A 249,054-nucleotide genomic window follows, 5' to 3' on the forward strand; every position below is an offset into this window, starting at 1 on the left:
GTCAAACTGCATCAACAGCTTCTTTGGTCATAGCTCTGAGCCTCTTTTTAATCAGTTCTTCAACCTACTTGGAGAAAGCTCCTTAAGCTCTTGCTGTGTGTCAAGTTGGATATTCTTCACTGCACCACCTGTACACTTCTAGACAGTTTCTACTACTACTCTCCTCTCCTCTCCTCTCCTCTCCTCTCCTCTCCTCTCCTCTCCTCTCCTCTCCTCTCCTCTCCTCTCCTCTCCTCTCCTCTCCTCTCCTCTCCTCTCCTCTCCTCTCCTCTCCTCTCCTCTCCTCTCCTCTCCTCTCCTCTCCTCTCCTCTCCTCTCCTCTCCTCTCCTCTCCTCTCCTCTCCTCTCCTCTCCTCTTCTCTCCTCTCCCTTCTATAGCTTTGCTTTGGGATCAGTAATTCTCAAGTGCCTCAGGCTTTTGTGGTAGACACAGAGTGCAGGAATTTGGTAAGATGGAGCTTTTTTCATCAGACAATGACATTTATTCCCCTCTATCACCATGTTTCATCAACGTGAGTGACATGTAAATGCCCTATTGCCACCTTGCTTCTGATGAAACACCTTTGGGGTTTAATGAGTTTTCCTACTGCTGAAAACCAGTGGCCATGGCTATGGTCACTGCTGTAATCCCAAAATAATTTTGGACATCCTTGGAGAGGTGGCAGAGCCAAATGCAGCTGCAGCATTCTTCAGAGGTTGAAGGTTGTTTTGGAGACTTCTGCAAAGCAGGAACACACTTTGCAAAACCCATCATTCCAGCTGGTAAGCAAAAACTGGTCTCAACAAGCTGCTCCAAATGTGCTCCCCTCGTCTCCTGCCATGCTTCTGCAATCCTGGCATCTGCCACCTGCTCCAGCATTAGCTCTTGGGCTGCAGCCAAAGACTGTGGCAACACCTGAGCTAGTAATTGGGCTATTGCAGCAGTAGCAGAGCAGCAATGCTGCTGCCAGCCAAACCAACTGCTCCAGGATGGGCCAGTGTGCAGCCAGTGCTCCCACTGTGCAATGCAGCCACATGCTGAGGCCAATGTTTTTGGAAGAGCTGTTTTGCTGCATGGAGGGCGGCTGTTGCCAGACAGGCAAGGCATATGTGGGAAGTGGAGAACACCAGCAAGAGGGACAAAAGCGAGAATCAACTGCTTACAGGTGAATGGCACAAGGGGGATAGGTACCGCAGAAGGCAGAGAGAGAGATACTCACTGATGGCAGAACTCTCCCTTACACCCTACAACCTGCTGGCTGCTGTTTGCTGCTAGGATCAGGCCACAGCATTAGGGAAAATAATCCCTTGGAGCAAGGAAGATAGAGAGGTGAGGGAGAGGAGAATGCTAGAAGGAGAAGGATGAAGAAGGCTAGATGGAGAAGGATGCTTCCCAAGTTCCCAGGTGGATGAGCTCCTACCTGGGGAATGTAGCACCCATAGTGGCATTAGCTGGTGTCATATCCAGAGGAGTTGGGAAGCCTTTCCATACCCTTGAGGTCTTCCTATAGCTTTTGGCAGCATGTGCATGTAACAGCAAACATTACAGGGGCACAGTTGCATATGTTCACCTTCCTTTCTACTCTGCCTGCTGAACAGATCCACAAAGCAGAGCAGACGCTTGTCTGTGAAGAGGCCAGCATTCACCTAGCACGAGTGAATGCTTTGGCAGGGCAGGTTCCAGCCAGGAGTGAAGACAAACTGCACCCTTGGATAAGAGGCTTTTAAATGTTTTCGAGGTGGAGAGCCACAGGCCTGCAGCCTGCTTTGCTGGTGGAAGAGCCTAGAAGGCCAGCCCGTCACCATCAAGATGAGTAAGATCCTGCCAAGTGCCAATTACCGCTAGGAGGAACAATTACACTTCCCCCAGCAGTATTTGCAGGTGAAGAGAGCGGCCTTACCAGGTATGGTAGCAAAAGAAAAGCTCTCTGCACATTTGGCTAGCAGGGGAGCAGCACAGCCTGCAGTGGAGACGCCTTTCTGTCTGCAGACTTTCCAGGGAGAGAGGATAACATTAAAAACAGTGAAATGGGGGGGGGGGGTGGCTTGCTAATTGTACCTGACTCAACAGAGTTGTATCACAGAAAAATACTTGGGAAGGGTTTGTTGAGAGTTTTTGTGAGGTCAGGGTCCTGTACCCAATTCTGTCAATGTTAACAAGTGTCACTTGATAAAATAATTCGGTTTTTGTTAACCAGGCAAACACAGGGACGCCACTTCCCTTTGCCTTTTTACCTCTCGGCTGTGGAAGCCAAAAGACATGTCCAGTCATTTGTGGGAAGCTTTGTCACACCACTGAGGTGACACTGTCTTTCTCCAGTGTAGTGCTGAGGTCTAGCTTTCACCGGCTTCCTCATGGGGCCCACCCCCATCAGGTATTGCAGCCCTATGAGGGCAGAGCAGCTCTGGAGAAGATACTTATGCAACTGTGTAGCACATTCCAGGTACGTTAAAGGAAGATAACCAGCTCCAGCCGGTTCTGGACTAGGAAGCTCTACTGGACAGGCAAGGCAAGGGTCAGGACACAGGTACTAACACAGACCTCCATTTCCTAGTTAAGCTTTGAAGACGGCTCTTGTGGCCCTCAGATGGCTTCATTCAACCAGTTCATTCCACTTTCCAGGAAAGCTCCATCACAGGTTGTAATGGTTTCACGTTTGCCAAACTCTGTTGGCCAAATTTAGTGGTTTGAATGTCTTTTCTGCTGTGAAATAAGATCAAGAGAGAAAGCAAAGCAAACCAGGCCCAAATGTAAAGGTACAAGGATGGATTTATCAACACACACTAAAAGAAGGAAATGAGAATCAAAATGAAACACTCAAAACACTCCTCCTCCCCCCACAAGTGTTCACTTGCCCACAAACAATATAAAGACACAAAATCTGTGATTTTTCACCCAGTTTCACCATTTTAAAATAATCTTTCATCAGTTCTTTGGGAGAGGAGTCTCTCATAGAACTTCCATGGAATTTCCCCACTGACAACATAAAACAATTCTGTTGTGGGTCTCAACTCTCACAAAAACAGCCGCCCGGGAACCTGTCTTTGTGAAGTCCCTCCCATTAGCAGCTTTCCCAACACTGCATATGGATCATGTCTGCTTATTTAGGGTACCGTTTAAGGCTGTCTCTTCTAGTATAAAACAAAGGTTCTCTTCTTCTATTTCCAAAAATCATCTCCAGGAAGAGGGGCCTCCCTTCTCCCTGGGAGCAAAGGGCTTCATATCACTTTCTCTCTATCTTCCTCTGTTTAAAGTTCTCCATTAAATCTCAATTATATCAATCCACAATTATAACTAGATCTCTGCCTCCCCCTAAACAGTATTCATTTGTTACAGGGAAAGTTAGTCCATTCTCTATGGTTTCACAAGAGAAGTTCAGCCAAAGGAGGCAACTCCTCACTCCTTTGTCCTCCTTAGTATTTAACTCTCTCTCTTCACTGACTTCAGTTTCATGCTGTGTCTCCTTACAGTTCAACCACTTTGTCTGATCTCACTCAGGGAAGGGTTAGGGCTTTGGAAGCTTCATCTGTGCCAGGAAAGAGTTAAATTTTGTCAAGAGCCTGCGGTGGTCATATAACCTCTGTCGGGCGGTTGCCTCTCGCGCCAAGGGATCTGAGAGCAGCGGGCTCTCCTTTTACTCTCTGCTGGGGAGTCCGCGGACTGAGGGCCTCCTGCCTACCCCTGGTCTCATGGGGTGGGCCCGGCCAGCTGGCAGCAGAAGCAGGAGGGGCCCGTGGCAGAGCAGGACGGGTCCTGCCGTGCCCAGCAGAGCTGCTATCAGGGGCTCGGCAGATGTTATAAACATAGATGGTTAATTCATGTTTTTATGATAAATTAGAAATTTATAAAGTTGTATAATGTGATATCAGGTAGAAGTTTATGTTTTAAAGAGACTTTGCAGCAGACGGCGAAACTGACAGCCCCGACACCGCTGACACCTCCATTCATAAGAGAACAAAGGGATTTTTCCGGGAAAGCCCGCAGCTGCCCAAGCACCAGGGAGAGGACCCCGGAGATAAGCTGGCACCAGCAACTCACACCTTGGGTGCCAGCTTCGAGGACCATCAAGTCACATCCTCGATATCTAGACCACTCATCAACTATAAGGACCTATTGAAATTGGACATTAACACTTGAACTAAGAAAAGAACTCTTTTCTGCTTGGTTGGGGAGCCTCCCGAATTTTGTTTAGTTAGTGGGGAAACAATGGTGAATCTGGGGAAATATTGCCACGGGCTAAATAAAGTGTATAAAACCCAAGCCCCAAACAGGGCGAATTTGTGAACCGTTGGGGGAGATAGCAGGCTGCCAGACCCTGTATCTCACGGTTCACCCTTGACATCTCCCGGGAAAACTCTGTCAAGTTTCTCCGCTGTTGGTGGGTTATCGAAATTCTGTAATTTGATTTGTTATTAATAAACCAAATTATTATTTAAAATTGTAATATCTGATTGGCATTTATAACAGCAGACATAAGCGGCAGCCTCCCCTCCCCCTCACCGACAGCAGGGGGCGGCGCGCCCAGGGGCCCGGCCGGGCCACCAGGCCCCGAGGAGCCACGGGGCGGAGTGAGACCGGCCCTGTTACCTGTTCCAAGGCAGGAAAGAAAAGGAAGTGTTATAAATGAATCGGCTAATTTAAAAATAAAAGGAATTTATTAAATAATCAAAGTATAAATTTTGGAAAAAGCCACAAGCAAATCGGCCCCGAGCCTCGCAGTTGGAACCGGGAGGAACCTGAATTCGGCCTTTATCGCACCGAAATCACCATGGTTCCCCGATACTGCTTTTGCAGGGTGCTTCTTTTCGTTGGTCTTATCCTTTTTTAGCATATGAAAGTAGCTTTTCTTTCTTTCCGCGGCATATGATGAAAGTTTTCCCGGAACTGGGTGAATAATTCATACGAAAATCTTTTTGGAATACACTTCTCTGGATATTATCATGGATGCATATCGAATGCATATCACAGGAGTTTTGTTAGACCAATAATCTTCTGAAATACACATCTCTGGAGAGAGCTGTTGTCTCTGGTATCTGAATCACTTGGTGCATATTGCTTTCCCCGTCACCTGGCTTTTGGTAGAAAATGCTGTAGTTTTAATATTTAGCACGAATTACATTGCAACATATATTACAGAAGCTTCCTGAGCTGCTTCTGATTTTTAAGCCTGTGTGATCCAGAGGTGTATCCCTATATTTAATTGGCTTATCTGATTGTCAGTTTCAAAGTCAATCACTAATTGCTTTTTACCATCTGTGTTAAACCAACACACAGGTAGAGATCAATCAGGTGCTGCTGGAAAACACATAGGTCTCAGCAGTTACTCTGTGCACTCAGAGAAGTCAACAGTTCAGCCAGTTCAGGCACACCACAATATAAAACACGGGAGTCAAGTTTGGATGGACTTGGGTCCTTTCAGAGCATTTTAAGTTGCACACTGGGAAGCCTGGAGTTGTTTTTTAAAAATATAAAGTAGCAAAATCTTTTCAGCTGTGATGTTGTCTGTGTATTCACATAAGGTTGTGATCAGTGGCTTTCTCCTGCAGTATATACTGGCCTTGTATAACTGATGGAGTATCTGCTGGTTACATGCTGTATTATTCTCTGCTCATGAAGGAGTTCTTGTAGCCCTCACTGTCATCTCTGTAACAACTCACTTTGGGAAGGTTTCTACTTAAGATCTGTGACTGGTCAAAAAATTTCCATAACAAGTATCTCCATGAAAGAAAATTGGATTTCTCAAAGAGCACTGAAGCTTTGGAAAAGACAATAATTCCAAGATTATAACTAAAGCCTTATCAAAATAAAATAATTTTTCTTAGCTGGCTTTGACTGGTTATTCTCAATGGTCAAGTCTCTAATTTGGAGAACCAAATGATGTCTCTCTTGCATGATTTTATACACACTTGATCTGTGGTATGATTTATAATCCAGACCATAAGAAATTTTCTTTGTTCATGTTTCTAAAAACTGGCAATTTGTGGTTCCCCGTGGTGATGTGTTAGCACTCAGACTGTGGCTTGTAGTATCCAGTGCCTTGTCCAACAGTGACAGCTTACACTGCTTTCCTCAGCAGTGCAGGTCACCTTTGGCTCTGCCTTGGAGCATCAGAACCCACCTGTGTTCTTTCTGGTCTTGTTGTGTTAGATCCTGTTTTGTCTGGGTTTTTCAAGCCCTTTCTCTTTCTCAGTGGCGGCTGGCAGCAGTGTGGTGGCTGGCAGCAGCATGGCTGCAGGGGATAAGCTGCCCTTCCCCAGCATGTCTCCATCCCAACTCTTTGCATCACCTCCTTTACCATTCAGAGCAGCTCCCAGTGCTGGAAGATCAGCATGAGGCAGCAGAGGAGACTTATGGTTGCCAGCCTGGTGCTTGTACTCCCTGTGAGTGTGGTGAAGCCATGGCCTCTCCCCAAGCCTCGGCATCTCCACGTACAAGAGGCAACCACAGCATTATGACTCACAGCCCCCCTGTGAGATCTGGCCAGGTCTTCAGAGGGGAAGCACTGTCCAAGACCAGCCCACATTGAGAGTTGGAGGAGGATCATGTATGGGAGTTCGACAAGCAGGGAGCCAGGTGGGGATAAGGAGGCTCTGCTTGGCTCGCAAGGACGGAGGCCCACACAGCTGCCACCCATGTTGGGTCACTGGGAACATGCACCTTTTCACCAGGTAGGGATGGGAAAATGAGAGTTTCTGCCTCCCTTGCCTCCCCGTGACATCAGCACCTGTATGTAAACACGTCAGATGTCCCTGGCGTGCTGTTCTCCTTCCCTCTGCTCCTCAGTCCTTCGTTGGCTCATGTTTGTGGTCTTCCAGACACCACAGCTGCTCTCTTCTCCATGTTCTCCACTGTGCTGCCAGTCTGTCCCCACAAGGATGCCAACCTCAGATTGGCAGATTTGGTCTCTGTGGCTCCCCCCTGATTTTTCTGTGTGCCCCTCACTTGCCCAGTGCATTGTGCGAGTGCTGCCACTTTGGATGTTGTGGGGGATGTCCAGAGTGTCCTGGCTGCAGCTCAGCAGCAATGCTGGGCACAGGCAGGGACAGAGGATGACCTCGGTAGATTTTGGAAAGGCGCCCTGGACATGCTGTGATGCTGCTTATGCGCTGAAGGAGCCTGGAGCAGCACATGTTGACACTGAACCCAATCACAAGAAGATCAGGAAATGCAAGAATGCCTGTTGCTGAGGGAAGCTGGACTTGGCCCTTGCATGAATTTGCTGAGCTCTGCAGCTGAGGTCCATGAAAGAAGCATTTCCTGCTGCAGCAATATTGCCCATTGCCCTCCCTATGCATCACCTTGTGTGGGTCATTTCAGGTTCATTTTTGCCCCAGCTTCACCTTCTGCAATCAGTTTCTGGCTGATTCACTTGAAGGAAAACTTTGTCCTTGGTGGAAAAACCCTGCCAAGTATGAGGGACACACTCCTTCCTGAAGGATCTGCTTCCTTCACCAGTCAAACTGTGCCAGCAGTGTGAAGCCAAAAAAACAAGCACAAATGCCCCCCTCCCTCAACTAGGACTCAGCAACTGCAGAACAACATGGGGACTATTCTTGCCTTCTTGGCATTTGGTGAAGAGGGAGAAAGTTCTCTCCACACTTTCACCTGTACCATTCCCTGCCCTCCTCAAGGCAAAGAGGCAAAATAAAATCCTGACCCTCTTTTCCTACTTCGCTCCTGTGCCTTCTGAGGGCTTCTTAGGGAAGAAAAAAGAACACATTCCTTCCTGACACATAGCGTACCATGCTGGAGTCACTTTTGCCACTGGCAATGGCCACACACATAATGCACCCTTCACTGACCAGTGCAGCTCAAAAGCACCATGTGTGCCTGACGGGTCTTATCCTTCACTGGACTGTCTTAGGGATGGAGGGAGAAACGTTCATTCTTCATCAGCTTTATAAAAATACCAAGTTTTTGGAGGTGACAACACAGGCAGCAGGGGGGGGGACACTGGAAGAACAGCTCCGCAAGGCTGGGGGTGAACATGCTCCCAGCTGTGTTTGGAGTCCCACCACAAAAAACCAAGGAAAAAGAGCAAGGTTTTGGAGGTGACTAACCTTGGCCACAGCCTGCAGCTGGGCTAGTGCCTGTGCTCTGGCAGAGTCCACATGTGGTGTGGAAAGACCTGTCTGGCCCTTTGCAGCCATGGTGTCAACCTTGGCCCTCACACCCACTGGGGCCATGGGCAGTGCTGTGGCTGCAGCCATGTGAGCATGGAGCAGGTGGCATTGGCAGGAAAACTCCTCAGGGATGCCAACGACTCAGCAGGTCCTCACCCCCGCACTAGTGGTGTTTTTCCACCTCTCAGTCCTGGCATGTCGGCAAGTGCTGGGACATGGGGAGGCACTGGCTGTTGGCAGTGCCCATGCCATGTGTTATGCAATCTCAATAATCCCAAGTCTCCAGGAGGATCCAGGAAGAGGGGTAGCAGGAGATCCTCTCCTGTTGAATTAAACTTGGGCTATTTTGCTGGACCTGTATTTTAAACACAGTCCACAGTTTTCATGCTTGCATAAGGCTTTCCTCCAGGCACCAGCCCCTTCCTACTCCCCAAACAGCCCAATTTGAGTCAGACACTGCTGCTGCTGCTGCTGTCACAGACTTTTCTGAAAAGCCCAAGGCAGAAGCGTGGCATTTTCTACCTGAGCTGTCTCCTCCTTTCATGCAGGAGCCTGCCTTCTCACTGACTCAAGTTGCAAATTTCCTTCTTAATAAGGGAGTCCCCTATGACGAGTGTCTAAACACCACCATGCCCCTCGCTTCCGAGGTTTCAGGAGACAAGTCCCATGTTGTTGCCATGCCTTGCTAGAGCAAGCTGCTCTGGTACCGACTCGGTCACTGTCCAAACACCCGGCAAACACTCTCCACACCCAAGCACTACCCCATACTAGCCCAACACCGGGCTCCAGCAGTTCCCTTTGAAGGCTGATGGAAGGCAGAGCCTCTCCCTGCACACTGCACTACGTGGGGTTCAGCTCCCTACACTCTTCCTGGTCCCTGAGACAGCACAGTGACAAATACCTCAGGAGGAACAAGGCTACACTAATCTCTTCCCTAATCCCTGCCCAGGCTGTGCAGCTATCAGCTGTAAACCAACTCCAACCTGTGCCCAAAAAGGGAAAGGCTCCATGCCTTCCTGCATCACAGCTGAGCACATGCAGGGCAAGGATCAGGAAGGCACACAGTCACCCTACATTTTCTGTTTCCAAAAACATGTCTAAGGGCAAACATTTTGTGTGTGCTTTATATAAATGATTACAAGGGGTTTGAGACACAAAGGGGAAAAAAGAATTTTGTTGCCTCATGGAGCATGACCATCACGCCGCACACAGCACACATAAGCAGCAGCCCAGCTCCTAAGGCTTGCAAAACCAAGGGCAAAGCGAGCTCTCCCAGGAAGAAATTTAGGATAGGGGGTGTGAGAGGGCATGGGTAAGGATGCTAGTGGGAGTCAGCTCCATTTCCTTATTTGCTTTCCTCAAGGACATTCAGAGCAGCTCCTTTCAACAACTTTTTAAGGAGGCAGCATGGGGAACTTGAGGCACCCCTCAAGCAGGAGGCATCAGGAGTGTGGTGGGGCTGGGGAAGCTGGGTCATACAGTCAGCGATACATGTGGGGCATGACAGGCATTTCAGCACCTTCCTCAGCCATCTCATCTCCTTTTGCTAAAGAGGAAAAAATACTCTTTCAAACAGAAATTCTGTTTGAAACAGATCAGTGAGAGTTTACAAAGCAACAAAATCAGACCACTATCATTGCTGCATGTTCTCATATCCAGCCTCAAGCCCACCCCACTATGGGAAGTCACCTTGGTTGAACATGCAGAGCAGGGAGCACAGAGCCTGCACATGTACCTTGATGCTCTCTTTGCTTAGCAAGTACCCCAGCCACCCCAGGATAAACACAAACTAGTTTGTGCAGAGGGGAAAGAAATAAACCCCAGATCAGCACCTCTCTGCAGGAAGCACTGCTATGGGGAGCTTTATCTATCCCATGTAGTGACATCAGAGGGCTCCTAACCCGGCCTCATAGATGATGGTCCTAATGAGCTGCCACAGAATTTGGGTATTTTAGGAACTCTGCTGCTTGACTGAAGGTTCCCAAAGCACCACACATCAAAGGCTCCCTCCTCTCCCCCAGGGAGATCATGGCAGGACCAGGGATGGCCAGGCACATCGCCACTTTTTCCTACATACTGCTATTCTTGGCAGCAAGAGAGGTCACTGAGACAGCTGTCCTGGCTGTGTTGCACAATCCTGGGAATCACTGAGCTATTCCTAATGCTGTGAAATCAGGACATTGTCTGCAAGATTTACTTTGAGCACCAGTTCATCCAAAGGCAGCTGCATCTCTCGTTACCCAAAACCAGGCACAGCTGAGGTGTTCTCACTGCCCTGAGCACACACTACACGACAAACAGTTATTATATCATGCTTTTAATACAAACTTAAAAAAATCTGGAACAATAGAAACTGTACAGATTTGATCAACCTTTTTGTGGGTTTTTTTGTTTGTTTTTAACTAAATCTCTAGACACACCAATATCCCATTCCAAAATATTGCACAACATTCTGAATACAAAACTGATTGTATTCCTCCTTCTCTAAAGGAAAAAAAAGAAAAAAAAAAAAAAGAAAAAGACAAGTAACCCCCTGGCTCACCCTCTCAGTAGTCCCCATCTCCAAAAAAAGCCCTAAGCACAGAGAGCACATGCAGAAACCCTCCACTTGGAGACATACTCTTCTGTCCTCTTTCACTCCTCTCCCACAAGGCAACTGTCGATTCACTCCTTGGAGAGGAGTGGGAAGAAAGGGAGGCTGAGTGGGGAGAAAGGAATCTTCACCACTTCTTTTTTTTTTTTTAAAGTTTTTTTCCTGAAAAAATATTTTTCTCTCCTCTTTTTAAGAAAAAATCTTGAAAAGAAAAAAATTACTTTTTTTATGTTAGAAATATACATATATTATATATACCTCTTACATTTTACAAATGTAGGAAATTATTCAATATAAACAAACAACAAAAAGAACATAAACCCATAAAAATAAAAGTTAAAAAAAACCACCTCTCCTCTCTTCCTCAGAAACCAGGTAAATTAGTGCAGGTTTTTAAAAAATAAAATTGAAGCTGAACGCCTACATCCAAGACTAGAAAAGACTTGAAAAGGCCATTAGTTTCCATTGCCGCCTGATGCTGGAGGAACATTTCTGAAGCACACTTTTTTCCTTTTAAGATGCAAAGAGGTTGGTCCCTCTTCTTTTCCTCCTTCCACTCATACCACTATTTTTAAAGCAGGTATAATACGTGTGGCAGGGCAATGCAGCATCAAAGCTTCACACACATAAGCAGGTGGACAGGGAACATCTCCACTTCTTCTCTCCCTCCCTGTGCTGGAGGAGAGTATGCTGTCTCATGGCAGGCAGCTTTCCCAGATGTGGGGTCAGTGGAGGGCAACTGGACCAGGTCCTGCCATCAGGGGCTGAGCACCCCTCAGAGTCCAGTGCAGCATGTGGGGTGGCATCCAGCAGCACCCTGTTGGGGAGAAGGACTCCATGGCAGTGGTAGTATCCATTAAAAGCAGTGAGTTCAAAGGAAAGAGAAAAGGGAATCACAACAGCTGGGCCATTCCTCATCAACTTGTCCTAGTCTGGAAACCTGCAGGGTTGATGATGTGGGCACCAGCTTTGGGGAAACTGTCTGGGCTCTGCTCTCCTCACCCATCTGGTGCATTGGTCATAACTCAAGAGCCAGCAGCCTGCTTGGGAGCCTATGCTGGGCACAAGGTCAGTATCATGCGCTCCATCACCCATCAAAGGGAAGCATGCACTGGAAACTCTCCTTGGCGATCTCTGGCCAGAAGCAGTCTTCCTGGGACAGCCCATTACCTTCTGCAAATGCACGTTGGCAACACTACGAAAGGAGCTGGAGTGCCTCCATCTCAGGGAAGGGAGCAGGAAAAGCACATGTCAAGCTTATCTCTCCTGAAACAGATTTCTTGAAAGAGCACATTGGTTCCACAAGTGCAGGAGGAGTGGATTTCAGACTGTGCTCCAAGAAGCATCATGAAAAGAAAATCAAACCTCAAGTTTGGGAAGCAGCAAAAGCCTATTTTTCATTTAAACTGAGAACCTGAAAGACTGAAGTTTCATCTCCATCTCTCTCCTTTTTGCACACTTCTATGCTCACACAGCAGCCTCCAAGGAGACCTCTCTTCCCACCTAAAAAGCCTCCACCCTTCCTGAGCATGAAGCAGCCCTCCTTTGGCTTTTTGTGAAGGTAGTTTTTGGAGTCCTCAGCACAGAAGGGATCAAGCTGAACAGCCACTACTGCCTGCAGCACATCATCCTGGAAAAAGCTGCAGAGTCACAGATCTTATCCCTGATGTGAAGAGGCACCATACATTCATAGGCTGAGATGACCACTTGCTTTTGGAGAGCCCAGCCCTGCCCTAAGCTTGCTGCTGTCCATGCTGATGTGATCAGACTGGAATGTGGAATTTATGTTAGATGCTCCCTTTTCTCACTGGATCAGCCACCTTCTCATGCTTCTCCAGAAAGGCAAGGGAAGAGATTTAATCACGTGTGTACCTGGCTGAAAGCATAAACCCTTATCCTACCACTCAGGACAGCAGCTTCAACATTACCCTATCTTCCTGAAAAGTTGTGCTGCCTCACTAACTAAAAAGGAAGGAATTTCTTCTCTGAGACAAGATGAATTCACAGCAGATAATGAGAACTCTGACCTCAGAGGCCACCAAAAGTGGATGCTGGCCCCTGCTGCTGGGGAGGGAAAGTAGGGGGAGGATCCAAGTGGGGTCCAGCTGTTTCAGTGCCACCTCCCCCAAGCCACAAAGAGAGACAGATGGTGTTTCTACACCACAGGGGCTGTCATCCAGACTGACTGGGCAGCCCTGAGAGACCATAAAAAGGCTCTCTTGCTCAAGTACAAAAAGGTCCAATATCCAGAGCCAGTAAGCTCAAAGCACTGTCCCCCTGTAGCCACAGCTGGAAGTGCAGATGAGGAAGGGAGCAGGAAGAAGCCATTTCATAGTAATGCTCTGCCCTGTGACGTGCTGGGAGATAGTCAAGGAGAAGAGTCAGTGCTTTTCAGCACACAGACAGAACAGCTGATGATAGCTTGGGCTGGAGCCACAATAGAACAATGGTCTGCACCCGTGAGAACAGGGGATGTTCTCTGTCTACATGCAGAGTTGTAACAGAAAACACAAGCTCACACACCCATTCTGGCTAGCACGCAACAGGTGTGTGTCCCACCACCAACACTGACTCTTGTCCCTCCTCCAGCACAGTGGTATGAAGATGACATCCCTACACCCAGGTGGAAGGACCCTGTGTCTAGTGTGGGGCAGGGGGTGGTGCAGGCAATCAGAAGCATTGCGACCTACAGTTGCACCAGTCCTGGGCTGGGGTGGGAGAAGAGGGAACACAAACAAAAAAGAAAAGCCCAAGACTCATTTTAGGGAGTAAAAAAGTGAGTAGGAAAAAAGCACAGGTACTAGTTAAAAAACAATTCAGTGCTTCAGGAGTGTTACCACTCAGCGCAACAACACTGAGCTCTTTTCCAAAGAACCTGTATTTGTAAGGTTTTAATGTTTTCTGTATATTTCTATTTTTCTTTTCTCTCCCTCTTGTTTTGTTCTGGCTTCCCCCCTCCCACCCTGCCCCAAAATACTCTCCTTCCTTTATATTCAGTTGGCCAGGACAACGGGCTGGAACGACTGGCTAGGATACTGCATGGCATTCAGGTTGTAGCTGAGTCCTTCCACAAAGGGAGACTTCTCCAAGAAGAGGCTATTGGTGCTGCCACTGAAGACCTGAGCCATATCAAAGGTACCACCTGTGCTGGCACTGAACTGTGATGCTGGCGGGATGCTGCTGGCTGCGCTCTCACTGGCAACACCATCAAAGAAGAGACTGCTGGCTCCTGACGAGGTGCCACTGTAAACGAACTCCTTGGCATTGGGGGAGAGCTGTGACTGTGGGGCTTGGCTCCCAGCACTCCCGCTGAAGTTCAGAGAGTGCATAGATAGGGACAGGCCCTTGTGCTTCAGCAGGTTGGTGGTGGGAGACCTGACCATTCTCGGCTGCTGCACAGCTCCTGCTCCACTGCCCCCTCCTCCAGCTCCTCCACCCTTCTTCATCTTGGTTGAGCCAAATTTGGTGGCAGCAAAGGTGGCAGTGGTGAAAGTGATGGGCTGCGCAGAGCGAGGGATAAAGGTGGGGCTGGGTGACTGGCCAAAGGAGGGGGATGGAGAGTTGGACAGTGAGTTGTCCTGGCTGCCAATAGGGACAAATACCTGGGCATCGGGGTTGAAACTGCTCTTGATTTCTTTGTCCAGCTCTGTGGCACTGCAGCCCTCACTGTCATCTAGATAGAGAACCTTAACAGAGCCCTTCTCACCGATCTGGTAGGAAACTTCAAAAGGATCAATCCAGACACTCAGCTCTTCTGGTACATTGGCACGCACATCCTCCACAGCCAGCCCGCTCCGCTTGGCTGCCAGTTCCACCACCGGATCCACTGTCTCCCCTATATGAACACAGCGATAGCCAGATCCCTTCAGAGGTTTCTCTGGGTACCAATGACCCTCATACTTCTTCTTCAGCAGGCGCTCTAGCTCCTCACCAAACAGGTCTGCCCGCCTCCGAGGAAGCTTGTTGTACAGGTATGAGATGATGAAGTTAAGAGCAACTTTGATCTCCAGATGCATACTCTCTTCCCAGCAAACAAGTCAGGGCAGTGTATTAAAAGTGACAAAATGACAGGAACATAGACAAGTTTTGACTCCAAAGAGACCTAGGGAAAGAGAGAAAAGGATAGATGAAGACTAGAGAAGGTAACAACTCTCCACCTGTTGAGATAAACAACTGTGCCTTTTCATGAACAAAGCAGAGTGAGCAGTTTGCACAAATACTTACAGAAAGTAATGCTCTCTAGGAAAGTCACCACAAATCTAGTAGTCCTCAAAATAAAGGGATGCTGAAAGGGAGAACTCTCCCTGCTCCTCTTTCAGAAGAAATAAGGGTGTAGCCACTACCCATACACAAGTACATACATCACACCCACCTCGCTGCCAAGCACTGCTGCTGTAACCTGGCAGGCCACTGTCTGCTCTGGCAGAGCTCTGTCAGCACATCTACCACACCTCTCCTGTCCTGGCACTCAGCTGCTTCCAGCATGGTTTACCTGCACCAGCTGCTCCGGAGTCCAAGTGCAGCATCTGAACAGCTTCATGACTCGCTCAGCAGCTTTATGCAGAGACCTGCTCATGCATAGGATGGCAGGGCCAGCCTCTCCTCTGGTAGGCCAGATAGTTGTGCTGGGTGCCACATGCTGCTGGCACAAGTGCAGAAGGAACAAGGAGCAAGGGAGGGTGCCAGGGCACCAGCTGCCAGCCCATGTTTACTATCCCGTTGAATGGCAGGCACATGTCTTATTAAGTGTACCCAGTTGAGACTCTGCCTAACCACAAGAATAAAACCTCAGTTTAAGTCTGCTGAGGGGGGGAGAGTGGTACATTAGATGTGCACAGGATCACAAAATACACACATGCCAACAGCCTGTCCAACACAGTTCACATTGCTTATCCCTGCACAGAGGGAAGATGAGTTCTGCCAGGATCAGGTACCTACCTAATAAAAACTGAAATTGCTTGCCAAAGATTGAAGTAATTCTCCCTCCTCTCTCTGACTGCCTTGTGAGGAAGTCTCTGAAATGGAGAGAACCCACAAAAGCACAATGCAAAACCACAACACTCAACTCTCCCATTATACACAGATTTGCAAACAATGTTTGTCTGGGTACAAAAAAATCCCAAGCTAGGTATGTTAGCACTACATTCTGTCACTCATCCAAAGAAGAGTAATACCACAGATATTTTAAGAGTAAGCACACTTCCAGTAGCTTCCACACCTCTCCAGGGGAAAGAAGAATATCCAGTTTTTAATTAGCAGCTTAGTCAGAGGCCGACCTGTCTCCAGCCGCCTTCACCTTGCTCAAAGAGACACACTGTGTTCAACCATTTTCCTAAAATGGGCTTTAGAGATATTTGTGCACAGTACTCAAGCCAATGTTTATGATGTGTGACAATTATTTGGGAGTGGGGATGGAGTACAAACATACATAGTCAGCATTCCCTTGTAAAATCCCAGCAGCACAACCTGCCAGGTATTCACACTGACCTAGGTCGGGAGGAATTAAAAACTGACCAGACTTGTTTGCTTGGTCTAGTTTAGTGGACAGGATGGATCAAATAATTTTAAAGAAGCCCTCAAATATTTTGAAGCTTACTGCAAAAAAGGGATGCAGATTCTATGTTTTTTCTGTACTACTCCACATTCACAGAGGGTTAGCTTTAGGAAGATGGTAACCAGAAACAGATCCCACACCTAAGATCTGCCAACAAGGAGGCCAATTTTGGAAGGAACCCCCTTTGGGGTTGACTCTGCAACATAAAAAACACAGAAACATGGGAGTGAAAGAGAAGTCTTGCCTTTAAAACTTGCTTCAAGGAATTACTGTAATGTAACAAACTTTGGTAGGTCACTGAAACTTGACCAGGTCCTAGTAAGAACTGATGAACACAAAAGAAATAACCAACCACAGTTTTTCTAAGAACAGTTAAGAAGAAGCCATTTTCAGAAGGTGAACGTCTTGGCACAGAGACAGAGCCTTTTCCACAGAAACGAAGAATGAAGCAAACCCCTGAAGAGTACACCTAAACCCTAACACGAGCTTGTATAGACTATACTACCTCAAGGGAGGATTACATAGAGCTCTCTAACTTCTTTGGCTTTGAGAGATTCAAAAGAGAGGACACCTTGGGATCCCAGCAAGTTAAACAGGAAGAGAACAACCAGTTTGTAAGTCTTTTATCTTGTGATAAATTCTAATCCAAATCCAAAATCTATTAAGAAACCAGATATTAAAGATTGCGAAAAGAACAGTGCCCAAAATATTGTTAACATCCTATCTGCTATACAAATGTCTCAATATACACAGAGCACCCCAATTACTCATCAACTTTTTGCAGAAAGCAGTGAGCAGGCACAATTATACATTATCTGCTTTTTTCTTTTCTCTTGTTTTCCTAAAAAGAGGATACTCTCTACCTTGTTTATGAAAAGGGTAAGTTAATTAGCCTAATAACACCAAGAGCTGCCAAGGTAGTGGCATACAACTCATACCTGTTGAAGGCACAAAAAAAAGTCACTGGCTCCTCAGTATTGTTGGCATGGCAAGATGCGCTCCTGTAGGATCCCCTCAATCTCTTTCTACTGCACTGGAATGTGATAAAACAATCTTAAATTTTAAAACCCCCCAAACCCACTGAAATATAGCTGAAGCAGCATGGCTTTGAGAGAAGAAACTACTGAATATCAACTGTAAGAGATATTCTGAGCAGTCTTCCATAAAAGCCAGCATTTTCAAAGTAAATGTTTACTGTACATGGGCAGAACATCGAGGTGCTGGCAGGGAACAAAGAGCTGTTTCTCTACTCTGCGGAAGGAAGGCAGGACCTCCCTCAGACTCCCCGTTTGTCGGTATGCTGAAGGGGAGAGGCCAAACCATCACTTGCAACAGAGATGAGAGAACACGGGAAGGACTGCCTCTTCTAGCTACACCAACGCCAAGGGTGACCTTCCGGGTATCCCCCTTCGAGCTCCCGAAGGAGGCCCGGCCCTGGGAACGGGTTGGCCGCCGTCTCGGGACTTAAACAAGACAGCTGCCACTGCGACCTGCGGTCCCACGGCCGGACACACCCGTCACCAACGAGAAAGCCCTTCCCAGCACCCTGCCAAGGGTGGTGGAGAGGCTCCCCCTCGCCAGACGAAGGCCCCGCGGGGACGAGTCGCGTCGCCACCTCCATACCCGGTAGCGCGACGATCTCCGGTACCCGGCCGGCCCGGCACGCCGGGAGCTGTAGTCCTCGCCCCCCTCCCCGCCCCGCGACCTACTTCTCCCCGGACTGCGGCTCCCGGCGCGCCCCGCGCCCGGCCCGGCTCCTCCCGCGGCGAGGCAGGGCACAAAATTTTCCAGAGCACATGCGCGCTGAGACCGCCTCACCCGCCCTTCCCGAAGCTGCCCACGGCCGGGAACACGCCCCGCGGCCCGGGACAGCCGAGCAGCCGCCCCCTTCTCTCCTTCCCTTCCCCTCCCTGCCTCTCGTCAGTGAAGGGCGGACGCATCCCCAGCCCTGCAGCTGCTTCCCCCCTACGGCTGCGGAACAGAGCCCGGGAGGCCAGAAGCCCAGTATTCTTCTGTTCCTCTTCCCCCGCTGCTCGTCCCCTTCGCCCCAGTGGGGCACGCGAAGTGGCAAACAAGGTTCCCAGCAGGGTGGCCGGACGGATGGGGACATGCCAACAAGGGCGAGGTCCTGGCCCCGCACACCCAGCGGGGCACCACAGATAGGGGTGTCCGGGGACATGGGGGCGGTAGCCCAACCCAGCCCCGACAGCGCCTTTGTTGTCGCCAGGCTTCCTCCCCTTGGAGCTCATCGTGCACGAAAGGCAACACCCCGGCGACATCCCCCTTTCTTGGGAGCCCAGAATGCCCACCGCCGCCCTTGGGCCCAGCCTGCTTTTGGGGCTCCTAAGGCTGCGGCTGAGCCGCATCTTGCTCCAACAGCCCCCGCCCCTCAAACTGGGCTGTAGGGAACAAAATGGTGAACTGGGGCACTGCAAAGCGTCCCCGACCCAGTGACTTTCACCCCCATTCTTCTCCTTTGAAGCCCCATTAATGTCTCCGGGGACCATAGCCGCACAGTCACTCCATGAACGGGCAAATCGCTGTACCTCGTGGGGACGGGGACCACGAGCCCTCTCAGACCGAGCCCACAAAGAGGACGCGCGCTCAAAAAGGACTGTGGGGGAGGGAAGCACCCCCGGCCCCACTTACTTCGTCCTCGACTCCAGGGCCGGCGGCTGCTGGCGGCTGTCTCGGGGACCGAGGGCGCTGCCGGCGGCTCTCTGCTCTGCTCTGCCACGCCTCGTCCGTCCCCTCCCTCCCTTGTCCCCGATGGCGCAGGGCGGGCCCAGCGCAGTGGCGGAGATGCTGCTGCTGTACTCTTAAAGCCACCCGCGCCCTGGCCCCGAGTGAGCCAACTCACGGCAAACTTTCACCCTTAGCAACCTCTCGGCGCACGGATCCGCTCCCGCCCCGCGTGATGCGACCCGCGGTGGGAGGGCTGGGACTACTTCCTCCTTCCGTCGCCGACCGCAGCGCCCTGGAATGGACGGCGGGGGAGGTGGGGGTGCGGCAGGGCGCGGCGGCGGAGCTCCCTCTGCTGGTTCCCGGGCACCGAGACTATCCCGGATCCGAGCTCAAGGGAAGGAGATCGCGGCCTTAGCAGGGATTGACCTGCAGATTCCCCCAAGCGGTTTAGCATGAGGCAATGGGGGGGGGGGGGGGGGGGGGGGGGATGGGGGTGGGGAGAGGAATCGAACGGTGCGGGGAGGCTCGGGACCGGCGGCGTGGTACCCCACGCACCATGGGTACGGTCAAGCCCCAGCTCAGTGGGGCTCAGCCCCAGGACTCCCGAAGGGACAGTTCCCCGCACATCCCAAATATGTCTGCGAAGACCCCCGCGGTGTAGTCCCCCGTCCTGTTAACAGTGGAGGAGCTTGGGGAGATCTGCCCACGGGCAATCCCGGCTTCCTCCAGCGTTGCAAACCTCTCGGCATCCCCGGTCCCCGATCCCGGCGGGGGGCTGCGAGCGCATCTCCCCAGGGAACAACGGGGCAAGGCTAAACCGAGCGGGCTGGTGTCACCGCGAGGAGGACACGAGCAGCACGGCCACCTCCGCAGCCCCGAAACGGGGACGGAGACCCCGCCTCCGGCACCCGCTTCCCGCCTCCCGGACTATTTCGTCTCCGCACGCCTATGTCCCTCCGCCTCCAACAGAGCAGGGCCAGCCCCGCCGCGGCGGAGACGAGAGAGCCGCAAGGTGCGCAAGCGCCTGCCGTGCTAAAAATAACTGCGGCGTGTCAGCAACAGCCGTCCCATTGGCTGGCCAGGCCCTGCGGCGCCTCCGAATTGGAGCGCTGCCCCAGCCAATGAGCCGAATGGGGTGTGCGCGGTGGGCGCTGCCGGAGGCCCCATGTGGGCTGCCGGGAGATGTAGTCACCGGGGCGGTCACAGCCTGCCCAGTCCCGGGTGCTCGCCCAGCACCGCCGGGCGTTCGCGGGTTCGGGCAGGGCTTGGGGTTAGTCTGTCCTGTGGAAGGACAACCGCGGTGACGGCCAGCCCTGGAACTATGGGCCGATCGCAGCACCTCCACCGCTACAGGCTGAGCTGCACCACCCACTGGCAAGCTGAAGGCACTCTCAGTCAGCATACGAATAGATGTGCACTCTATTTCAAAGCAGACCCATTACTAATTCCAGGAAAATGAAGAAAATGCCTACAGGCATCCCTAGGCCGTGTATGTTACAGTCCAAGGTCACACCACCGTCCACACACACCACTTGGTAAAAGGCTGCTTGCTGTCCACGCATAAAGCAGCTTTTCACCCAAGTGAAAACTCCGAACTAGTGAAAGGGACACCAAGAATGGTGTTTCCAGGCTCTCAGCCATGTGTCCTACATCTTCCTCAGTGCTGACACAAACCAAGGGCGACACAGGCATTACCACTGTTCCTGTTGCAGCAGGGGTAGCTGGCCTAGCAACCATCTCCCAAGTGCAAAATTACAAAGTCCATCTCTTGCCTCATTTCCACAACAGTCCTTAGCCTCCTTCTAGGTTTGATTTGTCCTCCCTCATTCAGGAACACCTTACCTCAGGTACTGACTTTGCCACATAAGAGGATTTCTTTTGAGGCCAGCCAACACCATCTGTTAAGAAATCTAATTAATGTTCCTTCCCAGCCAGCCTTGCTCATTTTCCCACTGATTACAGAAAAAGCACTAACTTTTGAAGTGGTTTTTTTTCTGCAGGGAAAGGGGAAAGAGAAGGGGAAGATTTATGAGAGCTATTATGAGCAGCCTTATTTTTGTCACTCCTATTTTCAAAGGAATTTAGTTACGAAAGAACACCTTTTTTTTTTTTTTTCAATTTTTCCCTTGCATTGGTGGAAAAAAAAATCATACTGTCAAGACAGAGATCAGGAAATTAAAATGACTGAGCTATTTTTAGCATCATTAAGCAAAAAAAGGCAATTACATTTCTAAAATTCTATTATTGTTTTAATAAGGTGTTGGTAAGAGGGTGTCACATATTAGGGCTCTTTCAAATACCTGTGCCTTGACTGTGCTCCTTTAATTATGGTGTTGCCCTTGTATACATGCAGGCAGAGGAATTCTGTCACAGAATCTACTCCTGCATTCTCAGCCATTTGGCTATTAGGTCAAAGCAAAGCTCCTGTGTCACATGTGCATGGGGAGGGGAGCAATTCCCAGCCACTGGGACAGAGCTTGTTTGCTTGGGTTCTTTAATGCCAAGGAAGGGGAGTCAGGTTATAATTGGGCATAATTAATATTGCCATGCCCTGAATCCTTTGTACATTCAATTCACATGACAACCCCAAGGATATGAAAAATTCTTTCCTGCTACTGAGAGAGGCAAACGTCTCTAGCTGATGTCTGTGATGAGAAATTAACAGCTCCTGTGCAGATCAGGTTTCAGAAGTGAGATTTTGTCCATGCAGCTCCCACAGAAAAAGCTCACAGGCAGATTCCAGACCTCCGCCTACCTTTTCTTTTTGTTTTGTCTCTTTTGAAAGAGAAGTAATGCTTGGGGCTCAAGGGCTTTGTCAAGACAAGGTCTAGGTGGTTCAAGGGACTGGATGTTTGTTACAGAGCTATTTGCTGAGCTTAGCTGTAGTTGTGGCTGGCAGTTGGTCTGAAGGGGTGTGTAGCAGGGAACACCTACATTTCAGAATACAGCAATGTCTTGTTAGTACTGGCAACAGAGGCCAATTACTTAATAGGCCAAAAGGTCCCACGTTCTCTCCTTCAATGTAAATATTTGAAATGAAAGGATTTTTTTTTACTTGTTATGCAACATTTTAATTAAAAAAGAAGAAAAAAACTAACACTACCTAGCAAAGTAAGGGCAGGATTTAGCTCCATGCATTAGGATTTGAAGACAGCACCATGGGGGTTCAGCTGCCATGTTGACAAAGCTGTCTGTCCCTCTCTCTCCCAGCCTTCCCTGCTGTTGCCACTAAAGTACTTTGTAGCTGTCAGTCAGGGAACCCCTGAATCTGGCTGCATAAAAATCCATAGACTGATGAAGCCCTTCCAAAGCTTGGTCTGCATGCAGCAGCAGGACATGTCTCATTTTCGCCCTGCAGGGAAGCTCGGCCTTTTAGCAGGTGCTCTGGTCTCCAGAACTGCAAGGCAATCTCCTTCTCCTAGACAAGTACTTTAAAATCTATTTAGGTGAAAAATAATGCTCTTTTCTAGAGGCCCTGCCTAGGTATCATCTACTGGTTTGCAGAAACCATTACCAAGTGTCTTGGTTTGAAAGACAGGTATCTGCTAGGAAGGGGCCAGAACTTCCCTAGAGATGGAGAATTTGAATCCCCTCCCTCCAAATTATTCTAATGTAGAAAATTAAAGGGGCTTTCAGACAGAGGTATGGGGATAGGAATAACAGTTCTCTACTAGCATATATGGCAAACAACAAACAAACAAACAACAACTACAGCATTAATAATAAACAGAACCAAGAACCTTGAGGGCTTTCTTTCAGAAAAAAAAGCCCGGGGCAGTTTGATCTCGGTGCCCCTGCAGGACTCCGAGAGGCCGAGCTGGAACGGTGGAAAGTCCCGGGCTGGTGGATGAGGAGCTCTGCGCTGGTAGCTGGGAGCCGCAGGGGTGTCCCAGCAGGGCTGGGCAGTGCAGGGCTACAGGGTAGCAGGAGAGCCTCAAAGCTCCAAAGAAGCAGCGGCGGTGGGGGGAGGGCTGGAGAAAATGAGCTCAGGATTCCCGGGTGCACGAGCAGATGACGGTAGCTTTCCCAAGACGAGGCAGAGGCAGAGTGATGGCCGTGAACTCTTCCTGCAGAGAGGGGCAGCTTGACTGTCTTCCTCGATGCTGAGAGCAAGAGTTGAGCCCCCCTCCCCCAGCTCTGTCTTTTTACCTTTTCCAAAGCTCCCGTTATCTCTCCCCTCTGAGGGACACTCCCAGAGACTTAAAAACAATAGGTGTAGCCTTGTGCTGCCATGTCCTTCAACTACTCTCTTTGTTCTGGCTAAGTACTGTCATTAGGGTTTCTTAGAAACTTATGGGAAAAAATTCTCTACGTGAAAAAGAGGCAAATCTAACCCCCAACACCAAGCAAGCAAGGTCATATTTTTCTGGGCTACACAAATACGTCCATTACCCTTGTCTGAATTAGCAGCTTCAGGGCAATGTCCCATCCATGCTCTTAAAGTACCAGAAAGGCAGTGGCACTGAACTGATCTGAGCGCCAGCAGCATTTGGCATGCTCCCCAGAGCTGTCTGAGCAAAAAAGGCAAAGGGGAAACAGCCTGTCCCTTCCTCTCTCCACCTGCCCTTAACTCTCAGAATACAGAATATCCAGCCGTCATCATGACGGCATTGGGAGTGCCAAGCAAGTGAGTATGCTAAGCTGTTTTGGGGGATGGGGAAAGGGATGGGGACACTCATACCTCTACAGCAAGCCCTGCCTAGCTGATCCTGCTAAATTATTAGGAACAAGGGGTGCTCTAAAATTAGTTCACCAAGGTGTACTGGTTTTGAGACAAAAAATAACTCCTTATTTCATTTCCCTCTACCTTTACTGAAAAACTTTGTCATCTTCAAAATTTCTGGGAAAGAAAAAAATGCGTACAAATCTTCTGCATTCCTAGTGAGATAATTTGGGCGGCCTGACTGAGGGTAAGTGATAAATTCTGGTTGAAGTGATAAAGTTCCAAGTACAACAAATCTGCCCTGCTTTTAAAGGAACAGAATTTAAAATGGCTGATAACAGGTCTGACATGGGCTTCCCAGTCTGCAGAGGCAGTTGCTTATTCCCACAGAACTGCTTTGGGAGAATAGGTTTGCTGTAACCAATGAGCTAGATTGCTCTGAACATCTTGGCAAATGGCATCCATCAGAAGCTGTGTAGGGGAACCATGGTGCAGGGAAGAAGAGATACTGATACTCTCAGAACTGCAAAAAGCTTGGAAGAGAAACCTGACAGAATTAATAGCTGGGGGCAGGAGAGGGACAAGCAGCTGAGATAGCTGTAGGGCCAGTGACAGCTACAGCCAGCTGCAGCAGGGAAAAATTACTTTTGAGGGGAGTACTTTTTGTGTGCTTTTCACTTTTATCCAAATGGTTGGAGCAGGTAGAAGAGGTATTTAAGCCAAAGAGTAGTTAGAGGAATTGGTACTAGCCTCAAGGGAATAGCTGAAATCCTGGAAGGGGCACAAAACAGAGAGGACTTGTGGCTCTGCACCCCAAGACTGCAAAAAGACAATGTGTCAGTGTAGCACACACTCTGCTCAGACTACAGACGCTTGAAGGAGTACAGGGCACACTGAGTCAGGACCCTGATTTAACCATCTGAGGAGTGCACACACCCATGGGGAACTCAGTTCCACCTCTGCAAAAAGGCGCCTGTTCCCAGATCTTTGCTGAGCCGACAGACTGCTTTCAGCCTGTACTGGTATTTGACAAACAAGAAGCCTATGGTTTCCAGCACACACACGGCCAATAGTCCAGAACACAATAGTTGGTTTCATGTTACAGCAGGGAAGGCTTTAACTTATTCACAAGAACAGGACAGCAAGTCAAATAGCACAGTAGGTTTTAGAAATGGATTGGATGTTTGCACGGTGAAACAACATCCACAGCTGTATTAGCCAGGATAAGGGTTACAAGCTCAGTGATCCTCATGCCATAAGCAGACACTGTCAGAAACCAGATAACCCATTGTGAAGTGCTAGCTGGGCTAATCCTCTGTGTTCCCAGAAAGCTCCAGAGAGGCTAGGCACAGAATGAACCAAAGAGAAATCCTTGTTGTACAAAAAATAAAAACCAAAAAGAAAAAGATTTATTGGTATGCATCCTACAGAAATGGTTACAAGAAATGGCCTTGGATTTATCTGTCAAAGAAAACATGAAAACAGCTGTATTCTCCCTAGGAAGGTAGCAGCCATGAGCAGATTCCTTACAAAACAGGACAGCATGGAAATATACTGGAGGAAGGGAGGAGGGGAGCAGATTGGTGGTCTGTTCTTCAACACTGATGGATGGGGCAATTTCAAAAAAATGAGAGGCCCAGTAGAACAACCTCAAGATGTTTCTCCACAATTAAAACAGCATTTTCCGTGTTTACATAGCTCCTCTATGTGGAAGTGCTGGCACACTCTGCTTTGTATAGAGAGCTGGGCAACTACTAGCAGAGCTTCTGCAAAGGCAAGAGACAGTAATCTTCATTTGCCCTCTCTCATCATTGGTTCTGACCAGGTTTCAGTCCCTACTCAGTCTGTTATTTCTCCAACCCCAGGTATATTACTGAATTTGTACTGCTTTAGAAAAAAATAATCACCAGTTTTCAATAAGGGTAAACTCCAGAGATGTTCCAAGACCCTCTTGCCAATCCAGTAGGAGGTAGCCACATAAGAATAGGATCACCTCTTCTTGAAGCCATACTTTTTCCTTTCATAGAAAAGGTCTGTCTTGGAACTGCCCAGGTTGACGATCTTAGGGCAACCATCTCTCTATAAGAAAAAAAAATGCAAGGTAGGAAATGGGCAAACACAGAACAACATCATAGTTTTCGGTTCCCAAACCCCTTGTCCTGTCCTCAACACATTTCAAACACATCTACAGACAATTGCTCTCCAGTGCTGGTTACCAGTAAGACAGTGGAACCAAGAAGAGGATGGAAGTCTTTTCAGCATTACTATATGACATGCTCTCCTTCAGGGCCAAAATGGAAAACAGTTCATAACATCAGCCATTTAATGCAAAGGATGTGCTGTGCCTCAAGACTGAATTCTTTCTAAATCAGGATATGCAGGACTTCTAGGGTCCAGAGGAATAACTTTTCTCCTCCTTAGCCAAGAAGAATCTTGGTGCTCTAGATGTCATCAAACCATTCTTGTGTTTAGAAACCCCTCAGCTGTAACAGCGGAACTGAATCTCTGATTTCTTGGATAGATTACTGCAAAGGCTGTAGGGTCAGCTATTCACAACAGCTACACAGATAAGTTCTTGTACCTGAATTCCAGTACACAGTGAGGAAAAAGCCGCAAGAAAAGCAAGGGGAGTAGGGGAGACCCTCCTGAGAGATGTGGTTGTAAAACCAAATCAGAAATGCACTTGGTATGTGTTGGCATATGCTCTTGGTATATCTGAAAACATTCACCCATGGGCCACCTGAGCCCAGCATCTGCATAATTCTTTAGGGAAAAACATTATGGCTGGCCACTGCAGCTGTGAGGGGCCCAGCAGGCAGAGGAACATGTGTCTTTCGCTGAAGTACACGCCTGAGTGCATTAGATTTAGAAAGCCCCTGGGCAGATGTCAGATGCTGTAGAATCTGCACCCAAGGTGCCTGGCTCCCATGCTAGAGATGCAATCTGGTGGGGAGGATCTGCATGATAGGAATAAAAGGAGAGGTGGGGAACAGAAATCATCCCTCCCCCCCTACACCTGCCGCAAACCTTTTCTAGCTACAGTCTCCTTATTTCATTTTGAACCTCCATAGTAGGACTCTTTCAAGCCTTGCCTCCCACCATCCATGGAGTCTGTTCAAATCTTGACAGCTTTATTGCAGGGCTCTGTTCATTCTTCCACCTCCACCTAAGGACACAGCTCATGTGTCTCACATCCTTTCTCCAAGAAAAGATTACTATTTGCAACTCACGGATGTCCTGGGTGACAAAGTGGGATTCTCGCCCTTACCCACAGATCAAAGTGGGCTGAAACAATATTTCATTGTTTCCTTCCAACAATTCCTTCTTTCACCAGAATAAATGAACCAAGAGTAACCAAGTCCTTTGCTTTGTGCCCAACAGCATTCCACCTCTGCCATCCATTTTATTTGCTTTCTTGCTTCACTATCTTTTCTGATCTTTCTCTGAGGATGATGAAAGTGCTGTGGCTGAAACCTCAGACTGTTAAAGCTTCAAGCACAGAGCTCTGCCCATCTGTTTTTCTTATTCACATCAGCACCAGATATCATAATTATGCCAGACAGCAGCACACTTAATTTTTCTCCTTCTGAGCTTCCTACGCTTGTGCCAGCACTTTTCAATTCTGCAACAAATCATGTCAAATCTGCTGATTCAGATCTGCAACAATATGTAACATCTGAGCTTTCTGCTATGGAGCAACTTTTTTCACTCACAGCAGCTTTCACCCAGGTGTCAAAATACCCCAGGCCTGTTATTCTCCTCTAGCTCTATGTTTTCTACAGTTCTCCCTGACGGAGCAGTTGGTTATTTCACACCTGAACCAAACATAAGATACAGGTGATCTTAGGTTATGAAAAGCACTTGTTGGGAATCAGTATGAATTGATAAAAATAAAACCAAGCCTATTTTACTCATGACTTATAAAGCCAGGCATCTTCATTCCAAAGGCTAGTGAACAAAACTACTCTTTCTCACAGCATTTATAAAGTAGGAGGCAGCATCACCATCACAACACTTTTATCCCTATTTAGATATAGAGGAAGATTATGGTCCTGTTAGATCTAATGACTAAATACAAATGAAGACCTGCTCCTGTTCTGGATTTGGCTGCAGGCCTCTAGAGAAAACAGACACTGGAGAGAATTAAAGCAGCAACTCACTCAACTGAGGACACTCCTGTAAAACACTCTGAACCACTCTCTCAGCACATTCTTCAGTTGTCAGGGTGTGTAGGAAATTACGTTTGCAAAGCACAAAACAACTTTTAACAATCATTCTCACAGCTACCAGGCCTATATTCTGGGACAGCAGAACTGTAAGCATCATGTTCTTGTTCTTCTGTAAGGTCTTTCTAATGGTTTGTTGCAGTTCATGTCCTGCACTCATTGTGTTGATTACTAACAAAAGCCTTACAAGGGGTGAACAGCTGCCTCATTTCATATGTGCAGTGGCTTTCAGCACAACATTATAAAAAATGATTGCTCTGGCTAGAGACAAAAGGGACCATTACACCAAAAATTAGCAGAAAGAGAGATAGCTACAATATAGACCATTTCAAAAAGAGTAAGAAAACAGAAATTGTATCCCATTGAAATTATACAAGAAGCATCAAACTTGAGAAACACAATTACCAGTGGAGCCACTGGACACTAAGGACACAAGGACACAACTTTACCTTGTTATTCAAAGGAAAACTGCAGGCCTTACAGTACCATATATGTTCTTAATCAGTGGCTCATAATGGACTTCTAGTGGCTCCTGGCACTGCCTTGCAGTGTCTGCAATATTTCTGACCCTGATGAAACCTAGGCTGGAGCTGTAGTAAAATAACAACCTGAAGTGGTAACAAGCAGTGTGTGAAAGAAATGAACTGAGTGTACAAAACAGTCAGAGATCCTTAGAATGAGGAGAGTTACAATACCTCAAAATGCTTTGGAATAACAGGGACCTATCAACAGGGGAAGAAAGGTCTGAGGTATGACAAACAATTGCCAATTGTCTCAGCACTAATTTCGGCAGCTCCAAGCCCCCTAAAGGTAAGCATGGCTACTATGTAGCTGGGATGGCAACTTACATCTTTTTCCTGGATGGTGCACTCCTTGCAGTAGTAGGCATCGGACACTCCGGGCCCCCCACAGATGACGCACCGGCCCTGGTAGGAGCCATAGTTACACTCGTCACAGATGCGCACCAAGGTGCAGGGCCGCACGTAGGAGTCGCAGATCACACACTTGCCATCACCTGTGAGTACAGCACAGCCTTTGGTTACAGAAAGTCCTTTCTGCAAATCCCACATCAGAGGAAACGCTTCCTGGCCAAATAACTTCCCTGTGCACTCAAAGATGGTACAGCTGAACTGCAGAAATGTGCCTTGCAGGCACAGGGCTCAACTTTGTATTGTACACAGACTTGAGAGGAACAAGGGCCATGGCCTGCAATATTTGAGGGTTTTCTTAAATTTAATTATACCTTCACAGTCAAGAGAAGAAACCCAAAATTACTTCTTTGTGATTAGCAAAGACTTGCTTAGATTGTACCACTTTTACTCTACAACTTTTCCTGACTTATTCACTTGCAAAAGAAAAAAAAGCCAGACTGACAGAACCGGAGTCCTTACCTACACAGAAGCAGCAGTGTAAGCTTTTCCCACAGTGCCACATCAACAAAAGTCTGGAGTTACTATCCTCAAAGAAGTAAGAGATTGCACTCATGGTCACTTTAATCTTTCATCTGTGAGAACGCCAAAGAAAGGGCAAACTGGCATAAGCAGCCATTTCACAAAAGTTGCTCTTGCATTCTCACAAGGAACTGAGTGAAATTCAAGTACTCACATCATACAGGCAAAGAGCCATCAGATGCCAGTGACAGTTTCTGCTGAGCTGGACCTTAACCAAAACACTGATCTACAGATAAAACGTTTCATATCCCATTACCAGTTCCCAAGGTATCTAATCCTGACTCCCTCAAACAGCTTGCTAACCTGCTCTTAAGTCTCTGACATGACAGCCCTCAACTACTACCAGTGGAAATCTCTTTCAGTGTCAGGTGCTCTTGAAAATTATCTTGTTTCAGACTGTCCTTCTCCCACTTCACTTACACTATTTTTGAGTCACAAACTACTCACCTCATTTGTTCCATTCCCCTACATGATCGAACAACAGATCACAAGGATCTAACAACAGATCATACGCTTTCTTCCCTTTCACAGCTAAGCATTGGATTCTTTGGGATTTCCTCCTGCTCTAACTTTAGATGTTTGCCCTCCATTTCTTCTTCTCCTAGATGCTAATGGGAAATGTTGCCCTGGTTTTGAAGACTTTTCTAAGCCTTCTGTATTGTTCTTCATGTTGGAGTTAGAATTTTTACTTTATCACACTTTGTACTATAAACAAGAGCCATACTTTGATAACTGTCCTTGATCGTTTACATATTTTAGGTTGAGGATAAAGTTGATTGACAGTTGGCTTGACCAATGTGGTTCGAGAGGTGGAATTTCATCCTCCAATCCACAGGCACCATAGGAAATGTATAAAATTGAGTTCTGTAAATAAGATCAGCGTTTTTCCTGCTTTGCTCACCAGCGTGTCCTCATGCAGTTCTTTCCATGTCGTTTGTGACAGGGAACTTTTCTCACAGTATGATGAAGCCAGAATCCAAAAATGCATTTTCGCCCTGCTTTGAAATGATCAGGGTGATATTTGGGTATTACAGATTACAAGGATCCAATGAAGCAGTCACTGTAGCCTCAGCCACTGGAAATGCTGGTAGCAGGTACCCTTGAATTGCATTTGTGTGAGAGTCTGTTTGAGCTTGCAACTTTTAAAGTATTCCTTGAGCTACACTTGCAACATTAAGGTAATTGTTCCCTTCTCAAAGAGTGACCTCAAGTTTGTGGTTAAAGCAAAAATAGATTCCAACCTTCGAATCCAAACTGCATGCTCTAACCACAACACCATATTCTCACGCAACTAAATGTGGATGCTATACTTACATTTTTCACAGAGTCTTCCGATTGCTGGAAAAAAACCAAAAAATTATTTGAGGCAGGAAAAAAATCTCAGTAACTACAAGCTTTAATGTCAAATAATTACCTTCTGCAATGACCAGTCCTTAAAAAATTAAAGGTTAAACCACAGAAACAGTTTGAGCATAAATACAAACATTCATGATATACAACAATATATCCTCCTGGAGACATTTACCAAGACCAAAGATGCACTATGAATGCCTAATGACACCCCTCTACAGTAAGAAAACCTACATTCATCACTCCATCTCAAACACAGCCAGTGTATCTGACTGCAGGAAATGTTGTACATGAGTCTTGGCACAGCTTTTATACTGGTTTGAGTGGGGGGAAAAAATTAAAATCAAGTGTTTGTTTAAAGCAGCCCAAACACCTTTTTTCCTTTAGAACACAAAGGCAGTTAAATTTATCTTGGAAATCTTGTCACTTGTATGGGACACTCACAACAATGATGTTAGGAACTTGAATAAATGCCATAAATATCGAGTTTCAAAGACTAGATGTCCATATACACAAAGACTAAATAGTGATTTAGTTGAAGTCTGAGAGACAAGTGATTTGTCAGAACATGACTTTTCAACATAGATGGTTAAAAGCACTGACTATTCTAAAACGAGATTTCCTACGCACAGTGCAGCTGAATGTTTTGCGTTTACAGATCTTGCAGAAAGTGGCTCGTTAAATTTGCTTTTCCAAGGAGTGACAAAAGCCTGGAAGGGATACCTCAACCTCTAATCTTGTGTGACCCTAATTCTGACTCAGATGAGACAAGGATAAATACCGTTATCTGTATTACAGGGACAACCTTGAAGATAACTTTTGTCTCGCAGCCAGAAAAATGCTCCCAAAATGCTGGATCCGTAACGGACGGCGGGGCATCGAAACAAAAGGAAATAAAAGAAAAATAGAAAAGGGAAGGAGAGCGGGAGGAAGGGAGAGAGGGAGGAGCGGGTGGCGCGCACCACCCCTCCTGCTTCCCCCCGCTCCGCCAGGCCTAATGGCCGCGGGCGCGCTCAACGGCCAGTAACGATACCACACTCGCGCGCGCCTCCCGCTCGTCCCGCGGCGGGAAAAGGGGCGAAGGGACTCCCTTCCATCCTCATCACTCCCATCCCCCGGGGCTCACCGACGCCCGCCTGCTTGCGGCAGAAGATGAGGTCCGGGTGGTGCTTGGCCATGGCGAGGTGACACCGACTCGGCGCTGCTGCTGAGTCCCCGCGGAACCCTCACGGCCGCGCCGCTCCCAGGTCCTAGCCGGGGTAACCGCCGCTCGTGCCAAAGCACCTCGCCCGAGCGGGAAGACGCCGGGGAATGTCGATATAAACCCTTCGCCTAAATCTACTGTATCTCTAACCTTCCTCCGCCCAAAGGAATCTCGCGTGGCAGCCGATGACCCGCTCCCTGTCGAGGATGTCTCCCTGCCAGGACTCGCCGGCCACGCCCCCCCAGGGCGCCGGAGATTTCAAAGCGGCCGCGTGACGCCATCGCGGCGCGACTCCATCTTTGTCAGTGAACAAAATGGCGCCGTACTGCGTGGTGGTCGCTCGGCTGAGGGTGAGCGGTGGCGGCGGGCGGGGCAGGCAGCGGGCGGGACGGGCGGCGGGGATTGCGGCAGGGACAAGGTCACTGCCCGCTGGGCGGTCTGGAGGGCGGCCGCATGCCCGCAGCCTCGGGGTCGGGCCGTCCCCGCTTCCGCGTGTAGGTCAGCGTGTCCCCGGTGCGGCCCCACGCCCTGTTTCCATGGCGATGGTGGGGCGGCCGCGGCTTTGGCGGCCGCGGCGTGGCTGCTGCTCGGGCCCTGGGGCAGGGCGCCTCCCGCCACCGGGCCCGGCTGGCCGTCAAGGTGAGTGCAAGGTGAATGGGGCGGTGGGGACGCGGCCTAGCGCCGCCGCCTCCCCCGTTCACGCGGACCTCGCGGCCGTGTGTTGGAGTCGCTGTCAAAGCCCCGGGCCTAGCAGGACAGAGAGCCCGAGGGTGCCGGCCCGAACGGTGAAATAGAAGGTCTTTCCCTGGGGCAGGCATTTTTCTTTCCCTCGTCTTGTATTACTTCCCCTTATGGGGCGTGCGACAGCATAAGGTGACTGACTCCTTGTTGTATGACTGAGCTGTCTTGTGGCTACTTTGCTTCAAAAATCCTTCTTTTAATACAAACAGAGGCCCCTGGGTGACAAAGATTCCATCATCCGTGTATCAATGAGAGTTAGGAAGGCTGAAGAAGCAAGCAGGTCGGGCTCATAAATTGCCTTTTTTCCCGGGGCCATGGCTCTCATAGAGGTCTGTCATGACCTCTAAAACTCAGCTTTGCCAGTAGTATGACCTTGCCACAGAGATTGCTTTCCTTCAGACTTTGATGTGTTTAATGTCTACTCACAGTAATAAAGTTTTCATGATTTTTTAAAGCCTGTAAGGCAAATAGCAGGTGCAATTTTCTGTTTAGGACTGCTAAGGGATAAGGAAGTCTTTGCTTCCCTGTGATAAAGGCAGGCAGTGTAACTTCTCAGTTTGCCACTTGTGACCTTGGCCAATGTGTTCCCCTTTCTTAGGGAACTGAAGTAAGAACTTGGTTGGCTTTTAGTATTCTGAAAGTCTTTTGTGAATCTTAATTCTAGTTTTGTTATTACTGTCTTACTTTAGAGGTACATGTTTTAGAGAAGTATAGGGGTTTTGAAATTTAGATGAAAGTTACAGAATAGCACCATTTCAGTTAGGTTGATGTATTTGTTCTTAGTTGTTAAATATTTTTAGTTTGTACTTTGAGCAGAAATGACTACTCATAAAGTGAAGGCAAATCTTTTATTAGGGTAATAAATTGGTTCTTGTTTTATGGTGTGACATTGCATAAGAACAAGCAGTCATTTGCTAAGATTAATATTCTATGATGCAAAACAAAGGCTGCCACAGTCGATATGGGGAATTAGTATTCTAGGAGGTTGTTGTCTATTATCAGGCTCAAGGTGCATATTTCTTCCCCCCACCCCCCCCCCGAAGGACTAAATCTGTGATGGTAATCAAACATGCCTCTCGGTGATGTCTTTAGGAGGCAAGTTTTTTGCCCCTGTGTAGCATCCTAGAGATTAATGAATATGAGCATTGTGTCAATCACTGTGATAGTGCCAGCAGTAATATGAGCATGGCACATATTACTATTATTGGTCCTGTTTGTCTCCCTTCCTGGAACTGTTTTGGAATTGGAACTGCAGAGAAAGCTTGCCTTTGAGGGAAGTAAATTGGAATTAGCCTGATTTGGACTGACTATCCTATTTAAAGTATAGTTCCAATAGCCTCAAAGGGTCAAGATCTTTTTTCTGTCTATGTGAGATAACGCTTTTAGTAGCATTCCATTTTTTGACCCACATTGGCTGAAGATGGACTGAAAGGGAGGACTGTAAAACTCTAAACTGCCTGAAATATTTGGTTTATTGACGGCACTGTGGGTAAGTACTGAAATTGTGCATGGGCAGCTTTGTGTATCTGGCAGAAATGTTGGCCAGGGCTAAACTGATCTTCAGAACCTTAATTTTGATTGCTCTTTTGAGGTGGGTTTAGAAAATGATTTGATTATACCACACTGCTTTTGTGGGGGTTTTTTGGTGTTTGTTTGTTTGTTTGTTTTTGTTTTTTTAGGCTGAATCATGGTGAATGTTGGAAACTTGGCCAATGTTCTTAGATCAGGGAAGATGAGAAAGAATGGTATTTTGTGTTTCAGCTGGGATTTCTAGGACAGATTTCCCAGATAGGAATGCATGTAACACAGTTGCTACTCTTTTGAACATGAGTTTTTGCTCACTGGGTTCGTCTGCCTTACTGGCTGCCAAAATGCAATTTATTTTCTGAACTCAGACTCCCCTTGCATCTGGAACATTCACTGTAATGAGCTAAATGCAAGGTAGTTACCTTAAAATCTATAAAGGGCAGTGTTAGCTTCCTTACAGAGATTTCAGAAATAATGACCCATTTATTAGCCTGGCTTTCTTCTGTCTTTTAAGGAAGTTTTCACCTGGTAAAATACCAGTAGGCTCAGGAGCCTTATAATGATTACTGCCATTTCTTTTGCTGAAATTTGAACAAGGACACTCAAACTGGAATAAGGGATTCAGTGCCAGGTGACAAGAGGTCACGTGGCAGCTGCTTCGTTGGCCTGGAAATAAACAGTTCCTGGATATAAGGAAAAATTTAAAGATTGGTGGCTGCCTATTTCCTGTGGCTGTTGGGCTCACGGGACTTCTCACTATTTACTGAAAAAACACCTCACTAGTGCTTTGTGCGGCATCCTCATGGAAGCCTCACAAATCACTAGTACATTCCCTCTCAGAGAAGAGTGAGAGGGAATGAAGCTGTGAACTGTCAGGCTTGTGACTTTTCCTTAATCTTGCAGTTCTGCCACCCTGTTGCTGAGGATGCAATACAGGAAGGACAGCCATGGAGAATAGACAGGTGTGATGAGTGATATAGTGTAGATTCTTTGTGAGGAGAGATCGGACTTTTGAACCAGGCAGTTTATGCTTGATGGTGAGTGGTGGTGGAGCCTTAGACTTGCTGGATGCCAACATGAGAACAACCATATTGAATCAGATAATTCCCAGCAGTAATACAGAATTAGATTTATATCCTGGTAAAATGAAGACGGCACTTCTTAAATAGATGCCTTTAAAAATTCTTATGTAGATAAAAATTATTCTCCAGTCTACTGAAGCTGATTGGTCTAGGCAGCTATTTTCCCTGGGTCGTATTGGCCATTACAGAAATAGATCTTCAGTTTATTTTCCAGACTTTTTCAGGCCCACACAAAATCCTTCACCTTAAACATGCTCTCTTCCTGCTTCTGGTAGCCTGAAGCTGTGGTCAGTGGGATTCAACTACACTGTATTGCTGATTTTGTGATTACCAGCTGAACACTGACATAATATGAGAAAAAGTATTACATTTCCTTGTGCCATTTCATGAAGTGAAAAGACCCATAGACATGTATGTTCAAGCAGAAAAGATTTTACCTGAATTTTGTTTTGAAAAGTTTTGTTGTACTTCTTTTTGGAGTGCCCTGCTTCAGATTTCTATTTTAATCAGCTTTGGTCCCAGGCAAGACTAAGATGCTATGAAGCCTCTGTGGCTTGCATATCTATTCTTCTCTATGATGAATTAAGAAAAAATTACTGGGTTAAACCACAATACATTTCCTGGCCTGGGAAAAAGATTATTTTTCCATGAACAGTGATTAAATAGCTCAGTGGTTTTTTTCCCCAGCCACTCCAGCAGTTGGAAACTGTCACAAGACAGTGAATATCTTGTGAGGTTAAAAAAAAAAAAAAAGGCCAGGACAAAGCAAACTTAAAGGTTATGAGGCTACTAGGCTTTGCCTAGTTTGGATGTTAAACAGTGGGAGGCTGGGTGGTGTTTGATTTGATGTGGATGGTTGTTATGGGGGTTTTTGGTTGGTTGGTTGGTTGTTGTTGTTGTTGTTTTTGCGGGTGGAAGAAGGAAAAGTGTTAAGTCTGACACTTGTGATAAGTTCTGGAAGTTCTAAGATCAAAGTGCATCACAGTGAAATTTGATGACTGGGTTTCCCATGCACTCATGAAGGACCAGTGCCCTCTTTATACCATCAGGTTCACTTTACTCAGATATTCTTTTATGACAGTGGCATGCAGCTGCTATAGGTCTGCTGTAGGTACTGCTTCTACCAAAATCTCTTTGTATAATGGCTTAGGATAGTAAGGTATAAATGCAAACTCCACCCTTACTGCTAGTGCACTGAGTAGTGTGAACTTGCCTAGCTTTCCCAAAAATTTTGTTGCAAAAATACTAACAAGTGTTATCAAAAGGACAATAAAACAAGAGATTTGGCTAAAAATTGGTGATGTCTCTTTTACTGTGATTATTTCAGGCAATCTTTTCAATGCTGGTAACAAGAAAGCTGGAAAAATATTCACAGGGAAACATTAAAATGGTTGAACAGGTTTAAAGAATTAACTAGGTTTTTTTGACAGTGGTAAAAAAAAAAACAGTGGTAGGTACAATGATTGTGTTTTGAACAAGGAATATTTACAATCACACGTGCAAAAGGGGTATAGTACTGCTACGTTTATTAACCTGTACTGATCAAAACTTTGTAACTCGGAAGTAGTGGATGATAGAAAAAGCGGGATTAAGATTAAGGTGTAATAATGGAGGAAAAAGAACTCTGAACTCTTCTTCAGTCTGTTTCCAGACTGATGCTGATGAATGAGACTCTGAAAGCATATAAGAAATGCATGTGCCAAATCCTTGGAAGTTTTTATGGACGTTGCTGTCTGACTCAGTTTTCAAAGCTGCATGACAGCTTTTAGCCCTGGGCACTGACTTGTCTCTTTCAGATCAGGTGCTGTAAAGGTGCCTCAACATAGCCTGCCTTTCTCCTGTGTTCCAGGAAACTGTCTGGTACTATGGAGGCTGCCAAGTGAAATCTGGCCTTTTTTTGCCCCTGGCACTTTCTGCTGATACATTCAGCTCACAGTGTAGTTCACCTGTCATGCAGTTAAGTCACCTGTAAAGTAAGAGCAAGGCTTTTCGGAGGAGAAAGGTGAGGGTGCCTTTGTGAGAGTGAGAAAAAGAGCACCTGGATTTGTGCAGCCAGGCTGGTGGAGCTGGTGTGTTTTTTCCACATCTTGCTTTTACTGTTCTGTTTTACCTTGTAGACCAGGCCTGTACACCGAAGTCTCCTTGTGGAAATATAATGTTTTGTAGCAGTATGGAGGGACCCTGCCTAGGAAACTTAATATGTGATGGTGGAACAGAGGTGTGTCCACTCGGACTCATGCTGTGTCACCTTCCAGTCTTTCAATGTCAACTCAATGCCAGCAAGCAAATACAAACCTAGGGATAGTTTCCTTTAGAAACGGCATTGGTTCTTCTCCACCACGATTCTAATGTGTCTGGAGTGTAGTGCTTTCTTGAGAATTGGCTCAGCATTGCCTGAAAGCAAATTTCTCATTTGAAAGCATAAAGTATCTGGTGCAACAAATAAAAATGTGGAATAATTTAGTAAATGCTACCTGTTCTGGGTACCCTGGTCTCTCACTGGTTTAAGATCGTATGCAGTATTGTATGATGAAATGTATTTGGGTACCTTTAAAAACTTTCGCAATTTTTCTGTTCCTCAGTCTGTAAAATTCCAGTCACAAAAATTGAAAAACGTTTTGTATTGATATGTTACAGAAATTCACTCTGCAGGGTTCCAGTGCTAATACTCTCCTTTTTTCAGCATGCCTTGAATAGTGGGGTACGACGCTACCATGTTGCTCCCATCCTGTGCCAGCGGGCCAAGGTGGCCATGAGCCACTTTGAACCTAATGAATACATAAATTATGAAAAGCTGGAGAAGAACATCAACATTGTCCGTAAGAGGTAAGAGTGGAGAAGGGAAGAAGGAAGGGGTCATTGTATTGAATTGAGCTCTGTATTGACAGGAGAGGAAGAATGTTGTGGGGCTCTGGAACAAGGAATGTTTACCAGAGAAAGCAGCACTGAGCAGTGGCAGTTGTAAATATAGTGAAGCATGAGTTGTAGTGTCTCATCCTAGTGGTGAGGCTCTGTGGGAAAGGTTGAAGGATATGATGAAGCACTGCAATGTGCAGAGAACCAGGCCAGTGCAAAGGAGGTGCTGTAAAGGGCTCCATGCTCTTTAATACCCTCATTGAGGAGTCTTCACATTGCCCCAGGCGTCTTTCTGGGGCAGCAGCACGTGGGCAATGGTTATTATAAGCTAATGCTTCTTTGCGCCATGTTCTGCTGTAGATTGTATATGGATGGAATAAAGGGCTAGGAATTCATAGCATATGTAAATATAGTTACCTTAATCTGCTGATAGAGGCTTCTGTGCCTGCTAATTTGTCACTCCTGCTCCACTTACTGTGGCAGTGATTTGTATGACTTGTCCTTCAGTCTTTGTGTCCCTTGTTAAATGCGGCAGCTCTCATTTCAAGTTGTGTTGATTTAGTTACTTCTCAGAAGATCTTGCTACATACATAAATAGATTCCTCAGCTGATACAGCTGCAGGATGAAAGGTCTGAGGTCACAAGACGCCATTTAGTTGTATTTGCTGTGGGATCTGGTATTCGTGAATTGAGTCTGACCTCTGTCTCACCTCTGTATTTGCTGTCCTGAAGTATGACTCAAGAAGTGAGCAGTCAGTGTTTCTTTTTTTATAGTGTAGGAGGATTAGAAAAGAAAGCATACAATGACATCAATTCATATATTTTTTAATTTTATGAACTGAACCCTTGTTTTAACTACTTGCCAGTTGATATTTTAGTGCTGTAAGAAGAGCATGGAGGTTTCTGTGCGCTAATGGATCTTAACAGTCTGAGCAATATAGGGAAACATTCTGTTACATGCTTAAAGGGGCAAATGTTGAAGTACACAAGATGCAGATACTAAAATTATTCTCCCCAGGCTTGACCGCCCTCTGACCTTGTCTGAGAAGATTGTATATGGACACCTGGATGACCCAGCAAAACAGGAGATCGAGCGCGGCAAGACCTATCTGCGCTTACGGCCAGACCGCGTGGCCATGCAGGATGCCACAGCTCAGATGGCAATGCTTCAGTTCATTAGCAGCGGGCTGCCGAAAGTGGCTGTGCCTTCCACCATCCACTGTGATCACCTCATCGAGGCCCAGTCAGGTGGTGAAAAGGATCTTCAAAGAGCCAAGGTCACTATTGCAGAGACTTTAACTTCTGTCTGTTTGAAAATGTCCTTCCAGTTGAAGGAAGAGATTATTTTATTTTTTTTTCCCAGAAGGACAGCCAGGAATCAGATATAGTAACAGATTGCCTGTGGTGGTCAGCTCTGTTGATCAAATGCAGTGAAGAAACAGACTAAATGGATTTTTGGGAGTTTTTCAGCTCAGATTCATCCAAACCATGGTCCATGGTTTAAAGGACCATGAATGTGGGAGAAGCTAGTCTTAAGTTGTTAGTGATGGAAGCCCAGATTACGTGTGTTCTGGAGAGAGAAGATACTTCATCTAAAGGAAAGAAAAAAAATATCTCAAGGGTAAAAAAAGGAAGTCAGATTACTCTGTGTTGCAGTGTGAAAAACTTGACGAACATGTGTTCCAGCATTGCACTGGTATATCCTGTGTGGGGGAGGCAGGTAGTTACTTTCCCAAACCATTTGGTAGTGATTATCTGAAGTGCAATGACTGAATCATATTCAGCTTTCATGACTCATGGGTATAGTATAAATGTGTGTAAAAACATGGAGGATGTTGGGTTTTATTTGGGAATTTCAAAGTGTTGTTTGTCCAACTGCTGATTCACTCCCATTTTTAAATTTTATGCAACTGTTTCACTGCTTATTACTCCCCAAATGAGCTTCTGTAATATACGGACACATTTATCATGACATCCCACAATGCATCTGTCAAGGAAATCTGGATCCTCCGAGTGGACTTAGCCTAAGTCCACTGTAAGAGCCAGGAGGAATTGCACCTTGAATGTTGATACCAGAATTTACAAACAGTAAACAGAGGTCAGCTGCATTTTAAGATTTTAGTCCATATCTATTCTCAGAAACTTGTGGTGTTGAAGTATCTGCTTTTGGCTTTCTTCAGTGGGCCACAATTAAAGCAACTTGCACCACTCAGGAGTGATATGGGGCGTTCTTACTCTGCTTGTCTCAGTCCTAAGTTATGCCATTAACAGTTTGAGACTTAACTAAAACAGACAGTTTCTTTTCTCTCATTCATCTCCTGTTTTCCCCTTTCCCCTGTTCCTGCATTTATTCTCAATAGTGTGATTATATTTGCTGCAGCCCTGAACTGAGCTGAGTTCCTTCTTTGCCATCCACTCTGAGCAGAGCAAGTAAAGATCCTGCCTTCTTCTGACCGGCCTCTGCTGCTGCCAATTGGCACGCAATGAATGCTGGCAGGCCAGAGGGTGGTTTGATTTACTGAGGGAGGGATGCACAAACAGAGTGGAATGACCCAACTCCCAGTGGAAAACGAGGCTTAAAGAGCTGCTGCTGCCTCTTGGGAAACTTCAGCAAATGTGTGCTGAGACAATTCTTCACTTATCTCATTTCCCCTTTCCCTTTATTCTGAAGCTTAGCTGCATGAGAACAGTCTTTAAGAAATTCTCTCCCTCTAGTGCTTCTCTTACCTACTCCACCACTCTTCTGCCAAGAACTGTTAGAATATAATAGTGTCATACTTCCTTGGCAGCCATGGTTTTTCCCACAAGCAATTTTCACAGTGTGACATCCATCAACAATGGTGACAGTGCAGCAAGAAAGGCAGCATTGTGTGAGTCTTAAGGAGGGGACAAATGACACTCACCAACTCCCCTGGCAGCGAACAACTTCCAGTTCCATTTCATACTCTTTAAAAATAAAGCCAGAATATTTATCCAAGGGATTTGAAATGTCTCCAGAGCATCTGTATAGGAAAAAGAACATCTAGTAGAGAAGGAAGGAGGGGCTAAAATGAGTGAGGGAAACGCGTTAAAACCCCCCTGAGAATAGAAAAAGTGAGCACAGCATTTTTAAATGGTTTATTGGCAGGGTTTTCCTTAAATTGTGTTGTTTGGAATTAGAAACTAAAAAAGGATGCTCACTTGTAGTAGAGCTACAAGTGGGATGAAATTAATTGGCCTGTTACAACTGTCTGTCAAACAGTCTTAATCTTAACCTTTTGATTTTAAAAATAATGTGCACCTCCCTCCAGCTGCTGCAAAAGTGAGAAGCAAACTACAGGCAGGCATGTGAGACAAGGGAATGTCTTTGAATGAGCTTTTGATGTATGGAAGAACAAAATGAAGTACTAATGCTCTATGCTTCCCTGCGTGAATAGGATATAAACCAGGAGGTGTACAACTTTCTATCAACGGCTGGTGCCAAGTATGGAGTGGGATTCTGGAAACCTGGGTCAGGAATCATTCACCAGGTAAAGTGAGTGTGTTTGCAGTCTTTGAACATGCAGTGGGTCTTTTACCTTAGGGTGGAGAGAGAGTTCAAGTACAAACCCTTAGAGAATTTGACCGGTTTAGGGAAACAACTTGCTTTGCTCGGGGCAAGGCAGGCCAGGTTTCTTACTTGCTCTCTTTGTTATCTTGACAACAGTGGGGGGTTTTTTAAAGGTTATGTTGGTCAAACTGTAATCTGATGTGTCATTAGGTAGTGCCAACAGCATGCCATGTGAATCACAGGAGCTTGAAATACCTTGACTGCTTGTTGGCTGGCTCCTCTTAGTACAATTCAGACAGTGAGGTGAGGCCATGAAGCTTGCCACATAGGGTTAATGTGAATTGCTTTTGGCGATAAAGAAAGCAGCCTTGGAACATACTTTTTTAGGGTTATTATGTATGCATTTAGTTGTGTAAAACCCAGAAGAGTATATGAGGACACAACAGAGCAGCATACTTCAAGTACTCAAGACTGGTGACACTTAAGGTGTTGCTGGGTGAATTTGAATAAAATGCAAAACAGTTTCCAAGTCTTAGATTATCTTGTTATTACACTTGGATCTGAAAAAGAATGTGACAGTCCCAAGGTAACTTACCACTTAATGAAGCTTTTTTTTTTTTAAACCAACAAAAACCATCCTCTGTCAGGATGCCCCTAACTTGCTTGTGGTTGGTTTGCTTTGAGGGTCCAGTAGTCATTTTTCATTGTTCCTCTGAGTCTCAGGCAGCAAAAGTTGAAGAACAGCATGAAGCAAAAGGAGTGGAGAGGAGAATGGATGACTGGTAAGCATCCTGTCAACAGGGAACTTGTGACCAGGTGCAGTCAAGAGCTCTCTGCTGTGTTTTCTTAGCTACAAAATGATTTACTAAGGTTACCTTAACTTAATGTGATGCAACAGATGAACTCTTCAAAAGGTTGTGGGAACACCTCAGTTCACTTGAAACAAGTCACGCAGCAACATAGCTCCGTGCTGTGGTTACTAGTCTTGTGGCTGACTTTCTCTGGCTGGAGGAAACTGGTCCTGTTGTATAGCTTGAGTACAACTCTGCCAAAGTTGAGGCCTTGAGAGTGACCTTTCTCACACAGATATGTTAATGTGGCTACAGGAATATAAAGCTGAAAGTTCTGAAAGCAAAGCCTTAGTCTTTTTGGTAAAGGACTGCCTTAGTTCTGTTCAAGCTGTTCTGTGATGCATGTGCTGTGAGTTCTATGCTTCCCAGAAAGGCTGTCCCTAGTGTTGGTGTGGCACATATGCAGTGAGAAGTTCATTAGATTGAGTTCTCTAGTTCTCTAGATTGAGTGTTGCTACCACAGAAATCTCTTTTTTTCATTGAAGAATGGTTTTGTGGTTTTGTTAATAGTTGAAAAGTCTTGCACAGAACTAATAACAGTAATAAGAGAAGGGCACAGATTTCTTGGTGAGAAGTTCTATGTAATTAAGTTTTGGCTGGCAGCATGGATAGGAAGAACCTGTTGGTATTCTGCTGCTATGGGAGCACAAAGGCTACGGATCTCGCTAGCATTGGATAAGTGAACTGATGTGCTCAGCTGTTCATTAAGGGTATGGAGATTATGGAACAGACTCTTGAGCCCTAACAAATGTGGCACCTTAGCAAAAGCCTAAACTGGAATGAAAAAAAGGGGATTGTTTTCTAATATTTTTTATTATCCTGGGATGAGCAAGGATCCTGGGACTGAGACTTGGTACCTTGTTCTGTCATTACATCCTCCACAAGGAGTTGAAACAGAAGAGAATTTCCAATCCAACCCAAATGCAGTTATTTTCTTGCTACTGAAATCTGCAGATATAGACTGATCAAAACTCTTGTTCTTGTTGTCTTTCTGCTGTCTTTCCCCTCCTTTCCCACGAAACAAGCAAGCAAACAATCCATTTTTATTTTCAGATCATTCTGGAGAACTACTCCTACCCTGGGGTTATGCTGATCGGCACAGATTCGCACACCCCCAATGGAGGTGGCTTGGGGGGAATCTGCATTGGTGTGGGTGGAGCTGATGCTGTGGATGTCATGGCAGGAATCCCTTGGGAGCTCAAATGCCCAAAGGTAGGAGGAGAAGGAATATTAAGCTTTGACGTCAAGGATGATATATATGATGTTTAAGGAGCATTGATTTTCAAGCACTATGTATATAAGGCACCAGATACCATTGCAGTGTGACAGGAATATACCCTACAGGAGAACTGTATCCTGCTACCTTTCTGACAGAAAGTGACATCAGTGTTTTTTTCCCCTCGTTGATGTTGCTCAGGTTATTGGTGTAAAACTGACTGGCAAGCTCTCAGGCTGGACTTCTCCTAAAGACGTGATCCTGAAAGTGGCTGGCATCCTCACTGTCAAGGGTGGAACAGGTGCCATCATTGAATACCATGGGCCGGGTGTGGATTCAATCTCCTGCACAGGTAAGTCAACACAGATCTCTTATTTGAGTGGATTGTTGGTGGAGCTGGATGTTGAACTATCTGTGGGGGCTGGGAAGGGAAACAAACAAGAAGTACCAAACATTCTCCCTTAGCCTGGCCTGGCAGTTTGTACATGGCAAAATGGAAGAGTGGTGTAACAAGACAGCACTCCCTCTCAGTGAAAAAGTGACCTCTCTCCATTAAATTGTCTTGTGATTCTGAGAAAATGGAATGATTAATTGTGAAGAATCCTGTAAAATGTATCAGGATAAGAATAAGGGTGGATGTATTCCAGTGTATACTTAGAGGGTGGAGATGCTTGTGATAAAGGAATGACATTTTCATTTCAGCCTAATCTGGCTGTGAAAATAAAAGAAACAGGTTAATTGGAATGTATGTGTGACATCTACTAAACAAAGAGCAGAGGTTCTGAGACCAGAAAGCAGTTTGTAACATGCAGTTGATACTAGCTAATTGTGGATCTTGGGTGCTGAAATTGAACTAGCAAAAATTGCAGTTCTCTGTAATATGCTAGTTAGGACCAAATTGCAAGAAATGTGTCTTCCTTTAGCTTGAAGTGCAGCCTTCAAGCTGGACTTACACTGTCATTTGCATGACTTGGCTACAACTTGGAATACTTAGGCTTACAAACTGAAAGCAGTTTGGGATTTTTTCTATGAAATCAGAAGAATTTTATATCTGCTTCTAGTTTGTTATATGTAAAACAGGAGCTTCTACAGCCTCATTGCTGTGTCCTTGAAAGAGATGGTTGATCCCAGTGCTGTCAGCAAATATTTGGAATATTTTTATTCTGTTCTGTCACTGGAAGCATTTTATTCAGCCCATTAAATTTCTCACAAATGCCTAGCTCCTCCAGTAAAGATAAAAGAGATGGTAGGGCAGGACAGAACATTCATTGGAGGTAGCAGAGACACTGCTCACTGCTGTAAGTTATTTGATGCCCAGTGCAAACAGGAGTTCCTTGTTATCCCTTCCAGTATCTGTAGATAGCAGTGCAACTTTTGGCTCATTCCTTCCACAAGAGTCTGGTTGCAGGCACTGTATTGATCAGAAACATAGGGGGCTGAGTCAGCCAATATGTTGTCAGTCTCATCTCACCTGTGGCTTTAGGTTTCTGTGGCTGATGCGCTGATCTCTCTTAGCTTTCCTGTCTTTTGCATGACTTTTGGAGAATTGAGTGGCCTTGTACTTTCTCCTTTGACACAGTGGTGTCTTCTCCTACTTCTCTAGGAATGGCAACAATCTGTAACATGGGAGCTGAAATTGGAGCTACCACGTCGATCTTCCCTTACAATGAACGCATGAAGAAATACTTGGGCAAGACTGGGCGAGCTGGTAAGAGGATTTGGGGATTGAAATGGGTAGAAGTATGGGTTCAAGTGGAGTGTATTCTGGGAGCAGTATGCTCCTATGGTGTTGTCTGATGTGAGTTTTGACTTTATGTGGTCCTGTAGGTCATCTGCTACAAGTAGTTAGTCAGTAGATGAAGTGGCTGGTGAATTACGCAGTGGACCCCCTGTGTTTAGTTGTTCTAGACTTTTTTTCTCCTTCATATTTGCTGCACTTTTCAGATCTTCCTTCTTTGGTATTCCAGATATAGCTGCACTAGCAGATGAATTCAAGCAACACTTGGTACCAGATTCTGGTTGTCAGTATGACCAGGTGATAGAAATCAACCTCAGTGAGGTAAGGCTTCCTTTCTTCTTGCCATCTTGAATGCTGTGACATGCTTTGTGTGAATGAGGACCAAGCTGGGAGTTTGATACAACACCCCTGGTGCTGTACTAGAACACATGAAATACATTCAGGTCTTCTTCACTGACAGCTTATACTCCAGTGTTCATGTAGGAGAATTCTAGTTAAACAACTTCCAGATAGAGCTGTGAAAGGAATTGATTTGCTGCTGTGTTTTGGAGTTATTCTTTGCTACTATGATTTCTGACTTTGTCACTGTTTCTTAAAGCTGAAACCACATATCAATGGACCTTTCACACCAGACCTGGCGCACCCTGTGTCAGATATTGGTGCTGTGGCAGAAAAGGAGGGCTGGCCTGTTGATATCAGAGTTGGTGAGTAGCATTTGCTTTTTCCTCTGCCTTCATATTTGTGGCATAAACATTGTTGTCTTGAGATAAGCTTTTGGTTACATAGCTTGGGATCCACTTTTTCCACTGCTGCTGTATTCCTTTGACTTTGGTGCAGTGTCATCTCTTTATGGCTATATGAATTTTCTGGGAAAAGTAGTGGCCACATGGGCCAAGTGTGTTGGATGAGATCTGGGATAGTAGGAGGGATTTTAATTTCAAGAGGTAGACCAGGTTTGGTTTTCTTCCATTTTTGAAGCTTTTGAATGTTTCGATTGATAGAAATGTTACCCATTGAAGATAGCTTTTGTGCCATGGATTTGCCTGTTGCAGAGATTTGCCAGGAGCATGGTTGTCAGCACTCCCAGCAGTTGGCTGTTGAACCCTTGGGACATAATGAAGTTAGTACTTGCTGTCCTAAAAAGCAGGCTTGGAAAATTACGTACTTGCTTTTGGGATGGTAACTTGTGGGCTGGCTTCTCAAGTGTTGCTCATGAAGTGGAGGAAGGAATGAAAAGAACAGAAGTACATTGTAAAGCTGTATCCCAGGTAGTAATTGTATTATATGATAGTGTTACAAATAGCATACAGTTACAGCAGCTGTAACACCAAGAGAATTTTTATTTTGCTGCTTAGCACCAGAATGCTGTCAGGATGGTACATGTCCTCATGTGGTCTTCATACTACAACAAAGATGTTTTCATAATTTCTTCCATTTTTGCCATCTTGATTTGAAATTTTTTCTGTCTTTGTGGAACAATACCTCTATTTGGTTATTTGCTTAACGAAAGCGCAAGTAGGTGACACTCAGGTCTTGTAAAACAATAAGCTAGTTAGATTAGACTAGTGATGGGTAGTGTGTTCTGACTGTGCAACCTCTAGAGCTGGACAAGGGATTGCTTGTGACCACAGTATATTGCTGGAAAGCTTGGCAGTGTTAGTACCTGAAAGCCTTTCAGATTCCTTCTCAACAGAAAAAGTTGGTTATCCCTTGTTTGTTCTTCTGGGAGACAGGTCAGGGAGAATCTTCCAAGTACCAGGGCTGCAGTAACCACCACCCTGTTTCTGTCACCATAGGCTTGATTGGCAGCTGTACCAACTCCAGCTACGAGGACATGGGACGCTCTGCAGCGGTGGCAAAACAGGCGCTTGCGCATGGATTGAAGTGCAAGTCCAAGTTCACAATCACACCAGGGTCAGAGCAGATCCGTGCCACCATTGAAAGAGATGGTTATGTGAGTATGGCTGCTCTTTGCACTTCCAAACAGAAAGGGTTAAATTCTTCAGGACAGTATTCAAGGGGCCAGAGTTAACTAATGGAAACCTCCTAAACTTTGTCTTCTCTTATTGCTGGAGGTGCAACTACTGATGTAGTAACTGGTGTTTTGCTACTGTGCCTGTGGCTCCTGCCATCATCTTGACAGTGTTTTGACCTGATATCTTTATTACCTCGGCATGTAAGAACAGGATTAGAACGGAACAAGGCTGAGGCAGTTGTCAGGAACAGGGGCCCTGAGGAGATAACAGTATGCATAGCAAGGGATGCCTCATGCTCCGGGGATTCTGTAGATGGCCGTGGCTGACAAAGGGCTGCAATCCACTTTTATTCCAATATATAAAGAGAGCACGCCCTTTTGTTGGAAGGTGGTTCCCAATTTAGACCCAACTTATGGCAAAACTCATATTTGGCTTTAAAAGGAGTGTTTCTGTTGAGGAACCATTATCTACTTCCTTCCGTTTTTCTGTGCAGAAAATGTTGTTTTAATTAACTTTACTATTTAGTAAATTTTAGATGTCACAGTGTGTGGACCAAGTATGTACATATGGATAGGTCCAGCCAGTGCTTGATGGCTCTTGCAACCAAGTCCTATCTTTCAAGTCATACCTTTCCTTTCCAGCTGTCCGCTTAATTGAGTTCTTTGCTGAGTAGACTGAGCAGGCACACATACTTGACTGCACTGTTGCCAATTCTCTTCTTACATGGACAGGAAGTCTACATAACATTAATCAGATCAGACTCTGCCCTTCAGTCAAATGTCTGTAAGTAGCTGGATGGCTCAAGCAGGTAGAGAATGAGAACATCATGGCAAGTCATCCTGTGCCCTGCCTCAGTGTTAATTTACAGTCTTACTGGGGTCAAACCACATGGATTTATAAAAGTGTCTCAAAACTGAAACAAGGACAGGAATTTTCTTAGGCTTGGTGCTTCATGTTACTGTCTTCTCCTGAAAGAGCAACCCCAGAAACTCATTCCAGGCATTCTAAGGTAACAAAGTTGTTTTCTGTCCCCAGGCAAAAATCCTTCGAGAAGTTGGAGGGCTGGTTCTTGCCAATGCCTGTGGGCCATGCATCGGCCAGTGGGACAGGTAAAACGAAAGATGGACCTCACTCTAGCTTTGTATCTTTTAGTTCCCAAAATGCTCCGTGAAGCCTGATTTGATTGTAAATACCACACACTGATAATTAAATGTTTAAAAACCAACTGGCCATACTTGTCTGATAGGTACTGGAGGAGGCAAAAAGGACTACAGATTTATATTGAGACTTTAGTTGAATAAAGCTGTAGAATGGTTACACATTCTGGAGGTTTTTTGTAGAAGGCAAAGAATGGGGAGAAAGATTTGTTGTCTGTGAGAGAGTGGAAAATAGGAAAAGTGAATTGGTCCAACTTCAGTCATTGGAGTGGCAGGGAGAATAATTCCCATTAGAAGAGATGGGAGGCACACTCTTATGTTGCTTTATCATGACTGACCGTGGGATATCCAAAGGCAATGTGGTTAACTGATTATTGTTTGAACAGTTCAACAATGAACAACGTGAGCCATGTAATCAATTCAAGAATCAGTGTTTGACTTGAGTTTGCATTCATTCATTTTTGGTCTGTGCTTAAGGGAGGAAAACATGTACAGGCACCAGCTCATGTTTCTAAGATAGTGATTGCTGCCAAAACCAAGCTGGGGGATTCTAGCAGTGAGACATCTAGAAGCAATATTCCATTTGTATCTCATGAGCATGTTTGCTTCTTTCACAGGAAGGATATCAAGAAAGGAGAGAAAAATACAATAGTCACGTCCTACAACCGGAATTTCACAGGTCGCAATGATGCCAATCCAGAGACTCACGCATTTGTGACCTCTCCAGAGGTGAGAAACAGCCAGAGGAGGGGGTGTGGAATAGTTCAGGGCACGTGCAGAAGAGGCCCACTGTGCCTTGTTTAGTAGCTTGGCTGGTGGCTTTGAGACTTAGATGTAGGACTTGCAGATAAAGTGATGGGAGGTAGAATATGCTTTTAAATTTTTTTTTTTCTTTCAGATTGTCACAGCCCTGTCCATTGCTGGCACTCTAAAATTTAACCCTGAGACAGATTACCTGACAGGAGCAGATGGAAAGAAGTTTAAACTAGAGGCACCTGATGCAGATGAGCTGCCCAAGCTGGTAACTGCTTTGTCTGGGGGCAGAAGGAGGGAAGACCTGACACTAACAGTGTTTTATTTATACTGATGGAACTTACATGCACTGACCTCTTTCTTGGCACATGGTGGTAGAGCTAGAATGGGTGCAGTTGCCTATATTGGCTTGTTCTTCACATGCTGGTGGGGGATGGCTGAGGCTGATGATTTTCCTTTCTTCTTTGGAAGGAGTTTGACCCAGGCCAGGATACCTATCAATATCCTCCCAAGGATGGCAGTGGGCAGCACGTGGATGTGAGCCCCACCAGCCAGCGTCTCCAGCTTCTTGAGCCCTTTGATAAGTGGGATGGCAAGGACCTAGAAGACATGCTGATCCTCATCAAGGTCGGGAACAAAGTGGGGGAGCATCAGCTATAACAGGTCTTCTTGAACAGGGGTTTGCACAGCAACTGCGAAGCTTTGGATGTGGCTTTGAGATACCTGATTCCCCCCCTTACCGCACTGTTACAGAAAGGGAGGCAAGGGTCTTCCTTTCTTCCAGATGTTTCCTTCTGATACTTCTTTCTGCTATAACTAAGTGACTCTTTTCCTTTGGGCTAGTGGTTTGCTAATACCATGCAAAAGCAAGCTTGTTATAGCATGTAGTATGATCCTGCCCAAACCATGCATTCTGCAGAATTTGTCCCAGTTACAACCTGCAATGGAAAGGTGGATGGGTTCTTTAATTAGCATCTCTAATTGTGACTGTTCTAAGATGTATTTTGTCTGAAATGAGGTTGTTGCGAACTTCTCATCCATCAGTATGCATATTCTCTTCCCACTTTATAGAAAGAGAAATTACTTCATACTTGTTAAACATTGCAATTTGGTCTTTCAGTGGAGACATGGGTTTCTCCTCACTGCCTGAGGTGAGTTAACAGATGGAAACTTCAGTTGATATGGTGAGGGGTTCTGAAATGCAGTCCTTTATGAACTGACCCTTGGGGACATCCGTGATTCTCAGTGACAGAGTTGGAGGTACTCCTAAGGGCTATACTGTTGTGCACAAGTTTTTGACATGGGCACTTCCTTTATAAGCACTTCAGAACTTACCAGTTAGAGGGCCATTATCTTTGCTTGGGAATTCTGTCTTATAAGCTGAGAAGGCTTATGTGCACTTTGGAAACTTAAAGGGTAACACTTGGCATCTTGTTGAAGTTCCCCAGCAGGGAGGCTGAGCTGTAGCAGGAAGGGCTTAATTGCTTTTTGTACCTGAACAACCTGCTGCTGAGGGAAGTGAGGACACAGTGGGAGATGTCATGGCTAAGCTAATTTTTGTAATTTACCCTTTGGAAAAGGGGTGTTCTTACCCAATGCATGCAGAATGAGCACTGTTCTGCTTTAGAGTGCCTTGATTCTGTAACTGATGCACTTTTCTGGGGTTTGTGCTTTTAAAAAGAGATGTGATGCTCACAGAATGGGTTAGGTTAGAAGGGCCCACAGGGGGTCATCTGGCCCAACCTCCCTGCTCAAGCAGGGTCATCCCAGAGCACATGGCAAAGGATTGTGTCCAGATGGTTCTTAAATATCTCCAGTGAGGGAGACTCCACAACCTCTTTGGGCAATCTGTTCCAGTGTGGTCACTGCACAGTAGTAAAGTTCTTCTTCAGGTGGAACTTCCTGTGCCTCAGTTTCTGCCCCATTGCCTCATGTCCTACTGCTTGTCACCACTGAGCAGAGCCTGGCTCTACACTCTTGACAACCTCCCCTCAGATACCTATTTACTGTAAATGAGAGGTCCCCTCTCATTTGTCTCTTCTTGAGGCTGAGCAGGAGATGCTCCAGTCCCTTAATCACCTTTGTCACCCTCCCCTGGGCCTGCTGTAGGAGCTCCATGTCTCTCTTGTACTAGGGAGCCCAGAATTGGACACAGCACTCCAGAGGTGGCGTCACTAAGACTGAGTTGAGGGACAGGATCACTTCCCTTGACCAGCTGGTAATACTCTTCCTAACTGACCCCAGAATACCATTGGCTTTCTTGGTTACACAGGCACACTGCTGGCTCATGGACAGCTTGTGTGTCCACCAGGAGCCCCAGGTCTTTGTCCGCAGAGCTGCTTTCCAGCAGGTCAGCTCTCAGCCTGTGCTTGTGCATGGAGCTACTTTTTCCCAGGTGCAGGACCCTGAACCTGCCCTTGCTAAACTTCAGACAGTTCTTCTCTGCTCACCTCTCTAACCTGTTGAGGTCTTTCTGAAGGGCTGCAGAGCCCTCTGGAGTATCCACCACTACTCCCAATTAATGCTTCACAGTTAAAAGTGTTGAGGAAGGGTCAAGTACACTACTCCATCCTGAGACATTCTTCTCTTCTACTATGCTTTAGGTAAAAGGGAAATGCACCACTGATCATATTTCTGCAGCCGGACCGTGGCTTAAATTCCGTGGCCATCTCGACAACATCTCCAACAACCTGCTCATTGGTGCCATCAACATTGAAAACGGCAAAGCCAACTCTGTGCGGAACGCATTAACCCAGGAGTTTGGCCCAGTCCCAGACACAGCCCGTTACTACAAGGTGAGACGTTCTCCTGGCACATCTATTTTAAGAGGATGTTTACACTTTGGGCAGTCTGTGCCAAGAATAAGGATCTCAACCTCTTGCTCTCAAGTAACAGCAGCTGCAAATTCACTCAGCATTGAGGCATTTTCTTAGTACTTTCTCTAATGATTGCAGTTCCTGTAGGAGATTCTGTCCCTACCTGCTACGGGGAAGAGGGAGGAGGCTCTTGTGACTCAGAGGGGACCAGAAATGATAGACAAAAGAAGAAGAAGTCCTTTAGGCTCTGTACACCTTACAAGGCATGGGTGTCATCAGACTAACTAAATGTTACGTCCTGGAATGCTTCACCTGTGACTAGTCTAATGTTTAAATAAATTATAGTCTTATCCCCTTTATTCTTTAACACTAGGCTTCAAATCTCAAGAAATGTCTTTTTACCCTCTGTACAACTTTGCACTTGTTTCCAATTGGCTCTTTCAGTAGAGAGAAATTAAAATTTTCCATATCCCTTCCAGAAATAGAATATGGTTGGTGCAAACACTGGTCTGGGTTAACTCGATGGAAGGAGAGGTGGAAGGACAAGGAAGGAAAATATATGCTCTGGATCCCAAGAGCAGTCCTCCTCAGCTTGTCAGCAAGGATGGCAGTGCCTAACTGCTGTGAAACACTGAACTCCTTTATTTCTCTCCTTTCTCAAAACTCAAGGGAGTCGTCTGGGAGAAGGTGTCATAGCTTAGCAACGTCAGTGAAATATTGAAATTAGATGTTTGGGTGGGTATTTATTGTTAATTTGTCCCTTGAGTGGCTGCACAAATGTAAATCTGTGTCTTTTGTCACAGAAAATGGGTGTCAAATGGGCAGTTATTGGGGATGAAAACTATGGTGAGGGATCAAGCCGGGAGCATGCAGCACTGGAGCCACGTCACTTGGGAGGAAGGGTCATCATCACCAAGAGCTTTGCCAGGATCCATGGTGAGTCACATGTCCCCTGTGAAGTGTGTTAATGGATGTGTTCGGTTTTAGTGGAAGTGGTGTTTATACCTTGCCCAGGGTTCAACACATAGAGGCATGAACCCTCACTGCTGACAGAGAGCAAGGTGCTTCCTGTCAGGAGTCCTGTTACATACTAGTTTAGGTATGCCACCAGCAAGGGATATGCTGATTTTCCTAAAAGACAGTAATTGTTGCTGGAATAGTACTCTGAGAAGCACTGGGCAGCCAGAAAGTAATCCTGCTTCCTAATGGTGTGTTACAAGCATGGTTGGTGGTTTGTTCTCCACAGAAACCAATCTGAAGAAGCAAGGTCTACTGCCTCTCACTTTTGCTGATCCAGCAGACTATAACAAGATTCATCCTGTAGATAAGCTGAGCATCGTGGACTTGAAAGACTTTGCACCTGGAAAGGTAGCAGTCTGGGTGCCTTGTCATGCATGCATTTGGTGGCAGGGATGTACCACTGATGGGGAACAATGTTACTTGTGTATGTACAATGGGAGTTGTGTACTAGTTGAGGCAGCACAGGCACTGTTGAGCAGGTGAGATATCGTGGGCTAGGAGATACAGGGCAGGTCAGAATCATTGGTGTTCTGAACAGTTAAGAGAAACCTTTGTACAGTACTCTGAATTCATGGACCTGCTGATTTAAGCATGAGTGTTCCCTAGAAGGAACTGCAACCTCATTGTTATGTAAGATCCACCCTAAGCTGCAATTTTCCCTTTTCAGCCCTTTAAGACCATGTAGGAATTTTCCTGTGAGAAGCTTCAGATAACCTTCTCTCTTGAAAGAGAAGGGAAAATAAAACTGTCTTCTTCCTTTAGCCTCTGAAATGCATCATCAAGCATCCCAATGGGAGCCAAGAAACAATCATGCTGAACCACACCTTCAATGAGTCGCAGATTGAGTGGTTCCAGGCTGGCAGTGCCCTGAACAGAATGAAGGAGCTGCAGCAGAAATCAAGCTAAGTACGCACAATGCCCCAGTGCACTGGACTCGATTCAGCTTTGGCATTTTCATGGAAGTGCAATTCTATGCCTACTGTTGGAATAAATGTCTGATCAAATGTAACCATAGCTTCCTCTTTGTTATGGTACTTCCTCTTCACTGACACTATGAAAAGGGAGTGCAGCTAGGCTTACTTTTGTCTTTTAAACTCCTCACCTCCCTTTTTCTGTTTTGGCTCAATTTCAGTTCTCCCACAATTATTTATATTTGAAAATAATCAGCAAACGTGGGTTTCTCTGTTCAGTTGGTTGTTTTCTGCCCATTCACTTTACTGATGGCTAAAGACTTAAAATGAAAATAAAGAATGTGACCATCTCTTCTGTCATGTGTTATTGTATTCATCATCCTAATCCCTGTCATTGCTAGGAGGGTGGGAAAGAACTTCTTGTAAATCATTGCTAGTTGGAGAAAAAACCCAAATCAAACCCTAACTCAGTGTGGTAAAAAAGGAGCTCTCACAGCTGTCCTGGACTGTTTAGCTCTTACACTGACCTACTGCAGGCTGCAGTTGTGATTGTGACCACCTTCTCCCCTACATTCCTGTCCAGGGCAACAATGCCACTATTACAGCAATGACCACCTTGCAAAGAACACCTACTGTGTCTGCTTTCCCAGCACTGCACCCTTAGCTTGTTTCCTAAAGCACAACTTACAGCAGGAGATGGAAGTTGAGGAGTCTCTCATGAGAGCAGCACATAAAACCACATTGCTGCTACCACCTCACTATACTCCTGGGAGTCCTGACCCTGTCCAAAAGGAGCTGAGCAATACAGCTATCTGGAGTGGTTGGACTGTTTTCTTCCCCTTGCCCTGGCACTACCTCAAAACAGCCTATGTGGAAGCTCTGCACTTGTTTCACCCAAATTTCCACCGACACAAGCAGCTGGGGGGTTTCTGCAAACAGTTGTTTCCAACACAGCTAGATGGATGTATGTGTGAGCACTGCTGCTCTGTAGGTGGCATTCAGTAAGCTTGTGTGCACAGATGGACCTCAGTTACTATGTGAACCTAAAGAATTCTAGGCTCCCTTTTAATTACGGCATTACACCAGGAATAACAGTTGAGAATTAAGGGGTTCTAATGATGCTGCAGGGAGGGTGCTGATGACTCTGGGCTTGTTTTCACAGCTGGAGGCTAAGCAGACCCACTGTCCCAGGGAATTACAGCTCCTTCCTGCCAAATGTGACTGGCTTTGTAATTTTGTGCAACATCACTCTCCTGGCAATGGGCCCTGCATAGATTTTACTCACTGTTTTGTTCCCTCCTTTCCTTGTACTGTTGTAAGGGAAGGTGAGAGCAATTGTTTCTCATTGGCTGTTAGCATAGAGCAAAGTGTTAGTCTCATCTCTGCCTTGAAATTTAAGTAGCTAAACTCCAGGAGGGAAGTGTTTTCTTCCTGCTAGGCAGGAAGCTAATAGTTTCCCCACAAATTGTACAGAAGGCAGGCTGTGTGGTTTTTACTATTTATTCCACTTACAGTATTAACACCCCCCACAAACAAGGATAACTTGCTCAAAATAGCCTTGGTTCATTTCAGTCCATAATTTCATATTTTCAGTCAAATTCCTGCTAAGTTTAGCTTATTCTGCATAAATGCAGCCCACCCAAAAAAGTCATTCCATTCAGCACAATAAGCAACCTGTAGTTTTCCACATCTTCACTAAGCCTGAGGTACTTTTGGGTAAAAGTCATTCCCTGTTCTTTCTGGCTGACTTCATCCATGGGTGAAATTCCCATTCTTAGCAGAACATCACCACTACCTCCCCTGCTCTCCCAGCAGCAGCATTTTCCAGGTCTCCAGAGGACCACACCTCTACTAACTCTAGCCTTTTGCTGTCTCTTCATTTCCTGTCAAAAGAAGGGCAGCTTTCTACTCCTCTCAGATCAAGCTCCTAGCCTAAGGAGCAGTACTTCTCGATAGGTATTCTCTTCTGCTTTTTCTCACTGAAGTCAATGCCTTCCTTATAATTCAGGCAAGCAAAGATCTCCACAATTTTCCCTCCAGGGCAGGAAACCAAAGCTCCAGCTGAGTTTGTAGCTGCCGTGCTCAAGGTTTTTTGTGCCTGTAAATTCATTTCTACACATCAGTGAAGATGTTTCTTGAAAGCAACTGTCTCTCTCTGGCAGCTTGGAAGCTAAAGGGAAAACAGAATGGCAAGTCTAATTCCTTATTCAGCTTCAGAGCAGCAATAAGCATCAGCAGGGTCCCATTATTCCCCAAATATTCACCGGAAAGACTTTCTGTGGAGCAGACTCTGATGGCAGCTAACTGTTTGTCCACCATGACAGGAGGCCCAGACCTGGTTCGCTGATTGATCCCTGTTCACAGAGAGAAGACGAGAGCATGCAATTGTAAACTACATACAGAATAGAGGAAAATGCCTAAAAATACAACATCTCTCCCGTCTAAGTTATGGAACACAGCTGCCACTGGTTCAGATCCACCTTTCTCATGCATTGTACTCAGGTGAGTTTTATGCCAGAACACTGCAAGAAAAGACTGTTCAGCTGCCACATAAACCTTGATGTGTTGCTCCCAGCTCTGTACTCTTCATACAGACACAGTTTGCTTTAAATCAGCCTCCCTGGGGGAACCACCACCAACCACCAAGTGTTCCAGTGAAAACATTCAGAGCAACCGCAAGAACAACCTCATTTCCCCTCCTTTCAACTCCTTTCATTTTGTGACTCTGCTTCATGGTCAGCTTAAAGCAATCAGTTCTTTGGCAAAGGGTGCTATTTTAGACACTAAACCACAACACAAGGCTGTAAGAATTAATGCACATAGTTACCACAAGAGCGTAGGGTGCTTCTTTCTTCTGGACTTCTTCTGCGGCATTTGAAGTGGAAGCCTCTGCCGAGCTTGGACCAGTCGGTGACGTATCAACAAATGTCTCATCCACAACTCGGAAGCGGATCTCTTCCCCAGTGTCCATGTAAAGGTCATGGGCCCCTTCTTCTGTCTCATATTCCCACACCCACACCTGCTCTGCTTCATCACTGGCCAAGGATTTAGGAGGGAAACAGTATTCTACATGATATATCACTTTCTGACCGTTCCGAGAATAGACTCGATACGTAGCCTTTTCACAGTTATTTCTGAAACCGCAATGTGCTGTCCCAGGTCATCTTCTGCACAGCCCAGGACCCCCATCTTTCTGATTTTATTGCATCATGTATGCTGCTGGTCTACACATCCCGCTAAAAAACCCAACAATGGGAAAGACCCCCAGACAAGCAAAACTCCTCAGATCCAAGACAACCTTGCCTACCACACTGAAGTACCTTGGATGCACATGTATGTAGACATTACATGATGTGGTAAAATTTGCACTCTATCTTCGGCAGCAGCCAACACTGGAGGCAGGGATTACAACTCAGCAGGGGACACTGCCATTCATTTCTATCGGTGGGCACAATGATCCTGCAAAACCTAATGAGCATGAGGGCCTGTCTATCTGTGATAACAGTCTGTGGGACTTGCTCCACAGAGGGGCTTAGCTTCTGCCGCCGAGCACCTTCATTGTTGCAGTGGTGAATGCCTGTTGGGCCAGCACTGCACAATCTTTTGAAACCAAGTAGTAAAGTTATCAAAGGTGATCAAAGGATACAACTTAGCTGGCTGCTGCAGGGATTCTGGTGGGATGACAATATCATCAAAGAACCCAATAGAAACTGCAGAGAAAAGAATTTGGTTGACTGAAACAATTATTTGCAAATGATGTTCCACAGCGATTCCTAAAATGCATTTCTATGTTCATTCTCCTTCCTCTCTCAGGAAGGACATTAAGATGATGCAGGAATTATTCTTTGAGCCACAATGCTGAATTTCAGCTGGCAGCAAAGCAATCACCCAGCTGAAAGTACATAGAGCAACAGAGGGCACAGTCTTCCTGCCCACTGGGAAAGGAAAAGGTTGGAGTAAGAATGGAAATGAAAGTATTCCAAGAAATGAGTCAGATTCTACAGAGATCTGGAGCTTAGAGCTCAAAAAGGAGCTTAGAAATCACAGATGTAGTATGTTAAATAAAGACCAATATAAAGTTAGAACAGCCCCCACATCCCCCCTGAGATTTCATGATGTTGAAATTTATCAGGGACCCCCCATGCCCAAATTCAGCAACAAAAGCAGCCAAGGTAACCTTATTGTCCTAATTTAACAACTGAGCAGCAGAGCTCCCTTGCATGGAAGACTTCTAGAGGAAAGGAAAGCAACTCATCAGTTCTGTATTCCATGACTTTGGCAGCACTTTGTGCTCACAAAGACATTTCCCTGACATGTTTTCAGGTACAGGAAATGAACACAAATTTGCACACCACTACAGGAAAAATACATCAGACCAACACAAGCCAATAGTTCCACTTTGAAAAAAACAAATTCTGTTAACTGAAGCAAGGAATCCAATTTATGCTCCAGATGGGCTTGCCTGTTATTCTTGGGCAAAAGGAAAAGGGAGTGCAGACAAAAATATCAAGGTCAAGGGAAGCTGCCAGGCTCAAACTACCAAGCACCCTCAGATCAGAGCAGCACTAGAGGCCAGTAATAGCCATTAACCAGCCCATAAAGAGCATTATTCCAGCCGAAATGAGTGTCTCAACAGACTCAAGAACTCTGCAGCTCACATGTCCCCCACAGAAGTTGCAGTTTACCATGGACGCCATCCTGACTGCAGCTTTTAATCTGTCCAACCAGAATCTCATCCAGGAAAGGATGGAAGACCACATAGCGGAAATGCACTTAAAAGAAAAAAGATTATTAATGTTATGTCCATCTTAGTAAACTATATTCCTCCCACAGAATGGCAGCCATTAAAACAAAATCCCACATCCTATATGCCCTCTAAAATATAAAGTTAGTTTTACAACTTCTTTACAGGCACTGATTAGCTAGAAAAACTGGAATAAGAGTTCTGATTCCAAACAGATTTGTATGAATTTGGTAGCAGCTGATCAGCAGTGTCCTGTTGCCAGCTCCTCAGTTTTGCAAGAAGTTCACAGAAAGAAAGTGTAAGATGATAAACGTGATTAAGTTATGCTGGAAGTACAACGGTTCACGGTCAAGAGTATCACTTGAAATTATATTTTCTCGTAATACTTCTGCCTTTTATCTTTGTCTGCAATGCTCTATTTCCATTAAATTAAATATTTTAAATCAAGTATTATCAAATAAAACAAGGTTCTCTAACATAATTGGATTTTTCCTCCAAGCTAGATAAAAGCTTTCTAACTAAGCACATGGCATTTATTGCAAGAATGCTACACTAAGACAATCTCAGCCAAATGATGCTTCTGAGAAATTTAACATCATTTTAGCTGTACTTTCTCAGTGCTCTGCTTTTACATAAAACTAGGCAGTGCATTAAAGTACGAATTATTACCAGACACAGTGGAATTTATCAAAGTGCTACTTTTCCCAAGGTCAGAGAGAAAAGGTTTTTTTTCAGTTCAAGGAGTAATTCTAAGTTAAGAACCTGAATGGAGATTAAAACAAGCAGTTAAACCTGACATTCAGGTATTAGACTTCAGTATTAGAGAAGCTTTTACTTCCAGGAAATGAGTTCGACTGGAGTGAATATTTAGACAAGGCGAGGCACATAGAGTCAGTGCAATTCCCTTCTAACAGGAGATATTTCATGTGCTCAACCTATGTTTCCACACTGTAAACTGAAACTAGAAAAATGCATCTTTTACCAGTTTAAACCCTTATTTTAACTTTAAAAAATGAAATTTGCTTTTAAGCACTTACTTCCAGTTTTTACTCAAATTTGCCAAGAGTCAAAGTAAAGAAATTAGTAATTTTTTATTAAAAAAAAAATCACTACATACAGAAACATACAGAAATGTATGATGAACCAGATCTAAGTTTCAATGAAAGTGTCATAAAACTTCCAGCAAGTACAAGAGCATTAAATGCCGTGCAAATGCTATATTGTAGAAACAGGTTTCAATATCCAGCTAGGGAAAACAAGCTTCAAAAAGAAAAAAAAAAATCAGAGAAATGCAGACTAATGATTACAACTTATTTTCTATGTGCAGACTGTAAATAATTTTCAACTAAATTAACTCTTTCCCTACCCCACATCTATGGCTCTAACTCTAGAACAGAGATGGGCTGCTGGAGAAGGGAAGAAGGACTGGCTATTTGAAGTTGTATTTGTACCCAAAACTGCAAAGAAAATAAGAGACTTTCACCACTTTCACCACCCTCTTCCTCTTACCCTCCTAACAGGAACAGAGTTAAGGCTGTGAACTTCAGGTTGTTACTTTCCCTAACAAGTGAACTCAGCTTACAGTTCCAGATCATTAATTAATCTTCTGCAACACAGTATAACTGAGAAAAAGCACTTGCCTTTGGTATGTGATGCACCATCCCCAGGAAATATGTATGAATCTTCCAGCTTTGTGATATCATATAGACAGATGCAGAGCCCAACGTTGTATACAACCTGATTAAAAAAAAAAATTAAGTGCAGTAAATTAAGCAACCCACCAGGTAAGATCAAACAAACTATGGGATTCATATATTATACGCACACCTTTTCAAAAGGCAGCAACATGGAGGTGGCAAGATGGTATGGAGGCTGTTTTGGAACACTGCCTCCAAAACCACTAAGTAGTGTTGGGGAACCCCAATATCTAAGTGTTGTGAGAGCACATTTTCACTGCCACTGGAAAGAATATTGCTACAAAGAGAAACCCTTGGGGAAAATGTCAGTGGTGAGAGAACTTGAGCAGTAAACAGCTCCCCATTATTCACCAGCCCCACAGCTTGTCCAAATGCTAAACATGCTTTTTACTAGAGTTACACTCTCAGAAATCTCTAGGCTTGCCTTTGTCTTATATTAGCTTTGAGGAGACACAAGACAAATTCTTGGTGTCTCTGCTACTTCTGAGACAGCTTCACTGCCTACAAAATTTGAAGCATCTACCAGTCATCAGTGGATGAAGGAAGACTTTTGCTTTTCATAGCCTGCCTGTATAAACTGTTATTCACAACCCTCAATTCCTTCAGGTTGCTCTTTTGAGCTCCTTTCACGTTTACACCTGCATTTTGAGCAGTGTTGAAAGGCATACACTAACCACAGTCCTGGGGCTGTACAGGGAAACTCTGACCTCCAGATCCATCAGAAAACAGTTCTTATATCCTGCACTAATTTCTTACTACCACCATGTATTTCAATTACTAACCACCGACCAAATCAGCTATTAACAGCTTCGTTTCTCTTACAGCATTACTGGAATTACTACTACTACATGTAGTCTTTTTTTCTTTAAATTCCCCACTGGCTGGATTAGTTTGCATTTGTTTTCTAGCTTGCATTTTGGACTGCTCCTTTTAACACAACCACCAGCTGCTCTCACTTCTCTTCCACACTTATCTGCCCCATCTGGTGTCTCGGTACCCTCCCATTACAACATCAGCCATTAGAAAAATGTCCCCTTTAGATGCTACGTGGCTGTCTCTTCGTTACAGTCGCCCTTCACATCTAAACCACTCTGACACTTCACCCATGCACCTCAGTAGGCATAAATAAAAGGAAGAAACGCTCAGGGATGTTGTGATGCTTGCATCAACCTATATGTGACCCACGCTTTACCTTATTGGCCAATTTCTTGTTTAGCTCTTCAGCAATGGATTCGTTCAGTTTCCTTTCAAATTGCCAGGGAGGAATTCTTACAGTGTCAGTCATCTCCACCAGGACAAACATGGTGGCGGGGGGCGAGGAGACGCCAACAGCCTCGGGAATTAGAGCGCTACGAGGACCGGGCCTGGCACCCCAACGTGTGGCGCGGAGCCCGGTGGGGCGGTATCCCTGCTGTCCCGAAGAAAAGGGCGCTGGGAGAGGCCGGGATGCCAGGAGCGCCCCCTCACCCACCTGCCGCACGCGGAGCCGCGCCGCGCGCCCCGGCCGCGCGCCACAGCCTCACGCCACTTCCGGAGCCGCCGCAGCCAATCGCGCTCGGCCGGCTGGTCGCGCGCCCTGATTGACACGGGGCGCGGCGGTGCGGGGCAGGGCGCTGGCTGCCGCCATTTTGTCCTCCTCGGGCGGGGCGGGGCCAGGCTACGATTGGAGCCCGCTGTCACCGCAGCGGAGAGGTATCCGCTGAACCCTTAGGCGGGAGCACGCTGTGTTTGGCCGATGTAAACGTGGAAGGGGGCCCAGCCCCCGAGTGTCCTTTGCAGGGGTGCTTTGTATTTCCGTCTTTCCCCTGCACTTCCACCCCGGCCGGTGGGTCCATGGGCACCTTCTCCTGTGCCATAGCTGGAACAATTTTCAACTGCAGTTATTCTGATTTAATTTATCATTTTTGTAAACTTCAATCCAGACAGGGCAGCAAAGATCACAGAAGCACCGAACAGGTCAGATAGGAAGGGACCACAGTGGGACATCTGGCCTAACCTCCCTGCTCAAGCAGGGTTGATAAATAATGTTATAAATGCCAATACAGTAATCCAATTAAAATTATAAATTTTGGTTTATTAAAAAGGATCGAATTACAGAATTTCGGCAAAACCACCCACAGCGGAGATATGTTGATGATTGACCCAGGAATCGTCAACGGTGAACTGGGACGCAGTATCTGGCCAACTGCTGTCCCCCCTGAGTTCACGAATTGGCCTTGTTCGGGGCTTAGTTTTTATACACTTTATTCCACCTCTTGCAAAAATTTCCTCATAGTCCTTTTGTTTCCAAGCAAGTTATTGGAATTCATAGTCGTCTCCAGCTTAGCTGAAAAGAGTCTCCTTCTCTACTGCAAGGTGTTAATTTTTAGTTTCCCGTGAGTGAATGGACACCAAAGTTTATGAATGGTAAAAGTTCATCTCCGGAGATGTTGATGATGATGATTCTCTGATGACGATTTTTTATGAGGTGATGCTTTTTATGAGGTGCTCCGATAGCTGATGATAGTGCTCTGATGGCTGTGTTATCCAGAGAGGGGAAGACTGATAGCTTACCTTAATGTGTCCTTTTCTGATGTCAAAGAGAAGGCCAAGGTTTCCCATAAATCCTTTGTCTCCTTTCTAAATGAAATTCCAGGGTGGTGCCTGCTTCTATCTCAGCGAATTTTCAAGGCAGACTGAAACTATATTCTCATATAACATATATTCTCATATAACATATATACAGTGGTTTTCATAATTTTTTAACATGTCATAACCCATAAGAACACGAAATAACATCCCATATTTTTCACAAATAACATAGAGAATAGAACTTTTCAGAGATACGTAGTCTTCTATATAGCACAGGAATTGCATCCAGAGGCTTTTTGTGTTCCCTCTCCAGTGAGGGAGACGCCACACTCTCTCTGGGCAATCTGTTCCAGTGGCTGGTTGCCTGCACAGTAAAAAAGTTCTTCTTATGTTCAGGTGGAACTTCCTGTGCATCAGTTGAAAGTCTCTGCCTCTCTGATAGGCATTTGTTCAGCTGTACACCCATGTCTCCTGCAAACCCTAGTGGGTTTATAAGCCTGTTTGCTCCTGGAAGTTCCTCACAGCTGTGTCTGCCCAGTGCCTAGGTCAAGATTCTTTTCTTGACAAACTGCCATACAGTGTAAATGTAGTATAAAAAAGCAATTTAAAACCATACAGAGCTGGAATAATTTTTAAGTGTTAATTGCCTAAGAGAAACCAACCCCCATCATATAATTTCTGAGGCCTCAGTGCATTCTGCCATAAAGGAATCAGTGTGAGGGAGAAGCAGCATGAGGGATGGCAGAAAACAAAGGGGTGTGCTAACATCTGAGGTTTGTCAGGGAAAATGAAAGGAGGTTGTTTGAAATGTGTTTAAAAACAGATCCTCCAGGAAAACCAAACATCCCTGGCTGACAGTGAAAGCTTCACTGTCAGCATCATGGCTTTGATGCGAAGGCTGTGTGTCATTCCCCACGCTTCCCAGCAGCACGTGGTGAGGCAGTAATGAGTAGTTTAGGTAAGAAATCATTAAATATTGAACTGTCTGGGAAAGGGAGGGGAAACATGGTTGGAAATACCCTGGTTAGGCCTCATTAAGAAGACACCTGTCTTGGACAAGGAGGTGTTGATATCTTCTCAATTACTCTGTTTCATCAGGGTCTATTGGGTTGTGGGTATTTTGGTTTTTGGTGTTTGTTTTGTTTTGTTTTGTTTTAATAAACATGGCTGATCTGCCCATTTTTGGCATTTTTATATTAAATAGGAGGCCCAGAAACAAGATTTCCCCTGTCACCTGGAAAGAGCAGCATTTTTCTTGGAGCAGCATCTACTGTCTCAGCAAGGAGCTCTGCTGCCAGCACAGCGGACACCACTCTATCAGAACACCTCAACACAAATCCCCAGCGTTACTTGCTCTTCTTGTCCTACTTCTGGGAGCCTTACAAAGGCTCCTTTCTCCTGCACTCCAGTCATGTGTACTAATCTCGGCACAGCACAGTTTTGCTGGCACACATGCCGCATCTCTTCTGTTCTGTCCTGGCTTCATGCAGGTCTGGCAATGCAAGGTTTGACCTTTATTGAGTGCAGCTTTTGCAGGTGTCTGTAGCTACTTTTTCAGAAGAGTGAATTGTTCTCAACCTTGTCTTGATGGCAGGGGAAGAAATAGCTTTGGTACCACACAAGGAAAGAGAAGTTAGGCACTGTTGGTTTGGGCAAAGTGATCACTCTGAATGCTTGTATATAAGAACTGTAGGGTTAAGTAGGGGCATGCACTCAGGGAATAGTAGAGTGAAATACCTGGGAGAACATGGGAGATGGAGAGAAGTGGATTTGGACAGAGTCATATCATGCTTTGTAATATATGTTGCAATGTAATTTGTGCTAAATATAAAAGCTACAGAATCTTCTACCAAAGCTGAGTGACAAGAAAAACTATATGCACCAAGTGATTCAGATACCAGAGACAACAGCTGTTTTCAGAAATGTGTATTTCAAGAAGATTATTAGTCTAGCAAACCCCTGTGATATGCATTTGATATGCATCCGCAATAAGATAATATTTGTCAGCAGCAAAGCGTATTCCAAAAGGATTTTCATGTAAATTATTTACCCAATTCCAGGAAAACTTTAATCAGAAGCAGCCACAAGAAAGGAACATGCATTAATATGTGAAAGAAGGACAAGATCAAGAGAAAAGAAGAAGACCCCCCGGTCTGAAAAACCCCTCCCACAAAGCCTGAAAAATGTATAAAAAGGGACCCTGTGAAAGCGGTATTTGGTGAACTACAGGGGTACGGAGCTGTAGAGTCCAAACCCAGTTCACCCAGTGCCAGTTGCCTGGCTTGGTGCTGTTTTGCTTGTGGCTTTTCCAATTTTAATTTGATTATTTAATAAATTCCTTTAATTATTAATTTGGCTGATTCATTTATAATGGCTTCCATTTCTAGCCCATTCTTGAGCTAACATTTTCCATGCTTCCAATAACTGTGCCCCATCAGAGGCTTTTGGCTGCCTAATATGAAGCAGACACATCTTCCTTCAGCTTTATCACTGCCCCCCAAAACCAGCTGTGTGAGCAGCAGGTCTGCAAGGCCTCACTTCGTACTGTCTTGGGTCCTGTGAGTGAGGTCTTTTGTGTGCTATAAACTGCAGATACCAAGCAAGATGTGCAGACTCTCTCTCTCCTGTATCAGCTCTGTGATTGTCAACAAGGATTGAATGCTCTGGACCACTCCTCAGTAAGGCAAATAAGATTCCTCTTCTCTGTGCAGCTGTGTATTTTGGTGAAACTTGCAAGTACTTTGATTTCACACTGGGGAAACTGAATTATGTGCAGAGAAAGCTGGCCATGGCAATGTTGGATGAGCTTCAGTGCCTCTGGGACCAGGCTGCGATCACCCCAGAGCTGAGTCTGGCTGTCAGTGTCTCAGCCTCCACCAGTAACATTCCAGGCTGTGGGAAATTATTTCCAGTCTCACTTTCTTCAGGTAGCCCCTCCCCAGTCCCATGTGGTGCATGCCTGGTCTATCTACGCAGGACAGATGTTGCTCTGTTCCCACCTAGGTTTTCTCCCTGGAGGAGTTCTTAAACACATATTTCTTTGCTGTCTTCAATGTAAAAATATAATCAAAAGCCAAATTATGCTCTGTAAAATACAGGTGTTGCCTCAACTCAGCTAATGGTAGTGCTCAGAGTTACACTACATTTATTGCTGCTGCTGAAATGTCTTGCTCTTGGAGATGATGTGAACAGCTTTGTTCTGCTGAGCTGTCTCCTTTTCTCCCAGCAGTACTGACATGGTGAATATCTAGAAATCCACAGTGCCTGTACATACCTTTTTACACTGAGCCATAACGTCTCTAGAGTCTCTCTCAGCAGTATTGGAGCTTTTCCAGTATTTGACAGCATGGTTCTCAGTTGCTGAATAAGTTGGGTTTTTTTTTTTTTTTTTTGCTCTGTGTGTGTGTGTTTGTTTGTTGGGTTGTTTGTTTTGTTTTGGTGGGTTTCTTTGTATTTGTTTTTTGTTTTTTTAAGCTTTAGCTGCTGGAATCCAGTGGTTGCAGAAGAGTTTTTCTCCCCTTGGAGACATTTCTCATTCTCTTGATTGTACAGAAAAACTGGAAAATAATATTTGAAATTACCTGAAGGATTGGAACCTTTGAGGAAAATAAAAGGAGCCCCCAAATTACTTGGTTTAAGATCTCCTCTGCCCCCACATGCCCATGGCTCTTGGAGAAAACTGACTCAGGGATGCTAGGGAACTGCATCTCGACAGTTCTGGCCCTCCTTTGATTGACTCCAAAGGAATTATGTATCTTCTCATATAAAAAGCCCTCCATGCTCTTGCCTTTGCTTCCATCTCTGCAGACATCTCTGGCACTGCCACTCCCACTCTCTGTTTGACCAAAGCTTCCCCCCTTCTCATTTTATCATTTTTGCCTCCTTTAGACTTTCTGCTTCCTCTGCTGCAGCACATTCCCAGAGTTACCTTCCAGCCTGTCTTGGGTTATGTAACAAAAAAAATTGTATTCTATTTCATCTGTTGAAAGCAGTTGGGGAGATGATTTTTTTTTTCCTTTATCTCTTGTAACTCCAGGGGGGAAGGGTGGTGGATGCCTTCTCATAAAAGACCATCTGTTAAAACCAGGTGGGGCAGAGTTTCTTATCTCTTCCACCACTGTCCACTCTCCGGGAGGAATATCTTTTGTTAATGGGCCATTAAGGCTTACCAATGACATGACACATTACATCATCACATTGTGAGATGTTCTACCCAGTGGGGGAGGAGCCAGCCATTCCTACCGAGATGAAAAGTGAGATGTAAGAACACCAAGCATCCTCTTTTCCACTGGATTCTCAGAGAAAGACTGGACTCATCTCACCACCACAATAAGATCATCTCTACTCCAACAGAACCACATCTGTCACTCCAGGAGGATTTATTTGGACTGCTTCCAACACCCTGGCCGACAGGGTGTCAGGTCGTATTCCTAACTCTGTCAGGGTTTTCTAGGACTTTTGTTTGTTTTCTTGCTTGGTTGTGGGGGTTTTTTATTATTTTTTATTTTTATTTTTATTTTTATTTTTATTTTTATTTTTATTTTTATTTTTATTTTTATTTTTATTTTTTTTATTACTGCATTTGCATTTTTTAATATTCGTAGTAAAGAACTGTTATTCCTATTCCCATATTTTTTGCCTGAAACCTTCTAATTGCAAAATTATAATAATCTGGAGAGGGAGGCCTTTACATTCTCCATTCCAAGAGAAACTCCAGTTTTTCCGTGACAGATACCTGTCTTTCCAAACAAAGACACAGCCAAACGTACTCCAGGTTCCCCGTGCCTTTTCCATCAAAAGCCTTTATATGAGAGAGCCAAAGTTGTCACCCAAGAAAGGAGAAACCACCTCTGGAGAAACTCAGACTGGAGACTGAGACCTGACTGGGTCCTCCTACCCTTCTTTTGCAAAGTTCTGAAAAGTAGACTGGAGAGATTAGACTTGTGATGTCTGTAGGGCATGAATGGGACTCCTGTCATGGAACACTACTTAAAAAGCCACAAACAGAGCATGATGGGAAATGGCAGAACCCACTGGCACTTGGGGTTTCCATGCTTCTCGGTGGCCTTGCCATGGGCTGTTCTCTTCTGCCTATGGAGTTTTTTTCTGCCTTATAATTCATTGACAGGAGAGAGACAAGTGCTTTGTGATCTCATCCCTCTGTCAAAGCCCTTGGGATGCCCCATATCAACACCAGGATCAACATCCTGGATGGATGGGTGGATGGATGGATGGATAGATACAGCCTGGTGGAGCAGTTGTGACCCTTTCTTCTGACTCTGTGCCATGCCTTGTGGTTCCCATACAACTTGTGCACCACCCTGCAGTCCCAAGGGTTGTTTGTGGAACAGGTCTAGTTGACATCACCATATTCAGCTACTTAGAGTGTATCAAGGAAAGAGTTTAAGGAAACAAAAGCAACCCACGACCACCCTGTGTCACAGGATACCCATAACAGCTCCTTGCAGTGCTGACACTGTACCAGGGTTGTTCGGCATTGTTGTAAATTTTATTCCAGGATCACAGGCACTTGCTCGGTAAAGTGTTGATTGTTGACTACCTTTCTACTCCAAAATGAGGCTGCTAAATTCCCCCTGAGTTATCCCTACCAAGCCTTTTCTTACCAGCCTCTAGTGATGGAGACCCTGGTGCTTGGCCAGGCAATCTGCTTGAGTAATTAACTGTCTGTTCTATTAGAAAGTGTTTCCTAATGTCTAACATCAATCTTGCTCTTTGTAATTTAAACCCCATTACTCCTCGCCCTAATCCCCAATGGAATCAGCAAACGATTCTGCCGTTTTCCCACTGCTCTACACCCCAACTAGAGAAAATCTCAGACCAATTTATGGCATAGTCTCTATGTGTGGAGGTGGCTCCCCTGAGCACGATCACACAAGCACAAGAGAAAACAGATCTTTTGGCACAGTGCGCTAATAGGAATGACACCCTTAGAAAATACTTGGGTTTGTGATGGCTGGCTGTGAGCCCGGAGAGAGTGGGGCAGTAAGATGGGTTTGCAGCACGTGCCTCCTCTCCTACTGCACCGGGAGTGACTGTGGTGCCCAGGGGTACTTGGGCAGGAGAGAAGAGCAGCTGCAGGGCACCAGTGAGACTTGGGGTGACAACGGAGAGGTTTCACCCATTGTGGGGGACCCTGTCTGCATCCCTGCCTGCAGTGCACACCCCATCCTGCTGTCCCTACAGCCTGTGGGCTGCCCCACTGTGTCTGGCTGTGCCACCGATGTGTGTCATTTTGCGTAACCAGCAGCCCCTCCGGACCGACCCTCATCACCTCCGGCCCCCCATACAGGCTTTCTCCTTTAAGCCTAGCTAGCTCAGAAATGACCAGGCTGATCCCTCCCATCTGCTCACTCCCCCTGGCCGGGCCCTGACGTCAGGGGAAGGCGTGCGAATGCGTGTGTGTTTGAGGCTCACATCATCCACACATCAGATACCGCAGATCCATCAGCCGGCAGGCAGCCAGCCGAGAAAGCCTCCCGAAGCCGGGCTGCAGGCAAGACCGCTGCACCTCGCAAGGTAACGGAGGAGCGTCCGGCCCCTCCAAGCACTGATGCTCTGCAGAGCACAGCTCCAGGGAGTCCGTCGCTTCTAAGGAGGTAGGTAAGGGGAGGCACAATGGCCATGCAGCGCTCCTGGGCTATTGTAGCTGGAGATTAAACTTCATGGACCACCTTTTTCTTTGAAACCTGCTTTATCCTTTTGACGATGGAGACGTGTGAGGATGAAGCGTGATTCCTCTGGTTTGGTTATTCCCCACCAGCCTCAGGAACAACTCCCCTGGGGTGGCAGCGGCAATGCTGCACTTATGCTTTGGCTTGGGAGCAAATAATCCAGGGTTTTGCCACGGAGGGCTGAGCTCAGCTGGCATCCAGCTCTCTGATTGCTGGGTGAGTGGGAGGAAATTTGTGACTTATTAAAGTAGGCTGATGGGGGCTGGAATTGGGATTTCTTTGGACTGGCTGCACTGTTCCTGGCAATGGCAAGATAGATCCACAAAGGAGGAAGGAAGGACACAGGAATATGTTTGTGCCAGGTCTTTAAACAGATGCTATGCTAATTAAAAAAATAAAAACCGTCACAAGAAAGCACACATCCCACAAACTTGGTATTTGGAAATTATGATTATGCATACATGCTTACACGGTAAATCAAGCCTCCATGATGGTTTCTCCCTTTGCTTCTCCTTTGCATCTGTCAGCCTGCTTGTTCTCCCTCATGGCCTCCCTGAGAACTAGGCAGCCCAGCACTGACTAAAGGAGCTTTTTATAAGCAATCTATAAGGATGACATTCATATTTTAGCGCTAAGCAGGCTGTATCGTAGGCGAGACTATCTCAGCAAAGATCTCTCGAGTTGGAAGTGTGATTGGCTTAGCTGGGGAGGGGAAGATGTCAGTATGCATTGTCCAAAAACTGCCTAGTTTTATTTTTCCTATAGTAATTTGTCTCATCAAAGGGGTTGTAATAGGCAGGGTAGATGAGAAAATTGCTTTACTTGGTATTTAATGCTTAACATGATCTGATAACCAAAAACAGGAGAGGGGCAGCTGAGAGGCTTTTGTTAGCATCAGACAGAGACAGTATTTATAAAAATCTGCCAGACACCAAGGCTGTGAGTCTTCTCCGAGGAAGGAAGGCTGGAGAAACCATAGCCCAGCCAGCGTTGCAGTAGCCATGCTTGCAGTATTCCCTGCCTGGAGCCATCGTGGTTCCCCACCTGGTTCCTGCACTTCACGGCAACCCCCCTGGGATCTCTGCCAGCCACTGTGTTGTTGTTGGGTCCCTCGGCAGGTGAATATGCCTAGCAGCCTAAAAATGGGATTTTTGTTTTTGCATTGAGCTCTGGGGACATGCTCATGTGTCTGGAGGGGTGTAGCTCTTCTCTGTTTCAGCCTGTGTTTTGACAAGCTAGGTGTGGGGGGCCATCAGCCTCCCCGAGAGTGGCAGCAGACCAGAGCATTGCTTTCTATGCTCCATGGAGTGAGGAGGTGGGTGCTGGCGGCTGGCTATGGAGGAAGGGTGTCTTTTTGACATACAGAGGCCTTTTTTCTACTGGGGCGGATTTAAAGGGGTGGTAAACCTGACTCCTGAACTGGGGCCACTGGCAGTTGCAAGGGATGGAGAAAATGTGATGGAGAGTGGCATGGAAGAGCCCATGCAGAAGATTGCTGCAAAAGGCAGCATAGAGAAAATAACCTCCAGCTCCTTGGCTGGGGCGGGGGGAGCAGTGGGACTCGGGAGAGCCGAGTGTGGTGGCAGGCAGCATCCAAGCTGGGGATTTACAAAGAGAAGCGGCATCGTGAAAGGGAATTGCCCATACAGGCGAGGGTCTGGCCAGCCAAAGGGTCATGTCCAGAGCCGAAGCGTGACGGCCACCAGCAAAGCGGCCACCCATGCACCAATACATCCTGGGCAACCCGGGGGTTTCAGTGGATGGGAATGAGCACAAAGAAACGCCGCACTTGAGGGCCGACTCACTGTGGGCGATTAAACTAATTAAATATGTATCCCCCGCCTGGGTGAGGGAGTGTGAGAGGGTTTTTTTCCGCAGCCACTAATGAACGAGGAGTGGCAGACAGAGGCTGCTGCCTCTTCTAAAGGCTTTCTCCCTTTCTAGGGGGCCTTGAAAGGCTGCTCAGTTAAACGAGGTCATAGCCAGCACCCAAGTCAATGTGTTTGGCTTTAAAGAAGGGGAGAGAGACAGTGATTTTATTTGATAAACAGCAGACCTTTCAGTCGCTGCTGCTGGGGTACTTGGATCTCGAGATAAAAGCTGATGTGTCTACTGCCTGTCTGCCTTAATTGGCCTGGGTTTTCTGCCTCCGTCTGCAAGGGCTCCTGACTGTCAGCTCCAATTGCTCAGGAGCCTGCCCTCCAAAAAATATAAAAGCAAAGCTGGCTTCTGCTGACAAAGAAGACCCTGTCACCAGAGGGCTTTGGGGTTTGGCTTTGAGATTTTTTTGGGGGGAGGAGAGAAGGTGAACAGGGTTTTCTATAAAAAGCATCCTTCCAGGGAGCCCTCGGCTTGCAGCCACTGTCCTCCTTGGCTTGAAGGACTGTCATCCCGGGAGACCCTCGGAGCAAAGCCACCAAGAGAAGACAGGAGTGAGGTGGAGGTCCAGCAGTGGCGGTGGAGGGTGGTTATGCTGGAAAGGCTTCCTGTGCCCCATGGCAGAGCTGGGCTGCTGCAATCTCTGCTTCCTTCCTCAAGTGACCCGGATTTTGTCTCTGCACTGTATATGTGTATGGGGTGAACATAGTGTCATGGTGTGGTGTCAGCTAGGCCGGGAGAGACCTGAGGTGGAGACAGATGCTCCCATCCCCGAAAGAGGTTACTGTGACCACAGGATATTGAAGAGAAAATGCCTCTTGTGCCGAGGTACTCTCTCCTTGTCCCCTGCAGGGGCTGCATTGTGGAGAAATGTTTGGGGAGGGGATGGTGAGGTGGAGAGCAGAGAGAGGAGGACAGTAGAAGTTTTCCCTGATCTGCATCTGGGCTAGGAGGGGAAGAGACACTGGTGAAGATATGCTTGTGTCCCCACTCTTCTCTCAGCCTACTTTTGCCCTGAGTTTAATTTCCTCAGTCCCTTTGTTTGCAGCAGGGATTTAAAGTGGGAGGTAGGATACGATCTTGGAGTCCTCCATGTGCCAAAGCTCCTATTCAGCCTCAGCTTCACCAGCACCACCAAAGCCTGGAATTCAGCTGCTGGGCACCAAGGCTGACCAACAAATCAGGGATGCTTGATCTAGGTGCTGAAGAGGGGCAGAGTGCTGCTGGCTGAATGAGACACGCTTGGTGTGACCCCAGGGCAGGGATCTCTGCTCCAGCCCCTGCTCCAAGCAGAAGATAGAGCAGGCAGCTCCATGACGTGTCCAGGCAGTGCATCTGCCAAGGATGGGGATCCCACAGCCTTTCTGTGCCCTTGCCCCTGTGTTTACCCCAGTGAGCTGCCACCTATACCAGGGCTCCCCGCAGCATCCCCATGGGGCCATCCACAGAGCCCTCAGAGTGCCTGTGGGGAATTGCACCTAGTTTGTTCTCCCACAAGGAGCAAGCTCAGCTCCTGGGGGGCAAACAGCAACCCAGGAGGGCACCCTCTGCTGCTGCTGTCAGCGCTCAGGAGCAGACCATCTGCCTCCTCAGCAGTGCCCAGCATTCTTTCATTCTTCACCACTACTTGTCCCCCATAATAGAGAGTCTTTCAGGGCACCTGAGGCTGGGCTGGTCTCCCAGGTGAACCTGGGGCAAACTCACTCTTGGTTGCCATTTCACCAGCCTTTTTGTCCCTGCAAGCTCCCCCTCCTGCACACCCCCTTGCCTCTTATTTTAATTTCGCCTCTGGGAAACTTCCATTTTTCCAGCCCCTTGTGGATGCCAACCAACTCCCTCAGCATACTAATAGTTTGCTCCAAGCATACTCATTCAGGTTAAATACCCTCCATTGTCCCTAAACTGGCAGGGAATGGAAAGGCCTCCTCTGCCGAGGAGGAGGCACACCATGGTGAGGCCACTTTCATAATGAGGGCTTCATGATGTGGCAGAGAACTGAGCGCCATTTCCCCCAGGTCATAAAACTTCTCCAAATTCTGGCACCTTCTAGGAAGGTGACAAACCCTGCAGCAATGCATGGGGATCACATAACTTTTCGCAGTCCTAAAGTGGCCAGGCTGCTCACCAGCACAGGCAGGGCGGTCAAATGGGGGCACAGATGGGAGCTGTGAAGCAGTTTGGTGTCTGGTCTGGCTTTGGAGTGTCTCACTTGGGTGCACCCTGAGCCTCTCTGAGTTCCTTAGGCATGGAGGAAGGAGATGGTGAGCCTGAGCCTGGGTATGGGAAAAGGAGATGCTGAGCCAGGGTTTGGGGGAAATAGATGCTGAACCTGGGCAGGGAGACAGGAAATGCTGAGCCTGGAGCTGAGCAGCCCCTGTGTGGGGTAGGATGTGGAGCAAAGGCAGATGTGCATGCTCCAGTTGCTGCATGGAGGAGAGGAGCCACTGAAGAACAGGAAGGGTTTGGTGGGGAGCCAGGAAAGGGAAAGACGGTTTGGAGGGGTTTGCAGCCACAAGTGGAAGTTGTCTCTGAGGGCAGAAGGAACGTGGTAGCTTCTGCCTTGGAGTAGGACTCTTGTGTGGCCCTTACTGCCTGGGCCCGGGGGTGAAACTGCAGGGCTGAGAGGAGGTAGCTCTCAGGAAGCTGGCTGAGGCCCATATGGGCAGCATCCCATAGCAGAATCCAAGCTGGACTGGCAGCCATGGAGGCCCAGTGGCAGGCACAGCCCCTGGCAGAAGAAGAAAGTGGAGGTGGGTGAGGGGAGCAGGGATTGCCTAGTCCCTCCTTGAAACTTCAGTTGCTCTAGAAATCTTTTCTCATGCCCTTTGTGCTTGCTAATTTCAGAGTGGAGGTGACCCCCTTTTGTGCATCCCCCCAGGGCCTTTGTGTCTCAAAAGGCCATGGTGAGTCAGAAAAGAAATTAAATATTCTCTTTGTTTCCTGATGTGTGCAGGTGTTGTCCCAAAAGATGCTGCATGCCCCAGTGGGGTGGAAAAGGGCTGATGGGGGTCCTGGGGAAGGGGATAGTAACTCCATGGGATGTTGGGCTCCTCAGCTCCAGGTGATGGAAACTCCTGAGCCTGAGGAGCTGTGGAAATTGGTGAGCCCTCACCCAGAGCAGCCAGAGACAGGTGCCCTCAAGCAACGCCTGGCATGGGGCATCCTGGGACAGAGGCACCAGTGTCAGATGCAGCAACCAATTGGAATAAAAATCAACAGAGCAAGGTCTTTCTGAGCAAGCAGCTGCAGTGCTGATCACACATCAGAGCATCTGGGAGGCTTAAAAATGCACAAACCCTCCAATTTCATGCTGGGGTGCTTCAGCAAGGACAAGAGTGCCCAGAATTGTGATTGCTCCTGTCAGCAAGGTTTCTTCTCCTTAGGGCTTTAACTCCTTGCAAATGGCATGATGCCTTCAGAAACTGGAGTCTGATGATGGCAGCAGCAGGAGGTTGTGCTTGTGTAATGGCTTGACTGAGGTGCCTGAGGGGCATGAGGGTTGCTGGCAGCCTCACCATGTTCTCTTGGTGTTCCTTCTTCCTGTAGGAATGTGCCTGGATGGGCAGCAGCTGCTGGCTGGGGCTGGGGTCATGTCCTAAATCCTATAGGGCTGAAGCAACCTCCTGTGCTAAGACCTCAGACCCCTGACCTTGATGTACTGATCTGTTGTGTCAGCCTTTTTTCTTCATTTTTTTTTTATTAGAAATCTCAGGATGTGGAAGTTCTCAGAGCCTGGAACTGGAGGCCCAGGCATGCTGGCACTGCATAGGCCTCCTTCCCAAAATGGTCCCTGCCTGTGGCAGCCCAGGCTCCACTGATTATTTTCCCAGGGTGTGGTTTTTAGTGACTTCATCTCAAATATGTGGGTTTATCCTGGCAATTGAAAGATTGAACAAACCAGGTTCTTCCCTTGTGATTGATTTTCTGGAACATTCCAGTGACTCCAAGTTGGGACAGGCTTCCTGGGGCAATTCCCAGTGCTGGAGGTTGGTGTCTAACGCTGAAGGCAGGCAGCATGCTCCCTGCTCCCACAAATGGCTGGGAGATGAGGGACAATTCCTGACAGCAAATTATGCCAAAAGCCTCACAGAGGGCCCTGTAACCCCCAGCCGCTTTTGCTCCTCAGGTCCCCAGCAGTAGGCCCACACGCCTGGACATCCTTTCTCCTGCTGCCCACCCAACGTGATACCAAAACGGAGGAGCCCACCAACCCCACCATGGCTTCGGACCCCAGCACCCCACCAGCAGTGCCACCCCTGCACTCCCCCAAGTCACCAGTGTGGCCCACCTTCCCCTTCCAGCGGGAGGGCAGCCGCATTTGGGAGCGGGGCAACCTCCTGCTACGGGATCTGCCCAGCCCCCTCCCCACCAAGAGGACCAGGACCTACTCAGCGTAAGTACCTGTCGAGTTTGGGACTGTCCAATTGAGCCGTGGTCACCTGCAGTGCCTGCAGAACCCTTTACACCTGGTGCACTTTGCCAATGTGGTGCCCAGCATCACCTACCCAGAGCTCTGGGTGGGTCCCATGCACTCGGCCCAGAACCATTATGTTCATAGCAAAAATCTCTCCCTGTGCCGCCTCCTGGGCACGTGCCACCAGTGAAAAAAATCTTCCCTTTCCTCCTATAGGACAGCACGTGCCTCTGCTGGCCCCATCTTCAAGGGTGTCTGCAAGCAGTTCTCTCGTTCTCAGGGCCACGGGTTTATCACCCCAGAGAATGGCACTGAGGACATTTTCGTGCATGTGTCTGAGTAAGTTCCAAGGCTATGTGGTGCCGGAAGACCCCAGGGGAGCCATGACATCAGCATCGGGCTGGAGACTTGTGGGCTGGGGTGTGGATGTCTCCATGGGGTGGACATGGGTCTCTGCTTGTCCTGTACCCTCCATCACCTGTGGGTTTTCTTTTCCAAGGCACAACTGGTGGGTCAGGTGCCTTCCTTCATTCTGGGTGGTCTGGGGCAGGGGTCCATCTCTTGGCTGCAGCACCACTACCACCACCACCTCTCCTTTCCTCTCCTGCAGCATCGAGGGAGAGTACGTCCCAGTGGAGGGGGATGAGGTGACGTACAAGGTCTGCCCCATCCCTCCCAAGAACCAGAAGTTCCAGGCAGTGGAGGTGGTCCTCACCAACCTGGCGCCCCACACGAAGCATGAGACGTGGTCTGGCCAGATCATCGGGTCCTAGGCGCCCAGGGGGCCTGCCAGCCACTCAGCCCCATGGAGCAAGCCTGCCCAGCCACTTGCAGGGGGGTGGGGGCAGCTGAGGTGGTGGCAGGGCTGGGACTGCCCCCAAACATGAAGGCATTTACATTCAGTGTCTTTTTTAAGGTTACGGTTTCCTTTCTCTGTGTGTGTTTGTAAGTGTTGGTTGAGGGGAACAGGGGAAGCAGAGCCCTTCCTGACTGTCCCCCAGCTCCAGGGGCAGCACCGAGCCCCATGTTCCATTCCTTGCTCCTGAGGCCATGGGGAACAGAGGAACCAGTCCTACACCCCAGCCCTCCAGCTCAACTGGACTGAAGCAGGTACTGAGAGCAGGAGGGGTTGGGGAGAGGCTAGGTGGCTCAGCTGAGTCTCCTGAACTCCACTCTGGCAAAATGGACACCCCACTCAGTCTACAGTGGGACAGCAGCAGTGGGACATGCCCTGATGTAGGGACAAAACAGGGTGGTGTGGGGTGGCATATCACTGTGCAGGGTCTGAGTGGCTGAGACCCATCCCCATCACTATCAGCTCACAGCACCCACCTGAGCCACATACCTCCATCACAAGATCTCAGGTCAGCAGTGCCATGGGGAGGTAACTGGTTTAAGCAAAAATTTAGTTGTAAGAGGCAGACAGCTGCTGGCAGGGCACCCAGGGCGCTCGGTGCTGTGGGGAGCTGCATCTAGACATGGGGCAGGGGGCACTTGGCACCTTGTGCTCCCCACTGCTGCCAGGCAGTAACACACTTTTCTTGGCTCAGTGCTGACATAATTTGGGGAGACAGACACTTTGTTCTCTTTCTCTTGCCCCCCAGCCCCCTGGGGACCCCTTTCCCGTGTGTGTGTGTGTGTGTGTGTGTGCGCGCATGTCTGTAGCTTGCTGGGGTGGTGAGGGGCTGAGGGGTCGGAGCAGCCTCGGCCCTGGGGTGAGCTCAGCCACCTCCTCCCCAGCCCCTCAGTGTAGGCAGGGTCTTGTATACAAAGCACAAGCTTTGTTTTGGTCTTTTCTGCCAAACCCTGGCCAGGTGTGCTCCCACAACCCTAGGGAGTGATGGGGCAGAGAGCACTGGGACAGGGACAACACACAGTGGGCTGGTCCTGAGCTCACCCCAGGGAAACGATGCTGATGCTCAAAGAATTGCCAGCACCTTAAGGGGTTCAAAGCACTGTTGGGGACAGTTGGGTCCCTGCAGGGCCCCTGAGCAGGGCAAGAGGTGATGGGAAGCTCCCAGAGCACCATGCCAGCAGGAGCTGCTGATGCTGCTGGTGTTCAGCATGGATGGAGTGGGGTGTTTGCCACCATTTTTGCTGCCACTGTTGGCAACATGGCTTAGTGGGGAGAGGGGCAGAGGAAGGCTGGTGCCATGCAGGACAGCTGGGCACTGTGGATTCAGGAGGACCACCTATGGTGTGGGGATTGCCCCAGGACCCTCCAGCCCAGCTCACTGCCAACCCAAAGCCTGGTTCTCCCAGGGGCTGTGGCAACTGTGGCTCAGACTCCAGGCATCCCCAGGACATGCAGTCAGCTTGGCCAAGGCAAACTGTTGGATTTTTTTTTTAATAAACTGAAACCCTAGACTTGTTGGTGTTTTTACAGCTCTGGTGTGGTTCTCACCTGTCTGACCATGTGTCAACCTTTGTAACATTGGCAATAAACCATTAAAAGTGTCTTTCCCATGAGCCCTACCCATCCTGGCTCTTCGTCCTGTGTGCATGTATCACAGTGACTCTCTCAGGTAAAGGACCTGGAGCACCCAGGAATTTATCCAGACATCAGAACAGACTCACCCACGGTATGTCCCCAAGGGGGCTGGAGATGCTCCACACTGTGGGCCTGAGACAGGAGGCTGCTGCTCACCCTGAGGGGTGACCAAGAGTAGGGCTGGTGTCCCACTGCTGTGGGGACTTTGAAGTGTGTCTTGTCTGTTGTCTGGCTGCCTTTCAACCCACACAGCCCATCACAAAGCATACACTGCTTCCAACTGCTGCCTGTTGTGACTTTAATAGGAATGATTTTAATTTTTTAAAATATACATATCTATGTATTTAAATATATTTCTCATTTAACAGTTGTCATCAGCCAGACAGGAGCTGCCCATCTCACACTGATATGGATCCATACAGCAAGACAGTCCTCGGTGTGGCGCCTGCCACATCTGCTTGCTCACATCCATAGGGCATAACCTCACTTATGCTGTGGGCACCTACCATGAGAGGAGCATCATGGCAAAGGCATCTCAGGGACAGACATGAAATGCCTTTTCCTTCAAAGGTGCAAGTCACCTCAGCCCCCAAGGCCACCACAGTGCCCACAGGGCCAGACCCGGCTCTTCACTCATCACTAAGCTCACTAGAGGTCCTGCTGGCTATGAACAGAGTTTACAGGAAAAATAAGCTCTCCAAGACTCACATATAACCTGAACCACACTGAAACAGAGAGGAAGGAATCACAAAACACAATTCCTCCACGAAGATTGCAGTGGAGGGCCAAAACCCATGACCTGTGAAAAGGGTATCCTGCATACAAGCTTCTCCAACAGTTCCTCTTCTCCCACACAGAAATCTTCCCTGGGTAGAAGGAGGAATTGATGGATTTGTTGGGGATTTCTGGATGCTAGGCAGATTGCTGTGCTCATGCAAATATGCTGCATCCAAGATCTGATGTGTTGTAGTTAGGAGATGCAGTCAGGTGGAGGAGACAGCCCCCCACCAGCATTGGTCATGCAGTATCCCTGCTCCTGTGGCCAAGCAGCAGTGCCAAGGGCCACCAGGAACTCTGCCCATGGCAGTGTGGGAGCCCTGCCCTGGGTCTAAAATCACCAGTGTCTCTCGCCTGAGGAGAATGGTGGTGCCTTGCGTGGGTGGCAGTAGCCAGCTGAAAAACTTCTCTCTTCAGTCCAGCTGCCAATGGAAAATGGAGAGTCACAATGAGGAAACTAAGAACAGGAGAAAAAGGGGAGAGAAAACGGGACCAAGAGACGGGGCAGTGTCATACCAGCAGGGATGGGGTAAGACTCCTGGAGTACACTGGGGGAGAGTTTGCAGAAACCTCCAACATTCTCCAGGTCCACAGACATGAGATCTGTGTACCCTGGGGAACTACGAAGATGACATCTCCCTGTAGGGGATCCTTTTGAGCACCAAGTTTGTGACGTGTCATCATTGTGGGCACACACCACAATGCAACTGCTGGCAATAAAAAGACAACATGAGGGAAAAGATCAAAGGCTGAAGGAGAGATGTGGGTTTGTGACCCACAAAGATCCAGGGAGAGGAACAGGACATATGACAATAGCACTAGACATCCTGTATCCCTACAGGTGAGCTTGTAAACCGAGTGTGTGGGATGAGATGGGGGGAAGAGCAAGCTTGGAGGCCACTGCTGAGCAGGTACCTCCAGTAGCTCTATGAACCAGGTATGGCTGGTTGGACTCCGCTGAAAAGGTCTTTGGCAGCAGGGTGGAAAGCTGAGCACTGGAGAGGGAAGGGGACTTGGTCTGTTATGAATGCCCTGGGTAAGGTTTTATAAGCACACATTTTTCTTATGAGGAGAGACTGTGGGAGCTGGGCCTGTTTAGTCTAGAGAAGTGAAGACAGAGAGTGTCAGAGTCTAGAACATCCCTCTGGCCACCCTGGAGGGTTTGGAGACCGGACAGGGGGGTCTGGGATCTGTACAGGGGGGTCAGTTAGACCCACACAGATCCCAGGAGGACACTGACTCTGACTGCTGTCCATGGGAGTGAACACTCACATGCAGGAAGAATCACAAATCCTAAGAATTTAAAATAAGTAGTGGATGGTTTATTATAGAATATAAATATAGAAATTAGGATTCTTAGTATATGGGGCTGAAGAGGCAAGATGGAGGAATTGGGGAGTGGCCCCTGTCCTCCTAGTTCTTGCTCTCGTACCCCATCTTGTGCTGAGTTGGGTTTTAGAGATTGGCTTAGAGTAGAACTGACATGTTAGTAAAGGTAGTAGGTATTGGTAAAATTTTGTAAATAAAAAATACGTCTCGGACAGTGGTTGGGTCAAGGGTACTGTACTTAAGGTGCGTGGCTCTCTGATCCGCCCAGTCTGCCGCGTGTCCTGCTCTGCGGAGATGCCTTGCAGAGCTGAGAAAGAACTAAGATAAGGTACCCTGCCAGGGAGGCCTGGCAGAGTTGAAAAAGGACTAAGATAATGAAGAATAAACAACCTTGGAAATGTGCACCGGCAGACTCAACTTGTTGTCTCTACCTCTGGTGTGTAACACTTAGGGCAAAGAGAAGACTGAAAACCTTATTACCTCTGGGAACAGCAACCCAGAGGAAACCCTCAGGGAACAGCAACCATGGGGAAAAACCTTATTACCTTGGGGCCAGCAACCCCAAGGAGATTCTCAGGGAAACAATAACCTTGAGAAGAGAGGATCTCATTAATGCATTTAAATATCTCAAAGGCAGATGGCAAGAGGATGGTGCCAGGTTCTCTTTGGTGGTGCCCACTGACAGGATGATGAGCAATGGCCATAAACTAAAACACATGACGTTCCACTTCAAGATGATAAAGAACTTCTTTATGCTGAGGGTGGCAGAACACTGGAACAGGCTGCCCAGGGGGAGACTGGGGAGTCTCCCTTTCTGGAAACATTCAAAACCCACCTGGACACATTCCTGTCACCTGCTCAGGGTGACCCTGCCTTAGCAGGAGGGTTGGACTAGATGATTTCCAGAAGTCCCGGCTCCGGGGAAAAACAAAAGTCCCTTCCAACTCTAACAATTCTGTGTTTCTGTGATGCCAAATGGACACAGGAGTGGGAAGACCACTGGAAAGCCTTCTACCCCAAACTGTTCCACAGCATGAAATGCCAGGATCCTCCAGTTGTGCCAGGCAATTTCTGATTTGAAAATAGAGAATAATATAGCAAATAAATCCTAGGTGTTTTTTGTAAGCTAAAGAGAAGCATTAGTTTCTTCATGCACCTGAGCAAAGATCAGAGCAGCAGCCCAGTCATGTTAAAGCTATTGTTCCCAGGTCATCTGCAGGGAGGGACTGGCACACTGTGGCATTGAGGGGAAGGACATGGTGACATCTCCATTAGAAAGCACAATGGTGCAACAAGCTGGCATCTCAGCTACTCCTTCTTACCACAGGCTTGGAGCAAATTGCTTTCCTGGCCTCCTGCCTCAGAGCAACTCTGCTGAATGTCTCGAGCCTCAGCAGCCCCAGCCTCTCTGGCCAAGGTGCAAGGGGGAGAGGAAGGTGAGCCACATGTTCCCTCATGCACAAGTGTTAAGAGAAACCAAGGGGAAAAGGAGAGAAGAGGGAGTACAGGACAGACACTCACTCACTCTTTGACCCTTCCAAATGCTTTCCAACCATAAAAGCATCTGCATTACCGCCCACCACAGCTGAACTGTCAAGAGAGATGTTTTCCCTAGAGGTGAGAAGGGACTGGTGCCATTACCCCCAGTCACACACAGGGAGCACTGAGGGGCTGTTCAGCCAAGGACCCTTCCTGCCACCCACCCACACTCACATGTTACATCCTGACAGCTCTGTCAAGTGTTTTTTGGTCTACCCTGAGCAGATTCCTCAAATAAAGGTGCTTTTCCTGGTGGGGGGAGAGGGTGGGACTGGGGCAGGGCTGCAGGGACTGGGCAGTCAGTACTCATTTGCTCTTTCTGGAAAGAAGATTTTGCGGCATCGCTGGACTGTGTCCTGGGGAGACTGGACACTGTGTCCTACAGTGCGGGGATCATCATAGATTTCATAATCATTCCCTCCCTGCAGAGGAATAGAAAATAAGGACAGCATTAGCAGGGTCTTGCCAGAACCTCATCCATGAATCCACATTTTGCTCTGTCTTGTGAGGAGCTGGGCTGGGAGCCAGCGGCTGAGCAGGGAGGGACATGGTGGGCAGGGGCAGGCAGGGCTTTGCTGGCCCACGGCCACAGAAGAGGCTGGTCTGGAAGCTCTGCTCCCTCCCTCTCTTGCCTCCCTCTTCAGTGCCAGGGGAGGAGAATAGAAAAGATAGGGAAGGTCCCAGATCACAAAAGCTTGTCCAGGAGCCTGGGTTAACCCCTGCCCTGCCTGTGGAATAGCTAGTAGAAGGTGGGATGGGCACGTCTGGGGAGCAGAGGTTGCCAGCATCTGGGAAGAGCTGAGTGGATGACCAAGCTGATCTACAGCAGTAAGGAAACATCATCCTCCACCACTCTAAAGGTGAGGTGAAGCTGTTCCTGCTGTCGAGGAGGCCTCTCCTAAGTGCTGGGGGGCTTGTGTTCTGGGTCATGCAGGCCACAGGATTGGCTGCTGCCCTCTTGAGGGTGCTGGGGAAAAGAAAGCAATGCTGAGGTGGACCTGCTTCCCAGCACAGTGAATCCAAGGCAACTTCCCCACAAGCCAGCAGAGCCATCACAAGAACATTGCAAATCCACAGCACAGGGCAGCATCCTCCCCCCTCACACCACTAAAGGTCTGTGTTTGTATCAGTGGGACTACAGGGACCCATAGGACCCATGATGGAGCAGCAGAAGATAAAGCAGCCATGTGTGGGGGAGGTGGAACATACTCACAGGGGTCGTCTCATTCCCAAAGAAGTGGATGGTGTCAAATCTCTCGTCATCGAGCACATTGAGGCAGTAGCGCTTGTCCCAGCCCTCTGGGAAGACATCAAAACTGATCATGCCACCTGCCAGGAAAAGGGAGGGCATCAGGCAACATGGCTGGGAGCTGGCAGGGTGTCCCCCCATGCTGGGATGGGCAGGAGAATGGGAGGGGGCTGGATGTCTGGGGGGAACCCTCACCCCAAAGAGCAGCCACAAATACCATCTCTGCCGTGGTGTTCTTCTGCACATGGCTAGATAGTGGCAGAGGCTGTTCCTATGACAACAGGCTGCAGTGACATTAGCATGGCTGGGGTTACATTAGCACAGCTTCCCTGCAGGCAAGCAGGAACCAGAGGGTTCTTCCCAAGAGAGGCATCTTTTGGGCAGAGATTTTGGGTCATGCCTTGCAGATAGCACCAGCCCATTCTGTGTCCCAGCAGAGGACAATGACCTTGGAGACTGGCACCAAACTCTCCTAGGCTCCTGCTAGACATCACTGACCCTTCTAAAACCATTCTTCTGATGCTCCTTAACTGTGCAGTGACTGGGGTCTCCTGCACACAGTCTCTGCACACTGATCAAGAACCAAGGACCTTGCCATGGAAGTACCATGAACCTGCTGACATAACCAAGGCACAACCCTGACCTGTCATCTCTTGTCACAAGTTTAGTGAGGATTGCCAACATCTGGAGAGGCACCAAGTCACATGTGACCAACATACAGTGGCAAGAGAGCTTTCACAGAGGACATGTACATGGACATGGACACACACAGCCACCAAAGGTTAACAAACTTCCCAGCCCTTGCTCTTAGACCAGGCACAGTTTACCCTAGCACTTTGCTGCCTTTTGGGGGTGCTCAGAGGCAGCACCTTTCCCATCCTCTCAAGTTGCCCCACTGTGTCCACAGAGACCCTGTGCAGAGAGACCCTTGTTCCAGCACTAAGACAGGAGACATACTCTCCCCAAAATAATGCCTGCAGCTTAAGGCACATGTATGTTTAGATCTCACTCAGAGCCAGAGGTACAGGAATTTAAGCTGGTATGTGTGACCTCCTGCCAGTCAGCTTGTCTTCTCCAGGCTATCTACTGGAGTATCCACCAGAAATCCTGGAGTTTCACACTCTCCTTCTTAAATGATAATCCTACCTCTCTAAGGAAGAGGGTGAGTAGACAGATAATCACAGAGTCAGTTCCTGCAGGAGAGGCACCCATACCTCAAGTTGCTCAAACATGCAAGTCCTGATGCCATGCACCTCCCCTTCCTGGCTGTTTGGAGAGTCCCTGTTGGTTTGGGGATCCTGAACCAAGCCTCCTTGGAACCTGAGAAGATGGGGATGGAGCCTATATGTCCACCTTGGAGCAGAGAAACTGGACAGGACACTCTGATAAGGATGGGAGTAAGTGCCCTACGAGCTCAGGGATGAGGATGACCCCAGGCTTGCAGCAGCATCCAGCATCAGACCAGGAGCTAAACTTCATGACATCCTCTTGTTTTGCATCCAAAGCCATCTACCTGTAAAAAACACTGCCTTTCACTGCATTCCAGCTGTCTAAACAGAGCTGGGCAGCAGGAAGGGGGTCCTGATGCCAGCTGGAGCAGGTAAGAACTCGAAAGGAGAAAAGGTTGTGTGAATCAGCCAGCACTGTTACTCCCCTAGGTAAAGCAGGGGACTGGGGGGCTGCAGGGAGACCTCCTACCACCTCTGGGCTTTGCATCCTCCACAGCCAGGGAAAAGGCACATGGAGCTAGCCTGGCAGAAGAGCTATGTTTCTGTATGCTCTTTTTTCAGATGCCTGACCTGAGACACCCCACATTTTCTTTGTGGAGGAAAGGGGGGCCCACAGCTCCCCTTCATGTTTTTATACAACAGGCCTGGGCTCTTCATGGGAGCCTTTCAAAGCCCAAAGAGTCCAGCTCTCACACCTCGTCCCTGAGGGTTGTGAGACACAGCAGTGGACACCTGGTCTTTCTCTGCTTTGACAAACGGTGTGTGCCAGTGCTGTGGGCAGCACAGGATGCCCTTGGCAGGATGCTGAAGCCAAGTAAAGGCTCTCAGAGAAAAGCTCTTGGAGGATCAGAGAGCCCAGGGTGGCACCCACTGCTTCAGCCTCACCACCCCCTAGCCCTTTGGCTGGCTGCCACATGGAACCCTCTTATCTCACATCCCTCTTCCAGCATCATCCCCACAACTTACACACCCTCATTTTTCTCCTTATCCTGGCCAGACACCTAGGATTGCTCAAGCCCCTCCTTCAGCTTTGCACCTTTGATAAGCTGGCTGTCAGAGCCAAAAACTGGCCCTACTGGCCTATGACAGGGAGCTGCAATCTCCTTACCCCTTATCAGCTCTTTCTCTAGGAACAATGCTTCCCTTGGAGCTAACTGTCCCAAGAAAACTCCAGAGCCGAGACATGCATCAGGCTCCTATCTCATTCCTAGAGAACAGTGCACATGCCTGGGGCTCTGCTGGCTACCCTGCTGCTGATGCCTGAGCTAGAACAGATCCATTGGGCAGCAGTGGGTTCCAGTAACTGAGATTAGGTCAGGGATAATGTCCCGGGGTGGAAACCTGTCTGTCTGGCCGATTCCCAGGGAGGGAAGTCTGCAGTATGGCTTACACTCTGCATGGATGCAGATGTCATGGATGTGAACGTCACGACCCTGTGGCAGCTCTCCAGGACTAAAAGCTCCTTCTGCACTTTCCAGCATTTCCAGACACTCAGAGGGAACAGTTGGGATTCCTGTTCTCCTTCATAGAATTTTATGGGAAACTTGATAAAGGCAAAGCCAAGGAAGCCCTCTCTGCTCACCTCGAGAGAAACGCAGGCCTTTGCCAGCAAATTCCCTCTGCAAGGCTGCCACAAACTTCTCCCGTATCCTCTCTTTCTGTGGAGGATAAGGAGGAAAGGGAAGAAAAGAGGGTTTGAATAATTAGATGTTGACAGTCTCCTAGAATCTACTGTAACCTGTCTACTGGGCAACTCTGCTCCCTGCCCACCTGCACTAGGCCCCAGTGCCATGCTATTTAGCCAGCTTCTACCAGTCCTGCTGAGTGTCCAAGAAGGCCACCAGCTTACTCCACTGGGAGGAGCAGATCCTAGATCTTCCTTGGCAATGAAATACAACTGCTTCAGTTTCCCACAGCCCAGTTCATAACCCAAAGCCTCCAGTTTTGCTTAAAAAGTCTTGCAAAGACCTGCTGATTCCTCAACCCCAAGAAAGTTTCCCCAGGCAGAAAATGGTATGAACATGGGCCAAATCCTCTAAAGACCTGACCAGCAGACCTGCCATGGCCCTCCCAGTTTGGAAAGCCCATTAGTTCCAGCTCTGTAAGGGCTGGGGAAATGGGAGAGAGAAGACAGCTGCTGGGCCATCTTTGGGTACTGTAAATGAGGAAACATGCTGTTAAATAGCTGCCTCATACCCTGGGGCTTTCCCACAGCACAGGGAATCCTGCTGGCCACCCCCTTACATTGGTGGTCCCCAGTGAAATCAAATTTCTTCCACTCATCTGTGCCGTTCCTTGGGTTTCCTGGCTCCCAATCCTATCTCCCCCTTGTTGCATATGCACAGCTTGAAGCTGAACCTCCCTTCTCCTTAAGAAGCAGGGGAGCATGTAAGACCTGAGATCTGTGGTCACACAAAACCAGCCAAGGGTTGAGGGTGAGCCCAGGTCTGGCCCTTGTACCTTGTCCAGTTCTGAGAACTCGATTCGCTCCTCTGGGGTGCAGCTCCGACCAATGGGAGAGATGTTCAACATTCCATTGCGAAACTCAATGAAGGTCCCTCTATGGGTGGGCAAAGGCACAAGGTTACTGGGGCAGGGAGAGAAAAACAACCTTTCCAGGAGAATGGCTGCTTAACGAGGCTCTGCAAGAACATGCAGGAGGAGAGAAGCCATGACCACTCCTGAGTGCTTCACAACAGGCACAGATCAGGCATCAACAACTGTTTAAGGTCCCAAGGAGCTCAAAGTTTTATAAAACAAGACTATAAGAGAAGAGAAATAAACAGTCCCTCTGTACCTTGGGGACAAGCTGGAAGCAACGAGCTTAGGGGAGATGACAGGTAATGTTTTCTAGTGTTGTGATAATTGCAAAGACAGCTATTGCCTGGCCTGGACCAGCTGCCTGATGAGGCTGTGGCACCTCTACTCCATGAGGCTGTTAGGAAAAGCTGTGTGAGCTGGGTGAAGGCAGTACCTTGGGGCAGTTGGATGGCCCAGGTCAGTGTAACTTGCTGTGGATGTCTGGCAGCAGGCTGAGGAGCAATCAGGGCCTCCTCAAGGGACACAAATCTGGGGTGTTTGTATCTCTCTTTTGACCCCTGCACCTTTGACTGCAGCTCTTATCTAAGCCTGCACAGACAGGATCCAGTTCCTGCTTGCCACCCTCATCTTGTGCTGAGGTCACTTCTCAGACACTTCCTCGGTGGGGGTGGTTGAAAGCACTGAGCTGGCAGAAAACTGCTCCCTTCTTTTCTCTCTGGTAAAAAACCAGCTATTTCTGTTTGTTTATCAAGGGGTCAGAGAGCTATACCAGCACTGGTGGGACAGAAACAACAGGGGATGGAAGCTCTTCTAGTATAAAAATAGATTGAAATTCTTGTGCTGGAGAGGGAGATCCCCTTCCCTGTCTAGGACACCCCTGAACTTATTGTCCCTCCCAGCCCTGCCTGCTATTTCTCTGTGATAAAGTGCTTACCACTCTGAGTCTAGAGGAAAAGCTCTCCCCCTCCTATCTCCTAACACATGAGGAACAACATGGAATGGACACATTGGCAGGGTGTCCATTTATGTGAGTTACCTGTAGCCTGAGAGCAGCATCTCTGCACCACCGAGGGTTTGGTGGCTCACACCCCAGGCCAGGACTCAGGAGACGTGGGTAAAAGTCCTTGCTTTGCTAGAAATCCCATATGCCTAAATCCACAGAACTACTTGGGAGCTGAAACTCCACCAAGGCTGTTGGGTAACCAGATAGCAATGAGGCAACCAAACAGCCTTATGTGTTCCAGGTCCCAGCCTGTGCTTTCTGGGGCCTGTTCAGCCAGCAGTCCTGTTGCAAGGAGCCACCCTAGCCCCTCTCACTGGTCCTTGTAGTGCCACATGGTGACTCATATTAAGCTACTAATCTGGATCACAGTTTAACAACTTCTACCAAATTAATTTCAACCCAGTAGCTCACCTGCTTGGGTTCACTGTACAAACACAGGGGGAGAGCAAAAAAATCAGCCACAGCAAGGGGAGGGCAGATCTACTGCTCCCAACAGTCCTGGGTGGCTCAGGTGTTCTTGAAACTGTTGTCTGAGGTGAGGTTTGACCCCGCACCCAAGCTGGTTTAACCACAGGCTGCCTCTGAAAGAGGCCCTCCTGCTCCCTGCTTCCACCTTCGTGCCATAGGTTCTCTCTTTCTGTGCTAACAGAGTGAGCTGATCCAATGGAAGATTACTCCTTCTTGTCCTGGTAGTGGTCTGGTCTTCCTTCAGCAGAGGTGTACCAACCCAGCTCAGCCTCTGGCTGCTGGATCTCAAGTGGAAAAGCAGAGAGGAACAAAGGGTAGGGAGCAGAGCAGGGCCAGCCAGTGACACTGGGTTAGAAACAGTGTGAAACCGTGTACTCAGGGGCTGGACTTCCCATCTTAAGATCCACTGTTTGCCTGGTTGGAAACATATACTACCAATGATACATGATGCCCTGTCCAGTAATAAGCTGGTACCATTGTCCTAAATGAGATACACATGGTGGCTGCACCCTGCTTCCCAGGGAGGAAAATCCAAGGGGCAAAAGAGCAAGCATTATGCTAAAACATAGTGCAGACTCTTCAGAACAAAGGCACTCCTCCGTTATTTGCGCAAGGTGCCCAGCTCAGGGAGACAGTGATCCTACACCGTGCCTCTGGATGCTAAGATAAAACCTAGAGCAAGACAAGCTCTGTAGATCAGCTCTTTTTAGGACAGATCTGGAGCTCAGCTCTCCAGAAATCAGTGTCATGATTTCCACTCACATAGGCTTGAGCTATTACCGTTTCTTGGGCAGCTTCAGCAGCGCCATGTAGTTGAGACAGAAGTTGATCAGATCCTGGAGCAGCTCCTCCCCCAAGTGGTCCTGGATGGCCTGCAGAAAGAGAAGGGCAAGTGATGACGCCTGACTTCCCATGAAGCCCACCTGGAAGAGGTAGCAACTGGGGAGAAGAGGCTGCCCATCTGCCTGGGTAGGGGAGGTGCTGCTCCCCACGGTGCACAGGGCAGGAGAGCCACGGCTGCAAAGGGAGCTGGATGTACCTGCTTGGAGACCAGCTGCCCATTCTTGTATTGCACTGTGCCGTTCTCTGCGAAGACGTAGTCAAACTTATCAATGACTGAGAGGGGAGGGAAAAAAGAGGAAACATTATTACTCTCAGGGAAAAGGGGCAACAAGGACTGGGATCAGGACTGAACAAGCCATTATCTTGTTTCCTTAGTACTGTGCTTTCCACAGCTCCTGTGCTCTGCAAAGGGTCCCTGGCCATCCTACACTCTTTGCTTTCCACAAAGTGGACAAGGAGATTATCTTCTGCTTACGGCTGGGGAGGTGACGCACGCAGGGGGAAATGACCTGACCGAGGTCATGGGCTGATCAGTTGCAGGACAAAGATAAGGGCTCAAAAATGTTCGGCTTTCAAATACATACGTGCTACTCTGCTCTCTGCTGTGCCCACCCCCCCACTCCACCCCTCCTCGCCAGGCTGCTGGGGTAATGTGGTTACTGGTTATCTAACTCCAGCTCCCCCTGCAACCCAGACACGCAGCACTGGCGACTCAGCAATGAGCCTCAGCCGGGAATTTCTTGGCCTTCCTCCTCTAACGAAGCTGAAGGCAAGACCTGGACCCCAGTGGCACTTGTCATTCATGCTGAAGAAGAACACGGTGGATAAGGCAGGCGCTGCCTCCTTGCCCTCCCACTCCTTACTCTACCCCATACCCCCACTGGAACGTGATGAAAAGCCCGCGAGCAACCCACCATGGAGCAGCAGGGAGGCGAAAATTCCCTGGAGGGCATTGTTGTCAGAGCTCTGAGGTAGCTCGTGCAAAACTGACGCTTGGAGCCGCCAGCGTAGACTGGAGCATCACTGCCCGCCCTCAACACAAGGAGAGAGGAAGCCAAGCAGCAGCTCTCGCCTAGGCAGGGCCAGCCACTCCAAGGGCAGCCTTGGGGTTGGATTTCGGGCACAAGTGACTCCCGGGAGACCTCGTCCGCCGCGCTCACCTTCGTCCCCTTCCCCCAGCTGCTCGGCTATCTTGGCATAGTCGGAGCCTCCCACCACGCCGATGTGCACCCTCTTCCGCAGCTCCCGCAGGAACGCGTCCACCTCTGGCTCGATTTTCTGGCGGGGAAGCAGCGGGTGAGGCCGCAGCCGGCGGAACGAGCTCCGCCTCGCTAGCCTCGCCCCCCCCAGAGCCCCGCGCCCTCGCGCCTCGCTACCTGCCGAGCCGGCGTCAGGGTCCCGTCCACGTCGAAGAGACAGAGCACCCGGCCCCGCGCCGCCGCCGCCATCCCGCCCGGTCTCTGCGGACGGGAGGCGGGACCGCGGGAGCTGATGGCGGTTGCCCGCCCTCCGGGATCACACGGGCGGGACATGCCGCGGTGCCGTGCACCCCTCATCTGCTCCCCCGCGTATCCACGGCCCTTACAAGGATGCACTAAAGTGCGGGTCCTGAACGGCTTCCCCGCTTTGGCTCTTTCCTTAAATCCTTTTAGAGCCTGGACTTTGGGACAAGGGTGCGTGTGTGGCTCTTCTCTTCACATTTGCTGTTATTACTGCACTGCCCCCCGAAACTGAGGGGCTGTGGGTCTGGCTTGAGCTACCTGATAAGCTCAGCTCCTCTGAGGGTTTCTGTGTCTTAGTGAACGGGACGCAGCACGCACTCTCCTAGCCAGTGCCTCACCCTGCTTTTTCAATAGGATGCTGTTAATGTTTTCACTGGGGAATCGAAAGTACCCTGTGCACAAGGCCAGTAGCTTTTGCTTTGATTCGCCTACCATTAACCCCAAGAGTAATTTAGGATTTAATTAGACCATCTGGTCAGACCATATTCATACGGCACCGTATTATGCTGGCCTGATGCTGACAGCCGGCCCCGTACCTGCCTTTACACACCCCCACCCCCCACCCCCCTCAGTCTCTTACAGTAATTCCTGAATTATTTTCCAAAATCAAAACCAACCTGTGTGGAACATCCAATGCTTTCTGCTCAACATTTAGCTTGCATTCTCTCCCCTGGGGAGAGATTTGTTCTTCTTTTACAGTCTGATTGCTTTTTTTTGCCTCAGGATAATTTGCTCCAGGATATCATGGAACCTCTTTTTCCAGTTTTCCACCAGATTCCTCTCAAAAGGAAGCATTCAGGTGGCTTCACAGATTGTTTTGTTCTTGTTCGTGGTTTATGATTTTCCTGCTTCCAGTCAGTGGCAGTGGTATCTACAGAAACAATGTTAATAATCTACCTCTGTGCCATTGCCTTGGATAAGGTTTACCAAAATATCCTCAGCTACTTTCTGGTAGAGACATTCATTCAGTCCACCAGGGCAGCTATTTCCATACTGTTTCTGTGAGTTGTCTCCACAACACAGTGAATCTGGAAGTCTGAGATGGGTATTACATGTGTTACTCACCCCAGCATTGATATTTATGCAGAATCTGTGGCCTTCTGGATCAGACCCTGGTCATGGGTTCCCACCTCTGGAAAGGCACACTCTTTTCTCAGATGCATGGAAGCTCCCAGAATGGTTTCATGGCACCCAGCTACTTTGTATGCAGTTGGGTGCTGAGTTTTGAGTTGAACTTAGGGTTATGCTCATTTATATTTGTTGAGGTATGTTGCACATTTAACATCAGTTAATGTGTGGATGCTTACTCCAGAGTATGAATCCTTCGAAGTGTGTCTATCATGGCATGCTGACAGGTGAGTAGAGATGCCTTCCTGGATTTGGGTGCTTGAGTGCCAAAAGCCAAGGAAGTGTTCTTCCACACAACAGAGCTAATGAGCTCATGTCCAGGACTCTCAAAGGACAGCTGTGGGGTCAGACACAGAGTGAACTCCCAGGGTTTCAGGAATGCAAACCTTTATTTTTCATAAACCATGGCATGGTATGAGGAGGACACTTCCCATATCTGGGTGGAAGTGGTGTGGAGTCAGAAAACCCATGGTAGCAGCACTGGGTTTGCTGTAGCCCAAGTTTGCTGTAGCTCCATGGTCTTGTCTCCTGGCTGCTCCTACCTGCAGATTTCTTGTCTGGGAGAGACCTCCCTCGTGTCTCTTGCACTGACATTTCTATGGGCACCCTAGAAGTGGGAGCTTCTCTCCCCAGGCTCAGGTGCATCCTTGTGCTGCAAGGCAGTAGTGCCACCTCGGGGCACTTTCCAGAATTGGGAGGTCTGCTAAAATACAGGACAGCGTTCACATTTTCACACTCCTGCAGTACTATCAGGTTTGTGCTACCCAGGAGAACTTCCTGAAACCTGAACTACCTGCTGTGCTTTCTCAGCTTATCAAGCTGCTTTAGGGAGTCTTCATGTCAAAACGCCCTTCCCAGGAAGCACCTTTATGGCTATTTGGTATCAACTGGTGAGGACCTGGGACAACTTGGTTTCCCTGGGAGCATAAACCTGCCTTGTGCTGAACCTGCACAGCTGTCCACAGCTGCGGCTGCTCCCTCAGCTGGGTTAGTTCTGAGAACAGGGCCACTGTGCTTCCAGTTATTTAATAATTTTCACTCCAGCCACTCCTGATACATTTGCTTGATTGCTGCTTGGATAGGCAGCAGCTGTTGTCAGGAATAAAATCTCTGTTACCAGCAGGAAAGGCCAGGATATTTTGTTGGAAGTTTAGAAGGCACGCGATTGTGAGCACTGGCTTACACTCCATCTAGAGTTGCCATTAAGGTCAAGGCTTTCCTTTTAGTTTTAAAATGTAATTTTTAAAAAGCATTAAAAAAATTAAAATACCTGTTTCCAGGTATTTTATGTGGGGCCAGTACTAGTACTTGGTCGCAAACCAGCACCACATCTGAAGAACACAGCCAAACTAACCACCAAGGGGTGACCTTGTAATCTCTTCTGTACTGTGCTGATACAGACTGTTACACAAACAGCAAACTGTGTGGTTTATCATTTGGATACCATCAATAAGCATGCAGAAGGCTGAACCAAGCAGAATGAATTTCTTCCCCAGAGCCAGGTATTTTAGGCAGTGCTACATGATCCTCCCAATATTGCCTCTGATACTCCAGAAGAACCCAGTCATGAAGTCTACTTCTTACTCTACTGCTTTTTTCCTTTTTTTTTCCTTTTGAAAGTAGCATCAAGGCAGTCAGGAAAATACTTTTTTCCCTGTTAAAACTCTGTTGGGCCTCTTCTTCAACAGCAGACAATAGACATTTCAAACTTGCAGTCTTAGATGACCAAGGATGAACAAAACCTGTGCTGACAGAACATCTTCATTCACCTCATCCAAGCTGTGTCAAGTCTCAGGAGTATGGTTTTAAATACTGTGGTACTTACAGAAGAAAAAAATTCCCAAGCTTAAGTAAGAGTATTGCCTTTGGCCAGTTCAAGCAAAGGGCAGTTGCCACCACTACTTCAGTAGCAGCACCTGGCACAAACTGCATGTACAATTTCTCATGCTCACTTCCAGGTGGGACCAGAGTGAAGATAATGACTTCTGGTCAGATGCATTGGCTGGCCAGCTGTGTAGGCACATGCATTCAGTCAGAAAAATGTGCTGTATTTCTTTTTATTGTAATAGGAAAAACCCCCACAAGTAAATCAAAACATCATTTTCTGCCTAAAGACATTATTCACATTTTTAAAATGGCACAGGAGAACCTCAGCAATACAAGACAAAATAGTAAGTGTGGGCAGAAGGGTTCTTCTCCTTTTCAGGAGTCTAGTTTCCCTGCCCCTTTGTCCATCAGCTGGCTGAAGTTCATCACCTATATACATTTGCATACACTTCTCAGTCTAGTTGGTTTTCAGCTGGGTGGCACATTGAGGGCACACTCCTGCAATTTACACATAACCATCTTTGGAGAAAATAGGTTTCCCAAGAGTCCTACAGGGTACAGGGGTCTCATTACCCAGTAAGACCAAGCAAAGAGGATTCCCTCTTACAGTTCTTCTGCCATGAACACAGGAGTAGGTCCCAAGCCCAGGAGCTCTTCGACTATTGCAAACAATATATGGCTGAGTGAAATTTTACCTTAAATTAAGAGCATTATCTCTGCAAAGGGGCTGCTCAGGAGGGGAAAAGGCAGATTGCAAAATGCAGGGGGTGAATGTCTTCCTTTTCTTTCCTGCTGCAAAAGGATGCAAAAAGTACTCAAGTAGGCAGCCAAGCAGGAACTAGGGTCAGGACATCCAAAGTGGTGGATATAAAGGGCATATCCTCATTGTGTGTGGGGAGCAGAAACCATAGCATCAGTGCTTCCATCACAGGCAGCTGTGCCTGAAGTGATAGTTTGCTGAAGGGCAAGCAAGCACAGCTGTGCTGCTTGCAGGTACCAAATGAGCATACCAGGATGTTGGGCTGCACTGTGACAGCACTAGTATACCTACTCAACTGAGGAAGCTCCAAGATCTCTTACATGATCTACAGCATTTTGTGGCACAGTCATGCGTGTATTAAGATGAAAGGCTGGTTACTCTTCACAAACATGTATGGGAAAAGACTGGAGATAACACACATACTAGGCAGGAGAAATAAACTATGGCTTAGCAAAACCAAACACCAATCCTTCCTCCAGGAGCATCAAAAGGTATTCATAACTGACTTTCACAGAACGTTTTCTGCAAACAGGACATTTGGAGGGGGAAAGATTGAAAGCTTTTGTATAAAGCTGTCTGCAGTAACTGCTACAGTTATCTCCGAGTCCAGTCCATCAAATGAAATGCCTAAGGAGAAATTGATGGCACAAGCTGAGAACAACAAGAAAAAAAAGTATCTGGGCTGCAAGGGCCACTACTGTGCACTGAGAGCAGGTAAACATGAATGGCCTGACAATACCCTATTGCCATCTGTGCACTGGCTCCACAAGATGCAGGACAGAGTATTTGACAGTGACAAAACTGCAGTTTTCCTCTATTCTAATCCCTCAAAAATACAAACCATTATAGTCCACACAGAGTAACAGTGTGAGAAATGTATCAATCTGCATTATTCTGAGAGAAAGAATCCAGCAGAGGAAAGACATTTCCTTTCGGTATGTAAGAAGTTTTCAGTGAAGGAAGTTTGAGATGCAGGACTGAACTTGCAGCAATACTTTTCACGACAAAGCACCAGACAAAGGGCTGTGCATTTGCATAGATGCTTTTTTGGCAGCATCCGGGATGTGCAATCCCCATTTACAGAGCATCAGCAATGTTCTGGGGTTTGTCTGATGTCTTTCTTATATTCCTTTCTAAATGTAACTGCTACAAAATTGGTCAGTAAGGTAGTGTATACACATGCATGGAAAGAAAATACTGTGCCTATTTTTTCATTCCCCTTGTTCTTTCCCACTGCAAGTAATTGCAAAGCTCTAAAAATCTTAAACTAGAAGATGCAGTATTGATATAATCAAAGGTTAATCTAAGGACAGAACTGCTTCAGCATATACCCCAAGAAAATTAGTTGTTCCACAGAAAAGCTTAATTTTACTCTTCCTCACTTTCTTTACATTTGGGGAGACCTAGCACTTATTTCTCTTAAAGAGAGCCCTGATGTGCTTGACTGCTTTGGAAAGGGCAGCATTATTAATGAAAGTTGGAACCCCTACTGTGTCTGCAATTGGATACTGAAGGCAGAATTGGTCCAACTGGTATTATCATGCAGTTGCCATGCTACTCCTGCCTTACTGTATCGTAACTCTGGCTTTGCAAGGAAAAAAAAACCAAGAAAACACAGTTCTTATGCATTAACAAGGTTCTGTCTATATGCTGATAAGCTTATGTGTGAGAAAAGGAAACATTTCACTTCATTTTACTTTCACGTGAAATTTGTCTCCACGACTTCTGCTCATGAAATTCTGTTCTTTCAGCTGGTTCTTTCCTGTGAATCTTTGATCTGACATTAAAAGGCTCTTGGTAACCTTTAGCCCCAGGTTACCTCCCACCACAGCAAGTCCCACTGAATTTCAGCTTCTGAGTGTGACACTGACACACATTTATCACCTTTCCCATACACCTGTGCCACTGCAAATATTCTAATCAGATAAGTTCAGCTCTTCCCCTGAGCAAATGTCAGTGAAATATGCAGTGAATATAATCCTGGGACACCTTCACTTCCTAGGCTACCAATACTTGCTCTGTTTTTAGACTTCAGCAGAGGCACTGATGAGACAAAGAGATGCAAGTCTGCAAGGGATGGCCAGGACATCCCCTTATTTACTTCAAGTTGTGTAATGGGCTGTTGAATGCTCTTGGAATGAATTTCTACTTACCAGCACAGGAGTTACGTAGAAAGTGTCAGCCTATTTGGACAAGACAGCCTTTATAAATTAGTATAATACTATTAGAAATTATGGCAATATTTTTGGTAGTATTGTCTTACATGCACCCTGATAAATTCTCTCCCCAGGAAATTTTAAAACTTATCTTGTAACTTCTTCAGAGCTAATTCTCATGAGAAATTATAAAATAGAAATCTGGTAGATTCATGTTTTAAAAGGAAGAGGCCTGGTGAGGCTGGGCACACTGGGTCACTCCTGTTAGCTCTGTCCATTATGTCTGCTGAAAGTATTTCCTCCAGGTGGCTGGATCTGGATGGAGTCCAGGAGGGGCCTTAAAGCTTGTCCAAAAGGTCTGAGAAGGTAAAGAAATATTCGTCTCAAATAGTTTACTTGATCAACAACTCCCATTTACCACTGAAGTGCACTCACTTCCTAGAGTGCAATCAAACTAACATTTTAGAAGCAAATTTGAAGAAAAGACTTCCACTACAAATAAAGCAAACTAATTTAACCTGTTAGTTTACTCTTCAATAACTAAGAAAATTAAACACAATTTTATAAGGAACTTCTGGGTCCCAACATGCCTAGATTGCTAATGTAACCAGCTCTCAGTAATTCATTCTACTTAAGTGTGCAAACAAAATCCCTGTTAGGCAACTGTAGTGTTTCACTAAGTACATCAATATTCAGGCCTGCCAAAAGAATAGCCTTTAGCTTACTTTAAAGACAATGGTTCAACACTCTGCAATCTGTAGCACCTGGCTTGTCTTTCAATAAGACTCACTCTGTTACACACCTTATCTGATTTTGAGAGATCTAAAGTGCTAAGAGTCCAGGGTAGAAGACACATGTCTCACAAATAGTGTGCTATACCACTGTTATGAGATATAAGACCTAAATGATGGAGCTGACATCATCCTACTGTGATCCTCACTAGCTGAGAGTTTAAAAAAAAATCTGAATTACCAGGCAGGAATTCTTCACTTCCTTTTTTTCATATCCTCTTTTTCCAGCCAATCCTAGCTCTAAAACGGCAGCATTTATTTTAAAATTGTATCTCCCCTGCCTCTTCACAGGCAAACTGACACCTCTGCTGCAATTATGGTGCTTAGAGAAACGACTCTTAACAGATACTTGTTGTCTAAGAGGGGAAAAAAAACCTCTTGCACTGTTTTCTGAAATTTTCCAAGCTTGTCTGGTCACTTATAAGAGACTATGTCAAAATAGCTAGTTTAAGTTAAAGGCAGAAGAACAACCTTCTTTGTCTTCTTTGGAACACCAGTACCAGTTAGCACTTATCATGCAGCGTTGCAAGTGTTGATGTAAATAAAATTGCACCCTCTCCTTAATCTTATGCTGGTTGTCAGACAGATCTATCAGAAACTGATACTGCTGGCTCTGTCAAATGTTTAAGCATTAGCATGAAGCAGCTTGAGAGAGGAGGGGCATCCATACTCACGTGGCAAGAACTTCAGATGGAAGGTCAGTGATGTAGGAAGGGATTTTTTTTCCTGTCAGAAACTGTGCCACTTCATTACTGAAGGTGTTGCAGTTATGTTCAAAGAGGTTATAAGATTCTCCTCTGTGTCACAGAAAAGAAGTTGAAACAAAAAAACCCACAGATTCAGCAATAACTCTTACAAGCAGAAAAACTTACACCCTTAATGAAGAACATCTCCTTATATTAGCACTTCCTCCCCCCACCCCAAAGAATTCTAAGGCAAATAGGTAAAATACATACATCAAATAACCCTCAAACTCAGTTGAACCAGGGTGGAAAATAACCTCTTTCTGCATTCCTGACTTTAATACAACCATTTTTGGGAGAATAGGTGAGGTCAGGTTTCTCCAATTAAAACCACAGTAGTAGTAATGAGAAATCACAGGAATTGTTGACTCTGAAAGACAGCCAGAACACTAAATATGGTGGTTTCCTATTCTTGTGAGAAGCAGGGTACACTCTTTAACAGTTAACACCTTGCTTCTACTCATGTGAAAATTGGCAGCTTTACTACAGTGACTACCTATGACTCACAGGGCAAACTGCCATTTACTGAGAGATTTCATTTTCCCTGGTGATTCTCTCAAAAGCATTTCAGGCATTATTCAATTTTACAAAAAATAGTGTGAAAGACATCCCAGAAGAATGCTTTCCCAGTGTCGAAGGTAGCTCCTTGTGTGCACTGGTGCATCAGTCCAGTCCATATTTGAAGAGTACCAAATGAAAGAGTAAGCAGACAGCTCTGTGAGCTGGATTGGTTTCATAATACTTTCCTCCATTCTGCATCTTTTTGGTATACAGGTTTTCCAGTACAACCTGTTACTTACCGGAACACAGATTCCCCCAAAGAGGAGAGGTATTCCAGAAAAATTTCTTCAGTGACTTCAGTGTTCCCCAGATCAACAACTGTGTCTGGAGGGCCAAGAAGTGTCCCTCCCTGTAAAAATGAACAGCCAGAAGATATTGTCAAATGATCAGGCTGAATTCTTTTGGAGGACTCTACTGAATAAAGCTATTATGGTTTGTCCAGGCAAAAAAGAAGGAACTTGTGGTATGTCTGTGGCTTCCCTTGTTCTGCACTCAAGAGAATGAGAAGAAACATGCAACTTCCATTTCAGCTGGTAAATTTGGCTATCTCGCCTGAAAGCTCTAAGCTATGGTAAAATTCTGCTTTAGAAGCACAGCCCATCCATTTTGCCTAAGAACAGAAAGGTCTGAGAAAATATCGTGGCTTGGGGCTTTTTTTTTCACTCTTAAAAAGTCTCCATGTAATACTTAATGATACAGAATTGGACAAGGTGCCACTCTGGCAAACCTGTTGCAAAAGGTGTTCTGGACAGATAAGACTCCACCAGAAGAAGCAACTCCCAACCTGAATTGAGTTGGGCTTAAACCCACTGTCCACACTCCCTTTACCCTCAGTACCCTGGGAAGCCATAACAAGCAGCTGGCTTCAGCATCTGTCTGAATTTAGAAGACTTTTGCTGCTTTTCTAAAAGACATAACACAAGCAATTATGATCAGGTAACCCTATTAAAAATTATCAGAAAATTAAGTTTAACTTACAGGTGGACAGCTGGAGATTCCTCCACTGCCATAGAAGAATTCATCCTTATGGACTATTATGGAGGTGTGCCTGCCACAGAGAACAAAAAAAAAAGTTGAAATAAAGGAAAAAAGTAAATAGCCTAGCACATAAATCACTGATAAATTTATGATCTCAAGGACATAATGAAGAGAATAACTGAAAGAAAACATCAATGTGTTTCTGTGAGTGGGAACAGGATCTGCTGGGACATGAATGGATATGGAAGCAATGATTATCAAGCCTACTGTAATTCTGCAAGCAGTTAGGAAAGAACAGGTTTAACTAAGAGCCCAGGCATAAGCCTCTCTCAGCTAATGGGCTGAGGGTGAGGTCAGCCCTCAGAGACAGAACTAGCCCTGCTACCACACTGACAGAGACTTCTCACTGGCTGAGAAGCTGGTCAGACACTGAAGATGGATCAGTAGAGAGGAAAATGGATGGACAAGGGTTTAGGGGTTTTCTTGCCTCTAAAAAAAAAAAAAACCAAACAAGTCCTCTTCATGCAGTATGAAAATTCTTGGTATGAATTACAGGAAATTAGGGTGGGTTTTTTGTGACTGAATGTAGATACTGCTCTTACATGACAGAAAATTTGATCCTGTAACACCTTCTTCCCACCTACTCTTTTACTGTCATGTTTAGCCATGACTGGAATTATAAGACAAATACCCTTGGGTATTTGCTTGGGACAAGGGCACCATCTTACCCTTGAAAAAGAACACAGGTGCACAAAAACACAACTACTAACAACACCCTTTTCCATAGGGTTGTCGTGGTTGGGAGGGGGAGGTAAATTTTTCCAGGGGAATGTGGGCAGGCCAATCAGTGATCAGGTTTTGTGCTGGGACTTGGATTGGCCACTCGGAGGATTGGACACGCCTCTGAGGACACAAGGGGTTAAAAGCAGGACTCCAGGGGTGTTTGGCCTTTTTTGGGTTCCAGTTTCAGCAGAGAAACATCTCCTCTCCCCTGCCCAGTTACTAGGCTGGGTGGGGGAGGGGGCCACGTGGCCGGTCTGAAGAGAACCACACTAAAGTAAGCTGGGGCCCCGGGGGAAGAAGAGAAGAGACAAGCTTTGAGTTGAGCTGGCCCCATCCAGGCTGGAGGGGTGGAAAACTGTGGAGGTGCCTTCCTTCCTCCCCCCTCTCCCAGAGAAAGTGCCCAGCTGAGTGGGAGTTGCGGAGCCTGGGAGTGCCTGAGCCTGCAGCCCCCTGCCGGGAGCCAGAAACTGTTAACTCTTTCTGAGGCAGAAAGAAACTTTTTTCTCAGACATTGATTCTCATGGGTAGTGGTTTCAGAAGAGAAAGAAAAACAGCCTGGGACCGAGATGATAAAGCACGATTAAAAGAACCCGATGGGCAGGGAATTGAAGAAGAGTGGCTTCTGAGCTGGACTTTTCTTGCATAATGTTAGCCATAGACTGAACTCAAGTCTCTTTTGAACATAAACTGCATTTTGGGGTGGATATAGCCTAGCTTGACTTGCTGCAGTGAAGTGAACAGAGAAGAGAAGGGAGAGGGTGTTGGTGGCGCCCTCTGCCCGCAGAGAAAAAAAAAAGCCCTCGGTCCCAGGGGAAAGATGGGGAGAGCTCGGCATGAAAGCATCCTTAAAAGAGCCCTGTATGCAGTTTCAGCCTATGGACAGTGGTGAGAGCACTGGACATAGGAAAGAGAAAGTGTCCCCTGGCAGACTTCTCTGGGCAGTGCTACGGGTGACATGGAAACACACAAAGAGTGGACCTGCGTTTCCTGAAGAGCAGTCTGTGGTGCAGGAGAGACTCCTCTCTACCTTGCTGAATTGAAGATTGGGGTTTTTTTGAGTGGTGATTGTTTGATTTAAAACCCAAAGGTTTGGTCTATAGAGGGTAATGTGTAAAGGGTAGAAACTGGGGGAGGAGAAGAAATGTTCTGAGAAGTTTTTATTTCTGTCTCTGTGTGTGTTTAGAGTTTTCTATCTCTGTTCTTATGTAATGTAATAAAGTTTTGTTTTTCTGTTTTTAAAGTTTAAGCCTGCTCTGCTCTGTTCCTGATCACATCCCACAGTAGTTGTTAGAGAAAAAACATATATTCATGGGTGCATTAACATCTGGCCAGTGCTAACCCATGACAAGGGTCCACTGAGCTTTGAACAGAGTGGTTTAACTAGCACCTGACTGTATGTCATCTTACTGCCAATCTGTATTCAGGAACAAAAAGTGCCTTGGTCTCTCTTCCACAACAAAATGTTCTTAAGACCTGAAGCTGCATACTGTATATGCAGTATACAGTATGTATATATATAATGTATATATAATATATATATAATATTATATAATATAATGTATAACTGCATACTGAAAATACTTCCTACACCAGTGTTTTAGTCACATTATGCAATTTAAATCTAGTCACTTACCAGATGCCATCCAGCTGTTTCCCTGTATGCAGAGAAAAGAAAAGTTATTAGCAATGTATTTTCCAGGTTTCACCCTACTTTCTGTCAATCACTTAAGAACCATGCTTATTATTTCACCATGACAGCAACACCAAAGATTTAATCCAGTGTTGCTTCCAAAAAATCCAGAATGTCTTTCAAATTAACTACTCAATCCACACTACTGTTGTACTTCTTCCTTCCTGGCAGACAGAGGTTGCAATGCCATCCTATCCTGCTGGTGCTTACCTTCCTTAGGTGGTTTTCTACAGACCAAGAAAAAACACGTTTCCTAAAATTAGAGTCTTCAATCAGGAGCAGAAGAGTTGAATTTTACAGATTTCATAACTGCAGGCAGCTGGCCAGCAGAGTGTATTCAGTTGTCTTTTTCAGTAACTGATGAGAGATCTGACAAACATATGACCAATGATGGTAGCCTCTGTAATGTATTCCACAATTTCCTCCTTTCCCTCCCTCCCCCACCCTTAAAAACTAGTTTGAGTGGAAATTGAGATAGAAAAGTACAGCACTGAAATTTATACAAGTTCTAAAGCTCTGTGTTTTGTAAAACACAGCAGCAAAGACTTGCTTCAGGTACCACTACACTGATAATTGTGTCTCAGAGAAAAGGTCCCTTTTAAAGTATGTTTCCAGTTCCCTAGAAGCAGGAGGCCTAAACCTCTCTGTTGTTCATGGTGGCATCTCAGGATTAAACCTCTTTCTAAAAGGTCACCAGCTTTTACTGATCTAGGCTCAATTATTTTATCTATCATAACCTAAAGGCTTGGTCCCTGGCACCCTCCTTTTGGGAGCTTGTAGGGAGCCAGTGCATGCTGTGGGAGATGTGCTATAACTTTATTTCCTGAACAAGATGCATAACTCCCAAAAAGCAGATTTAGAACAGAAAAACTGCGTGCATTTGGTATTCCCTTGAACCCAAGCACTAGACTGAGTACTCCTCTGCCACAAGAAAAAGTAATCTCTGACACATTTTTTTTCCACACAAATCTGAAGCAAGATAGGTACCTGCTTCAGATGAGGGTCGTGGAAGAGTAGAGGCGGGGGAAAAGCTGTTGTAACAACAGAGACATCAGCTGAAGCGAGCACATGTAGTTTTGAAGCAGGTGGACTGATCTGTCACTCCCATGGATCACAGCCAGGCAGCAACTACATTCCCTGTCAACCCATTGCACAGAAATGTAGGCTTGGAGTAGGATGAAGGCCAAAACAGAGTGGCAATAATGACAGAAGCAGAACAGTGTGTTGCAGTACTTAGAAGCATCTGCTGGCCCTTTAGCATGTCCCACTGCTGTACTTCGTGATCCTTTGGCCCTTGTTCCGCATTTTCCCCATGAGAGGTTTCACCTCGCATTTTAGAGCTGCCAGCACCCATTTGGCCCTGCAGGATCCGCACCACAGGTAGCACTGGCCTCTGGTTGGCTCTACCCTTTGGCTTTGCCCAATTAGCGTTCTGTCTATCAACAAATTAAATTACACATTTGCTCATGATAAATAACTTTTTCCCTAGAAGCTTGAACTTTATCCTTCAGATCAGAGAAACAAACCATTTCAAAGGCAGCGTGTACTAAAGTTGTGCCTGTTCTTTGCATGCTAAATTGAAAGAGAACATCTTAGTATTTACCTTTACATACACCTGCAGCAAACAATTATCAAAAAACTTTCCAGAGAGTTGCCACTTTGTATCTAGATTCTGTATGCAAGTGATAGAGCTACAGTACATATTGACAATGCCACATGTGCTGCCAGGACCTGCTCATGCAATTACAACACCTACCTGAAAAGATCACTGCAGCAAAGGCTACACAATGGGCTGCTCTAGCAAGGTTGCAGTCTGCAGCTCAAGGGAGGTGACTCTGTCCTCCAGTTTGACACTTGTGAGACCACATCTAGAGTGCTGTGTCCACTCTTAGATCCCCACAGTACAAAAAACACTGACATACCAGGCTAGAGCACTTACTGTACTGAAAAAGAACTGAGAAAACTGGTGTTCATCTTCAAGAAGAGAAAGGCATGAGTCTGTATTTCTACAAGTACCCAAAAGGTATGGATAAAAGGAGACCCTTGCTCTACTCAGATATGCACAGTGAAAGGCAACAGGTGTTAGCTGGAAAATGGGAAATTCACAACTCAGTAGGAAGCAGGGAAAACATTTATCATGAAGGTGGTCAAACACTGGGGCAGGAGTCCAGAAAACATATGGGATTTCCATCCTTTAAGATACTTAGAACTCTGCTGTCCAGGGCCCTGAAGATTTTGCTCGTGTTGGCTCTACCTGAAGCAGGACTTCTAGAGGTCCCTACTTACCAAAGTAATTTTCTGATTGTATGTACAAAACCCAAGCAAGAATTCAGGAACTGGACTTTGCTTTGGACTGCAGTCCAATCTTTGCTGCTACACATGAAGTTTGTAGCAGTCCAAAGGCAGCAACTGCCAGGGCAATAACAGAACAGCTTTTGGCAAGAGAAGCTGCCTATCTTCACAAGGCAGGTCTGTCTGTGGCTGCTTAGCTCAATCAGTTTGTGCCAACATTGATTTGAAAATCCTAATGAAGCTGGAGACCCACTATTTTTCCTTGGCTCCTAGAAGTCATTAACCAAGCTGGCATTGTGGAAAACACACACTAGATCTGCAGCAGTGCTGACAATAAGGCATCATTGGTAGCTCTCCAGCCTGCTGCAGACAAAATACAATCCCTTTCTTCCACTGGTGGACTGTGTTTGGTCAGGGACAGTGCAAGTGTCTTCAATCACAACACTGCTGGGGGAATCCCACGCCTGTTATTGGCCACATATGCATCACCCAGAGCCATACAAGACTGAGAATTTCTGGCAAGCTGCTGCAGTACCCCAGGCTTCACAGCTCGCTGTTGTCCTTTCAAACTGAGCCACAGAGGAATAAATCAATGGCCACCAGTTTCTGAGGAACTCAGGCAGCTGCCTCTCCTGCTGCTCAGCAAGAATCTCAGTGTTGTTTGTCTGTCATGCAAGAGGTTACGTACAGACCTTCACAGACACAATCATCTTCCTCCTGAAGTTTTGCCTCTGATGGGGATCCTCCTCTATGACTCCTCTTGCCCTTTCTCCAAGTCTCAGACACTGCACAGAACAGGTGACAGCTCAACACCACTGCCACCCCTGATAAGCTCAGGCAGAGCAGTCAGGGCAGCCAGCACTAAGGAGTTTTGCTTTTTGCTCAACATTGCCCGCCATACACAAAATATTTTGCCCAGAGTCTCTGAAGGCTTGATATACATAACAGCCCCAACAGCATGACCAAGTAAGACTACAGCATTGCTGTGAGTGCTAAGACACAAGCTGTATCTAGGCCTTGCAGCAACACTTTCCAATAAAGCTGCTTCTGGCAGCACTGTCCAGCTTAAAAACCAGGAACTCAAGCTTGCCATGAACCTCCCCAAATAATCCTACAGTGCAATAGAGCTCACATCCCATAGTCAATTGAGTGGACTGTAAGAAGCGATTGCAAACACTATCCAGGATACTGGCAGATGTTTCCTGTTCTTGCCACAACACTCCAAACTCCTGTGGTCACTGCAATGTGGGTAGAACTGTGTGCTGGTATTACCACCAAAACCAAGCCATTTACTCATAACCTGAGGCTGTCCATTACTATATAGAGAAGTCTGATTCTCCTGTAATTTCCATCAGAGCTGCAGAAGTCTTTGCAGCATTAAATTGCAGGCATTTCCCTTCACTCAATACCTACAGTGAAGCTAATCCAAAAGATGCACATGCTCATAATGCAGAACAGGAATGTTCTGATGGGATGATGCTCTTTGAGCACTTACTGTACCTGAAGGGAGGGTATCAAGAGGATGCATCCAAGCTCTTCTCAGTGGTGACCAGCAACAGGACAAGAGGCAATGAGCAGAAACTGAGGCACAGGAAGAGCCATCTGAACACGAGAACTTCTTTACTGTATAGGTGACGACACACTGCCCAGAGAGGTTGTAGAGTTTCTCTCACTGAAGATATTCAAGAACTATCTGGACACAATCCTGTGCAATGTGCCTGGGATGACCCTGCTTGCGCAGGAAGACTGGACCAAATAACCCACCGTGGTCCGTTCAAATCTTACCTCTTTTGTGATTCTGTTACACAGGTAAAATAGGGAAACAGTAAGATGGTTTTTTACTTCCATGCTGAGATTTGTGTGGAAGGCCAAGCACAAGGGAGATTAGATGCTCACCAATCTTTTTTATCATCACAGTAATTTATTAATCTTGAGGGCCTAACAATGTTGATTATTCCTGTGTATTTTAAATATCAAATGAAAGTGGTAAATGTATATTAATCCAAATTATTACTGAATAATACTGAAGGCCAGAAGAGTTCTGAGATACGAGAGAAGGAACTGTCTCTGCAGATAGGCACTTAGTTTACCCCATTCAGAGTTTAGGCCATCCGACCCTCAGTGCAAGATCTACATCTGCTTTTGAGCTGTAAAGAGATAATAGGAAACTCAGTATCTTTAACAATATATCTGTGCTCTGCAATGGATATGCAAGCCCCAGAAGACCCTAAAAGACAAAAAAAAAAAAAAAACAACACAGTGAACTGGTCTCCTGTGGAATCGGAAGTAATACAATTTGGTCAACCAACATGGGTGTTTCTAGCAGTGCATTGCTTTGCATATTGTTGTAATTTCTCTAGAACAATCCATTAAGATTCCTGCCTTTTTAGAATTGAAAATTAATTAGGCAAACACTTAGTAAAGCACTTTCTTCTATGTGCTACCCAGGGTGCTCAACCAAAGCAAAAAAACCCCCAAACCTAATGGAGAGAGAGGAGCCTGCTTCAGTTCGCTTCTCCTTATGGTGCCTAGAGAGACCCAGAAGGCTGTACTGGGGGAGGGTAAAGCACGTGATTTTCATGAAATCCCCAGCAAATCCTGGGAGCAAAGCTGATAGAATATCATGCAGAAGCAATTAAAAACTGTTCAGAACAGATGGAGAAGAAGCAGAGAAATGTGTTGGCCTGGGAAAATGGAACCAAGCAGAAGGCACTTTCTTTCAGCAGTTACCTTTCACTCCAATTCCCTCTAGGCTATTAAATCCCTACAGCTGAATGCACCACTTAAAAATTTCAACCAAAACATACTCCCAGTCCACTCAACATTAATTTATACTACACTGAGCTAAAACTGCTATGGTTAACCAAGCTCCCAGCTCACTCTGTGAGTCACAAAAGCAATAACCTCAGCTACAGGACAGGAGAACTTTGAGAGCTGCTTGACATTTTTCTTTAAGCCTACGATGCAATAGGATTTTAATCTTCCTTAAAGACTTCTCTGCCTTTGGACATCTATTTCAAAATCAGCACTGCAAGATGAACTATTCTCTTTTTATGCCCCACAGAATCAGGTGGATTAGGTTGTCTGTCTTGGCAACAGAAATCTTACTGCATTCAGGTCAACATTTCTTGTTATTATATCACGTAGTTAAACAAACAAATGTAGTCACAGACAGAGTGGGGGAGAGAGGACTAACAGGTATTGAGTATAGTACCTATACTAGTATAGTACCTATACTGGTAGGTATTGAGAAGATGCAATGTCAAGCAACACAAAAATTAAATGTTCTGCTTCTGATATCAAAGGCAATTGAACTACAATTTTTGGTCATGTATACTTCAGAATAGAAATATTCACTAAATTACAGGAAGATTACAGAAAAGTAAGAAGAATAAAAGCAGTCTGGGCAGAAAAAGAGTAAACTTGCCAAGAAAAACAAAGACTGCCCAAGGGACAAGACTAAGTAACTCTAAAGCCTGCTATGAACTGTGCTAAACATCTCTCCTTCCAGATTCATCATTAAGCAACAACAGAGAGAACTGATACAGAAAAAGTGACTATAACATTTAGTTGTGAGAGCTGATCCCTGAAGGCTGTGCTGACAATAGTCCACAATACCTCTGGACCCTATAAGCATAACAGAAGACACAGTGCAGTGATACCCTTGCAGCAGTCAGTCTTGTATGAGAGGATTCATCCCCCTCTGGCAAGAGGACCTGAGCCGCTGTTTCCAAGCCTGACAGAAATTGATTTTTGCACAATCAATTACCGTATTTATTTTTTTTCTTTCTAAAACAATGTATTTCAATTTAGGCAATATTACAGAATTATCACTCAAAGCAAAAGCATTGTTTCAAATCTGCCATTGATGAAAAGAATACTGTAAATAGAGATGCCAAGTGTAAATCTTTTAAGAAATGCCTTCCTCTTTAATTTCTGTGACTTTCTCCAATGACCTACAGTTTATGAACATCACGAAGGTAAGAATTGATATTGACCATCTAATAGTTGATATACAGAGAAATAGCAGGAGGTTTTTTGTTATTCTTCAAGGAAAAAAAGGTCTATGCATGCGGTAAGAAGAGTATTCTCTCAATCACTTGGCTCTTGGAGAGGTTTCCAAAATCATCTGGAACAGAGCTGAGTGTGAATGCACAGAAGAAACAACTTGAAGGAAAGAAGAAAGAAAAAAAGAAAGATTTGTTTTATGGACAATCATGTCACTGGATCCACACAATCTCTGAAGTTCTGCAGTCTGTGTTGCCACTGTGATCACACAGGCCCAGCTGGTCCCATTCCATGAATACACCTGAACTCAGTTACCAGACAGTACTAGTAAGTACCACTTCCCCTACTACCCAGAAGTGTTCAGGTTTTTAAACTTTCCTTTTCACTGCTCAGACTCCCAGAAATTTACAAGCACAAAGTTTTCAAGTTGTTTGAATAGATTAGAAAGCACCAAAAATGAAGTCATGCACTATGTGTTTTTATGTGGAAATTCAGAAAGCTGCAGGATCTCAAGACTGACTTTGTAGGTAAGAAGGGAGCTAAAAAGCCTTTGCTTGATCTATATGAAGATTGGCATGGAGCTAATGATAGTGGCAACTTATCTCTATTACAGTCTTTGCTTAGACCAACACTTTGAAATAAGAGTGGTTACATTCTACTCAACTCAAACAGAGATAAATCATGCACCCATGTAATCTCAAGATTTATAACTCTTAGCACATAACAAAACATGGCTATTTCACCTGACAGGTGAACAGCTAAGTCTCTAAAGGCTACAACAGAAGCAACTATGACTACATAAAAAGTTTTGAGGTTATCCAGTGCAGGAAACACACATTTCCCAAAGTGGTTGCCACTCTCTGGCTAACAGAGCACAACACACATGATCTCTGTACTATTTTCTTCTCAACTTTGCAAACCCATCGTTGACCTGCATGAAACCTCATGCTAAGAATTGTTTGGGCTTTCATTTTAAGCTTGCTGGAAATCACAGATCTCCTCATAGGGCAGATGAGTAAAGTGAATGCCAACAAAGATTACACAGAGCCATCTGTTCAGACACTGAGCCTGTTGAGAATTGTCATCCCCCACACACTGCTGGTCTGACACGGGCCAGAATCTACTTGTAACGGGTATAAAACACTTTCTCGTTGCGTTCCAGATTCATGTTTCCAAAACTTAAAGCAAAACCTATTGCCTTTCCATCCTAAGTTACAAATTCGGTTGGAAACGCAGACAATCTCGACGAGACATACAGCAGACTCCTACAAACTCTGTAAAGGAGAGGGCTGATAGCTGCACATCACCAGCCCAGCCCGGCCTCGCCACAATATGGAGCCGTTCGAACTCACTAGCCTTGTAAACAGCAGGCGCCTTTCTTCAGCTCAGCCTTCCTGCTGCGGCGCCACAGCAGCCGGGGAGTCGGAGCTGAGCTGTCCCTACCTTCAGCGGCCGAAGAACACTTTTAATATGCCGTTAGTAAATACCACCCGCACAGCGGCAACGGGCTGATGGCGGAGAAGAGGATGGACCCAGACCAGCCGAATCTGCCGCACTGACAAAGCTCATCCCGAAGACAGCGGAGACAAGAATCCTGCAACTAACTAAAAGAAACCTCGCTGTGTTCCCAAGCACCGGGTCCTCGGGCCGGCCCCGCACATCCCAAGCCGTGCTGAGCCCACTGGACACCGCCGCCGCCCGGTGCGCCCTCAGGGAGCCTTCCCCGGCGGGCCGATCCCTCAGGAGAACGATACCGGGAGGAGATCGCCACCCTCGGGGCAGGAGGCGGCGACTTCGGCCTCGTTTCCCGGCGCGGCAAAGCCGCGCCGTAGCGGTCGGTGCCGGAACGCGAGGCCTCGGAAGGCGGCGGCCGGGGCGGCCCCGGTGTCCCCGCCGTGCTCTTACCCAGCATGAGGGGGCTGAGGCGCCGGGCCATGCCCTTGGACAGGTCGTACACATAGAGTTTCACGGGGTGCAGCGCCAGCGGCTCCTCCATAGGGGTGTAGGCGCGGCCGCCAGGCGGCAGCCGGAGCCCTTGCAGACAAGGCTGAACGGCCCTTCCCTCCGGGAGACGGAGGGGAACGGGAGGAAAGGGGGGCCCCGGTGCCGGTCCCCGGCGCAGCGGCACCAGCCGTGAGGTGACAGACGGGAAAGACAGGGTGACGCTGCTTGGCGCATACACGGCCGACCTGCGCCCGCCGGACCGCCCCGTCGGTGCGTGACAGCGCCAGGGGACGGAACTACAGGCGGGGGGCGGGGACGGACAAGTCCCGCAGTCATTGGCTGAGGCTCGGAGCCGCGCCGTGAGAAGATCTCGCCCTTCGCTACTCCACTGAAGCCAGTCCGCGCGGAGGGGCGCGACAGTGCCCTAGGAGGGGCGGAGCCCAGCGCATTCTCGCTTTCACCATTGGTCAGAATTGTTACGAGGGCGGGATGATCTGGCGAGCGGTGGTTGGCTGAGCGTGAGTGGGCCTTTGTGGCACGGGTGTTGCGTCTGGTGCGAGCCACTTGAGCCCGTCCGGCGGCGGTGCTGCGCGAGCCATGGCGTGGTGGGGGTCATACTACCGGGGCGAGGGGCTGGAGGAGGAGGAGCAGGAGCACCTGCAGGAAGAGGAGAAAGTGGCTGGGGTGGTCGGTAAGGGCTCTCCACCCCGTCATGGAGGGTAGTTCGGGGCCTGCTGCCTGCTTTCGAGGCTCCACGGGCGGAGGGGCTGCTGCTAAAACTGTTTTCCCCCGTTCCGTAGCGGACCAGAGGTTTTCGGGCCGGGACAGCCTCATCTTCTTGGTGGATGCCTCCAAAGCCATGTTCGAATCCAGCGGGGACGCAGAGACTCCTTTCGACATGAGCGTCCAGGTAGCGATGGATAAACTGCTAATAGCTAAGGCAAGACTTTCACACTCTTTACTGAGAACTATTTTCTTCTTCTAATTTTGACCCGTGTGCGGTTTTTTTTCAGTGCATCCGGAATGTGTATACCAGCAAAATTATCAGCAGTGATAGGGACCTGTTAAGTGTTGTGTTCTATGGTACAGAAAACAACAAGAACTCAGCAGATTTCAAGCACATTTATGTTCTCCAGGAGCTGGACAATCCAGGTAAAGTGGTATGAAAGTTGTGTAAAAAGATGGAATAAGGAAATCAGTGTAGTAGCATTGTCAATAACTAATCTCTCTAAGAGAGCTGTCAGAGAAGCTCTTGTTACTTAAGTCCACTGTTGATGTTCTGGTTTAGGGCAAATTTGGGAGGAAACTTCCAAAGGGCTCCCTCTAGAAAACATATTCAAGCGGCCCCTCCCCCTACTGGTTCAGGAAAAGATTTCTTTGGAGAAAAAGTGGAAAAAACCTGTGTATTTAACAAAGTATCCAAAAGCATAAAAATAATACTAAAAATATTAAAATATTTTAAAAGTGATATTAATCAATAAAACCTCTTGCTATTCTGAAGAGACAGCAAATTCAGAAAGTCCTTATTGTGGGGTGTAGCTTGGCTCACTCAGTCTCTTATCAGTCCCTCCTGCATTGGAAAATGCCTCATCCCGGACCCCAGTGAGCCACAGGTGTGAGCTCCTGGTGGTTTTTTTGGGTTTTCAGTCCAGAGCAGGTTTGAACAGTTCCAAGAAAAAGAAAAAGCACAGTCCGGGGTACTTCTCTGCCTCAGCTAGCTAAAAAAAAAACCCCAACAAAACTTACTAAAAAGCAAAGGAGAGCTCTCTCCCACTGTCCATGCTGCAGACAACATAGTCTGTGAGAAAGAAAAATGTGAGGGAGCAAGTGCAGTTTCTGAAAACAAACTGTGTACTTCTTCTCTCCCCCTTCACTCTTGGAACCAGTCTTAAAGGTGCAGAACTTTCTGAGCTAAACAGATCAATGGGGATACAATTCAGCATCATAAAGTCACCCCATGACAGTGGGGGAGATAGATTAAGATATTTATTGAAAGCTGAGAAACTTCATGAGAGCCTAGCATTTTCTCTTATAGTTGGTTCAGATCCTTTTCTATGCCTTTTTTAATATTTTAATGTGGTGGCTTCACTTGCTGTCTGCTAAACCTAAGAGTATCTGAATGGAACTCTTGATTGTCCATCAGAAAAGTGTGTGTTTATGCTAAGGCACCACAGATTCCAGCTGATGGAGAATATTACAGAATGGCTGAGATTGGATGGGATTTTGGAGGTCATCTTGTCCAGCCCTCCTGCTCAAGCAGCGTCAGGTAGAACAGGTGGTTCAATATGGTAGCCTGATTGGGGTGTTCCATCTTTGATTTCTGTAGTAAGTTCTGCAATTCTTGAATTTCACTCTTATTTTCTTAAGATTACATACCATCTGCTTGATAAAAAGTACTGGTTGCCGAATTGGAAAGGTAGTAGTAGAAGTGCAATGAATACATGCTAGTGGTGACAGGTTGTCTGACAGTTGAGAGTCTTCTGGGGGAATTTTGTCTACAACTTTTAATAGCAGCCTTTCTCTCTGAGGACATTTGATTTAATTTTCTTTAGTAGGAGGTGCAGGTTTAATGACACAGGGGCTTCTGAAAGAATTGCGCCTTTATTTTCAGAATTTATTACAGTGGACACCTGACAGGACTGCCTTAGGTTCTTCTCCCTTTTCTGACAGACAGTGTGTTATAGGTCTTGCTTTTCCATTTTCCTCCTCCTTCCCTGCTTGTCCTTTCTCCCATGTTGGAGGCAGTAGCCTCACCATGTGGATAAAAACAGTGCAAGTGAAAGATGGGTGTTGTTCTGATGCCTTGTGAGGCCACCTAGAACAGAGGCTAGACAGTGTTAAAGAATAAAGTAGGTATTTATTGAAAGGCCTTTAAAGGCTACACCTTGGGCAGTACAAGAGCCTGGCTGTGGCTCCACCCAAGATGGGTGCCCGGCCATGAGTTTGCACACTTCTGTAAATTTTGGTCCATTTACATATTCGGGTTAATTAATTGTCCAACTACAGCTTCAGGTTATGAAGTTCCATCCTCTCAGTTTGCTCTCCTCAATTCACTGTTGTTTATACTTTCTGGGCCTGAAGCTGTTACAGTGTCCTTGGTTCTCAGGCTGGAAAGGATTGTTTTGCCTAACTACCCTGTGAAGGGAAGTTGCTAACACTTTATATGAAGTTCAGAGTTATATACCAATGCCGTACAGAATCTAGAAAATATGAAAGCTAAAACTTAAGGCAGCAGTTCGAAAGGAGCAGAATTGTGTATTTGCTGCCCCTGGAGAGCAGTGTGCTCTAGAGAAGGCAGAGATGCTATAGGTGGTTATTATGGAGTACATAATTATGAATATCTACATTAAAGGACAGAGGAGGAGATGAAAATAAAATGTTAAAGTGAGAGGAAAACATTTTCAAATGATATTTTGTAAGTGCTGTTGAGTTTAAGTGAAGGACAAAGGAAGAAGCCCTGCAGAATGCAGTGGCTGAAAAATGGAACTTGTCTCCCATTGTAGAGTACCAGGAGAAAACAGAACCTGCTGCTAGACAGATGGGAAAAGGAGTCCTGGCTGGGTTGAAGCAATTCTCAGAGCTGCAATAAGGCTATGGACACCTGACCTTAATGTTGCTGTGCTCTGTGTGGTGATCTGTGGGCTTCATCTCTGTATGGATTCTCTCTGATATGAGGGGCAAGGAAGGAACTCTTAACCTTCCCAGCATGCTTTGGAGATGCAGGATGGATTTCAGGCTCCTCTCTTTTCTGTGGTGGTGCAGCAATCTGCCTCTGCAGCAGGTGGAGTTTGCTGCCTTTGTTTCTGGGCACTTGGCATTTAGTGGAGAGGGTTTGCAACACTTTCATCCCTGTCTGTTTCCCTTCCCCACTGAAAGAGCCCACATTGGTACCACAGCATTTCATGTCCTCTTGGCCCTAGCAGGTGCTTTCAGTGGTAACTGGCTTATAATGTTGCAGATGTTAGACTATGCTGGACAGTTTTCTCAGCCAGGTGTTGGAAGGACATTGCCATAGAGGTGCTTGAGAACATTGCATGGTCAGCTGCAAGGGACCCCTAGTGCATACTTAGAAGACCTCTTGGTACTTCTTTCAGTATTTCTAATGCATGTTAATGCTGTCATCCCTCCAGGTGCGAAGCGCATTCTAGAGCTGGACCAATACAAGGGAGACGAAGGACGAGCACTTTTCCAGGAGAACTTTGGCCACAATGCTGACTATTCGCTGGGTGAAGCACTCTGGGCCTGCTCGAATCTCTTCAGTGACGTCCGAGTGAGGCTGAGCCATAAGAGGATCATGCTCTTCACCAATGAGGATGACCCTCATGCCAATGACAGTGCTAAAGCCAAGCTTGCCAGGACTAGAGCTGGTGATCTGAGAGACACAGGTCATTATTTCCCCTTTTAATTTTAGACACAATAAGCGTGATGAATCTTTGCACAGATGTTAACTGCATTGCTAGTTTGTGATGGAAAAGGATGTAAAATCATCGGAACTGGGGAATGTTTCTGAAACTTTCTAAACTAGAAATTTGCTAACTAATCTAAATTGGAATTTATGTTTTCTGATCTGGTATCCAGTAGCTAGCACTTGTTTTCTAGGATCTCTTTCTAGTTTGATAGCATAAATGGGGACATGAGAGGCCAAGAAAATAAACTTGTTTTTGTACCATTTTACATGAAGGGAATAATAACACCAAGTTTACACAAGAGAGAAATTAATTGTTCCATTTTGAATTAGCTGAAGGACATCAGCCTGAGCTCAGAGAGTAGACAGCATTACTTCAACTGTGTAGCTGAGGTAACCAGTATTTTTGGAATTCAGGAGATGTCCTGGATCTAGAAGCTGTAAGGCTTTCTGAATCCATTAGCCCCAAAACTAAGGGAAAGGGGATTTTCTGAACTTACTCCCCTCTATGCCTGAGGTAAGCTTTATGTTTTACAGGAGCTTATCAGAGCTGTTTCATATTCAGTGCTGTCCAAATTCCTAATTAGAGAGGAAGCATTTTGTATTCTGCATTGTTTTGACTGAAGTTAAAGAATGTGTTTTGCCTCTTGCCCTAGAATCACTCCTTTCTCTAGAATATTTCACATCTTGTACAGATGACAATTTGGAGCTTATTCTTACTTAAATTATTTGTGTAGGTAGAGAAATCTAGAAGTGCTGAGATACATGCTGATGCAAGAAAAAAGCAGTTTTTGATCCTGCTCCTATCTCTTCCATTGTTTCTAGGTATCATCTTGGACTTGATGCACTTGAAGAAGCCTGGAGGATTTAATATCTCTTTATTCTACAGGGATATTATAAATGTAGCAGAGGATGAGGACCTTGGGATCCAACCTAAAGAGTCAGAGAAACTGGAACATCTCATGAAGAAGGTACGAGCAAAGGAGACAAAGAAACGGACTTTGGTCAGGTTTGTGTCTAGTTGTGGTACATCATTCAGTGGAGGCACCTGATGTTATTTTCAGACTGCATCTCACTTTCCTCTTCAGGAATTATTGGTCTTTAAAGGCATCAGTGCTTACATTCCTCAATCTTAATTCTTTAGTCCAAAATTGGTGTTTCTTCTGTAGCTTCAAAGAATATTTGTGGATGAGCAGAGTGGACCTTTTTTTCGCTCTGAGTGTTATCTCCTGTATTGAGCTTGGCCAGAAATGATAATTTGTTAAAAAAATAGTACACAATTGCCAAGTACTTACCTAAAAAGCTGAAACATAAAAAATAGTTTATAGTGAAATCTGGTTGGAATTAGGCTTTACTTGCCAATACTAATTTAAAACAGTTAATCTGAATGTGAATGCTAGGTATTTTGGCCTGTTACTAAATAGCTACATGTTGCCAGTCTGTCTAGGCACTTGGCATGGATTCACACAGCCTTGATATTCTAATCTCCTACTAAAAGATTAGCGATACTTAAGAAAGATTAAAGGGATCTTGACAAAGCAGATAGAAAGTATTTTTGGAACCACATGCTCCATAACAGTTGTTTTTTAGGTAGTGAGTTGATAGAATGATGTGGAAGCACAGTAAGGGAATGAAATTCAAGGCCTATTTTTTTTTTCCCAGTAAATATTTATAAAGTATCCCAACCTGAGCTGTTGTCACTGGCATTCTTGTTCCTGCTCACAGCTTTATTTTCTTTTCTGGGAATGTTCCTCAAGTTTTGTAATAGCTAGGGAGGAAGAATCCCATACCAGTGATACCTTTTACAAGAGGGAAGTAGCATTTGTAGTAACTCACTGTTCTGCTCTCATAACTTGAATATTACCTCTCTTTTTAACCTTTTACATCTGATTTTTTTCTCTAATGTCTGATTTATATGTTTTCTTAAATCTTGGTATTGTTTGTCTTAGTGGGTTTTTTGGGGGAGAATTTTGCCTTCTGCAGAAACAGCTATGAGAATTCATGGACATTACAATCAGCATAATTGGGGTACCTAAATGGGGACTTATCCTGTGCTCTGTTTGAGCATAGCTGCCCTTCAGTGAAAAAAAGGTCAAAGAAATATGGTAAATTACTTGTGTTTAGGTAACTTTTATGACCAGAAATTATGATATTTCAAGAATATTTTTATGCAAGTGAGATTATGACTCAAGTGATAGTATGTTTCCAAAAACGTATGTGATTTTGGGGGAGCAGAATAAGAGAAGGTCAGAGGAAATAACTTACATGAGGAGGTGATTTTCTTATGGAGTAGTGATTTTTCAGGAATTTCAAGTCTGTATCTCCTTTTTTATACAGGCTCAATCTGCATCTGAGCAATGATGTGGTGCTTTCTGTTGGTGTTTACAACCTTATTCAAAAAGCTCATAAACCATATCCTGTGAAGCTTTATCGGGAAACTAATGAACCAGTTAAAACAAAAACAAGGATGTTTAGTGGAAAAACAGGCAGCTTGCTCCTGCCCAGTGACACTAAAAGAGCTCAGGTAACATTGATTATGTGCCTGCTTTTTCTTGTCTCTGTGATATGTGAGGGAGATGCCAATTCCCTTGCTGCTTTTGTTTGTATTGCACTTTCAAGATGAGATACAGAAATATTTGCCTCTGCATGCCCCTGGGAGCAGGCTGGTTGTGTTGTGAGCTCTGCAGGGTGAGAGTGGGTTGTTTCCTTGGCCTGTCATGGGAAGGCATAGCTGCTGGTGGAAGTGCGGTCAGGAACACAGCTCATTTCTTTGTGTAAAGCAGAACAAGGTTGTCAGAGCCTGACCTTGTGTGACCCTGTGCCATTGCCATTGCTGTCAATTTTTGATTTGTTAGGAATGGATTTGGTCCATTTTGTTAAATGTGAAAAATGAGGTTCACTTTCTTGGTAAAATTTAAAAAGTTTAATAAAACGGACAGTTAAGAGACAGAAAAGTAAATACGGCCAGGTGCTTGGAATTCAGCCAAGAGCACCCTTTAGCATCTCAGAAACATTTCTTTAAATGCACCAGCATGTTGCATATTCATAGACTCTTGTGCATTATTCAAACATTCCTTTGAGTTTAGATGCTCCCCTGCTTAGTCTCAACCTGCCCCCGATTCCATCCTGCAGATCAATCTCCTTGTGACTCCGTCCTGTCCCTGATAACAGAGGGTCCATAAATCCCTCCTCTGGGGCTCTGGTGTGGTCATCTTCATCCAGATAAGATAACCCAAAAATGTGAGGGATTTTCTGATTATCTTTACTATTGTCTGAGCTATATGAACAAAACATGTTAATATCATGCTACAGTCCAAGAAATATATACATTCATCACACTACCATTTCTAAGTTTTGTCAATAGCAGAAATAAAAAAAAAAACCTATATTAATACAGCAAAGCTTTCCAACATTATACATATAGCATTCATTTTAATATTTGCAAAAGCCCAATAGTATAATATGTACTTATAATGTTAAACATACAAGTGTGAATCACAGGGGAGTTGGAGCTGGTTTCCAAACAAATGGCATGTTACCTTTGGAATTTTTTGTATAAATTTTTCTTTGTTTTGCCTTCCTGCTTGATAGTTTGGCTGATGTAAATTGAGTGTCACATTCTGATCATGCACAGCTTTATTTCAAAACAGGTTATATAGTTGCTAGGTATACTCTCACAAGTGCTCTTTGTGTCTTCTTCCTTGTTAATAGCTCATAAAGTTGTTGTTTTATAATGAATTATTAAGTCTATTTATACTGGATATTAGTTTCTTGAAATAAAGTATAGGTGATAAACAGAAAGCTGAGCATTACGCCCTGATGTCTACCTTCAGCAGCTGGACTATAATATGGTTTTGATTTTGTGATGCATGAGTGGTACTACAGAAACATTGTTTCTCAGTCACTATTTCTGTCAGGAGTAGGTAGCTGACATGCATCTGTTGAAGCAAGTTTACAATTGGACAGGACCTCTGAAAAAGCCTGGTCCAATGCGGCCCAGGGCAAGACTCACAAAACCAGATCAGGTTGCTCAAGGTTTTTTTGGGACAGCTTTGAAGAACTCCAGAGATGAGATGTGACAGCTCCTCTGCAGAAGGGCTTAGCCATTTTCATAGAAAAGTGCATTCTGCTTATGTTCAGGTAGAACTTCCCTTGGGATAATGGTCACAGACTGTCACTTGCCATTTCAGTGTGTAATACTCAGGAAGGTTTACACTATCTTGTCTTAACCTTCTTTTCAGTAGTGGAACGCAGAAATTGCATCCTCTTCCTGCCCTGTCCTGCCTCCTGGTCCCCTTTTTTTTTTTTTTTTTTTTTGTGTTGGCAATCCCATCATCTACTCTTCCCTGGTTTAGACATACGGAAACCGACAGATCGTGCTGGACAAAGAGGAGACGGAAGAATTAAAACGGTTCAATTCTCCAGGTTTGTTTCTGATTGGCTTCAAACCACTTTCAGTGCTAAAACAGCACCACTATATCAGGCCCTCCCAGTTCATCTATCCTGAGGAGTCCCTGGTGAGAGGTAAGCAAAGATGGCAGAAGATTCACTACTTTGCATTAACGTAACCAGCTAATTCATTGTGTGATTGAGTGTAAAAGTTTTGTCTAACTTAAAAACTTGCTAATGTTAAGAAGAACTGAATTTAATCTTCTTGCCCTCTCAGCTGCAGATATTTCTTGTTTTCTTCTATAGCAGAAGAGCCAGTTGTGCTTCATGTTTATCCATCATGACAAGCAGCTAATTAAACCATGCAGTTGTAGTCACAAAGTACTTGTTTTAGCCATTCATGAAAGCGAAGGATCCTAGTACCTGACAAGAAGGCAAAGATGATTAAAAAAGCCCAAACAAAACCAACCAACAACGAAAATACCTAAACCCCAAACGAGGAGAAATAATTGCTGGTTTTAAGTCCATATCACCTAGGAGAGGAAACACAATACTCAGGAAGTATATTTGAATTAACAACACTTTATAGACTCGTAAAGAGAGAAGGCAAGGACACTTAGAACTGCTTCTTTTTGCCTTTTTGTATGTATTCATACATCTATTTATCTAGAAATATGTCCTGAGCTGCAGTAGTAAGAAAACTTTAGCTCCTCAGTCTAGCAGTGGATAAAGAAGGCTGAGTTATAACCAAAGGCTTTGCAGTGTCTGACTAAAGAAGAACCCTTACAATTGCTTCTCTAACTGCAGTTTCCTGGCTCAATCACTTTATTTATATGTCACTCTTTCCCTGACCACCATGTCTGGTGAAATACATCTGAGGGAAACGTGTGCCTCAGGAGGAGTACTGCTGTCTGAATTCTTAGTGTTACTTCCACAAAAGGTCTATGATGTGCTTCTGTTGTGATGTCCCACCAAACAGAAACAGACTTTGTAGATAAAATTTCACAGTATTCCATTGCTCAGATGGTAGTGATTTCACTTTTTCCACGAGAAGTCTCACTGCTGGTCAGGAGAGGCTCACTAACATTGTCCATTTTGAGTCTTCTCCATTACAAAATTTGCATTTTACTTCCACAATAATGCAAGCATTTCAAAGAAGTCACAAGTTTTGAAACTATAATATCTAGGGTTATATTCCAGAACAAAGGAGCAAAGCTGTCACTCTGACCAATCTACTCTTTCCTTTGCAGGGAGTACAATGCTGTTTAATGCCCTATTGATGAAGTGCTTGGAGAGAGAGATGGTTATGCTGTGCAGATACACCTCTCGCTGGAATGTCCCTCCTCGCTTTGTAGCCCTTGTTCCCCAGGAGGAAGAGCTGGATGAGCAGAAAGTGCAGATAGCCCCTCCAGGTATGGGACGAGATGCTGCCTTTCCCTGCATAATTGGATATAGTTAGTGTAATGGTGTCTTGTATTGAGGGAAAATATTCTTAGTGCTGCCGCTGATTAAAACTGGAGAAAATGCTTTCCAACATTCCTTTTCTTCAGTTTTGTCAGTGTAAGCATCTGATGTTGAATCTGCTTTTAAAGCCCTAGTCGCATCAGTGCTTGCTCAGGTATGACCTAAGTGTTTTCCCTGCTTTCTACCTAATTTTTGCGGATTCAAATAACTGATGTATGTCGCTTTAGTTTTTCTGAGTTTTGTTAAAGCTTTCTACTTGTTCATAAGATGAGGTCAGTTCTTTAGCTTCTGTACAATATTAGAAGCAGTTTTTCACTTTCTCACGCTTCGGAACATAAACAACCTTGTTTTTATTCACTGTCCCTTGTTTACATATTTCTAGCCTGAAAATAATGTTGGTTGACAGCTGGTCTGGCCCGTGGAGTGAAGAGATAGTAACCCCAGAAGCCAATCCACAACAAGACCCACAAATATATAAAAATGAAAGAAATAAACAGGCTCACTCTTTTTTTGGGGAGCAGCTTTTCACTGCAGACCTCTTGCCTCCGTATCATTGTTTTGCATGCCGCTTTCACAATCTAGAAATGAAAAGCCTTTGTTTCCTGTTTGAAGACTAGACAGAATGTCTTTTCCTGGATTATTTTGTATCCTTGAATACATTGTAAAGTGTTAAATAATCTCACATATAGTGAGCCTCATGCCATGTCAGCTGAGTTGGGAATGATTAGGGAGCAGGCTCCTGCTGTTTTGCATTTTCTCACCTATTTGAGTGCAAAAACATCTGGGAGAATGTAGAGAAGTAACACTGCTTGTGTACAAAGTAGAGTATTTCAGAATAATGTGGGCAATAACTTGATTCTCAAACAAATCTTTTTCAAGCTCATACCCAGTAAGAGGTGGGAGAGGTGGACTAGTTGATGTCCTGCATAAAAAGCAAGTCATTGGTATCCAACTCTTAGCTATGAATTTAGTCTGAATGTCTTTCACAAAGCCGTTAGTGATGTTGGTTACAAACATCGAGATTGGGATTGAGTGTCATGCTGTAGGCACTTGAAAGTATTATGGATTGCTGTTGTTAACAACAAAACAGGTAGTTTGGAGTCATCAAACTTGGATAATAACCATCTTGATTTTTCACATAAATTGAGACCATGCTTCTGTGTAACTGTTGTCTTCCTTCTTCTCTTTTGTGTAGGTTTCCACATGATTTTTCTACCCTACGCAGATGACAAACGTAACATTGATTTTACAGAAAATGTGCCAGCCAGCCGACAGCAGGTAGACAAAATGAAGGAAATAATTCAGAAGCTGCGGTTCAAATACAGGTACATGGAGATAAACAAGGTACAGGGGGTGGCATGGGGAAGAAAGCACAACCGTTGCTTGCTCTGTTGCACACATTGTCCAGCTGTGGTGTTCCTGAGATGAGATTTTGACCTATTTTGATAGAAATTGCTTCTCTTTGCAGTGGCTTTGTCCAAATTTTATTCTTAAGTATTCTGGATACCCAGACATCACAATGTTCTATGTAGCACGTTCTGGAGTTCTCCATAGAATTGCTCTTGCTCTCTGGGCTATTGTCATTTGTTGCAGAGGTGTCACATTTCACTGTGGTTCTGCCACTCTACAGCAGATCAGACCCAGATAATTTAAATTGGAGCACTTTCGAAAGAGGAGTTAGGCTTTTTTTTTTCATTATAGCTGGGATAAATGCTATGAGGTACTTTCATGCGAGTATTTTCCTAGGTATGTGGAAGCCACCATAACTGTTATTAAAGTATCTCCTTTTGCCTCATACAACTTTCTAACTCTCACACAGTATTCATGTGGTTGATATATGACTGAATACTGATTCAGCAGGCAAACTGAAAAGAGGAAAAGCAATTCTGATGCAATGGATTACTGTGTGGGAAAGAGGGAAGTTTTATTCTGAAATATGTTGGTGGTAGATCTTAATTGTTTTGTCTGTCTTCTTGGCAGCATGCATTGATATTTTGGGGATTTCTTGACAGGCCTGACAGCTTTGACAACCCAGTTTTGCAGCAGCACTTCAGGAATTTGGAGGCTTTGGCACTGGATATGATGGAACCAGAACAAACTGAAGATCTTACAAGTGAGAACTATTGGTGGATGTGAAGGGAGGCAGGGTAGGGGACTCATGACTTTGTTATAAGTCAAATATGTGTTACTACAAACCCAAATGTCTTTTAAGAAATATTTCAGTTGTGTGCAGTTTCACTATTCTGGTTGTGTCCATTCTGAAATACTGAAACCTTATTTTCTATTGCTGTCACTTTTATGGTAAAGAAAAAAATGCTCACTTTACCATCCAAAATGAAAATTGAATCACGTTTTTCCTATGGTGAGAAATTTTTTCTCTGGAATTTCTGTCTTCAAGATTCTCATTAATACGTAATTCTGATAAATGGGCTGAATCAAGAGAATTATTCTTCTGGGGGCAGTGCTGCTGCCTAGTGACTGGGAGAGTTTAAATGTGTCTTGTATAATCACAGATTGGGTCAGGAGGGAAGGGACCACAGTGGGTCATCTGGTCCGACCTCCCTGATCAAGCAGGGTTATCCTACAGCACATTGCACAGGGTTAGTTCCAGGTAGTTCTTAAATTATTTTTCCAGCGAGGGATACTCTACAACCTCTGTGGGTGACCTATTTCAGTGCTCAGTCACCTTCCCAGTAAAGTTCTTCCTTGTGTTCAGATGGCTCTTCTTGTGCTTTAGTTTCTGCCCATTGCTTCTTGTATTGTTGCTTGGCACCACTAAGAGCCTGGCACTATGCTCTTGACACCCTCCCTTCAGATACTTAGATGCATTGATCAGGTTCTCTGCTCGATCATATCTTTGGGAGGCTGAACAGGCCCAGTTCCTTCAGAGTTTCTCATAAGGAAAATGTTCCAGTCTTTTAATCGTCTTTGTTATGCTTTGCTGCTGGATGCTTTCCAGGAGCTCCATGTTTCTCTTGTACTGGGGAGCCCAGAACTAGATGCAGCACTCCAGATGTCCAGACTCTTGAAATTACCAAGAGCTGTAAACTTCTCATTTGGGAGTATCATAATACAAGTATTTGCATTTTTTCATGCTTGCAGAACGCTTGCAGACTAGCTGTTACGGAAGCACGGTTGTGTCTGGTGATGTTACTGAGAAACAGACTTGTTAGCACCAATGCAGCTTTAAGAAGCAGGTGTTCTTTATTACAGTGCTGGATGCATGAGGGATATCTCCACCAAAATTATGCACCTCTAGTACAGAAAAAGCTGTTTATGTAGATTTTCCCAGAAGAAACATACAGGTGGTAATTATTTCTCCAAAACGATTAACATGTGTTAGTTCCCCTTTGTGCACACGTTCTTCTGTCCCAGAGGTCTCTGGTGGTCGTAGACTGGTAAAGTTACAGCTGAATGCTTGATGAACTGGTATTATTTCCCAATTGTCCTGGTTTAGGGCAACTTTGTGAGGAAACCTCCAAATAGCGTACCTCTGGGAAGCAAAACCAAACAGTCCCTCCCCTGACCAGTCTGGGAAAGAACTTCCTCAGAGAAAAGTACAAAAAAGCTATTTATTTAACAAACAAAGTGCCAACAAGCTTAAAAATGAATAATATGAAACAATAGAACCTCTCACCGCTCTGAAGAGAGAGAAATTGAGAAAGTCCTTGCCGTGGGTGTAGCTCAGCTTGCTCAGTCTCTTATCAGTTCCTCTGGCACTGGAAAATGCCATGCTGGGCCCAGTGGGCCACAGGTGCAAGCTCCCAGTGTCTCTCCGGGTTTTCAGTCCTGCACAGGTTTGAACAGTTCCAAGTAAACAAGAAAAAAAACAGTCCAGGGAGCTTCTCTGACTCAGCTAGTTAAAACTAACTAAGAGCAAAGCAGATCTCTGCCAGTCCATGCTTCAGCCAACTGCAGTCCAGGAGAAGAATGTGGAGAAGGGAGTGCTGTTTTTCAAAACGAACTCGGAGCTTCTCCTTTTCCCTGCTTTGCTCTCAGAATCAGTCTTAAAGGCACAGAACACAATATCCAACATAAACAGAACAGACAGTTGAGGATACAAGCATCATAAAGTCATCCTAGGACACCAGTACAGAGTGGAGTTGGCATACCTAGGCTGGTTCATATTTTGTGAGTCCCTTCTTGGTGAATGTTAGCCATGATCCAGAAAATAAAGTGTTGTGTGGTTCCATTTCCATACACTAATAGTTTTGTAGAATGAGCATTGTATTTTTCCCGTCAGCTGAGCTGATAGTTCATCTGGCAACAGGGATGGCCTTGTAGACTTTCTTGTGATCACACTATTTCTGAGAGGGCAAATCTTTTATCTTTTGCCAGTGCCAAAGTCTGAACAGATGAGCCACAGGCTGGGCAACCTGGTGGACGAGTTTAAGCAGATGGTATATCCCCCTGACTGCAATCCTGATGGGAAGGCTGTAATGCGAAAACAAGGTAAGTGTCCTGGTTTAGGGCAAATGTGGGAGAAAACCGCTAAATAGGGCCCCCTCTGGGAAGCAAACCCAAACGAACCCTCCCCCAGTTGGTCTGGGAAAGAACTTCCTTGGAGAAAAGTGGAAAAAGTTATTTATTTAACAAACGAAGTGCCCAAGCATACAAAATGAATAATATGAAACAATAAAACCTTTAGTTGTCCTGAAGTGAGGTGGCAAATTCAGAAAGTCTTTGCTGTGAATTGTAGCTTGGCTTGCTCTGTCTCTTATTAGTCCCTCGGCGTTGGCGAATGCTGAGGTCCAGGCCCTGTAGGGGCCACAGCTGTGAGCTCATGGTGCTCTTCTGCGTTTTCAGTCCAGAGCAGATTTAAACAGTCCCAAGAAAAAGAAAAAAAAACAGTCCAGGGAACTTCTCTGCTTCAGCTAGCTATAAAAGCAAAGGAGATCTCTGTCCCACTGTCTGTCCGTGCTTCAGCCAGGAACAGAATGCAGAGGAGTGAGCAGTTTCTCCAAAACAAACTGCATGTTGTTTCTTCTCCCTGCTTCGCTCTCAAAACCAGTCTTAAAGGCACAGAACTCAATATACAGCACAAACAAAACAGACAATTGGGGATACAAGCATCATAAAGTCACCCTAGGACAGTAAGTAATGGTGATACAGACACAAAATAATGTCTGTATTCTGAAGCTTCTGTTTTCAGTTTGTCTCATATTATAAAGAAGCTGCTTGTGGAACAACTCTGCCAATTTCCACAATGAAGTATTATATCCAGTATTGATTCTTAAAGAGTAGAGAATATTGTGTTATCCAGTTGGAGAGTTGCTGGAGTGACAAACTGCAGAGTGAAGTACAGAAAGTAATGTGGGTAAATGCAGAATATGTATATATAATTTTAGCAACTGTCTGTTTTACAACAGAATAGTAAAATCACTCACGCTTTCAGTTTGTGTTGGTGAGGGAGCAGACTTTTACGCATGGGCTGTTTAGCAAGCTCAGGATGGGCATCTTAAGGGCTAAATGTGTAAGTAATGCTGAACTCCATGTGTAATTTGGGAGTCTATGAAAGACTGCATAAAGTGAGTGTCAGCTGAGCTCTCTGTGGAATCATTGCATTCTGCTGTCTCAACATGAATCCCTTAATAGTTTCATTTGGAGGGTGATGTTTTCATCAGAACAAGAAGTTTCATACTTCAGTTAAGATCACTCCTATCAATAAAATACTGCATGACTTACATATTGAGACCTGCTTCTTAAAAGAAAACGTGGAAACTAGGTCTGTGAGTGTGTGGCTGTTTAAAGCACCATGCGCTAATGGCCATTAACTGTGGTATGTATAAGAAACATTGACGTCTTTCTAATTTTTAAAATCTTTGTGATCTAAAATGTATCTTTCTAGCTTCTGGTGGTCAAACTAAGAAGAGGCCCAATGTAGAAGTCTCAAAAGATGAGCTGTGGAGTCATGTGCAGAAGGGCACTCTAGGCAAGCTCACCGTGCCTGTCCTGAAGGATGCATGTAGGTTTTTGGAGTTGAGATGTGGAAGCAAGAAGCAGGAGCTTGTGGATGCTTTAACTGAACACTTTAATGAGCGCTAAGCTGGAGAGGAAGGCCCTGGTTTACGTCTGTCTGCTTAGAATTTTGATTGTCTTGTGTGGGTGCTGTATCTGTTTAGTCTTGCAATGAAAGAGTGGAGAAACTTTCTACTTAGTTGTGAAAAATCTCTGCAAAGTTGGATTCTGTTGACAGTAGTTAAAGGCAGAACTAAATTCCCTGTGAACTCAGATTACCTACTGTACATGGACAGAGTTGTGCTTGCTGGTTGGACCTTATTCTTTGTAACACTGACTGTGCTATCTCTGCAAAAAGACAGCAGAACTCACTTCAGTGCTAGAAAACACAATGATCTGTGTTAATGGCACCACATGAATTCAAGCAGCAGGTTGAGTCTGTGTCCTAACAGAGGGTATAAATATGTACTACTCTCTAAAACAGCTAGTATCAGTACTAGTAATCAAATTGGGTTCTTTTCTGTCATCACCATTACGAATATTACTAGTAGATCTTAAACCAAAAAACCAAACCAACAACCCAAACCCTCAAAAAAAACCCCAAAAAACAAACAAAAAACCCACAAAAAACCCAAAAAACAAAAAAACCCCAAAAACCAAAAAATAAAACAAAACAAACAAAAAACCCACAAAAAAACCCAAAAAACAAAAACAAAAAACCAAACAAAAAACAAAACAAAACAACCCCACACAACCAAAAAAACCAAAAAAAACCACACCACCACACCCCACCAACCCACACACAAACACAAAAACAAAACAAAAAACCACACCACATTACTGGGAATCAGTATCCAATCCCTTGGGCAAAAAGCTGGCACTTAACAAATCTGCACGTACAGGCCTTCCATTTTTAAATGGTAATAGCAAAAGCTGGTTTAAAGGTGGCAAACAAATTGCATTCCCCAGAAGACTGCAAGCATTTATCCCAGTTAAATTACTGAGATGGCATAGAGCTTTTCCACCTAAGTTGAATATGAGTCAGACTGTTGTGCAGGCTTCTGTACTCAAATCTGTGCTTTAAAATAGAAAATTAGCAAGTTGTGGAGAGATCCCTTGTTATGTATTTTTACTTTTTTAGTCATACTTATGAAGGCTGCAGCTGGATGTTTTGACTTCCATCCCTGGCATTGCTCACCTGTCTGACAGGGCAAGATGACTAAAATCAATGAACAGTTGTTGCTTTTGCTTTTGGAAATTACTGATTGTTTAGTGAAATTCTTAACTTTCTACAGGACACAAAAATAGGTATCCATTTTGGTCTGCAGTGTTTTTTGTCTGGAGATTGCCACATGTGGCTTGCAAACTGTCCTGTGACCAGTCTATAGTGTGGCACATGTAAAGCTAGCTGTGACCACCCTTTTGGCACTGTGACTGTCCTAGCTGTGCCAGAGTGCTGCTCACTTCTACCTCCACAATTCATCCAGAGAGCAGCTAGCCTGCATTGAGCTCTGCAGTACTGAAACTACATTACCTGCTACTTCCAATCACCCTGGATTAGTTATTTTTAAGAAAGATTTGCCTAAGCACTCTATTTTGCCCTTGGGCAAAGAAGTTACTGTAAATGCTTGTCATAGCAAGGCTTGAAGAGTGGAATAGTGATCCTATCCTGTCTCAATTCTGTGAATTGAATTCTGCAAATACCCTTATTAACATACGTCTTGGCTTGCTAACCCTCAGGCACACTGTTCCAGGCTTTGGATGATTGTGGCATGTTTGTTCTGGGTTATTAGATCTGCCTCCTGGGTTGCTTTTTTTTCTTTTTTTTTTTTTAATAGCAGGCTATCACATTAAGCAGAAGTTTAAAATGAATGGTGATGGAGTGCTTCAGAGCAGAAGACAGTTTTGCTTGCTCAAGTATCCTTTATTTCTGCTCCTTGTGTTTTCTCATATATAATCTGTCTTGGTACAGTAGGGCAAATTTTTGGCAAAGCTACAGTTCTAAACACAACTTGCTCAACAGTCACCATCAGTAGAAGGGAACAGAAGGCCTTCTAAACCTCATATAAATAAAAGGATTCTGAAGTATTTGTATCAAGTTCACCTGGTATCAGTTATTTACAAATATGTACAAACATGATGTCTTCAGTCTTTCATGAGCTGACTTCATCTGCTTGGGATGTACATACTAAAGGTATGAACTTAGTGCCTCAGTGGAAACATTATAGGAAAAATTATTTTCCCTTCTGTTATTGCACCTAATGTTTCCACACTATTTTGATTCGGCACCCTGCAATAGGTAACAGGTTTAATATTCCAATACAAGGGTTTAAACTTTTCTAATCAGAGCAGAAGTGGATGTATTATACAATATGCATTTAACTAAAACTAGGTCCATAAAACCACCACTAATCCAGACTGCTGTTGGTGCTCCATGCTCCTTTTCCAGGACTTGAGATGATACAACATTCTCTTCTTGAGATATATATTAATTTATCTGAAAAATTACTTGTTCCCTGTTTACTTGGCCATGACTTAAAAGGGTTCACCTTCAGTCAGACGACTACAGTGCAGCAGCTAAAAAGCATGGCAGTTTTTAAGATTAACCCAATGTAGGGTACTCATCAGCCACAACAGGCTGCTCTCTGCCATGTCTTTTGTATTTAACTTCCCTAGAAAGCCCAACCTCAGTGGTAACAGTCCATGCAAAGAAAACTCAAAGAGTACAAATTACTGCATTGCAATTGCCTTTAGGCAACCTGTGAGCAGTTTATCTTTACAAGCAGAAACATTCCAGTTAGTTGCAAATACTTCACCAAGAGAATGACAATTCTATTTAGCTTTGCAGCATTTTTATTTTTTCTTAAGAAGTCAGTATTTAAAAATAATCAAGTTAAGAGAGTTCCCCTTTTGTACTGCTGTAAGATTTCTGCTCCCCGTGCATCTCTTACAGAAGTCTCTTGTCTGGTTTCAAGTGCTGTGCTAGGCACTGATCTTGGCTCCAGCTGCTGCTACACCGTAGCTGCTGCCTGCCTTCTACCTGCCTGTGCTGCTCCATCACTTTTTGACTCCAGTAGCCTGGCACAGGGAACTTTTTCCTCAGTACTGTAAACCATTCAGAAATGCAGAGTTACTCACACCTACTGGAGGCTGAAGCTCAGCAGAAATACTGCAACACAGAGAAAGTTGACAGGTGGATTTAAAAAGCCCTGAGCAGGCAGACAGGAAGACAATGTGGGGGGCTATTTTTTTCTGTCCTTCTTTTAAACATTAAACAGGAAACACAGTTGTACAGTCACTTTTCAAGCAGTAATACAATAAGAGTGAATGTGTTGGAGTGGAATAATAGGAAAGTGGGGGGGGATAGGAGGTGAAAACACTAAGAATTAAGCCATTATTAAACAAAAATCTGGCATTTTGAAATGAAACACTGATACCAAAATTATCATCTCAACTGCAGCTAAACATTAATTTCCCCTAATTTGCACTTTTCTATTTCACACACACTCATGGGCACTTAGACCAACAGTCTTTCGATAGCTTGCTGTACAGACTGGATCTGAGGCTTTAGCTGTGATCCCTCCTTGATGGTGATGGAGCAGGCAATGACAGGCCGAGAAACACCACATGCCCGGCCCAGGGCTTGCTTGGAGCGCACAAACACATAAGGTACGTTCTTGTCCTCACAGAGAAGAGGGAGGTGCAGGATGATCTCCAAGGGCTCTGCATCTGCTGCCATCACAATGAACTCTGCTATCCCTCTGTTCAGTGTTTTGGTGGCTGTAAAAGAAACTAGAGAGTCAGTCTAGGTCTTTCTGGAAAGCACATCTAATGTAAAATAACCTCAGGGGCTGTTGAAAGTGGCATCAGTGGGAAGAAGATCTAGTGCATGGGACATGGGTTCTAAGAGATTACTGAGTTTCAAGCAACCTTGAAGGAGGAGAAAAAAGACACTTGCAAAAGCCAGATCTATATAAAATGAGTGATTCACAGCTACACAGAAAAGACAGTCTCTACCCATGGCATCTCACAAAATCCCTGTTATGACTTGCAGCACACTTTTCAACATGTAAGTCTCACCTTCATTGGCTCCCTTTCGTAGCTGCTTATAGTTGCAGGATTGCTGCACAAGATCCAGCAGTGTTTTGGTGAGCTGTGCGTCAGCCAGTGGATAAGCTTTAGGATTCACTTCTGCCTCACTCTAAAAGAAAAAGTAGAGAATATTACAAAAGGAGCAAAGGAGGCTTTGGTCCCATCAACACTGCACAGGCATCATACCCAGCACATATATTCATTTGTGGAGTTATGTCTCATCTGCTCTGCCCATAGGCAAGAAACACCATTGCATTTTACTCCTAAAAGAGTAAGGATTCTTACTGTATCAAAGTAAAGGGAAAAAGTAAGAAAGATATGCTTTACATCAAAGTAAAGAGTGTATCTACTCACAAGCTACATCCTACAAACCAGCAGCAGTGCATTTATGGGGCAGTCTTCAGCCGTTTTGTACCACAAAGACTACACAAAATGAAGCACTTCAGTGCACATTAACAGTGCAAATTAACAGACTAACAAAAATTTTGAAGAAATCACCAGAAGGGAATATCGGAGTGATTTCTGCAAACCACATGTACCTCCTTAAGGAGGTAACATGGGCAGTGGGGTGCCACAGAAGCGAGGTCACAAGCGGTGTTAGCGATCAGAGTTGGCAGAAACGCGGCCTCTCGGGCTCTCAGCACGGCGCGGGGGTGACACTAGACACCCGAGTGGCGCCGTTACCGGCTGTCCCCAGGACCTCCAGCCCCTCGGGCCTCCTCCCCCGCCACCGGCCGCACCCCTGCCCGCCCTCACGGCCTCCACGTGCTGCCTGCTGCACACTCGGAAGGCCTCCCTCTAACCCAGGCCCTCCGGAGCAAGAGGGGTAGGAGGAAGAGAAGGAAAAAGAGAAGGAGGAGGAAGAGCAGGAGGAGGAAGAGGAGGCCGGGACCCGACACCACCCACCATGGCCGCGGCGCGGTCGCTGCTGTCGGCCCGAGCGCGCTGAGAGGGAAGAGGCGGGAGTGCAGCTGCGGCCGCCGGAAGGGAGGTGATGCTGGGAACGGCCCCAGGGCGGAGCCGTCGTCCCCATGGTGGGCGGAGCCACACGGCAGCCCTGGCAGCGGCCGATGGCGGAGGGGGCGGCGGGGCTGTGCGGCCGTCACGGGCCGCGCTGGGCGCTGGCGCTCCACCCGCCGCTCTGCCTCGCCTGCGCCGTGGAGACCCTTGGCGACGGCAGCGCCTCGGTGGGCAGCGCCTGCCCCGCCGCCCCTTCCCGTGGGCGGTTGGGCTGCGAAGCCCCCTCTAGCGTGCCCCGTCCCGCCGGCTGGGCTGGCGCTCTCTGGCACTCAGTTTGGGGCCGGGACCCGGCCGGTGTGGCCCTTGGCCAGCCCTGTCGCCTCGGCACCCGGGCACTGGTGGCTCTTTTCCCCTCAGGGTGGTGGGAGCAGGGCGGGGGTCGGGACCAAGGCCTAACAGGCTGGTGTGTTTGATTTGTAGCTAGTGCGCAAGAAGCATGTCCTGTCCCGTCTCCAGGATGCTCTGGCCTGGCAGGCGCTGACAGTCGTCCAGCTGCTGGCACCAGACGAGAGGGTGTGCATGCATTTGCTAGGAACTCTCTTTGGTAAGAGCTCTGCTGAGGCCTGATGCAACAGCAGGGAGGAGACAGTTACCTTTTGTTGAATACATGAGAAGCTTCCCCACATTTGAAGCAAAAAAAAAAAAAAAAGCAAAAGAATATTCTGGTGCCTACCTCCATACTTCTTCCACTGTTCTGCTAAGTGTATAACTACTCCCTGCAGAAAAATGCCTGTCACTGATTTAGAAGAGGTTAATTATATTCTCATTCCCCGAGGTGCAGGATTGGCATGTTTAAAGCTCTTGCAATTTTCCAAAGTATCTTGATGTATCTGTAAAGTCCTTCTGGAGAACAGGAGGTGCCTGTCATTTGACTCTTTCCTGAATGCCCTCCATGCCTCTGGAGTTATATGAAGATTCATACAGAAATGAAAGTATGAGCTTAAAACGGGAGCTTGCAGGATTTAATATCGAATGTGCAAAACATAAATCTATGTAGTCGGCGTTTTTTTACACCATCACTTTACATTTGTAGAAATCTTTGTTGCTGTAGAGCTAAAACCTTCTGCTTTCTGGTGAGTCAGCCTCAGCAAAATAGTGTTTGGCAGGATGTCAGAAAGTGTCTTTCCAGCAAGTCTCTGTGATCATGAACTTCTCTTACTGGTTTCTGTTTGCATAGCAGGGAGATGTCTTTGAAACATCTAAAATTTTGATGGAGAAGAAATAATGATCTAAATGAGGGAACAGTAAGACAGGAAGGGAAAGGTGGAAGGTAGAAATAAGAGTGCCTTCAAAGAGCAGATATACTGGATTCTTTTAATTTCACAATCTCATTTGGACATTACAGATAATTCTTGTTCTTTGGGGAAAATTAACCTACAAGAGCCTGTCCCTGCCTTGACATACTGAATAGTTCAAACAGTTGATTCCCCATAACTTGTGGTTTGCACGTTTTGGAAGCAGTCAGTTACAAAAGAACTTCATGCAGTTTTTATTCTTTTAATTGCACAATTATTTTTTTAATAGTGTATGCACACATAATCATTGAGAGTAGTGGAAAAAGTGGTGATTGTGGCCAATTCAACCTTACACTGTATGGCCCTAACACAGAATACCCTAGAAGACAGGGATGCTGTGCTTGCATTTCAATGCTCTTGTCTTCTTTAATAAATCTCTGAGAATTCTCTTTATTATTCATTGGTTTGAGGACAGCTTTGGGTTTTACTGTATGTGGTGTAACTCTTGGCAGGCAGTTGGAATCCCAGTCTAAGCTTGGAGCTACAAACAATGGTATGTTCATTCTTAGTAGAGCCTGGATAAACCAAGGATTGTTTGGTGAATGTAAGAGGGACCCCCCAAAAGTTTGAGCAGTGCTGTGAAGGAAGTATTAATAGTGAATTCGGGAAAATACATTTGTAGAGAGAATATTGGAATAAGCACAGGCAGAAGAAGGAGGGTTAAGAGAGATGGAGTGTGGAATGTTACATATGAGGTGGTATATTTCAGATAATCCTGAATTTCATGCAGCTAATATCATAATCTTCAATACTGGATACAAATCTTTTCTAGAGTTACTAAGGATTGGCCAGATGAGGCAGGAAATAAGTAATTTCTTCACCTGTCATAACATTGCTTTAATTGATCAAAATTCTGAGACATCATGGAGGCTTCAGAGGGGAGGTAGTTTGTTTTGATGTATTGTAACAAGTGATTTAGTATGGCAGAAGTGGGGATCTGAACCATATGCCTGATGCTATGGTTTGGAAGGTGCTGGGAGGTAGAGTTTCTAGTCTGCAGGGGTGTAGTAGAGTGAGACAGTGGTTTATTTTAATATATCAAATGTTATGCTCTCATTGTAAAATTAACTTGTGAAGTGATGCCTTTAGGTTCAATTTAATGTGGGAATAGTTTCCAGATGATTTAAACCTGGTGTTCAGATTTGGTTTCAGGTTTTTTAGTACTGTGGATGGAGAAGACTGTTCATAGTTAACAGGTAAGAATGGAGGACACAAAGGACAAAATTCACAGTTGGTCTTTGACTTCCATCATTCCGGGGTGTTGTTTCAGATGTATAATACTGGATACACACAGTGAGATGTGGTGGTGGCAGCAGTTACATATTCCCTGACATAGGTGGAGCCATTGACTTCAACTCTAAAGCACATAAAAATTTTGCAAGAGAAGCGAGTGTCTCATGTCCGTGTCCTGCTTATGGAGGCACCTTTTGCAATACTCCCAGAGAGTATCCACCCTTGTCTGACAAAGTCAGGCTGGTGTCATGTGAAGCAGGGAAAACAAACCAGTTCTGAAAAAAAATTCAGCTCTTTTTAACAAGAATAAATTACAGCACTGGTGATCAGAAGCAGGAATGAGTTCCATGACCTATTGTGGTTTATCTTGTAGAGATGTTGCATTCTGTGGAAGACAGCAGTGCCCTGAACCTATTAGTAGAAGGTGAGAGATAAATGCCATATCTCAGTTACTGGCAGTTTGTGAAGGGGAGAATGTGTCTGGTCTGATACCTATAGTGAGATGCTCAGCTTTTACACAGCTTCAGTGGGGAAGACCATCTGTATCCATGCAACAAAATTGAGTGGTGTGCTCCAATACTGGGGGGCAGGGGAAGTGCACGCATGTTTAAACATTTAACATTTCTCTCACAGGTTCTGTATGTATCATGAATTTAGTATCAGATGGGTAACAGTTCCTCAACTTTGGTATCTTTGGACCTGATCAAATTGTCAAAGCAAATGGAAATCTCTGGGATCTACCGCTTTCTCCTCAGAAGTACAGGGTATTTGTGATTTAGCTGTAGAGGCTGTAGATTCCTCTTTGTGAGCAGTCTCTTATTTGAAAACTGAAAGAAACATCTGCAGGGCTGACAAAGGAATCTCTGCAGTCCAGTTAACCCTGGGGACTTCTGCTGAGTCTAGTGATACCAGCAGTGCAATGATGCATTTTGTGTCCAGCCATGAAAAATAAAATTTCTTGCACAGGGATTTGAGTTTTCAGACACTTGCTTGAAATGGGGTTGAAAAGTAGAGAAGTCCTTCTGTCATATTACTGGTCTGTTGAGAGATGAATGCTCTCTAATAGAGCGATTTTAAATTAGTGTTGCCTAAGTCTTGAAAGTTTCTGACAGTTTGGGGCAAGAAAGGGCTATTAAACCATCTACAAATCGCCTGTCTCAGACATGCTTCTGCTGAGATGCATAGCTCTGTAGCTGAACTAGGTCCAGTATTGCCTTAAATATACCATGAAATGGTCAACCCAAAAGTCTCTGATATTTCTTTTTAGAATGCTTTCCTAGGATACAAATCAAAAGTATAGGTTTTGTAAATGAATCATGCCATGACTGCAAGCTACATCCAAGACAGCCTTACCAACTCCTGTGTAGAAATGTGTGCACTGTCTCAGTAAAGGGACTATTGCCAAAATTTTATCTGCTGAACATTCAGGTGCCAGTTCTAAAAGTACAGAAGAGGAACTTTGCTTCCTGCAATTGGCATGCCGGTATATCTGTGGAGGCACAGGCACCCTGCCAACATCAGGCAAATCCCCTGTGATTTTGTTGGGGAAACCCCAGGTGACGTGTTGCCACTGCCTAGCAAACATAATTTCTTGCTGATTCCTCTTATTAGTGCAGAGCTAACAAAGTTCTTAAAGTTTCAGTGAACCAATAATAACAGCTCTTACTTAGGGGCTGAGGAGGTGAACAGCACCACTCTGGTGACTGGCGCGTTGCTTTCTGGTAAGGTGTGTGGGATAACTGCAATGAGGAGGAATGGCTGATAGACTTCACTTACCTTAGGGACAGTAGCAGCTGAAGGAGGACCTCTGAGTATGAATCTAAGAATCCTCAGCAGTTTCAGTTCTGGTATCTTCTCTGGAAGTATGTGTTTTTAAAGGCCTGTTTTTATACAGTAGGAAGCCTGGTCTATTCAATCACCTTTTTTTTTTATCCTTTTAAGCTAGTTTTTTTTTTTCCCTTCCTTTCCTGATTCCTTGCACTTACTTGCTTCCCTGAGGCTCAGTTTGTCACCTGCAGCTAATTTCCATGCGTGGTTTGTACTACAGCCAAAGCAGGACTGCTGGAATGGTGCCTCAGAGAGCTTGAGCTGGGCTATCAGAAGTAATAGTGCTGGGAATGTGGGAATGCTGCTGTAACCCTGCTCTCTCAGCACATCTGTGCTCATTTAATTTCTAAGCTCTTTGCTCACTGGTCTGCTAAAGCTCTGTGGAAGATGGATTGTGAGTGCTCGTTTGTGCATTACTGATCCTGTTTTTTCTGCCTAGTTCTGGTGCGGCTTGTTGTGGAGCTGAAGTCAGAACAGTACTTATACTGCATTTTGGGTGAAAGTCAAAAGGAGGTCAGTGAAGATAAGTTCTCTTCCCCTTCCTTCCAGTCTTTCAGAGGTTGAGGAATGAGTGGCCCTGCAAGACTGGGATGTAGCAGTGGGATCACAGAATGTTAGAATAGTTTGGGTTGGAAGGACCTTAAAAACCATCTAGTTCCAACCTTCCTGGCACAGGCAAGGACACCTTCCACTAGACCAGGTTGCTCAAAGCCCTATCCAACCTGACCTTGGATGTCCTAATGCCAATTCCCCAGCTGTGATGTTGGCAGTGTTAGTGTCTACCATGGAGTTTTTATATTCTCATGATTCCTTACAGCCATAGGGCTTCATGATACTCTTGTGAAGCTGTGTGGTTTCCTCAGATATTTATTTTCCTACTTTACTGTTTCAGTTATATGAGGAGCTTTCCCAGTCTGTGCCATGAGTAAGCTCTCATAGTTTCTAAGTTTATGATGGTCCCACAGGTTACAAAAAAAGGGATGTAGCAAAAGTGGTGAGAAATTCATCTGATTCATCTGCTCATGTAAGAGGCAGAGGGGAGAAGGAGGAAAAGGAGCAACAATCAAGGAATTCCTTGAATTCATTTAAAGACATTTTGGAGACTAAATGTGGTATTCAGGGTTTTCCTGTGGTTTGTCTTAAGTGATGAAGAGGACCCATCTTTGGAAAAGATCCTGTTCTAGAAAATTATGCCTTACTGAGAACTTGCTGGTTTGGGTGCATTTTTGCCTTTGGACTGTGTCCTCATCAGTGAAACATTTTCCTTCTCTGTCTCCTCTACAGCTGTGCAAAGCAACTACCATCAGGACCAGCCTGCCCACATTTTCTCTCTTGGGCAAGCTGGCAGATGCCATCCCAGGCTTTGCTGATATACTTGTAGTAAAGCACAGTGAGTAGTATGTCATGTCCAACTGGAGGGTGGTATTCACAGCCCTAGTACACACATGCATGCACTCTCCTGTCCCCAGAAGAGTTCATGAAGGTCACACAAGATGCCTGTCCAGAAATCAGAGTGGCATTCAGGCCTTCTGGAGTACAGGTCAGAACCTTCATAAGTGGTTATTGTGCTTTTAGCCAGGCAAAAGCAGCCTCTGTGAGCTGGGGTTGTGGGTCTGCCTCACAGGCAACATACATTTAGAGGTTTTTTTCCTTGATCCAGTGCTTGGGGGTCTGGTGAGCAAGCTGAATTGTTTGTGGAGGGAGCTGGGATGATGGATCTTCGTATGGTAAACAGTGAGCTCTGCTAGCTGTTTATTACTGTACCTCTGCTCAGAGGGACAGATGGTGCTAAGCACATCACCTAATTGTGGTATTCATTAACTTGCATACACCAGTCTGTCCAGTAGGCTTTTGCAAATTTTCAAGGGAAATAGGTTGGTGCTTTTAAAATGTCAATGAATGTTCGCTGTTCCTGTTCCTCATATTAGATAATGTAGTGGATCATCTGCTGATGGGTTTGATGTACCCAAATGAAGGTATAAAGGCTGCTGTCTGCTACTTGTATGGCAAGCTGTACTCCTCTCCTATTGGCACAGAACAGCTCTCAGGACACTTTGAAGAAAGGCTGTGTGGTGTCTTCTTGAATATCCTGGAGTGTGCACAGACAAAGGAGCTGCAAGTTAATTGTTTGGGTAAGGCATTGCTGAGAGAAACTGCAAGGTGCAAGAGAAGGCCTAGAATGAGGAAGAAATCCTTGGCTGGTTTAGATGCTCTAATGTGAGTTGTTCCATAGAGGATCTTTTTGCTGCTTGTCCAAAGGCGTCAATCCCTTCTGTTACCCCATAGCAGTGAAGTGGCCCAGACCTGCTGCTGAGCACTCCCAGGCCCCGATATTCCCTGATGCCTCACATTTGACCCACACTGACTAACCTTAGTCTTTTCAGAGCTTGTGCTATGGTCTGATCATCCCTCAAAGTGTCTGAATGCAAATACTGTGCATGGGCAGGTGGGTTTTGTAGAGCGGTGGGATGGAGTCTAAAAAATACAGTCTTTAGATGTGGGGCATCATGTTAATTAGATATATGGAATGTAGCTAATGTGGAAGTGGTGCTTTCTTGCAGGAAGGTTTTCCAACAGCATGTTTCAGCTGTTGCTGGGGAGCACAATTTCAGCCTTTCTGACATTGCTTGTTTGTAAATCATCCAGGGAATTCATTTTTCTAGAAGGAGGCAAGCAGGAACTGGATTTCTCCTCAGCTTATTTACTCAACTATTAGAAATAGATTGTGATTCCTTTGAAAGTAGAATTCTGTAGCTCAAACGGTACCCCTGTGAATTTGTACGGATGTGTACTGATGATTTTCATCAATACCTGTAGCAGTGGTCTATGCTGTTATACTGAGGGTGTTTTTTGGAGTGTGGGGTATCCTTTAGCTGAACATGTAAAGCTATCCTTTAGCTTACACATGTTTCTGTAGGAGTCTGTGAAAATAGAAGGGGAAGATAAATGCGTGTTCTCTAGGAAATATTCTAGGGAAAATGTCTTGTCATTGGGGTCACTTGGAGAAGAATGCAGGTCAAGAGCTCTCCCAAGAAACAGTTTACATTGCGGCTACTAACAGAAAATAATGTAAGTAGAGGGCTCCTGAGATGCACCCATGTACATACATGACTCTGAGAAGGAACAGAGAGCAGATCAGGCCAGCAAAAAGTATCTGCAACAAGGGGTTCCAAGACATGGGGGTCATGGCAGTATCTGGGGACACAGTGAGAAGAAGCTCCCTAAACTGGAGGTAAGGCCCTCCAAGAGATGGGAAGAAGTTGGCAACAAGTCATAGTCTGTAAATACTCATGTGTTACTATAATCCTCACTGTGCTGCTCAGTATGGTGCTCATTCTTGCTCCCCCTTTTTCAGGTTTGCTAAAGGAGCTGCTGAAATCTGACCATTTTGTATCTATTCTTATGAATAATTCAAAGACAGAGGAGGAGACTGAGAACCCTGACTTTTTAGAAGGGGAAAATCCACTGCCACTTATTCTCAAAAAGGTGATGGCTGAAGTAGTAGTGAATTGTTGGTGTATGTAAATAATTTGCTGGCCTGTAATCAACCTTTATCTAAGGCACTGTATTTATAAAAAAGTAGAGTGTTCTGTTAGCAACACTAACAATAGAGGCTGCACTGAGAGATGGGAATACCGCTATTGGTCACCTTCTTGTTCATTCCTGCATCCTGGAATGAGGAAAATTTTACTCCTGGCCTTAGCTGGTTTTACTCACACTCGAGGTCTGATACACTACATGCAGCACCAGCATGACTAAGCCTGGGGGTAGAACTATTCTTACTCATGATTCACTCTGTTGTGGTCTCGTGATCTTTTGAGTCTCTTTGGTTCAGTGTTTTATCTTACCTTAGCAAGTTTAATCTATTAAATAAATGCCAAAAGACAGATCTTAATTTATGTTTTGAATTTTAAAACGTAGAATGAGCTGTTTCCTACTCATAGCTGCATAGCTGGCTTCCTTTCTCCTTTTGACTTCTGCTTCCCAACAGCTCTTGTTGACCGGAGATGAGATGTTACAGGCAGCGAGTTCTCACTGTATGGCTGCAGTGCTGGTTCACTCTCCTAGTAGATATGCTCCTGCTTTTATCCATGCAGATGTCCCAGGTAAATAAATCCAGTAGCATCTTATTGCTCATTCCTCAGTATCAAAACTGCCTCTGGCTGTTTGGTTTAGGAGTCAGGCTGGCTCTATGAAATCCACCGGTGGCATAACGTGGTGGTGATTTTATACCAGGTGATTTTAGGAGTAGAAGGGTAGAGTATGTTTTCAACGGAAAGTTTAGAAGCAGGTGTCACCATGCAGAATGGAGTTTCCACAGAGAGAATTTGGCCAAGTCCTTGAGGTCAAAGTCCTTCTTGCAGGATGTTAGATACAAGCCTAAGCAAACAGGGGTTCCATCTCATGCCACTAAATATTGTAAGTTTGGTCAGATTTTGGTCTAGGATTTAACTTTAGAATGCAGCTATGGGAGATGGTTTATTACTTCTCTGTAATCCCAAAAACCAGAAATACTTTCATAATACAAATTCTTTGGGAGATGTAAAAGTCATGAGGGAAAAAAAAGGTCACTGCATCTGTGGTAAAGCTTGCTTTGTGGGTTTTCATTTGTGCCAAAGGCTAGATCTACAATTCAGCTCCTTACTACTGAGCTTGTGCTGGGAAGATGCCTGCCCAGCACAAACTGGGTTTCTGCTCTCCAGTCACCTCTTTTTGAAGACTAGCATACCCCTGAGCATCTACTCTATTCTCCATTTCTGCCATTTCATAGTACCGCTGTTCTCCCTGTGGCTGTTGCTATGTTTCCTTGTTTCCTCTTCCTTCCTCTGCCACTGTTCTAGGAGCAGCTGTGCTATGCTGTGAGCAGCCTGCCTCTTAACAGGGTGACCTTATTTGTGTGTGCGTTTGCAGAGTTCCTCTTTGAGTGTCTCTTGTGCAAAAATGAAATCCTTATCTGGTCAGTGTACTGCTGCCTGCTCCTCCTGACTGAAGAGCGCCTTTTCTTCTCCAAGTGTCACACTGTCTATGGTGAGTCATCAAACTTTCTGACAGAATGACAGCAGTAATTCTCCTGCCTCTAGCTGAATACCAGTGCTTTACACACAATCACAATTTCCAGTCAGGATGGATAAAGGACTGAAAATAAGTACCTATCACAGATGTTTATGATGTCCAACATAGCCTAATTTTATAGTGTCATTGTCCTAATGAGTTTCTCATGAGCATTAATACATTATAATAACCAGTTATCATGATTGGCACTCTCTGAGTTAATGTTAAGTATTTCTGTGGTTATGCCAAGAATAGATTTAGGAAGAATGATTAAATTCCTTCTGTTCTTTGGGACTTACCTCCAGCAGTGAAGGTTGAGGCATGTTACGAGGGAGCTGAATGAACACTCAACAGTTTTGGACAGTTATTTCTGTCTAGCTCAGAAGGATTATCAGAAGGATAATGGTTCAAATCTTTCTTCCTTTTAAAAACGAATTTTGCTTCCATTCTGGAATCTGGAATATTAAAAGCCTCTCTGTGATTTCTCTTGAATGTGTACAGGCATTGAATCTCTGGTGAGGAGTCTGCAAGGTGTCCTGCTGCTGAACAATGTGGAGTTGCACAAACAAGGGCTCCTGCTCTTTACTGAAATACTGAAACGGTAAGGGAGTAGACCTGTCAGGCTTTTACAGGCAGAGTTTGGTACCCAAAAATGGAGACTGTGGGGCTCTTGCTTTTTTAAGATTTTCTTCCAATATCAGATATCTATACACAAGACTTTTTGTATTTAAAAGATGGTGCTGAACAATCTCATCTCCTTTATTCCCTTCTTGCAAAGAAGAGCCTGATGGTTTCTGAACCCCCCAGCTTGTCCTGTCTGTGCCTGGATCCATCACTATATCTTCTTCCTGCTTCCTTGCCAGTCAGAGAGGTGAGATCTCTTTTCAGCTGTAGACAGAGCAGGAGAGAAGGCCAGGAAGGTCCTGGAGTATGTGAGCAGGCCAGTTCCTGCTAAGTGTGCCTCTGTGACAAAACAAAGCATGCAAATTCCATGGCCTCTGGTCTTCTGTCGTCATCTGAGCTAAATGCAATCTGCAAAAACACATTCTAGGCTGAAATATTAATGTCTTCTGTCCTTTTTTCCCTCGTGTTTTCTGCTAAGAAATAATACACACTGGCTTGTTTTCCTTCTGTGCTTCCTGTTCTTGCCTCTATGATCTTGTTCCTATCCTGCCGTGCTAGTGACAGAGCCTTGTTTATGGCACTTAGATCACCCAAGAGAGCCCTTGAGCAGAATTTTGGAAATGTCATAGTCAATTTTGTAGCAAGCGGCAGGGTGAAAAGAAGAAGAAAAAACAACAGTCCTAGAACAGTGTTGTGATGCCAGTGTGGGATTCAAAAAGAGAAACCAGGATGTGGGGAACACTAATTACAGCATTTATGCTTGTAAAACAAAGAGAACACTCTGTGCAGTTACTGTAATTTTCTCGCATACCCATTCTGTTTCTCTGAGCTTTGCCTTAGAAATCACATTTTATTTAAAAGTATCTCATAGTGGGGGAAGGGATCTAGTGCTGGAACCTCTCATCTTGGTTTTAGCTTGCAGCTGGATTCTCTTGTGTAAGTCAGCCACACATTCTTGGTGAGGTCCACGCAGGATGTACTGCTTCCCTTGGCAGTATGTCAGGATATGTTGGATATCTCTCCCTGGACTGATCCTTATCTCTCCTAGCATAATCAAAGTGCCAGGTGCAGTTTGAGGCCCAGATATGAGAGGTTGCAGAAAGCTGCAAGAGTGCTGCCCTTCACATTTTCCCCCAGGCCCCGAAGATATCACAGTGGACCGTATTGAAAGTGGGTTTATGCGTCTTGGATGACTCAGCAATACTCCTCCATCCCTTCCTCCCTGCATGAGTCAGTGAAGACTTTTTTCTTCCTGATATGTTTTATTTCAGAAGGTCAGTGATCAAAGAAAGGAAATACAGAGGATTATAGAATTACCCAGTGTAAATAGAAGCAACTTGGAAGTTCACTGCATCACTTGTGGTTTGGCTCCTGATGCCGGAGTTCCACAAGTCCTTTTCCTTGCCATGACCACCTCACAGCTTTTTCTCACAGCAAAATGTGAGATGTCTGTGAAGCTGGGTTCCATCCCACTGAGTGACTAAAAAGGGTGATTCTTCCTCTATTCCCTTTTTGCCATGTAACTGAGCTACTAGTGTAATTTCTACTGAAGTTCACTTTGCTTTCCCATTTGTGCACGACAGCATGTGCTCCTGCCTTGCTTTGGTCAGCCATGACTGTGAAAATTGAATAACAGGGAGTACTTCTGGCTCCCAAATCTGGCTCCTGCCATGCTGTGCTGCTTTTCTTGCTTCACTTAGGAGGTGCTCTCTGGCAGGTTGTTAGTGCCTCTTGTCTGTGTGTAACTGCCTATCTTCCCCCTGTCCTCCCAACTGTACCTGACTTGTCATAGCCAAATGAGCAGTCTGCCATTTACACAGCTCTGTCAAAAAATGGGATTAATGGCCTGTTGACCCTGCGTGCTCTTGTGCTGAATGCTCAAAGGTGTTGGGCCACATATGACCAAAATGCTCGCTATCGAGAAGGACTGTCAAAACAGTTGGATTGTGTTTATTTTCCTGATTACTTCTCAGGTTTGTGAGGGCTCCTGTTCTGGCAGCATATGGCATTAGGAGTGCAGTGAGAGAAGCTACTCTCATGGCATTATCCATATTCTAGGATGGTGATGTTTGCTTGTATACTTAAAAATATAAGCTGCTAGATGAATGCACAAATGCCAGAGCAGATGGCCTGAACATAAAGTTCTAGGCACAGAGATCGCTATATTTTGCAAAGCTTGTTTTTTCTTGTGCTTTTCATGTGAGTGTTCTGGAGAAGTCACACAGTTATCCAGGCTGTAGGTGTTTTATCATGTTAGTGCTTCAGACTGGCTGAAACTTCTTCTTTATAGCAAACCTCCTACCTGCTGAAGTCTGAGAGTACCTCCTTGAGAGCAACTGGCCCTCAATACTGAAAAATGTGGCTGCAATCTCATAGCATAGATGTCCATTTGCTGAAATGAGGGAAGGGCACTAGAGCTGCCTAACTCTGACAACATTCTTCTTGCTTACTTTGTTTCTTCTTCACAGGCAACCAGTGGAAATCAAATTATTTACAAACCGAGGTGTATGTTTAGAAGCCATTGATGTTTTGATGGAGACAATGAACTGCCCAGTGCTGGATGTGGTGATGGAGGCTGTGAAAGCTGTGGCAGCTTTCCTGAGGTAGGCAGGAATGTATTTGCAGACTTTTCTTCAGATAGATCTGTTGATACCCTCTTGAGCTTTGCAGTTCCCCTGTGGCTGTGTGGGTGAATGTGCTCTGCAGTGGGACTTGCGGCTGAGGCAGGTGTGGGTACAGCAGAACCAGCTTCCCACCCACCTCAGGAAAGCTTGCCAGAGCAATGAAGCTGTGGCAGGCAGCAAGTCATTGCAGCAAGGACCTAGTGTTCCAGGCAGGCTTGTACAGCAGCTGCTGTGGCTTTGTCACTCTGTGCCCCATCCAGATTGATAAGAATAATAAACATAAGACTCTAGACAGTCATGGGCTTCCTGACTATAGTGGGAGCAGACAGCGCACTGAGGATGTGTTTGAGCTCATGTGTGGGTGCAGGTACTATTCAGATATTCTGACCTTACTGTGCTCTGCTGGGGAGAAATGGCAATGGCATATTTCCATCAGAAGAGCATTTCTGATGGTGTTGCTTCCTAGTGGAATGTCGCCAGCAGGGACTGTGCATCTTGTCTTTCTCTTCACTTTTTAAGGAAGGACCATCTGAGCTCCCCTCCAGTCCCATATGAAGAGCTGCAGAAGCTTTTGGAGGCAGTGCTGAAGCGATGTGCTGATCTTTCCCCATCACAGAGTAGTAAGAAGCATGCAGTAAGTCAAAAGTTGTTGCTTGTTGGTAGGACTGAGCAGGACAGGGATGATCTTCCTAGGACACTATGTGCATGTTTTATATATGTTCCATTCCCTCACTTAAATCCCCCATGGCTGTTTGGTTCTCCGCTATTTCTTTTGATCCTCTTGCCTTGAGATGGTACCAGACTTTGAAGCAGATGAAGATGGATGCTGGTGAATGTTATCTTTCTAAATGAGTGAATTTCTGGGGGGCACTACTTGAGCATGCTACTCTTTTTATGTGTCCAGTACTCCAAAGTAATTTGAATTTCCCCTTCTTCCCACCCCCACCTTGTAGGCTGCATTGGTCAATCTATTTTTTCAGCAAAGAACATTTCTTGTTCTACGTTCAGATGAAGAGTGTCATCATATATGCACTGTGATCCCTCAGCAAGGGAGTTGTTAGCCACTATTTGAACAAGAAATCCTTTTCTGTTCCTGGCATACATAGCTAGTGTGATGTGCTGCCAGGACCTCTGCACCTCTGAGAGGAGCCCCAGATGCAGATGGCTAATGAAAAGAGAAGGGCTGAGCCTTCTTGCTGTAGGCTTAGAGCCATGCATATTTAGATTGCATGCCAGTAGTGACAAGAACACTTCAGTGCTCAAAGGAGTAGCAGAACTCCAAATTCTTGATGAACAATTTTTAGACCTGAGTTCTGTAGTACCAGATATTGGTCTTCTCTGCCTGAAGAAGGCTTTCTGTCCCATAGGCAGATGTTGGCCAGTTAGTTTGCACACACACAGAGCTAGGGTGCCCCTTTCAGAATTAGGAGCTTCACAGGAAGGAAATTAGACAGATAATGAGGATATCCAGGCTGTGTTTAAAGGTAGAAAAGGGGAAATGATGACACCTCTGCCAAGGTAGCTCAGCAGGAAATGGAGAAGGAGTTCTGAACTGCCAGGCACCAGTGTGTAGCTCTGGTATTTTGGAGAAGACTACCACAACAGGTCAAGGCTTAAAGGCAGATTTTGAGCTCCAAGTTGCTCCCAATTTGGGCAAATGATTAACTCTGACGCGTCAGTTGGCTTCATGCTTAACTCAGTGGGATGCTATGTGGGAACAAGAATTAGTACATGGATAGTTCCTCAAAACTCTGAGCCAAAGTAGAAGAACTTCTAAGATTTCATTGCTACACAAGGAGAAGAACTATTCCATGTTGTCTGAAGAGTATTTGGATGAAAGAAAATATAAAAAAATATGAAGTTTTCTCATAAAGATTTAAAGCTCCATTAGCTGAAATGCTTAAAACTCAGATTAGATCAAGTCATGGTAATAACAACTTTAAAGACAAGGCAGTGCAGAATTGGTAGCTCTGTAACTCTGTCCTCCCTAGGAAGAGTACACAACTCTGCCCTCTTTGGGGAAAGCACAGTAGTAGAAATGCTATGTGAAGGAGTGAAATGAAATCTGTTGTTCCTCCTGCTGCTGGTGTCAGAGGAGAAAGCGGTTTATTTCTGAAAGTAGACATAAGATTTTAAAGACTTCTCTCCTTTAACAGGGTGATTTCCTATTCTCAGTGTCTCAGAGTCATCCAGCAAACAGAAATCTTGGTAGAGTTCCTCAGAGACAGGGTCAGTTCTTGCTCAATACCCTGGAAAGTTTCAGAAATGCTTGCAGGTGAGGACAAGTCAGGAGGGTGTATGGGTGGGTGATGTGTGTCCATGTCTGTCTATTCTTCTGTCCTTGCAACTATCTTCTACCCAGCCTCACCACAGAAATATTACAGGTGAGAGTTCAGTGCATGGCACTGGTCAGTGAAACAGCAGAGTGAGAGGTATGTATTAATAGTGAAAATTTTGTGACACCTGGATATGTCTCCATGAAATTTGCCATGAAATCTATCTATCAGTTTATTTAATGTCTTTGGGCTTTGAGGGACTGCTTGAAAATTCACCAAAACTGCTGATAATGTAAGAACTATTGGAAGGTATGTGTGAAACCAGATTCCTGTGGTATCACAGAGGAATATCTGGTATATCTGGTTTCACTGCCAGAGAGGATTAAGCATTTAATGTTTATCTGCTCCAGATGCTGGCCTTGGATTTGCTCGTACCTGTGACCTGTTACTGAAAATGGGTTTATAGACGCCAACTTTACCTCTTTTGCTGGATCAGAGTGCCATTTGGCACTGTTAGCTGGACAGCAGACAGTGGTAGATGAGTTTGTGTATGAATCAGGATGAATCATGATCAGTTTCTAGGGTGTTCTGGCCAAATTAGTTTTTGCCTTGCATTGCTTGGGTTGGCTGAGATAATTCAGTCAGAAGCAGACATGCCTTTCTGCACTGACCCAGAGTCTTGGGGTGGTGTTAGAAGGCACTCAGGTTCTGTCGTGGATTTTGTATCAGATAAATGGTCCCTTGGCTGATTTTCACAAGGTTTGCTATGTTGGGCATCATGCACTCTGGTATGGCTGAAAACCAGTCTTGCCACACCAGAGGTTCCCACAGCAGATGCTTTCTTTACAGAAACTAAGTTTTCCTTTCCCAATGTGAGATTGTGCAACCTCAATGCTTTTAATAGCTTCACTCAACAGGTAACTGAATGTGATTGCCAGATTCCTCTGTTTCCAACCCATTGAGTGTTTTATGGTCCTTTATGGTGAAATCGTGATTAAAATGTAGTATTTGCTGGCTTCCTTTACAGAGTGAGGAGGTTTCCTCTTTCCTCTGTTATCCATGGTGTGTTTGTAGGTTAGCAGTGGAATTCCAGGGTGACTTAATGGCCCAGGAGAATGCTTTCACTGCCCCCAACTCTGAGAGCAAAGACACACTAAGCAACTTCTCTGAGTTCCTGCTGAGGATTTGTGACAGTCTCTGCATCCCCATGGTCATGGTAGGATTTATTTTTAACTTGGTTTGGGTATCTGGAAAGGTGCTTTCAAGCACCAAAAGTGAGTTGCACAAATGGGGTTTTTTTCAGAGGGCACATCAACTAAACCAAGAACAACTGTGGCATTTGCCACTTTTCCACAGACAGATATTGAATTATATTGTTCATGCAAAAGGTAATGTATGCTCTCAGAGGGTGCAGAAATTCATAAAGTTTCCATGTAGATGTCAGTGTCTTTCTTCAGACTATGCAGTCCCATAGCTTACTTACCATGCTGTGGGATCCATTGCAGCTCTGCATGTGTCAGAAAATGAAGGGTGCCTGAACTATTTCCCCTTCTGCCACTTTTTGAAAACTTGCCTGTGTCCCAGAAAGCAGCCATTGTTTGCACCTGCAATTTCATTTCTATGCTTCTTCCCAGAAGATACTGATGAGGCTGCCCAGTCTGTACAGCAAGGGCAGTATTAAGCATAATTGCCTCAGTAAGACCTGTGACATGATTTAAAAAGTAGCTGTGGAGACTCATGAGTGCTTTAGTGCTCTGTACAGGCCTGTCCCTAAGACAGGCCTGTACAGAGCCTGTCTTAGGGACACTTCAAGCAGAATTGTCAAACATTGGGACCTTTGTTGTGGTTCCTAACATTTAGTAAAGTTTGGATGTGCTTTGTGACAGGTACAGGTGTATGGATTCTTGCAGTTGTTAGGAGCTTGGAGATGTTTTGATTGATGTTTTCTTAACCGATCTCTTAGTAGGCAGCTGCAGTGGCACTGCTGTTCTTTTCCCTGACAGGAGGGTGCAGTGCATGTCCAGTTTGGCAAAGCTGGAGTCAGTGTGCTATTTCTTGCTTACTGAACTTGGGTAAAAATTAATGGACTGTGAGAAAATTGTCCTATGACCCTCAACAAGAGTGAGTTGAGTCATTCTGTTCTAAACAGTTCAGGGCTGGACTCTGTAGAGAGCTCAAATGGATGTGTCTACCACTGCTCCATGAAATTGTGTTAAGAGTGTTAAGAGTGGCTGAAGTCAATTGTACTTAAACATATGTCCTATGTTGTATAGGAGAATTAGCCATCTGACCTGTAAGAGCAGTAACTTCCAGGGCAATGTGGGCAGTATTGTCAGTCACTGTGCATTAAGGCGTAACTAGTTGTCCACTGGAAACCAGAAGAAGTTTCTTGTTTGGTGTGATGTCTAGCAGAGTTACCAGCACAGCTCATAGCGCTGGCAGGGGAGCAGTGTTAGTTGCATTCAGAGTGCTATTGAGCCTGCTCTGTTGCCAGGCATTTTGGTAGAAGAACTGCTACTCTATTTGTTTGGATTTAGAAACCTGACTTTCTGGGCAGGCAGGGAGAAAGCTGCTGCCTTCCATGTTTGTAGCATCTTGTGCACCTGATCTATTTGTCTTTCCACAGAGCTATCTGGAAAGAGCTGTCAGCCCGTCAGTGACAGAGGTTTTCATCTCAACACTCAATACCCTCTTTACAGTGGTGCCAAGCATGCGGAATAAGTTCTCCAGGAAGCTGGGTATGAGGGTATTCTGGGATCATGTTCTCTGTGCTCTTAACTGGTGGAACTTGCTGCTACTGCATATTACTGAGGCAATGAGCCTAACATTGACACTTTATGTGGAGGCTTCTATTACATGTTTATATGAGTAAGAATAGAGTATATAGTCACGTTCAGCAGGATGGAAAAGTTATTTGGTCTAGCAATGATGATGGGACAGGTTTTATTTTGGATAAGAATGTCATGTCAGCTTTATCCTTCCCTCTGGAGTAATTCAGAATTGAATTGGCTGTTCCTGTAGACAGGGATTATGCTGGAATTGTTGGTGGGATTTTATTGTGTAGAAATCCTCGTTTAGTCTTACATATGCCTTATTCTTCACACATCAGAGAGGTGATGTAGACAATTCCTCTGTTCTAAACATATGAAACTGGCAAATCTTTTCTCCTCCTGGGAAAACAAATGAATCTCAGATACTCCTCTCACACCCAAACTTAGAGTAGTTTACTTTCTGAGAGAAAGCCTAATATATGTATTCTTACAGAAATGGCCTGCCCTCTTCACCAGTCTTGTATGGAGATGTGTGGGGGTGGGTGGTTAAATGGGACCTACCTATTCTTTTTCTTATCGTACATGTTCTGTGCTCCTTTGACATTTCTGTCTAGCATCCTCATCCTTCATCCGACTGACACTGGAGCTGAAGGCCAGATTCTGCTCTGTACAGAGGTATTGTGACATGTGCACTGTAAGTGAGCCAAAATTTTCCAGATGGGAAAGTAGATCATGCCTTATCTAATATAGCTGATTAGGCAAGATGAGCAGCTGAAAGACTCAAGAATGGTTGTGTCTTACTGAAAAATATAAATAGTTTCTGACAATGGAAGACCTTGATGTGGGAGAAGCAGTTTCATAGGGGGCAGATGGATTTACACAGCATTGTGAGAATTCTGTGCTCTGTCGTGAGTTGCACAGATAGAAGTAAAGCAGCCTGACTTTGGAGTAGTCAGTGAGTGTTCTGAAGAGAAGTACCAGTGCCATTAGTTCCATCTGAGCTCTGGCTTCCTAGGCATATACTACCACTGCTGTTGTTTCTCATGGTGTGATAATCTGTTAGAAATGGAGGGGAGGAGGATGACTTCAGTAGCAGGCATTGCAAAGGATCTCCTAGTAGAGGCTATGATTTCTAGGTTGAGGAGTATTTGGGGAGACTCTCTGTGGATCTGCAGAGATGTTTTACCTCCTCGTGACTGTATCTCATAAAAAAAGTAATCAAAATACACAGCACTCCTAGTCCAGTTTACTAGTGTGGAACTTCAAGTGGAGGCATTTGTGCCTGTGAATGGTGTGTGGTGGGAGTGATCTAGGTCTCTGAATAGAGCACTGTGCTGTGCCAAGGATGGTGTGTTACACATGTCTGGTTGTGTCCTGTTCTATGAGGAAATGGTTGGAGAGAGAGAAATAGCTGGAAGTAGCTGTTATTACCCTTTTAGTTAATATTTTGGCATTCTTCAGTGTTCATCCATGGCAATGTCATTGCTAAAGAATCTGTGTTGTTTGCCAGCGGAATCATGTATTGTGAGCTACCCTTAAACACCTCCCATTCTCTGCAGTGTTAGGGGTCCTGTCCTTATAGGACTCCCTGTGTAGACAAGATGTGGTGGTTGTGAGAGTATCCTACTGTATTCACATTGGCCCAAGGTATGAACGTGTTCACTGTTGTCACTGCACACACCCATCACATCTATGAGCTGACAGTGTTGACTGGAACGCAAAAAAAACAACAACAGGGAGGCAGAGGTCTGCAGTGAAAAGCTGCTCCCTAGAAAAGGGATCCAGCCTGTTTATTTCTTTTCATTTTATAACTTTGTAGGTCTGGTAGCAGATTGGCTTCTGGGGTTATTACCGCTTCACCCCACTGGCCAGACCAGCTGTCAACCAACATTATTTTCAGGCTAGAAATATGTAAGCAAAGGACAGTGAACAAAAACAAGAAAGGTTGTTTATGTTCCAAAGTGTGAGAAAGTGAAAAACTGACCCTTAATATTGTACAGAAACTAAAGAACTGACTCCATCTTATAAACAAGTAGAAGGCTTTAAAAAAATCTCAGAAAAACCAGGGCAACATGACAGTCCATTGGGAACTCATCATTTTCCTTAGAAGCCGAGTTTGGCTCCTAGAGCTTGGCTCTTCTTGTGATGGGGCAGGTGCTTGTATGTGATCGTTCAGTAAAATGAGGTTCTGGCAGACAGTGTGATACCAGAAATAGGAAGAGGATATTTCTAGCCTTCTTTACTGTCCCTTTCTGCTCTTCTTCACAGGAATCCTGTCCTGAATCACACCTGTTCCAGCTTCCTCTGCAGCTTATGCCTGAACCTTTACTCAGCCACAGAGAAGAGGAGAACTTCTCAGCAGGGCAAGTTTGGGGGAAGAGAAAGATTACTTCATTTAGTTTGAGGCCCTGCCACCCTCTGTTTAGGCAACAGGTGAAAAAAAATAGAAAAGGACAAACGAGAAGAGAAAGGAAGACACACATAGCTTGATTGAGAGATTTTTTCCCCCAGCTTGTTGCTAAGCTGGTCCAGCAAGGACTAGCACAGAAAACACTCCGAAAATGCCTTTTGAAGTGTTTGGAAGCCCACCTGAAAATGCATTTCTTCTGCCTATGGTTTTGTTTACATGGGGGCATTTATTAGCACAGCTGTGCATGCTTAATTGGAACAAAATTACTTGCCATCTCGTCACTCATATCTGCAGATCAAGGTAATTTTTTCCCTCTGGCATACTCTTTAAAGCTCACAAAGCTTTCCTGTTTATACTATAACTTTCCATAATAGGTAAGTCCCAAACAAGTGAGATGAAAGTTTCTACATCAGAAAAGTCACTTTTCCCATTAGCAGTGGTTGGTCACCATACAGGCAGTATCAGCAAAGGGCTCAGAATCTCAAACAGAAGTGTCTTTTCATCCTTAAAGCCAGCTCTATTAAAACAGGCCTCATACCACTATTGATGCCGAATCATAGAGGTATGCTTGATGTATATAGACTGTGGAGTTGTTCCATAGACATTGCTCATAATTTCCTGCCTGCTTGTATTTTTATTTTATAGAGCAAGAGATGTCTGAGCTCCTGCAGAAGGGTCTGCCTCAGTTAAACTACACCATTGCTGAAAGCCTTCTCTTCCTGTCTGAAACCCATGAGCCTTTCTTTTTGGATCAGTCTCTTTGCAGCCACCAGCACTGTTTCATACTACTCTTATACTTTGCCTACACCTCTGGGGACAGGTGAGCCAAGAGGATACAAGCAACTGGGTTTGTGGCCGTTATATATCATGTATTGATGGGAAAAGCGTATCTATTGTTACTGTTTCCACTCCAATCTCCTTCAATGCAGGTTTGTTCCAGATGCAGAATTATTTCTAGCTGTAGGAAATTTTCTTCTATCAGCGCAGGACCATGGAGTTTGTCCCCCTCCACACATACTCAGAGCTGCACTTTACCTCCTTGCTGTCTGTCAGGACAAAGGCAAAGCCCTGGACCTGGTAAAAGAAGATTTCATTCCTATCTCTTGGAACCTTTTGTTGAAACTAAGATTTCTCTCCACTCACATCAACCTTCTTGTAGAAAGTATTTTGGCATAGGGGCTGAGCAGTGAATGAGTGAAGCAGTGCACTGCACTGTAGTGCAGTGCATCTACACTCTGGAAAGTTAACTATGAAAATCCACAAGGGCATATAGATTTGACAGAATAAACTTGTGTGTGTGTGGGAAGTGTAATTGCGTTGGATAGGCTGTGAATTCACATACAGAATATAATAAATTTCATAGCTTTGGTCTCCCAAACACATTTCCAGCCTCTGCAGCAGTCTTTCTAGTGTTCCCGTATGGCTGTTTGCTGCTGCACAGCTTTGAGTTCTGTATAAAGCCTACAAGTTTCTTAGCATGTGTGATGCAAATGGGCTTCACAAAATGATGTTTAACTGATGTGTTTGATTGTCTGGCTGAAAAGGCAGGCTGACTGTTTCTCACAGTAAAGTCTCAACACTTCAGGTGTTTATATTCAGTATTAGTGATTATTTTGTTCTCTGTCCCATTTCCCTTTTCCCTCTTACCAGAGGTCTTTGTCTACCATAAGAAGGATCCTGGATAATCTTCCAGATCTGAGCTTGGTCTATGTCCATTGTCCTCTGCTGCTGAAATTCTTCCTGTGCTACCCTGAACTCATGGGGAGATTTGGACACCAAGTCCTCCAACTCTGGTTTTCCTGGGAAGACTGCAAGCAGACTGAGGCTGAAGAAGCTGATTTTGGCACGTCCAATCAGCTGAACAGTGCTGACTCATTGCTTCCCATACTGAAGAGCAATTCCAGCATTTTGCTTATTTTACTGGTATGTGGGTTTCACAAGGATGGGCTACTATCCTGGCTCTGATTTTGTGGGCTTTTTGGTTCTTAAAGCTTTTAGTGATGTTGTGAAGCCAAGGATTTTGACAGAAGGGGCCATGTGTGTATATCTAGACTTCTACCTGCCAGGGAAGCCTTATGTGGAAAATGGGAGTGTGTATGTATGTAATCTCTTTCTGTGTCATTCATCTACTGTGACAGGAAGGGATCCTCTGAGAGTTGGCTGGAGAGGGATCTGAAGGGTCCTGCTGATGTATGCCATGGGAAACCCCATTCCGTCCTCTATCCGTATACGCAGCTGGGTACTTCAGATTCTTCAGTGCCAGGCCTTGAAGAAGCTGTTTTGCAAATTTGACAGCAATTCTTTACTACTAATAGATGAGATGGGTATGATGAACAAGAACTTTGAAAACGCAATGTGCAGAGAACAGGTCTTGAGGGCACAACTTTCTGTTTGAGGTTTTAATTTTGTCTGGTTTTAACTGGAAACTTGTCAGAGAATTTTGAAGTATTCTTGTGTTTTCAGGACTGCAAATAACATGTTTTATTGCTCTTAAAAGATAAAATAAAAGTCTTGCGACAGGAAAATTAATCAGTGCAGGACAGAAAGGGGCCTTGAAGTAACAGGCTAGTGTGTTTGCCTTTAGCTGGTGAAAATGAGCTCTGTTAACCCATGTAATCATGACACAATCTGTGTCCTGATGGCTGCCTAGAGGTCTTTTCTCACTTCCACTGCTCTCACCTTCCTGTCACCCCTCCCCATCAGTGGCCTCTTGTCCCATGACTGTTGAGCCAGTCACAGTAAATATTTGCTAACTTTTCCACTGAAGAACATGAGATTTGCCTGTAAGGGCAAAAGCTAAGAGCTGTGATATTTCTTCTCCAGTCTGTTAGAGAAATTAAAACTATCATTGAGAACGCAAATACATGTCAGTAGATGGCGAAGAAGTAAGAGGAAGCAAGGCTTGACTCTGAGTGGGCATCCATTGGGCATGGAGTAAGTTTTACTATCCGAGGTTACTGAAATGACTGACAGGAGAGCTGTCATGTAGAGCAATTCTTTAACAGTTGGGGCAGTTACAGAATAGGTAACAAAATCCAGGGATTTGATACCATTGCAGAGCATTAGTAAAAGTGATCAATGGCTTTACATATCAGGACAAATTAAGGAGGTGAAGTGTCCCATGAGGCTTGTCCACACTGTTACCTTTGGCAGTAGTTCTGGAACCTGTCACTCCATAAACTGAAGCAGGTCTGTCAATAAGCAAAACATAAACAGTGTCTCCCTTCTCTGAATGGTACAACATCCTGCTTTCCCTTTTCTGTCTTTCCATGTGCTCTTGCAGAAGTAAATTCATTTACCTCTGTTCCAGTCTTTACAGTGAGTTGTAGTGAATCACAGACTTTGACAATTCACCTTTCAGTTGTGGAGGAGCATAATCAATCTGAATTTAGATGGACTAATAAAACAGTGCAGTATGCAGGGATAAATATACTCAGAAGTAAAGAAAACTTACGAGATGAATAACCTAAGCCTCAGAATGCACTAGTGGAGTGGAAAGGCCTCTTCATGGTACAGTGAAACAAAAATCAATGTCCTTCCAAGGATGACTTACTTGCTTATCTGCTTTAAATAATTGTCTGGATTAGATGTAACAGATGGTTAGTGACTACATCTGAGACCTTGACCTTCTGGGTAGGAAGGAACCTGTTAACACAATTGTGCATTTGCCAGGACTAGGAAGGCTGTGGCCCTGGTTCATGTCATTTTGTGCTGTGTGTGTTCATCTGGGGGTGAATGTAGTCAGGATGACACGCTATCTCACATATCTTCTCCATGCTCCAGGTCTGAGGTGCTCTCTCAGAGAACGGAGACATTAGATCACATTCCTGAATGTCATATAGAGCAGATCTATGTCAGCAGATATGACTGTGCAGACATCTCCCTGCCATTTATTAATGAAGGTCTCTGGTTGAGGCAGGAATTTGGCTCAGAACTAAAGAGCGTTTCCTGCCACAGACAGCTTGTTCTTACCTTATTTGCTTTCCTTGGGTACGGGATCCCACAACCATTTCCTCTGCATCATTGAAGTCTGGATGCATTACTGCTGTGTGATAGGGGAAGGCAGCTGGGAGAGGCAGGAAGCTGTCCAGGCAGGTTGTAGGCTCAGTTGTTGAGACCAGTTTCCTTTTTACCTCTTCAACTATTCCATTTGCAATGCAGTAGCTGGGAGTACTGCAGGAAGAGAGGAAAGGTAGTGCTGACCTAATATGTGTTGAGATGGTCATATTATGTCAGCACTACCAGGCATTTTCTGTCTGATAATTATACAACTCCCTTTGCACATGCTGTGCAAGTAAATTTAATGTTATACACCTCAACATGATGACTGTGCACAAATTAAGGCTACTGGCTGTGGGATTCAGCTCAGAGACTCCAGACAGAGCCCTGTAGTCAAGAGGCAGGTTTGTGAGCTGTGTACGTGACTCCTCCCTTTCCTATGATTGGTTGCTTGCCCAGCTTAGGTATGTTTCACGCTGTTATGTTACTACTACACATACAAGGCTGCCAGCTGTTTGCAGGTTAGGAAATATAGACTGACTCATAAGCTTGATTTTAGGCAAGCATCTTTAATATGCAAGCTGATATTTCAAAACAACAAGGAGAGCAGAAGTGCCAGAGATTCTGTTCTCTTGTTTAGGTCTGACTTGTCTAAAACTGTGACCTTAAATATATTACCCTTACACTTACGGAGCCAAGTCATTCTTTAAATGGGATATTACTCAGAGGTGCCTAACAGACATGAGTCCTTCTGCTTTATTCAGTTCTCTATTTAATCTAAGGACATAATTAATTTGAATGATGCTTTATTAGACTGTTTCCCAAGGCACCAGATTAGCATAATGGTATTAAATAGTGGTGACTTCTGCCTAATCAGGGTAGAAAGGCAATGTGTGTGTTTCTTCCTTTGCAGGACCTGGTCTGCTCAAGCTCTGTGGAAGTGGCTTGGAAGGTGTTGATGACTCTAAGGACCTTTCTGGAAAGAAATGAGGATCTCCTTGTCTGTGACCTCCTTCGGAGCCAATTTTTACAGATTCTGCAGCAGCTGCTGGTAGAGAACAGCTCAGCCACTCTACAAGGTGACCCCACCTTTGTGACTTGGTCTTGCTGTAAGATCAACTAGCTGTAGGGACACAGTCTGGGATAAAGTTTTGAACTGCTGATGTAGCTTCAGTACTTACCTGCATGAGGAAATTTATAGACAGAACTGTACTTACTTAGTTTCCTTTTTCAGAGATTCATTTTGAAGTGAGAGCCTTTTTTCTAGTTTAGGTTGTTCTGGTTTCCAACTGTGATTGTTAAACCAAGGCAAGGTTCTTGTTTACTGCTGTCAGTGTTCAAATGGAGAGCTGTGCTGGTAAATCTTTCTGCTTGAATAGGGGCCCAGCTGGTGGCTTGAAGACATCCTCCTTTTTGCCTTTTCTTTGTGCAAAGCAGCTGGGTGTACCTGAGTATATACAGTATATACAGTTCCAAGGGCACAAAGACCAGGAGTAAAGATTGAATAATTCATGGTATTGATCCCCAAACAGGGACTGTGGTATCACCAGATCTTATAACTCTGTTAAATTTCTTAAAGGGAGCAAGGCTGTGACTGGGGGAAATCCCTGTTTTCCTTACTAGCCCTGTCTGTAATGTTGGAACTATTGTCCCACTATGAAAGGTGCTGTGCAAAGCACTCTGTGAACTTGAAGTGAAAGAGTGAGCAGTGCTAGGATGTCCTTGGCTCCTTTAGGATAGGGACTTAGCACCACTTTTACTTGTTTCTTAACGGCTTTGCTCTGTTTCAAATGTTTTGTTGTGCAGCAGTTGGAATGGAGACAAGAAGGAGTGTTTTTGCCTTACTTCCAGCAAAGTCAGTAGGCTGGAGAAGAGGAGCATTGAAAGCAGGAGCATGGTAGAGCATGATGCTACAGTTCTGCTAGAACTGCTCTTGTTTGGAATTGTGCACATTTGAACTTATGTCCCTCTATCGCTGATCTATGGATGCCAGGAGCTGTGGGGAGGCAAAGTATCCATTTCCTGTAGGGGGAGTCAGACTGACTACTCCAAACCACTGTGATGGGGGTAGGACACTGAGCTAGAGGAGCTTTTGCAAGATTTGAGCCCTTCTGCTGCTACTAATATGTGTAGCTCTTCTTCATGTTGCATCTTGAACTTGTTGACTGACATCCTGGCAACCCATCCAGAAAGTCAAACACTAGATGCACTCTGGAGACACACTTCCTTGTCTCCCAGCACACAGACAGCTGTCTCTGAGGCCTGGCATAGTCAAGTCTAGGAGATCTGCATCCATACTCAAACAAGAGCCTGCTTTTAGACAAGAATGAGGCCCAACAGTGGGAACTCTATCGGGAATACATTAACACTGAAGACACCCATAAATGTTTCCTTCTCGAAACTGAAAACTCATGAGCCTTTGTGAAAATGCTTACTGAGGGAGATAGTTGCTTGCTGTAGGTATGGCTGTATACAGTACAAAATCTTTACCTGTTTACAGCACTTCCAAAAATTAAATAGTAGGGAGAGGATTGCCCTGGAGAGTTGGTGGTCTAAGTAGCCTCATTTTCCTTACATACAGGCCTGCTGTGTGAGGTTCTCTGTCCTGCCCTGTGGGATGGAATGGACAGCATTTTTGCAGTCTCACAAGATGGAGGAAAACCAATGCTGTGCAGCTGGGGTGCTGTCAAAAGTGTGACAGTGATGGTCAAGTGGGCAGGAAGAGAGCAGTCTAGAAAGGACTAATGACTTATAGCTTATTAGCAGTATCAAAGTGTGAGGAACGTGCTCCCTGCATGGCTCATGATGGGTGTAAATGACCCCAGCCTCTTCTCCGTCCCCTTCTTTACTGGCTCCTAAAATGGTGTTGGCAAGATTCAGGTGCAACTCAGGCCAAACCAGAGTGGCAGAAAGGGGACCTGATCCAGAGGGGACTGCAGAGATGAGAATAAAGTTAGGGCTCTGTATGTGTGTGTCCTTATTCCTGAGCCAGAAAATTAACAATTCCTGGCACACGTTAAGGTACCACAGTTTGGAGTTCACTGACAAGCTAAGCTGTCTGTGCCCTTCTTAGCTAATAGGAACCTTCCTGTTTTGCTGAGCCTCCTTTTCCTGGTGCAGCTGCGGAGCAAGGGCATAAGGGAGCTGGACAGCACAGACTTCAAGCTGCTTCACCAGGGTGAGTATGTGCATCCATCTTCTCCCATGGAAGTGTTTGTTAATTGTTCCATAAGATGATTAGGGGCTTGCTCTTTGTCCTTTGAGAGAAGATTGACCTTGCATTATAGTAATGGTTGCTTTGAGATACTTTCATAGCCAGAGCATTGTAAAGAGTTGTGGTAACTAATTCAGTTAACAAAACCTAGGTTCTCTTCCTCTTGCTTTTACAATACATGTTTTGTCTGAAATGTCACAAGGTGGCCAAAGTATTCCACTGACTGTGACATGATTTCAGGGTCAGTGACTGTTGTTGGTTTAGCACATGACCGCATGGCTGGTGTGCTTCCTGAATCATCCTTTCCTGTCCATCCTTGCTATAACAGTCTCATGGACTTCAGGCCACACTCATGTCTTGTTAATCAGCCATCAGGAACCAGCAGTCTAGTGCAACTGGGCTTTCCTTGGAATGTGAATCCAAAGTATATGCTGCAGGGCATATACTGCAGGGCTTGCCCACTCCACCCCAAAGACACAAGAGCAGGCTGTGTTTCTTTACCATACCATGACCTGCTGTCTTGTCTGATGATCCTTACTTGGTGACTTCTGCCTTCTTACGTGGCTATTGGAGATGCATATAGGCTGTGAAAAAAGCATAGATACTAGGAAGAAAATTCAGCTGATCCATCCTCTCTTCCCTGCTCTGACAAATTGGTCTCCCCTTCAATTTGAAGTGTTTCATATCTCAGGGCTGCCTGTGTTTCCCTTATAAAGAAGTGACATTTCTGGGACATTCATTAGCCAAGGGAACTGGGGACATGGAAGAACCACAGCCTCTTTATCCCAGCTTTTTTAGCTGCTGTGATTTTAGAATACAGCTCAACTTCTCCCAGTAGTCACAAGGTCCTTTTGTTCTTGCTTTCTGCTTTGTATTTTTCTGCACAACTCTCTCCCAACCCCAGCCACCCCAGTTATTCCCCTGTTGGCCTCCAGACTCTGTTCTCCAGGGGTGGATGTGCAAGACACTCTTCTCTAATGAGGCCTCTCAGATGGAAGGGGCGTGTTGATGCTTGTTTTTTGAGAATTGCTTACTCAAATTGTAAGCTCTTCAAAAGATCTCCAATGACAGTTTTACTGAACCCTGCAGTCCTGGATTTCCCTCCCTACTCTTACTAAACGTTGTTGCTAAGTGTTTGGTGCTTACAACAAATGTGACATTTTACTCCTAGTGTAAGCAAAGTTGATGGGAGTGGAGGAGAAGAGCTTTTCATGGCTTTCCCACTCTGGTCACCATGAGAGACAGTCACATTGTTGGTTATGCTTGTTCTAGTACTAGAATCAAACTCACACTGTGGAAACAGATAACTCACACTGCAGTTTTTTGCGCTATGGTAAGAGATAACCTAAAGTCTGTTCCTGTTGGATTCATTACTGCCCGATGTCATATATGCCCTCTTATATACCCTTTTCAATTCCTCCCCCTCTGTTATCATCCTCCACTGCACTGTCCACTCTAAAGCAAACACTGTAGGGCAGATGCCTGTTGCTTTGTCTGTACCATTGTAATGGTTTCAGGTTCTCCAATTTCTGTTCCGGAATTATGTATAGTGATTTGAGTGCCTACTAGAATTATTTACTCTTTTCCTGCTGTGAGATAGGATTAGGAGAAAAGCAAAGTGAGCTCAAAATTTAGAAGGGTATAAAGACAGGTTTGTTGACAAAACTAAAAGAGAGAGAAAAATGCATGAGAATCAGGATAAAACTTTCCAAACACTTCCCCTCCCCCACAACTTTCCTTTCCCTTCTCACGGACAACATATAGAGACAAAACTTAGAACTCTAGGTCAGTTTACTACGTATAAAATAGCCTTGCATCAGTTCTCTCAGAGAGAGAAGTCTCTTTTGGTCTGCCATGGAACTTCCCACAAGACAAGAACAGTTCTCTTGTGGCCTTTATGGTTCTCACAAAAGCAGCCACCCAGGAATCTGCATTTGTTAAGTCCCTCCCATATCATGCAGCTTTCCCACAGCTGTGTTTATGGGTTATGTCAAAACTCATGGGGTACCATTTTAAAGATGAACGGTTCAAAAGCAAAGGTTTTCTTCATCTCTAGGAACAGAGATCTTTTTCTTCTTCCTGGGGGCAGAGCTTCACCTCATCTCTCTCTCTCTATTCAAACTTCTCATAAGATCACACCTACTTGAATATCTGCTTAGTCCACCATAAACGCCTCTGTTCATATCTGCAATCTGAACACTCTTTTCAGCTCCCCAATGCATATACCCATGTCTTAAAGAGATATTCTAGTATATTACAGTCCATTACCATGGCTCACAAAAGAATTTCAGCCTAAACCCAAAGCATCTTCTCTTGCCATCTAAGATGTAACTCCTCCTTTACTGACTTTGATATCTTCATATTGTCTCTCTACATGTCATCACTCTATTCTCTCACTGAAGAGGGATTAGTGCTTTGCAAGTTTCATCTGTGCAAAGAAAGAGTTAACACTCTCCCAGGTCTGCAGAGGTTCATGATAGTTTTTTTCCCCGGGCAGTAGAAGATGGTGGTAATTTCAGGCCATTCCGGGACTGGGCCAGGATCTCTCGCAGGGCTGGAGCCCTCCCTCTGCGAGGAGTCTTGGTAACTGTGGCTGGAACGTGCTGCGGGGAGGACCACCTAGGATCTCACAACAGCATGCCCGCAGCTGGTGCTTCCCCCCCTTCCTCTGCCTGGCAGCTGCTAGGGGTGGGGGGTAGAGGGAGTCTGGCCTGGCCCGGTCCTGCCAGGCCTCCCAGGGCCGTGATGGGGGGGCAGCTTAGCAGCAAGCTATCAACAGCTGCTGGAGGCCCAATCCGGCTAGGATGGGGCATTTTCTCCTCCCCTGCCCGGCAGTCACTGGGCCTAGCCCTGACTCAGGCTGCAGCAGTGGCAGGGCTGGCCAGGCTGCGCCAGGCCCGGCGGCCATGTGGCGGAGCAGGGCTAGCCCTACCAGCCCCTGTTACCTCTTTTCCAGACTGGAAGAGTTTTCCCAGGATTCCTCTGATTTTTAACCTGTGTAGTCCAGAGGTGTATCCCCATATTTAATTGGTTGTTCAGGCTGTCAACCTTCAAAGCCAGTCACTAACTGGGTTTTGCCACAGATTTCTTCAATCAATGCAAAACCAGCACAACCATGCTCTGTTTATTTTCCCTTTGTTTGAATTCCCTTCCCACTGACTGACTTCTTTCATGTGCTGAGGTGCTCTGTTAAGTTGATGTCCTTGTTACACACGTTCTTTTGTTTCCAGTCAGTAATCTCTGTGGGAAATGCAGGCCAGGGGACACTGACCTCCTGCAGCCATCCTTGAATTTTCTGTACTGGAGCCTTCATCAGACAACACCTTGCAGTCAGCAGAGAGGTGAGGGAAGATTGTATTGATTGCTAAGTTAATTTCAGTGAGGTTGTAAATTGACAATCAGAGACTGTATTCTAACTGTCTCAGCAGGTAAAGTGAATGTTTCCCCATCCAGACACAGCATTATAATTAAAGACCATTTTGTACTTTGGATGAGGTTTCTTAGGTTGAGGAGTTTGGTTTGTTTTTGCTTCCTTCTGATGATCCAAGAATTGGCTGCTGAAAGACAGAATCACTGTATTTTTCTTGTTCATAAACATAGCAGTGGGCCTTTGATGCCTAGCTTGAAATATCCTGGTATTGTCATAGTTGAAAAAATTAAACAATACTAGGGAACAGCTCTAATTGACCTTCTTACTGTGCTGTTAGCTGATTAGCTGGCTGAGCAGTTGCTTGAGCTTTGGGATATGAATACCAGTAGCTGGACAGCCTTATTCGGTTGCCTACGTCACTGCAGTAGGAATGTGCTCTGCACTTCTCCTATGCTTGTTATGCACTTCTCTTTAGCTGTTTAACTTGTGCCATCCCATCACTCTCTCCAATTATATTTCTTCCATGCAGGAGTGGCTGTGCTGCTCTCCAATGTGTCCTTGCTAGAACTCCTGCAGAAGGTTTTGGAATGCACCTGGCTGTGGTCCCCTCCTTCCAGACCTGCCTACCTGTCATCTGATGATGCCTTGCTGTGCTCTGGATGGCTGTTGGTGGCATCCCTTTTGCTTTATCAGCATCGCTACAATACTGAGGTTAGAATCACTCTAGTTTTTAGAGTCAGCGCATGGATAAAACTTAAATATGTGTGTAAATATAGATAGATAGATAGATAGATAGATAGATAGATAGATAGATAGATAGATAGATAGATAGATAGATAGATAGATAGATAGATGAAAGTGTTTTGCTTTGGCCTGTAATCTGACTGTGTTGATTTCTCTTTTGTTCACAAGTTATTCCCTGCTGCACCTCTCCAGCAGGACTGGAACCTAGCATGTCACTGAAGGTCTGAGACACAAATCATTGAAGAGTTAAAGAAGGGCACATATCCTGCAGGGCGAAGTGCATACCCAGCCTTCCTGATCCAAATCACTTTCCTCTTCAGGACAGAGCAAAATACATTTTAAAACCTTTCTCAAGGGAAGAATGGGGGTGGAAGGCACAGCTCCCATGTTGTAAACTGCTTTTTTGTTACTAAAATGATCAATAATGAAATAGAACCTAATATTGGCAAGTAAATATTTAATATTAGCAAGCTTTTATGAATGTGGACAGCTGTCATTCTGTTTGATGCTTTGCAGTCCAACAAGACATCCAAGTTGGAATTGTCAGTTAATAATGGAATTACAGCTTTGAAGAAAGCACTTTCCAATGCCAGTCAATACAAAGGAAAATCTTTGTTTTTGAAGTATCTACCCAGACCTCTCTTGATATGGAGTTATGGAGCATGTCATGAGTTGTGAGCTCTGCTCTTGCAGTTATGCCCAGCAGAGTATGTTCTTTGGGATTTGGTACACCTGTTTGCAGATGATAAAATCATATTAAGGACATCTATGCATGTGCACAGAAAAGCAAGGATTGGATTTCTAATGCCAAGGGAAGATGTTTTCCAGAAGACCAGCCCAGACCAAGTCTGTACCCATTACTTTGTCAGCATACAGCCTCTGCTTAGGGCTTAGCACATGATACTTGTACAGATTGTCAGCTGTGAGAATGCAGCCTGGCCCTGCTCTGTGAGCTGCTAAGTACAGCCTGCCTTCTCAGTTTCCAAGTCAGGGCTGTGTCTGGTGTTGTGCCAGTCCCAAATGACATTCTAGTGTCTAGTGTCAAGTGTTAAGTGTTGAGCTTCATCTTCTGGGATTGATGCTCCCAGCTCGTATTGATCCTTGAAATGCAATCATTTAGTGGCTTATAAGCCTGTTGCTTGGTTTTATCAATACCACTGGCTTGCTGTGCTATGAATATGTAACCCAGAAATGTTTTTGCACCAGAGATATGAGGAAAGAAACTACAGATACAGCTGGGAAATCAAAATTATGAAAGACTGCTTCAGTGTTTCTAATCTTCAGCATTTCTAAGTGTCAGTGTTTCTAATCTTCTGCTGAAGGGGAAGAAGTGGAAGAGTCACGTATCTTGCTCCTTTCTGCTCTTCAGTGTAGCTGGAGCTGCACAAAACCTCTTGGAGGCTCTCATAAGAGCACCTTCGTAGCTGTGAATGTGAGCTGATGACAGGCTGTCTCCCTGAGTCTGCAGTTTTTTAGAGGAGAAGAATGGCTTCAAGAAATAGCCACATTCATCTCAGGCTGATGTTAATAGTGAGGATTTGTCTGGCCATAGCCAGCTTACATCTTAACTGTATTACTGCTGCTGACTTTACCCTGTGAATAAACTGGGCTCATGGATTGTAGGGCTATTAAAGGCTTTGGCTTGTCAGTTCTAAAATGGGTAGCCACTGCCACCATGTTGCAGGCGCTACTCCTAGTTCTCCTGTGGAATAATTCTCTCTTCAGAAGAGTATTTAAAAGAATCACTCCTGTGTTCCTTATGCCTGCCTTCCTATATCAACTCTTTGGCTTGCTGAAGAGTTTGAACCCTTCTGGTGTTCTCTGAGGCTTCATGCCATTGCTCTTGAATGCCTGTTCTGTGAAGGAAACGATGTATTGCAGATTTCGCTCTCCAGCCGACCTTTCCTGTTTCACCTAGTTCCCAAGTCCCTAAACTCCTCTGCCACTTTCACCCATGCAACAGTTCCTATCCCTGGGCTCTTGGCAGGCCCCAGCTCCAGCAGGCAAGGACAGCTTCTGGCTACTGCTAGGTTTTGGCTGCCTGGCTCCTCCATCTTGCTGCCTGGCTCTGTGGCTCAGATAGAGCCGTGTTTGGTGGTGGCCATTCCTGCCACTTCATATGCTTGGGAGGCTGACAGCCACATGCCATAGGTCCTGCATGGAGTAGTGAGAACAAGGCAGACAAGGTACACTGTGGTTTGCAAGCTGTGCAGCTCAGGCAACTAGTGGTGAGTGAAATGTGAGGTTCCAATGATGTAACTCTCCCTCTGTGTTAGCTTCCTGAAACCCTGTTGCTGTTCCCTTGGTTTTCAGTGGTCGTCTTGGGGTAGTGTCTAAGAACTAGAAGTATATAACAGAGCTTTCAATCTGCTCTGAACCAGCACCACTTTTTCTCTTCTAGGTTCACCAGACACTCTCTGTAAACCTTACAGAAGTCCTGAATGCAGTAATTTTCAGGAATAAGAAGCCAATCCTGCTGTTAGGTATTTTGCATCTGTTAGGAGGATTTGTCTGGAAGCATCCACTAGTACCATGATACAAACAACAAGGGAGAACTGGTGACTATGGAATGGGACAGAGGGGGTGCTGGAGGGAATCTGGAAACTTTTGGTCCATTTGACTTTGTAAATGTGTAACTGGTGGTGAGAAAGGGCAAAAGGGAACTGTCTGAAGTTCTTCTGTGTTTGGACATATCTTCCTTGGAGGTTGGTAGTGACATCTCGAACTGAGTGTCAACTGTATTAGTGTCTCAGAGAAGGAGATGAACAAGGAAACTCATGTTGCCATTCCTGTCTACAGCTGTCAGCAGCTGCCAGACAAGTCTGGGCTATTAAGCTCACATTTTCTCTCATCACCCTCTCCCATGCTATTGCACAGGCACCAACACACAGGGTAGAGCAGAAAAAAACACTGACATACACTAATAAGCATCTTCCTGTCTAGTGAGCATCATGCAGTTCCTGAGAGCTGTCCTGCGACAGAACTTCTCCTCCTCCCTGCTGGTGATTGTTGGCCAAAAGACAGCCTCAAGTGCTACTCAACCACAGCTATCATCACTGCAGGACACTGCCTTGCACCCCCTTGCTATGCAGCAGGTCTTCTCGCTTGTTGTCAGTCTGCAGAACCTTCTGGTGCATGTCCAGTTGCAGGTATATAAAATACGACTTTTGGAACAAACAGTAGTGTTGGGCTTCAAGCAGAAACATTAACCTGAGGAGAAACCATCCTGCTGCAGGATCGAAGGGGCTACCTGGTTTTTTTTTTCTTCTTCTGCATTTTCCACCTGCTACAGATGTCTAATGAGGAGGAGGGAAAATGCTCTTGCTGTGGCACAGTGCAATGAGAAAGAAGGTAAATCAAACTATGCAGTGCTCCCTGCTGCTGAACTGGTTAGCTGAAATTCTGTGTACTAATAACGACTTCTGTCTTCCCCTTCCTCTGCAGGGATGCCACATCCATAGGGACAGATATGGGAAAAGTATAACAAATCCCAGTCCATCCCCCATAACCCTGGCAAGGTGCTTTTGGGGGTAGTGAGTGCACCAGCATACATTTAACTTGAACAAGTGATGCTGGGCTCCAGGGGTAGTACATCAGTTTAGAATTAACTCTTAAGCAATGTTGGGCTGCTATCTTTATTCTTTGGAGGCTGTTACTTATTATTTTTTAGTCTCAAAATAAGTAGCCCTACCTCTGTCTGGCTCCTTGATGTGACAGATAATTTGAACACATTGCATCCCTTGAAGGAGATGAAAGGTGTTATTTTCCTGTGCTGCACATTGGTTCAGATCCTGGCATTTTATGAATTTTCCTCTTGCAATAGCTGTTGACTGGTTTTGTGGTTTTTTTTTTTCTTTCTTTCTCTTGGTATTTCAGAAAGACTTACTGCTCTCTCAAGCAGTGGTTGCCTGCCTAGAAACCTTAGTGGAATACCTGTATATGAAGAACCAGGATGCTGGTAAAGTCTTTATGCTCTTTCTTCTCCCAGTTTCCCTCCTGCAGTGATTTTGAGCTCTTTGTTCTCTATCCAGTAGTGCTCTGGAGAAAATATGTAATGAGTTTATGCCAAATAGAAAAATTGTGTGCCTAAAGTTAATCTTGTGCTTTGTGGGATGAGATCACAGTGCCTGGCTCCCCTGCAGGCATGAACCGACACTTTGGCTCTGGACACCAGGATGCTTTCCAGAAGGCAAAAAGTAGTTCTCCAGCCCTGTAAGAGGGAAAGGTTTGGGAATGGAAGTATAGGAATAGTCTTTGACTTTCGGGCCAATTGTATCAAACCTTTAGACCATAAACAAACATATAGGAGAGGTTATCTGACCATGATGTGTCTTACAAAAGGACAGTGTTGATCACAGTTTGGCCCTGAAGGAAGGGAAGGGAGAACTAGGCAGCCTTAGGGAATGGAAGATGGAAGTTCTGGAATTCCAGGGATGAATTTCGAGCTTGGTTTCCAGAGTGCATGTCAGACCTAATGTACACCATGTTTTCAGTATAACATAATACGACTGCATTGTACAGCTGATGGGGAAGAATAGACCCTTCTGCTTATTGTCAGCCTCCTGCCACGAAGTCCAGGTGCTATTTCTGTTCTTAAACCAGAAAGTTCTCTGTGCCCTGACCTGTTCACTTCAGTTGTTTAAACACTAATAGAGAAAGGAATGGAGTGAATGAACACCAGGCAAAAGGGACACTGGTGGGAAAGAGGAAATGATTGGATAAAGATGTAATACTGCAGATGAATGACAGTCAGTAGCTGAAGGGAGGCTATTGAAAGGCTGAATTTAAAAAAAAATTGTGAGGAGGCTCTGCTGATTTGGGATTAAACTAATGAAATGCTGCTGCAGCAACAGCTGAACCTGTCACTTTGGCTGCTGTGGTGCTGAAGTTCATAACAGCAATAACCAGTCTCTTTATTTCAAGCAGAATGATAGTCATAGCTGTATTTGGCTGAAAGATGCAAGAACACTGGAAAGAGTCTGTCCTGGATTCTGCCTCTAGGAGTTGAATTACTTGAGGCTTTCTTAAACCCTGTTTTGGTCCAGAGATATTTCCAAATGTGCAGAGCAGGCTCATGCATAGTGCTGGTATTTCTCATTTTCCCCAGATGAAAGATATTCCCCAAATACTTTACATTATTTTTCAGTGTTATTTTCCTATAGAAAAGATTCTTGTAGTGGCAATAGGGAGATTATGTGACTCCCAGTGGAAAAGAGACCTTTTTAATACTCTGGTGAGTTGCTATAGTATAACAAGTTATATCAGCTGATCTGTTTGTCCATCCCATGCTCCTAACCTCTAATGAATACAAGGTAATAACATTTTAATTTCAGCATTCAGTGAAAGACTTCATGCCATCACAGGCTTATGGCCTTACCTAATATATATTATGTTACCCTGTATATTCTTTAGTAAGAACATTTTTTCTATTGACTGCATTGCCACCATCAGCATGGCTGGTCCCAGTTTGTTCAGCTTCCGTTACAGGGCTTTCTTCATTACACAAAGGGTATTCTGCAGCTAAATAAAACTGAGGTCAGGAGAGTTGTCCTCATATTGAAACCAGAGGGTACTATTTTTAAAATTCCAGGCTAAAGATACTCCCTCATTGTTTTATGACATGCACCCCAGGAGAAGGTTTCTCTTCCAGTACCAGCACAAAGATGGACAATATGTATTTTCTGCTTTGAAAAATTATTAAGCTTTTGCCCTCTAGACTGAACTCTTGCCCAGAGAGTGACAGATTAAAAAGCCAGTAAGAACTGTGCAAAATATCCCCTTAGTGTTTCACAGTGTGGGGTCCTTAGCTGGGTTCAGCCTGTCACCTGGACAGTTTTACAGCTGTTTTTTTGATTGGCTTCTCCTTCTCTCCCAGCTCTACATGTTGCTTCACAGCCGTGGCACCGATTCCTGCTCTTCACACTACTTAGTGGGGGCCAGAAGTCCTTTCTACAGCCAGAAGTTCTCAGGCTGATGACTTTGGTGAGCAGCAAAAGGCTGGGCTGTTCCCCATCTTTCCCAGTATTTTGGTACAGTGCACGTGGGCTGGTTGTTGGTACTTAATCTGCTATGCAACACAGTCTCTGATACTGCTGTGGCTTTGTTTGGGATCATATTCATACCCTTTCAAGCAAACTTCCACACCCTGCAGAAACCGACTGCTTGCAAGTGAGCACCTCCTGTTCCTCTGGTGTTGGTAACATTTATTTATGTCATCTAGGACTCCTGGGAAGAGAGGGGAAACTTGCAGAGAACATGCAACTGCTCTTACCAGTCAGGGAGCAAGCTGGCTGCTTGGCATCACAGCTTGGCTCCCATCTCGACCTTACAAACTTGACTTTTCTGTCAACAGTTAGTTGCAATATACTACCCTGCTGTATGTGGGTCTGTGTGCTAGAGGGGGAACGTGGTCCCACCCAGCAGAAATACTGAAGATACAGCCCTCATGGCAGTGAGTGAGAGAAAGGGGTTATTAAAGTGAACCTTCTCCCTTCAAATATAAGATAGGTCTGTGAGTATTTGCTGTTCTTATTTCAGTTTCAAAAGGTTACCTCATTTATTTTAGTTCCTTCCCAGCTTAAACCAAAATAAGCCTGGCTATAAATCAGAGCACCATCAATATAGATACTTGCACTGGTTCTATTAGAAGTGGTTTAAAAATCAGGCCTGTGGTTAAGGTGCTGCAGTGATGGTACACAAAAGAGGTCTTTGCCAGTGATGAGTCACTGTTACGCTCTGTGGATCTTCCACTATTTAATGTCTGTGTTTTTTCCTCTGTTCAAGTTTGTGAAATATCAGAGCAGAAATATTATTTCTCAGAAAGAAATTAGCCAGATTATTCATGAGGCAGCAGAAGCCAACATAGCAGAGCTGCCTGAGGCCACATCTTGTGCTCTTCATCTCTTCCTTTCTCAGGTAAGAGCAGTGACTGCTTAGGAAAATGGGAAGGGAATCCCTAGGTGTTTGCTTTGGCCTTTCAAGATCTCATTGCTCTGTGTGGAGATGAGGGAGGGAGTATGAAGGAACAAGCTCAAGAGTTTTATGTTGCCTGGGATTCATTCTTTTTTCTGACCCCTCAGATTCAGAGCAGTCATTCAGACCAGGTCGAGCCAGAGCAGTCGGGGATCATTCAGACCCTGCTGGATCGCCTCTTGGGACAGAGGACCACTTCTGTAAAGCACCAAGACATTGTGTATCCTTTAACAGCTGATGTGTGTAGCAGGTGTAACAGAGGTAAAAGGCATACTTAATCTGCTGCTGCTCCTTCTGTTGTTCTAGCTGAAGGCAAACAAAATTGAAAAAATTCTGGATGGTTTCTACACTTGGCTAACTTTGGGATGAAAGACTTCATCATGTCCTAATCTGAGAAGACATTTTGGAAATGAGGAGACAATTGGGATTAAAGACGGGTCTGTGTTCTGGGCTTGCATTCATCTGTAAAGCAGAGGTGGTCTTGAAATGAACAGGGCTTATGCCTTTATTAATATTCAGCTCTTTATTAAAGTGTTCAGCTGGGTGGTGGAGTCCAACAGGAGTTTTTCATGCTGCTGTAGCAGTCTGCAGGAGCAGAAAATGTCCCAGTTCATCACTCAGCTGCAAACAGTAGGTGTTGAGACCTTGTTGCCATGGGAACAGCCAAAAACTCTCTTGGGTCAGTCCTCAGAAGGCAGAGCGGTAGAGGCCTGTCACTGAAATGTAAAGCAGCAGATACCAGCTCTTTACCCTCTTGGATAAACCTTGAGAGTTTCTCACTCTCTGTCCCTCGAGCTGGCCTAGTCCCCACACCTGTCAGACTCTTAGTAGATCACGGCAAGTTCTCAAGATCATGGCACCCCAGGTCAGGGGGTGCATCCACATCTTTCTTGGCAAGAGCATCATCTGGATCTTTCACTGTGTCCAGTCTTCCATCTTGGGGTGCCTTTCATCCCCAAAGAACTCTCTCCCAGTGTGCTGTGTGTTCGTCTTACTTGCATATGCCTTCCTCAAGTAGGCAGCGTGGGGCGGGGGGGGGGGGGGGGGGGGTGGAACTAGGTGAGCTCCAATTACAGTAGACACAGCTAGGACAATCAACTTGCTTTTAACATGCTAATTCAGAAATGCAGGATCGGCAGGATGGCTGCCCAGCCCCGCCAGGGACAGGGGTTGCCTGTCTCTGAGGCGCCGGGGCACCGGTGCCTCCCATTGCCCCCTCCAGAGCCCCACAGAACCATGCTCGACACTCCCCCCCGGCTCCCAGCCGGCAGATGGGGCTGCCGCTTCCCGAGGGGCAGGAGCCGCGGCACCAGCAGCTGCAGTGGCTCAGCGGCTGCCAAGGCATCCCCCCAGGGCAGGGGTCCGGCAGCGGATCCGTTAGGGCTGGGGGCGGCGGCAGCAGTCTCAGGAGTTCTGGGGACATAACCCCACCACATCTCAGGCCATGGCAGCTACATAGGGCCAGCCTTTGGAGCATCCACACTCACTGAGAATTCGTCCATAAGTCTGATGAAATGGGAGCAGGCTTGGGAGTCTCTGGCTTCAAAGCAGTAACAATCCCTGTATTGATTTCCCTGGAGGATGAGCAATGAGTTAATCTCTATTTACATGCCATCTAGTGCAAGTATGCCCATGAAGTAGTGGAAACACAAATATTACTCAGGTACTTTCAAAGTTTGGGAACCACTGAGGGGAGTTACCAGATTTTATTCATTTTGGGCCTGGAATTTGCCTCTGTGAATTAAATCCTCTTCTGTGGCAACAGAGGCAGGGGCCACTCCCAGATGCCTTGTGGAGAAAGAGGGAACATGATGTAGTATTTGGTTTTTTTCTCAAGCTGCTTTTTGCCTTCCTGTTTTCATCATGCTGCATTGCCTCAGACATGTAGCAGTGATGGAAGTGGCCATGGCCATGGCATGGATTTCCTGTGGGTGTGGGGACTTCCTTCACTGTAAGCCACTGTTATCAACTATGTGTAAGGTACGTGGTGGGTGAAATATTTGTCCTGTGAGGAGTAGCTTGTGCTCATGCTTACCCTCAATGTGATATTACTGCTCTGTTGTGGGACACTCAGAGGGCAAGTTGTCCTGGTGGAGGCCACTGAGTCCCATGAAGTCCCTCTCCACTCCATTTTCCTTCTCAGTACAGGGATGAAGGAATTTGGATGGGAGGTTTTGTTACATTGCTGAAGTTATGTTGAGTCCCTTGTGCCTTTAAAAGAATTCTCAACTGCCTTGCCTTAGAAAGTGAAGATTAAAGATACCCCTTCCACATGTAACAAAAGTTTTCCCCCATAGTTCTTTGCAGACATTGCACAATCTGCTCTCCGGCTTTCCCAATCATGGTGTCCTCTTTCCCTGGTTCCCTATTGGCTGTGGAACCTGGCGTCCAGTTTCTGTCTTCCCTATGGCCACTTGCCCCCTGCCCTGCCCCTTGTACCTCCCACAAACCTGAGACACTATATAACTGAGAAACCACAGGGTTCGTTCTCTTAACGGACCACGGATTTTCCTGCAGCACATGGAATAACTTCGCTGGAACTAATCTGTGGCTGAGAGCCTTCTGCCTCTCCTTGCCTGAGCTAGCTGGTGAGGTGTGTGGATGTGTGGCTTGATTGCCTTGCCTGAATTCTTCTCAAGCAGTTTCTCCCCTGGAGAGGAGAATTAATTAGGCTGCAGCTACAGTCTGAAAAAGACACACGGTTACAAAGTTACTTTTCATTTCTGACTTTTTCGTATATGAAGAAATCTTCAAAGCTTGTTGGTTAGGAAGGATCTTAGATGCACTTGAAGAGCAGCAATGGGGCAATGTGAATTAGTCATGGACATGGAAGACAAAATCCTGTGGTCAGAATGGAGTCTTGACTTTTCTTCAGTTTTACCTGTACTGATGTTTCTCACATATGTTGGGAGTGAGGTTCTGTGTCTTGGGGAGGGGGGTTGGTTTAGTAATGCAAATCTCCTGTCAGTGATATGTCAAATGTGGGAATTCCCTTATGCCTTTACTTTTGTTTCCACTCATGCTGTCAATGACAGATGTCTGGGAAGCGTGGCAATATCCCTCTCACACATTGGAGATTGAAATGAGAAGATACTGTGCAAAGAGCAGAGGAACAAAGCAAGAATGTAGCAGGAGACCCCATCCTGCCATTCATTTCCAGTGAGTAGTAGGGAGAAGATGGACAAAGGAAGTCACTTGTTCCTCATTTTGAGAAAAAGGTTTGTTGAAATTAAAAAGTTGTGTAACTCACACGGCTCAGTTTTCCCTTCTGTGCTGTATAAGGCTTGGTTGATGCCCTTCACCTATCAAAATACAGACATGCCTGGGGAAACGATGTCATACAGGGATGCTGTGGAAGAGGTGCTCTGCTCACCCGCCTTGGCTGATGGGGCTGTAGGATGGTCCCTTTGCTCTGGGCTAGAAGGAGCGGTGGGGGCTCAGCCAGGATCTTTGGGGAAGCAGATACGCTACGTGTCCCATAGGAATGAGGAGGCTTCTTCAAGGTCACGACTGACCCCTTCGACTACAGCCCCAGCCCCCGCTGTTCTGTTGCCTCCAGACCCTCTAAGTGCCCGCCGGTGCGGGGGGAGGGTGCCGGTGCGGGGGTTCAGGAAGTGACGCAGCGAAGCGGCGGTGGTGGCGGCAGCCGTAGCGGCAGCCGTAGGAGCAGCATGGCAGCGCGGCGGGCATGAGCGCCGGCCTCGGCACCCGGCCCGCAGGTGGGGGACCAGCCGCGCCACCCGGGAGCCTTTTTAGCCCCGGGAGTCCCAGCGGAGCCGGGGGAAAGCTGCCCGGTCGTGACGGGGCAGGAGGGAAGGGCGGGAGCAGCCCTGGGGCCGCTCCGGGGGCACCGGGGGACGGGGCGGACGTGGCCGGTGCTCCTCGAGCGGGACCCGGGAGAGGCCGACCCTCCCGGGCAGCCGGGGTGACCGATGAGCGGGGCGGGCAGTGCAGCCCCAGGGCACCTCCCTGGACCGTGGGTTAAAGGGCTGTGCCCGACGGGCTCTGCCTACCATCGCCACCTGCTCGCCCCGCTCCTCCTCGCCCCGCGCTGGAGCCGCAGGAGGAGCGGACCGCCGTGGCTCCTGAGAGCTACCGTCCTCCCCGAGGGTTCGCACACTCCCGCGTGCCGCCTTCTACGTCCACTTGACACGGCTCTGGGTGGGTTTCCCGCAGCGCGGCCGGGGTAAACTCGGCTAATCCCCTTTGCATTCCACCGTCTCTGTGTGGTTGCCTTTACTTTCAGCGGAGCTTGCGGGATAATCCCCATCTGCCTGTGCCAGCGGCCACCCGAGCCCCTCAAGGTACTTCTTGAACCCTTCTGGCAAGACGGCAGGCATGAGGGTGGGCTGGGATGGACCCATTTCTGCTGGAAATGACAACAGGAAATCGGGGCTGCCAAACTGGCACGCGAGCTTCTGGGCTTGGTAGTTGGGAGACTTTGGAGGGGAGCAGGTATAAACGGCCAATGCTGTTTCAACTGAAGCAGCTGGTCCTGTAAGCTCCATATAGATATGTCCTCCTAGAGGAGCCTGAGCTGCTGTATTTCACTTCTGAAGCTTTTAGTTCACGTGTAACAAGAGATTAATCCTCATCTGGTTGTTGGAGGAGCGCCTCAGGAATGGATTTGTGGGGCAGGGAGTTTTCATTCCTTGTTTTGCCACAGCATGCTCCTGGTGAAGGAGCTTTTCCCCCTACATTTCAGTGCCTGCAGAGGGGAAGTGGTGGGGGGGGTGTCATGCAAAAGTTTCTCCTGGGAACAAAGCATTGCAGCATGGCTCTGCCTTGCAAGCTCAATAAGTGAATACATCTGACGGATGCTTGGTTCAGCTCAAGCTCCTGCAGGAAAATTTATAAAGTAATTGAAAACATTTTAGTGGGAAGTACTAACCATCTATTACACAGCATCTGTTGTCATGTTTTTGGAAAAACACATGTGAATTAAGAGGATGGGAGACAGTGAGACACACTGGTGGACTTGCTGTTGAAACAGCCAGTTGGCCAGGAGTGCAAGACAATGTTGATGGAAACTCCTTTCCATCTGTAGCATCAGGCCAGGCCACGCCTTCCTGGACTGCTGTGGGAGCATCAGACAAAGCTGTCTTCTGTAGAAATCAATTCAGGGAGGAGCAGGGAGGGAAGAGAGGAACAGCTCTGCAGTGTTTCTGTCTCATCCCTCAGTGGCTGTGAAGACACGAGAGAGAGTTTGTGGGGAAAGCATGGAGGAACATATGCAAGGAGCTTTGGCATCTCCACCATTACATAGTGAGGTCTGGAGAGGAAGGAATGTCCTCTGCTGTTAAAATGGGGTGAAATTGCCAGGGCAGCGAAAGGAAATAAATCTGAGGTGGTCCCACATGGCATCAGCAGCACCAAGTTCCCTGTGGGTGAGAAACAACTGGGCCCCACTTCATTTTCACCAGCATGTTTTAGCTGTGATGGAATGGCAAATAAATGGCTTTGATGCAAGAATGAGTGCCAGCAGATTAGAAAAGGTAATGGGCTTCTGGTATGACGTGGTTCTCCAGTTCTTCTGACCTTGTCCCATGGGACAATCTTTAGGGCTGGTGTAGGAGGATCTGAATGCATTTTCATTGAAAACATTGACCATTTCTACTCCAGCATCTGCTGTTTTGTCTCTGAAGAAGCCCATCACTGTTATGAGACTTGGAAGCAGCCAGGTAGGCTGGTGGACCTTGTGCTGCAGCAGCTGGCTGGTCAGCAGCTGCTTTGGCCGAGAGCTATGCTTTGCTCTGCTGCTGCCTTGAACAGGGTTTTTTTCAGTTCATCTTCCCCCTTGTAGCACCTGTGGAACATCCTTCAGCCACCCAACTCCAGTGTTGGAAATGGGAGGTACTGCAGCCCCTGCCCTAACCAAACATGCTGGGACTGCCACAGGCAGCATGGCAGAGCTGTTGTGGGCAGCATTTCTGCTCTTTGCCTTCCATCCTGGTCTGTAGGCCACTGGGTACCTCCAGTGTCTCTCTCCAGTTCTTCATGAGCATGGCAAATAGCCAGCCTAGTCCTTATGGTAGTATGTCTGATCTGAGGGGCAAACAGGAGCCTGGGTCCCAGGGCAATCACTCTTAGTGCTTTTGCATTGCTGCACTTCCTCTTCCCCGAGAGCTTGGAAGGTAGTGAGCTATGGGGGGCTCTGCAGAGGGGAGACCTGCTCCACCTCACTGAGCCAGGCCCTGGGTCACGGTTTTTGGCAGGGTGAAGCAGTCTCTTGGAAGCTGACCAGACTTGTAAGTCCAACAGAACATCTGTTTGCCTGGACTGGAGAGTTTTCCTTACAGCCTTGGCTCGGTGATGTGCTTTGTGGCATTCAGGATGGCTGGAATATGGCTTAAGCCTCACACCACAGTGGGAAGAGGAGACAGACCCCAAGCATGGAATGGGGATTTGTGCTGCTGTCCTGGCTCTGTACCATGTCAGAAACATGGAGCATGTTGCTGAGCCCAGACCAGACGCAGCCATGTCTTCTTGAATAATGCTGATTGTATTTACTCTAGTCTGTTATTTTCCAGGGGTGTTGCATTTTACAAAGCACAACAGCAAAATATTTCAGAAGGTTTCTCATGTTTGTCTGACACTGTTCCCCTGCCTTTGCTAGGGTATGAAGATGCTTGGCTTCAGCAGGAGGTGCATAGTGGGAGCTGCTGCTGATCCTTGCAGGGCTGGGAGAACTGCGGGTGCTGCCTGCTTTGCCTCTTTCATGGGCTTGAAGTTGAAGAAATTATATTTGTTTAAAAAAGAAAAGCAACAAGAAAAGAACAAGAAGGGATTTGGTTTTGTTTTAGTGTTAGGGCGTTACAGAGACAGATTTGACTGGGCAGGCAAACTCAAGACTCAAGAGGGCAGTGGGTCATAGGGTGAGGTCAGCTCTGGTGGCCTTACACATCTACCGTTGCTTTAGAAGCAAGAGGTGGCTCAGACGGTGCTTCTGAAGGAGCTGTTGCTTCTGTAATTGCCAGTAGCCTGTGCTCAGCTCCATGGAAACTTTGTGCCTGAGGACAGACCACCTTGAGGTCTGCTGCCTGTGGGACTGAGATACTGCTCTCCTTTTCCAGGTATAGACTGTCCAAGAGGATCTTCATTCTCAGGGACCCTTTCCTCCAGACATTGACTTTGTCTGAGTGACCTTTGTGGTCAGGAGCAGCTCTGCCCAAGAGCATCCCTGCAAAGCCTCAGATGCTGCCTGGGCAGGGAGTTGTTTGGAGGGAGGGGGAAGTTACCATCAGGTGAATCAATTGTTGTTTTTTGGCATGAGACCCACAGGTGGCACCCAGCTTGTAGCAAGGGAAAGGGTCCAGGTACCAATACCCCAAGTGATGAGGGGAGGTCACTGAACTGGTTGCATTGGGACTTGAAAGAGAGATGGACTTCATCCCCTCAGTCATCTTTCTCTTCCCTCCAGACTTACTGTTTGGCGTCTCTGCCTCACAAACCCAGCAAAAAGCTAGGTGTTAGTTTTGGAAGAAGGGGTAGGACCTTATTTTCCTGCTGGGTCAGATGCTTGGGGCTAGCAGTGCAGGCAGGTAAAGAGAAGAGGGAGACCAGGGCTTCACTTGCAGGGGAGAACAGGCTGGGTGCAGCATCATCATGTGGGCTCTGCTCTGGCCGCTGCATCCCTCAGACCTGTCATGGGGGCAAGGGAGAAATGGGCAATGACCCTGGTGCTAAGGGCAGGGTGTCATTGGTCCCAAGTGGCTTGTGTGACTTCTCCTTTTGGTATGTCTCCTCACTGATCATTGGTTCTGTTGGTCTGTTTTCTTCCCGGCTATAGTGGCCAATATGGATTTTCTCATCATCTGCCCCTTTCTGCTGGCATTGCTGCTGTTCCAGGGCAGCTTCACAGACCTGGAGAAACAGAGAGTAGACTCTGGCTTGGAAATCTGTATCCTCTGCAGCCTGCCCCTCGTGACCATGTATATACACTAATGGCTACAGAGGCTGGAGGGAGCGCATGCACAGGGAAAGGGTCAGAGACCATGGAAAGGGGCACAACAAAGTGGAAAAGAGAGGATCCAGAAGCACTGGAAGTTAGATGGGCTTTAGCAACCTCCTGGGTTTGCTAACCAAGTGCCTGGCTTGGCGCAGGAGCAGAAATGGCCATGATGCCTGGTGTTCTTCCTGCTCCATTGTGCTAGGCACTGAGCACATTTCCCACTTTACTCTTGGAAGTGGCCAGCTGGAAGGGAGAGCACACCTGCACATCTCAGTGCTTTGGGGTCACCAACTGGGATAGTGGAAGAGGACTCCTGGGCTTGTGGCACTTGGTCTCCTCTGTGCCACAGGCACTTTTTGCCCATGAGGAGGTGGGCTAATGCAAGCCCTGCTTAGCACACAGCAGCGTCCCCTGGTGAACAGGCAAAGTATGAAAAGATAATGTATATGTGGAGACACATGGGGAAGGTGGCAGTTCATGTTCCTTCTCCAGCCCATCAGCCAGAGCATGGACTGGCAGGTAGAAAGCTCCCCCCAAGCTCTCCGCATTGTTAAGGGCCCTACTGGGGTGTTTGGGCAAGGGGTTCCCTGGAAATCTGTTTCATCCTGGCTCAGGTGTTGCCCCTCAGCCCTCAGACACATCATGGAGAACTGGGGGGCTGGTATGGTGCCAGGGGCCCAGTGGAGGAGGGAGAGCACCAGTGGGAGAGTGTCGACAGTGCCCTTGACAGTGCTGCAGATAAGAAGCTGTTTGAGGTGAAGCGCAAGGACCAGATGAATGCTCTAAAGAACTTGATCGAGCTCAATGACATCAACCAGCAGTACAAAATCATTGACATCATGCTCAAGGGACTCTTCAAAGTAAGCTACAATGTATGGGCTCTGAGCCCACAAGGGGGGGGGGGGCAGAAATGGGAAGGGTTGGGGGCTTATGTGGAGTGTGTGGCAGTTGAGCTTAAGGACCTGAAGGGCAGATGCCACGGGGTTTCAAAGTGGGACAGCTGTAGCAGCACCTCTAGAGTGCAAAGCTGGGCTGGTAGGACGAGGTAGTAACCAAGGTCTCTGGCAGGTGTTGGAGGATTCCCGTGCTGTGCTCATTGCTGCCGATGTGCCTCCTGATGGGCCCTTCCCTCAGGATGAGAAGATAAAGGATGGTAAGTCCTCTCTGGTTTTTACTCTTCTCCTTTTTCTGGTGCTCTGGTGCACCACAGACATTCTTCCTGGGATCGGTGCTGGGGTAGGTACAAAACCCCTGTGTATCCAGACCAGACCTGGGCTGGTCCCTAGCTGTTGGGGACCATGTTGCTGTGCTGATGGGGCTGGTGGCTGTCCTCACAGCATACTCCCACGTGGTGGAGAACACTGCGTTCTTTGGGGATGTCGTCCTGCGCTTCCCCAAGATTGTGCACCACTACTTCGACCACAACTCCAACTGGAACAGCCTCATCCGCTGGGGCATCGGCTTCTGCAATTTGACGGGTGTGTTCGAGCAGGGACCTCACTCCCAGGTCCTGCAGCTGGTATGGCTCTTCCCCTCTGCCATGACCCCTCTCTTGTGCTAGGCTAGTGGGGTGAGGGTTTGGGGGTAAAATGTAGGCAGGGGGCCCCAGTGTCTGGGGGCTGCCCTTGAGCTGAAGGGTGAGGGAAGAGCATAGATGGGTCTGTGAGTATGATGGGAGACTAGGGGACCCTGATCACACAGTTGGGGGATGTAAGTGGAAGGCACCACTCCCCATTGAATTCTCCCCTTTGCTCTGCAGATGACTCAGGAGCTAGGAATCAGTGAGAAATCGCCTGATTACCGCAATCCCTTTAAAACGGACCAGTCAGAGGTAAGATGGCAATGCTGCCAGCTTGCCTCATGGGCTTCCCCATCTGTGTCACAGCTCCAGGTAGCTGGCTGGGGAATGGAATGGGTGGCTTGGGGGAAGTGACCAAAAGCCTCTGTCACCGAATAAGCATGGCTGAAACACAAACACAAATTCCCCATCTGTGGTCTACTCTGGGCACCTGGTGCCCTTTCTTCTCTTCTGTGGCCACCTGCCTTGTGGTCGAGACTCTGTTTGCCTCATGCTGCACCTGTGCTCAAAGCTCCCTGGACTGTGAAGCTAGTGCATTGGCTTTGGTGGGTTTGGAGGGGTTGTGCCTCTGGGAGGCTGTAGGCGGTCCCCATGCTGACTCCTTGCTGTCAACCCACAGTTTTTCCCCAGTGCTGACACCTTTCAGAAGGCACTGCGGGATGAGGAGAAGAGGAGGAAGAAGGAAGAGAAGCGGAAGGAGATCCGCAAGGGCCCACGCATCTCCCGCTCACAGTCAGAGCTGTAGCACGCCGAGACTTGTGCCTTGCAGTGGGGGTGACACCACTAGGACACAGAGTGGCTTGCTCCTTTCTCGGCAGCCTTGGACCAGTGCCTGGCCATTTCCTTTCCATTTGTGCTGTGTGTTTTGTTTTGTTGCATTTCATTTTTTTTCAGTAGAGGTTGGGTAGTAGTGCTGGTGGGTTGCCCCAAAGGGGCTAAAGTGGGATACCCCGTCTGGCAGAGGTAAAGCACAGACAGGACAACACTGGAGCCATCCCCTGGTCAGGATGTTGCTGTCTGTGGGGAAGTAGGGTGTGAGGGACACGCCTCTGGTGGAGCCCAGGGATCCCTCCTCACTGCAGCACACCCCATGCTGAAGATGCCTCCTCCAATATGGGCGGGCTGGGTAGTGAGTCATTCCAAACAGCCTCATGAGCAATGCTGCTTCTCTCAGTTTTGCTTTTCATTTTGTTAAACAAGTGATCTCATTGGCACCCCCAGCTGGATTCTGGTCTCTGCTCTGCACAGCTGCTACCTCTGCCAGATCAGACCTCTCCTTTTACCAGCAGCAACATGCGTTTCATTGTCCAGATGTAGTTGAAAATGCTGATGGCAGCTGTTCCTGGCCAGTAGCATCCAATGGCCACCGCAGGTCATTTCTGCAGAGAGGCAAATGCACAGTGAATTTTTGGACAGGAGGAGTTTCAGTACTTGGTCTCTTTGTAGCCAGTGGGTGGCTGTAGTGCAAGCAGCCCTGAGCCACTGAGAGCCTGTCTTGCAGCCCATGCTTCATCCTTTCTCTCTGGGGCTTGTCCTCTCTTAATAAGTCCCCAAAGTCCCTTGTCAGGGGACAGGCAGAAGAGGGCATGTGGCGATAACAGGGCCAAAGTAGGGAGGGAGCCAACTTGAGGGGCTGCGACCCTCCACCGGGTGTCTGGGCTGCCGTGGTGGCAGAGGTGAGGGGCTGGCCCCAGGACCCGACACAGCCACCCTATGATTCCTCACCTGTGCTGATGGCCTTGCACCAGAGCAGGCTCGTGCAGAGGGGCCTTCCCCAAGGAGCCGGTGCTCTGCGCGGGGCTGGCAGCATCACAGCCTTTGAGGAAAGGGAAACATCCCGAATTTTTTAACAGCACAGCCAAGTCCCTCCAGTGGGGGGGAGGGAGTGGCAATGGGCACATTTGTTTTTTCTTGAATAAAATTGTATTTTTTTTTTTAAGTAGAAGAGTTCTGGCTCTTGCTCCCGTTCCTGGTGGGAGCGAGTGTGCGCCAGGGGCAGGCCCCTCAGGACGTGAGGGTACGTGGGCGCTGCGGAGGGAAGGACAAACCCCATTCTCCATCCACCGCCGCCTTGCAGCTGGCGTTTCCGCCATGCATCCTGACGGCATCCCAGGGCGCGAGGCTTGCCCCGGCCGCGTTTCCCGTGGGCGGTGGGGGGCCGTGGCACCGACGCGCGCCGCCGCCCCGCCCCTCATGAATATTCTGCGGGAGAGGCGGGGCGGGCTATGCTAATCACAGCTGCTGATCGCTGACGCGCCATCACACCACGCGCCGCCGCGGCCGCCGATTGGCTGGGGCCGACCTGGTCTCATTGACAACAAACTGCGGGGGGCGCCCGCGCCGCGGGGGCGGGGTCGCGGGCTGGCCCAAGATGGCGCGGGGTCAGCTGTGCCCGCCGATAGCGGCAGCGGTCTCCGCTTGAGCGCCCGGGGCGTCGGCGGGCCCTGCGCGATGGAGGGCGGCGACTTGGCCGCCGAGAGCATGGACACCCTGACTGAACTGGGAGACGAGCTCACCCTGGGCGACATCGACGGTAGGCGCCGCGAGGAAGGAGCGGAGGGTGGGGTGGAGATGGCGCGCGTGGGCTTCCCATGTATTGGTGGGAGTGCTTGGGTCTCCGCGCGCGGACCCGCGGCTGCTGGGGTAGGGGGGCGTGTGTGAGTGGTCCTTGGATCGTGCTTCTGGAGTGTTCAGCGTGGGTGCGCTTCCTACGCGGTACGGGCTGCCACGCGTGCGGGCGGGGATCCCCTGTCCTGGGTTGGGTACAGGCAGGGGCGCGGATCGCAGGGTAGGGCTCGCCTGGCGGGCGACCACGCATGTATCCCCTGCCACAGGAGCGCTTCAGAGCGACTTTCGTGGGGCTGCCCCAATCCAGGAGTCGAGGCCGTAGCCGCAGGAAGGCCGTGGGCATGTGGAGGTCCGAGCCGCCGAGCCCGGTGGCCGGCGCGGGAAGGGGCCAGGGAAAGTGCTGACCGGTGCCCCGCTGCTCCTGCCGCAGACCCGCGGGGCAAGCGGCGCTGCCCACGTTCCCCTCGTGTTCTCTCGTGGCTCTCTTAAAGTAGATGCTAAACGATGGCTGAAGCTGTGCCTCCACTAGTGTCGGTGGGAGGCCGAGCCTTCAAGCCATCCTGCATCGAAACAGCTCTAACTGCTTAAATTTCCCATTTTCCCTGTCATCCTAGAACTTTACTGGATTGCCGGCACAGCACAGACCTGTGAGAAAACCCCTGTTTTCCGCCGAAGTGCAGCAAAATGAAGCGCCTGCGTGTGACGCCTGTTTTATGTATATTTTTGGCGACACTAAGCATCTCCTGAAAACTCCATTTAAAATGACATTTCTTGGTGTGGTCTTGGTGCTGTAGGCTGGTGGAGATGAGCTGTTGCCTTGGCTGACTGCTCTGCTTGGCTGTAATCCCAAACAGAGCTTAGTTTTGGGGGTGTCCAAAATATCCTTGATTAGCAGCTGGGAGATAAAATTTTACCAGTACTTTTAGATTTCTAATTGACACTGATTTACCACATAGCTTGGGGCAAAATTTATACGCCTTTTTTTCTTTTGTCACAAAAGAAGAATGTACCTTGTGCACAGTTCACAGGCTTAGTTATTGCTCATAAAGTTTGATAGTGCAGATTGGAGGTGGTTGCTGTTGTTTAAGCACTACATAATGAGTTCTCAGGTTCCAGATGGAAACTGAAACGAACTGATGAACGCAGCAATGGCTCTGAACTGAGGTGTGCCCTGGGAGGTGTGATTCAGAGTGATGAGTAACTTAGGAAAACCAGCTTCACTTTCCACCTCCAGGGGTGGATTTTCTTGGGGAAGGCAGGGGGAAGATACATGACAATCATGCTTTTATTGTGCTCCAGCATGGATTTGTCTCAGGATTTGAAATTTTGCAAGGATATTCATTTGGTTTTTAAGTCCGCTTGTGGGCGTTTCTCTCCTATTCAGACTGAGGGGCTCCTTACTGCCTCTTGTGTGGATTTTGATTTTTTTGTGGTGGATGTGCTCTGGGATGTCAGTGCTCACTGGGTTCATACTTCAAGACAAGGCACAAGAGTGGCCAGGGCCCCCAGTGCTGAGTGCAAAGGCTCTACCATTTCCCCCAGCACAAGCTACTCCACCAGCCATGGGTATCTTCCTGCTGGCAGGGTACTGCTGGGTAACATCGGAGCGTGAGGTTTGAGTTGGTTGGAGATCGAAGCACATCAGGGTTTGGGACAGAGAGGTTGTTTCTGTTGAAGTTGGGATCTCTGATGCTGTTTCTCAGAGTACAGTGTCTCCAGGAGTGTGAGGAAGAGCAGCCTCTGTGGTGGAGAGCTGAGCCACCACTTGGAGAGGTAGCTGAAGCCCAGCCCTTGCCTTTCTGCTGGGTATTCAGGCCCTGGGCTGATGAAAGTGGTAGAAACCCTTGGTGGGCTCAGTTTTGGTTTTGTTGACAACCTTGTTGACATTTTTAGCCTTGGGTTGGGCTGGGATATTTTTTATTGCAGTAAGGTCACTCACTCAGCTTTGGGGCCTGAGACCTCTCTGGCACAGGGGGTGCAGGTGCTCTGGTGACACTGGGCTTATCACCAATGGCTCTAGAAGCACCTGAGGTTTCTCACAGTCAGTGTAGGTATTCTGATTTCTGGGTAGGCAAAGGTGTTCCAGAAAACAGAGACTTAGGTTTTGGCTGTTGGCTGTTTCTCTTGTTTTTAATTTTTTGTGTGCTGTTATTAAGAAAGCTCTTGAGTCCTTTAAAAGAGGTGAGTTTGATCCCCTGGCAGTCTTAATTCTTAAAAATTAAGCTTTAGACATTTTGCATTTAGTCAAAGTTAAGGTGTCATAAAGATGTGATTTAACTTGTGAGAGCAGGAGTAGTTTTTTAAATAAGATATTAAATCTGCTGCATTGAAGACAACATTCTTTAATGTTGTGCTTGAAATTTTGTTCTTATGCTGGAATTTACTCTTCCAGAGCAAATCTTATCCGATTTGTGTTTATTCTCTATTTGCAGTTGTGCTGTCTGATAGTGAAATAGCAATACCATCAAATGCAGAGTTTGGGAAGTAGTTTGGATTGTCACTTTTATCATGGTGAGGGTTGTTTGGGATGATCTTAGCTGAAGTCAGTTGGAATATGAAGAGCAGTTTAATATCTATCTAGATGTTGATCTTTAAACAGCCCTCCATGCTCTGCTGGTGTTTTGTGAAAGCCAGTTAAGGCAACACATTTAGAAAAATTAAACCTTTTATTCCACTATTGAAGAGCAGAGTCAAGGGTTTGGTCCAGCTGGTCTCCAAGGATGGCTGCTGCCTCATGTTGGAGGAACTGTGTCTCCCCACTTAGTGTCAGGTTAAGAACAGGTCAGGAGGTCACATCTCCTCCCAGGCTCCTCCCTCCAGTAGACTCTAGTTCTTGAGAGCTGTGGTCATGGCCAATGCTTAAATATGTATCGGTGTGGAGGGATTGCTGTCGAAAGGGAAGAGTAGCAGTATCACAGAAATACGTTGAAATGTGTTTTGAGGGAGCAAGAGGCTTGGAGGAGGATTAATTCTTTTGCTCTGTTTCAGACGAAGGAGCGTCAGACAAATTAATTGGATAATGTGTGGGTGGCATTTCAGAGAGCTGAGCAAATTAATAGCCCTCATTGCCAGAATATAATCCATGGAAACTTCTTGTCAAAAGTTTACTCCTTCAAACCTAGTTCGTAAATCACAGCAGTGGCATCCTTTGGAGTTTGTGAATGAGAAAGATCCTGTTGTAAGGAGCCATTTGCTATATTTTTTCCTATAAATCAGAAGTCGATTTTTTGCTTCCTAAAACCATATTTATTATTTTGTTATGATCTCTCTTAGGTTTGTGGCTCCCCTTTTTTCCTGTTTCCAGAAAAAAAAAATAGGACTTTCAGAAAACCATCAAAGAGCCAGTGCAGCATGGGCAGGTCCTGGAGTGGGGAAGAATGTCTGATTCCTCACACTACTGCCTGACAAAGATCAGGGAAAGCATTCATATGTCTTAAGGTGCCAAATTGGATTAGATGGAGGGAAGAGGAAGCTCTGCTTATGAACAATGATCTCTTGGTTGTGAAATGTTCACCTCTTGGGGGAAGGCCTATAGTGTTGCAGTAGGAGCCTCTTGATGTGGGTTCATAAAATCCTGGAGGAGGTGGGATGGAGAGAACCTCTTGTGCAGTGACTGCAGGCAGAAAACCAACAGAAAAAGTTATTCTGCTGTTTTAAACACGTGTGGATTTATCCTGCTACAGTTTTATAAAGTGATGTGTGCTTTCATGGTTTTTCTCCAATTTTTGTTATGCTTGTAAGTAAAATAAAGATAAGGTGTTCTTATCCTATCTCTTCCTTTTCCAGATACTCAGTGTGGCAGTACAGATAGGGGACCTGAAAGCTCTCAAAAGTTGGGTGGGAAAATGGTTAGTGCTGGAATTGTGGAGGTGCTTGGTGTCTGCCTTCTGCAAGGGTTAGACTGAAGGAGTAATGGAAAAAGACTCTAATATTTTAGATATATATTGGAGATGGCTTTAAGTTCTGGCCTGTGCTTGGATCTTGTTGTCTGGAAAAGTGTTGTGGGAGGGTCTTACTTTTTGCCCTGAACAGCAGCAGCAGTGCTGTGCTGCTGGCCACGTCCTGGTCTCTCTCTGGAGATGTTGTATTGGTGTGATGTGTTCTCTGAAGGTTTTGAAGGACCCAGAGCTCCCTTCTTTGCACGCACACCATAATTCCATGATGTAAATGGCAGGTGACAAAATATGCAGGCAACAAAGTAGCATTGAACAAATTTTCTTCTATTTTACAGAGATGCTGCAGTTTGTCAGTAACCAGGCAGGAGACTTTCCAGACCTGTTTTCGGATCCTTTGTGCAGCACCTTCCAGGGCAGCAGCAGCAGTGGGACTCTGGAGCCACAGTTGCAGCGGTCCTACAGCCAGGTGCAGCTCCAAACCTTCCCACCACCCCCTGCATCCCCCCAGCTCCAGAACCTGCCGGTGAAAGCAGCGCAGACGACACCTCCAGCCCCTCCACGCTCAGCCCCTGTCCTACAGCCACGGCCCTCAGTGCAACCTCAGCTCCAGCAGCAGACTGTCATGATTACACCAACATTCAGCTCTGCTTCCCAGACCAGGATTATCCAGCAGCCAGTCATCTACCAGAATGCAGCCACAAGCTTCCAAGGTAGTGCTTGCGGTGCTCAGGCTACAGGTGTGCCTGGTGCATGCAAGATTCCAGGGTGCTCATGCTGTGGATGTGCCTGGTGCACTTACAGTAAATGGCATCAGTGTTCAAACTCCAAGTGCATCCTCAGCCATGACAAGCCTGATGATTCTTTTCTTGTGACACTGCCTGTGGGGTGTCTCTTCTTCTACCTGCATGGCTTTGGAGTTGGGGAGCATGAGAAATTGTCAGGAATGAGATCTTAAGTGTTTCTGTGCGACCTCTGACCAAAAATATTGTCTTGCTTTTCTCCTCTGGCCTGGCCTTCTGCCCTATGGCTCTTGAGAAGTTTGAGAAAAGATGTTTGAAAACATCGTTGCTGGCAACCCTGTTCTTCCACTGATGGGTGCACTGGGCAGATCCAGTCTGTCCCACACAGCAGTCTGGAATGAAGGCACATTTTATCTACCAAACTCTGGAGCTCAGTACTTGCACTAAACAGAGACACCTGTAGGAATGTTTAGCGATCTTCCTTTGTGAATGCTGGATGACTTGATCCTCTTCAGTAGGTCTTGATTCTTTACATGACAGATAGGATCCTTCAGTCCACCAAGACCAGGGGGAATGGAAAAGTACAGGCTGGATGTCCTATATAATGCCACTGAATCAGAGTCCTGCACTATCAGACCAAAGGGTTTGGGCTCTATTTTCTCTTAGTTGATCCTCTGTGCCTCCTGGAAAGCTGCTATTATAGGTGCAGTGTCCTCTTGCAGAAGGTAGCAAAGCAACTGGAAGCTTCCCAACATATGGGATGTGGTAGATGAATACTGCCTACTGAGAAGGTCTGGGAAGGAGTGATTCTAGAAGCATTTCCAGGCTCTAGGAGAGAGATGTGTGTCTCTTGTCCATTTCTGACACCTCTTCCGCTTTTCAGTTCTCCAGCCTCAAGTCCAGAGCCTGGTGACATCCTCCCAGGTTCAGCCAGTTACGATCCAGCAGCAGGTGCAGACAGTGCAGGCCCAGCGAGTGCTGACACAGGCTGCCAATGGCACCATCCAGACCTTAACGCCAGCCACTGTCCAGACAGTTGCTGCACCACAGGTCCAGCAAGTTCCAGTAAGTAAAAGTGTAGAATGATGCAGGGATCCAGCAGAACAAGAAAATGCTTTTGTGGGTATGGTCCCCTGGCTTGCCTGGGGAGAAGTGGTGAAACTGCAGGGTTGGCAATCCTGGCTAGGATTGCTTCTGCACAAGTCTTTTTAAAACTGAGAGGTATTTCTAGCCAGTCTATGTCCCAGAAGCATTTTACTTCATGCAGGTCGTGTGAGAGTCCCTGTTGTGAGATGTGATGTGACTTCTGGGCAATGCTTGGCAACTGTTTTCAGTGAAACAGTAACTAAATGGAGTCTAAAATAATTTTTTAAACTTGGTACTGCCAAACCCAGTTGGAAAATTTACTTGAACAGGCTTTTTTTGACTTTTGCCTACTTTTTTGCATATCCATCACTTCTACCACATCTTAAAAGGACTGGTTGATACTGGAATGTGTTCTTCTAATTTTCTGTCGTGTTTGTTTTTTTAAATAGTTTTACTGTTAAAGCACCATGTGATTTTTTTTTCAGTCTTGTGCATCTTTGTATTAAAGAAAAATATTTGTCTATAAGACTCAGTATGACAAAATTTCTGTGGTTCAGTTGCACTATGCTATCTCTGTGTTCTCAGAGAATCAAAAAGGTATTTGAAAGAAATAAGAGCAAAATAACTCACAGTGGATTTTGATCTGCTTGGTGTTAAAGGTACAGATCCTTTCAGTGAAATTGCAGGGAGATATTACTGTGGTTGTTTGCCAAAGCTGACTGTCCTAGCTGTGTTAGACTGAATACTCAGTTAATGTAGAGAGCTAATTATAGGTGTTAACTGGAGAGGGGGAAGCAGCTTTTCCATCAGCTCTTTTGTGGTTTTACATACTTGTTTACTTCTGGTGACTGATTTGAAAACCACTCCTTGTGGTTCCTCTGCCCCATTCTATCCAGTGCTGTTCAGACTGTCTCCTGCTCACAGTTTGCATTGGGGCCGATGGAAAGCATCCAGGTGACGCAGGGTGCAATTCAAAGAAATACTCACCCTGCTCTTTTGCCAACCACTGAGTTGTAAAGCTGTTATAACTTTGTCAATGCCTACTTCTGGCTAATGAGATCAGCAGGGAAATATGTGTCTGCTCTCATCTTCACCTGTAACTCTTTTCAACCTAGGTTCTCGTCCAACCTCAGATCATAAAAACGGATTCCCTGGTATTGACAACCCTGAAAACAGAAGGCAGTCCTGTTATGGCTGCAGTACAGAACCCAGCACTGACAGCACTCACTGCTCCCATTCAGACCACAGCTCTGCAGGTACCCTATGGATGTCCTTCCATCCCTCTCCTCACTGATATTCTTAATGCAAGGAAGAGATTTGTGCTTTAGTGTTCTGCAGTGGCACAGACAAGAAGGGGTTTTGAGGGTTGTTGTATAAACGTCCAGGGCAAGTAATACCTGTTTCTGTCAAGGCTAAACACACAGACTGTACGGTTTGGCAGCCTTCCCATGGCCAGTAAGCAAAGACCAAGGGCACATTTCTGTTTAACTTTTTCCAGTAGTATAAGGAGAGGAATATGACCTAAAAACTCAGTCTAGCTTTTAACTTGAAGCCGAAAGCTAACTTGCTCAGAGTACCAGTGGAACTCCCTTTTGCCCCTCAGTAGTGTCTAATAGTAGTATATTAAATGTGACAACTAATTAAACGTCTTTTCAGAGAGCATTTGCAGGGAGAGCATTTGTTATGGAGGTGGCAATTGTGCTTCATGGCCTCCACTTCTAATCAAGTCATAGAAATTTATGCTCCCAAAGAAACATTTATTATGATCTTGTGTATTCTGAACAGATATCTTTGTATAAATATTTACTGGGGGAGATAAACTTTCAGTGTGGATCTAAATTTGGACTTACTTTGCAATAGCATAGTATGCTTCTTAGATACTTTCTAGCAGCTAGGCTAAAATCTTCAATTAATCTGCTTGCTTTTAGTTGATGTTTTCACACAGCTTAAGGCTTACAGGATTGTGTCTATCTGAGGCATGTTTGAACACATTGAAATTAGGTGGATATTAGCCAAGGAAAGTTATAAGACTTAAATTCATTTATTTGTCAAATTCCAATTTGAAGTGAGTCCAAATTAATTTTTGGTATCCCAATTAGAAGACTGTTTCAGAGTCAAAATAGTTTCTGAATTTGATTTTGACTAGTTTCTTCTTATGGCTAGCTGCTCTAGGCTAGTTATTATTATGTTTGTCTTTTGACAGAAGTAACTCTTACTCTCCATAGTTACTTGATTCCCTGATCCTTGGTGTACTTCAGAGAACACATATACCTTTCTAATTCTTGCTTTGCTGGTTTAAGCAGTCTAAACTTCCTTTCATTACAGCTGTAAGGAGCCCCTCTGTGCAACTGTTCTGATGGGATTCATCATATTTTATTGCTGAGTACATACTGCTTTAGTTTGCTGTAGATGGTCTGTCCTACATCTAGATGCCTGAGTCTGAGCTTTTCATTCTGCTATATATCACTCATTAGTCTTAGTTCCTTATATTAAGGCAGTTTTGTAGCTTATGAGGTTCTTTTTCTTCATTTAATCAAATTCAAATCAATTTGAACTGCATTCCTCAAGCCAAAGGTTGTCTTTCCATACTTGGATCCTTTCTAGCATTGTCATTACTAGTGTCATTGGAAGTAGTGTAGGCTGTTGCTGTTTTCGTGACTATTTGTCCAAAGAAAAGGTGGATTTGGACACTTGGAGTGTAAAGATTGTAGGAACAAGGATGAGCTTTAGTCCCTTTCTCTATTTAAGTGGATGAACAGAGTGTAGTATTGGGAGAAGTGTTGGTGCGCTTGGAGAACAAGAGATGTTCTTATTTCAGTGTGACCAGTGTGGGAGCCAGAGTGACAGATTTTTCCTGTGTTGCTGTGCCAATGCTTGTGCCAGCTAAGAAAGATGGAAGGAATTTGGCATCTCACATGTTTTCTGACCTGTACCAGCTTTTCCTGATTCATCTTTGTTTGCTCCTTCTTCTTTTGCCATCATAAACCCTACCTAAATTGGCTGATTGCTCTTGACACTTGTTATGCATGGTCTTTGTAGACCCTTGTTGGGAGCAATGGGGCCATTTTGACCACAATACCCGTGATGGTGGGACAAGAAAAGGTGCCTATCAAACAAGTTCCTGGGGGTGTCAAGCAACCTGAACCACCTAAAGAAGGAGAGAGGAGAACAACTCACAACATCATTGAAAAACGCTACCGGTCATCCATAAATGACAAAATCATTGAGCTGAAGGACCTTGTCATGGGGACAGATGCCAAGGTAAAGACGGGGAATAAGTGCAAATGTGGTGTCATAAATACTTTGTCTTCAGGTGCTCATTTGCTCTACCAGATGAAGCATTTGGGTACATGTAGTTGTTAGTAGCGTGCACATGTGTATTGGAGTGAGAATCACTTGTGTTCGATAATAGTATTCAGGAAGGCTCATCTGTAAAAATATTAATTTTACTATGCTGTTTCTTAAAAATAAGCTATACCTTATGCATTTGTTCTTATATTAGGTCTAACTTAAAATAGGCTCCCTAAGTAGAATATCCAAGTGGATGTTTTGATAACTCTGCCAAACCAGATCTTGCTTCAATTAAGTTTCCTCTCCTATGTGACTGCAGTAAGGATGAGGGTTTACAGAGCTTTTCAGTTTATTTTCTTTTGACATTGAGGTGTAAAAACTCCTGCTCACTCAAATATTAGAAGCTTTCTTGCACCACATATTCAGGGTTTGTTCCTAGGCACTTTAGCTCCTGCTGGTGAGGCAGGCAGTAGTATTCTTGATTGTAGTATTCTTGATGTAGTAGTATTCTTGATGCCTTCTGTGACTACTGCACAAATAATTGCACTAGTGAAGTCACCTCCTGTTGCTGGAAGTGGAAGCTTTTAAAAACATGAATAGTGTGCAGTGGCTTCATAGTACTTTTGGCTTGTGTTTAGAAGATAAACTTGCCCACTGCTGCTGGAAGCAAGGATTTGCATGGAGATGGCCAAGCAAGTAAGGCAAGGAGGGAACTTCTTATCTCAGAATTTAGTGATAATCAGGCAGCACCTGGTTCTATCCCAGAGTTGATCCACTTAATTTACAAACTGTGATGTTTTCAAAGAACTATTTCTGGCTGAAACCTAGGTGTGAACTCCATTGTAATTTGGATGTTAATCTGCTTCCATTGTACTGTTTTTAAAAGATCTTTGAGAGACCTCATCCTTGTGTATCTCTGATACATTGCCCACATAGCATGCTCTGCTAATGGTTCCTTTGCAGCTGCTGAGAGGTCCTTTATACCTTTTTCTTTCACCACATGATACAAAGGGTTGTGGTATTCCTACAGGCAGGAGTGATCCTTTGATAATTTTAATATAAACTGCTTTTTGCACTTTTAATTCCTTACAGATGCACAAGTCTGGAGTCCTGAGAAAAGCCATTGACTACATTAAATACCTGCAGCAGGCTAACCATAAGCTGAGGCACGAGAACATGGTTCTGAAGCTGGCTAACCAAAAAACCAGTAAGTTGTGGAGGCTCTGTAGTAGAGGGGAGGCAGTCAGCATGGATGTAGAATGTATCTTGCAGTTTCTTATCCTTGACAGAGGTTGTATTGGTAGTGGCCAGCATCACTGCAGATGATAGAGCCAATCGAAGACCTACTGACAGGAGTCAGGATGGAGAAGCGTGTACATAATGCACAAAATTCCAATTTTTTCAGAGCTGTTGAAGGGCATTGACCTGAGCAGTCTGGTTGACAATGATGTAGATCTGAAGATAGATGACTTCAACCAGAACGTGCTGCTGATGTCTCCTCCAGCCTCTGATTCAGGGTCCCAGGCTGGCTTCTCTCCATATTCCATTGATTCAGAGCCAGGAAGCCCACTCCTTGATGATGCAAAGGTATTTGTGACTTTAATTGTCAAATTCAAGGTATCTCCTTCAGGATATGAAAGAGCCAGAATTTAAATTCTTCTTGTTCTCAAGAGTGGAACCAGCAGACATCTGGCAAGCAGATTTGTAGGGCTTAGAGATCCTTTGTAAGGATGAGGAAGATGCATATGTGTATTTTATCTTTTAATTATTGAGACTGTTTCCTGAGCTATGTTACCTGAGCCGTACATTAGCTGCTGGAAGAACTGTGCTTTTCCTTCAGGCCCTGTACAATCTCTCTGGACTTACAGTGCATGTTTATTACCCAAGGAGCCCATTGCTTTTCAGGATATGTATGTCCAGTGAGTAAAGCAGAAGAATTTTGAAATGGATGATGACATCAGATGTGGTTAATGAGACCATAAGCAATCAGATTAACAAAACACTGTTAGCTGTATTTGGCCTATGAGTTTGTTTTGTGGATATCACAGAAGTGTGTTTTCTGGGAGATCCTCAAAAGAGTAAGGGCAGCAGAGGTTAATCCTAGCCTAACCCAGGGATAAAGTTACAGTTAGTACCAGAAATGACTGGACACAGAAGGAAGTTCAAGGCAGTCTTATCTTACTAAGCTAAGAAAAGCTTTACTGGAGTTCTTGCTCATCTGGAGCCCAAAAGCAAATTTATGCATGTTCTGTTTCTCCGTCTTCCCTACCCCTTCCTTGGCATAAACATTTTTTGTGCTCCATAATGGTAAGCATTGGTTTTTTTCTCCTTTTTCTCTCCATTCCTAATCCCTTAAAGGTTAAAGATGAGCCTGATTCTCCTCCTGTGGCGCTTGGTATGGTGGATCGCTCTCGAATACTCCTCTGCGCTCTCACATTCCTTTGTCTTTCCTTCAATCCACTGACATCCCTCCTGGATGCCCGCAGAACCCCTGAGTCCGACAGCCTGGTGCACCATGGCTCTGGCAGGAATGTGCTGACAATTGAATCAGGTAAAAAACTAGGATGATTTGGGCCCCAGAGGATGTCCGGCCTTAGGCGGTCTCCCTAAAACCCACCTGCAGCTGCAAAGGCTGCCAATCACGAGGTGGACCGTTGCTGTGGTTCAGCAGGATGGGTTTGTGTGTTCAGGGAGTTGTACAAGTTTTGTTTGATGGGTGGGGAGGGGCAGTAACTGCAGGGCAGGGCATGGAAGAAGAGCCGGCTTGGATGTGGCTCCAGTTCACATCTGGTGTTCTTCTTGCATAAAACCAGCCATGGCTCGTGTGGTGAGGTTGAGGTGGCACCTATCTGTAGCCCAGCAGTCTGGGCTTTTGGCACAGACCCTTAAGAAGTAGTTCAGGGTAAGGGGCATCCTCCTGTCTTCACCAGCCTTTGAGGCATATTCATTTTGTTTTTAAAGTAACTGACTGATTTTTGTTACTTAATCATAAAGTATTACTACATTGTTGCTATGGAACCTTGCAGCTGGCCTGTTGATACACTCATTCCATAAAATTCATAATTAAAAGTACAGCTTACGAGAGGGTAGGGGATGCTATAGGCATGCAGTTGTTTTCCTGGGTGGTAAATATGGTTCCTCAGTGTCACTTTGTAAATTTAACTAAGATTGGAAAATTATACTGGAGTATATATAAATTGAGTACCTGTGGGTGTGTCTTACAGAAAAATCAGAAGACATCTCTTGGAAAAAACTAAGTGCTGATTCATTTTCTTTTTATAATTGTAAAATAATCATTTAGTTGGGAATGTTGAGGGTTGGAATTTGGATGAAGAGGTGTTGGTGTATAGGTGTTTCCTGATTGAACTGCACTCTTTGCAAAAGCTGATTAAACATGTGGCAAGCATAGCAAAGCATCCTTCACAGTCCACACTCATGTTGCCAGGCGTTTGGTATCCAGGTTAGATTTTAATTTTGCCTTTTGGGATATCCATTGTAGATGCAGCTGGTTGGTTTGGTTGGATGATGCCCACCCTAGTCCTGTGGCTTGTGAATGGAGTGATTGTACTGAGCGTGTTCATAAGGCTCCTTGTGCATGGAGAGCCGGTGACCCGGCTTCACTCAAGGTCCTCGGTCACCTTCTGGAGGCACCGCAAGCAAGCGGACCTAGATTTGGCACGGGTAAAGTTGACTCGTCATTTTGCATCAAATGCATCTTTTAGATGGGATTGTGGGTAAATATTTCCCAATGAGGCAGTGGCTTGGCACTTGCAAGGCCATGGTGTTCCTTGAGTGGATCATCCTATGTGATTTCAGAGAAGCTGTTGCCAGGTTGTTCTGAGCAGATTACTGTCCTACTCAACCTAAGTTAGTGAGGCATGGAAGCAGTGGAAGAGGCTCCTAACTTCTGTCCTTGTTGCTAGCCACTGCATGTTGTATCAATTTTTCGCAGCAACATCTTGGGTTTTGTCCAGAATCTGACCTCTGCTGTGTCTGATTGTCTGCTGTCCTCTAGCCTCTTGGAAGTCCTCTTTGTTGTTGAAGAAACATTTGGCTTTTGATACGGGGACCCTGAAATTTCTATGGTGTTTGATAAGGCAGGAAGCTCTTTTCGTCTAGTGCTAATGTATCTCACAGGCAAGTGCAGGATCAGAACCATGTGTAGAAAGTATGTTTAAGGACAGATTTCAAGCTAGTGTAAACTGGTGTTACATTTTCAGTTTCTGTGTTGTTCCTGTGCTAAAGACCTTGTCCTGACTCACATGTCAGTTTGTCTTGCTCCAGTGCCAAGGAGGTCCTAAAGTGTCTCTAATAGTGATTTTTGTTGCTGAACCTTTCACTGTGTTACTTGCAGGGTGATTTTGCTGCAGCTGCATCAAACCTGCAGACTTGCCTGTCAGTACTCGGACGAGCACTGCCAGCTTCCCGCCTGGACTTGATCTGCAGTCTATCCTGGAATGTGATCCGCTATAGCCTGCAGAAGCTGGCACTGGTGCGATGGTTGCTGAAGAGGACTTCTCATCGGTGGCGGGCAAGGGAGGCCACTGCAGGATTTGAGGATGAGGCCAAGACCAGCGCTCGGGACGCAGCCCTAGCATATCACAAGCTCCATCAGCTCCACATAACAGGTGGGAGCAGAGGTGGCAGATCTGCTGTCTGGTTTTCCCAAATGAGGAGACTCAGAGCTGATCCTGGAGCATACAGGGAGAGCACTACGGCCTCTGTCCTCTGTGAGGGCTTGCTGTTAGAAATTAGCCTGACAAATTTTAAGAGCCACTTACTAAAACACAACAGGTTCATGAAATAAAAGAACTCTGTAAGAAAGCTGAAGCAACAGCAATGTAAGCTTCTCACGTCAACAGATTCTTCTTGTTCCTTTAGGATAGTAGCCCTGCAAATTATGGTAGTATTTAGTAGCTGGTACTACTGATTAAAAATTAACACTTTTCTTTCTCCTGCTGGTACAGGTAAACTTCCCTCCAGCTCAGCTTACTCAGGCTTGCACATGGCATTGTGTGCTGTGAATCTGGCTGAGTGTGCAGAGGAAAAAATCCCACCTAGCACAATGGCAGAAATCCACCTGACAGCTGCAGTTGGCTTGAAAACCCGCTGTGGAGGCAAGCTTGGTTTCCTAGCGGTGAGTTGTGTTATCTTTCCCGATCACATCCTCAAGCAGAGATCTAGGAAAGCCTGGAAGCTGGCATTGCTGTATCTTGGAGAGGGCATCTGCTAGCACTACAATTATAATATGACCTGCAATTATGATATGAGCTCTAATTACAATATGATCTTTTTCCTTGATGGTGCTGCTCTTTCCCTAGATACTGCTCTCAGTCTTGTCCCTTTCCTTTCACCAGAGCTACTTTCTAAGCCAGGCTCAAAGCCTGTGCAGCTCAGAGCGAAGTGCTATTCCTGACTCGTTGCGTTGGCTGTGCCACCCCCTGGGACAGAAGTTTTTTGTGGAGCGAAGCTGGACGGTGAAGTCTGCTGCGAAGGAGAGCCTGTACTGCACACAAAGGAATCCCGGTGAGAGACGCTCATTTCCCAAGTGTGTGGCATTCCCAGCACTTTGAGCTTGGCAGTCTCTCTACTCTTGTCTGGAACAAAAGCAGGTGTCCTGTTTGAGAGCGTGTTCTTTTATCCCCACCCTGCTTGTGGTTCTGATGGGTGAGGACATGAGGATCTGAGACATCTCCTCAGCCTGCAGGGTCTGGCTTGCCTTCCTTTGTATCCTGCACTGTGTCATACTGCTTGTCTCTTTATCTGCTGGAACACAATCAGGTGGCCCTGAATGTCTGGGGAGTGACTTTGGGATGACCAAGGTTTATCTGCTGCAGAGCAGTGTCCTCACTGTTTTGCTGAAAGGCTGAAGTGCCAGAGGGATCTTTGGCCAAGGGCTGCAGCTTTGCAAACAGATTGAAAGGATAAAAAAGCACTAAAAACTTAGTCTCTAAATCATGTCATTAGTTTCTTGAGGATTTCCCTCTACTATTCTTCTTCATGCTCTTTCCTACATTTTGATTTTTCTTTCTGAGTGTATTGGGAGGTGTCTGCGGTGATATGCAAGTTAAATGGTTTGGTTTATACTTCTCTAGCGGATCCCATTGCACAAGTCCACCAGGCATTCTGTGAGAACCTGCTAGAGCGAGCAGTGGATTCACTTGTGAAACCTCAGACTAGGGAAGAGGTAGCGGGACAAGAGGAGGAGTCGTCATGGTGAGTGTATGTGGCCCACTGGGCACTGCTGACCACAGCAGCAGGCTCTGAGGCAGATCTTGTAACCACTGACCAAGTGCTCTGTGGCAAACTGGGTGGTTAGTCCTTGTTAAAGGCTTGGAATGACAACACTAGTCTGACCACTCCAGTTTATTAGCAGAGCAAGCTCTGCTTCTTTGTATTAAAACCTCTCAAGTCAAAGGTGAACCTGGGTGTGGTGGGGATTTCTGATGTTAGCTGGGGTAATACTGGTTGATTGCTCAACTAAATGGATGGCACTTTCTCTGCTGAGACAAGGTTTAATGTTCAGGAGGACTAAAATTAGCATGCACATACCTATTCTATAGACTAGGACATATGTCCAGGGCTTTTAGGGCGTGAAGGTCTGGCATGTCAGAGAATGAACCCACCAGCTTGCTACTTTGTGCATGAGTGTTTTTCTGACAGAGTGTGACATTTACCCACAGTAAAGAATTAAACAGATGTGTGGCAAGAGGAGAAAAGATGATGTCAAACATAATTGTCATTGTCTCTAAGCTCTGACCAAATGAAAGAGGAAAATAGGTTGGAAACAGCAGCTTTTTGTATTAAACCATGTCCAACTTTCTCCTGGATTCCATGGGAAGCGGGACCCCAGCCTTTGCTAGTAATTCAGCACTGTTTCTAGCTGATCTCCAGATATGCTGGTGCCAGGCAAATGTTACATACATATATGGGAAGCTCTGTAAGGATCCTGTCCCCAGAAAGTGTGAGTAAAAACCTCAGATGTAAAGATAACCCGGTTTCCCTATCTGTGTAGGAAAAATACTGTACCTTTAGCTTTGGGTGTTTTCTCAGTCTTGTCTGTTTCCTAGCAGAGAAGGAGCAACAGTTTGGTTTAATTGCTTGCAGTCAGATGCTGCTGTTGAAAGAGGGTAGGAGATTTGTATAAAGGAGGTGGATTGTCACTATACTTATGGGAGTCCTGTCTCCTCATGGGAAGGACTAGATTTAGTAAAATAGCAAGCTTTTTTGTCCCACTCTAGGGGTGGGAGCTCAAGATCTTCATCTGTAGCATGTCCCAGTAAATTAGGTCATTGTTGCATATGCTATTTTCTCTGACCAGTGCTGAGAACATGCTGTCACTTCCATTCATACATATTTGCATATATGCAAATAATCAGAGAAGCATAGTTCAGCCTCTTCTAGAGGCAATAATGGAAAAGGAGCCTGTAATCAACTTGTAACACATGTCTATGTTTGAGGTGAGACTTGAGGTTAAATCTAGTTCTGTGCTGGTGGTCATGAAAGGGGAGATATGAAGCTGTTCCTCTCGAAGCATAGCTCTGCACTTCTACTTATGGGGTGGTCTTTTCAGTCCAGCAGTGTTGTGTTACTTGTAGAGCTTGAACTTTCTGTGGGCTTAATGGGTCAGCACTGTTTAAACACGACTTGTGAACGAGAAAGTGCCTTGGTATCTTCTGTTTGACAGCATAGCAAAGATCTGCCTTGTTCCTTGTTTCAGTGAATTCTCGGGTGCCATGGAGTACCTGAAATTGCTCAACTCTTTCTTGGACTCAATGGGAAGTGGAGCCCCACCCTTTGCCAGCAATTCTGTACTCAAGTCTGCCCTGGGTAAGTCTGGCAGAACTGAAGCTCTTTCAGATTTTGGATCTACTGCCAATACAAATTCCCTCTCCCTACCACCTCTCAAGCTCTAGTCAAGGAGAAATGCAGTCCTTGGAGTGATACCTGATTGCATGCCAGTGCAATTGCACCACAGCTTAGACTGGAAGAAAGTGATTAAGAAGGCTTATAAATTTGGTTTTGTGTTCCAATGCTGAATGCCCAGCCAGGGACTGCTGCGATTTGTATTGTTGGGCAATATTTTATTTCAAATCTGAACGCTGTGCTCTCACCTGAGAGCTTGCTCCTAGTAATGCAAAGCGAGAGGAAGGTGGAGCATATAAACAAATAGCAGCATTGCAGTTGAAGTACAGGAAGGGGTTTTTTTCACTTAATTACCTATTGAACTGCGTTGCTCCTGCTTGCACAGTGGCTGTCAGATATAGTCCTCAATCTCCAGAAACCTGCAGCCTCTGCTCAGCCTCAGCCTATAAGCTGTGGGCATATATTGGGAGGTGCTTGTTTTGGTCTCTTGGTGTGTATTTAGTGGGACAGCAAGGGCTGCAGAATCCCTCTGAGCCATGCACTCATCTGGGGTGGGTTGGTAACAGGCTGCTGGAGTATTTGTTTTGCTTGTTGTTGGTACTGACAGCACCTGGGAACTCACTGGGATGCTGGTGCAGCTTTAGACATAGACTAACTGCTGTACCTAAAATAAATAGAGCAAACATAGTAGGAAAACAAAATAATTATTTTTTTTAAAGGGAAGTCTGTGTTTGGGTCAGTATTGCCATAGAACTGAAAAGCAGGTTAGAATAGCAGAACACATGGCCTTTGGCCCGAAGTAGGCTCTGGGAAGTTTTTGAGAGGTTGTTAGATAATGAAGGAAGTTATATAGGAAACCTGATGTACTGTCTTGATGGTGATTAGTGCCAATCATGAGTGTATATATGAGTGGAGTTGTTATTTTGGGGTGGTGAGTGGAGATCATTGTCAGGAAGGAAGTCAGCAGATTTCTAGACAAGTTGGTGGGATACATTCTTGCTGACAAGATACAAACATGCCATCCAGAACTCTGCTTGCAGTCAGATGTAGAGTGCTTGCATGCTGCCAAGTTTCTTAGTGTTCTTACAGCATGTTTCAGCATTCACATGGATGGCTGTGTTCCTGTGGGATCAGTTTGGGCTCATTAGCATCAATCCCAGCAGAAGGCATTGGCAAGGCCCTGTGATACCGTTCGAATTCTCCAAGTGTGAGGGAGCCGCATATGCTCTCTTGGGCTGCAGCTGCTGGTTCTGTTTTGCAGGTCCTGACATGGTGTGCCGATGGTGGTCAGCAGCCGTGGCTATGGCAGTCGCTTGGCTCAGAGGGGATGATGCAGCTGTGAGGTCACATTTTGCAGAAGTGGAGCGCGTGCCAAAGTCCCTGGAGATGTCAGAGTCCGTAGGCCTCATACACTTTTCAAACTCCTGCTCCTTCTAAACAGGAGTGACTCCTTCCCCTAATGCTGTCCTGTAGGGTCACACCTGCCTGTGCTCTGGAGCTGCATGTCTCTTGTGCTCTGCAAGTGGCAGTGTGCTCAGCAGTTCATGCGTAGGTCAAGGCTTGCAGACTAATAGTAAAGCTTTGCACTGGAAGTTACAGTCATAGTTGCTTCTTTAGGGATGTCTTTTGGCTTTGTTCTAATAGTACGGTGTCCCATCTTCCAAAATCAAACAAAACTCACATGATGATGGAAAGGATGGTGTCACCATCTCTTTCTTTTGCAGTAAAGAATCTTTGCGAGCTTTCTCTCATTTCTCTGTGCTATCTGTGTAGGTGAGGAGCAATTGCCATCTTTTTTCTCTCTAAGGAGTGATGATATCTCTTGAAGGTGGGAGAGTGAAAGCTGATGCTGTGGCAGCATGACATGGTGTTGCTTGAAAGCAATCTGCTTTCTCTTTCAGGAATGCACTGGTGAAAGCTACCTTCTACATGTGTAAAGCCATGCAGGCCTCTCTGTCTGGGAAGGCAGATGGACAGCAGAGCACCCTGGGTCACTGTGAGAGGGCCAGCAGTCACTTGTGGAACAGTCTCAACATGAGCAGTGGTGTGTCCAGCACTGTCCTCAACAATGTAAGCATTATAAGCCCCAGGATAACACATGTTCTGTCTTGGTTGTAAGGTTGGTCTTGCTGCAGCTGTGTCACTTCCCTATTGTAGCTGTATTGTCCATTCACTCTGTGTATCTTGAGATTAGAGGGGAGAGTTCTTCCCTATCCTTGAAAAGGGCATTGCCATTGTTCTGTTTCTGCTGTATGGGGAAGCAGAGTTGCAAGTACAGTGTCGTATCCCTGGGCACAGTGTCAGCTCTTGCTCCTCTTGTGCCAATAGCTGTCACCCCTTTCTGGTGCTTTGACTAGTTTGAATTTGGTCCTGCATAAATGGAAAGTATCCATCTCTCCTCCAGGTCAAGTTGGTGATACCTGTAAAACAGGGCATCACTAAGGCGAGTCTGCTCTGTTTCAGGCCACACTCATGAATGTTTGAATCATCTGATACGGAAGTGTGACTATGCTGTGCTACTCCTGAGTTTGTGTGGGGCTTGTTTCTCTTTTTTCCAGGATTACATAAAACTGGAGCTTCCCTCCATGGCATATGGGACGTGTTTCGGGTCCCTTTCGTCGTTGCTTGGTGGCAGCTGTAGTGCATTGTAGTTGCATTGCATGTTGTGGCAGTGACTGTGCAATGTTTCTGCAGTGCAGCACAGAGGCACTCTCTGTTCAGCAGCACAGGCTGAGAGCCTTCCCATAGCCGGGAGCAGTGCTAGGGGGCAGCAGCAGATGGGGAAAAGAGGTTTGGCAGATGCTGTTGGCTGTGCCAAGACTGCCTCTTTTTTCTCTGCAGGTAGCATGGCTGTCTTTGCTGTTTCCCACTAGTCAGCATCACTGTTTGGGCAGGAAAGCCTTTGCACTAGGCTGTGTTTCCGTGGGTTCAGTTTGTATTTTTTAGCATTGATCCCAGTGAAAGGTGCAGGTAAGGGCATGTAGCATTGATGCAATGTGCCTTTGGCACATGTTTCCTTGAAATCTTGGTGAAGGGATGCCACTTGAGCAAAATGCAAAGGCCTGCTCCTTTTGATGTGTTGTGGTAGGGTGACACAGCAGGGAGGGCAGGGGAGGCCCCCATGTGGGCAGGAGGTGCTGTGTCTGTCTTCCTATGAGCTGTGTCAGTAGCCATGTAGCTTGTTACTCACCCAATGCTGTGTGTTACTAAACATGTGTGCCCAGGCATCTTGGCTCTTGCAGATGATCCAGCTGCTGGCCTGTGACTTGTTGCTCTCCCTCCGCACCAGCCTGTGGCAGAAGCAGGCGAACGCCAGCCAGGCGCTGGGTGAGACCTACCACGCCTCAGCGCCCGAACTGACGGGCTTCCAGCGCGACCTTGGCAGCCTGCGCAAGCTGGCCCACAGCTTCAGACCCGCCTACCGCAAGGTGATGGCTTGCCTCTTCTGCCTGCTTCACCTCCAGCTTACCTATAGCCCTTCTGGTGGTGACAGGAAGCTGGTGCCCTTGGAAACATAGTGTGTATGCAAGCTTGTGTGGTTTGGATACTTGGAGTGGGATGCTCTTTGACTACCAGCCTCCATACTTTCTGTTGGTGGGTGATGAGGGAGGCTCGCATAGGAGTTCAGTGTGTAAGATGTTTTCTGCATAGAAAACCATTAGTACATGTGTATTGGGCAATACCATGGCATCCTGTCTGTTAAGGTGGCTTCAGACTGGGTCTGTTCCTGTGGGGGAGTGTGGAAGGAAGCTTCCTCAGCTGTGCTGGCTCTGTTAAGTAGTTGGAGGGTCAGATGCCTTGTGCATCTGTAGAGCCCCAAGTGCTTTTCTGGGCATTTACCCACTTCTGTTCAGTTCCCCTAGTCCTAACCCTCTGCAGAGGAAGTAGAGTCTAATACTTGGACACGGAGTTGTCTTGGTATTGTCCAAATTCTGGATTTCAGTATTTGAAGCTGTTACCAAAACACTGCACTAGCAGCATAGGTTGAGAGTCCTGCCTGCACCACAGTGCCAAAGTTTGCTCTCAGATTTTTCTACCCTGTTCCCTGCTCTCAATCCTCCCCCTTTCCAGGCCACCTACAGTTAGGTGTCAATTTTCCCCCCTTCCTCATGATTGTCCTGACCTGCAAATTTCCCAGAGACAGGTGGAAAGATGAGGGAGGAGCGTGGAAATGGGTCTCTGTTTTTGTCAAGGTGTCAGTGCTCTGCTCTTGAAATGTGGTGACTGAGGATGACAGTGCAACCACAGCATTGTCCCTGTGCCAGCCCACCTCTCATCTTCCATCCTTCCTTCCCTTCCAGGTCTTCCTCCATGAGGCCACTGTGCGCTTGATGGCAGGTGCCAGCCCTACCCGCACCCACCAGCTGCTGGAGCACAGCTTGAGGCGACGCACACCCCAGAGCAGCAAACAAGGTCAGCCCTGGGGCTCAGGCAGCGACCCACTGCCTGTGGGGCTCGGAGGGGGCAGCGCTTGGGCAAGGTGTGGGGCCATAGATACAACCTGAAGTGTCTTCTGTGTCAGGATAATGAGCTCCCATCAGCCTGTGGCTCAAGACAATGCTTCTGCGGTGTTCTCTACAAGCCAGCTAACATGAGCTGCCAGCCCTGGGCTGGAAGTATTGGTGAACTGACTGGAAAACATTTGCCTTCATGAAGCTACATGTGCACAAAACTTGGCAGTGTGGGGTTTGGAGCAGTCAGTGCAAAGGCAGAAGCTGGGAATTCTAAAGGGAAGAGCTAAAAGATGAAGGATGTAAGGGAATGGGCAAATATGCATGCCAATGTTGGGATGAGCCCTAGGAAGTGAACTGAAAGGGACTGTCTCTGTAGAAAACAGGACAGTTCCTACCTGACTCTAGCTCAGACTTTTCTCCTCTCCTAGCCTAAAGGCCCTCAGGGTGCCTCCCACTCTTGGTTCAGCCAGGGAACGTCAGCCAGAGAAGCCTGTGCTTGGTGGTGGAAGTTGAGGGCCTGTGTGGTGGGATTTTCTCATGCAGGTGATAGCTCTGTTCCAAGTTTTCTTTCTTTACTGTTTGCCCATAGGTGAACTGGACACGTTGCCAGGCCAAAGGGAGCGAGCCACAGCCATCCTGTTGGCCTGTCGCCATCTCCCCCTCTCCTTCCTGTCCTCGCCAGGCCAGCGAGCGGTGCTGCTGGCCGAGGCCGCCCGCACCCTGGAGAAAGTTGGGGACAAGCGCTCCTGGAATGACTGCCAGCAGATGATTGTCAAGCTCAGTGGGGGCACAGCCATTGCTGCCTCCTAATGCCGGCACGGGTTCCCTTTGTGCAAAGACAGCCTGCTTGAGCATCAGCCTGGACTTCCCTTCTGGAGCTTAGAAAAAGTGCTAGTTTAGGGCTGTGCTGGTGGGATCAGGATGGCATGGGAGAGGGGGGGAGGGTTTTGGGTTTGATTTTTTTCTAAACTTGCCCCAGGTTTAGCTTTACTAGTCTCCTTGCTTGTTTTCAGGCACTGCAGCAGCAATCTGTCTAGTTGCGGTTTTTGTTACTATGCCTGGGGCTGTTGAGAATCACTGCCCCAACACAAAGCACCCATACCTGCTTGGGAGAGAACCCCCACAAGCCCGCAGCATAGAGAAGTGGCACATCCCATGTCTGTCCTCAGGGGTATTTTGTTACCTTTCCAAACACCGCTGCAGAAAAGAGATCTCTGGGGAGGGCACAGGATCTGTTCAAGCCTTGTCCCATGGGGCTGCTGGAGCCTAAGGCTGTTCCCAAAAGAGAGGGGAAGGCACCAGCTTTCTTTGGGTTGTATATCAGGAAACTGCAGCCCCCTAGACCCAACTTACGTAGGTGCTCTGGGAGTATCGCTTGGGGCCAGTACTGCCTGGAAAACTTCTCTACGGTTTTTATAGTTTTTTAATAGAAATGGTCATGGCTTTACAAAAATATGGGGAACAATGAAGCAGATTTTCCTTCCCTTCTGCTTCATGCGTCTTTTCCTGTGATAACTGCCTCTGGTTTTCAGCAGGGGGTGAGTTTGTAGCAGCCTGCAACAAGCAGAGCCTGGTAGAAGACCTTGGCATACCTGGTCATCTGGTGTTGGGTGGCAGCAGAGGTGGGTATGCTGTGCCCTGCATGAAGGATGACTGCTTCTGTGGTGCCTTTTTATTGATGTGGAAACAACTTTTAGAAATAGTTTTTTTATTTTACTCAACTCCCAGTCCCAGATCTTGTCTTCAGGTGTTTCTCCTTCTCCAACTGCTCCACAGTTCCTGCAGGATTTGGGAGGCACTGGTTCAGGGTGCAAGTCTCCTAGCTTTGTTACAGTTGCTATTCTGAGCAGTTTGACTTGCAGGTGTTGAATTGCCTGTGACTTTGCGGGAGTAAGAAGTGGATTTGGGACAGTGAGAGAACGGTTCGCCCTCTTTCTGCCTTTCCTGTTTCATCTCTCCAAAGGGGTGCAGAGTGGTTGCCCTCTCACATGTGCATATGTGGAAACCAGGCTTTGGCAAGTGGGCATTGGTGTTTGTCCATGTATACAGCCAGCATGTTCTCCATGTTGGCAGCTCAAAGCATTTAGATGTAGGCAGTCATCCAAACCCATCCTGTCCCAATCAAGCCTGTACTGCCCAACTCCTGCAAACTTGGACTGTTTTGCAAGAAGCTTTTAGACATATCCAGCTCTTGCAGAAAGGCATGAGCTCCTTCAAAATGAGATAGAAAAGACAGAGGCTTGTGGTTTCCCTTTCCACAGGGTCTTTTGGCATCTGGGAGGACCATTTCATGTGCTACAGTGATTGAACACAGGTAATGCTAGTCCTGGAGTTGCCCAGCTTCAAGAAGATAGAAACTGGGGCCGAGAGAAACTCATCTCCCAGCAAAGCCTGTTGCCAGTGATTGTGGTGTGTAGCTGTGGACAAAAGTGTGGGGACCAGAAGGTGTTTACCTCCCTCCCTGACTTTATTTGGGGAATAGCTGGTGGACCAGCTGCAATGGCTGGTACTGTCCTACTGGCTGGGGTATTCCTTGCTTCCTGGAGACAGTGGTTGGAGGGGCAGCTCATTGTTTGAGAGAAAGAGGTTGCTCTCAAGAGTGTCTGATCAGTGTAGGGGAGCTCTGGTGGCAGCAACTTTGGCTTTGAGGAGGTACCCTAAGTATGCAGAACAGCTCTTGATTGGTCATTTCCAAGTTCCCTAGCTTTTCAGTGATCCTATTTCGAGAGGTAGGTTGCCTCTTCCTGATTTTTTTTCTCTTCCACGGCTCTCATGCTGTCTTCCTTGTCATGGAGTTATTTTCCTAAAATACTTGCCTGTGGCAAGAAACTCCTTGCCTGTGGCAACCTCTTGAGTTATCTTGCATTTCTCCAGGTCTGCGTGTAGCACATGGACAGTTCTGTGCTTTAGTAAAATGAGAGATAAGGCTTTGGGAAAGCAGTGATGCTGAGGTTTCACTTTGTCACTAATGGTAGTCTGAACCCTGGGGGCTGGGCAAGGAGCTACGAGAAGCAGGTAGTGAATAGCATGAAGCACTGAGAGTCCTAGCATGGCTGTTATGTCTCTGCCACCTCCAGCGAGAGAGATCTTTGTCCTGGTTTTTTTTCTGAAAATTTGCTATCTGTCCCTACAACTTTTTTTATATGTGTGTGTATATACTGTAACTTTTTGGTTTGTGAGTGGGAGGAAATTATTTTATGGATTATGTGAAGAAAGTTTGTTTATCCGCAAACATAGTGGAGTTCAGAGTAGGGATGCTTTGTGATATGAGGTTCAACTGGTGGTGGAGAAGTTCCCCAGGGAACATATCTGCTATCTGAAAGCCCTGTTCCAGGGCTTCTGAACATCTGTTACGTAATAAAGATGAATGTTACTACTACCTCCCACCTGCCCTCTTTCTCTTAGCTCTATTCATCCCACCCAGCAAGTTGCTCTTAAGCAGAGGTGAGCTTCAAAAGGCCTTTAGAGACATAAAACGCACAGGCACCTTGGGAAGTTGTCAGTCCTTTGTCCAGATAACCTAGAGAACAGAACAGGATGGCTTGCAATGAAAGTCCATCAGTGGAGCAAGTGTGGTGTCTCCATGCACCTCTGGGAGCAACTCAAGAGGATGATGGCTTGAACAGAGCCAAGTAAGGTGGAGCTGGGCTAGAAGCCTGCAATTTTAGGACCTTCTCTATGGGAGGAAGGCTGTTACCTGGCCTTGCTTTAGAACAATGTCCTTTTGCTCCATCTCTTTCTCTGCTCCCCCTGGTAAAACTCTGTCAGAACCATTAAACTTCAGACAGAGGAGTAAACTTCAGACAGAGGAGATACGGTTTTTGTGCAGCTGCTTGAAAGGTTTTGCAGTTGACCCTGGAAGCTGTGTTCCCACCATGTCCCCCATCATGGGGGCTTCCCCAGGCCCTGTGGGGGAGTGGGCTTTGTGCCATGCTGCCCTGGGGGAAGGTTTTGTGAGCAGTGTGAAGTTCCCCAGCCAAATCATACCAAGGCCATACAGTTTAATGTGGTATTTATTGATAAGGTGGAGGGTGGAGCATTGGGGAAGGGAAGAGGCTTGGGAGGGAAAGGGGTTGCTCAGACTTTGCTGGCAGCATAGGGGCAATGCTTTGAGTCAATTGCTCTTCCCCATGCCTAGTCAGAGGAGCCGGGTGTGGGTTGCCTGGCCCCAGCAAGATCTACTCCCAATCTGTCCAGCATTGGCCCCCATCCCCTGAGCAGGGTATGGCTCTGCCAATGTGTCTCCGGCTCAGCCTCTTCAGGGGATGGGTTGAGAAAGCCTGAAACTTGTTGCCTGGATGAGTTCCCAGTGCCTCCTCGATGGTGAAGTGCAGCTGAACGTCCTCATCCCTGGGGCTGGGAAGGATGGCATGTCTCCCTTTCCAGCCAGCATCGCAGTTTGTGTAAGTCCTGTGATGCTCTCCTCCGGTGGGCTGCCCCATGACAGCTACTGCCACGTAAGGGGGCAGCCTCAGTCCTCTATGGCACAGGCCATCAGACAGTGACCTCAGTCTTGCTTTTGGTGGCGAGATGGTGGGGTTTCTGCCCATACGAGGTGGAGGGGCCAAAGGCCTCGGGTGGTCCCTCAGGGCGCAGGGGAGCCAGGCCCGGACGGCGGGGGCCACGATGGGGGCCCCTCTCCCAGGCCCCTGGGAAGGCCAGACCCCCTGGCACCTTGGGGCCCTTGGCCTTGGGCAGGGGGCAGCCCTCGGCCAGCACTGACGTCTCAGCTGGGAAGGTCAGTGTGCTGGCAGGCGATGGCTCCAGCCCCCTGAACCGCCTGTAGAAGTCCTCAGTGGCACTCTCTGTGGGGACAAGTGTGCAGTGTCACCCCTCCAGGGACAGTCCCTTCTGCTGGCACGGGGAGACTAGGGAGGGTGCAGTGGTGGAGAAGGCTGGAATGGGCTTGTAGGAGAGATTCTGAGTGCTGATTGGCTGGGGGGCATATTGGCAATGAACTGGCTGGGTAGTGCTTTTGGGAGATCCTGGGGAACCGATTGCTGGGCAGTGTGTCCATGTGGATCCTGAACCCTGATGGGCTAGGCAGTGCTTCAGGTCTGTGTGGGATCCTGGGTGCTAGTTGACTGGAAAGCGTAGTGGATCTGTGGGGGACCCCAGGCACTGACTGGCTGGGCAGCACAGCAGTCTGGTGGAGCGGTGGAGGAGCTGCAGAATTTCTACTATAAGCAGCCACCCTAGGAGTATTTGGAAACTGGGATGCTTGTGCTGCCTGTGCCCCTTTGTGAGCCCTGTGCCCCTCCCTCACTTGGTTTTTTTGCCCCCAGCCACCATCCCACCCCACATGGCACTCACCTCCAACCTTTAGGGTGGTGTAGGAAGTGTAGTCCGGGGCTGACAGGGCCAGGCTGCTAGCCAGTGGCAGGCGCTTGCTGTGGCTATGGGGCCGCCCCAGTGAGGGGGCAATGGCCACTGCGTTGTTCAAGGGTAGTTTGTCTGGAGGGGCAAAGATGGGTGGGGACTCAGCAGTAGGCTGTGCCCTCCCACTGCCTTTATTCAGTCAAGGGAACTTACTTTTCCCTGCCACACCAGCACCTTACCTGTGCTGTTTCTGGGAGGCTCCTGGGCCAGCCCTTCATCCAGCAGGACCTGCACACCCCCCATGAGGCTGTCCATGTTCTCAGAAGGGCTGTGACCTGGCTGCTTCAGCAGATCTGTCAGTGTCCTGAAGAGGAGGTGAAGGGCTGTTAGAACAATATCCATTGGGACCCCTAATGCATCCCAGCCCTGAACTCCACTTTTTGAAAGCAGAGTTAGGCAGCCTGGGGGTAGGAAAGAGCCACTGGTAGGAGTGCACCCAGAGTCTACCCAGGCCACTAATCCAGCTTTTGCAGGAGGGCTAACAACTCTAACAACTAATTGGGATCTGAGGCTGAGCCCTCCCAGAGTCAGGGGCATCAGTGGGTAAGAGTAGTGAGGGAGATGCATGGCTTGAAGCAGGCTGAAAGGGTACAGTGAACTGAGACAGAGGAAACTGATCTGATGGAACCTGGAGCAACACCTCTGGGATGCTCCCCTAGCGTGAGAGCCTGGTGAAGGAGGTGAGAGAAGGCAACACCTCCACTCAAGTCCCTTCAAAACAGAGAAGACCCCAAGGAAGGGAATAGAAAGGCCACTTGCACCCCTTCAGGAAAGGAAATAAACTAGTGGCAGCCTCTGGCGCAGGCACTGTCTGTGCATAACACCTTCCTTGTAAGTAACAGCATTAAACACCATTACATAAGATAGAGCCCTATTTTGTTTAACATTCATGGATAGAGACTCTGCAGTCCCACCACAGTGTGCTGGCAAATGCCAAAGCAAGGCATGCTGGCAGTGCCAGAGCAGGGCACGCAGGCAATGCTGGAGTGGGGCACAGCACCAGTGCAGGAGCAGAGCACACTGGCAGTGCCAGAATTGGGGTCACAGCAGTGGTGCTGGAGCAGGGCACATTGGCAGTGCCAGAGCAGGGCACGCCAGCAATGCTGGAGCACGGTATACCAATGCTGGGGGGGCCAGAGGAGGGTACAACTGCAGTGACAGAAGAACATTGGCAGTGCTGAAGCAGGACCTAGCCGCGCGCCACTGCAGCCTCTGGCAGCAAGTCCCAGGACAGGATGGGATGTGCCTGCTGGCGCAAGGCTTTGTGATGAGAAGACACACCATTCCCCCTGCAGTGACAATCCCTACATGACTGCAAGAGTGCAGGGGTGTCCATTCAGGGCTTTTTTTGGCTTGCCAATCCCCAGCTCACTGCCAGCATGCCTCGCACCTCGAAGGCTCTGGCTGGTTCACAGATACACACCATGAGCTGATGGTTAGTGAATGGTTGGATGATAAAACAGCAGATTAAACTCAACATGCATAAATGCAAATTGGAGAGGAAGGGAGAAATAATCCTGACTTGGTAAATGTGTCAGCTCGTGGCACCAGAGTGCTCAAAAAACTAGCAACTGTGATGCTCAGGATTTCCAGGAAAAGCAGTGAGAACAAGAGAGAAAGCAATGAATTGTCATAAGCATCCTGAGGGATGCTTATGCTTGTGGGGATCTGAGGGAGCCTTTTCCCTCCCAGTTTGTATTCAGTCAACATCACAGGGCAGGGGCAAGAGCAAAGCTACAAGAAAGGGTCACTTGCCCTGTAGGTTAATTTCACATCATTCTTGAGAAACTTAATCTCCAGATGGGCCAAGAGAACTCTGACAGAGCTGAAGAAATTGAGTGAGGAACAAACCCCTGGCAGCCAACCAGCTGGAAGGCAACTTGGCATAAAAGGACCTGGAGATCCTGGTGGACACCAATTTGACCATGAGCCAGCAGAGTACTCTTGGGACAAAGGTGCTGAATGGTTTCCTGGTCTGCATTAGGCAGAATGTTGCCAGCAGGTCTAAGGAAGGTGATTGTTCCTCTCTGCTCAGCAGGTAAGGCCACCTCTGGAGTGCTGGCTCCAGCTCAATACAGGACTAGCATGGATGTACAGGACAAAGTCCAGGGAAGGGACACGAAGATGGGACTGGAACCTCTTTCATATGAGGAGAGGCTGAGAGAGCTGACACTGTTCAGCCTGGAGAAGAGAAGGTTTTGGGGGATTTAATCAATATACATGAGTATCTGAAGGGAGGGTGCAACAAAATGTCAAGCTGACAAGAGGTGACAGGTGCAAACAGAAACAGGAAATCCTGTTTAAACAGAAGAAAAAACTTTATTTTTCCTGCAGTAGTTAAATGCTTGACCAGGCTGCCTGGGGAGGCTGTAGCATCTCCATCCTGCAGCTATTCAAAGCCTGCATGAACCTTTCTGCAACAGACTGACCCAATGAGGGTTCAGGCCATGGATGCTGCAGTTGGAGACTCTGGGTACAAGCCTTGGTGGGCAGTGGGCTGTGCCTAGGCAGGGCAGGGGGAGGCAGGTCGCCCGAGGCCATGGGTGTAGGCTGTTAACTCAGGGAGCTGCCGCCCTGTCAACTCCCACCTTCCCTGGGGTGCACTGCTCACCAGCCCCTCCCCACTGGATGCTGCCTACTCTTGCCTGTCCCCGGGGCCAGCACTCAAACAGGCTTGTTTCAACAGGAAGTTCAATGCGATTTGACCTATTTTAAAATTATTTTTTGTTTTTCTCGGGTCTATTTATGAAGCTTGAGCCATCCTTTATCTGTGACTTTTCTCCACATAAATCCGTCAATGCTGTTTCTTGTAAACATGCCCTCCATGCTGACTGCTTGGGGCATGTGGACAATAACGATTAACAACAACAGCTTGAGAAGCAATTAACAAGCTGTTTGCTTAAGTGAGAAGCGTACACAAGCCCCCAGCACCATTTGGATTCACCTTGCCCTTGCACCACGAGTAGTGCCACTGGCCAGGGCTGCCAGTAGGGCTCTCAGGGGCTGCACCCCTTCCCTGGCTCATCCCCAGGTGATGCAGTGCAGAGAAGGTGGACATGGAGGGTGATACTATGGAAGAGCTGTTGTCTCACTGAACAACACCTTGGGGTTTTTGAGCCTCAGTCTGGTCCTGTGGATGGGGTGCTTGAAGAAGGTCAAGCCACATCTCCCTAGGTCACCCAGTAGTCTACGGCACCAAGATGGATCTGGAGTGCAGATCGAAGAAGGGAATAGACAGCAGATGTAGCTTTAGACCTGCAGTGTTCATTAGCAAAAAGCCCTGATGAATGGTACCACTGAGACCTCTATCCACACTATGGCCATGGATGCAGAGTACATGAGGCCATGTGTGCAGGTGCCTTGCCACCCAGCTTGCCTGAGTGTCATATGGGCAGGTATATTGCCACCTCCAGGGCAAGCCTAGTTCTGCTTAAGGGTGCAACAAAGATGGCCCAAAGCAGCCTAGTGCAAGACCTGAGATCAAACAGAGTGACAGATCCAGAAGCAATAATGATGGAGGCCAAGAGAGCTTCACAGCAGAACCCATGCATGAAGCACTTAGTGCTCCTGATCCATCCCCAATGGATGTGCCTGTGTGGGACCAGGACACTTAGCTGGCATGGCAACCCAGCCCAGGGCCTGACTTTTGGGAAGCCCAAGCCCCATACCTGGCAAGCCCAGCAGGAGAGGGTATGCAAATTCTGGGAAGGGGCAGGGAGCAATGGAGGGGAGACAGGAGAACAGCCTCCAGAAGAGAGGAGAGAAGACAGACTGATGGGGTGAAGTGACATTGCCATGAGCTGAAGTGAACCCTTGTTGGGGACACAGAAGGTGGCAGCCACTGGATGAGGGAGTGATGAGGTTTGGAGCAGAGGTGCAGCATTCCAGGAGGAAAGAGCATGCTGCAGCCGCAGGTGAATATCCCAGCTGATCACACCACCTCTGCAGCCAGTGAGAGCCTCATCTTCACCTCCCTAGGGAGATATTTCCCACAGTTTACAGCATGTCTGCTCGGGGCAGGGGTGCTCATCCATGCAACTGAGCAGCACAGACACTGTGGGACACCTGCCTGTTGGGGCTAGTACACTCAGGGATGCTCAGGAAGGCATGGGGTTATCAAGATGTCTTTGCGAAATGGGAGTTGCAGCAGAGGGTATTGGAGCTTAGGCCAAGTGGAAATGAGCATCCCCAAACATTGCATTCAGTCTAGGGACAGACCTCCAGGTCTCTTTCCCTACTGGAGCTCAGTCCTCTTTCATCCCCCAGAGAGCCAGGGCAGCATGTGATATCACACCATGCTGCCTGCAAACACTTTTTCTGGGTCTTCACCACTACCTGCTACCATAGACGTCAACTGCAGGCATGGCCCTGGACTTGAGCATTGCCAGAGAAACACCCAGCATGGCTGGATGCATAGTGGGGCCAAATTTGGGGACCTCAAATAGCATGGGGAGACCCAGGGAGTGAAAAGCCAAAATTGAGCACTCACATACTGCATCTGCCAGGGCACCTGCTCCCATTATGGACACAGGGCACAGCTGTTTTTCCTCTCTCCAGAATCCCCCCTACTCCCTAGAAAGCTGCTCCTTGCCCAGTTCTTCCCATAGCGTTATTCACACCAGCTATAAAATTGCAATTCCCCCCAAGAACGTTTTCTGAGGCATGTGCTTGTTCTCAGTGTAATGGGCACAGACGGATCCTGGAGGCCCCCAAGGACCCAATGTCCTCGGAGATCCCGAGACTGAAGAAAAACACGGGCAGGTGTTCCTGACTCGACGCAGGGTTTGGCCAGGCTAAGCAAATGCCAGGGACAGATGCCAAGCATGAGCTGAGCAGGAAGGAGAGGGGATTGCAGGAGCTGCCTTAAGGCCCTGCAGGAGGAAGGCGGATGAGGACGGGAGGACAGATCAGGTAGCTGCAGTCCCTTGAGCACCCACTTCCCTGAGTGGACCAGCAGCCAAATCCATGAGGAGACAAATATGTATGTTGGAGATGGCCTAGGTGTGGGGGTCTCAGGACAAGCTGGAACAGACTCAGGTGTCTTCATCAGGGAGGAGCTAATGGACATTTTGCACCTAGTCTCTCTTCTTGGGTTTGGACCAGGACCAGAACCATGACAGACGACATCTGGAGGTGTAGAAGTGGTTGACCTTACCCCCCAAGCAGGAAACCTGCAAGCGGCAGTGGTGGGAGCTGTCCAGGGCAGCACAAAGTGCTCCCCAGGAGCGAAAAAACCCCAGTGGGAGGGAGGGATAGGAATGGAAATCAAGACGACAGTGCAACAGGGAGCTGGCTCAAGGCCATGATGCGGTGCCCAGGGAGCAAATGAGAAGCTCCTACCTGAGGCGCACGAAGAGAGCAAGATGGCACTGCCCATGCCTTGGGTCATGCGTGGGTACAGTGGCAAGGCAGGTAGAAATAGGCCTGCTGTCTCAGAGTCACCAAGACGAAGCGTATTCCCCCAGCTACCAAGGCACAGTGGAACGAAGATTACAGCATCCCTTTTTGGATGCTGATGCCACATACCCAGCTTTTGGTACTGTCTCCATCAGGCCAGCACACAGGAAGTCATGTCAGCCTGGTGTCTTGCCTGGTTCCTGGGGCTCTGCACCTCATGCACCACTCCTGCTTTGCCAGGGCTTGCCAGTCACCATCCATGTGGAACCAGAGCTGCTCACAACTTGCACAGAAGAGGGCAAGACTTCCCCTGACTTCTGCAGTGATGTAGGTGCCCTTCTGACTTTGTCCCTCAAAAGTGGAGGAGAAAAACTCGCCTCCTCCTGATCTGTATGCTAGTGCCCAAAAGATCTGTGCCTTTATAGAGAACAGGCACTTATCTCTCCAAATTCAGTGGGAAAATTCAGGCTTACATAAGTTTAGAGTGAGAGGGGGACAAGGGGAAACACACGGCTCCAGCAGCGCACAATTGAGGCTACCCACAGAAAACAACCCCTGATGAGTGGCAGCAGCCCCACCAACATCTGGTGGTGGGAGAATGCAATACCGAATGGCAGGGGATGAGGACATAGGTCTGCATGTCCCAGGGTCGGACCGCTCCCCAAGCACAGTATCTCCTTCCCTGGAGGTGGAGGTGATGACCAAAAAAAGACACAGTGGAAGGGGAGTCAGGAGGCTGGCAGAGGCCGTATTGATCCTGTCAAGGTGCCAGCACTTCCTCAGGTGATGCGGGGGGAGGTGCAAGCATGTAGCAGAACACAGCCAGGCTCCCTGCCAAGGTGGAGGCACAGCATGGATACCCCCCAAAACCCCCTCTTGTGTCTCAGAAAGGTCCTGTGACCCTCCTCCAGACTCAGTATAACCCTCCCCCAACCAGAGGTGATCAGCCTCTGCTCCCCTGGGTGGGTGAAAGAAGTAGGATGGGTCTGGACTTGGGATGCAGCACCCAATGGCTGCATAGGTCCCAAATGGGCAGGGGAAGAAGGGTGCCCCAAGGGAAGGAGAGAATGTGTTGGTGCTGAGGGTTGCAATCAGGACAGCTGCCTGATCATCCTGATGAAATAATTTCCACCAGCTCTCCTTTTCCTTTTTTTTTAAAGCTAAAATCCCTTAACAAAATGTCATGAAAATAGGTTTCTCTCCAGGCTTGATGTCCTCACCAGGAAGATAAAAAGTAGAGCCCCAAAATGGGGAGAGAAGCATGTACTGGCAGCGGGAGGGAGAAGATGCACCAACAACCACAGCAGCAGCACAAGAGTTGGGGGAGATGCAGGGGTTCTCCAGTGCCAAAGAGTGTCTGACACCTTGACCTTCCCCCTGCCAGCCTTGTGCTCAGCTCTGGGAGCGAGCTGAAAAGCAGGGGTTGGAGCCACAGGGCATGGGCTCCAGGAAGAGGCTGCCCAGCTTTCCACTTGAGAGTATGTTCCAGAAGGTATAAGAGTGGGGACACCCCTTGCAAGGGCAGTGTCCCATGCTGGTGCACAGAGCAGACGCCAGGGTGCACACAATGCACACGGAGTGTGTGCAGCAGCCACAGTGAAACTACCATTGCCACCTCGTCTTCCCCAGCCCTGCAAACAAGGCTGAGATCAAGGGGACTGCAGTCCAGAGTCGCCACACACACAGTCAGATCCGGTCTCACCTTCCTGGGACATCGGGAACCACAGATTTGTTGTGGTGGGAGAAAGCCACATTCTATAGCGTGCATGTCACTCACTCCACTGGCTGGTGGGTTGGCACTCCTGAGCCAGGGGCATGCCTCCTCAAGAGACAGAGCAGGTAATTTTGAGAGGAGATGGATGTACAACCACCCCTTCTTGTGGAGGCTGTCCTGGCTGTCAGCTCTCCCTACCAGGTTAGTGGGCTGCAACCAGCCCACCCCTTGGTGTCTCAGCATGCTGGGACAGGGATTTTAGGGATCTCACCTCACCCTCTTAGCAGTCCCAAAGTGAAGCCAGGGCTCAGTCTACACAACAGGCTAGGAACATGAGCTGCCACCCACAGGGAGATGAAGCGGGGAAGGTGGGGGGACTGGACTCCTTTACCTGGAGACGGTCATCTCTGTCTGAGGACCCTGTGCCTTCTCCAGGCCCAGCTTGGTGAAGATGCCCACCAGCACCATGATGGCCACCACACCGCAGATGATGTAAACGATCATGTTGGTCTTGTCACGAGTGGGGTCCTCGGGTGTCTCATCCACCCGGGCAGGCGGCTGGCCCGTGTTGACCCAGTTGGGGGTGTCGTAGTTGGAGCAGCCACTCTGGTCCAGCCGCCCGGGCTTGAACTGGCAGCAGAAGCGATACCCGCATGTCCCGCAGCAGTACTGGTAGATGCCGGCGTTGCAGTTGAACGGCGGGTCCCACTGCCCCATCACGTCGTAGTACCCGCGGCAGCGGTCCCCCCCCGGTGGTGGCGCTCCGGTGGGCGCGGGGACCGTAGTCTCCGGCGGCGGTGCCTGGCTGCTGTTCCCGCTCTCCCCGGGTCCCCCGGTGCTGGGCTCGCCGCTCCACACCCGGCCTGGCTTCAGCAGCACCAGGCAGCAGATACCCACGACGTAGCTCGGCTCCATCCGCCCGCGGCTCCGGGGGACCATCCGGGCGAGGAGACGAGTTAGAGCCCCTCGCCCGGGACCGGCCGCATGGCCGCCGAAGAGCCCCGATGGAGGAGAAACGGGCTGGGGAGAAGGGGGGCGTAATGGAGGGAAGGCAAAAAAGGGTAGAAAAAAAGAAGTGGGTGAAAAAAGGGAAGTGCGAGGGGACGTACCCCCTCCCCGTTTCTCCCCAGATCGGCAGATGGGCAGAGAGATTCAGAGCAGGGGGCGAGGCGGGCGGCATGGGAGAGCCGCCGCCTCCGGCCGGCCGGGGAAGGAACGCGGCGGAGAGCGGCGGGAGTGGGCGGTCGGGTCGGGCGCCGGCGGCAGCCCCATCCCTGCGCCTCTGCCCGCGCCTCCCGGCACCACACTCCGCCGAGGAGACGGTGGGGGAGAGAGGAGGGAGAAGCAGCAAAAGCCCTTCACACCAGGGCGGGAGGAGCAAAAGAAGCAGCAGCAGGAGGAGGAGGAGTGCAGGAGAGAGGGGGAGGGAGCCGGCGCGGCCAGCGAGGAGCAGGGGGCTCGACTCCTCCGCCGCCTGACAGCCTCACGAGGAAACCGGAGAAGGTCCTTCATCGAGTCCTCTGCAAGGCTCCCCGCCGCCACCGGGCGGCAGGACACCTGCCCTCCTCGTCGGGCAGCCGCCGCGGGCGGCCGGGCGCGAGTGGCACCAGTCCCGCGCTGCCCGCCTACCCCCGAGCACTAAGCCCCGCCGCGACACCCCCACTCGCCCGGACGGGAGCTGCGGGGCCGCACGCTGGCACCTAGTGGTACAGGAGGGATGTATGCGGCGGGAACAGAGCCCCCGGGGTGGTGGGGTGCCCTTCTGCAGCCCCTCAGTGAGGGGACACTTAGGGAAGTGGGGAGAGCAGCAGTTTCAGTCCCTTGTGAACATCAGAGCATCTCCCGAGGGGAGCTGTCGACGGTGGGCTGTAGGATGGGCAAAGTGGGAGGCTACTGGGGCACCCCTGGAAAGTCATCCTTCACAGAGTCACACTGATTTTCAGCCAGCCACAGGCTGGCCCTGTGTTTGGACTTCGAATTTCATATTCTCTGGTGAATGTGCACCTACTGCTCTGGTCTTTGCCTGGTGCCACCTATAAAGGTGGTATTCATCCTCATTGCCAGCTCCTCTTCCCAGAAGGGCATGATTTGCTTTTCCTGCTCTGGGTCCATTGTGGTAAGAGCAGAGTAGGGCAAACTGAGGGGCCATTGGGCCCCTTGCCCAGCACTGACACATTACACATCTTACCACCTGTAACACGGGTGGTTGGAGGGAGGGGCAGTGGCATATGGGAGCTGTGGCTGCAGCCTCATCACCTCCAGACAGACCTAAATCGTGTACCAGGGAAGGTCAGCAAATCTGGCATCACCACTGTGTTCTTGGGCATATATTCCCTCCATGCTCTGTGAGAGAGAGGATGAACAATGAATGCATTGTCCTGTCTTGCCCTGTTGGTACTTTAGCCTGGGGATGTGGCTGGCCTTGGGCTGCATAGTGCTGGCACAGAAGATGCCAGCTCCCAGGCAAGTGGTGATACAAAAAGACATTATAATGATGGAGGTGGGATTAAACAGGTCAGGGAGGCTCACCTCCTTCTAGCAGATGCCTCCTTTGGGCCAACACTGAAGCTCTGTGGACCAGCCTGTCCTCAGGAGCCATGCCTTACCTGCCACATCACAGGGGGCAGGCTGAGGGTCTCACATGGGATAAAACACTCCATCATCATCCTGCCTGTGCATCATGGCAATCTGGTATTTCAGGTTGGAGCTTTGCACAAAAAGCTTCCCACCCCATCAAGGGTGAAACACTCGTGTGTTTTGCTGGAGGATGAATTTAGAGGATAAAATATCCTTTCCCTATTCATCAAGCCTGAGCCCTGCAGGCCCCTGGTCATTTCCCATCTGGAGTCTGGCAAAAATCAAAGACATTGAAAGCATGGATGAGGAGAGCAGCTGGAGCCTGGGACTTGTCCGATCGGCCCCCAGTGCCTCAGCCTAATAGAGATCCATTAGGTAAGGTAGCTTGTAACCTCCAGAGCCTCCTGAAAGATATAAAAATCTAGTGAGGCAGAAGAAAACTGCTCGTGTCCAAAAGCCACATTTTCCCTGCATCAGGGAGGGCTCTTTGATGAAAGGCCCCATCTTCTGGAAGTTGCAGACATGGGAGTCATTACTACTAATAGCCAAAAGCAGCATCGGCCTTGAGAGACACTGCGCAAGGAAAGTTTGCTTCTGCCCAGGTAACACCAGCAATCATTTCCCAGGCACTGGGTGATTGCTCCCGACCTGTATGCAAGCAGAGTCGCCCCCTGGGCCTAGAGAGTTTAACAGCCTTAACAGGCAGAGAGAAAAACTGGCCAAAATCAGGGAGTTTGCTGGAAAATAGTTGCCTGGCATGACCTGGGAGAAAGGAAACGGATTTAAGGCACGGGGAGGAGGGTGTTTACTGAGTGTGAAGCAGCCCAAGGGTTTCTGGGAGCGAGAAGGAGGGAGGAAGAGCCACTCACAGGCGTTAGTTGTGTGCATCAGCCCAGAAGGAAACCAAAGCCAAGGGCATGGTGCAGAGGAGCACCCTCCCGGCACGTCCCTGGCACTCAGTGCTGGCCGGGGCTGGCTCTGTGCAGTGCTGACACCAGGGGCTGCAGCCCGCAGCCCTGCTGAGCCGTCAGCTCATCTTAGTCAAATAAGTGACCCAGCCACTAGCTGTATCCCCAAAGGGAAGGAAGGGGTTGTGAGAGGGAAATCCTGTAGCCCGGCACCTACACTCTCACATCATTGGGAAGCAGCAGCAGGACCACCAGGACCCACAGGAAAATTCAGGTCAGCAAGGACCTCTGGAGAAAAAACAAAGAACATGCTTGCAACATCCACGGGCACTTCTAGGGACAGGCATTTGGGAGAAGAGATCTGTTAAACTTTGACCAGCAGCCTTGGAGGATGTCATATAAATATTCCCTGTAGGGACAATGCCACCTGGACTACAGAAGGGTGTCTCTGCACCTGCAGAAATAGGATATACAGGCCATTCAACACCAAGTGGGGAGGGATACACCGAGCGCTGACACTGTAAACAGATTGTTTCTGGCAGGGCACGGTGATCTGGAGATCAACAGCCAGAGAGCCCAACAGACGCAGATCTCCATTGATCATGGAGATGCAAGCCTAGCAGAGCTGCCAGGCTCTTGCCCTAACAGCAGGAGGAGGAGGGAGCCATCACCATCATCAGTGTGAAGTAAAGCCCTGGGAGCCCCCCTGAATGTGGGAGGATTTGGGGTGCAGTCAGCTCCTGAGAAAAGCTAAAGTGGGTGTTTGGAGCCCCAAAGCTACCCAGCCAGCCCTCCCTCCCTCCCCACCCGGGGAAACAGAGACACCTTCCCCTCCAAAAGAGTGATTTTTACCATTCAGGACTGAGCTGGACTCCCCAGCAAAGGGTAAATGAGGGAAAGGGTGTTGCTGTGGGATGGATGTCCCATCTTGAAGGGCTGTGCTCTGATAGGAGGTCTACAACACCTCATGCTTGTGTGCTGAGGAGTGCTGCCAGAGTGGGTTTTGCTCCTTGCAAATCAACAGCTAACACTCAACATCATCAGCTAGGATGAGCTGAAGGCGAAGGAAGACTGTCACAAAGAGCTTCCAGCATGCACTGTGACACTGTCTCCTGCCTGGAGGCAGAGGAGAGGTAGAGCTCCTGCCACCATCCCTGAGGGTTCATGGGGTGTGTGCATCCCCCCACACCTCCCACCATTCCCCAGATACACCAGACAAATCTACTTCCCTCCAATACTTCAGCTACTGAAGCTGGTTCTGTTCCAGCCAGGGCTAGAGCCAGGGAAGAGTCTCCCCTTGCCTTTGTCTCTGTGACAGAAATTTCTTTGGCCATCAGCATCCTGCTTGGAAGTTCTGAATTTTGTGAGACCCATCGTCTAGGACTAGGATATGGGATCCCTGGACTGCAATTAGGGATCCCTGGGTTGGGCTAATGTGCAATATGATGCTACTCCCCTCCTCACATTATCATAGTCTCAATGGATTAGGGAAACCAAAGCAGATCTTGGGCTACTGGTGTTGGAAAACTAAAGCAGGGGAAAGTTAAATGCACTGAGGGAGGCACAGAGATGAGGTGGCTGAGCCCAGAGCAGCCACCATCCACCTATTTCCAGCCCAGTGTTCACAAGGGTTTTATTCTCCTGCCTGTGCTTGATGGTCTGGCTGTAAAACAGCTGTAAAAGAGCAACTGTGTCTCATAATGACTTATAGAGAACACAGAAGCATATGTGCTTTACCATTACCATCATAACTGCAAACATTCAAAAGTTGAGATTTGCAAGCTTCCAGCTTCCCAAAGGCAGCTGGATTTGAATTCAAATGACATCCAGAGGAATGAGGAAAAAACCAGCTCAAAGCAAGGCTTATTTTTAATTTATGTCACAGTATATGGACAAGCAGGATCTGGGCTGGAAGCCTGAGCTCCCCCAGCTGCCACTGTTGGAGGGCAGCTGTGCCTCCACATACAGCACAAAAGTCCATGAGCATCAGCTGTGACCCCCAGACTGTCTGCATATGGACTTTGCTTTTAGGATTAGCCTTGGAGACAGTGCTGGTAAATGCTCCCCCTTTGCAGGCAGTTGGTACCCATCACCTGGCTAGCTCAGGTGCAGTGTAGAGGATTTGCAGTGTAAAGACTGTAGAGTCTTTGCAGCCCCCTTTACACTCATCTGAGCTTCAGGGCAGTCAGTGGGATGTTGGACCCAAAACTGTCCCCTCATTGGTGCCTGCAGGCTGAGCAGGAGTACCCCAGCCTCAAACCTCCTTCTACGCTTGTGCGGCAGGTCCCTGCTGCTATCCTGGGTGGATCCCGAGTATTCCCTCCTTTCCTCTTTAAAGTAAGTTTCTACCATTTATTCAAGCATTAAAAAGCCATATAAACACCTGGAAGCAGCAATGCACAGCCCAGCTTACTCAGCAGTGGAGTGGCATCTTTGGCTACACTCCCTCTCTCCACCCCCTTCACTCTCACCCCTGACCACCCCTCATGCAACACACTGATTCAAACCACAATTATTTAGGGCATAACCCAAAGAGAGAAAGAATGAGAACAGCCATTGCAATGCTGGGCATCCCTTGGGATCAGCCTAACAGCTGTGTGTGAAGGAGGGTCTGCATCAGGGGTGGGTGGGAGGCAGTAGTGCCAGCCCTAGGCACCTTCAGCCAACTGTGGAGCAATAAAAACCAGACCATGGGAGCAAAAGGGACCCAGTGCTTCCCCTCCTGTGCTTGAGGACCTGAGATGGTGGTGGTGGCAGCTAGCTGTTGAGGTTTGCTGGGATGGGGGATTTAGGGCGCCTGTTCCGGCGGCCGAGGCAGGGTCTGCAAGAGGAGGCCATATGGTTGGGAGCAGCGTGCTGCGTGCTGTCCTGGTGTCAGACCGGCAGCAGCAGCAGAGCCTCTCCTCAGGAACGATGGCTGTGCCAAGCACAGGCTCTGGCACAGGTACCGGCCGGCTGCCAGGTACACTCAGGTGCTGCGGGTGGCTCGGAGCCCGCAGGGCATCATGGCTTGGCCAGCAGGGCAGGATGCTTCTGTGCAAACCAGCTGTCCCTCCTCATCCTCTGGAACCAGGAGACATGTAGGGGCTCATGACCCCCACACAGCACAAGTTTGGGCCAGGTGGATGTAATTGTGTATGTGGTTAGAGTGGGGTATAAATGTTGATGAAATCTTTGCTTCTACGAGACCAACATCTTGACATAGAAACAGAGGATAACTGGTGGCACATTGGCAGCAGGAGCACATCCACCTCCCCCTCTGCCAGCTCTTCCCTGTGCTGGGGGACAGGCTCTTCCAGCAGAGATTGAAGGGGCTCAGCAGACTCCTCCTGTCATGATAACCCTTTTCCAGCAAAAGCTGCCTCCACTGGGGCCCAATCCACTGGGCTCCTGCCCTTTCTTGAGATACCAGAGGGTGGAAAAAAATCAGAGATGTGTCCTTAGAAAGAGGAACTTCAGGCAGATGCTGGGGAAGGCTTGTGAGCAGAACAGGATAGGAAACATCTTTAATTAACACCAGGGAAGGGCAGGGAAGGCCCAGAGAATCAGTTTTGCTTTTCCAGTGGAAGAGAACAAGGGTGAGAAGGTAAAGAAAACACAGAGGTGTGCATGTGCAATGCCCTCTGCACAGAGCAACGTGCTGCCTTTGGGACCATCATTTTCCTCCACCTGCCCTTCCACAGTGGCGGTGCCAGCCTGCCTCTTCCCCTCTGTAGCAGCAAACTGCAAGCTCTATGTGCCCTTGGCTTCCCAAGAGTGTCCCAGGATGGATGTACTCGTCCACTGATGTCTCTTTTCACTGGATTACAGAGGAAGGAGAGGACTTTGCTATCAGAGGGCTGGCTGTGAGCAGAGCTCCCTTGCCCACTGGGCCCCTGTGGGCTTTCAAGCCAGCTTCATTTTGGCATGATCCGCCTTTGCAAGTGAGACCTGCTGAAGATGGCCCAATCCTATTAGTGGCAGAGATTTGCTTCAGGTCTCCTACCATTACCCTGATGACATTTTGTTGTGCAATAAGCCTCTGTGTTTTGGGAGACTAAAAATCAAGCATGCCACTTTCCCACATAGAGACTGTCCCCATGCTATGCCGGTAGCAGCCTTGCTGCTGCAATCAGGAGTCACCTTGGTGCTCCTACCAGATATGTCATTTTCCTTCTGCCTCCCAAATCCCAGCCCAAGGACAGGACAGATGCCACAAGCAGCAGGGCTTTAGGTGAAACAAGTCTTGTGTTTTCCACACAGGAAGAGCAAATTAGTGAACAGCTTTGGGACTAATACAAGGACGGCTGGTGGGTGCACCCACCCAAAGGGAACAAGGGACCAGGGCACACTGAAAACTCCTATGACCAGGGATGCAGGAGGATCCATGGCAAATCTTGGGGAAAAGAACAGAAAAGTAAAAAGGCAAGATACTGGCTCCCAACAAATAATTTCTGAAGGTCTGTGTGAGGTTTGCAAAGTGCCAAGGCTGGATGAGGGGTCAGTAAGTATCAGCAGCTCTGCAAAGGACAGGGAAAGGGGGATAATATACAGTGGAAGGAATAGGAATAAATTAAGCAGAACAGGAGAAAACCTGAAAATCCAGATAAGAGAGATGTATGTAGCTATAGACAGGTCTCAGACCGCCCCATTAAAAACATGTCAAAAGCAAGAGAGAGGGATCAGGATGGGAGATGTAACAGGTCTGCTCTCACTTCTGCATCTGAGTGCAGCAGTGTACAGGTGGAGGGGGCTGTGAAAATTCCTGAGAGTTGGCTGATACCATAGGCAGGGAAGGCATATCTCTGAGTGACGACAGCTGTGTTCAAGCCTCCCAGGTACTAATCCTCACTCATCACTCTTCTTGGAGAACCAGTCCACAGTGTCATAGTTCTTGCAGAGGGCAGATGTCCCTGATGTCCTTGGAATGAGACTCTCAGTGCTGGACATTCATCTTGTCACAAGAACCCTTGGACATGCTTTGCAGTTACCCTCTGGTGCTGCTCTTGGCCTCATCTTTTGCTTTCTGCCCCTCATGCTCTGTTTCAGGATGTACCATTAGCCTTTTGCAGGCAGAGAATGATCCCTGCCCTGGCTGGAGATAGGTTGTGGCTGCTGGAGCAAGGAGGGTAAATGCAGGGATGTGGATGCCCCAATCATTTTTAAAGCTTGCCAATATTTGTAACAACCAGCGGAAGTAATTGCAAATATGAGGAGAAAAATAAACTCTTGGCATCCACTAGCAGTGGGTTACTCCTCTACCAATGCCAGCATGGAGAGCCCAGCAGGCTTGGGCCATGTCCGAATTAGGTGCAAAAACTCCCATCCACCACCTTTTTTAAGGATGGAGCAGCTGGCAGACATGGGGCAGATGGCCCTGGCTGGCACTGCTGGAAAAGGGAAGCCATGTGCCGAGCTTCAAGCTGGGAAAAGAGCTTGGCCAGAAGGCCCCTTCCCCAGGGTCCTGTCTGGGGCATGGGAAGAGGGAACCACACCCTGGGCAGAAACCAAGCTGGCTTAGGAAGCTGCTTTCCCAGCTTGCCCCAGAGATTCACGTTAGCATAAATGTGTCACTGAGCACAGCATGGCCAGAATAATCTCCTGATTTTTGCTCCCTTAGCATCTAGGAAACTGAGACCAGACCCTGGGCCTGTGATTTTGGGAGGCATGAAGGATTGCAGAGTGATAAAGATTTGCAAACGTGGGAGCTCTCTTGCCTCAGCTTGTCCCTCTTGAGCGAAGGCTGGAGACCCTGTTTTATGGGGAAGACTGACAGCTCAAGATTGCTCTAGGTAAAGTACTTCCAACACTTCAGGAGAAGGAGAAAAGCCCAGACACTTGAACCATCCTGCAGTGTGAAAGTAGTACGTGCATCAGAGATTCCAAATGGCTCTTTGGAGGGGCAGGGGATGTTTTAGTATTGATCTCACCCTTAGATCTTTAGCTCACATTTCCAAATTGTCCTTCAGCTCTGAATAGGAGCTTGCTGGCTGCATGGCCACCACCAGCCTGCCCTCATCAGACAGCAGGACCAGTGGGAGAAGGGGTGGACAAGTTGGTGGCGTCAGGGAAATGTCATGCCTTGCTGAGCAACAGAATTGCTAAGACAAAAAAAGCCTGGTCTTGAAAATTAGCAACACCTGAGTGGCCCTTCTGCCATCTTCCACTCATCACCAGAGACATTTCCCTGTTGCACCAGCTTTACCTCAGGGGATGGATGCCACTGCGAGTCATGCTGCCCTCACTGCCACTCTCATGCCACTTTCCCCTTCCTGACCTGTCAGACAGGCTCTGTGGCTTTAGAAATCAAAGCCCCTGCCAGGTTCTCCACCCGCAAAAGTGCCCATGGGACTCTGCCTTCATCAGCAAGGTATGGGTTTTCTAGTCATCCTTCTCCAAGAGAAAAGACTTGAAAAGGTGAAATGAATGTAGCGTAGAAGTTCAGGAGCCAGAGATGAAATAAGAAAAGTTCCAAAACTTCACTTCTTTCCTTCTTTATGTTCTGCTCTCACAATCTTTATGCCAGTTTTTTGCTTTCTGCAGACCTGGCTTCTGCCCTGAGGTGCCTGAGGGTAACACTGTGCCAGGGTCTCCTGAGAGCTGCTGGTATTCTCCTGAGAGAGCTGCTGGGAGGGCTTTGCAGTCTCCTCCTGCAGCAAGGATGCTTTCCCCCCGGAGTGGGAGAGGTGAGATGCTGGCACCCACCCCACTCTCCGTGCATGTAGTGGGGGTCCCAGGCAGGCTGCCAGCCCTTCACTCTCCATCTGGCTCACATCAGGGCCTGGAATCCCTTCTGCACAGTGTGTCTGGAGCTGTGGCTCCTCTCTGGGACATCTCTTGATGAGCAGATCCCCCTCCCTTTGCCTCTTCCCCAGGGCAGCCAAGCTGCGTGGCTCTGTGCAAGCACAGCAAGAGGACAGATCTGAGGAGACAGGAGGAAAATGAACTCCCTTAAATGTGATGGAGGCAACTGCCTGGTTCTGTCAGCCATTGCCTCCTCTGCCCTCCTCCTCCCCGCACCCAGCTTGTCTCTTGCTGTTTTTCTCTGGGTATAAGATGTCACAAGGATTTGGCCCAAATCTCCCTGGATTCTGCACTTGCCCCATGCTCATCTCTTGAGGTCACCTTGGAGTCGAGCACTGTCACCTCTAAGCCAGGAGTTGGCCACAAAGGCAACTGCAGTGGAAATCTCACCTTTGAAACGCTGGACGGGAGCAGATGTGAAGCTCTGTTGTCACCCTTCAGGAACAAACAATTTAAAATAGTTTAAATGGTGACCAGCTAGCACTGCTGCTTGAAGAGGGATCACTGCTCACAGAATCAGCTGGGCTGCACCAGCACAGTGGGTCTGGAGCCAGGGGATTGCTGAGGCAGAGCCCTGGTTCTAAACCCTTCAAGTTTTGCTACAGTTCCCAGGATGGCCATCAAATGTGAGTTTGTGAACCATGGTGCTGGCACAATGGTCACAGGTGTCACTAGGTGCACAGATGTGTGAGGTAGTGAGCACTGGAAGTCACAGCAGTGACTGGAACTGTCCAGGCAGATCACCATGGTTTTGGGGTCATTGCTGTCAAATGATGTCATCGTGTATTACACTTGCTCAATGACCTTGCTGGCAGCAGATACAAACCTTATGGACTCTCCTAGTGAACCTCATCTCCTTCCCAAAAGGGCTCAGAGGGGTCATACCTGCCCCCAATGCCCCAACCATCCCTGCCACCCTGTACCCATGCATCTGGGGCATGTGAGATGAATGTAATTTTCCTGCTGCCCCCTTTCCCCTGTGCAGATGCACAGATGTCCACTCCAAGACACTGCCTCTGCTACCATCAGAGCAGCCACCTTCCTCTCCACTGTCCCGGGAGACAGCCCTTGTTGTTCTGGCACACAGCAACTCTGCAGTGGGGCTGCCTCACCACCGGCCTTTAAACGAAGAGTTAATTGCAGCTGACACTGCCTGGGCCAGGGAGTTCTCTCCTGGGTCTCCAATAGCACTTGGCCAGGATGGAGTGCAAGAGGAGGAATAGTCAGTGCTGCTGGTAAATGTGGTCCGAGACAGACAGCAAGGGAGCAAGGGCTGCCGCATCTTTTATTCCCTGTTGACCCACTTAAAGCAAGCGCCGGTGACTAAGGGAGCTGGTGGGAGGATAAAAATACCTCCCACATGTTCACTAGGAGCCCAGGGACAGAAATAGGGGTGCCATCACCTCTCTGGTGAATGGCTGGGGTCATGCAGTGTTTTGCAATCCCAAAAGTGGAGTCTCCAGTGTCTCTCACAGCAAACACAACTACAGTGGGGTCTCCTCTGCTCAGAGCTTCCCGTCACACACTGTCCCAAGAGTCAGCTCCCTTGCAACCTCCCTTTCCTTCCTTGGGGCTGAAACAATCAGAAAACAAACAAACAAACAAACAGACAAAGCAACAACAACAAAACCCCAAAGGCAGAGATTCTCCCTTCTAGCAAAAGGAGGATAACGTCACACAAGGAAATCTTCCCTGCAGACCTCAGCCATGCAGTTCACTGCACTGCTGTGGAAATATCTGTGTCACTGCACACCCTGTTGGGGTCACACCCCTGTGGAGCTATGTCCCACTGCAGCAGAGAGGACAGGTCCTGGAGTCTTCCTCACCTCCCTGGCATAAGCTGCTCTAGACACTGCATTGCCACCTCATGGGAAAACACACACCATTTTCTGGGATGGCAGCAGGGATCCAGTGCTGCCTTCCTGGCCCCTCCACACTGGCACACCCAGGAGCTTTTGCACTTGGAGTGGGCTCAGTACACAGTCTCTTTGCTAGCAAGATGCGGGAGACCAGCACCCACACCTGGTACCTGGTATTTTATTTGATCTTCTTCAGGTCACACAGTTGCCTGCTGCTTTATTAAACCTTGAAAGACACCTTTTGCAGGCAGAAAAATATTGACCAAACCTGATTTATTACAAACCAAATTATTATACAACCCAAAATGTCTTAAACCAAGCAAGTGGACTACAGCAGATATCCCATCCACTTGACTGCATTTAACAGTTCAGCAAGGAAGAAGAACCCATGCAGCAGAGTGCTGTGCCCAGGCTCACAGAGGGCACCAGGTCTCCTCACATGGTATAGCACAGAGAGGTGTCACAGGGAGGTATCAGCCACCTTCCTACCCGGTGGGCACAAAGCCCACTGGCCAGGCATGGGAACAAGGGCTCGTATCGGCCAGGTATGGTTACTGCCATCTGTGGGTTCAGACTTGTGGGGTTTGCTAATAATTTGTTCATAAAAAGATGGGGGCTTGGGATGGGTTACAGCAAGAAGCTGGCACGCTTTGGGTCTCTCCCTCTTCATTCATCCCAAACTCCCTGTCAGGGATGGAGAAGGCTTGCAAAGCCTATGGCATCTGCAGACAGATAAATCCCCAAAATCTGGGTGAGCATTAGCAGGAGACTGAATGTTGAGGCAGAGGTTTACAGGCAGCAGCCAGTTGCACAGCATGCTGAGTGGGCAGCATCAGAACCCAAACACTGCTGCCCTGAAGGACTTGCTTGCTGAATATATCCACCCAGATATATGAGTAGACTGTGTAGGACAATGCCTTAATGCTAGTGAGGGTGTAAATTGGTCCCCTGTAGAGTTAGAGTCATTGGGAGAGGCAGTATGTGCTGAAATAGGCAGTCATGCTTACTAAATCTGTAATTGTAGCTCTGGCTATATTTTCATCTTTCTAATAATATGGGCAAATATAGTAAGGATGAATCACAGGCTGTGGGCTTCAGGGTTTTTTTCCCATCCCTTCTCTGCAAATCCATGGTGTGGGGGAGAGGGGCTGAAGGAGAAAAGAAGCTCAGACCCAGGGGAGATCCTATCCCAACCAAGCTTAAATCCATCCCCTTGCACCTCTGTGTGCTGTCAATCCCAGCCAGGAACAAGTAGTCCCTCCCACTCTGATTGCCTCCACCATTTCATCCCTTCAGTGTTAACATTCCTGCCCAGGAACACTTCTTTCCCAGGACACTCCCGAATCAGTCCCAAGCCAGTGGGCCTGTCCATTGCTGTCTGCATCCCAGGGCTTGTAGATCCCCACATCTGGATTTGCCTGCTGGGAATTTCTTGCTTTGTTGCAAGGACCTTTTGCAAATGTTAATGCTTTCCTTGCGCTGGAGAGCTTTTTGGCTGACCTGCCAGAACACATTTCACACGCTTCTCCTAGAATTATGCCCTTTGCTATTCCCAGCTTTCAAGCTGAAGCAGAGCCCGGTGTGCCAGCGGCATGCAAGGAGAGCAGCGAGTCGGCCATGCCAGGCTGTGGGGACAGTGGACCAAGGGGTTAAGGGCTGCCCACGTGAGTGTTTGCTGCATGCTGGCTCCTGGGCAGAGCGGGGACAGCAGGGATCTGTGTGGACCCACCCTGTTTCTTGGGCTTCATGAGTGGAAGCTGGATCACAGGATCCCTTGAAGCAAGACAAACTTCAACAGTGGCCCTGTGACAGCACATATAAACCTGAGTTCAAAGCATGTCACAATTTAGGCATGAGCATTTTAGCTGTGGAGGGCTCTGGATTTGGGCTGAAAGTGAGGGATGAGCTTAGGATAAGCTTCTCTTAACACCTCCAAGGCCAGTGGTTCCTCCGCAGTTTCTGTCTACTGGAGCCCGTGCTGGGCTATACACACTCCACACACAGCATTTAGCCATCACCTGCATTGCCACTGCTATTCTCTGGGCGAGGAGCAGAAAACTTGGATGTGCCTCAGTAGGTCCCAGCAGCTGAGGGAGCAGAGGGAACAGGCTATGATGTGAGAGGCAGCAGGTGAAGAGGTCAAGGAGATCTCTCCTGAGCATGGGGTCAGTGCTCAACTGGCTGCAGTGGACACTCACTGTCACAGGGAGGCAGTGTTCAGGGGGGCTCTTTCACTGCTGCTCCTGTGGGCATTTTGGCATCAGAGCTGGAATGGGGCTCAGGTGGGCAAGGGAGTGCTGGGGCAGAGAGTTCCCAGCAGCACTCTGGCACAACCTGCCCATGCAGATGGACATCTCTCTACACCCCCTGCATCTTCCCAATTCGCTCTATCTTCTTCATCTCTGCATCTGTTGTATTCCTCTGTGTGCTCTGCACCCTCACCTCTGAACACATTCCTCACCTTCTACCACACACCCCACATTGCTCTGCATCACTCAAATGCTCCTGCATTCTTTCATCCCCTGCATCCCACCACAGTTTCCATAACTTTCCACATCCCCCACATCCCCTGCATCACCTCATCCTGCCACCCCAGAACATATGAGGCTTGCAATTACCTTAAACTGTAAATGAGAACATTTAGTGTTTACCGTCCATCAGTACGGTTCCCCCGAAACATCCCTGTTGGAGGAGATCCAGATTCTGTCCTGCCCCTGGCTCTCCCCACCCAACACCGACTGTAAACAGTCATAACTACCATCTCTGTGGTTGAAGCTGCTTAAGTGCCTTTTAAATGACTCACTGGGGAATTTTTATTATATTTTTTAATAACTCATGGTGTGACTAGAGGACATGAAGTTTGCTTTGCTGAGTTTGTTTTCCTGTTCCCTTGCAGAGATAAATAATTGAGGAGCCGAAGAGCAAAACAAAAACCCAGAGAGACTACTCCTGGGAATACACTGGGAAATGTGTCACCCCAGAAGCATTTATAGATTTAATTTTGATATTAATGGTGAGGGACAGGAAGAAAGACAAAAGGGAATTTGTCAGGAATGTATTAAGGGAGTAGGAGAGGCTTGGGCTGTAGCTCTGAAAGGGGCTTGGGAGGGAGTTAACAGGTCTCTTCTTCCCCCTCATCCCAATCGACTGCTCCAGTTCTTTCTGACTGTTCATGATAGGATTGTCCAGTGTCAAAATGATGCTCCCTCTCATTTGCATTCACACTGCAAATAAGCTAGGACCACCCTCAAGGGAGGGCAGTGGTGGTGATACCTTGGGAAGGCTGACCTGAAACAGAGACTGAACAGAGCTAAAGAAATAAAGTAGGTATTCATTGAAAGGCCTCTAGGATCTACCTTGGGCAGGACAGGAGCCTGACCATGGCTATACCCAAGGTGGACTAAGAATGGTCACAAAAAAAAAAATCATAAGATTTTATATTTTTTTAAGTTTTGGTCCATTTGCATATTGGGGTTTAATTGTCCAATTACAGCTTCAGGTTGTGAGGTCTCATCCTTCTTGTTTTCTCTCTTTAGTCCACCATTGTTGATGCAGTTAGGCTGAAAGTTGTCCTTGGTCCTCAGCAGGAAAAATATTTGTTTTGTCTACCTATTCTGTGAAGAGAGCTTACTGGCACTTAATATAAGGCTCATAACTACATCTCTAGGTAGCACAGAATCTGAAAATATAAAAGCTAAAGCTTAAGGCATCAGTAGCCATGAGGGGCCAGCAAGGGTGACCAGCTGCAGCCATCCCTCATGTGCTTATTCTTCTCAAGGGAAGGAGATTGGATCCTTTCTGCGAGGGTTGAGGTCCTTGTCACAGAATCACTGAATCAATTAAGTTGGAAAAGACCTCTGAGATCATTGAGTCCAACCTGTGACCAAACACTACCAAGTCAACAAGACCACGATACTGAGTGCCATGTCCAGTCTTTCCTTAAACACCCCCAGGGACTGTGACTCCTCCACCTCCCTGGCAGCCCATTCCAATGCCCAATCACCTTTTTTTCTGAAGAATTTCCTCCTAATGTCCTAAACCTCCTCCGGTGAAGCTTAAGATTGTGTCCTCTTGTTCTGTTGCTAGCTGCCTGGGAGAAGAGCCTGACCCTCGCCTGGCCACAGACTCCTTTCAGGTATTTGTGGAGAGTGATCAGGTCACCCCTGAGCATCCTCCTCTTCAGGCTAAACAACCCCAGCTCCCTCAGCTGCTCCTCAACAGAATTGTGCTGCAGCCCCTTCTCTCCAGCTTCATTGCCCTTCTCTGGACATGATCCAGCATTCAGTATCCTTATTAAATTAAGGGACCCAGAAGTCGACACAGGACTCAAGCTATTTGGCCTAACCAGTGCCAAATACAGGGGAAGAATCACTTCCCTAGTCCTGCTGACCACTCTATTCCTGATACAGGCCAGGATGCTATTGGCCTTCTTGGCCACCTGGACACACTGCTGGCTCATATTCAACCAGATGTCAATCAGTACCTCCAGGTCCCTTTTTGCCTGACTGCTGTCCAGCCACTCTGTCCCCAGCCTGTAGCACTTCAGGGAATTGTTGTGGCCAAAGTTCAGGACCGAACACTTGGTCTTATTAAACCTCATATTGTTGGATTCAGCCTCCCTATCCAGTCTGTCCAGGTCCCTCTGCAGAGTCCTCCTACCCTCCAGTAGATCAACACTCCCCTCCAACTTGGTATCATCTGCAGATTTGCTAATGGGAAACTCTTGGACATCGTAGGAAATGCTAATGGAGAAAGCAAACCTTTGAGTTAAAGAAAACAGCTTTTTTTTTTTTTTAATTATCAAAAAAATTAAAATGCAGCACTTTTGCAGTGCTGCATTTAAATCACCAGCTTTAAAATTATCCTCACTTCACAAGAATTAACAGCCTTACCAAATATTATTATTGTCACAGAATAATAATGACAATTATTTTTGGTGGAGGAGGAAGATGATCTTTTGTGCATCACCCACCCCCACTGTAAACCCCTATTTAAATTACCATCCTGAGCTCAGTCTTGGCCACAGTTTTTGGCTGCAGGTGCCTTCATCCTGGAGTTTTGCCACTCCACAAAATGCCGGCACTTCTCAAATCAGGAAGCGACATCTGGGTAGCGGGACCCAGTTAGACTGCAACCCCTGTAGGGAAGGAAATGAGAAAGACATCTGCATCATCGAAACCTTACAGGACTGGGGCAGGGAGGAGGGGAAGATGGGAGAATCTCCTGAGAAATCCCACCTGCTCTTCCCTGCTTGCAGCCCTCCTCCCAGCATGCCTCCTATGGCTGTCACCCAAACCCCCACACTTGCCCATTGATCCAGGCTCAGAATAGCTCCTATCAGCAGCCAGGGACCTGTGGCCAGCTGACAGTGGAGACAGCAGATGAAGGACATGGGGCTCCGTTCCCACAGCACCCCACTGCTGGCAACCTCCTCTCTCTGCAGCCCTGTGGCTGCACTCTGGGCTTGCATCACAGAAAAAGAGGAAAAAAAGAAGAAATAACATAAGGCAGGAGAGGGAGGGGAGGATGCAATACAGCTTGGAGCAGGGCAGGCTGCACCATTTGCTTTAGCTCTGGTACCAGCCACCTTGCTGCCCAGATGACTTTTTGGAGGGGTCCAAAACTGGATCCTGACTTTTGGGGATCTTCCACATCCTGTGTCCACTTCCACAGCCCTTTGGGAATGCCATCTGCCCAGCAGGAGGAGAGCCTTGCATGCCTTGGAGGTGTCCCTGGGAGTAAGGGGGGTCAGTCCCTATCACAGCGGCACTTTGAAAGGCGTGCAGAGGCCCTCTCTGCACAATCTGCCTGTCACCACTGATCACTTCAGGTGTCACATGAGGTCTGTGTCACTTGGCAAGGTTCTACTTGCCTCACTAGCTGTGACCAGGATGAAGGAGAGGTTTAAAATTACCCCACTTGCTGTGGGAGAGGAGGAAGTTACCCCGCAAAGCCCAGGGGATGTGCAGGTTTGCCCTATGCCTGCCTTGGGCCTTTTCTTGGAGCATCCCCTGAACGGGGCCAGGCTCATGCCATAATGCAGGGCTGAGCATCCTCCCTACCTAGCATAACCCTATCCCTGCATCCCCAGGGTGCTCAGGCGGACGAAGGCCTGGCCATCCTGAGAGCATTTGGGACAGCTGCTAAGGGGCAGGAAGGAGGTTCCCCTCAGACCCCAGTATCATCTCTCTGCCCAGGTACACCTGCAGTCTGACAGGTAGCTTTGGAGACAGATGGCATTACCCCAGGGCTCGGGTGAAAGGGGCTGTGTGAAAGGGTTTGAAGGGGATTTTCTGCAGGTAGAGTTTCTCGAGGCAGATAAAGCTGAGTGCATTGCAGTCCCTGCCCAACTGCTCTGGTTGCCGAGGTCCAGTTTTGGGTGGAAAATCCAGTGTGGTGTCTTCACTCCACAGTGATGGGGAGAATGTGGGGCTGTCCCTTGGTCAGCTCTTTCTGCCAGGAGAGCTTCTGTCTGCTCACCACATCTACTCAGGTGGTTTTGGGCTGTTCCCTCACCTTATACCCCTGGGAAGCTGCTCACAGATCAGAGCCAGCAAAACCAGGAGCTGTGGGGGTGGCCCCAGGGGAGAGCATCAGTCCACAAAGGCAGTGAGGAAACCTCCTCCTTGCCAGGTACCCAGGCAGACACTGTGTCCCCTCCCACAGCTCCCTTGCACTCTAAAATTCCAGTGATTCTGCGGGTTGTGTGTGTGTGTGTGCATGTGTATGTGCATATGTATGCGTGCAGATATTGTGTTTGAAAATGACCAGTGCAACATCTCAACCTCTCCCTTGGTGTGCCTGTGGACTGAAGTGATCCAGACACTAAGCAAAGGAAAAGGAGGCTGATCGAAGCTGAGTGGTGGGGTTTTTTTTTCTGTGTTTGGTTTTTTTGTTGTTGCTGGGTTTTTTGTTTTTGTTTTTGTTTTTGTTTTTGTTTTATTGTTGGGTTGGGGTTTTTTAAAATTTTTTTTAAGTGCGAACACCATCTGTCTCCCCCAACTCCATCAGTGCTTCCAGTCCCCAGGCAGCTTGTTGTTCCTAATTACTGTCATTAGGCACTGGATAGCAATTAGGGAGGGATGCTGATGAGGAGCTTCAGGAAGGCTGTGGTCCCCTGACAGCATGGCACAGGGACCCAGCCAGCCCCTTCTCTCCAGCCATGGCCTTTTCCAGAAGGGGAGCTTGGTGGGTAGCGCAGTATTTTCCTTTTTGGCAGAGGCTGTCAAAGAGGGGATGGAGAAGAGAGATGCTGGCTGGCAGGACCATGTCCTGGAGAACACTCAGAGAGGCCTGACACCACTGGGAATGGGCTGCTTAAGGGAGCTGGACCATGGTTGAGGTGCTCAGTGCTGTTAGATGGAGCAGCAGCTCTCTGTGCCTCAGGTTGCCCCACAGGCGTGCAGCCATCAGTGACCATTTCCCCTGGACATCCCAGAGGCCATGGTGATGGGCTCTGTGGTCGGACAGAGTCAGACCCAGCTGTCACCCTGCCGTCTGGCCCAAGTGCGGCTGGCCACAAGCCTGCCTGGCTGTCTCTGGTAGCCCCAGCTGCCTTGGGGCACAGGCCCTGCCGTGCCGTTCCTTGCGGCACTGCAGCCGCGCGGCCCGGTGTGTGGTGTCAGTGCCACCTCGTGGCAGGCGCCTCTGGACTGCTGACCTTTCTTCTTCTCCCAGTCTCCCACGGAGGTTCCCCAAGGATTGCAGGGACACTCACGTATCGCCATGCCATCGCTGGCACTGGGAAGTGAGCGATGGGAAAGGTTCCTGTGAGATGGGATGAGATCCGTGTTCCGCAAGCAGACGATGGCGTGGCCACACAGCCCCATCCTTGCAGCAAGTGGGAGCGTCAGAGGCTGCATGCAGAGACAGACGGACCCTGTTGGATGTTTGCCATCAAGCCATTATTTCATGTACGGGATGAAATGGTGCCCTCTTGCCCCGCCTGCCCTGCCTGCCCTTGCCTGCCCTGCCTGCTGTAAAAGGTCCTGCCCATGGAGGGGCAAGCTGGATCTGCAGAGGCCTGTAGGGGGTGCTTTAGGCTAGAGTAGTTGGGCCTGTGGGTGAACCAGTAATGGGAGTGGAGAGGAGAAAGTGACAGAGGAAAGCCTCACGTTGGAGTCTGGGGAGCCTTTGGGATTTGAAAGTGTTTGGCAGATATGACTGGTGGCTGCAGAAGACCCTTGGCCAGGTGTTCCCTCTCTTCCCACTGCCGTGCACTGTTGGCCAGCTGGCTCCTGCCTGTAGAACCATAGATGAAAACAAACCCATATCTATAGGGACACCAAGGCTTATTTCCTTTACCACCAGCATTTTTGGTGAGACTTGTAGGAGCTCAAATTTGCTCATGACCTCCTCCAAAACAGTCAGTGGAGCTGAAATGTCTAGGGAAATACTGAGGGGATTGTGCAGTGAGGAGCGTTTTAACTTCAATTGCTTTCTCTTGCCCATGGGTTTCCTCTGGCTTGCTCTGAAACCCCATGACCCTGCAGCCAGGTGAAGCCCAGGTTTACCAGTCTTTCTAGGCAGTTGTGCAGGCAATGGAGTAGGTGCCAGGCTGAGGAGGAAGCACAGCTCCTGCCTCACAGAGGGAAGTGAGAAACTGCTGTGGAAAGTGAAACACAGGCAACATCCCCTCCCCCCCCCACAATACTTCCCCCAGTACTTGTCCTAATGGCCAGCTCCTGGCATGGCTGTGGGGAGATGCAGGTCACTGGGCTTGGCTGGTTCCTGGCTGTGCAGATGGTCATGTACAGGGAATGTGTTAATAAAGCCACTGCCAGAGGAGCCTCTCTGGCTCAAAGCCCTGCTGCACCCCATGGACCATCATGCTGGAGACCCCGAAAGACAGGAAAATGGGGACCCCTTTCAGACCTCTGAGCATGCATTGACAATGGGTTCACTTTATTCTTTAATTTTTACTGCAATATTTTTCATCTCTTTTCCCTTGGCTCTCTATGCAGACAAGATGGACAACCCTTTGCGTTGAACATAAGGACGGAGAAGTGCACAGAGCAGGTTACAAATCCCTCCTGGGCAGATTGGGCAGAAGGGGAGGATCGCCCCACCACAGCTGGCAGTCAGGCAGACACAATGCAGGGAAGACACCACATATGCCATAACAGAAAGGAGATCCAAGGAACACTCACTGGTTGAGGAATACAGTGTTGGTCCAATTGTCACTCTGTGTGCTGCAAGTGCCAGTGGCATCCCATATAGGCAGATGCCTGGCTTAAACTCCAGCAGAAATGAGAGCAGAGGTTCTTACCTGAGCAGAAAGAGGGGCTTTTCCAATAGGATTTGTATGGGTGTTTCTTTTTAAAATTCCCAGATCCTCTGGGGTGGGCAGTGTATCCACAGGGTTGGGCTGCCGCTATCACTGGGAGGGAAGTGGAGTTGGATCCTGGCAGTTCTGCTCCATTTCCATATCACCCCCATCTCCCCTGAAACAGGTTGCTCTGTCTTCCAGAAGCAGTACTTCTAGTGATAAAACATCCCCCAACCTGACTTTGGCTTTTTTCCCCACTCCAGATACACAAGGGTTGTTTGAAGTTACTTCACAGGATTGGGTGCGGAGCATGAGGATGAGGAGATTTCTGATTCATGCCATGGCAATACCCCCTCTGCAAAGGGCAACATGGCTGCTGTGGGTAACTAGGACACCAGCCCTTGAGCCTCCACAGTTTCTGCCACAGGTGTCTGGAGCCCCAGGAGACAGTCACTGGGCATGTGGACCACCTCTTCCACCATCCTCAGCCCCAAGGCTGAGATAGGGATCCATCCCATCCATCCCATCATGCAGAGCCTCAGTCAGATGAGGGTTCACCTCTGGGAGAGGAACTGTGGTAAGGAATTTTGGCCTTGGCACCTGTGGCAGCACCTATGGTTGCCTTTATGAGGAAGATGCCATGAGTCTGGCTGCAGTGCTACAGACAGGGGAGAAGAGAGATGGACACCCTTCAACAATAGCATCTGTCCTGCAGCCCCAAAGAGAACTCGGGCTTGGGCAGGGAGTCACCTTCCCATCATCAGAGGGACATTCCCCTCCATTATAGTGCCTCCAGCTGACCCTACTGGGAATATGGCATTCGGTGGCCCATTAGTGCCTGGTGTCCATGCCCCCACACTTTGCTTGGCCAGCTCTGTTCAGTGTCTAAAGCCTCCCAGATGAGGAAGCCACCTCATATAAGGAAGAGCAGACCCAGATATGGTGCTTCATGTAAATAACCCCTCAAAGCACTTCTAAGTGACTAATCACCTTCTCCAGGGGCTTCTTGCCAGAGTCTGTTCACTCAGAGGGCATCAGCTGCTGTCATTACTCAGAATCAGCAATCCCACACTAATGAGTTCATTTCCCAAACTGAGCCCTTCTTGTACTTTAAAGCCACTTACAGGCAGGTGAAGAAAACCATCTACAGGGAAATGCCTGGGATCAGCAATGCTGGCCAGCTCTCACACACAGGCAAAGCCTTGATGACTCTCTCATAAATTACGTCCTGCCTACGCTCATATCACTCCCTGACTGCTTTTGTGCAGTGTGGAAGCATCCATCCCAAGTGACACACACTATTTCTGCAGCAAACTGAAGTGATGCTTGTCTGGGGCTGTAATGACAAGTTCAGGGAGCTCCTCTAGACTAGTAGTCTCCACTGCCTGGTCTGGTGCTCCTTAACTTCAGGGACTGTAGGTCAAAGCAAGGACAGATTTTTTTCTCCTCTTCACTGCTTGGGAAGACAAACCTTTTCCTATCGCCAGGGTACCCGGCTGTGGAGGGGGTTCCCATGAGTGCCGGTGGATACCTGCCACTGCGTGAGACAGCCTTGAGAGTGGAAAGACTTGGGTATCACAGAGTGCAGAAGACAGGGTGGCAGGACTGTAAATGGAGTAGATGCTAGGTGTGCCTTGCTCCATATGGCCTTGAGTCTCCTTTTATTGAGGTCAGTAGCAAAAATCGAGCTACTGCTGTGTGGGATTTGGTCCTAAAGTAACTCCCTGCTTCATGTTTCAGTTTCTGGTGTTCCAGCCCCATGCTCCCAGAAATTGCCCATCCATCAGGAGACCTGTCCATGCACAACGGCTGCCTTGCAAATGGCACAGCAGTCCCTGCCACACTCGATCCTCACCGGTTGTGTCTTCTCTGCCTCCTCCCAATGGTTTAGCCATGGCAGCTGTCAACAGTTCATTGTAATGCAGCATGATCCACTTCGGCTTCCTCCAGCAGGTGTAACTTGAGACTCAGCACAAAAAGGACAGTCATCTTAAAAGGCTGATCTTGCTAAAACCAAAACCTGGTTTTCACAGTGCTCATATCCATGGAAGACTTCGCTTGTCCTGGGAACAGGCTGTCAGTGTCCACAGGGATTGGCCAGAGCACTCCAGGCCCATTCCACTTGCCCTCAGACTCTATCCTCTCTGGTGCAGTTCTGGGTGGTTTTGGTGGTGACCAGCGCTGTGGCCCCCAGTTCAGTGGCAGGCAGCGGTAAGCTGTGCTTGCATTCCTCAGGCCGGGGGTACACAGCAGAGAGCAGAACAATGTCACCATCAGCATCACCCTGGCAGAATGGCCTCTGCTTTGCCCTGGCTTTCCTAGGTGGCCCTGGCATCTTCTGGCTCCCGTCAAGATGCAGGCATGGGGCTGGGTTCAGGGCACCATCTCCCTCTGGCTTTGCAGAGTCCTGGCTGGGCAAGGGGCTGGCGATGTCTATGTTTTCTGAGAAGGGACAAGAAAAGGGGGTTACTGGGCTCATGGAATGGGGTCAGGCAGGTCCCAGTGAGACGGTCCTGTCCCTAGGGGAGAAGATGGATCTGGAACAGGAGGAGTCTGCAAGGTCCCCACACCTCTCTTGCTGCAGAATTGCTCCTGCTTACAACTGATGGGCTTTCCTCCCCCTCTAAAAGACAAGAGGGAAAGGCTGAAACTTGCACTTCCACTTCAAGCCCTCTTGCTCAACCCTGCTGGCAGCAGAAGAGCCCAGCCAGTGGCAGCTTGCCCTCCCCGACTGCCTCCCACTTAAAAATAGATTTGTTTACACACTTTGAACACAGCCGTGTGCCTCCAGCCCCAAGCCTCCTGCCACTTTCCACATATCCAGTGCCACAGCACTGGGCTTGCTGTTGGTGCAGCCTTGGGGGACAAGAGGGATGTAGACCAGGGCATGCAACAAGATACTGAGTAGTGCCTCCAACACTCTCCATAATGATCAGATCTCTCTCACCACTGGATTTCTTCCTTCTTTCTCACTTTTGGTATTTTTCCTAGGCATGTGTGTCACAGGCTGTCACAGAGCAGAAAGGCCGTGGGTAATGTCCCCTCACTCTGAGTCACCATCCAGCACTGCCAGAAGTATGTAGGCAAGCCAGGGCACAAGAACCAGCATTGTGGACACCCACCTGGGTCGTGGAGCAGTGGTGAGTGTCAGCATCCCTATGTGGCAGCCCCTCTTGGGGGTCCTGGGGAGCCATACCCCCTGCCTGGGAATGGGCAGGAGTGCAGCCAGGCTAGACCACTTCTGAGAAGATTGTTCAAGGCTGAATCAGTACCAGTGCAGGGGCCCCCAAGGGAGGAAAGAGCCACCCCAACAAAATGGGCCATCATGGAGCACTGTGGCCTTACTGTCCTGGAAGTACCCTGCTAGGAAAGGCTCAGCCCCATCCCTTGAACCCCAGCCCTAATTTTGATGCACCAGATAACCCTGTGCAGTGCTGCAGTGCTGTTAATGGGGCTGGCCCTGATAGCCAGGGCATGGGGTCTTTGGGATGCATGTTGGAGGATGCTGGGCATCCCAAGCACAAGAAGAAAGTTGGGTGGTACATATAGGATCCCCATTGCAGCACCACAGGAAGAGGCTGCCTCTGGAGCCATCCCCAGGTGTCCACCACTGCCCCCAGTACTCCCACTCCATCCATGGTCCTCTGACTACTGAGGGAGAGGGCTCTCATAAACCAGTGAGCTCACAAAGCTACTCACCAGTGCTCAGTACATGTCCCCTCTGGAGAGGGCATGGTGCCAGGACATGCTTTAAGTAAACAAAGGCACAGAGAGACCCGGCAAAGGGAGGGATGGCTCAGCAGGGTTGCACTGGTAGTCAGGTACAGGCATAGGTTCCCAGGGAATGCAGGACACTACCACTCAAGCAGTGATTCAGATGCCCCAAAATGCCATGTGATGCCTGCAAAGCTGATGTTGAGGTGGAGGAGCTAGCCTGGGCAGGGATGTGCTTCAGGGGAGCCAGCAATAAGTGATCCCATCTACCCCCGGGTCCTCAGGGTGTTGTGAGAGAAAGAAGTCTCCTACCTTTGTCCTCTTCATCCGCTGCCTTCCTCTTTCTTCTCCACTTTCCCACCTTGCAGGCCAGGAAGCCACAGAGAGTAGCCAGAACCAGGATAAACCCCACCACTACTGGGACCCCGAAGATCAGGAAGGTGCTGGTCAGGGTGGGTGCCAGGGTAGGCTCTGCTGTGGGGTGAGATGCTGGTAGTATCAGGAGAGGGAGAGCTGAAGGAGGAAGGAGGGCAGCAGCCTTTTTCACCTGGCTGGCTGGCTTGGGGGCTGCGGTGGCAGGGAAGAAGTGTGGCACTTAACTGTGACCCACTTGCCACCAGCAACAAAATATTCCCATGCTTGCTGAGACCCTTATTGCAATCCCTCTCCCTGGGTGGTAAGAGAGATTCCTGCTCTTCCCACAGTCACCCCTGGGGCAGGTTGATCCACCCCAGGGTGGATCATCTGACTTCTCCCTACACCATGTTCCTCTCACTGGAACTGGCTGCCCTCTTCCCTCTGCTTTAGGTGAAGGCGGTGCACCATCCTCCATTGCCAGCTCCACAGCCATCCTCAGGAGACGGTGCCTTCCAACTGCCCACACCTGGGGTGCCCCCAGCCTCCTTGGCCCACCACCACCCACCCCTGGGGAGCTCAGACTGCAGTTGCCCTTGTCCCCTTACTTGTGTTGTCCTTGAACAGGTCGGAGCACTTGATGCATGACTTGGTCAGGGTGTCGAAGCACTCGAAGGAGAGGCAGGAGGGGGCAATGGCAGCTTTTCCTGATGAGGACATGGCAGAGTGGGAGTGAGAGCCCAGCTCTTGCATGGCATAGCAGTGATGTGGCCACTGGAGTGTGAAATCACAGCGCCCCAGGCCCCGTGGCAGAGGGAGATACAGTCTGTCAATTTGCGTTGTCTCCCTTGGGGCTCACAATTGCTGTGCTTGGCCTGGGGCGGATCTTCACCAGGGAGGAGGAGAGCAAGTGACCAAGCCCTACCCCTGCCTGTCTTTGCAATGTGCCCTCAAACTACCCCTCTCCTCCAAAATGCTTTCATTTTCATTTCATGCTTTCAAAATCCCCACAGTCCCTCGTGTGCCTCAGCCACACAGCACCTCATACCCAGTGATATTGTGTCCCAACCTGACCTCCTTGATCCTCACTCCTCCCCTCCTCACCTGCATGTTGTCCCCAGCCCAGGCATGTCCCCCAGCCTGCACCTTCCTTTGCTTACACTGAAAAGCCCCTCGGTCTCCTCCAGTGTCTACAGGAGACTTTCCTGTGCACAGATCTTACAAGACTCCATCCCAGGGGCACTGATCAGACTTGGATTGAAAACGCAAAGGACCAGAATAGAAGAGTGAAAGGGGACTGATGTTTCCCCTTTTAAAAGCTCCCACTGCCCTGAGGACACATTCTGCCAGTCACTGCTCTGCAATCGGGCCAACTGTTTTATGTTCTCCGCCCCTGCTGATTGTGCTCTCTATCACCTTGCTCTCTCCATCCTCTCCAACATAGATCTAGACTTGTGGCTCCTAAGCAGCATGTCTCATTCTCTGGGGTTCAGATCTGGTTCTTCTGAGTAAATGTGCAGAGCATGAGCAAAGCAGGTCATACCAAGCAAGCCTGGTCCTCAAACCATTGGAAGGGACTTAAAAAAACTTTAATAGTCTTAGGCATTCCTGATCAGGAGCAGAAGAAATGTTCTACCACCAATACCCACACATCAAAGCCTGATATTTGCGACCTGAGGAGATAGATTTTAGTGCTGTAGGTGGATCTCTTCCATTCCTACCGAATGAAAGTCACATCCTCTTTTTCTTCACTCCATAGGAAAGAAAGGGGCCACCCACAGGTGTTGGCTGGCTCTCAGCTGAGGGAAGCAAGACTTGTGACCTGCCCTACCCAGGAGATCCCTAATAGGACTTTACTGCTGGAGTCATGTCCTTCCAGCAGCTACAGGATCTGGACTCCTTCTAGTGAGGCCTCTACTGCCCATCATCCTGGATCAAGGCTGGGAGGGGAGGAGGAAAAAAATCCAACCCAGGTGCCCCCACTGGGCAGCTGAGCTCCTCTGAGTGGGCCTGAGGACTTAGTCCCTGAATGTGCCTGCCCCTCACCAGTGACTTGGGCAAGCTGAGCCCACAGGCTCCACATCCCACCTCCTGAAGTCCTGAGTAGGGTGCAGTCACCAGCTCCCCATGCTAGATCTCAGACCAAGTGCAGTTCTTTGGTACCCCATGCCCTGCAGAGGAGGACCTACCCTACAGCACATCTCCCTCCCTGCCAGCAGTATTCCCAGAGGATATTTTGCATCATAGCAATGGCAAAGCAGCCCCAACACAGTCTCAAGTCCCACCGTGGGCACTGGGGGGCTTCAAGTAAGCCAAAGTCCCAACCAAAAACTGGTCATTGCTCACCAGTTCCACACCTGCCGTGATTTCACTTCCCCTTCCAGCTATTGTGCCCAGGTGCTTGCTCCCTCACCCCTATGCCATGCCAGCAGGAATGGCTGCCAGAGGGCTTTGGGCTGCAATGAGGAGCTGTGAGAGGCAGGCCATTCTTGTGCTTGTGGCTCAGTTATTCCCACTCCATCTTAGTCAAAATAAAACTCTCCAGTCGAGTAGGGGCATGCCAAGCACTTCCCTCTCTCAGTGCAGCCCTGAGCCACAAATGGCACAGACAGCTCAACACCTTCTGCCTTGATGCTTGCCATGAGCAGGCTGTGCTTGCCCTGCTCATACCTGCTGGGGGAGCTAGGTCAAACAGCAGGACATCTCTCCATATTCCACTTTACCTGATCCTCTGCTTCTTGCACACCAAAGGTGAGGACGAGGGCCGGGGTGCAGGCATGGGAGTTGGAGAGACAAGTGTCCAGCAGCAGGGCAGCGGGAAGGGATAGAAAGCTGTAATGCAGTGCCATGACCCGCAGCAGGGAGGAAAATGAAAGCCAAGGCTCACTCCACTCCACATCTGAGCTCCACAGTGGAGAGACCTGGCAAGGAGAGGGCACCTGGAATCCTCACTGTCCCCAGTAGGCAGCTCTCAGAAGTGCAAGTGTAGGGTCTAAGGCTGAAAAAATACCTTGTCTTGTGGGCTGGTGGAGCTGAGGACATACATGTAGGCAGAGGATCACCACAAAACATCCAGTGTTCTGTCAGGATATTTATCCCCAAACCACCTCCCTGCTTCAAAGGCTTTGCTGTTCCTCTTGCCCTTGGGTATTTCTACCTGCTAGTCTCCTTTTCCCAAAGAGGTGTGCTCCTCTGTCCTTCCCTTTTTCCTCACCTCTCAAATGGCCCCACTGTACTTCCCCCATGTCGATCATCTCTCAGGGACCCCCAACTCCTATTTCCATGGGTCCCACCACAGGACTGTCACCCTGCCCCTCTTCCTCCTCTCTCTCCTCTCTGCTTGCCTTAAAATGCGGAGTGGGAAATGGTTCCCAGCATCTGCTTGTACCACATTTACAGATTAACTCTGTGAGCCTTCCAGTCAAATATGCACACTGGGGAAAGCCCAAACCAAGTAAGCTACACAGTACTTTCAACAGGGAGGGCAAGATTTACATGAAAGCTCAGGAGTCGACAGATCCCATTTCAGTATATGGAAAGAAAACTTGATGTTTCAAATGCATGGTGGGGAGCCTGGGGATGGCAGCCTTCATGCTTTCCTGTGAATGAAGCACTCCCAGGTCCTGTTACATTGGAAGGATGTTGCAGAGTCACTGCAGCCACTGATGTTACCTTGTTCCCCCATCCATTTTCTCATCCCTCTTTATCATGCTCTACAGGTCTTCCCTGCCCTCATCCCAGCTTGTCCACTTCCTCCTGGGCCAAAAAGATATGTTTGAATTTACACATGATAATGCTTACTCAAGGAGAAAACCAGTACTGACTACCCCAGAAGCACTCACACGTGGGCCTACTCATGAATATTGCCCAGGTTCTGGGCATCAGCTGTTCCCCTTTTCGTCTCCTCCATCTTTGCCTCCCTTACCCTTCATAACCGACCATTTTTGGAATAGCATAAGTTAAAGCTTGGTGAGTAGTTCAAGCTGTTTGCATCTCAGAGCTGAATATGCTTGATAATGCACAATTAAAGAGCAGAAAAAATGACTCACTAGATAAGGAAATGCGCTTTTCTTATCTCTGCAGAGAAATGAAAACCCCAGGAGCCTGGGTCTCCAGCTAAGTCCTTTTATAAAACAAATAAACCAGAAAAGGTATCAAATGAGCGATTTAAGAATTATGTCTTCATGTCAGAGTCAGACAGCTCAATTTGCTGTTTGCTCCCATCCTGCACCTAGAGGGCTGGCTTTGGCTAAGCTCAGCTCAGATCAGCTGAGATCTGTGGGATCTCTGAGGGGGGACAGGGCAGTGCTGGTGCTTCAGGAGCATGGAGGGTTGCTTGCAAGGGCTCATGCACACGAGTGACTGAACTTGTGTGAGCAGTTCCTCTGGTGTCTGGAGTAGGTGAAGTGACTCACGCACGCACTTGCAAAACCGCAAGTGTAGCAGAAAATATCCCCTGAAAGTTCACCTTGTGCTCGGCACACCGGAAACCCAAAGGCTTGTCAATCAGAGAAGCTGATGAGAGGTGTTTACTGAGCAGACCCAGTTACTTCAGGACAAACCTTTGACAGGATGCACCCAATGCCTGAGGAACATCTCGGCGCAGCCTGACACCTGCACTGCATTCAGATGGTCCAGTAAAATGCCTTGGCTGGAGCCAACCCCAAAGCCCCTTCAGCACCTCATCTCAGCACCCTTTCCCAACACCCCTGTGCTGGCTGGTGGGAAACAACCCTTCCCAAAAAGTATGACTATGGCTATTAGGAGCAGATTTCTCACAGCTCCAGCATAAATCTTCTCCTCAGGATCCACTGGGATCCTTCCTAAAGCCAGGTGGGCTTAGGGAAAAAATTTGGGAAGATTTTAGGAATAATATGGGAAACGGAAGGTTTTGATAGATTCACAGTCACTCTAAACCCCAGATCCCTCTGTAGGTTCTCTGCTTCATATCAAGGGGGTTTGTGACACTGCTCAGCCATCTGCATGGGGTGTTTGGTGTGGGGCCGTGCCCCATCCTGTTCAATGGAATTTGTCTCCCTGCTCCTTGTTTATGTCCCTGGAGCTCTGCTTGTCTGCAAAACTGAAGAAAAAAGGGCAGGCATCCTTGCCTCCCTCTGCAAGGGATATCCCTGCAGGGATAATGCTGAACACCCAAATTAGGCTTCTGGGGTTCCAGAAGGGTGGGTCAACACTTCCTGAGTTCAATTTCCCTCTGCCCATTCCCCCTCCCTGATCCATAGAGCCCAAGAAGGATTCAGCAGCACAGAGGACATGGGAAAAACCGCCTTTGTCTGATCCAGGCCTGGAGGGGCTGAGCCCTTGATCTCCCCTGGTGAGGAGGATTGAGGGGTGTTTCCAGTCGATGTGCTGGCTGCTCTTGCTGCTCTGCAGAGTGTGAAGGGGATTCAGCAAGACTTGGGTCCCTGGCACTGTCCTGGCTCTTGTAAGCCCCGCTCCCACCATGAGCAACACAGCATTAGCTGCGCCTGGCTCTTCTGCCTGAATGTGAACAAGCAGTACTCAAACTCCCTGCCCACTCTGCCTTGCAGCAGGGATGCTGCCCCCACCCCCATCCTGAAGAGAAGTGGCATCTTGTCCTGTCTCTCTTGGGCAACTGAGAGAGGGTGGCAAGTGCCCCCCATTTGGCCTGTGGCTGTTCATAGGGGGTATTCATCTACCGTGACAGGGCCAGGAGGCACCTCCAGCACTGAAACAGAAACCAGTGGCTGAGGGTAATGTGCTGCCTCAGAACAGGTGAGTTCAGCCAGATCAGGCATCCTTTATGCTGGGGCAGAAATCTCCCCAGTACTCACAGTGGGAAGCCCCACCATGGCACTCTCAAGGCATGAATCTCCAGCAGATGACTCCAGAGCCAAAAATCAAAGCCACACTTGCACCAGTACCTCTATAACATCCTCTGGCTTCCCACAGACCTTTAGGACCAGTCTGGTGTAAAAAGGCCAGAGTGATTTTACTTGCACAGGCTTGAGTGCACAGAGTAATGTTATGAATTTCCATGAGTGTATTAAGGATGAAATGTTAGAAGAGAACTGACAGGTGGATTTGCCCTGTGCACCTCCTCTCCTGGCTGGCAGGTGGGCACAATGCCTTGGACATCCTGCCTAAGCCCAGAGAAAAAAACGCTGCAATACACAGCGTAGGGAAGGAGATAAAGGGGAGGTTGAGGAGCTGCCGCAGCTGCAGGGCTGAGGAGGTTGAGAGTGACTGCCAGCAGCCCTGTTCCATATTCACCATCCCTGAGGATGAACTCCAACGAACCTGTGGGCAATGACCATTGATTCCCTTTTAAAGGGAGAGCCCTCCTCTTACTCAGAGCTCACAGGCATTCCCTCTATAAAAGCCACACCAACTTCTGATCCTTTGGGGCCTCAAAGGCTCCGGCTGGAAGAAGGATGAGTTGCTTTGGCACAGGCTGTCACAAGAAGGGAGATGCTGTGGGGAGCAAATGGTTCTGCCAAGGCAGGAGGATATAATCATCCCTCCCAAGATTCCCTCCCCATTTCCTATCGTAGTGTAAGCACCTATATGGGAGTTGTTGCCCTTTGCCACAGTCCCCAGGGAAGGCTGCCTGTCCATCCCCCTGGAGGATCTCCTGGCCAGAGTAGGTCCCTTTCCCTTCCACACTGCACGCACAGCCCTGCAGAGGGCTAGACCACCAGAGGATGCAGGCAGGCTTCCAAGGGGCTGTGCAGCTATATAGTGTTTTCCATCACCCAACCTAAAAATGCACATTAGAGGCTGAGGGCAGGAACAGCTTTATACCCCTTAATAATCTTGTCTCTAAGCTAGATAACTAGGACTGCAAATCCCTGGTGATAATCACAGCCACCATGCCTGCAAGCTCTCCCCTAGACCATTCATCTAGCTTGATGATGCTTTAAAGAGACATCTAATAAGGATAATCTGATTCAAATCCCCTCCTGCTTTTGGGCAGCAGAGCAATTCAGGGCCCCTCAAACTCCTTCTTCCTCCATGACTGTCTTTATTTCCCCTTCTTATATGAATCACTGGGGTTTCCTTTGCTTTTTGCATTACTATTTTAAATCTTTGATATGACCACTGCAATCAAGATTTGGTCCCTTTAGAACCTAATAAATATGAAATCAGGTTCAGTTTTACTCATAGCTTTATAATGGGATACTGGCCGCTGCTTCAGCTCTCACTTCGGGCACAAGGAACATTGCAGCCTGCTTAAAAAATTCCCTCTTTACCTGATTCAATCAGAACCACTTACGGGAGAAACACACATTTCAAGCTTGGCAAAGAGAGTCAAGCTTTGG

At 47.2% G+C, this 249,054-nt stretch overlaps 14 protein-coding genes across 41 annotated transcripts; 6 read left to right on the forward strand and 8 right to left on the reverse strand.

Moving 5' to 3' along the window:
* Positions 1–10,404: 10,404 nt before the first annotated feature.
* On the reverse strand, positions 10,405–19,279 carry TOB2 (transducer of ERBB2, 2). 3 transcript variants are annotated; one of them, XM_063396010.1, is made up of 4 exons: positions 18,900–19,279; positions 17,189–17,283; positions 15,635–15,711; positions 10,405–14,798 (listed from the first exon to the last, which is right to left on the reverse strand). In XM_063396010.1, exon 4 carries the CDS (start codon positions 14,710–14,712, stop codon positions 13,690–13,692), a length of 1,023 nt encoding a protein of 340 aa, XP_063252080.1. In that variant the 5' UTR covers positions 14,713–14,798; positions 15,635–15,711; positions 17,189–17,283; positions 18,900–19,279; the 3' UTR covers positions 10,405–13,689. The 3 variants fall into 3 exon arrangements, with proteins under 3 accessions (XP_063252080.1, XP_063252081.1, XP_063252079.1); XM_063396011.1 differs by lacking the exon at positions 15,635–15,711; XM_063396009.1 differs by lacking the exons at positions 15,635–15,711; positions 17,189–17,283 and having other exon boundaries at positions 18,900–19,277.
* A 5,706-nt stretch (positions 19,280–24,985) lies between these two features.
* Positions 24,986–31,893, reverse strand: PHF5A (PHD finger protein 5A). 4 transcript variants are annotated; one of them, XM_063396021.1, is made up of 5 exons: positions 31,752–31,865; positions 30,590–30,613; positions 29,216–29,328; positions 28,673–28,839; positions 24,986–25,677 (listed from the first exon to the last, which is right to left on the reverse strand). In XM_063396021.1, the coding sequence occupies exons 3-5, from the start codon at positions 29,307–29,309 to the stop codon at positions 25,588–25,590; spliced, it is 351 nt and encodes a 116-aa protein (XP_063252091.1). In that variant the 5' UTR covers positions 29,310–29,328; positions 30,590–30,613; positions 31,752–31,865; the 3' UTR covers positions 24,986–25,587. The 4 variants fall into 4 exon arrangements, with proteins under 4 accessions (XP_063252091.1, XP_063252093.1, XP_063252095.1 ...); XM_063396023.1 differs by lacking the exon at positions 29,216–29,328 and having other exon boundaries at positions 31,752–31,893; XM_063396025.1 differs by lacking the exons at positions 29,216–29,328; positions 30,590–30,613 and having other exon boundaries at positions 31,752–31,881.
* A 107-nt stretch (positions 31,894–32,000) lies between these two features.
* Positions 32,001–54,352, forward strand: ACO2 (aconitase 2). Of its 2 annotated transcripts, none has more exons than XM_063396019.1 (18): positions 32,001–32,179; positions 37,863–38,005; positions 39,054–39,312; positions 41,452–41,544; positions 43,469–43,627; positions 43,833–43,983; positions 45,235–45,339; positions 45,599–45,690; positions 45,968–46,073; positions 47,166–47,323; positions 48,381–48,454; positions 49,120–49,231; positions 49,401–49,523; positions 49,727–49,882; positions 51,859–52,050; positions 52,875–53,007; positions 53,318–53,439; positions 53,854–54,352. In XM_063396019.1, exons 1-18 carry the CDS (start codon positions 32,144–32,146, stop codon positions 53,995–53,997), a joined length of 2,358 nt encoding a protein of 785 aa, XP_063252089.1. In that variant the 5' UTR covers positions 32,001–32,143; the 3' UTR covers positions 53,998–54,352. The 2 variants fall into 2 exon arrangements, with proteins under 2 accessions (XP_063252089.1, XP_063252090.1); XM_063396020.1 differs by lacking the exon at positions 32,001–32,179 and adding an exon at positions 32,447–32,468.
* Positions 54,353–55,486: 1,134 nt separating this feature from the next.
* POLR3H (RNA polymerase III subunit H) lies at positions 55,487–62,058 on the reverse strand. Of its 2 annotated transcripts, XM_063396030.1 has the most exons (7): positions 61,636–62,058; positions 60,387–60,483; positions 58,688–58,774; positions 57,649–57,712; positions 56,830–57,037; positions 56,267–56,356; positions 55,487–56,172 (listed from the first exon to the last, which is right to left on the reverse strand). In XM_063396030.1, the coding sequence occupies exons 1-6, from the start codon at positions 61,744–61,746 to the stop codon at positions 56,303–56,305; spliced, it is 621 nt and encodes a 206-aa protein (XP_063252100.1). In that variant the 5' UTR covers positions 61,747–62,058; the 3' UTR covers positions 55,487–56,172; positions 56,267–56,302. The 2 variants fall into 2 exon arrangements, with proteins under 2 accessions (XP_063252100.1, XP_063252099.1); XM_063396029.1 differs by having other exon boundaries at positions 55,487–56,356; positions 61,636–62,057.
* Positions 62,059–69,370: 7,312 nt separating this feature from the next.
* CSDC2 (cold shock domain containing C2) lies at positions 69,371–78,556 on the forward strand. Its single transcript, XM_063396031.1, has 4 exons — positions 69,371–69,631; positions 75,711–75,977; positions 76,215–76,337; positions 76,609–78,556. The coding sequence occupies exons 2-4, from the start codon at positions 75,802–75,804 to the stop codon at positions 76,769–76,771; spliced, it is 462 nt and encodes a 153-aa protein (XP_063252101.1). The 5' UTR covers positions 69,371–69,631; positions 75,711–75,801; the 3' UTR covers positions 76,772–78,556.
* Positions 78,557–78,761: 205 nt separating this feature from the next.
* Positions 78,762–91,105, reverse strand: PMM1 (phosphomannomutase 1). Of its 3 annotated transcripts, none has more exons than XM_063396027.1 (11): positions 90,844–91,105; positions 90,628–90,745; positions 89,664–89,740; positions 89,405–89,496; positions 87,073–87,172; positions 86,195–86,270; positions 83,348–83,463; positions 82,441–82,556; positions 81,431–81,666; positions 79,783–79,973; positions 79,546–79,688 (listed from the first exon to the last, which is right to left on the reverse strand). In XM_063396027.1, the coding sequence occupies exons 1-11, from the start codon at positions 91,021–91,023 to the stop codon at positions 79,680–79,682; spliced, it is 1,311 nt and encodes a 436-aa protein (XP_063252097.1). In that variant the 5' UTR covers positions 91,024–91,105; the 3' UTR covers positions 79,546–79,679. The 3 variants fall into 3 exon arrangements, with proteins under 3 accessions (XP_063252098.1, XP_063252097.1, XP_063252096.1); XM_063396026.1 differs by having other exon boundaries at positions 79,783–79,976; XM_063396028.1 differs by lacking the exon at positions 81,431–81,666 and having other exon boundaries at positions 78,762–79,688; positions 79,783–79,976; positions 90,844–91,100.
* Positions 91,106–94,138: 3,033 nt separating this feature from the next.
* Positions 94,139–110,925, reverse strand: DESI1 (desumoylating isopeptidase 1). Of its 2 annotated transcripts, none has more exons than XM_063396053.1 (6): positions 110,592–110,925; positions 102,330–102,351; positions 99,914–99,983; positions 99,175–99,284; positions 98,306–98,428; positions 94,139–97,198 (listed from the first exon to the last, which is right to left on the reverse strand). In XM_063396053.1, exons 1-6 carry the CDS (start codon positions 110,680–110,682, stop codon positions 97,105–97,107), a joined length of 510 nt encoding a protein of 169 aa, XP_063252123.1. In that variant the 5' UTR covers positions 110,683–110,925; the 3' UTR covers positions 94,139–97,104. The 2 variants fall into 2 exon arrangements, with proteins under 2 accessions (XP_063252123.1, XP_063252122.1); XM_063396052.1 differs by lacking the exon at positions 110,592–110,925 and adding an exon at positions 110,302–110,418.
* Positions 110,926–111,147: 222 nt separating this feature from the next.
* XRCC6 (X-ray repair cross complementing 6) lies at positions 111,148–127,622 on the forward strand. Its single transcript, XM_063396044.1, has 12 exons — positions 111,148–111,321; positions 111,431–111,540; positions 111,644–111,782; positions 114,761–115,015; positions 115,861–116,044; positions 117,373–117,559; positions 119,391–119,559; positions 120,675–120,836; positions 122,084–122,213; positions 122,901–123,001; positions 125,227–125,340; positions 126,737–127,622. Exons 1-12 carry the CDS (start codon positions 111,228–111,230, stop codon positions 126,931–126,933), a joined length of 1,842 nt encoding a protein of 613 aa, XP_063252114.1. The 5' UTR covers positions 111,148–111,227; the 3' UTR covers positions 126,934–127,622.
* Positions 127,623–129,676: 2,054 nt separating this feature from the next.
* SNU13 (small nuclear ribonucleoprotein 13) lies at positions 129,677–131,973 on the reverse strand. Its single transcript, XM_063396054.1, has 3 exons — positions 131,845–131,973; positions 130,927–131,047; positions 129,677–130,626 (listed from the first exon to the last, which is right to left on the reverse strand). The coding sequence occupies exons 1-3, from the start codon at positions 131,845–131,847 to the stop codon at positions 130,364–130,366; spliced, it is 387 nt and encodes a 128-aa protein (XP_063252124.1). The 5' UTR covers positions 131,848–131,973; the 3' UTR covers positions 129,677–130,363.
* Positions 131,970–173,644, forward strand: MEI1 (meiotic double-stranded break formation protein 1). 10 transcript variants are annotated; one of them, XM_063396033.1, is made up of 31 exons: positions 131,970–132,125; positions 132,379–132,502; positions 134,860–134,910; positions 136,753–136,826; positions 137,598–137,703; positions 138,242–138,445; positions 139,669–139,799; positions 140,305–140,419; positions 141,225–141,341; positions 141,867–141,966; positions 144,458–144,592; positions 145,133–145,247; positions 146,770–146,888; positions 147,964–148,105; positions 149,516–149,627; positions 150,275–150,335; positions 151,929–152,023; positions 152,716–152,890; positions 153,000–153,147; positions 153,721–153,993; positions 156,983–157,148; positions 159,143–159,247; positions 162,514–162,624; positions 163,183–163,364; positions 165,799–165,880; positions 166,341–166,546; positions 167,274–167,355; positions 169,273–169,379; positions 170,181–170,312; positions 170,477–170,589; positions 173,405–173,644. In XM_063396033.1, exons 1-31 carry the CDS (start codon positions 131,970–131,972, stop codon positions 173,448–173,450), a joined length of 3,885 nt encoding a protein of 1,294 aa, XP_063252103.1. In that variant the 3' UTR covers positions 173,451–173,644. The 10 variants fall into 10 exon arrangements, 7 of the variants coding, with proteins under 7 accessions (XP_063252103.1, XP_063252102.1, XP_063252104.1 ...); XM_063396032.1 differs by lacking the exon at positions 173,405–173,644 and having other exon boundaries at positions 170,477–171,383; XR_010080209.1 differs by lacking the exons at positions 170,181–170,312; positions 170,477–170,589; positions 173,405–173,644 and adding an exon at positions 166,633–166,748 and having other exon boundaries at positions 169,273–169,319.
* Positions 173,645–173,949: 305 nt separating this feature from the next.
* CCDC134 (coiled-coil domain containing 134) lies at positions 173,950–181,846 on the forward strand. Of its 4 annotated transcripts, XM_063396051.1 has the most exons (9): positions 173,967–174,088; positions 174,616–174,673; positions 175,992–176,050; positions 178,159–178,269; positions 179,059–179,180; positions 179,389–179,473; positions 179,658–179,839; positions 180,080–180,151; positions 180,519–181,846. In XM_063396051.1, the coding sequence occupies exons 4-9, from the start codon at positions 178,167–178,169 to the stop codon at positions 180,642–180,644; spliced, it is 690 nt and encodes a 229-aa protein (XP_063252121.1). In that variant the 5' UTR covers positions 173,967–174,088; positions 174,616–174,673; positions 175,992–176,050; positions 178,159–178,166; the 3' UTR covers positions 180,645–181,846. The 4 variants fall into 4 exon arrangements, with proteins under 4 accessions (XP_063252118.1, XP_063252121.1, XP_063252119.1 ...); XM_063396049.1 differs by lacking the exon at positions 175,992–176,050; XM_063396050.1 differs by lacking the exons at positions 173,967–174,088; positions 175,992–176,050 and adding an exon at positions 174,114–174,530.
* Positions 181,847–182,226: 380 nt separating this feature from the next.
* Positions 182,227–207,179, forward strand: SREBF2 (sterol regulatory element binding transcription factor 2). 5 transcript variants are annotated; one of them, XR_010080212.1, is made up of 20 exons: positions 182,229–182,432; positions 186,699–187,073; positions 187,987–188,168; positions 189,305–189,445; positions 191,229–191,450; positions 192,573–192,687; positions 192,886–193,067; positions 193,839–194,031; positions 194,980–195,161; positions 195,835–196,108; positions 196,448–196,617; positions 196,838–197,006; positions 197,576–197,696; positions 199,201–199,310; positions 200,608–200,740; positions 201,248–201,416; positions 202,571–202,774; positions 203,648–203,759; positions 204,390–205,422; positions 206,062–207,179. XR_010080212.1 is itself a non-coding variant. In XM_063396043.1 (20 exons), the coding sequence occupies exons 3-20, from the start codon at positions 186,701–186,703 to the stop codon at positions 204,608–204,610; spliced, it is 3,273 nt and encodes a 1,090-aa protein (XP_063252113.1). In that variant the 5' UTR covers positions 182,297–182,432; positions 183,082–183,182; positions 186,699–186,700; the 3' UTR covers positions 204,611–207,179. The 5 variants fall into 5 exon arrangements, 4 of the variants coding, with proteins under 4 accessions (XP_063252111.1, XP_063252110.1, XP_063252112.1 ...); XM_063396043.1 differs by adding an exon at positions 183,082–183,182 and having other exon boundaries at positions 182,297–182,432; positions 204,390–207,179; XM_063396041.1 differs by having other exon boundaries at positions 182,227–182,432; positions 200,608–200,734; positions 204,390–207,179.
* On the reverse strand, positions 206,328–217,247 carry SHISA8 (shisa family member 8). Of its 2 annotated transcripts, XM_063396047.1 has the most exons (4): positions 216,682–217,247; positions 209,359–209,483; positions 209,114–209,254; positions 206,328–208,605 (listed from the first exon to the last, which is right to left on the reverse strand). In XM_063396047.1, exons 1-4 carry the CDS (start codon positions 217,227–217,229, stop codon positions 208,295–208,297), a joined length of 1,125 nt encoding a protein of 374 aa, XP_063252117.1. In that variant the 5' UTR covers positions 217,230–217,247; the 3' UTR covers positions 206,328–208,294. The 2 variants fall into 2 exon arrangements, with proteins under 2 accessions (XP_063252117.1, XP_063252116.1); XM_063396046.1 differs by having other exon boundaries at positions 208,463–209,254.
* Positions 217,248–237,369: 20,122 nt separating this feature from the next.
* Positions 237,370–243,014, reverse strand: LOC134549335 (tumor necrosis factor receptor superfamily member 13C-like). Its single transcript, XM_063394894.1, has 3 exons — positions 242,362–243,014; positions 241,712–241,873; positions 237,370–240,127 (listed from the first exon to the last, which is right to left on the reverse strand). The coding sequence occupies exons 1-3, from the start codon at positions 242,504–242,506 to the stop codon at positions 239,814–239,816; spliced, it is 621 nt and encodes a 206-aa protein (XP_063250964.1). The 5' UTR covers positions 242,507–243,014; the 3' UTR covers positions 237,370–239,813.
* Between the last annotated feature and the right edge of the window lie 6,040 nt (positions 243,015–249,054).

The sequence above is a fragment of the Prinia subflava genome, chromosome 4, assembly GCF_021018805.1.
Source record: "Prinia subflava isolate CZ2003 ecotype Zambia chromosome 4, Cam_Psub_1.2, whole genome shotgun sequence".
Lineage (NCBI taxonomy): Eukaryota > Metazoa > Chordata > Aves > Passeriformes > Cisticolidae > Prinia > Prinia subflava.

Excerpts from the sequence above, each read along its gene's own strand:
- CCDC134 (XM_063396048.1), top strand. The coding sequence starts at position 174,058 with ATGAGCGCCGGCCTCGGCACCCGGCCCGCAG. Across the intron at positions 174,089-178,158 it reads CCTCGGCACCCGGCCCGCAG|TGGCCAATATGGATTTTCTC; the intron begins GTGGGGGACCAG and ends TCCCGGCTATAG. Across the intron at positions 178,270-179,058 it reads AGACTCTGGCTTGGAAATCT|ATAAGAAGCTGTTTGAGGTG; the intron begins GTATCCTCTGCA and ends ACAGTGCTGCAG.
- TOB2 (XM_063396011.1), bottom strand. The coding sequence starts at position 14,712 with ATGCATCTGGAGATCAAAGTTGCTCTTAACTTCATCATCTCATACCTG.
- XRCC6 (XM_063396044.1), top strand. The coding sequence starts at position 111,228 with ATGGCGTGGTGGGGGTCATACTACCGGGGCGAGGGGCTGGAGGAGGAG. Across the intron at positions 111,783-114,760 it reads CCAGGAGCTGGACAATCCAG|GTGCGAAGCGCATTCTAGAG; the intron begins GTAAAGTGGTAT and ends TCATCCCTCCAG. Across the intron at positions 116,045-117,372 it reads AAGAAACGGACTTTGGTCAG|GCTCAATCTGCATCTGAGCA; the intron begins GTTTGTGTCTAG and ends TTTTTTATACAG.
- SHISA8 (XM_063396046.1), bottom strand. The coding sequence starts at position 217,229 with ATGGTCCCCCGGAGCCGCGGGCGGATGGAGCCGAGCTACGTCGTGGGT. Across the intron at positions 209,484-216,681 it reads ACAGAGATGACCGTCTCCAG|GACACTGACAGATCTGCTGA; the intron begins GTAAAGGAGTCC and ends CCTCCTCTTCAG. Across the intron at positions 209,255-209,358 it reads GCCTCCCAGAAACAGCACAG|ACAAACTACCCTTGAACAAC; the intron begins GTAAGGTGCTGG and ends TTGCCCCTCCAG.
- SREBF2 (XM_063396040.1), top strand. The coding sequence starts at position 182,351 with ATGGAGGGCGGCGACTTGGCCGCCGAGAGCATGGACACCCTGACTGAA. Across the intron at positions 192,688-192,885 it reads GCTGGCTAACCAAAAAACCA|AGCTGTTGAAGGGCATTGAC; the intron begins GTAAGTTGTGGA and ends CAATTTTTTCAG. Across the intron at positions 200,741-201,247 it reads AAGTCCCTGGAGATGTCAGA|GAATGCACTGGTGAAAGCTA; the intron begins GTCCGTAGGCCT and ends TTTCTCTTTCAG.
- SNU13 (XM_063396054.1), bottom strand. Across the intron at positions 130,627-130,926 it reads ACGAAAGGGAGCCAATGAAG|CCACCAAAACACTGAACAGA; the intron begins GTGAGACTTACA and ends TTTCTTTTACAG.
- MEI1 (XM_063396032.1), top strand. The coding sequence starts at position 131,970 with ATGGTGGGCGGAGCCACACGGCAGCCCTGGCAGCGGCCGATGGCGGAG. Across the intron at positions 140,420-141,224 it reads TATCCATGCAGATGTCCCAG|AGTTCCTCTTTGAGTGTCTC; the intron begins GTAAATAAATCC and ends GTGCGTTTGCAG. Across the intron at positions 166,547-167,273 it reads TGGTGCATGTCCAGTTGCAG|AAAGACTTACTGCTCTCTCA; the intron begins GTATATAAAATA and ends TTGGTATTTCAG.
- DESI1 (XM_063396053.1), bottom strand. The coding sequence starts at position 110,682 with ATGGAGGAGCCGCTGGCGCTGCACCCCGTGAAACTCTATGTGTACGAC. Across the intron at positions 102,352-110,591 it reads CCTCAGCCCCCTCATGCTGG|GGAAACAGCTGGATGGCATC; the intron begins GTAAGAGCACGG and ends CTCTGCATACAG. Across the intron at positions 97,199-98,305 it reads CCATCTGAAGTTCTTGCCAC|ACCTTTTGGACAAGCTTTAA; the intron begins GTGAGTATGGAT and ends TTACCTTCTCAG.
- ACO2 (XM_063396019.1), top strand. The coding sequence starts at position 32,144 with ATGGCGCCGTACTGCGTGGTGGTCGCTCGGCTGAGG. Across the intron at positions 49,883-51,858 it reads ACATGCTGATCCTCATCAAG|GTAAAAGGGAAATGCACCAC; the intron begins GTCGGGAACAAA and ends ACTATGCTTTAG. Across the intron at positions 53,008-53,317 it reads GAGCTTTGCCAGGATCCATG|AAACCAATCTGAAGAAGCAA; the intron begins GTGAGTCACATG and ends TGTTCTCCACAG.
- LOC134549335 (XM_063394894.1), bottom strand. The coding sequence starts at position 242,506 with ATGCAAGAGCTGGGCTCTCACTCCCACTCTGCCATGTCCTCATCAGGA. Across the intron at positions 241,874-242,361 it reads CCTGTTCAAGGACAACACAA|CAGAGCCTACCCTGGCACCC; the intron begins GTAAGGGGACAA and ends CTCACCCCACAG. Across the intron at positions 240,128-241,711 it reads AGCGGATGAAGAGGACAAAG|AAAACATAGACATCGCCAGC; the intron begins GTAGGAGACTTC and ends GTCCCTTCTCAG.
- POLR3H (XM_063396030.1), bottom strand. The coding sequence starts at position 61,746 with ATGTTTGTCCTGGTGGAGATGACTGACACTGTAAGAATTCCTCCCTGG. Across the intron at positions 60,484-61,635 it reads ACAAGAAATTGGCCAATAAG|GTTGTATACAACGTTGGGCT; the intron begins GTAAAGCGTGGG and ends TTTTTTAATCAG. Across the intron at positions 58,775-60,386 it reads TGGTGCATCACATACCAAAG|TGCATTTCCGCTATGTGGTC; the intron begins GCAAGTGCTTTT and ends TTTTCTTTTAAG.
- PMM1 (XM_063396026.1), bottom strand. The coding sequence starts at position 91,023 with ATGAGGGGTGCACGGCACCGCGGCATGTCCCGCCCGTGTGATCCCGGA. Across the intron at positions 86,271-87,072 it reads AGTTCTCAGAACTGGACAAG|AAAGAGAGGATACGGGAGAA; the intron begins GTACAAGGGCCA and ends TATCCTCCACAG. Across the intron at positions 79,977-81,430 it reads GGTGACAGGAATGTGTCCAG|CAGTTGCATTGTGGTGTGTG; the intron begins GTGGGTTTTGAA and ends TTTTATTGCCAG.
- PHF5A (XM_063396021.1), bottom strand. The coding sequence starts at position 29,309 with ATGAGTGCAATCTCTTACTTCTTTGAGGATAGTAACTCCAGACTTTTG. Across the intron at positions 28,840-29,215 it reads ACACTGCTGCTTCTGTGTAG|GTGATGGCAAGTGTGTGATC; the intron begins GTAAGGACTCCG and ends CTGTACTCACAG. Across the intron at positions 25,678-28,672 it reads GCACCATCCAGGAAAAAGAT|AGAGATGGTTGCCCTAAGAT; the intron begins GTAAGTTGCCAT and ends TTTTTCTTATAG.
- CSDC2 (XM_063396031.1), top strand. The coding sequence starts at position 75,802 with ATGGCTTCGGACCCCAGCACCCCACCAGCAGTGCCACCCCTGCACTCC. Across the intron at positions 75,978-76,214 it reads AGGACCAGGACCTACTCAGC|GACAGCACGTGCCTCTGCTG; the intron begins GTAAGTACCTGT and ends TTCCTCCTATAG. Across the intron at positions 76,338-76,608 it reads ATTTTCGTGCATGTGTCTGA|CATCGAGGGAGAGTACGTCC; the intron begins GTAAGTTCCAAG and ends CCTCTCCTGCAG.